This window comes from Diabrotica virgifera, chromosome 1 (assembly GCF_917563875.1).
Source record: "Diabrotica virgifera virgifera chromosome 1, PGI_DIABVI_V3a".
NCBI lineage: Eukaryota > Metazoa > Arthropoda > Insecta > Coleoptera > Chrysomelidae > Diabrotica > Diabrotica virgifera.
The window spans coordinates 308,478,731-308,767,088 of record NC_065443.1 but is presented as its reverse complement, the minus strand read 5'-3'; the positions used below and the strand labels follow the sequence as shown (position 1 = coordinate 308,767,088).

Here is a 288,358-nt window from a genome sequence, read left to right as displayed (position 1 = left end):
GCACTGACTCTACTTTTCACTAATTGCTCACGTCTTTGTTGTGGCTACAATACAATGCACAACAATAACTAAGCCCGACACAACTTCACACACTACACGAGCTCGAACGGTTTAGTCCTCTTGAGCCTTCGCATCTGGGGTTCGTTGACAAGAAGCTGAAGTGCTTCATGGTTGGGATGCTTATGGAGCCTCTCTTCATGTCTCTTGGCGACTTTCTTAATTTCATTTGGAATAGATTTGATTTTAAGATCTCTACGCAGATCGTCATTCCGAACATACCAAGGAGCACATACAGTATTCCTTAATATTCGGTTCTGGAGCGTTTCTAAATTTCGGTAATTGCTTTTTTTGGTACAGCCCCATAATTGTAGGCCATAGGTACACACCCGTTTCAATATCTGTTGGTAAATTAGTACTTTGTTCTGGATGGAAAGTTGAGATTACCTACCTATTAGCCAATACATATTTTTGTACTTTATCTTCAACTGTTCAGTTTTCTTTTTAACGTGTTCCTTCCATTTTAGTTTGACGTCGAGATTTAAACCCAGGTATTTCGCTGTTTTCTTTTTAAGAACAACGTTGTTGTTTGTTGTTTAAGATAATTGGAAGATTATTGATATTCTTGTTAGTGAAGTTAATATGAACTGACTTTTTCTGTTCATTAAACTTTATACGCCATTTTTTGGACCAGCCTTCTATGCCATTAATTCCATTTTGTAAGTTAATCGGAGATTCCTCTATAGTTGCTCCTATTGTCAGGACTGCTGTATCATCAGCAAATGTGGCCAGTTGGATGTTTTCCCTCTCCGGAATATAAGATGTGTAAAAAAGGTATAGTATTGGTCCAAGAACGCTACCTTGTGGTAAGCTTCTAAGTTAGATATAGGTAAGGTATTTATTTTTAATCCCCCTTCTAGCGAGGAAAGGTAGAGCTGATTTAAAAGTTATTTGTCCTTATCTATCCTATCAGCTATTAGCACAATATCATCTGCAAACCTCAGGTGGCTAAGTTTTTCTCAGATTATATTTATGCCCTTTTCGGTCAGTTTGGTCCTTTTACACAGATATTCCAAAAGCGCAGTGAACAGTGTCGGTGATATGTGATATGGTGTCCCCCTGACGTACTCCACGTTGTGTCGGGAATATTTGAGTTTGACGATCACCCGCGAAAAACTACAACACGATGTTAGAAGTACCTTTATTCCGACAATATATCAGTAGCTTACCCAAGCAAATCACTACTATTTGTACACTTTAAGTAGAATAAAACCATTAAAATAAATAAATACATTAACAGTTTGAGCTCGATCCCGACCTGCCCTCACCTACACATGTGTTGGACGGAAATTAAAATTTTCTCTTTTCCATTATTCTGATGTCTTCTCCAAATTACTAAATCACGTACTTTCGAACGAATAAACGAGCAGAAGTACCATTACGCTAATTGCGATTATTTAGTTTGTTGAAATGTAAATATTAAAAAATCGGTGGTCACTTTTTGTTCAAGAGATTTAAATTTAATTGGCGGAAATTAGATACTTTCATTTTCCTTGTTTTTAATTATATTACATCAAGGTAGTGTAGCGTGCGATATTATTTTATGAGGCATTCGAAACGAATTGAACCTGGAAGATTATTAAGAATTATTTCCGGTAGCTTTGATTTGATTCATTCTAAAGCTGCAGTCGAATGTCGAATAAACTATAAAAAAATTCTAAACTGGCTAACATAAAAGCTGAAAGATTTGAAATATTGTTAACTATGTATCAATTCAACCAAATGTACACTATGTCGACCAAAGTCTACGTATTTATTTAACCCATGATATCCATTCTTGGACGTAGAACGCTGATTCATATTCATCCATTTATACCTTTTTCTACTCTCATAATGTACTTCAATATAATTAGTCCATTCTTTCACGGTTTTTGCTCTAAATTTTAAAGAACCGCTTGGATTGACATGAAATTTGGCATACATATAGCTTACATGTCAAAGAAAAAAAGTGATATTGTGCCAATGTGTGCTTTTGCCCTGGGGGTGACTTTCACCCCCTGTTGAGGGTGAAAAAATATATGTCCAAACTAAGTCCGGAAATGGGTAAACTGACTAATTTTAAGTAACTTTTGTTCTATAGAGCTTTTTCGCCAAGTCAACACTTTTCGAGTTATTTGCAAGTGAATATGTTCATTCTTCAACAAAATAACCACATTTTTAGACGGCTTTTCGCAAATAACTCATAAAGTAAGTACTTTGTCGAAAAAAACGTTCTTAGCAAAAATATAGCCTATAAAAAAGTAAAAAAAATGTACGCGTTAGGTCTCTGGATCTCGTAGAACTAGAGTTATAGCCAATAAAAAATAGATTAATATTCACCAAATTTCAAATAGAATATTTCGACGTGAAATATCCAAAAAATAAGCACTTTTTGGGGAAAACCTATTATATCTTTTTTAAAGTTTTTTAAAAAGCTTTATTTCTGTCTTTACAAAAAGTTGCTAGCATTAAATTTAAGCAAATTGCGCTCAAAATAAAGTTGGTCCCTTTTGTTTTTGCAAAAAAAATCGGGAAAACCACCCCCTAATTAGCAACTTAAATTAAATTAATCGTTACCGCTTCACAAATTATTTTACTTATGTTGTGTTTATATTATCTGTAAGTTTGATCGATTCAAAGTGCTTATTTTTGAAAAATTTGGTTTCAAAATAAAATTTTTAAAATATTAAATTTTGAAAAATATGTTTTTTTCAAAATAACTTAAAAATTGTTAGGGATACCAAAAATCTCGAGAAACAAAAAAAGTCAGATTTGCTTTTCTGAATATCATGTATTTTTTTGTTTTTTGTTAGACAAAAATTGATTAAGATTTGGTGTTTCTAAATTTGCATACATTCGTGATCAGTGACTCGTTCAACCCATTTTAACTACAGCCCTTTCAATAATAAGGACTTTTAACCGATGAAACTTACAGATCATATAAACAATATATACACGAGTCAAGAAACTTGTGAAGTCGTAACGATTAATTTAATTTAAGATACTAATTAGGGGGTGATTTTCTCAATTTTTTTACCAAAACCAAAACGGACTAACTTTATTTTGAGCGTAACTTGTTTAATTTTGATGCTAGAAATTTTTTTTATAAAACAAAAATGAAGCTTTTTTTAAACACTTTAAATAAGTTTTAATGAGTTTTCCCCGAAATGTGCTTCGTTTTTGGTTATTTCACGTTAAAATATTTCATTTGGAATTTGACGAATATGAACCTATTTTTCATTAGCTATAGATCTGCTTCTACTAAATGTAGAGACGTGATATATACACCATTTTTTAAATTTTTTACAGGCTATATTTTTGCTAAGAATTTTTTTTTCGACAAAATACATACTATTTGAGTTATTTGCGAGAAACCGTCTAAAAGCGTGGTTATTTTGTTGAAAAAATGAACATATTCACTGCCAAATAACTCGAAAAGTATTGACTTAGTGAAAAAACTCTATAGAACAAAAGTTAATTAAAATTAGCCAGTTTATCCATTTCCTGACTTTCTTTGGACGAATATTTTTTCACCCCCAAGAGGGGTGAAAACCACCCCCAGGGCAAAAGCACATATCGGCACAATATCACTTTTTTTCTTTGACTTGTTAGCTATGTGTATGCCAAATTTCATGTCAATCCAAGCGGTTCTTTAAAATTTAGAGGTTTTGCAATATTTTACCGTTAAAGAACGGACTAAATATATCAATTACAATTTTAATACCTATATTATAATACAGATCTTCATTATGATACAGATTTTTAACCAATAGAATCGCAATATGACGTTCTGTATAAAAGATGGCACATAGATACGCAATGAGCAATGGCGAGTCAAATGCAGACACTTTGACAGTTCACAATATTTAAACAAACTGACAAATTTCCCGAATAAATCTTTTTAATAAAATATCGGAAAACGGTAGGGATCGGTAGGGATATTGCAAATTTGACAACACGTGAAATAAATATACGAGCAAAAATAATGTTCAGAAAAGTTACTGCCGAAGAAAACACAAAAGATAAAGGTGTTTTAGCAATTTTTGGAATAGCAAATTAACAGTTAACAGTTTTTCCTAAAATGTTTTACTTGATTATTTCAACACGATGTCTCTAAAAGTTAAATCATCCACCTTATAGACCCATTACTCAACTTAACGACGAAATACTTTAGTCGGAAACTCTGAGGACTTAATTTTGAAGATGATGGCATCGGCACATCCAACAACTTGTATAGATTTGTAGCAGAAACTGCCACCCGTATGAATCTGGGACTCCAGAATTACTTTTTCTAGAGCAAAATTAAATAAGAGATATGATAGTCCATCAACTTGTCTTATCTATTGTTGCAATGGAAAGGTCTTGAAAAATTTTTCTGGGTTCTTACCATGCTCGCTGTGAGTGTAAGTTCAGTTGGTAAGACAGAACGAAGTGATTTCTGAAATTCTACCATAGACAAGAGTAGTTTATATTTATTAACTCAGTTGTATGCCGCCATTATATGTACCATTACAATATTAAATTTCTTTGTTAATAATATTTTAAAGGAAGCCTCTCACTGGAGAGAATTCTTACATGTCGTTTTCTAATAATTGTCATAAAATTTACTTATTGTTATAAGTGATAACAGATTGTAAATTATTAGGAGTTAAATAAAAAAGTCGTATGCCGCTTTGAAATCCACGAATATGTAGGTAGTGGGTGTCGACGCTGAACTTTACGGTTTTTTCAAGAATCTGCATCGCTATAAAGATTTGTTCCGTTGTTGATTTATTGAATTGACATTCTTCCACTATTCTTTCATCATACAGGAGTATTATTTTGTACTTTTTAATATCTACTCCGAGAATTTATCAAAGCTAAAGAGGCAGAAATTAAAATCAACGGAATTAATTTCAACAATTTCATAAATGCAGACGACACAGCACTACAGTACTGATTGCTTCCAATGGAAAAGTGTTACAACGTTATAAACTGGGTAAGCAAAGCTTACCCTGGATCCTGGAATATGGACTAAAACTTAACACTAAATATAAAACTTATGGTAGTCATTAAAACAGAGTTACAACCAATGAACATCAGAGCTTATGCAATAAAGTCAGAAAGGGTCAACAATATCACTTAAATATTTGGGAGCCAACGTCAACGATAAATGGGATATTAACAAAGAAATAAGAATACCTACGTATTGAAAATCCAGAGCCGCCTTCTGTAAACTAAAGAAAATTGTTATTAATATAAATATTAGATTAAACCTTAAAATCAGATTAATGTACTGGTACATCTTCTCCACATTTATGATAAGTTGGGTTGATCAAATAAAAAATGAAATAGTTTTAGGTACATAGAATAAAAAAAGCACACAATAACGAAAACAATAAAAATTCGAAAGTTACAATATTTGGGCCATGTAATGAGACATCCAGAGAAGTATAACCTTCTACACCTCATAATACAGGGCAAGCTCGCTGGAAGAAGAGGCCCAGCATGAAGAAGAACATTCTGGCGCCCAAATCTCCGGATGTAGTATCAAGAGGCATCCGCCAATATATTTCGAGCTGATTTAAACAAAGATATTATTGCCAATATGATCACCAACGTTCGATAATCGGACAGGGTACTGAAAGAAGAAGAATATGTACCTACCTCATTCTGTAAATCTATATAGAAAGGGAAGTAATCTGATAGGGGATCAAATAAAGAGTATGTAGGATCTTGATAGCTTAAGAAATTAAGTATAGATATTAAAAAGTGTCTATCTAAAAAATTTGGACAACTTGGATATTAAAGCACCCTATGTAACGCAGAGCTGAATGTAGCTGAATTTTTGTTTGTGGGTCACAGTGTTGCCATGCTGTTTTCTATATATTTCTTTTATAATTTCAATCAATGTTAAATGTACCTACAAGAATAATAGAATAATAACGTTTACTTATCCGTCATTGTACTAAGTAAAATGACAAATGAGGTGTCAAATGAAAGCTTATAATCCAAGGATAGTACTAAATGTGAGAAATTAGACCTAGATTGTCTGTCCCTCAAAAAATAAGCGTTATATTGGGGATTTCTAATGTTGACATTAAAAGTTACACTATTTTTTTTTCTATAAAATATTTTGATCTAAAACTTTCCAGAAAACTTCTTTGTACTCTTTACTTTAAAATAAACGTGATTGAGAAGCTAAATTTTAAACTTCGTCACACAACTTTTGCGATTAAACTTTGCAATGCACAAATCCGCACCTTTTTCTTTAAAAAATTCATAACCTTTATCATGATAAGAATAAAAACTTGAGGCAGATACCTTTGTCTTCAGAAATGTTACAGCTATATAGTGTAAAAATTTCAGAAAAAAATATTAATTTGGAACAGAGTTGTAGCGAGGTAAACGCAAAAAAACGTGATTTCTTTTTTTTTATTTTTAGGTTAAAATTGCGATTTTGCGAATGTTCCCCCACATAAAATTCAAAATAAACTTCATTTTCTTTTTCAGCACCCTCGAGAATATAAAGTATGAATAAAATTAGCCATTCATCCCTCTGTGGTCAGTATCTCGAAAACTAAGCGCTTTTTTGAGGGTGTCAAGCTCGTGTATAATATCACAAAAATTGTAACGTGATAGTAAGAAAAAATAGAGGATACGGCAACGATGTCACAAGTGATGATCGGATCGAACGCCAAAATCTACACAGACATATTAGGGTGCTTTAATAACCAAGATGTCCAAAAATTTTTAAAGATACAAGTAAATTAGTAAATTTTTTCACACGATTTTTAATGTCCTTTCCACATCTAGTTGCTTGTTAATGTCATAAATAAAAAACCAAACAATTGGTATTGTTACAACCGAAAGCAAACTGCTACTTGTGCAAGAATTAGTTTCGATCTCATTCACAAGACTGGTGTGTGTTTGTCTTAACACAAAACCATACAAATAGATTGATGGCTTCACCATTACAATTACTGTCAAATTATACTTTTAAGTACGTAGAAAGCGCCTTCCGGGACACCTATAATTTATATAGAAAAATGTGGAGCATACACCTATTGGCGACTTGTTTATATATGTACTTTTACTAATTTTAATATCATTTTCTACAAGGTGATATTATACATTATTATTTAAAAAACCGGTTATATTTGTGTTTCCCTTTCTATAAATGCATACCAAAGAATACTAGTACATATTTAAGTTATTTTATATAGATTAGAGATGTGAGACTCGTTGGTTAATCAAAATAATTGACGCAGTATCGGAAGTAAAGAAACGACCGATTGCGCAACAAATGGAGTTATCCACAAGGAAAAAGTTTTCCTGTAGTTGGCTGTATACCATGTAATACAAAAAAACAGTCAAACCCTGTATAAAAGGTATATTTGTTAAAATCCCTAAAAAGGGCTACATCACAGAACAGAACTAGTTTTCGATCGGATGACCGATCATCATCAGTGTTTACGTGAATCTAACATGCTAACCACCAAAATAAAAAATATGTAGGTAATAACCCATTACAATTGATCCGTCATAGGAACATACATGAAAAATGTGAAATTTAACATGAATGATTAAAATATCCAATGTTTTATGCTCTAGGTACCATTGAGCTCGATTTTGGCTTATTCACATCAAAACTATAATGGAAGCAAGTGGTATGATGTGAACAAGCCAAACTTGAGCTCAATGGTACCTAGAGCATAAAACATTGGATATTTTAAACATCCATGTTTAATTTCACATCTTTCATCTATGTTTCTAAGACGGATCAATTGTAAAGGGTTTTCACCCACATATTTTTTTTTGGTGGTTAGCATGTTATATTCACGTAAACACTGATGATGATCGGGCATTCGATCGAAATCTAGTTCTGTTCTGTGATGTAGCCCTTTTTAGGGATTTTAACAAATATTCTTTTTATAAAGGATTTTATCGTTTTTTTTTTTAAATGGAGTTATATTCTTCCACCGAGGCAACAACCTGCCAATGGACAAGCTAAATTGCTTATATAAATGAAGAAGAAAGAGAAGAACGGCCGATTAGTATGTAGACTCACTGTCGAGCATTTCGTTTGTTTTCATTTCTGATTCTTCGGTAACTTTCTTGTAACTTGTACTCTCTTTCTGATTAAGTCTCGTCGGTATCATTATTTTTTGAAAGAACAAACACTTTGAACAACTGTCAACGTCTGTACCCTATAGGCAATTTCTTATCTATAAGCTACTCTATTCTCCTACTCGTCCTAGTTCATCCTCAAGAAATTCGATGTCCCCAATCATTCTTGCTTCTCCCAACCACATAAATCCTATTTCAGAGCTGCTAACCCAGAGTATTACCTCTTTAATAGCCCTTTTCCAACTCTCCAACTTCTCCAAAAATTCCTTTGTTCTCTTCTTCTTTTTCTTAACGTGCCCTATCAAGTCCGCTTGACGTTGGCGATTAACATGGCGAAACTGTCTCTGTCTCGAGCTATTCTAAATAGTTGTTCTGCTTTCTTTATTCCTGTCCACTCTCGGATATTCTTCAACCAAGAGGCCTGCTTTCTATGCGTCATCTGCGTCATTCGATTTTACCCATCATGATAAGTTGAAGAATATTATATCGGTCTCCCCTTACAACGTGTCCAAAATAGGCCATCTCTCTATACTTGATGTTACCAAGCAGCTCGCGAGTAGCATTTGCTCTCTTAAGAACTGTCACATTTGTCAGCATAGCCGTCCATGGTATTTTTAGTGTACGTCTCTGCAGCCACATTTCAAAAGCCTCCAAACGATTAATGGTGGATATTTTTAATGTCCCTGCTTCGACACCATACCAGAGGACTGACCAAATGTAACATTTAATCATGCGCTTTCGAAGTTGAAGTTGCAAGTTATCATTACAGAAGAATAACCTCATTTTTAAAAATCTCGATTCTACATTTTATCTCTTTATCTGGATCTAGTTGTTCAGTAATATGGCAACCAAGATATTTAAAACTGGGTACTCTTTGAATCATATGATCATCAACATATAACCGTGAATCTTGATGGGAAAAACGGCTAAATACCATGTATTTTGTTTTTGAACAGTTTATGTTTAGGCCAAACTCTCTTCCTACTGTGTCAATGGCATTTAAAAGGTGTTGTAATCCATTCATAGCATCACTTAAAATAACTGTAACGTCTGCATATCTGATTGTATTTATCAGAATTCCATTAACTTTCACACCCCATTCCAAATTATGCAGCGCTTCCTTAAATATTCTATCTGAATATAAATTGAATAACAGTGGGGACAGTATACAACCCTGTCTGACACCTCTTTGTATTTTGCATATTTCTGTTGATTTTCCATTTATGCAAGCTGTCGCTGTTTGACGCTAGTATAATTTTTCTGTGATTCGTACATCTTGACTATCAACTCTTTATCCTTTAATATTTTAATTAATTTGTGATGTTGTACTCAATCAAATGCGTTCTCATAGTCAATAAATACAGCAAAGACGTCTTCCCTTTGATCTCGGCATTTCTGCAATAATACATTTAGTGCAAAGAGTGCGTCCAGGGTTCCCAGTCCATTTCTGAAGCCAAATTGTATTTCATCCTGGTCTTCTTCACATTTATCTCTGATTCTACTGTGGATGATACGTATCAAAGTGTGGCTCATATGGCTTCTATAATCGCTACAGTTTTTCGGACGTTGGTTTTTTGGTAGAGTTGTGAATTCGGACTTTACACATCTTCAGTGATATCACCAGTCGAATAAACATCATTTAAAAGTTTGCCTAGTATTCCAATATTTTCTTCATTTATGAGCTTTAACATTTCTGTAGGTATGTTGTCAGGACCAACGGGTTTCTTGTTTTTTTGCCAATTTTATAGCATGTAGTATTTCTGATTTTAGTATTTCTGGTCCTTCGCCTTCATCTAAAGTCTCCAGTTCTTCGGGTCTATCATCATTATACAGTTCATTTATATAATTATACCAGGTAGTTCGAATTTCGTGTTCGTCTATTATCATTTTTCCTTAATTTTTTATCCTACTTAAAGCCTAGACAACATCATATCTCGTTATCCCCGGTATTATATTCTCATTTGGGGTCCTACATCCTCGGTCTCTCCTCTGGTGCCCTGCATTTATAAGTTTCTAAAGTACTTATACCATCTTTGCTTTATCTGGCTGAATGACATATGCCAATGCCAAAAAATATTTGCTTTAATTCAACATTGTGTCTTAACACTCTTCCATCTACACTCTTAATCTGTCGTACGTGAGTCAAGTCCTTTCATGACTTGTCTCTTATTTTGTCAATACTATATAACCTTTTCATCTCTTCGGCTGTGTCCTACTGTTCATATAGCTTTCTATACACAGACGTAGATCTTTCCTTAGCAGTATTTTTTGCTACCTTGTCCTTATCTTCCTTTCTATTAGACCTCTCATACCTCTTTCTAGCCACTTTCCTCTCCCTAACCTTCTGTTGCACTAGATCGTTCCACCACCAAGCTTTTGTCTCTAGGAGGCTCTTTGCCAGATGTTTGTTCTAACACTTTCTCTCGCACACATACCAGAACTTTCCTCAAACTCCTCCAGTACTCTACTCTTCAAGATTTTTGCCAAATACTTATTGTTTAATTTCTACCATTATGCGTTATTTTTAACTAATGGCTCACTTTCAGGTACCGATTCAGAACATCTCTATTAGATTTTTCAGCGAAAGTAGAACTATTATTTTTATTTATGTTATAGAACAAATACATATTATGAGGAGTGAAGGTCGTTTTGAATATTTGACGCTGGAAAGCTCATCAAAATAAACGAGTTTCTGAAAAAAGTATAACAATAAACATTCACGTGCATATGCATTTTTCTTTCCTCGAAAAAGCTTTCGTTTTAATAGAAATCTAGGCTATTTTGAAATCTTTATTAGTTTAGATGAACGAGAGAAAAGAATTAGTTGTTTAATTTTTCATTATTTGAGATTGACAATTTTAAGTTTTCTATATCTTTACTTTTACACACCCTATTATATATTAATATAGGTATATATTAACTGAAAAACTGGTCAAATATCATTGCGATTTTCTGAGAAACAGTGAATTCCCTAGACTATACTACTGAAACGAATCATTTTTACGTAAGAAATAAACACAGTTATTTTATGTCCTCTTGTAAACTGATAAAATCTGGAGATTGTGGGAAATATTATCAAACAAATCTTAATAATTTATAATTAGTATTGACGGATTACGAAACATGGCAAAATCTCGGTTACCCTGCTTTTTTAATTTCCTCATTCTTAAGCTAAGGAAATTATTCTTACAGGAAATATAATCATAAGAAACAGCTAATTATTGAACTTTTTTACATTATAACAGAAATTTTAATCGGACGAAAGTGTAAATAATAATCGGTCTAACGCATTAAGAACTTGTGTGGTTGTGTTTGCGGTTTATCCTTTTCTGGTTTGTTTATACCAGAATAATTATTTTCACGCATTTGTTTCCTCTGTTATTTCCTGAACTTGTTAAAGTGTTATACATGCCATGAACAAATGTGTAATTATGCAAGACAAGTTACCGTTTAATTGATACGATTAATAAGTGATTTCAAATAAAACATCTTTAAGGGGGCAGGCGCAAAATTTTAGTCCAATGCTATTTAGAAGCATTCATTTTTTCGAATTCTGAGTAAACTAATAAATATTTTTTTTAATATAATGTGCACTTAGGCGACCATATAAGATACTCGAAAATATTTTGAAAGCTGTATTAAGGAGGGTTATTCCCCTATAGTTGCTACATTCCAATTGATCACCATTTTTGTGTAGCGGGCAAACGATTCCAATACACCACTCTTCCGGGATTTGTTCCTCATAGTCTGGGCTGATTATCGGAGAATAGGCCATTTTTGGGAAAAGTTATTTACCAGCAATTTTATTGCTGGAATCGAATTATAAGATCCTATATATTAATAATATAGGTATGCAAAGTCCTCAGATAGTGTGCTACTTTTTTTATAAACAAAATGGCGCCCGAAAATCGTGTTTTTTTCAATTATTGCTCTAGAACTCCGAAGATTTTAACTTTACAACAAAAACACTCAAATAAAAATTCACCGTGATTAAATTCTGCATAGAGACGTGTTTTTCCCGATCTGCTCCGACGAAAATTTTCCTCGGAAAATGCGGGTTTTCCCAACAAAATCTTTAATTTTCAAATAAAGTTTTAGATAAGTAATTATTTACCAATAATTAAATAATTTGGTGACTTAAAAGCCTTCTTGGTTTAGATTATAGTTCCAGAAGCTGGTGAAAATTAAACGAATATTTTAGCTACAATTCAATTGTTAATTAATAATTTACGGTCGCAATAATAACCAAAATAATTATGATGCACTGATCAAACTTTGAAATCTTATAAAGATGAGATGCCTATTTAACATTTTGTCGACAAAATATAAATTTTTATTTTTTTGCATAATCTTTAAATGTTTAAAAAAATAGTTATAAACAAATTAACGTTTCTCAGAAAGTTTTTATTATATTATAATTTAAAAAAATAGCTAAAATGCGCATTTCAAATATCTTGAAAATGAATGCTTTAAAACTTTTTTGCAACCATTTGCAAAAAAGTTATGAAACAGCAAAGTAAACATACTATTACTACGGTGTTAATAATTTTTTTTAATTCTTTCAAAGCGTAGAATTGAATTTAAAGTACAAGCTAATAATTTATAAAACAATATCGATTATCAGCTTAATGGTTATATTTTAATTAAAGATTATAAATATATTTTTTTGTAATTTACACGCGCGAAAGTAGAAAAATACAGTACCGTAGCTACCCGCCCACATACACAACTCGCGCGAGTTTAAGCGTGTCAGTCGCTTCGAGTAAACATTTTATCTCCGGCTCTGTATCAAGCCTACTTTCGCGCTAAAAATTACAAGAAAAAGTATTTTTAATCTTTGATTAAAATATAACCATTGCACTAATTTTTGACATTCTTTGTGAGTAATTAGATTGTACCATAGACTCACTTTTAAGCTTTGAAACAATTAAAACAAATTATATACAATGGAGATATCGTATATTTATTTTGCTGTTTCCTAACTTTTTTGCAAATGGTTGGAAAATTTTTTTAAAGCATTCATTTTCAAGACCTTTGAAATACGCATTTTAAGTATTTTTTAAAATTAGAATATAATAAACAATTTCTAAGAAATGTTAATTTGTTTATAACAATTTTTTTAAACATTTAAAGATTATCCAAAAAAATGAAAAATTTATATTTTGTCGACAAAATATTAAATAGGCATCACACCTTTATAATCTTTATAATTTTGATCAATGTCTCATGATTATTTTGGTTGTTATTGCGACTGTAAATTGTTAATTAACAATTGAATTGTTGCTAAAATATTCGTTTCATTTTAACCGGCTTCTGAATTTATAATCTATACCAAGAAAGCTTTTATATCACCAAGCTATATAATTATTGATAAATAATTACTGGGCCAAAAAATTTATTTGAAAATTCGAGATTTTGTTGGGAAAACCCACATTTTCCGAGGAAAATTTTCATCGGAGCAAATCGAGAAAAACCTGCCTCTATGTAGAATTAAATTGAGGTGAATTTTTATTTGAGTATATTTGGTGTAAAGTTAAAATCTTCGGAGTTATAGAGCAATAATTGAAAAAAATACGATTTGTCGGCGCCATTTTGTTTATAAAAAAAGTAGCACACTATCTGTGGACTTTGCATACCTATATTAATAATATATAAGATCTTATAATTCAATTAAAGCAATAAAATTGCTGGTAAATAACCTTTCTTTGTACTTTACTAATTAGACCAACGTATTATAACTATTTAAAGATTATGCAAAAAAAAAGAAAAATTTATATTTTGTCGATAAAATATTAAACAAGCATCTCATCTTTATAATCTTTATAAGTTTGATCAATGTATCATGATTATTTTGGTTATTATTGCGATCGTAAATTGTTAATTAACAATTGAATTGTTGCTAAAATATTCGTTTAATTTTAACCGGCTTCTGGAATTACAATCTATACCAAGAGATCTTTGATGTCACTAAGTTATTTAATTATTGATTAATAATTACTTACCTAAAACTTTATTTAAATATTATAGTTTTGTTAGGAAAACCCGCATTTTCCGAGGAAAATTTTGGTCGGAGCAAATCGTGAAAAACATATCTCTATGCAGAATTTAATTGCGGTGAATTTTTATTTAGGTGTTTTTGTTGTAAAGTTAAAATCTTCGGAGTTATAGAGCAATAATTGAAAAAAATACGATTTGTCGGCGCCATTTTGTTTATAAAAAAAGTAGCAAACTATCTGCGGACTTTGCATACCTATATTATTAATATATAGGATCTTATAATTCAATTCCAGCAATAAAATTGCTGGTAAATAACTTTTCCATGAATTTTGCTAATTAGCCCAGAGTATCATTCCAGGCTCTCAGTATTATTTTTTAGTCAGAGTAGCGCCTCCATATTTAATAAGCTCCGCGAGTATACCATCACTTCCTGGGGATTTATTATTTTTTAGGTGTTTTATTGCATCCCGTACTTCTTGAATTGATGGAGTCTTTAATGGTGTATTGTTGGTTGCTCTTGGGTTTGGTTGATTTGGATCTTCTACTTCGATGGTAAGTAGTTCTTTATAGTGTTCCACCCACCTTTTCAATATTTCTTCTTTTTTATTGAAGACAATAAATAATATTAAAATGTCACAAGAAATTTCTGAGGTTATGAGGTACATTCATCATCAATCAGCCAATTGCGTTCACTGCTTAACATAGGCCTCTCTCATAACTCTCTCGATGACATCTTGAGCTCTGATCTTTGTCTGATTTGTTGGTTTGTTATTTAATCTCGAAGGCTCACGTTCAGCACTGCACGTTCCATGGCTATTGCAATAATAGTAGATCCACAGTTGCATTGGTCAAAAATGAAAGCAAGAGTAGAAAACAAGGTTTTGAAACTGTTCTATCGTGGAATGTTTAATTTATTATTATGTTTATATGGGATTGAGCCACAATTGTTGGTGTAATGAAAATTATAATTCTTAACCTTCCGATGACCAACCTTTTTTTGTTACACGAACAAAATGACCTGGAATGAATGTTTTCAGAATTTAAATCTTAAAGAGAGAAAATACTAAGAAACTATAATAATATACGCCAGGAAATAATAATAATGCCTAACTGTAGCAGACAGGAATGTCATGATTCGTACATAACAGGCACCACAGTCTAAAAATAGATTTTGATAACGCGAGTGTAAAACTACTTGTAATTCCACATAATAGACGGTATTTTACTAAACATCAACTTCAGAATATATTTTTTATTCGTAAAATATAGGGAATTTTTTTATTTTAAAATATGAGGATATCTAGAATGATATTAAAGTCAAATAAAAAAATAATGAGTTTAAAATTGAATATACTTTTGAATTTATTAAATAAAAACATACGCTGGGGTCCAAATTTACCCCCCTTGGTCATCCAAAGGTTAATTAACTACTGTTTGGACGTTTCGATTTCTACTCCGGAAATCGTTCTCAACATGAAAAGAAATTAAGTTTGAAAATTCTGGGAAAATTTCATAACCCGATCTTTTTAGGTTATGTGTAAAACATATGTGGAAAACATAACTTAAAAAGATCAGGTTATGAAATTTTCCCCGTATTTCAAACTTAATTTCTTTACATTTTGAGGACGATTTCCGGAGTGAAAATCGAAACGTCCAAAGAGTAGATAATTAAGAAATATAATTTTCATTACACCAACAATTTTAACTCAATCCCATGTAAAATAATAGTAAACACTCAAAATGAAACTTTAAGTAAAAATGATTATTAGAGGAAACAAAAATTAATTACTCAGAGGAGATTCTGACAATGATGGGTGAAAGTAGAAAACATAAACGCAATAATTATGTAGAATACAAGAAAATTCAAAAAATCGTTAGAACCGAAATTAAGGAAGCAAAAGAAAGGTGGCTGAACGAAAAGTGCAATGAAATTGAAGAACAAGATAATATTAGAGAGTTTTAAGCCCCTTATTTCAGCAACGTTAAACGTTATACACTATTCTGCTCATGCGCATTAACTGAAAAATAACGTATTACTTTATTAGCGGATAAGGTATCGCCTTATTAAGGTAGAAATAAGGTTCACGTTATTAAGGGATTACGTATTTGTAAGATCGCCAAATGTCATATATCTAAATAAAAAAAAAAACGAAAAAAAGAGTCATATTATGAGCTGAACCAAAGACAACTAGAATAAAAAATATAGTAACGATGTATAAAATTGTAATCAAAATTTGTTTTTCTTAGAAACTATCAGGTAATAAACATATTATACAGGGTGTAACAAAAATACAGGTCATAAATTAAATCACATATTCTGGGAGCAAAAATAGTTCGAATGAACCTAACTTACCTTAGTACAAATATGCACATAAAAAAGTTATAGCCCTTTGAAGTTACAAAATGAAAATCGATTTTTTCGAATATATCGAAAACTATTAGAGATTTTTTTATTGAAAATGGATATGTGGCATTCTTATGGTAGGAGCATCTTAAAGAAAAATTATAGTGAAATTTGTGCTCCCCATAAAAATTATGGGGGTTTTGTTCCCTTAAACCCCCCAAACTTTTCTGTACGTTCCAATTAAATTATTATTGTGGTACCATTAGTTAAATTTAATATTCTTAAAACTTTTTTGCCTCTTAATATTTTTTCGATGAGGCAGTTTTTATCGAGTTGAGGCTTATTTTTTAATATGTTTACATAAAAATTTTATGGGGGTTTTGTTCTTTTAAACCCCCCAAATGTTTGTGTACGTTCCAATTAAAATATTGCTGCAGTACCATTAGTTAAACACAGTGTTTTTAAAACTTTTTTGCCTTTTTGTATTTTTTCGAGGAGGCACCTTTTATCGAGATATGGCTTCTTTTTTAATACGGTTCAAAATATACCTAAAAATGTAAATCATACATAATTTTTCATATTATTACCAAGTCTTCATAATCGTACTTAACCATATACAAATATGTGGTGGATTTGACAAATATTCAAAATATCTCGATAAAAACTTACTTTTCGAAAAAGTACTAAGAGCCAAAAAAGTTTTAAAAATATTGTGTTTAAGTAATGGTACTACAATAATAATTTAATTGGAACGTACACAAAAGTTTGGGAGGGTTTAAAGAAACTAAATCCCCATAAAATTTTTATAGGGTGTCCAAATTTCACTATAATTTTTTCTTAAGAGGCTACTGTCATAAAAATTCCATATGTCTATTTTCAATAAAAAAATCTTTAATAGTTTTCGATATATTGGAAAGAATCGATTTTCATTTTGTAAATTCAAAGGGTTGTAACTTTTTTTATATGCACATTTGTACTAAGGTAAGTTAGGTTCAATCAAACTATTTTTGGTCCCAGAATATGTGATTAAATTTATGACCTGTATTTTCGTTACACCCTGTATAATTGAATATAATCTGCTTGGCAGCCCTGGTAGAATAATTCTAAATTATACCATTTCTTGAGAAATCTGACACCGGATTCAATTGTCTTGTTAAACTTAGGATGAATGTTTTGTGTTCCTAAAGTAGTAAATTGTCTTTGGTGAACGTCTTAATACATGTTTTTCGATTATGGCAAATAATTCAATAAAATAAGTTATAGCACACAACTGCCGTTTTATAGGTTACGTTTGCCAAATTTCAATTAACGTTAATCCGTGTGTGTATTTTCTGAAGGGTTTCAAAAATTATTTAAGCAAACACGTTATCCCTTATTTATCACTCAGTGCGCATGACAAGTATAACGTTTTACGTTTAACGTACGTCAAAAAGTAGAAGCTCTAAAATCTCTCTATTAAATATACCCCAGGCTGTGGGTGAAAAAACGTGATATAATTCAGGAATTTTTGAAACCTATCAGGTGTTGTAAAGGACGATACCAGGAATAACTTCTACTAAAATGTGACCAAAAATATTGTGAGCTTTTTTTTAATTGCGATTTTCATTTGTTAAATTTGCAATTTTTAAAGCTTTTAAATTTTGCAGCTTAGGATATTGATTTTAGAGAAAAACTTTTTGATAGAAAGTTGTAGTAAATTAGAAAACCTACAATTTGAGCTATGGTAAGTTTAATTTAGTTTATTGGTTATTGCAAAACAGCATGCGAAATGTCCAAAATGGCCGTTTTTACAATTGCGTTATTTATTGTACAAATAATTTTTTTTATTTTTTAAAGCTTTAAAATGAAGATCTTTCAATTCCAAACATAAAAAAAAATTGCAAGGCCGGATTAACGAATTTGTTGCTTAGATATTATAAATTGTTTATCCCAAGAGGTCAAATGTCGAAGGCTATAACTTTTTGAAAAAAAATCGTAGAGAGTTGTTGTAACATCCAATCTCCTTCTATAGAGTTATATTTTTATATTCTGATGTAAATAAATGCGTAAAACATTTTTAAACCTCTAATTTTTGGGTTTGAAAATAAGGGAGCAAATTTCGTTATAAACATTTAGAGCTGAAGCGGCCCTGTACACCCTATGAGTTTTTAACTTACAGATTATTGTTGCTGAAGAGGAAACGAAGATTTATTAAAAAAATAAATAATTTCTACGACCAGCTGAAGCCGAGTTAAATGTTGGGTTTGGAAATAAGGGGGCAAATTTCGTTATAAACATTTAGAGCTGAAGCGGCCCTGTACATCCTATGAGTTTCTAACTTACAGATTATTGTTGCTAAAGACGAAAAGAAGATTTATAAAAAAATAAAAAAAATTTACAACCAACTGAAGCCGAGATAATTGTTTATTATTTCTTAAATCGTAGTGCCTTTATTTATAACAATTAAGAAATTATTTTACAGTCATTGACTAAAGAAAGACTTATATTATCTTAAAATAAAAATTATTATAAACTATAATTACATTTCATTATTAAAAATTATTTTTAAAATTGGTGCTTTTGCGAACGGCCGAATTTTGCAAATCGCCCGGCTCGCTTCAAATCCGCGCGCTCGGAAAAGTTTTACGTAACTTGTATTAAATTTTGACCGAAAACAATTTAATAATATTACCATTATAATATACAGTGTATTTACCACTGTATTTGTTTTTCTTGATAAACTTTTATATGTGAAATCTCATTTCTGAAGAAATAATATTACAAAAATGATACATATAACTATATTTTTAATTTTTGCATTGTTATATAAATATAATAATAATATTGTTACTTCTTATTATACAATATAAAACTTTTTCTTCTTGTAGTGACTATCCCTTTTGGATGTTGGCGACCATCATGGCCATTTGGCAAACCCCATTTGAAAACTGAGAACCAGGAAGGCGAAGGATTACCTTTCTAGAAAATTTACGTACCGTCGTTCAACTCAACAACTACAAATCTTTTTAGAGCAGCAGTACCGATTTAGTGTGCAAGTGCAGATTGCCATGATGGTCGCCAACATCCAAAACGGATAGTCACTACAAGAAAAAAAAAGTTTTATAATGTATAATAAGAAGTTTTATAATGAACATTATTATTATTATATTTATATAACAATGAAAAAATTAAAAATATTAAAATATATTTCATATATGTATCATTTTTGTAATATTATTTCTTCAGAAATGAGATTTCACATATAAAAGTTTATCAAGAAAAACAAATACAGTGGTAAATAGACTGTATATTATAATGGTAATATTATTAAATTGTTTTCGGTCAAAATTTAATACAAGTTACGTAAAAATTTTCCGAGCGCGCGGATTTGAAGCGAGCCGGGAGATTTGCAAAATTCGGACGCTCGCAAAAGCACCGATTTTAAAAAATAATTCTTAATAATTAAATGTAACTATATTTTATAATTATTTTTAATTTAAGATAATATAAGTCTTTCTTTAGTCAATGACTGTAAAATAATTTGTTAATTGTTGTAAATAAAGGCACTACGATTTAAGAAAAAAGAAACAATTATCTCGGCTTCAGTTGGTTGTAGAAAATTTTTATTTTTTATAAATCTTCGTTTCGTCTTCAGCAACAATAATCTGTAAGTTAGAAACTCATAGGATGTACAGGGCCGCTTCAGCTCTAAATGTTTATAACGAAAATTGCCCCCTTATTTTCAAGCCCAACATTTAGCTCAGCTTCAGTTGGTCGTAGAAATTTTTTATTTTTTTATAAATCTTCGTCTCGTTTTTAGCAACAATAATCTGTAAGTTAAAAACTCATAGGATGTACAGGGCCGCTTCAGCTCTAAATGTTTATAACGAAATTTGCCCCCTTATTTTCAAACCCAAAAATTAGAAGTTTAAAAATGTTTTACGCATTTATGTACATCAGAATATGAAAACATAACTCTTTAGAAGGAGATTGGATGTATCACCAACTCTCTACGATTTTTTTTTCAAAAAGTTATAGCCTTCGACATTTGACCTCTTGGGATAAACAATTTATAAGATCTAAGCAACAAATTTGTTAATTCGGACTTACAATTTTTTTTTATGTTTGGAATTGAAAGATCTTCATTTTAAAGCTTTAAAAAATAAAAAAAATTATTTGTACAATAAATAGCGCAATTGTAAAAAACGGCCATTTTGGACCTTTCGCAGGATGTGTTGCAATAACCAATAAACGAAATTAAACTTACCATAGCTCAAATTGCAAATTTAACAAATGAAAATCGCAATAACAAAAAAAGCTCACAATATTTTTGGTCACATTTTAGTAGAAGTTATTCCTGGCATCGTCCTTTACAACACCTGATAGCTTTCAAAAATTCCTGAATTATATCCTGAAATCGACCTATTTTTCACCCACAGCCTGGAGTAATAAGACAGTTTTAGCGAAACTTAAGGAGTTTATCGGTCGTGGATCCAAACAAGGAAGAAGAAGAAGAAGAATAAGAAGAAGAAGAAGAAGAAGAAGAAGAAGAAAAAAACATATTAAGAGATGGAAACGGTACACTAATCAACAATTTAAAAGCAAAGCTTGGTACAAGTTTTTCTGCAACTGATAGTAGAGACGAATTTGTTATAATTATCTCAAACCTTCATTACTACACCCTGTTTACACCCTGTCCCTGTTTATTCCCACGATATCTGGTCTTTTCGGCGTAATTAAAAAACAGTTTACTATAGTTGTACTGGTCATTCTTTAAATAAAAGCCATTTTTTTATTTTGAAAATTAAGGAGGTAGGCGCAAAATTTCGGTTTTAAATGCATTCATTTTTTTCGGTTCCTGAGAAAGCTAATAAGTACATTTGAAAAATTTAAACGGAGAATGAAATATTACGTTATTACCGAGGGGCGAAAGCCACTGATAACTTGTATAATGTTTATTTTAATAAGTTATAGGGGTGAAAAAAAAAGAAAATTTAATGTGATTGTTTATTATAAATAATCTCATTCAAGAGAAACTGTTTGTTTATTCTTTCGGCTCTCTACAAAACCGGCAAATACCAGCTTTGATATATGTAACTTAATTCTTAGGTAGTTAAAAAGAAAGAGAAACAGCGTAGTCCAAGTAATGAAGCTTAAAATAGAACAAAACCTCGCAATTTTTACAGAATGGATCGATTTGCTTGAAAATTTGAGAATAAGTAGTGAATAGTCCAAGGATCAAAATCTATATGAGGCCGAAAGGCGTTTTTATCATAGGGGTGGTTGCCACCCCATATCGAGGGTGAAAATTTTTTATTATATTTTGACCATAAAAGTTGGTAAAAATATTCATTCTAAGCAAAAAATGATCTACACATTTTTTTGATAAAATTAATAGTTTTCGATTTATTCGCTATCGAAAGTGTTAGTTTTATATTAAAAAAATTAATATTTTTAATCAGTTTTCCGCAAATAACTCAAAAAGTTTTCGTTTTATCGAAACAACCTCACTTAACAAAAATGTACCTTTTGAAAAAATCAACAAAACCGTTTTTTTAAATTTTATTTAAGACCAATAGTAATCGAGTTATACTTTATTATATGTTAGCTCTTCTTCGTCAAATGCTAAAGATTGTAGTTTCAAAGTCAAAAGACGGGAAAACTATGCATTTTTTGAGGATAACTAGTTTAAACTAATTTGAAGTATTTAAAAATATTTATCTCCTGAAATAAAAAAAAGTCTTTAGCTCAAAAATTAAGTGGCTTATAATGAAAAGAAAGTCAGACCCTATATTTTTCAGCGAAAAAGTGATTGAAAGCAAACCCCTAATCACCACCCCGATTAAAATTAGTTATTGACCTTATTTCGTCTTCTTTACTTATGTACTATTAATAGGTTCTAGAAGTTTAACTGGTTTAGAATGATTAGTTTTTAAAAAAATGGAGTGAAAAGCAAATATCGAATTTTATAAGTTTGGTAAAAAATTCCTTTTTCTTCAGAATAGAAAGATTATCATCAGAGATACGAAGAGATATTTTAACATGAACTTATTTATGTTATGCTCATGAACTTATGAGCTTATTTAATTCCCAAGAACTTAGTTTGCCAAAATTTTTTCTACGGTAAAAATTTAGTGGGCTATTGACAATTAAATCTTGTAATAACATGCAAAAATCACCTTTACCAACCTTTTCAAAGTCATCTCTTTTTGCGACTGAGGACTTTAAAAGGATTTAATATTAATAGTCTTATAGATCTTATAAAAAGCTACAAAATTATTTTTTATCAAACTTTCTAAGATAAAAATTAAAAAGGTTACGGTTAAAAAATCAATATATTTTTTTGAAAAAAAAAAAGAAATCCAATTGGAAGCATAATAATCTAAGTAAGCTTTGCTTTTAGTCCTTGACCTTATTCATTCTTCTGTATTTATGTATTATTAATAGACTCTAGAAGTTTGACTGGCTTAGAATGATTAGTTTTTAAAAAACTGGAGTTAAAAGCGAATAACGACTTTTTGTAGTTTTGTAAAAAATGCCATTTTCTTCAGAATAGAAAGATTAGCATCAGATATACGAAAAAATGTTTTAATATAAAATTGTAGGTTAATTAATTCCCAAGAACTTGGTTTGAAAAAATTTTTCCTACGGCAAAAATTGAGTGAATGGTAAATGAACATATTATGTCGAAAAACATTGATTTTTTCTATATAAAACTAACATTTTCGATAGCGAATAAATCGAAAAGTATTAATTTTATCAAAAAAATGTATAGAACAATTTTTGCTTAGAATGAATTTTTTTATCAACTTTTGCAGTCAAAATATAATAAAAAATTTCCACCCCTAAGATGGGGTGACAACCGCCCCCATGGTAAAAGCGCCTTATGGCGTCATATAGATTTTAATCCTTGGACTATCCACTATTTATTCTCAAATTTTTAAGCAAATCGATCCATTCTGTAAAAATTGCGAGGTGAAATGCTTCGGTTCCTGGACTAGCGACTGTATGTGGCGAACGAAAAGTGCAATGAAATTGAAGAACAAGATAGTAAATAAGACAGTTTTAGCGAAACTTAAGGAGTTTTTCGGTCTTGGATCGAAACAAGTAAGAAGGAGAAGAAGAAGAAGAAGAATACATGTTAAGAGATGAAACCGGTACACTAATCAAGAATTTAAAAGCAAAGCATGGTACAAGTTTTTCTCGAATTTGTTATAATTATCTCAAACCTTCATTACTACACCCTGTTTACCCCTTGTCCCTGTTTATTCCCACGATATCTGGTCTTTTCGGCATAATTAAAAAAAACAGTTTACTATAGTTGTACTGGTCATTCTTTAACTAAAAGCAAATTTTTTTAATTTTAAAAATTAAGGGGTAGGTGCAAAATTTCTGTTTTAAATGCATTCATTTTTTTCGGTTCCTGAGAAAACTAATAAGTACTTTTGAAAAATTTAAACGCAGAGTGAAAGATTACGTTATTACTGAGGGGAAAAGCCACTGCAAACTTCTATACTGTTTATTTTAATAAGTTACAGGGGTAAGAAAAGGAAAATTTAGTGTGATATTTTATTTTAAATATCTCATTCAAAAGAAACTTTTTGTTTATTCTAAGGGACTTTCGGCCCTCGGTAATGATGTGATAATTTCATTCTGCGTTTAAATTTTTCAAAAATACTTATTAGTTTTCTCAGGTTCCAATCTTACTTGAATAATAGGAAACAACTACATAGTTAGGGCAAATAATACTGACTCTAGTCTCAAAAACAATGTATGTGGAGTACCACAAGGTTCAGTATTTTGTCCTCTACTGTTCCTTATCTTTATAAATGACATCACTAATAATTTAAAAATCGATGGAAAAATTTTTCTTTTTGCTGATGATACCAGCATCACTTGGAGCAACTCAACTATTGCATCTCTTCATGCAACTATAACTTCTGATTTGCTTACGATAAAAACCTGGTCTGACTCTAATTTACTCTCTTTTAACGTGGATAAGACAGTAGCATTATCCTATAAAAGTGCTCTTTAACCCTTTCTTGTTAATAACAGCCAGATCTCTACCGTTTATTCTGTAAAATTTCTTGGTATTTTTTAGACAGCAACCTCAAATGGTCCCTTCATATCGATTTGTTAAGTAAGCAACTCGCCTCAGACTGCTATGCTATAAGATCTGTTTGGAAAGAACTCAATTTAGCATCTTCTAAACTAACATATTTTCCTTGTTCGAGTCTCATCTTCGATATGGTCTTCCTTTTTGGGGTTCTAGTACAGCTGTCCAATTAGATGTTATTTTTAAATTACAAAAAAGAGCAATAGAGTATCTGCTTGGCCTCAGAAGAACAACACATTGCAGAAGTTACTTCAAAGATCACAAAATTTTAATCCTTCCATCTTTATATATTTTAGAAACTGTTTGCTTAATTCGTAAACACATGCATGTCTTTCCAGCAAGACCTCATCATGACTACTCCACCAGAAATTCAACTTTTGATGTCTATTTACCGATCCCGTCCTCTGAGTTAGTAAAGAAATCTATATTATATTCCGCAAAAAAACTATACAATAATCTTCCTTTACAAGCTCAAATCTGCAACATCTTTCCCCAAGTTCCGTAAAATGACAAAAGCTCATCTATATAAAAGACCATATTATTTAGTAGAAGAATTTCTTAATGACTAACTAAGAAATTACAGTAATGTACTCGTACAAGTAACCAAACTTATCTATATTTGAGTGTCACATGCAGCAGCTTAAACCTATTAGTTCCTATGTCTATAGTTTACTTTGTTGTATGTTCACTTTTCAATTTCTATTAATTGTTGCACTATACCGATTTTGTTTTTTTTCTTCACTTTATTAACTTATATTTTGTATTTTTGGATTTTTTTTTATACTGACGATTTATCAAATTTTAGAAAATTGTATTTGTTATTGTTATTACTTATTTATTTTTCTGACTTTATATTAAGCTTTGTCCATAAAATTTGTATAATTTTCAGTGACAATAAAGCATATTCCTATTCTATTCTAGTCTAGGATTTGAAAAAAAATGAATTCATTTAAAAAACTTTGGAGCCTAAATTTTGTGTCTACTATTTAAAATTACAATTTTCGCAAGCACATTTCTGGATATTCTATGCATACTCTTATGTTTATTTTGCTTGTCGCTGACTAACCAACTGAATACTAAATAGTTTAAAAGGTACAATGTCAATTACCACTTCAGCGGTCATTTCCACAATCTGCAAGAGTAGAGGAAGGAGAATGAAGAAGAGAGTTCAATGACTGGGAAGCAAAACTAGTGTTGGTGTGTGCAGTCGATTCTGTGCGTGAATACCTCGATGCCGTATAAAAGATGAAACACTGACCTATTTGTTTAGTATCATATTATGACTCGTTGATCGAACTGTTTTTTCTTTGATTGTTGAATGATAACAAGTGTTTTTGAAGTTTTGCAAGTGCCCGTGTAGGGGTGTGAATGACCGATTTGGATTTTTGATTTTTTATAATGAAGGTTTGTATGATTATGTTTTTAGTTTGTGGATAATTTTATTATATCAATACTTCTGAATACAGTTAAAAATTCAATAATAAGAAGATCTTTGGTTAGATTATAAGGGAACGAAGATATTCACTAAATCTTTATTATACCGGGTGTCCCGAAAATATTGGTCATAAATTATACCACACATTCTGGGGTCAAAAATAGTTCGACTGAATCTAACTTACCTTAGTACAAATGTGCTCATAAAAAAGTTACAGCCCTTTGAACTTACAAAATGAAAATCGATTTGTTTCAATATATCGAAAACTATTAAAGATTTTTTATTGAAAATGGACATGCATCATTCTTATGGCAGGATCATCTTAAAACCAAATTATAGTAAAATTTATCCACCCCATAAAATTTTATGGGGGTTTTGCTCCCTTAAACCCCCCCGCCAAACTTTTGTGTACCGTCCAATTAATTCACTATTGTGGTACTATTAGTTAAACACAACGTTTGTAAAACTTTTTTGTCTCTTGGTATTTTTTAGATAAGCCAGTTTTTATCGGGATGCGGCTTCTTTTTTAATATGTTTACATAAAAATTTTATGGGGGTTTTGTTCCTTTAAACCCCCCAAATGTTTGTGTACGTTCCAATTAAACTATTATTGTGGTACCATTAGGTAAACTCAGTGTTTTTAAAACTATTTTGCCTCTTAGTCTTTTTTTGATAAGTCACCTTTTATCGAGATGTGGCTTCTCTTTCAAAATATACCTACAAATGTAAGTTATAACTAAATTTTCAGATTATTAACACGTGTCTATATTATACAAATATGTGGTGGATTCGATAAATATTCAAAATTCTCGATAAACACTGGCTTATCAAAAAAGTACCTACGAGGCAAAAAAGTTTTAAAAAGATTGTGTTTAACTAATGGTGCCACAATAATAATTTAATTATTGGAACGTACACAAAACGTATTGGGGGAGGGGGGGGGGGTTTAAGGGAACAAAACCCCAATAAAATTTTTGTGGGGTGCACAAATTTTACTTAATTTTTTTTTAAGATGTTACTGACATAAAAATTCCACATGTCCATTTTAAATAAAATTTTTTTAAGAGTTTTCGATATATGAAAAAAATTGATTTTCATTTTGTAACTTCAAAGGGCTGTAACTTTTTTGTGTGCACTATTGTATATAGGTAAGTGAGGTTCAATCAACCTATTTTTGACCCCAGAATCTGTGGTATAATTTATAACCAATCTTTTCGGGGCACCCTGTATACCGAGATATACCGGTATATTGTCGGTGGAACAGCAAAAAGGCTAGTTTTTATCGTTTTTTGCAAGTAAATTTAAAACATGATGGCAGTTCCCCATTCTAGTTCCAATTTATTTTGGTTTGAATACGTTTTGCTAAATATTCGTAGGAGTTTTTCAAGTTTATTTACTGGGTTTTTCTTAAAACGAACCATCAGTATCAAGAAAATCGAAATTTATCAGAATCTGACTGCATTAGGGCTTGTCCATATGAGGGCGCTTTGCCAACGTCGACTGCGCGGTTTACCTGTTTTCCTTGGTAACTTCAAAGGCGGCATTAGGGTGAGATCAAGTAAAACAGGTAAACCGCGCAGTCGACGTTGGCAAACCCCCTCATATGGGCAAGCCCTTAGAATCGTTACTCATCGCGAAGAAGGATATAGAAGGATATATTCAAGTTAAACTCGTTGAACGGTTTAATATCACTCAGTCAACCATTTCAATACTTTTGAACTTTTGACTTTTTTTAACACGTTTTGCTATCCAAGTAAGTCAAGAAGACCCGGTCATGGCCGCAGAAGGGTTATAACTCCTGATTATGACCGATTCTTGAGATTGTACACTATGTACACTGAGGAAATTTTGTTATCAGTACTTCTGATACTTATTTGATATCCGATAAGCAGGTTGGATGTATGCAAGATAAATCAACAACAGATGTAACAACTAGGATAAAGAGATGTGTGGGAGAGACTGATAAATTTTATATGAAAGGAGGATTGCACTTAGACTCGATGCTTAGTCCTTATTTTATTCTCATTAGTGATCAGATAACAACGAAACTACATGGTAACATTCCCTGGTGTTTAATATATGCGGATGCTGTAGTGTTAGTAGGAAATAGTGGATTCCAAAGAGAACCAAACAACACAACTCATCAATACAATAAAGAGATGCAAGCTGGAATACGTCACATCATGAGACATCCTGAAAAATACGAACTTTTATATCTGATCATTCAGGGAAAGTTCCAAGGTAGAAGTGGTCCTGATAGAAGAAGAACATCATGACTGAAAAATCTAAGACAATAATACGGAAAATCGACTATATCATTATTGAAAGCTCCTGTTAATAAAATCACGATAGCGAATATGGTAGCCAACATGATATCCAACAATCGGTAACGGTAATGGAACGAGAAGAAGAAGGATCGATATTACGGAGTAATAAGAAAATAGACGATGATCCATGCAGTAGAATTAGGATTGCATGAATGAGGGGGAAGGAATTAAGTGGTGTGTTGGGTGGCAGAAAAATTCCAATGAACCTGAAGGGAAAATTCTACAAGACCGCCATAAGACATCGATTGACATCGATAGGACTCAAGATCGACATTTATGGAGAAGTGTAATTAAGAGACTCTAAGGGTAAAGACAAAAATTATGGATTATTTATTTAAAGGCAAAGATGATAGATTATTGAAGTTATACTTCTTTACGCGCGATGAGGGTGAATTTTTATATGTTAAAACCAGGCGCATACGCATCACCCAGGCGCATACGCGCATTATAACTTTGTTCTGATTGGATGTTCAAATGACATGTCAAAAATTATCCAATATGGCAGCTGTAGGAGAGCTGTGGTTTGGAGGAAAAGGTAAAGGTAAACAAATGTATAATATATTAGTTTTATTGTTGTGAGGTCAGAAACAAAACAGTTTATAATATTGTAGTGACTTTTAAATAGTTTTTAAAAGCAACAGGTACGTAATAATTGTTAATGTATCATGGGTATAAACCTACCTGTTTGATCTGCCAAAATACATAGTATGTAATAATGTAATACTTTTATTTATATAATTTGATTACCATCAATATTCACCTAATATATTGTTTTCTTACTATATGTTTTGTTGTATTTTTTTTCAATTCTAAAGTCCACTTTACATCAACAATAATTGAATAAGAAATTGACAACAAGTTATTCAAGGTCAAATTTGGCTTATACAAAACACAATTCTACATCCAATTTTGCCGTGAATAAAAAGAAAATAAAGAAATTTGACAAAATAAAACATATCCAATTGTTCTATTTCATCAAATTCCTTCATTTTCTTTTACAAACCATACATTTTGTACTCGTCATATTTGGCATTGAATAACTTTGTCAATTTCTTGTTCAATTTATTGTTGATGTGCACTTAAATCATTTCAATTCAAAATTAAAATAATTTGATCAAAATTTTCAAAATATCACAAGTTTAATGACGTTCTACACCTTCGGCAAAGAATTAAGGATTTGCATGAAATTTTAGTATGTTATAGTTTACTTCAAAAAACTAAGACTTGATTTTTTTAAAAATGTTTTACCGTGCCGTTTAATTACTATTAAGGGTCAAAGTTAAGTTTTAACATGGGCTCTTATGGGAATTCTTAAAAAGTTAATAACTTTTGACCCAAATTTACGATTTTTAATTATTAGTGCTTAAATTAAAGGTATTTTTGTGAGGAATAACATATTAAAAAATGAGGATTGTTTACCGTACCATTATTAAATAAAAGTGAAATTACTGTTTCGAAATTTAACAAAGTTGGTAGTAGTGAGATCAGCTGCACTCATAATTATATCCGAAACGTACGTGTCAATCACATGACCTCGGTGGTCTAGTTGTTGAGCGTTCGGTCAGAGTTCGAAACGTCCTAGTCCAGAAAGCCACTGCGCATCCCCTAGGAAAAATATTCTAATTCGGATTTTTTGCACAATCTTACTCAAAAAGGACTCCTTTTAACAAATTTGCATGTTGCCAGGACCAAAAGGTGGTCAAAAATTTTTTAAACGTTTTTTTTTGTTTTTTTCCTAAAATTATTATTTTTGCATGGAAAAAAGTTTTTATAGGTTTTTTGGATCATTTCAAACAGAAAAGGTCTTTAGTGACTTTTCTCTAAAAATGATAGTTTTTGACATATAAGCGATTAAAAATTGAAAAATTGCGAAATCGGCCATTTTTAACCCTCAAAAACTATGTGAAAAACTGAAAATCTGAATGTTGCCAAGGTCAGTAGATATTATTTAAACATCGATTGATGAAATCCCGAAGAGTTTTTTGCAATACAATATTCAAAACTCCTTTGCTTTTTAATTGCTAATCAAGCTTGCACGACACTATTTTCCACCGACAGTATGGTGCAAATGAAAGGAATAATATCGTTATTTCGTAAACTGGCGACTTTAAGGAAAAATCCCGAAACATGTCGATTTTTATTTTTAAGTTATGATATTGTGGCATATATGGTATACTAGTGACGTCATCCGTCTGGGCGTGATGACGTAATCGATGATTTTTTTAAATGAGAATAGGGGTAGTGTGGTAGCTCATTTGAAAGGTTCTTCAATTCTCTAGTCAGTAATGTAAACATTTACATAATTATTCATACAGGGTGTGCTTCTACTTCTTTTTTTGTCAAATAATTTAATTTAATAAAAGTTTTTTGGACACCCTGTATAAATATTTATGTAAATGTTTATATTACTGAATAGAGAATTGAAGAAACTTTCAAATGAACTAGCACACGACCCCTATTCTCATTTAAAAAAATCATCGATTACGTCATCACGTCGAGATGGATGACGTCACTAGTATACCATAAATGCCACAATATCACAACTTAAAAATAAAAATCGACCAGTTTCGGGATTTTTTCTTAAAGTCGCCAGTTTACGAAATAACGAATTTATTCCTTTCATTTGCTCCATACTGTCGGTGGAAAATAGTGTCGCGCACACTTGATTAGCAATTAAAAAACAAAGGAGTTTTGAATATTGTATTGCAAAAAACTCTTCGGGATTTCATCAATCGATGTTTAAAGAATATCTACCTACCTTGGCAACATTTAAATTTTCAGTTTTTCACATAGTTTTTGAGGGTTAAAAATGGCCGATTTCGCAATTTTTCAATTTTTAATCGCTTATATGTCAAAAACTATCACTTTTAGAGAAAAGTCACTAAAGATCTTTTCTGTTTGGAATGATCCAAAAAACCTAAAAAAACTTTTTTCCATGTAAAAAAAATAATTTTAGGATAAAAACAAAAAATAAACGTTTAAAAAATTTTGACCACCTTTTGGTCCTGGCAACATGCAAATTTGTTAAGAGGAGTCCTTTTTGAGTAAGATTGTGCAAAAAATCCGAATTAGAATATTTTTCCTAGCGGATGCGCAGTGGCTTTCTGGACTATCCCGGGTTCCAATCCTCTACGATTCATTTTTTTTTAGTTGTTTTAATAAAAATTTTTTGAAAGTGGTAGATAAGAAAGTTAGTTTAATATTTAAATAGAATACAATTACTTCGTTAAAATTATATAATAGAAGTATAACTTCTTACGTGCGTACAAAGTACACACCATTCTTTTTTTGTTCTAAGTATACCTTGTTATATGAGATTCCTGCGCTGATTGCTCTAAAATTCATTATCTATATCCTAGTTTTTTGCAGATTATTAACCCTGTTCGTTTTTGTCTTGACCTTATCCTGCATTGTAGACTGTAACCTTTTCCTTTTCTAATTTCCTCTTATTGTTTTTCAGCTCACTAAAACTTACTAAGTCTAATTCATATTGTTTTACTTTCTGATCTATTTATTGCATTTTCACTATTTTTAACATACTTTTTATAGTCCACGTTCTGCTCATTACTTAACCCTAGCCCTGTAACAGCACAGTTCGTTCATCTGACGTAGACTGCACAGTGGGGTCTCGAAAACCCTAATTGTTTTTTTTAGTAATAAATGTTATTTATTTATTTTTTCTGTGGTATGTAGTACAAAATAATAAACACCAATTTCTTATTTTCAAAATATGTTTATTTAAAAAATGAAACATTTCTCATTAGATTACACTGTTTTAGAAATATGGAGATATGACCAAAAAAATTACAAAAAATTCCATTGAAATAAAACTTGTCTCTTAAAAACCCTTTAAACTAAAATAAAACATAAATGTTGTAACAAGATAACTATTTCTTATTCTTAGCCAGGCACTTCAACTTTGGTTCTGACACACATAACATAATTGAGCTCGATGTTCTAAACAGTAGGTACAATGTTCTAAACAACTTTTCCCAGTATACTGGCGATATTTCTTTGCGAGGTATTGGGTTCTGTTTGTTCTTCTTCATTATCGTCGTCACTTTGTTCGTTATCAGTGTCAGACTGATGTTCAGGAACACAATCATCTTCTTCATCTGATGAGTCTCCAAAATCATCTTCGATGGTTCATCTTCATTCGACCACAGGTTTTCAGCTTCCCACTCTAATTCTTTTATTGTCAGTGAACGCTAATATTTTCTCTTAGAATCTGCCATAACTAGCAAATAACAAAAAATCACCTCAAAATTTTAACACCCTTTAACTGCACACTGGGGTCCGAAAGTCCGAAGTACCCACAGGTTCACTAAAAGCGTCACAGCAAACTGTACAACAAACTTACGTGGCGCAGTGACTGTCTCTCAACGTAGTCGGCTCTTAACTGAATTTACGTGTACGTGCAAGGGATCGCCAAAAGACGCAGACATATGCAAGTTACATTGAACGATTCATGCGCCTGGGTTTTTCAGACCCCAGTGTGCAGTTCCAGGGTTAATAATAATTCTCTTTTCTCATGCTTTGTCCTTTTAATTTTGTATTGAGCTTGTTCTGCTGCTTTTGATTTCGTATTTAGATCATATCCATTTCATTTGCCATGTGTGTTGTACACCCATGGTAAATGGTATTGTTGTGCAATAAAAATTAGACACCTGTTTTTGGCATGACATATAGTTAGAGCATTTGAATGCTACCTTGCACTACCTATTGACAAAAACCCGATGGATTGTAGAGCAGTGGCGGCTCGTGACCTCAGTATGCGGGTAGGCTACACATATACTTCGGGTAGGCGACAAAAAATATCCTACAGTTTGTAATACATTTTGAGCCGTCTTGCAATACTAAATATAATCTATGAGCGCAACAATGTGTAAAAATTGCTTTTGGAGCATCTACTTTAATTTTTGATTGTAATCCGTTTAAAGAGCCAGCCATTACACTTGCACCATCGTAAAATTGAGCAATTAATTTATTTTTGTAATCATATGGCTCAAGCACGTTTGAAATTAAACTATATAGAGCGTCTGCAGATCTATTATCGCTAACATCAAAAAACCCTAAAAATATTTCTGTTACCTGACCAACTTTGTTAACAAAACGGATTGTTAAAGTACACTGTGATTTTTCGGTTATATCAGTAGTATCGTCAGCTAGTATAGAAAAAAATTGACTTTCATTAATTTCTGTTGAAATTTCATTTTTTACGTAATCGGCAAGACAATCTATTAAATCATTTTGTATTGTTTTTGACAAACCCGTGAACACCCCTTCTATTTTTTAACATGATCCTGGATTTCCTGATCGCGTTTAACTACTAAATTAAAAATTTCTTTAAAATTACCCATGTTTGAAGAATTATGGCTCTTATCACGACCGCGAAATGTAAGTTCTGGTTTTGCTAAAAGAATTGTAACATCAATTTTTTCAACTTCTTCAATCTTTTTCAACTTCTTCATTATATATCTTATTAGATAGAGAAATATGTCCAGCGAAAGCACTGTCAGTAGTTTGTTTATTTTTTTCTAACCGTTTTAAATCTAAGCAATTGTTTAAATGTTCTTTCGAAGATTCATGTTTTTTTACACTAGCTGATAAATTTTTCAAATCTGAATATCCCTGACTCACCCAAACATTTTGCTTCAAATTTGAGAGCAACAGACAAGGCCAACAGAAAAGTGAATTTTTAAAATAACTTCCGCTTAGCCATTTATGATTTTCATACCATATTGTTTTAAACGATCTCGAAAATGGTTGATTGTCTTTTGTCTTATCTGTGGATAAAATTGTTAAATTTTGTAAAGGCCGGCCCATTGAAATAATTACTAATCTTTTTTGATTTTGGCGCCTTGAAAAAGGTGTCTCGATCAAACTGCATATTACATCGTTTAAAATATTCATATTCGATGACTAAAGTTTTTCCACCAATAAAACTAACACACCTACGTTTCAACAACGTCAAATATTTCTTATTTTATTTATGTATCAAATAATAATTTACTATTCGAATAAATTGATAAGTTAACAATTAACCTCGCTTTAAATTTTTAATTATCTATATAATCTAATAACACATTATTCAGTTTTCATAAACAAATTTAAATTGTCCTACCTAGTTTTATTCAATACTTAACCTACTAATAACAGCCAAAATCAAAAAACAATTATTTTAAAACAGTTTCACAAGACACAAGAGAAGCAACTGATAAAATTTTGTAGGTCCGGCTATAAGACTCTGTGCCTATCCGCCCGTTCAAAATCCGCCGGCCTGCAGCAGACCTGCTCGCGTAAACAGAGAGAGATCGCACGTCAATTCGGTATTGGCGTCGTTCTATTTCAGGCTACGTTCCCGAGTGCCTGACCAAGGAGAATATAGAATCTATACAGTACTACTGATACTACAAGGAGCGTACAATAATTATAACTACGGAGAAAATTTTTTGGATATTTTTAAAAATAATTTGGATAATTTTTGCTATTTTATTGTAGATATTGTGTCAAAATTGATAAATTACAATTTTGAAATAAGTAATTTATATTAATAATTTATATTATTGTACTACATTTGAAGAGGGTAGGCGGCGCCTACCTTGCCTACCCCGACGGGCCGCCCCTGTTGTAGAGGTCGAGGGGATGCCGAAGTAGATTAAGGTTGAGATGAGGAAATGGGGTAGATAAAATACTAGGAAGATTAGTGTTGCACAAATGGCCTTGAACTTCAAGTTATAGAACCGTATGGAGGACATTTAGGAAGGTTAAGGCGCAACTTGGACTCTGGACCAATGATGGTGATGATATTTGTGTGTAGAAGTCATTGGATCGTAAAATGTTGGTTCCATCAAAAAATGTAGACCTTATTGGCAAACATGTTATAAGGATACGTTATATTTGGAGTTTTTAGACCTGTCAATTATTATAAATACAAAATCATACAGAAGTAAAAACTTCGTTGGTACAATATAAAAAGTTTATTTAAAAACTATTAAAAAGTCAACCAAAAGTTTTCGCTACAAATATCACATTATTAACGTGTATACCATATTTCTCGATGTTACAAATTTTATAAGGTTGCTAGTTTCATCTACCAAGCAGAACGTAAGTATTTGCCACATTTTTTTTAACTAGTCACAATTTTAACCTTTTGCATTCATTCTAACGTGGAAATACTTTGTTCTATGCACTGAAGATGATCTAATCTAGATCAAAAACGTTTTGCGAATCTTTTTGGATGACTTTTTAATAGTTTTTAATAAACTTTTTATATCATTATACAAACGAAGTTTTTACTTCTGTATAAAATATAAATATATTTCTGAGAAAATGTCCAGATCTGCCTATATTATTATTCATGACGATGGTTTTCCATTAATGATCTATACCCTATACAATTTAAAACTTCTGTTTCGTGTTGCGTGTTGTCGCCAATTCTTTTTAATGCCTACTCGGAAGAGATCTTGAAAAAACTCTTGAGGGTGAAACAGCTGGAATAAAGGTAAATGGAGTTCCCATTAACAACATTAGATATACGGATAACACTGTCATCTTAGCTGAAAATATTGGAGATTTTCAGAGGCTGGTGACCAGAATGGCAGAGTTTGGAAAAGAATACGGGCTAACAATGAATGTCAAGGAAACAAAGTTTCTGAGAATATCGAAAACTCAAAGAAATAACGAAAATCTCTCCATAAACGGATCCAATATCGAACGAGTCGACCAACATACCTTGGAATAATGATAAACTCCACAGGAGATTACTTACAGGAAATCAAAATCAGAATAAAAAATCTAGAAGCATTCGAGCTGTGGGTGTACAGAAGAATTCTGAAAATATTGAGGACAGGACACGTCATAAACAAAGAGGTTCTGAGGAAGATGAATAAAGAAATGGAAATCCTAAATACCATCAAAACAACCGATTGCCGACCTCCGCCGCGGAGATGACACTTAAAGAAGAAGATCTGCTTATCATACTCATAAATATGTATATCATGTTACTAATTTTATTTTTATGTTATAAAAGATTGTAGCCATTCCCTAGTTATTGTGGTAGTTCTATTCAACACCATGTAGATTACATTTAATAAGTTGTATTGATCCTTTCCGGAAATTTTTCTCCAATTAAAAAGTGCCAAATTTGTTGTAAATATTTTATTCTTTGTCTACTTCTCTTCTTTAATTTTATATACAATCTATCTGAATCTGAATTATCTTTTCTTGAGAATAGGCTGAAGTGTTTCAGATATATAGTCTATGTTTAGATAAGTTTAAGAAAGTATTCATTATGCAAAGTTTGCGGCTGGTATAGAATTCTAAAAATTTATCCCATCTTTTGTTTTTTCTACCCAAGCTATACTTTTCTATAATGCTTCCTTAAATGCCAGCGCCAACCATAGAATTTTATGCCTGGTTGCACCAACAAATCTTAAGCTGAGCTCAAGGTCGGTCGTCCATTGGAAGCGTAGTCGCGCGACTCGTAGGTAGCGCGTCCCGTAGGTAGCGCGTATACGCCCGTATACAAGCGACTAGTCCTAACAAATAAAATGTATAGTATTTTTACTACAAAAGCGATATTACGTAGGTCAAAATTTTTGACGTAAGAGAACTGTCAAAACATGAGAATGTGACTTTTCATTATTGCCATGTTTATTATAAACATGGCAATAATGAAAAGTCACAATCTAATGTTTTGACAGTTCTCTTACGTCAAAAATTTTGACCTACGGAATATCGCTTTTGTAGTAAAAATACTATAACTAAACAACGTCCACTGCAAACGACTTTGAGCGATTGGGCTCGGCCGACCACAAGCGACTGACGACCGATTCCCTAGAATGGGATTAGTCGCTGATAATCGCAAGTCGCATGTTGATGCTACACTGGTTTGCAATTATCTGTGCTGGTATTTTTGATATTGTATTAATAGTCGATAATAATTGTGTTAATTTTCGATATGGAAATTGATAACGAAAAACTGATTAGTGCCGTTTATGAAAAGTCTCCGTTGTGGAACATGAAAGACAAAAGATATCATTTATTTTATAATACCTAATGATTAAGTTCACTATCGAATGTCATTTATATTTTATTAATACCTAATTTTTTAAAATTTAGTTTGACATTGATAGACCATTTTCTCCACGGTTTTTGCTCTAGAACTAATTGAAAAAGTGACTAATTCGAAACAACTTTTTTCTACGGCCGTGCTAAAAGAGCCACTTTCACGCACGCATTTCGTTTCCGAAAGTTGCACTTTCCCTCACGGCGTGCGTGAAAGTAGATTTTCCCGCGCGGCATGCGGGAAAGTAAGGTACCTTGTATTATGGCATTATAATATATTATAATACATGCAATAAACCTAATATTTTTATAGTATTTACTAACTTATTTCTTTACCTTATTGTGTTCATGTTTTAATGAAATTAGCGCGATTATTTCATTCATAGGAGATTCTGACCAATAGAAAGCTACAGAAATAAAAATTAAACTGATTATTTTTTGATGATTTTAACTTCCAATCGTATAGTAAGATATTTGATCACGTGTTTAATTCTGTCCAATCAGATTAAAATTATACTGAGAATTATCTACTGTAGAAAATTACCGATAGAATTTTTTTAAGTAGATTGTTTCTGTTTAATGGCAACCAGTCTCATAGTTTAGACAACTGTCACATTTAAGAAAATATCCATAATACACGTATTAAAAAATAATCTTACGAATATCACACGACAGTAAGAATAAATAAGAAAATAATGCTTCATTTTTACTCAAATTTGTTGTCATTGGGCAATAGCCACTCGAGCCCTGCGGGCTCTCGTGTCTATTTCCAGACAACAAATTTTCGAAGAACTGTCGCATTATTTTCAATTTATTCTCACTCTCTTGTGATATTATACCCGATAATTTTTGATGATTTCCCGTCGTCAAGTATATTACGTCATATGCCCTTCGTTGCTATGAAAAAATACATTAAGTGACATTAATGACAATTAATGTTTTAAAAATTATAAAAGTGATGACTTTCAACCGTCAAATATTTATAACAACAGTGTGTTTAATTGTACTAATTTGTACTTACATAAATAAATTACAATAAAATTTTGGTTTTAAACAGTTTTATTCATGAAATAATCGCAACAAATTGCACTCGATCTCTAAAATTAATATAGAATTTTTGCCCTCGTGACACTTTGACATAATTTCACTCGGGAAAAATTCAATAATTTTAGAGCTCTTGTGCAATTACTACTGATTATTTCATTCATAGGAGATTCTGACCAATAGAAAGCTACAGAAATCTGAATTAAATCGATAATTTTTGATAATCTCCCGTGGTTAAGTATATTACGTCAGATGCCCTTCGTTGCTACGAAAAAATACATTCAGTGACATTAATGACAATTATTAATGTTTTAAAAATTATAAAAGTGATGACTTAAATCGTCAAATATTTATAAAAACTGTGTGTTTAATGGTACTTACATAAATAAATTACAATCAAATTTTGGTTTTGAACAGTTTTATTCATGAAATAATCGCAACAAATTGCACTCGACCTCTGAAATTAATATAGAATTTTTGCTCTCGTGACATTTTGACATAATTTCACTCGCCTTCGGCTGTAATTAAAACTGTCAAAGTGTCATTCGGGAAAAATTCAATAATTTCAGAGCTCTTGTGCAATTATTACTGATAATTCGATGAAATAAAATTATTTTTTCTATTCTCATACTATAATATATATTGTTGTGATCTGCTTCTTATTTAATTTATATTGATTATTATTTATTTAATTAATCATTTAATTGTCGCAAATCATATATCAAAATTGAATAAAAAATCTCAGGGTGCCTTTTAATATATAAAAAAAAACCAAATTATCTTACGTTATATTTATCTTCTCTCGTGGGTTCAGTATCTCTGAGTTGATCCTAATCGGGATAAAATAGGGAAAAGAAATAAAGCAAACTATTAAAATAAAAATACAGAATTGTCTTTTATTTATCAAATTAATACTCTGAAAACTATCGAATCTAAAAAACCTGTTGACACAGATGTCCGACTGAAATTTATACCACTTAAAATTATTATCTTTACAAAAAAAAAACAATTTATCGGTTTGTTCCCGATGACTTTGGTAAAACAAACTAAACCAAACAAATTTATGTCTTCGCAAGGTTACCTATATTTACTATTTATATTTTGAAATATTGGAACTTTAATTCATATGCTTTTTACTCAAAAATTTATTTCCCGAACATAAAAATCTCTTTCACATAAATTGACTGACCTTTTGCTTCCCTCACTCGGATGTCTTCTCGTGACCCCAAACAGCTCTCCCTCGTTGATTATGTTAAAGGCTACTCATCAAAGCCTCTCTCCGTTGTCCAGCTTCAAAACTGTCAGCATACCAGCACTAATTCTCCAACAAACCGTGTTTCTTTGACACGTTCTCGATTCAAACAAAACTCCAAAAATTCTCTGCTCTCCTTCTCACAATACTACAGAATCAAAGAGGTATTTCGTCTCGATTTGATCTGTCGCTCGTTCCACTTTTCAACACTATTCTCCACTATCAACCAGCCACTGATATATGCTAACTATCTACTCCACTTAACACGTCGAAAACCGCTTCTTCTCGCTGCCAACAACACAATGAATAATTTTTCAATCTCTCTCAATCATCCAATCCATCTTTTCCCCTTCCACATTCCAAGAATCAGAACATTGACTTTTCCATTTGGCAAACAACAGTCACCCTCAAATTTGTTCCGACAATCCTAATTACTTTCGGAGAAACTCTCCCACATATACTCGTATTGAAATGAAAATATTAAAATTCCAACTTTCTTTTCAATTATCAATTACAAGAATTTGATAATCACCTATACAGTAAACAATTTTTTTTCATTTTAGATCTAAATACATAGTTCTTTTCACTTTAATTATTCACAAAAGTCTTTAAAGGTTCCTCGGAAAGCTCGTTAAAAGAGAAATCTATTTACATTCACTAAATTCTAATAAATTTTAAAACAGCTCAATATACAGGGTGTATCAAATTTACGTGCCCGCGTTATTTTAAAAAAATTTAATCTAATTTTCATTTTGCTTTTGATTGATAAATTGAAAACACAATAATATATTTAAGATACAAATTTTTAACCAATAGAATCGCGATATGGCATTTGCGATAAAGGTGGTACACGCGCAGTGACCAATGGCGAGTCAAATACAGCTTTGACAGTTCTCAATATGTAAACAAACCGTCAAACTGACAAACTACTGAATTTATTTGTGTTACAAAATTAATAAATTTGAATATATTTTTTGTTGTGAATGATCATAGAAAAAATAGTGTATACAACTTGCATTTAATTATCATTATGCAGCTCGTACTCTATACGAAACTCGCCGCATACGGCTCGTTTCGTAACCCCCATACTCGCTTCATAATGACCATCATTAAATGCTCGTTGCATAATATACTATTGACAAATTCTTTAAAAGTCCGATCAGTAGACAATTACAATGGTTTTGAATCGTCGTTATGGAAACCAATATCGTCGGCGTGGTAACCCATTATATTGAAAGTTTGGTTTTGACAACCTTGTCAAAGAATTATTTTGTGTATTTTCACTTCTAAATAAAAATTGATATAACATTATTTTTGTGGCTTTTTTCCAAACGTATGGCCCTAGAAAAAATATTGTTCCTAACTCATGCGGAAAGTATCTTCCCCGCACTCGACTGCTTGCCCGAACTCCGCTATCACGTCGTTCGGGTCAACGGCAGTCTCGTGCGTGAAAGTATCACTTTCCGCACTAGTTAGGGAAATAACTATTGTTCTATAGTGTTTTTTTACTAAGTTAATACTTTTTGAGTCAATACGTTCATTTTTCAACAAAATAACCACGTGTTTAGACGGTTTTTCGCAAATAAGTAACTCAAGTAAGTATTTTTTAAGTATCTCAAAAAGTAATTATTTTATAGGTACATGTCTTGCAAATCCATTTTACACGCCATTCACAAAAATACACTTTCTTTTGATGATGACAGTCAGTTTGACAGTCGCGAACTATATACAGACGCCTGCACTGCAGTGGATGATATCAGTCGCTCAGTCGCATGATCGCATGTACACGGACGTATACGCGCTACCTACGAGTCGCGTGACTACGCTTCCAATGCACGACCGGCCTAAAGCACGTCTTAAGCTTAAGATCTGTTGGTGCAACCAGGCATTAGTTTTGTACTTAAAAAATATTATATAGAACCTTCTGTTTGTTTTTTTTACCTCTTGTAATTTCTATGGAAAGGAAAGGAGCAGAGGTTAACTTTCGTTATCTTTTTATCTTTTGCACCTATTCTGTGGTAACAATATAGACTATAGACAAATCAATATCAACTGTAATCTAGTTTATTTTATTAACTAACTGGTTTGAATAAATAAATTTTACTCTAGTCGATTTTTTCTTACTATAAACTGCAGATTTGAGATTGAAGGTATTGCAAATTTCATATGTTTTACTATTTTTACTGGGAATAAAGCACAATTTTTTTTAAAATAAGTTTAATTTGATGTTTCCACTTCAGAAGTGATCAAATCAAAATTAACTTATTTTGAAGTAAAATTATGGCTTATTCCTAGTAAAAATAGTAAACTGGTTTACATAACGAAACAATAGCTTCAGCACAATATTCAGCATATGTGGTGGAAGTGCGAATAACGTCCGCAACAAAATTATCTTTAAAATTGAATCGAAAAATGTTAATAGGACCATGTTTAAGAACCATTGTTGAAACTTGTATTTATTGCCAACAATATATCTTTTACTGTCTTAAAATACTGTTTTCAGATCATTCTTCTTATCCTGCTAGCGATATGTACGATACTTAGCGCAGCGGAGTACCCCAGATACAAAGGCAGGCCTCCACCTCCACGACAACGTAGGGTACCAACCAATCAACAGTTCTCCAAGAAATGGCACCAAGGAGGTCCTTTAATACAAAATTTGCCACAAGGTATTCCACAAGGATTCCCGCAAGGCATGCAAGGAGTTCCTCCAGGACACGGCCAGTTCGGCTTACGTGGGCCACCTTTAAGACAGAGACCCGTCAACCACATACCGGTCTTAATGGTGCCGAACAATGTTCCTCAAATAAAACATCATAAGGTATGTTATTACTAATATTGCTAATCATTTTTTTGTTTTAACTTATACTTTTTAAAGAAGAATTAATTTATTAAAAAACACAACATTAAAATTAATAACCAACGTGATAACAATCAAACTGAATAAGTTTATAACATTAGCAGAAAAACATCAAGGTTTTAGATCAGAAAGATCATGCACCGAGGCTATATACCCCCAAAAAATGGTCATAAATTATACCACACATTCTGGAGTCTAAAAAAGTTCGATTGAACCTAACTTACCTTAGTACAAATGTGCTTATAAAAAAGTTACAGCCCTTTGAAGTTACAAAATGAAAATCGATTTTTTCAATATATCGAAAACTATTAAAGATTTTTATTATAGTGAGATTTGTCCACCCCATAAAAATTTTGTGGGGGTTTTGATCCCTTAAACCCCCCAAATTTTTGTGTACGTTCCAATTAATTCATTATTGTGGTACCATTAGTTAAACACAACGTTTTTAAAACTTTTTTGCCTCCTATTATTTTTTCGATCCTTTTTTAATATATTTACAAAAAATTTTTATGGGAGTTTTGTTCCTTTAAACCCCCCAAATGTTTGTGTACGTTCCAATTAAACTATTATTGTGGTACCATTAGTTAAACACAGTGTTTTTAAAACTTTGCCTCTTAGTCTTTTTTGATAAGTCACCTTTTATCGAGATGTAGCTTCTTTTTTAAAATATGCTTAAAAATGTAAATTATAAATATAGTCCTGTCGCCAGGGGGGTACAACGGCCTCCTTAATTCAGATGGACTTACCCAAGTTTTTTTCATGTATTTTGACCCGTAGAATACGAATTTTTTGGGTAACAGTTGATCCGGATGTCGATAAGATTGTTATTGACCAAGAACTTGAGGAATTACATAACCGCGATCTCTCGCAAAACAAAACATTTTTTGGTATTTTTTGGGTCATTCTAAGCAAAACATGTTTCTACAATTTTTTTCGTAGGATGGCTAGTTTTCGAGATAACCGCGGTTGAACTTTAAAAAAATCGAAAAATTGCAATTTTTGAACCCGAATAACTTTTGATTAAAAAATAAAATAGCCAGTCTGCTTACCGCATTTGAAAGTTTAAGTCAAATTATATCGGTTTTAATTATTTGCATTGCTAAAAATTTATTTTTTTATTGTTTAACAAAGCTATAAACACATAGTGTTTCCCGTGCCTTTACATGCATTTTAACGCATGCTACGTAGAAATAGCCTCGATTGCACTAGTACCTATTCTACTTACTCGTTAGATTTTAAATGAGAAATCATAGAAAACATCACTCACGCACTAGGTGTTTGTAGCTTTGTTTAACAATAACACAATAAATTTTTAGCAATGCAAATAATCAAAACCGATATAATTTGACTTGAACTTTCAAAGGCGCTAAGCAGAATTGCTATTTTATTTTTTAATCAAAAGTTATTCGGGTTTAAAAATTGCAGTTTTTCGATTCTTTGAAAGTTCAACCGCGTTTATCTCGAAAACTGAGCATCCTACGGGAAAACTTGTTAGAACATTTTTTACTTAGAATGACCCAAAAAATACAAAAAAATGTTTTGTTTTGTGAGAAACCTCTGTTATGTAATTCCTCAAGTTCTTGGTCAATAACAATCTTATCGACATCCGGATCAACTGTTACCCAAAAAATTCGTATTCTACGGGTCAAAATACATGAAAAAAACTTGGGTAAGTCCATCTGAATAAAGGAGGCCGTTGTACCCCCCCTGGCGACAGGACTAATACATTTTCAGAATATTAACAGGTCTCTATAATCGTAATAGGACAAAACCTCGCAATTTTTACAGAATGGATCGATTTGCTTGAAAATTTGGGAATAAATAGTGGATAGTCCAAGGATCAAAATCTATATCATGCCGAGAGGAGCTTTTACCATGGGGTGGTTGCCACCCCATCTCGGGGGGGTGGAAATTTTTTGTTATACTTTAATCGCAAAAGTTGGTAAAAACGTTCATTCTAAGCAAAAAATGTTATATACATTTTTTTGATAAAATTGATAGTTTTCGATTTATTCGCTATCGAAAGTGTTTTATATCGAAAAAATCAAAGTTTTTTATAAGTTTTCTGCTAATAACTCCAAAAGTTTTCGTTTTATCAAAACAACTTTACTTAACAAAAATGTACCGTTTGAAAAATAAACAAAACCAATTTATTAAATTTTCTTTAGTGCCAATAGTAATCGAGCTATACTTTATTATATGTTGGCTCTTCTTCGTTAAATGCTAAATATTGTAGTTCCAAAGTCAAAAGACGGAAAAACTATGCTAGTCGAGGAAATGAAGCTAAAAAATGGCAAAACCTCGCAATTTTTTCGTCCAGCATCGATTTGTACAAAAATTTGGGATTAGGGTCATTACACCCTCTAGTTCATTTTCTATATTGAGCCGTTGTACGCTTTTGTTTTTTTAAGGGTGAAAACTACCCCTAATTGTAAAAAATTATAAAATAACATTTTAAACTATAATATTGTCAAAATTTGGTTCTTATTAGTTTCATAATGATTGTTTTATGCTTTAAGATATACTATCATAATATTTTAACCCTTAAAACCACCCTTGTTGGAGCTATATATAAAAAATTTAATTTTTCTAAAATAATTTCGGCTTGCATCGATTTACATAAAAATTTGGGATTAGGATCATCTCACCCTGTACTTCATATTTCATATCATGCTTAAGGGCGTTGATTATTTTTAGGGGTGTAAACTACCCCTTATTGTCAAAAATTATATAAAAACATTGTAAACTTTAATATGGGTAAAATTTGGTTTTGATTGGTTAAATAATAATTATTTTGTGCTTTAAGATAAACCATTTAGGATATCATAATATTTCAAACCTTAAAAACCACCCTTAATAATATTACAGCTTTTATAAGTAGACATTTTAATAGATCTATACAGAAAAAAAAAGTAGAATTAAAGAATTACAAAAACATTTATTTACACAAAAATACGAATTTACAAATATGTACAAATACAAATACAAATAGTTTTTTAGTCATCTTCCAGTATACGAACCGATTCTGTGGTATTATACATATTGAAAATTATCCATAAGCGGACTATCCGAATTTTTCGAAAAAAAATTCGTTTTATAAACATAGCTCCTTTATTTTTGCCGATAAAAAGTTTTTTAAAAAATAACTTTGTAGGATTTTTGAAGAGTTATAAGGCTGCGTAAACAAAATTCCGTAAGATCCCTTAGTTTTTAATTTGGGTGGGTTTAAAGGGCGCGAATAAGGGGTGTTTGCTCGTAAATAGAGGTTTTAAACAGCTATATCTCGCTGTTCACTGTTCTGAAAATCTATGCACAAGGGAATTTTAGTTATTAAAAAATCTACAATTTAGTAGGCCATCATTTTTTTCGTATCTCCAGTATTTTCGGAAATATTCTGAAGTAAAAGGTAAAAAATGGGAAATTCCAAAAAATTAATTTTTTATTAAACTTCAATTTTTCTAAAATTAGGCCTTTTAAATAAGTCAAACTTCTTCGGTGTATTGATAATACAAATATAAAAGGAATTACAGAAAGGTGAAGACCAATTTTTAATTAGGAGGGTAGTTAGGGGGTTGTTTTCACTGATTTTTTCATAGAGAAAAGCAGGTACCGACCTTTTTTTGATCATAAGTCGCTTAATTTTTAGGCTAGAAACTTTTAATTATTATTTTTTGAAAGGTCTAACTATATACTTGAAAAAAGATTTTTTAAGTTTTCCTCGAAAAAGGCAAAGTTTTTCCGTTATTTTACTTTGAATATTTCAAATTATGCATTTGACGAAAAAAGCTAACTTTTAACATGCCGTATCTCGGTTTGTATTGGTCTTAAAGATATTACAGAAAAATAATTTGGTTTGCATTACTAAAAGATACAATTTTGATATTTACAGTTTTTTTGATTAAATGCATATTTTTCGAGGTATTCTCAAAAAACTATCTAAACAAGTCGATTTTTTCATCGAAAAACTGTTACTTTCAAGTGCGAATAACTCAAAAAATATTAGTTTTACGAAGAAAATGTAAAAAACATTTTTTTCTTAGAATTACTTTTTACATCGATTTACATAGTTAAAATGTAATAAAAAATTCCCGCCCCCGAGATGGGGTGGCAACCACCCCCAAGGTTTTAGCGTACAGCGGCATGATATAGAAAATGATTTTTGGACTATTCTCTACTTTCTGTGAAAATTTCAAGTAAATCCATGCTGGACGAAAAAATTGCGAGCCAAAATGCTTTATTTCCTCGACTACGCATTTTTCGATGAAAACCTGTTCAAACTAATTTAAAGCACTTAAAAATATCTATCACCAAAAATAAAAAAAGTCTCAAAAATGAAGTGACTTATAATGAAAAAAAATGTCAGTCCCCATTTTTTTCAGAGAAAAAGTGATCCCAAGCAACCCTCTAATCACCACCCTAAGTAAAATTAGTCATTAACCTTATTTGGTCTTTTTGACTTATGCATTATTAATAGGTTCTAGAAGTTTGACCGGCTTATAATAATTAGTTTATAAGAAAATGGAGTTAAAAGCGAATAACGAATTTTTGTAGTTTGGAAAAAAATGGCCCCTTCTTCAGAATAGCAAAATTAACATCAGAGATACAAAAAAATGTTTAAATATGAAAGTGTAGCTTATTTAATTCCGAAGAACATGGTTTACAAACAATTTTTCTACGGCAAAAATTGAGTGAGCTATTAACAATTAAAACTTGTAATAACATGCAAAAACCACCTTTACCAACCCTTTCAAAATCAAATCTTTTTGCGACTGAGGATTTTAAAAATATTTAATATAAATGCGCTTATAGACCTTGTAAAAACCTACAAAATTATATTTTTGTCAAATTTTCTAATATAAAAATAAAAAAGTTACGGTTAAAAAATCAATATTTTTTTTGAAAAAAAAGGAGACATCCAATTGGAAGCATAATAATGTAAGTTAGCGGTGTTTTTGGTAATTGGCCTTATTCATTCTTATTTATTTATGTATTATAAATAGATTCTAGAAGTTTGAATGTCTTAGAATGATTAGTTTTTAAAAAATTGGAGTTAAAAGCGAATAACGAATTTTTGTAGTTTGGTAAAAAATGCCATTTTCTTCATAATAGAAAGATTAGCGTCAGAGATACGAAAAAATGTATCGATGTAAAATTGTAGGTTATTTAATTCCCAAGAACTTGGTTTGAAAATAGTTATTTATGAAACAGTTCGTGAAGTATGCTTTCTGCGAACGCACGCGATTTTTAGAGCACGAGCGACAACGGAGCGAGTGCTATACATCGCGTAAGTTCGCAAAAAGTACTTCACCCACAGTTTCATACAATTTATCTATGATGAACAAATAAAAAAACTGTAACCCTTCGTTACTGGAATTTATTTCTATTCTACAATTTTTAGAACTTTGACATTTAAAAAGATACAGACCAATGGAGAAATATTGTTAGGAATAATGGAAGAAAACACGATCCTCAGTAATGGGGAAATGACAAGAGAGAGATGTGAAATTTTATTTTACCAAATTTTAAAGACCAAACACCATCTTAATAGAAAAATGTATTTTTCAGATACCACAACCTAATGGACTAGGTCATCAATTACCGCAAAGACAAGCTACTCTTCCAGTAAGATCATTTTGGAAAAACCCTGTAGCCCCGGTTAAGCTTCAACAAGAAGTAGTTTTCAAGACACCTTTACCTACACCACCACCAGAGAAACCTTTTAGATCTGCACCAAGCATACCTACATCACAGGTAAAAGTAAAGATTTTCTTCTATACTTAAAAGTAACTACTAACTAAGTAAAAAAGTCAGTTGGAAAAGATGATAAAAATCTGCGATATCCTAGAATAGCTTTTTGCTGACTGGCTATATCATTAGAAAAATAAATAACCATTATTTGCGTCCCATGTATTTTAATGCTATGTCTTTTGTCGCTTATTATCAATCTACATTACAAATATTTTCTAGGAATTCGACTACCACATTCAAACCAATCAAATTCCTACAGCACACATAAATCCTATAAAGCAAATAGGTGAAAAAGGACCCATTCACACAATACCTGCTCCAAATTTAAGTCTCAAAGATAAGCCACTGCACATAGAAGAAGTCCGGAATGACATCAGCTTCCCGCACCCATCTCACCATAATGCCCACCTAAGCACGCAAGTCACAATTCAAAAGAGCCACGAATATCAAGTAACGGAACCTCCAGAGCATAACCAGAAATTATTCAGAGCCCAACAAGAACACCAAAAGCAAATCCAGCGGCAGATCCAGAAACAAATCCAACAGATGCATCAGCAGACTGTTCAACAAGAGCTGCTAAACCAACAACAGCAGGAGCTACACGAACATCAACAAGAGCTGCACCATCAACAACAGCAGGAACTGCACAATCATCAACAACAGGAGCTACACAATCAGCAGCAATTTTTGTTAGCTACTGATCAGAGTTCGGTGCATCAAACGTTGGAGCCAAACCCACAAGGAGATATTATTCTCAGCAATAATTTGAGTCCAAAGGATTTGTACCAGCTTGTGAGTGCCAATTACCCGCAGTTGCAAATACCAAAAGCCACTTCAAATGCAGTAAGTGTTTCAACATGATAAACAGTATATTTATATTTAGTACATTATTTGACGGTTTTTGCTGTGAATGTTAAAGAACCGTTTGGATTGACATAAAATTTGACATACGCATAGCCAATATGTCAAAGAAAAAAGTGATATTGTGCCGATGTGTGCTTTTGCCCTGGGGGTGTTTCACCCCTTCTCGGGGGTGAAAAACATACGTTCAAAATAAGTCCGAAATTCGATAAAATGCCTAATTCTTAGCAACTTTTATTCTATACAGTTTTTTCACCAAGTTAATACTTTTCGAGTTATTTGCGAGTGAATATATTTATTTTTCAACAAAACAAACACGTTTTTAGACAATTTTTCGCAAATAATTCAAAAAGTAAGTATTTTATGGAAAAAAACCGTTTTTAGCAAAAGTATAACTTGTAAAAAAGTGAAAAAAATGGTGTATACATAAAGTCTCTAGACCTAGTAGAAGCAGAGGTATAGCTAAAGAAAAATAGGTTCATATTCGCCAAACTTCCAATAAATATATTTCAACGTGAAATAACCAAAAAATGAAGCACTTTTTGGAAAAAACTCATTATAACTTTTTTAAAGAGTTTAAAAATATTTATGTCCATTTTTATAAAAAAATATTCTGGCATCAAATGTTAGCAAGTTACGCTCAAAATACAGTTGGTCCGTTTTGATTTGGCATAAAAAAATCGGGAAAATCACCCCATAATCACACGTTGCTTTATTTATGTTGTGTCTATACGATATGTAAGTTTCATCGAGTCAATGTGCTTATTTTTGAAAAAAAAAATGGTTTTAAAATAAAAATTTTCTGAATATTTTGGACTTTTTGTTTTCCTGTTAAACAAAAATCGGTTATGCTATGGCTGTTCAAAGTTTGCATACACTCAGGATTAGTGACTCTTCAAGTCATTTTCACTACAGCCTTTTCAAGAATAAACACTTTGAACCGCTGAGACTTACAGATTGTATAAATAATAAATAAGTAAAATAACTTATGAAGCGGTAACGATTAATTTTATTTGATATGCTAATTAGAAAGTGCTCTTCGCGATTCTTTTTACCAAAAAATAAAAGGTACCAACAATATTTTGAGCATAACTCACTTACTTTTAAGGTTAGAAGTTTTTTTTTAAAACAAAAATAAACCTTTTTTTAAAACACTTTAAAAAAGTTAACATGAGTGTTCCTCGAAAAGTTTTCCGTTTTTTGGTTATTTCTCGATGAAATATTCGATTTGGAATTTGACGAATAAGAACCTACATTTCGTTAGCTACAACTTTGCTTGTACTGGGTCTACAGACTTGTATGAACCATTTTTTTAAATTTTTTTATAAACTATATTTTTATTAAGAATATTTTTTTCGACAAAATAGTTACTTTTTGAGTTATTTGCGAAAAACCGTCTAAAAACGTGGTTATTTTGTTGAAAGATGAACAAATTCACTCGCAAATAACTCGAAAAGTATTGACTTGGTGAAAAAACCCTATAGAACAAAAGTTGCTTAGAATTAGTCAGTTTATCGAATTCCGAACTTATTTTGGACATATACTTTTTCACCCCCGAGAAGGGGTGAAAGTCACCCCTAGGTCAAAAGCACACATCGGCACAATATCACTTTTTTTTATTTGACTAGCTCTGTGTATGCCAAATTTCATGTCAATCCAAGCGGTTCTTTAAAATTTAGAGGTTTTGCAATATTTTACCGTTAAAGAACGTACTAATTAGTACGTCCATAAAGTAACGCATAAATTCATTATTTCGTAAACCGGCGATATTAAGGAAAAATCCCGAAACTGGTCCATTTTTATTTTTAAATTCCGATTTTCTGTCATATATATCATACTAGTGACGTCAACCATCTGGGCATGATGACGTAATCGATGTTTTTTAAATGAGAATAGGGGTCATGTTATAGCTCATTTGAAAGGGTATTCAATTCTCTATTCACTAATATAAACATTAAGATATTTATTTATACAAGGTGTTCAAAAAAACATTTTTTTAATTAAAATAATTGAGACAAAAAGAAGAATGTATGTAATTTATTTAATTCAAAATACGTTTTACTGTAATCAGAAAACAGGAAAAAAATGTTTATTTGACAAATAAATATTGTTTTTCACTTAAATTCAATGTTAAAGCTGCCACCCACCAGTCTCTTGGCAGTTTGAACATTTCGTTTAAACGAAAATCAATGTTTATTTGTCAAATAAAATTTTCTAAGTTATACTTCTTTACGATCGAGGGTGAAATTTTATACTTGTCTGGCGCATGCGCAGACAGACAGTATGTAGTTCTTTGCTAATCTTTTAAATTATGTACGTATCAGCGCAAATAAGTCATTAAAAGAATATATTAGTGATTTTAGTAAATGTATTATTTATTATAATTTTTGTGTCTTTGAATTTGTCTTTCTCGGGAATAAAATATTTTATAATAATAGTAAGTATATTTACTTTAAATTTTAAAGTATTTTTATACCTCACTTGGTCTTATTGAATTTGTCAGTATGTATGAGAAATCTTGTAAGCTGTCAAAGCAAAGGGAGTTTGGTAAGGTGGTAGCGCGTTAGACCGGAGATCGAGAGGTCCCTCGTTCAATTCCGTGTGTTATCTAACTTTTTTTTTAGTGTTGTTTTAGTAAAAATTTTTGGAAAGTAGTAAGTAAAAATTAGTGTAATCTTGAAATACAAATAACCTGTTGAAAGTATATTTATTTCGTTGAAATCATATAATAGAAGTATAACTTCTTACGTGCGTACAAAGTACACACACATTCTTTTTTCTCTTTACTGACAGTAGTAAAATGCATTTTGAATTAAAATAAATTACATATATTATTTTTTTGTCTCACTTATTTTAATTAAAAAATGTTTTTTGAATACTCTTTATAAATAATTATGTTAATGTTTATATTATTGGATAGAGAATTGAATACCCTTTCAAATGAGCTGTCACATGACCCCTAGTCCCATTTAAAAAAAATCATCGATTACGTCATCACGCCCAGATGGATGACGGCACTTGTATGATATATATGCCAAAAAAATCGTAATTTAAAAATAAAAATCGACCTGTTTCGGGATCTTTCCTTAAAGTCGCCGGTTTATGAAATAACGAATTTATGCGTTACTTTATGGACGCACTGTATACTATATTACATGTACTATACTATATTATGTTGTTGTCTGAGTTCATATGACGAAGTATAGAATTAGTAATTTCTGAAGTTTCGTCTGCATCTGCAATCTGCAAGCGTAATTGTCTTAATCAATGCTTTATGCCAATATTTTTCTCTCAGAAGAAAAATCTAATTTGTGACTGATTTCGATTTATGGAAACTACAATATTTTTTCTTTTCAGAATGTACAACTATTCTCGCCAGACCCAGGTTTCTTGGAACAATTCCCTCAAGAATCAATCCAAATAGCAAGCGATAAGATCAGTTTTCAACCAGAATACCACTCTTTCAACTACGATGAACAAGCACACCAAAAGAGTTTAGCTAAAAAGGACATGTCCTCGCTGGTATCAGCTACGTACAATCTGGGAGGAGATAAAATTTCCTCAAGGAATTCAGTAGATCCATTGGCACAAGCTGAGATTGTTCAAAGTTATTTTGACAGCAGGAGCGACGTAGCTGATAATAACATCGAAGCAGATGCCAAATCGAATACCAAAAAGGATATTGTGGACGAAAAGTTGATAGAGACGACTTTCTACTCTTCTTTACCAAGCAAAGAGGCTGCTGAACGACTCGCTCAGCTTCAAACAGCTGGGAAGGTCAACAGCAATCTCATGAAGCTCTCTCCTACTAAAAAAGACACCAACGAGCCTTTAACGATTGTCATTTCTGACGAATACGAGGGCGAGGAAGAAACTATTAAAGGTAGTAGAAAAGACGAGAGCAAAGAAGAATCAAGAGACTACGATGAGTATTCTCACGAAGAGAATATAGCCTCAGAGGAGTTTGGGCATAGAATTCAACCAAAGAAACGAGCGGAATAGGGGAGTTTAGTGAATTTTATTTATTTATTATTTATTTTTATCTTGCCATTCTGTTTATTGAATGAAATACTGTTATTTGTTAATAAAATAATACACACTTAGTTTTTTCGTAGTTTCTTCTAATTTCCACATAAATAATTATAGAATAGGACTACAGCACTGCATGTGAGCTGGAAAGCTGGAATATATCTCTTTATCCAAAATACAGAGAAGAGTCCGCCAGGGTTGCGTGCTCTCCCCTCTTTTTTCAATGTCTACAGTGAAGCGGTGTTTAAAGAATGAAAGAAAAATTGCTTTGAGATTAAATAGAGGGTATATTAATCAATGGAGAAAATTTGAATAACTTACGTTTTGCAGACAGCTAACAACAATGATTTACAGAACATAATGCAACGTCTTGACGAATGCTGCCCTGAATACAAATTGAAGCTGAATTTGAAGAAAACTAAATACATGATTATGACTGCAGATATCAGCAGATATAAATCCAATTGATTATTGAAAATACTGTACTTTAGAATGCGAATACCTACAATACTTGGTAACATGGATAACGTAAAATGTAGAGCAAACTAACCTCAAAATCATTAATACAACGTTACAAAATTGTCTTCATTTACTAAAAATTACACAAATTTCGACATAACTTGGATATTTTGACAAGGATTTTGATTTGTCAGTTACAAAAAACATCTATTTGTCACATTTATTATTATATAACTGTATTGAATATAAAAAATATGTTATTATAAATATAAACATAATGTCTGACGATTTTGATATCAAAAGTTTGCCATATGACTTCAGTAAGTTCAGTTTTTATTATCTATTTAGTTAACTAGACAAAAGTAATATTTCCATTAGTTAATCAGGTTTTACTCTATCGGACGCTTTCTAATATTTAACAGAATACGCTCCTATCACAATTTCATGTCTTTGAACCCTATATCGTTGAAAGAGAACTTCTTGTATGGCAAAAATTGCATCTCGAGTATCCAATGCATCCCTATTCGTCTTCATTCGTCACATTGTGTTCTTCACTTCACACTTTTTAGATATTCTTTTATGAATTCTTCAAAAAATTTGTCAGAAGATTGCCCATAAGGTTTATTATTCATTGGTTTTCACATTTTTTCGCATTGGGATTTTTAGGTATTGTTATGGTAGAAAGGTAAAAAGAACAGCGGATGTAAAAAGGAGGGTCAGATTAGCCTGTGCAGGAGTTAGGAAATTAAAATGGGTTTTAAAAAATAAAAAATAAAACAACACTTAAAAACAAGAGTGTTTGACCAGTGCATACTCCCAATTCTCACAATCGCATGCCAAACATGGACGTTGACCAAAGCAAACATAGATAAGATAATGAAGACACAAAGAGCCATGGAGAGAGTTAGGAGTAAAATTAAAAGACAAAAAGCAAAACAACTGGATAAGAAATAAAACAAAAGTCAAAGACGCAGGAAAACATACAGCCAGGTTAAAATGGAGTTTCACAGGAGGGACAGGAAAGAGAGCAAGAGGACAACCCCAGATGATATTAGAAAGATAGGACGAACACACTTCAAGCAGAAAGCACAAGACAGAAGCGAATGGAGGAAACTGGGGGAAGCCTATGTTTAGAATTGGACGAATTAAAGGGCAAAAGAAGAAGAAAGAAGAAGTACTGTTGAGGACAAAGATCAAATACAGGGTGTCCAGAAACTCTACCGACAAACAAAGACAGGGGATTCCTCACATAATTTTATGACAATTTAACCAAATTCACCTAGTCCGAAAATGCTTCCTAAAGGAGCTGGAGCTCTTTCAAGATGGCGTCTTGAAATTAGTTTTTCTTAATACCTTCAGAACGGTTCTAGTTAGAAAAACGAAAAATGGTACACATATTGATCTTCCAGAGATAAATCGATTTAATTCACTGTGAATTTCTAGTACCGGTCATAGGCGTCCGTTTTGGGTAGGGCAACTGTTATTTTATCGCACAATTTTTTTGTCTTTAACTTTTAAGCATTTTTGGCTCTGGATTATTAAATTTTGAGGAATTCTAGTATTAAAAGGTACTCATGTTTTAAGTCGGTAGGACACACCGTTTTCTAGAAAAATCGATTTGCAAATTTTTCGTTTGTTGAATTTAAAAAAAAAATAGAAAAACGAAAACTAGTACGTTTATTTATATTCCAAAGATAAATCGATTTCCTCAATTGCGAAATTCTAGTACCTGTCATATGCGTCCGTTTTGGGCAGGTCAACGGTTATTTTATCGCATCACTTTTTTGTCTTTAATTTTTAAGCATTTTTGACACTTGATGACTAAATTATGAGGGATTCTAATACTAAAAGTTACTCTTGCTTTAAGTTGGTAAAATACACCGTTTTTTTTTTGAAAATTATTTTCAAATTCTTTTCATATTCAAAGAACGAAAAATTTTCAAATCGATTTTTATAGAAAACGGTGCATCCTACCGACTTAAAGCAAGAGTACCTTTTAGTACTAGATTATATCATAATTTAATAATCATGTGTTAAAAATGCTTAGAAGTTAAAGACAAAAAGTTATGCGATAAAATAACCGTTGCCCTACCCAAAACAGACGCCTATGACCGGTATTAAAAACTCGTAATTGATGGAAACAATCTACCTCTAAAAAATAAATAAGCTTACCAGTTTTCGTTTTTCTAAATAGAAGCGTTCTGGAGATATTTAAGGAAAACTAATTCCAAGACGCCATCTTTAAAGAGCTCCCTTAGGAAGCATTTTCGGACTAGGTGAATTGGGTTAAATTGTCTTAAAATTATCTGAAGGATCTCCTGTCTTCGTTTGTCGGGAGAGTTTCTGGACACCCTGTATATCCTATATGCTCCAAAACTAGAAGAGGAATACACAGAAAATAAACCACCAAAAGACCGACTACTTAACAACAGACCAAGAACCAGAGGTAAACTCAAATACTTATGATTCATAATCTCAAAGAACGGTTTTAAGATTATTATTTGGCTTGTCTCCGAGCAAGCCAAAATTAGAAGATAAAAAGAAGAACGGCAGTAGAACAAGATAGTATTGTGCAAATGAAAGAAATAAATTCGTTATTTCGTAAGCCAGCGACTTTAACATAAACATTAACATAATTATTTATACAGGTTGTCCAAAAAAGATTTTTTTAATTAAATTCATTGTCACAAAAAGAAGAATGTATGTAATTAATTTAATTCAAAATGCATTTCACTGCAGTCAGAAAGCAGAAAAAATGTTTATTTCACAAATAAACATCGCTTTTCGCTTAAATTAAATGTTCGAACTGCCAAGTGGCAGGTGGGTGGCAGTCTGAACCTTGAATTTAAGCAATGTTTATTTTTCAAATAAATATTTTTTAATGTTTTCTGACAGCAGTAAAATGTATTTTGAATTAAATAAATTACGTACATTCTTCTTTTTGTGTCAATTAATTTAGTTTAAAAATAATTTGTAATTAGATAAATAAATTATATGTTTTTCTAGTATAAGTATAATATACATATAGCATATTATGTTTAGTGTGAGTTATAAATTCTTGTAAATAATAAATAAAACATGAATTAAGTGTTTTGATTTAAAATAAAGTGTTAAAATATAAATAAAGTAAAAAATACGTAACAATTAAATACCCCTTAACTCATTCCCATACTCACCGGCGATATTGTACCATTTGCACTGCAAAGACAAAAACAAAAAAGTATATAAAGTGATATGTAATGTTATATTATATAGAAATATAATTAGAAGATATATAAATAATTTAGAACTCGTCATGATATCAAAACGAAAAGAGCATAAGTAAATCAAAAATATATTATTGAACACAAATACATTCATACATATACAGTAACCGCCACCCTACTAGATACATGGGAACATTGAGCTATTACAGTCCTGCACCCTTCACTTGTTGCAATGTTTATTTTTATGTCTAGTGACGTTTAGAACGTCAGAAAATGTATTCGCGATGTTAAGTCACAACAACCACCTCTCGTGGATTTCGGCTGAACTAGCTTTGAGGGTGTTTTCAATGTCAAACGCTGCGCGCACATGCATTTGAAACAAGTAGGTTACATTCATTAATGAGGGTATGTGGCTCCTGTTTTTAAGGTATTCGCAAAAAACCGTTTGAAAAGGTGTTGTATTTCAATGAAAATGGCCAATTTTCAACCACGACTAACCCAAAAATTATTGTATTTGAAAAAAAAATTATAGAACAGTTTTTGCTTAGAATTAGGTTCTCTAGCAACTTCCGTAGTTGTTTAACCAAAAAATTTTCCACCCCCGAGAAGGGGTGGGAACCGCCCCCAAGACAAAAGCACACATCGGCATAGGGTAGACTTTGAATAAGGAGATATTTTCAGGCTATTCTTAAAATTTCATTAAAATCCAGAAGTAGGATAGAATTCAGAGGTAATAACCTGTTCTTGCTCTCATTGACTGCCCTATTGGGCAATATAAAATGATTAACATGGAATCTTCAACTTTCAATAAAAGTTGGCGGCGATGTTATATATAAATTTGTAAAAAAAACATATCAAAATAAATAATGAATATTACCTACTTGCTTCAAATGCATGTGTGCGCAGCGATTGACATTGAAAACACCCTCGGAACTAGTTTAGCTGAAATCCACGAGAGGTCGTCATTATGACTTAACATCGCGAACAGAAACTGAATATTTAACATAGAAAGTTGATAAATAATAAATCAGCTGTATTTGACGTTTAAAGTTGTCATTTTGTTAAAGTTGTAAATGATTTTAAAGTATTGTAATATTTTTGGTGTTTGAATAAATTTATTTTAAAGCAGAGTATCAATACTATTAATTAATGTATTTTTTGTATGGAAAAACAATTATTTTGAATAGGTTCTTGACAGTAACATGACAGTGATGAAAGTCACATCTAAGAACGAACCGAATTAGCAATTAAACATAGCAATTGGGTACCTACCCATGTATCTAGTAGCGCGGCGCTTACTGTATACTATACAATATACAACATACAACCAATCAATAAACGCTTAGAGAATACCATAATATATATTATAAACAGTGGAAAAAAATTACAAATAAACTAAAGCAAGTTACCAATTCGCTTGTAGAATCTCTTCACCACGAACTGTAGAAGACGGACAAAGTTTTAGCACTAGCATGTTCTGCAGTTTATCGGCATTTTGTTAATATTTATTTCACACTACCGCGCAGTAAACCGCACATTAAATCGCACATTACCACACACTAAAGATGGCCCTAATACATATTTTACATCACTACACTTTAATCCAGTAAAACAAAAACTCGCGAAAATATTCCGTACCTATATAAAATCTCTCTGTTCCACCTTAACCGACAATGCGATGGTGAAACATAAACTACCACTACTCGTATAAGACGATGATTTCATTAGATGAACAATTCTTTATCTATTTTTCGTTATTAATGAATCATTTTGTAGGTACGTACCAACATTTTAGGCATAGATTGGTATATAAAAGTACTGACAGTAAATGAAATGTTAAAAAGTTTTCGTTATTTGATATAAATGATGTATAAGTATACAGGGGTTATATGATGTATTTCAAAAAGAAGTTTAACGCGTAGGTACTAATATTCTCTTCTTAGGTATACATTTAAAGAATATTACACCGCATTTAAAGAATATGGAAGAAGCTATGAAGTTGAGAAACAACAGCAAAAAATAGGGAACTTGCACTAAAAATTTTTTTTGCATAAAATTGTTAATTTATGTTTTAAAATGTTATATTCAAAATATTACGTCTTAACAATGAATAGTGTACGTACAACATATGATCAAAGTTCCGCGCCTAAAATTTCCGTTTCAAACAACTTCAAAAGCGAGAGCTGGGCTCTGACGTCACAGGCCACTCATATAGTTTGTCCGTTCGGTGGGATATTGCATTTAATGCAATTTGATGCAGTTTGCACATAGATAAATAATAATATAGTTGAAATATCTTGTTTTACTCTGTGGCAAAAATGATTTTTTCTGTGACAGGCAAAATATTAACATTTTATCTCCGTTGACATGTATCAAGAAGTTCTTTTTTATGAAATTACTTTTGTCGTTTCTTGTGTTGAAAAACAAAAAAGAAACAAGTAACTTAAAAATAAACAAAACTTTTAGTAATAAAAGTAAGAGTAACTAAAAAGTATTGGTGCTACTATAGTATGCGGTCTACAGTCGGGTTTCTACTATAGCTTGCGGTCTACCGAGGGATGCGGTGTAAGTATAAGCTGAGATGATAAAGATATTAACTTGTAAAATTACAATAATGATTCTTCTTATTTATGCGGATTATTAACTTTGTAAAGAAGGATTTTGTTGGCTATGTACACGTTCTATCGGTACGTCTGCTAATCACCATAATCTTTTCTCAGAAGTCTTTGAACACAATAATGAAAGGCTCCAGTAGGTACTAATAAACATTACAATAAAATATAATCTTTATTATAATGCAAATTATACCGTAATCTTTTCCAGGATATACGAAATCCTTCGATTAGAGGTAGGTAGATCAAACCCACGGGGCAAACCGTATACTATAATATAATGGTACCGAACTATTGTTATAAACGGTTTAAACATGCTTATTAATAACTCTTACTTATTTGTCTTGACACCTCGCATTTCTCCAACAGAATAGCTTTCACTACTTTTTATAAAAGTTGCCACCATGAAGACATCAACGGTAGGTAAGTTAGTTGGATTGACCTTTTGAAAAACCCTCGTCCGTCATATTATGCGTTTTAAACTCTTTACAAAGTAGCACTCAACTTTATCAATTTCAGTTTAAAACTAAGCTGATTGGGGAACTAATTATTACAATATATAAGATGAACATAAATAATACCTAGGAATTTTCCATTAAAGACGATTAAAATGTAATATACCCGTGATACCTACCCTAATCGCGTTGTTTCCGACTGATAGGCCCGTGGCCCGTGACGTCGAACCAATAGAAGGACGTTAAAGAGCCTCCTAAGATATTTGAATTTTATAGCATTTTCAAAGTGTCAAAGTGTAATTTGCGTACGGGTTAAAAGTATTTGTTTTTTTCGCATGCAAGCGTTTTAAGATCATGTTACCTTATGTTTTTTAATATCATTTTAATATTTAAAAATTTATGCAAGTTCCCTATTATTATTAATCTTGAAACCATTAATATTTTTATAAATAAATAATATTGGATACGTTTTATATCTAATTTTTTATACAATATAAATGTTAATACAAAATCGCTTTAAACTTAAATTTTCAAACCCTGTAAAAAATTATGTGTCTCTGTCTATAAAAAGAATGTGTGTGTACTTTGTACGCACGTAAGAAGTTGTACTTCTATTATTATGATTTCAGCGAAATAAATAAACAGGTTATTTGTATGTTATTTAGATATTAAACTAAGTTTAGTACTTACTGCTTTCCAAAAAATGTTCTTAAAATAATACCAAAAATTAAAAAAAAGTAAGGCAAGGCAACAACATGCGGTGTTCCAAAGCGGTCACCCATCCAAATTATACCGAGATGGACATTGTTTGTGCACAACACAATATTTCGCACTTAGCCTAGCCTTTGCTTTGTACATTAATGGCCGTATTGACGCACCGTGCACGGCACATTTATTCTATTTTTGTAATCATGTCGTCGTTATCCTTTACATTTACTTCATCGTTACATCGGACGAGAAAGCTTTGTTTTAAATTCTAATTTTAAGACAAGGTGTTTTTGCAAGGAACAAACCATTGTGGTGCACCGCCAAGAATTGCGGTGCATCATCTAAACAAGAATAAAAAACAGCTAAACGCCGTAAGAATGAGTGGCGCATACAGTATTCCAGCTACAAAAGATCTGATATGAATATAACGTGGCGCGAAAATGTATTTTCATTTTGATGCAAAATAAAATTTTAGTTTTATTCAAAAAGATTTTTCCATAATATTTGCTCAATTTGAAGTAAAACGCTCCACAAAAAAAAGTAATACAGTTTGATACAGTTTGAATTTTGAAGCTCTTAGGTCTGGATCCCGCGTATGAAAAAAAGTTGATTAATATCAAGCTGAAAATTTGTTAATAGCTTAAGGGTGTCTAGTCGAACAAACTTTGATATACGGGAACACTGGAACAGGGGAAGTTTTAATTGTGGAACAGGTTAAAAATTTGGAACGGTCAGACCACGAGAACGTAACATGTATTTTGTCCGACAGAACTTCCAATTGATTTGTTACCCTTTCATTAAACTCTCATGCAAAAATCAGACTCCAATTTATCACCTGTCATAATTCCTACCATTTGACATAATGTACGTGTTCCACTCATTATAATTCCCATTTGGTGATAAATAGCAGCCTGATTTTTGCATGAGAGTTTAATGAAAGGGTAACAAATCAATTGGAAGTTCTGTCGGACAAAATACATGTTACGTTCTCGTGGTCTGACCGTTCCAAATTTTTAACCTGTGCCACAATTAAAACTTCCCCTGTTCCAGTGTTCCCGTATATCAAAGTTTGTCCGACTAGACACCCTTAAGCTATTAACAAATTTTCAGCTTGCTATTAATCAACTTTTTTTTCATACGCGGGATCCAGACCTATCTTTTGTGGCGCGTTTACTTCAAATTTATCAAATATTATGGTAAAATATTTTTAAATCAAACTAGAATTTTATTTTGCATCAAAATGAAAATATATTTTCGCGCCACGTAATATTCATATCAGATCTTTTGTAGCTGGAATATTGTATACGCCACTCACTTTTACGGCGTTTAGCTGTTTTTTATTCTTGTATCAGGAGTTTTTCAAAGTTATTTATAAATTAAATGTATGAAGTTGAATGCAATTTTTTTCGATTATAAATGGTCGACTTTGTCGCATTATCTCCCAAATGATCTAGTGTCCATCTAGTATACACTACATTTTTTTTCTATTCGAAATAGATTAAAAAAATATTGGGATGGCCGGTAAATGAACTCGGATTTCCCGTTGCCAGATCAAATTTAGCGTCGTAACCACTACAACTACATAAACCATTTCGGGAATAATGGTTAATTGGATTATATTTTTGTAGCTTAATAACTTCTAAACGGCTTAACCGATTTTGATCACTAAACATGAGTTGGAAACGTATTGACAAGTAGTATCTGATGCATCTAAGGTCAAGTATGATAACTGAAGGTATTACAGGAATTATTGAGCTTGAAGAATTATTGAGTTTTTTCCCATAGGAAATAGATTTGATCATATTTATGAAGCCTATAACTTAAAAATTCGAATTTTCCCGGATATGAGGTATACACCGTTAGATTTGTCTAGAGCCCTTCTATAAACGCTCAGTTATTGGCGCAATTCGTAGGTTGATATTTTGAGTAATTGTCGAAAAACCAAAATTTTCAAAGTTTAGTTTTTCAGTTTTTGATGGCTTACACACCATTTGAAAGCTTAACTCAAAACTATTGATTTGGTGTGTTTGCGGTTCTCCTTCTCTTCTTAGACCGAAGATATATACCCCCAAAAAATATGCCGTTTTGTACCTACAAAGTCCTATAGCTGGCTTAAGGGTGGTCAAAAGTCACAAACTACACCGGTTCTGAATCGGCTCTGTCCCCCTCTTCAAACACAGAAAACAAATTCAGATTGGTTTAACTTTTCCACACACATACAAACATACTTCATACAATATCCACAAACATTTTTCCTTTTTTAAATAGAAGTTGAGTCATATTTCTGAGCTCGCTAACTTTTGAATGGTATGACCGATTTTGAAAAGTAGACATGCGTTGGAAAGATAATGATCAGTAGTATCATAAGCCGTAAAGGTCGGATTTAAATTTTCGAAATTTTTGGGAGTTTTGGGGACGAGAACGAAAAACAGACCCTAAATAGGAAGTGCCGTAAAATCCACACCCTTGGACCAAATTGGATGGTTGACATATGGATGGGTGAGTCTTTTCCTGAACTTTAAGATGGGAGTTGGCCCAAGCCATAGAATGCCACACCTCCCCCATTTCCATTTCTATCCCTTCTTATCACATTATACCCATCTATACCTATATCCTTGTCGGTAATGAAATTTGTAAGCCAAGTTTCACTAACTGCTAGTACATCAAATTTTTTTAAGAGAACACAGTTTTTCGCGTGTTCGCATATAGTGTCGCGTGTAGGGGGTTTGTGCGCCACTGGGAGAACTGCCGTTCTCTGGGATAAATATATCCCAGAGATATTACTATCTAAGTAAGCAGCTAGGCTTAAATAAAATTGAGCGAGATACGTGATGAGACTGGCCGTAGAACTGACAACAAACCACATAAAAACGAATTAAATACACAGGACTAGAGAAGTCTATGTGACCGCAGTCACACCAACAATCGGCCACTACCATCGATACGCGCTGGAAATGGAACACTAGACAATTCTTATTTTCCAATTTCATGTATTCTCCATTTCTTTTTAGGCTTATCAGAATTGTTGTCTAATTTAAATGACAATTTATTAATCGTAAATAATGAGCAGCGATGTTTAAGGTTCTCCCTATAATAATTATTATACCGAAAATATATTTCCATGGTGGCCGTCAATTATTGCATATGTATAAATGCCATTGACCATCAGTTTACACTTAATATACGTTTTAGAGTCTGCCTCGAAACCTTCCGAAACCATTAATAGACTTTTAGAAAGGAAAAAATATGAGCATAACAAGACAATGGAATGGATGCGAAACAAGATGGCAGAAATTAACTTAGTCATGGATCAGAAGATTAAAGACAGTGCTCAAGAAGTGAAAAAGACACTAGCTAAAATAAAAGAGAATGTTCATGAGTTCATAGCTACGGTTAAGGCAAAGACTGAGGTAAATATGTGTTATGGTATATGTAAAAGTATCTACCAATTATTAAAATGGAACAGTAAAAATGGACATTCTGATCAAGAGATATCGAATTTTTACCGTCGAGTTCATACAAATCATATTTAAAAATTTGATATCGCGCACGTACCTATTCGCGGTGTGCAAGTACTTTAAAGGGAAACGAGAAACGACCGTGCGCGAGTCGTGGAGAAATATTGCAACTATCTTAAATAATTCATATTGTCAATTGAAATTGTCAAATTGACGTATATTTCATACCTTCTGTCATTGAAGCAGAAAAATTATATATTGCTCCACAATATTGATATGATATGCAATTATTATATAAAGGTAAATTTAATTAATTGTATTTTGCTTGCAGTACTGCATTTTAATAACTAATTTTATTTACTACATACAATTGTTTACGTTTGCATAACATAACCTGCATCTTATTTTTTCTTCTTATTATTTTTTTGGACTATGGCCTTGACAATTATCCAGCAACCAGGACTAATACGAGTATAATTGGCCAATATAATTAAAAGTGCGAATAAAAGTACGGAGCGTAGAAATAGAGGTCGCTTTGCCGAACTTGCACGGTCCCAATAGTCAGAGAACGAAATAGTTGTCAGTGATTCGTTTCGAAGTTCGTGGATTATTACGGAATTTGAGGAGGAAGAGGAGTAATTTTAGTGGCATGTCAAACTATAGTATAATTGTATAATTCGAGTATAATTATATAATTTTATAATTGAGGGGTATAGTTTCAAGTGTACAATCTCCATATTTCACAAAAATTGAGATAGATGTCGCATTACGTCGAGTTTCTAGCCCTGAATCGAAACAATAGAAAATCTCTTTTCAAAATAGTCATTATCCAATGAATTTTGAAGGCAGAAAATTAGACTTCAATTCCAAACGTACAATCTCCAATGACATTTAATTGTTCCTATGAAAGAGGTTATTAGTTTTTCTTGATTACTGAAAATTTAGGAAACATGGAGATTGTACACTTTGAAACTATACCCCTCAATTATACTATTATTTTAGTAAGCAATAAGTAACATTTCATGCAACAATTCACTGCCAACTATTTCTTTCTTTGAGTATAACCGTTGATATAACTGACTTTTAAAATCGCCGGTCGCTTCAAGCGTTATTTATGAGAGAACGGTTCTACACAAAAAGTGCTAATAAACATCTCTTATTTGAAACATTTTTTTTCATGACGCCCAGCTTCTTAGTAAATTTATGTTTTAAATTCTCCCCTCTATGAGGGGGGAATTAGGGGGAAGCCCGGGTGTAGGAGTGGCAAATTTTTTGCAGCTTTTTTAATTGAAATTCTCAGCAAATTTCAGCTTGTTCATATGATTTTTAGAGATAGAATCTCTGACGACAGGACTATGGCAGTTCATGCCTTTTAATTTTGCATGTTTTTCAATAAATACTTCACTACTATCAAAACCTTAATCTTTTTTTTATTTACACAAAATATACCCGCATAAAACGCTATGGATTGTTGACAGGGGGACATGCACAGACAGATAATTAAAAAAAAAGATGTTACGTTGAACGTCAGCATAGTTTCTAAATTATCACTAAGGGCTCACGCGATCGTTTGGTTCTGGTATACTGGGTACTCGATAAATATGTGTTTCATTGATAACAGAGTGTTGTTGCATTTGATATATGTATGTGAGGGGGGGGCTCATTATTAAAGATATGATTGTGTGTACGAAGAATATTACCTATTCGAAGTAGGTTGATGAGGACCTGAAAGTGGAAAACACTTAGCCAAACTGTGGAAAATTTCATTCTGCGCAGCACCTAGTTAAGTTGGTTGCACTGCTTGTCAACAGCGTACGAGCACACAATAATCGTAATTTAATATTATTTTCTATTAGGTCTAAAATAGGTTAAAACATAGGTGTATTTAAACTGGCAGAGATTTTCGATGTTAGTTGCATATTGTAGCGAAACAGTTGCACTTTTAATTGTGCCATATGCATGTCGCATATAATATGTACAATGTAGAGGTAGCAACACAGTCAAATTCACATTTTACATTTTCTACAACCCCTTGAACTACCCCTGTCCGGATTTTTCCTTAATAAATTATGGTAACCCTAGGCCTTTGATGTTTACTTTGTGATCAGTTCAAAGTATTTGATTTATGGTCAGTTATTGCATTACTTCATGCATTGCCACTTATTCCCATATGGGAAGATACCCAGATGAAGGAAATATCTTTTTATATAAGATAATTCTTCTTTGAGCTTGAGACGTAAAGTGTGAGTTGTATTTTAGATGTTTTATTCCAAGTCATACACTCATTGAATCGGTGATATAATTAAGACTAAGTTTTCACTCTAATGGCATATAAAACAACATAATGCTATTCTACACCCCACCAGAATGAAAACAATGGGAACCTTCTCTGGTTACACCTCCGAGGCTTCTACAATTTGCAAGCCATACGGATGCTGAGACTAAGGAAGATGAGGGAATTCTACAATTTACAGTTCACGTCCCATCTGCTCAGCGCGGTAAAGTTCCAACGAGAATGGTTCCCTTCATACTCCACACAGAGTAAATGTAAATCAAAAATGAATAACCATTTTCAATTTCGTTGCAAAACGAAAACACAGCCGAACCATATTCTAGTCCAATCAGAGAGTGCTGATGAGAGTGGGTAGGGGTGCTTGCAGCACTCTCTGATTGGACTAGAATATGGTTCGACTGTGTTTTCGTTTTGCAACGAAATTGAAAATGGTTATTAATTTTTGGTGATATAATTACTTTCATTGATAAAACCACATTTTTTCATGGCCTGGTGAATTGCCGTAAGCTCTCCAGTATTACATGCAACAATTTATTGGAATTCTTTTCCTTATAATCTTTATAAAAAACCCTAGAGTTAGGTGTCGACGACACACACCACATATTCGTGCATTTCAATACCTCACATAACTCAGTTAATTGAGGTAAACTTCTACTTGCTGTGGTAGAATTTCAAATGCCGCTTCATCTTGTCGAATAAACTGAACTTACACTCACAGGAACAGAGAGCATATTAAAAATCCAAAACGATTTCTCAAGAGTCTTCCATTGTAAAAATGGACTAAGACAGGATGATGGACTAACGTGTCCCTTCTTTAACCTGGCATTAAAACAAATAATTCGAAAGTCCCAGATTTTTACGAATGGTATGGTACCCTCGGAGATCCGTGGAAAAAATTTACACCCAAAATAACAAAATTCAGTTTGGCAACACTGTGCGAATGTTGATAGTAACATATCCTTTTTAAGATAAGCACAACTATAATTTAGTCCAAACAAATTAATATATTTTTTTTGCCAACAAAAATGAGATTTTTCAACCAAATAATGTTTCAAATATGATGTGCAAAATAATTTTTAATTGGGTTCTGCTAATGGGCTTGCTTTTTTTGTCATTAAAGTAAAAAAAACTAAATTTTACTCATTAAATCAATGTTGTCCGGTTATCGTCTTAAATATTTTAACTGTACTAATATCCGTTGAGTAATTCTGAATGATGAATAGGTCGTTAAAACATTTTATCTGTAGCGGCTTCTGGAATATCTTAAAAATATCGAATTTCATTGATAAAATGCGCATATTCCACCGATCTTCGCTTCGACAATACTATCTTTAACAAATCAGTACAAATTGCCGAATACGCATATGACATAGACATCATAGGTAAGTCCACAGAATCTCTGACTGACGCCTTTCGGTCGTTAAGAGAATGTGCACAGAGAATGGGACTAAATATAAAATGTTCAAAAGACCAAATGTATGTGTTGTACTGGATAAAGCAACCCGACACCTACAAGAATAATAATTGACGACCTAGAATTAGAAGGTGCCAACACCTTCATATACTTAAGCTCGCTGCTAACTGAAGATCACAATGTCAGTGAATAAATTAAAAGAAGGGTAGTGCTCGCCAATAACTGTTACTATGGCTTAAGAAGAGAGATGACCTCAAAAATACCTAGAAAAATTAAACTAACTGTCTACAAAACACTAATAAAACCAGTGCTAACATATGGTTCAGAAACTTGGTCACTTACACAGAATGACCAAGAACTGCTCAAACGTTTTGGGTGAAATATCATAAGAAGAATATATGGAGGGATAAAAGAACAAGGTTTGTGGAGCAGGTGTTACAACTTTGGGCTGTATAGTATACGTTTTGGATAACCTGACGTAGTAAAATTCATTAAGGTAGCACGCCTTAGATGGATAGGGCACGTAATCAGGCGAGAAAAAGATGCCATAGTCAGAAAAGTTTTTGGCCGAACAGGGTCGTTAGGACAACTAGTATAGTATAGTTGATCCAAAAGATGGCATAACCCAGACATCCAAAGTGAAAGTTATCCTTCAGCACCAAATTGTTCTATATGGTCCACACAATGTCCAGAAAAAAGTCACACCATTTTGAGCGTCGGGTTTGGGGGGGAGAGGGGGAAGAAATCGGTAAATTCGTAGTTTTTTAAGTTTTTCGCCAATATTTCTAAAACTATGCGGTTTAGTATGAACAACCCTCTATACAAAATTATTCTACATTAAATTTGAAATAAAAAAGGCCCTATGCATAATCTTTCTAAAATGAATGGTTCCAAAGTTACGGAGGTAGTATAGTATAACTGGTCCAAAAAAAAACCTAACCCAAACATCCAAAGTAAAAGTTTTCCTTCAACACCAAAATGTTCTATATGGTCCACATATTGTTCAGTAAAAAGTTACACCATTTTGAGCGTCCGGTTTGGGAGGGAGATGGGAGAGAAACCGGTAAATTAGTAGTTTTTTACGTTTTTCGTTAATATTTCTAAAACTATGCTTTAGCGTAAACAATGTTATACAGGGTGTCCCGAAAAAATTGGTCATAAATTATACCACAGATTCTGGGGTCAAAAATAGGTTGATTTAACCTCACTTACCTATATACAATAGTGCACACAAAAAAAGTTACAGCCCTTTGAATTTACAAAATGAAAATCGATTTTTTTTCATATATCGAAAACTCCTAGAGGTTTTTTATTGAAAATGGACATGATGAATTTTTATCGCAGCAACATCTTAAAAAAAAATTATAGTGAAATTTGTGCACCCCATAAAAATTTTATGGGGGTTTTGTTCCCTTAAACCCCCCAAACTTTTATGTACGTTCCAATTAAATTATTATTGTGGCACCATTAGTTAAACACAATATTTTTAAAACTTTTTTGCCTCTTAGTACTTTTTTGATAAGCCAGTGTTTATCGAGATATTTTGAATATTTGTCGAATCCACCACATATTTGTATATGGTTAAGTATGATTATAGACACCTGTTAATAATCTGAAAATTTATTTATAACTTAAATTTTTTGGTATATTTTGAAAAGAAGCCACATCTCGATAAAAGTTGACTTATCAAAAAAGATTAAGGGCAAAAAAGTTTTAAAAACAATGTGTTTAACTAATGGTACCACAAAAATAGTTTAATTGGAACGTACACAAACATTTGGGGGGTTTAAAGGAACAAAACCCCCATAAATTTTTTATGTAAATATAGTAAAAAAGAAGCCGCATCTCGATAAAAACTGGCTTATCGAAAAAATACTAAGAGGTAAAAAAGTTTTAAAAACGTTTTGTTGTACTAATGGTACCACAATAATGAATTAATTGGAACGTACACAAAAGTTTGGGGGGGTTTAAGGGAACAAAATCCCCATAAATTATTTATGGGGTGGACAAATTTCACTATAATTTTGTTTTAAGGTGGTCCTGCCATAAGAATGATACATGTCCGTTTTCAATAAAAAATCTCTGAGAGTTTTCGATATATTGAAAAAAATCGATTTTCATTTTGTAACTTCAAAGAGCTGTAACTTTTTTTATGAGCACATTTGTACTAACTAAGGTAAGTTAGGTTCAACCGAACTACTTTTGACCCCAGAATGTGTGATATAATTTATGACCATTCTTTTCGAGACAGCCTGTATACAAAAATGTTCTACATGGAATTTAAAACAAAAAATGTTCTATACATAATTGTTATAAAATCAACGGTTCCAGAGTTACGGAGGGTGAAAAGTAGAGGTTTTCGATACTTTTTATATTTTTTGGGCAATATTTATAATATAACTATACCAAAAACCCAGACATCCAAAGTGAAAGTTATCCTCCAACATCAAATTGTTCTATATGGTCCACATAATGTTCAGAAAAAAGTCACACCATTTTGAGCGTCGGGTTTGGGGGGGGAGAGGGGGGAGAAATCGGTAAATATAAAAAGTATCGAAAACCTCCACTATTCACCCTCCGTAACTCTGGAACCGTTGATTTTATAACAATTATGTATAGAACCTTTTTTGTTTTAAATTTTATGTAGAATATTTTTCTATAGAACATTCCTTACGCTAAAGCATAGTTTTAGAAATATTGACGAAAAACTTAAAAAAAACTACTAATTTACCGACTTCTACCCCGTCTCCCCCCCAAACCGGACTCTCAAAATGGTGTAACTTTTTACTGAACAATATGTGGACCATATAGAACAATTTGGTGTTGAAGGAAAACTTTTACTTGGGATGTCTGGGTTAGGCCTTTTTTTGGACCAATTATACTATACTACCTCCGTAACTTTGGAACCGTTCATTTTAGACGGGTTATGCATAGGGCCTTTTTTATTTCAAATTTAATGTAGAACAATTTTGTGTAGAAGGTTGTTCATGATAAACCGCTTAGTTTTAGAAATATTGACGAAAAACATAAAAAACTACGCATTTTCAGATTTCTCCCCCTCTCCCCCCAAACCCGACGCTCAAAATGATGTGACTTTTTTCTGAACATTATGTGGACCATATAGAACAATTTGGTGTTGAAGGATAACTTTCACTTTGGATGTCTGGGTTTGGGTTTAACTATACCATACTAAACGAGCAAGAGGAAAACGGAGACTTAGCTACCAAGACAACTTAGAGAATGATTTAAAATCTATTGGAATTAGAGCATGGAGAAGAGTTGCCAGAGACAGGGGCGAATGGAGGATTGTTCTGAAGAAGGCTTTGGCTCATACAGGGGTGTAACTTCACTGATGATAATGATGATATCCTTTGTCACATTCGGTGATGGGTATTTGAATATTAAATGTTTAAAAGCTTTCTGGATAAGGAAGGGATGTGGAAAATTTACACGAAGGAGCATAGTAAGACTGAAGTGGTATAATTTAAGAACAATACTTTTTTGTACTAGTTTGTATTGTAACTTAAACAATCTTTTTAGATAAAGGACTTTCCAGATAACTATTTGTTTACATCATTGAAAGCCTTAAAGAACTTTCACGCAGATCAACACATTGCCGTGGATGAATTTTGCAAATTTATGCATGACACCGAAAAAATAAGAATGCAACAGTTTAAAGATGTGTTAAAAGAAGCAAAAACTAAATGTGTTGCAATAGCACATGAAGTTCCTTTTGTGTTGGATGAAATCTTTGAACTAGAAAGTGTGGTAAATATTGCAACTACAACTTTTAAAAAACACTAATTTTATAGAGTACTGGTAGGTCATAAATTAAATCACATATTCTGGAGCCAAAAATAGTTCGATTGAACCTAACTTACCTTAGTACAAATATGCACATAAAAAAGCTACAGGCCTTTGAAGTTACTAAATTAAAGATTTTTTCCAATATATCGAAAACTGTTAGAGATTTTATTTTGAAAATGGACATGTGGCTTTTGGAACAGTAAAATTTGTGCAACCAACAAAAATTTTATGGGGGTTTTGTTCCCTTAAACCCGCCCAACTCTCTGTATACGTTCCAATTAAATTATTATTGTGGAACCCTTAGTTAACACGTTTTTAAAACTTTTTTGCCTTTTAGTACTTTTTCGATAAGCCAACTTTTATCGAGATATTTTGAACATTTGTAAAATCACCACATATTTGTAAATGGTTAAGTAAGATTATAGAGACGTGGTAATAATATGAAAAATTATTTATAATTTATATTTTGTTACTCAAAGTCTCAAAAATTTTGAAACATATTAAAAAATAAGCCGAATCTCGACAAAAACTGGCTTATCGAAAAAGTACTGTAACAGGCAAAAAAGTTTTAAAAACATTGTGTTTATCTAATGGTACCACAATAATAATTTAATTGGAACAAACATTTGGGGGGGGGGGGATTCAAAGGAACAAAACCTCCATAAATTTTTATGGGGTGCACAAATTTTACTGTTATTTTTTTAAGGTGTTCCTGCCATCAGAAAGCCACATGTTCATTTTTAGTATAAAATCTCTAACAGTTTTCGATATATTGGAAAAAATCGATTTTCATTTTGTAAACTTCAAAGGACTGTAACTTATTTGATGTGCACATTTGTACTAAGGTAATTGTTATATTCAATCCAACTATTTTTGGTCCGAGAATATGTGATTTAATTTATGACCTATCTTTTTGACCTAGACCCTGTATAATAAAGAATTTTTTCATTAGGCACTAAACGAAGCTACTATAAAGAATTATAAAGATTATGCAGAGATTGAACAAGACTTAAAACTTCAAATAATATATGATTTTAAAAATTGGACAAGTGAAATCATGATAATTAAGGACCTACTTAGAGAACATTTTAGGATTATGGTCAAAAAATCATTACCGTGAGTATGTCTAGACATTATACCTCAATCTTTTTCTTCGTGTTCCGTGATCGATTATCGAGCGTTGGCTATCAAATTGGCTATAGTAAGTTTGTTGACAGCAACTCGGAAAAGGGATGCAGAGGATCTGTTAAACCTAGTGTTGCCCAAAATCGGTCTTGGTCTTGCAGTCTTGGTCTTGTTCTTGCGTTTTCGCAAGACCAAGACCAAGACCAAGACCGCTTAATTTTAGCAGGACCAAGACCAAGACTTACCGTGCAAGACTTGAGCAAAAACAAGACTAAGTCTGCGAGACTCTTGCGTCTTGCAGTTAGAACTGAGGGTCGTTTTAGGGAGTACATATATAAGTTCGGCTATATTCTTAGATAATCTATGAGAAACAAAAAAAATTGTAAAAAAAAATTTGAAAATCATTTCTGTATGTTTTACTCGATAAAAGGCCTTCTCAAAGTAAATGAAACACATATAAACTGGGTGTCCGACATCTCTGCATCTCTGTACCATAACCTGAACACTAAAATAGCATTTCTCTGGTGCCAAGGTTATTGCGGAATCAAAACTTAGTATCACCAAGTTATTCTTCTATTTTTTGGTACATCCTAGATTGCAAAATTCGTAGAAATATCTTTAAAACTTGACTCATCAAGCTGATGGTTCGGTAGTCACTACACCTTTTCGCATTTTAGCTTTTTAGGTATCGTCCCAAAAGTCGACAGCAGCCAATCCGTTGTTATAGAGCCAGTCCCATAAATTTTATTAAAAAGATGAAGAAGACATCTTTACCTGAGCTTTCGAAGGGCTTTATTATTTCACTCGGTATTTCATCTGGTCCCGTCGCTTTTCTAGTCTTTGCTAATCTTATTCCTTGTTCGATTTCGTCCATAGTTATGTCAGGTCCTCAAACTACTTCGTAATTCCAAGCTCGGGCCTTTCCATGTAATCTTGATTTGATACCTCAATGCCTTTTCTTTTACACATACTTAACATCTGATTTAAAAATTAATAAGTGGCGAGTGTCAATATACCTAAACATGTGTAAGCGGGATAAATCTTTGGACCATTTTAATAGGGATGGGTGCACCAATTCACCATTAATAGTTATTTAACCAACAAGTGTATTAATAAGGGCGATTAACAATTGAGATATTTTAACGCGTGAGCGGAGCTAGCGCGTAATGTCCGAGATTGTTAATCGCCATTTTAATTCACGAGTTCGTTACAAAACTTTTCCGTCGACCGTACTTTTCAGAAATAAGGATATCTTAGTTTAAATTTTTATTTACTTAACGATAAACAACAATTTTTTCAGCTTTCATTAACTTTATTCAAAGTTTAATTTTCCTTATTGGTAGTTTTATTATTATAAACATTAATATTCGAACTAGTACAATTACTGAAATTAAAGGAAGGTACTGATAAATGATTATCTGCTGTATAGCATTTTGACAAATTTATATTTAAGTCTTCTTGGACCTCTGTAAATTCTGTGACAGAAGAAGCGGTGGTGCTAAAGGAAGTACTTTGACAAGGTTTAGTGGTATTTTGTCCCAAGAGTTTTTCAGTCGTCTCAAGTTTATTCTGCATATAATTATCTATACAACCTCCTGCTACAGCAGTCGATTTCTAGCCACCTAGTCTTTTAATAGCTGAAAAGTCTTTTAATAGCAGGTATATGTTTGGTTGCCTACACCACAGGTCACTGCCAATCACAGAGCGTTTAATTAATTTATGCAAGCAATGTATGTTGTGTTGCGTATAATGAAATCATTCATTAATAGAAAATCATTCATTAATAGGGGTCATTAATCAATGATTTTGAGGGTGTTAACATTGATCATCAATGGACGGTCGACGGAAAAAATCTTTACCAGTCTATCCATACTTCCATAATCAACATTATCATTGTGAATTTACAACCTTATGTGAGTCCTAGCCTGGTCAAAAATATCTCTCCAGTCGTTCACATTCCGGGTGATTTGTTGTTGGATAGTTTCTAACTGCATCTTTAACTTAAATTAACAAACTAACATCGTTTGTACTTCTCCTTCCCTCTCGTCTGGTTAACTTAACGTATCTCTTTCGGCTTCCAGGTTTTCTCCTTCTTATATATTAGGTACTCAGTTAAAGTATTTCACCCTTCGATTTAATGTATATTTCCTTGTTATTAATAGGTCACCACCATTCACACTTCTGCATTGTTTTGTAGTTACCTTACTTCTAATTTTCATTTTTACTGCAATTTGCAACTTGGACCGTTTTCGCTACCTTTTCCAGATAACCAAAAATAGTACTCCACGATAAAAACTTTTTCTGCAAAATTGAGAACCCTGAAGCCCCTAACACCAACACGACATTTACCTATATACGTTAGAAACCACTCAGTACGTTTCGACGCATACGCATTTCAGTACTGTCATGTACTATTTCATGTCATAAATTGTTATAGAATCAGCGTCACCGGAGAAGTCATCTCAAGAGATATGAGTAGGACAACGTCCTTTGCAACGCCTTGTGAACTTCACAGGCTAGATTCACTTAAATCCCAGTTTGTTTATGCCTTTTTTGGTGAAGATAACGTGCCAGTGGCAAGAGATGAAGTGGAGAGGTGGCTGAAAGGCGTACAAAGAACTTTAGGATCTCTAGGTAATATAAAATGTATTTGAATCTACTTGCCACTTTTGACTATAATGTTATTATCAATAGTCGACAACCTAGCTTATTCAACACTTTGGTTGTTTGCCGCTAATTTACATTTCTTAGGCTCTCTGTTAATCATAAGTCATAAGTGACTGTGTTTAATAGCCATAGCCATATTCCTCCTCTGTGGCTCAGTGGTGAGAGAGCCTACCTTTGGATCCAGGGGTCGCAATGGATTGTGGCCTTGACATTTACCTTTACCTGCTGTTTGAAGATTTTTGAAGACTATAATTCCATCACTTCAACTGTATTTATTTGTTGAAAAAAAAACAAAATACAGTCCTGCACACATAACAAAAAACTGATCTGTTACAGACCAAACCGCTAGGAACATTGTCTCCCTCTACAAATCAGTGATTCCCATACTTTTTCACCGGTTCCTGGACGAACTCGACGAAATCAAACATTCAATGTGTATCGCAGGAATCTGCCATAAAAAGGAAATCGAGGACTTTAAGTGTGAGATTTATACCCCGACTGTGGAACAACTGAATATTGAGTACACTCACCAATTGGAGGAATTACAAGTAAGTGAATTTTATATTTTTATTTGAAATAAGCCACAATTGAAGACTTTGGGACCAGAAGGGGACATGCCATCAAACAATATTTTGGAGAAAACATCATTTTAAACTTATTTTCAAATCCTGAAATCCAATTTTTACATTTTTCTGGGAAGTAAGTCCCATAATCGTTTGGAAATATGTTATTAAGAACACAATAAAAGTAACACAAATGTTTATTTTAACAGTTTTTGAGTTTTTGAACATGTTTTGAAAAGACATGAGGCTTATCCCCTTTTGTATAAAAAATTATATTCTAAAAAATGAACATAAAATGCAACAATAAAATAATTCAGTTGTCAATATTTTTAATATCTGAAGAGTTGCCCAAAAAATGTTCAATGTCCTTCCATCGTTTCTTGTGTAACCAATCATCAAAAATTAAGTCTTGCGCTTAATTTTTTTATGTCGTTGGGTATCCATGTGTATCCATCTAGAATTCGCCTTCTTTTCTGGAGTTGGCAAGAGACCTAGAGAAGTCTGTGGGTATAAACCTATTCATTTTCCTACAATAAAGTAGGTATTTTACTAAACAGGTATAAGCCACAAAAAACCTTTAGAACAATCCTAATATTTTTAGGTTCGAAAAATATAACATAAGAGGACAAGGCACACATTTAATAAACTTACTGTTCCTGAGTTTATATTTTCCGAATCGCTGCTACTTCCGGATACTGTATAGTCTTTGTCATCTTCGCTTTTATTTAAAAACGGATCTTGGTTACTGTGTTCAGACTCAAACTCAGAAAAGTCTATTTTCCGTTTACATGTACGAGAATATTTCGCCGTCATGTTGATTACTACTGTGGCTTGTCTCCTTCTGTTGCGATATAAAGTAATGGTAACACAATGGGACTTACTACAGCGGCGCCATCTATGAGAAAAAGCTAAAAAATTTTATTTTGGATATTAATATGGTCTTCAAATGTGCGATTTGAAGCCACCATGATGTGCGAAATTGTGGCTTGTCCCCTTCTGGTCCCCTTCAATTATTGTTCTTTTTCTTACGGTTCCTTATCCTTAAAGACGTTGGTCATTACATTTGACCATTTAACTTAGTTGCAGACGCCCTGAATAGTTCTATGGAGGTCATATTTGTCTACTGTCATAGGTTTTTAAGCCAAGAGTTGCGTCTTCTTCCTGGTCCCGTTTTGCTATTGATTTTGCCTTCGATTATAAGTTGGAGCAGTTCATACTTTTGATTTCTGACGATGTGACGAAAAATGTTGTGTATTGCGTTATTTTATTATAACCATAAGCTCTCTTTCTGTGTTCATCCTCCACAATACTTCCGCATTTGTCGTATGGCTCATATAGGATATTCCGAGCATTTTACGGTTACACCAGAGTTCGAATGCTCGTATTCTTTTTTGTGTTGCTTCTGTCATTGTCCAGTGTCCAGTGTGGCAAGGTGGAGAAAACATAGCACTTAAGTATTCTAATTTTCAATGAGATATCCAGTTAGCGGTTGCATAGAACTTTTTGCAATTTGTAAAACTTTTCGAGACGTGTTCTAATCTCTAGTGAGTGGTCCCAAGTTTCGTGAAGATTACTCCCAAGGTACGATATTCTTGTTAGTCTTTTCAGATCTGTTCCGTCGACATTGATCTTCACCTTGATGATTCAATACTGAATGATACTGACGCCAGTGACGTCAGAATTTAACTTTATGCCGCGAATGAAAAGAATTTTCTGACTACATCCTATATAATTATATCCACGTTTTTACCTACAGACCTGTTACACGTTAGATGCCAGACATCCAGCTGACAACTGGTTCCAGTCCTCGCTGAGGTTCATGCACAGGGGTAATGCTTATCAACATCGATGCTATGTCTGTCATTCTGTTCTGCCAAAGTGACCCCTACTTTTCCTTTGATTTTATATAATCGAATGAAAGATCTTCCAATAAAGTCATCCCATGAACGCAACTCAACAATTAAAATGTCTAGTTTACAAAATTATTGCCAAACTGTGTAAAATGTGATAAAAAATACTTGTTTTTAGAACGTCTGGGGACATAGCATAGATGAAATGACTGACACCATAAACGAAACCTATGCTTTCCTAACAGCCGCAGCCTGTTTGTGGGATCAGCATTTTATTCGAGTCAAAGAACTTCAAGACGTCGTTCTCAAAGATATAGAAGAAACTATAAGGAAAAATGGACACTTGACAGATGTGACTATTATCAATCTGTTGTAACTTATCGCACCCCGACTTCATTACTGCCATAACCCTGAAATCGCAAACTTTTCAGGAGAGCAAAAATAAGATGTTATGTGAACTCTTCATTTTTTTCTCTGCAGCTTCCTTATCTGTTGAAATGCTACATATTCACAGTTCTGCTCTACGGAATAGAAGCGTGGACACTATCTGTTGTATCTATGAATCGGCTCAAAGCTTTCAAATGTGGTGTTATAGGCGCATCTTACGTATATCCTGGGTTGACCGAATTACTAATGTGGAAGTCCTGCGTAGAATGGGGAAAGAGTGTGAAATTCTCATAACCATCAAAACAAAAAAATTAGAATATCTAGGACATGTAATGAGAAATCAAGCACGTTACGGCCTTCTCCAACTGATTCTCCAAGGAAAGATAAATGGTAAAAGAGGAACGGGAAGAAGACGCATTTCCTGGCTTCAAAATTTACGAAAGTTGTATAACACGACTACCACTGAACTGTTCCGCGCTGCGGTAAACAAAGTCAAGATAGTCATGATGATCGCCAACGTCCGAAATGGATAGGCACTTTAAGAAGAAGAAGAACTTCCTTATCTAAGTTAATCAAATTCTGCCAAATTCAAACAATGCGCGCATTGATTATGTGTGTAGCTATCTAATGCTATATAGTATTTATTTTTAGTTATTGACATTGCTTCACCCTGAAATTCACCCTTAAAATATGATAGAGCGCTATTGCTAAGGCAACCATATTCAAAATTCAAGGATTACGGAATATCAACCTGCCATATCACAGGTTATGGCACTAGAGAAGTTTTATTTTGAGTAATTTCTCTTAGCTAATAAATGCATTATCACAGGTTAGGGCAGTATTTAAAAATGAACGGTACTCATCACACAACCACTTTAGGCCACAAAGTAACGCAAACTGTTTTATGACGCGCTTACTAGCTGAGAGAGCCAAAACCAGAAATGGTAATAACAACAGAGGCGCACTATTTCGATTCTAAGATAACTAATTTATATGACCTTATGCCACAATGATAGCCCGATCAAAGAACAATCTGACCCAAAAAAAAATAAAGGAAGGATGAAAATTTGGGAATAGGTAGTTGAAATTGTCTATTATTATATAAGAAAAAGTTTACAATTCTACATCCTCTCCATTTTACAAAATTGCAGGGAATACCCCCCTCTCGAAGATGAAAAAAATACATTCAAAATAAGACCGGAATTGGATAAAATGACTAATTCTAAACAACTTTTCATCTATACAGTTTTTTCACTAAGTCAATACTTTTCGAGTTATTTGCGGGTGAATATGTTCATGTTTAACAAAATAAAACATGTTTTTGGACGGTTTTTCGGAGATAACTCAAAAAGTAAGTATTTTAGCAAAAAAAATATTCTTAGCAAAAATATAGCCCATAAAAAATTGAAAAAAATGGTGTATACATGAGGTCTGTAGACCCAGTAGAAGCAGAGTTGCAGCTAATGAAAAGTAGGTTCTTCTTCGTAAAATTACAAATCGAATATTTCAATGTGAAATAACCCAAAAACGGAGCACTTTTAGGGGAAAATTCATTTTGACTTTTTTAAAGTGTTTAAAAAAAGTTTTATTTTTGTTTCTTACAAAAACTTGTAATATTAAAATTAAGTGAATTACGCTCAAAATATTGTTGGCCCCTTTCATTTTTTGGTAAAAAAATCGCGATACTACCCCCTAATTAGCATCACATATAAATTTTAACATTACCACTTCACAAGTTACTTTGTCTATGTATAATTTATATGATCTGTAAGTTTTATCGGTTCAAAGTGCTTCGTTTTGAAAAAGCTGTAGGTAAAATGGCTTGAACGAGTAACTAATCACGAGTTTAGACAAATTTTGAACAGCCATAGCATAACCAATTTTTGTCTAACAAGAAAACAAAAAATCAAAAATATTCAGAAAGCAAAACGTACATTTTATTACTCTTTGAGATTTTTGGTATTCCTAATTTTTTTACGTTAATTCCATAAAAAATTGATTTTTTTCAAAATTAAAAAAATATTTTATTTTAAACCCAATTTTTTTCAAAACTGAGCACTTTGAACCAATTAAACTTATAGATAATATAAACAATACATAAGTAAAGTAACTTGTAAAGCGGTAACTATTAATTTTATTTTACAAGCTAATTAAGGGGTGAATTTCGCCATTTTTTACCAAAAAATAAAAGCGACCAACAATATTTTGAGCGTAACTCACTTACTTTTAATGTTAGAAGTTTTTTTAAAAAACAAAAATAAACCTTTTTTTAACACTTTAAAAGGCTGTAATGAATTTTCCCCGAAAAGTGCTCCGTTTTTTATTTCACATTGAAATATTCGATTTGGAATTTGACGAAGAAGAGTCTACATTTCATTAGCTACAACTCTGCTTCTACTGGGTCTGCAGACCTCACTCACACACCATTTTTTTCAATTTTTTATAAGCTATATTTTTACTAAGAATATTTTTCTCGCTAAAATACTTACTTTTTCAGTTATCTCCGAAAACCGTCCAAAAACATTTTTGTGTTGGTTGAAAATGAACACATTCACTCGCAAATAACTCGAAAAGTATTGACTTAGTAAAAAAACTCTATAGAACAAAAGTTACTTAGAATTAGTCATTTTATCCAATTCCGGACTTATTTTGAACGTATATTTTTTCACACCCGAGAAAAAATTTTTCACCCCGTGTATTCCAATTTTTGTAAAATGGAGGGGATGTAGAATTGTAAACTTTTTCTTATATAATAATACACACACCGGCAAAATTGACCGAACACCTTAAAAATGGGACATGTTTGATGTCGCAAATTTCCTAAACCTGTTGTCCAATTTGAGTGATTCTTTTAGTGTGTTATAGCCTTATTAGTTAAGAATATCGGTGTAATAATATTGTTACTAGATAGGTAAATGTTATTTTATACCGGGTGTTACAATCATACTGTGTTTTTTTCTTAAAGTTCGGAACACCCTGTGGAATATTCTAGCATATATAAAATATTAAAATTAAAACTCGATTGTAGACTTAGGCTTTGTTAACATTTTCTTTTTGGATTCATTTGCTTAAGTTGGAAAATAAAAAAGTTATGTGCTTTAACAACTAGCTATGTTTTTTATCAATAAATCCTCATAGTAGGGGAGGAAAGTATGCTAAATTTGCAGTTACTCGAGCGTTATGGGGACCTATTGGATTGTGAAGAGTGGGTGCTAAAACCAAAAAAAGTTAAGTAAGTTTTCCATAAAGTGTGGGACTCTCCATTTTTTAATTTAGTTTTCCATTTCCACCAATCGTTTTTTCCGATTATAGCGCCATCTATCCATAATTGGAAAAAATGTTGCGAATAAAAGTTGCTTATTTTTACGACAAGGATCCAAATCTACAATAAAAATTGGGGGCTCCTATTTAAGATTTTAAAGTAACCCCCCACCCCACCTCCGTGGGGGTCGTGTTTGATGCCATTCGATAGATTTTTGAAAAATAATGAATAGGTGTATTTTGCAGTTTTACGATATGATGTTCATTTCGCGAAATATCGTGGGTTCGTATTTAAAATTTTTAATTTACCCCCACCCCTCTCCGTGGGGTGTCACGAGCCCCCACGGAGGTGGGGTGGGGGATTTCATTTTAAATCTTAAATAGGAGCCTCCAATTTTTATTGCAGATTTGGATTATTTACGTTAAAATAAGCAACTTTTATTCGACACATTTTTTCGAATTATGGATAGATAGCGCTATAATCGGAGAAAAATGATTGTTTCAAATGGAAAATTAAATTTAAAAAAAAATGAAAAGTCCCCCACTTTATGGAAAACTTAACTTAACCTTTTTCTGATTTTAGCACATACTCTTCGCAATCCAATAGGTCCCCATAACGCTCGAATAACTGCAAATTTAGTATAATTTCCTCCCCTACTATGAGGATTTATTGATGAAAAAGATGGATAGTTGTTAACGCACATAACTTTTTTATTATCTCACATAAGTAAATGAATCAAAAAGGAAAATGTTAAGAAAGCCTAAGTCTACAATCGAGTATTAATTTCAATGTTTTACATATGCTAGAATACTCCAAAGGTGTTCCAAACTTTAAGAAAAAAAACACAGTATGATTGGTACACCCGGTATAAAATGATATTCACCTGTCTAGCAACAATATTATTACAACGATATTCTTAAATAATAAGGCTATAACATACTAAAAGAATCACTCAAATCGGACCAGTGGTTTAGAAAATTCAAGGCATCAAACATGTCCCATTTTTGAAGTGTTCGGCTAATTTTGCCGGTGTGTGTAGACAATTTCAACTACCTATTCCCAAATTTTCATCCCTCCTTTATTTTTTTGGAGGTTTTCGTAAAATTTTGCGTTCCCTGATCGGGCTATGAAGTCAACGCCTAAAGGAACGTGCTGGGTCAAAAAACAAAATTTATATTTTTTTGGAGTTATGGCACTATTAAAGTCGTAGTGCGTTATGAGTAGAGAGCGGAATATATGCAAAGTGCATATAGATGCATATATTGCATATTTTCAGACAACAAACACAACATTGCATATTTAAGCTAAACACGATTTATTTTGCATATTTTAAAAATAAATTATATAAAAGTTTAAAATTTTCCTCTCTTAGTTGGAATTTTATAACTTCGATATGAACGAGCTCGCTATTTATCTATCTATCGCTTATCTGGACTTTCCCATTACTACCTGAATTTAACAATTATGGGTGTTCCCAGAAAAATATTATTTTATTAGCGTAGCAAGTCGTAGGTATCTACCTGCTTTTAAGGGTCTAATAATTATTTTGTCAGTTTCCGGCCAACATTTGTTTAAAGTAAACGTTGTATCGTATTTAGTGTTTTTGAAGTGATTGGTATATATTAAATTTAAATATGTCTACCATTCAAAAAAGTGCTTGGATAAAGTGTTTTCCCGAGTTAAAGCTAAGTGGAGACAAAGTATTTTGCAAGGCCTGTTCCAAAATCGTAAGTTACATTCATTTTCACATTTCATTTTTTAAATGAGGAACTGACAAACAAAAGCATCATGTCCCACAAAAGAAATTTTTTTGGAAAGAGTGTTTTTATTCGACAAATTCGCTTTTACTTCTATAAAGACGGACATAGAGAGAAGCATCAAAATACAAAAATCCATCAAATTGTAGACAATTCCGCTTTTGTTCTTCAGCTTAAGTAACGTACTTTGTTCTTTAAGTAACGTACAAATTGCTAAAGAACTTATGTTCATAAAAGTTAATTTTAGTTTTTTACCAGATCTAATAAAGTCATTAGAACAAAGGAATTTACAATTAAGTGATTCGGTTAATCTTGTTAACACTTTTTCTGCTCATTGTCAAAAAATTCCCGGAAATACATGGATTACAATTAGAAATAAATTAAAAAATGTTTTAGAAAAAAATGAGGGCTTCGATTGTTTGAGGAAAGTTGTACGTATTTTTGAAGGCAACTTTTCTGAAGATCTTACGACTTAATATATTGTTTTATTTTTGAGCATTTTTAATATGCATTTGCATATTTAGACAAATTTAGAAAAAATACCTGCATATTTGTAGTAAAAGTAATGCATATATATGCGCATATTTTGGTAATGTTGTGTTCAGTGGCGGCTCGTCAGAGGAGGCAAGGGAGGCTCAGCCTCCCCATAAATTTTTTACACACTCTATACTGTTTTGTTTATCATGAATCGCGAAAACAACAATTACTCTCACTATTATACAACGTGTAAATTCCATATTATCACTAATTATCCATACGTACGGAGCATTAGCATTAGAACGCATGATCGCGTCTCAGTTTTATTACATATTATTGTAGGCAGGACCCTGGGTTATCCCGAGATGCACGAACGGAGCCGAGAAGCCCAGCATTCTCCGTTGCTAATGCTCCGTGCAGCGCAGCAGGCGTTTAAGGAGACCCGGTCTCCTAACAGTGGCATCTACGGCGCCATCACACGCTGCCCGGAGATATACCAAGGGAGGCAGAGTAGCTTCTCAGCTCCGTTGGGTGGTTGGGTGCGTCTCGGGACAACGAATTTTAGGGTCCTGACTAAAAATAATGAAAAATCTAAAAGTGCGAATTTTGTTATGAAATTTGGTATGTGGGGTTATAATAATATTTGGAACAACTTGCTCAAATAACTTTTTCCGATATCTCTAACTCAAAGCAAAATATCGGTAATTTATCGTGTTTTTGAATTCGCAGTAGGCCGCGTTTAGAATTAAAAAATTCAGTTGAGTATCTTAAAAAATTTGAAGCTTATTATGTATGGACTGCAAAACTTCAAATCTGTATTTATTTTGATATGCATAGGTATCTATTTACAAATAGATGGAATTGTTAACAAATAAACGACACAAACTTTGGTATTAAACTTTTACTATTAGACTAACTATTCTTAAAATGATGATATCTTGAAATTATGAATTAGGATGATATTATGAAATGTAAATAAAAAATGGTCAAAAGATGGGGCCTTAAATTACATTTTTTGGCGCATTTTTTTGCTAGTGCAAATTTGTCTAGATATTTTACAGTTAGGTATAGCCTCCCCTATTGTAAAAATCACGAGACGCCACTGGTTGTGTTGCATATATTCCGCTCTCTAGTTATGAGCAATCTAATACGAAGACATGTTTTTAGACGTACGAAGCTAGTTTGAACATAGAAATTGAAAAACTTATGGAGGGAAGTAACGAGAAAGATTTATCCAATGCTTTGAATAATATTTATAACATACTAGATAAAATGGAGTTGTCGTAAGTATAAATCTGAATAATATTTATAACATACATAGATAAAATGGAGTTGTCGTAGGTATAAATTATAATTAACTTATATGAACTAATTGTTCAATCACAAATTTGCCCCCTAATGTGTAATGTTATATTCATCTTAACTTCCTATAGATCTATATTATAGAATTTTGCCTATTTTATCTATTTGTCTTTTATTGATAGTAGTAGAGATAAAAAAGGCCAAGGAAAAGTGGTTAACAGATCCATGCATAGAAATAGAAGAGTATGGTAGAAAATACGACAGCTTTTATATTCATAAAAAATAAAAGAGCTAGCGAATACCAAAAAGCGAGCACACTATGGGAAATTCAGAGATAGTAATGGTGAACTCATTGCAGACATCAAAGATAAACTAAGATTTTAGCAGAAATACATAATGAAGCTCTTCCACAATGATATAGTGATACAAGAGGAACCACAGGATCAAACAAGACCGGAACTAATAACGTGCGAATTAGAACAGGCAATTAGAAATGCAAAAACAGCAAAGGAAGTGGGCCCGGACCAGATAGCCACTGAGCTAATTAAAAGCATTGACGAAGAAACACTGCATACACTTTTAAATTTATTTAACACGGTTTGTACAATATGAGTACCTAGTACCCCAGGATTGGTTGCTGTCCGCATTTGCACTAACAAAGTCACTACATGCGACAGAATGCTCCTAGTTCAAAACAATTTCTTTGATAAGCCACACACTTAAAATATTCCTCAAAATAATGCATGGAAGACTATATAAAAAAAATAGAAGAAGATATAGATGTCACTCAGTTTGGATTTAGACGTGGACTAGGAACGAGTCTAGCAAATAGTTAACTAGCAAATTAACCTAGCTAGTTAACCTAGCAAATTTACAGTATTTGATGGAAAACATAAACACTCATACCAATAAGTATGATCTAAAACTGAACATCAAAAGGACTAAATTCATGATTGTAACGAAGGAGCTATACACCAATGTAAATTTAACCATAAATAATCAGCTAGTTGAAAGAGTTACGTCCTACAAATATTTAGGGGTTTGCTTCACTGATACTAATGACCAGACAAGAGAAATCAAGAGGCGAATAGAGATAGCGAGACAGTCGTTTGTTAAAATGAAAAAGTTCCTATGCAGCCGGGACATAAATATAAACTTAAGAACAAGAACGTTAAGCATCATAAACATCAAAAACATTGAGGCATTCGAGATGTGGTGTTACAGGAGAATGTAGAAAGTACCATGGACAGAAAGAGTAACAAATCAAGATGTTTTGCTGAAGAGGGGGTAGGAGTGCGAAGTCATAAAAACCATACAAACGAAAAAACTGGAATATCTAGGCCACATAATGAGAGGAGAAAAGTACTCTCTGCTAAGACTCATAATCCAAGGAAAAATCTCGGGAAAGAGAAATGTGGGACGTAGGAGGATTTCCTGGTTGCGAAATTTAAGGGAGTGGTATGGGTGCAGTTCAATACAGTTGTTCAGAGCTGCAGCCAACAAAGTTAAGATTGCTGTGATGGTAGCCAACCTCCAATAGGAGACGGTACTACAAGAAGAAGAAGAAGGAACGAGAGAGCCTGTGTTCGCTTTTAACGTTCTCGCGCAAAGACGACTAGATATGAATCAGCATCTCTGTGTCTGCTTTATAGATTATCAAAAGGCTTTTGCTAGAATACGACATCAAAACGACGAATCCAAAAGATATCGTGGATTTTGCACACTTGCAATGTTCTTCAAATGATGAATTCAGAATGTCTGCTCATAAACAACACAAAGAAAAGAAAAACAGAATACTTCGGCCATATAATTAGAGGACCTAAACACCATCTAATTCGCCTTATAATACAAGGAAAAGTGAAGGGAAAGAGATGGATTGGTCGAAAGAAACTTTCATGGTTGCGTAATATTAGACAATGGTGTGGTTCCACGATAGAAGAATTATTTCGCGCAGCAGCCCGTAGAGAAAGATTTCAAGAACGCGTAAACATGATTTCAGCCAACATCTGAATACGGACACAGCACCTAAAGAAGAAGAAGATTTATATTGGATATATATCGAAACCAAAAAATATTTACAAGAGTTATAGCAAATCTTCTACGATATGATGTACCTTGCCTTAAATCACTGTAAGCATACCATTATTTATCAATAATTAGATTATAATCTATTCAGAGTGTTTTCATACAACTTTTGTTTTAAATGTACCTTTTTAATAAAACTTTTTAGTTACAAAACCCAAAGTATTAACGAAATGGAAGTCGTTAACAAATATAAAAATATGATGAATGTAGGCATAGAAGTTCTAATGGCTGAAGTTAAAAGATTTCTTGACGTACATCCTCCGGATTTTGAGATGGACCCTAAAATACAGAGGAGACGGGCCAGTCAAATAACTTTTTACGAAATCGAAGAACCTATCCTGCCAATTCAGATTCTATACTGTGTATTTCAAGTTGCTGCTGTTAAAAACTGGATGTTTGGGTAACTGGCGCAGCTAAAGCTTCTCCTTTATCATTATCTACATTACCTATACTACACATACGGTGCTACATCCCTTAAACTGATTTCTGCTCCATTCCATGTCGAACTCATTACTACTGCTATCGGTTTACAGCGTAGTCCGACGCGTCCTGACTCCTAACCGCCATCCTTCTCTGTATAACCATTGTTGGGCGGATTTCTCTTTCCTCTAGTTCTTTTTCACTTCTCTCTATGTTGTTTTGTTTTTATGTCATCAATTATTGTATGTGTGACTCCCACTATTTCTCGTATTCTCTCATTTGGTATCCGATCTCATCTTGATTTGCCTGCTGCTCTTCTCCAGATAGACCGTTTCTGTTCCTAGTAACATTTTCTCTGTTCTTTTTTTTAGTGGCTCAACTTCACTGCCATATGTGATTACAATTTTAAGTATGGTATTGTACAGTGGCGTGCGGTGACTTTTTTGAAACGGGAAGCGATTCAATAAGGATATAAAAATATTTTCTTAAGGGTCGAGGGTCGAGCCACTTCCCACCTGATAACACTCTGATGCGCAGGGGCTCTCTATCAGCAAAGTACTTAATTATGTGAGACGTCCTGCGTACAAGGACTCACACACTAAATCCGTGACGCGTGAATGCGTGAGGCACTCTATTCCCGCTATTTCTAGTGACTAGTGACCTATCATTGATCTGTATTGCTAGCTCGGGCCTTGAGTCCTCGCGCCGGGTTAGGTTTTCTAAAGAAGAATCCTATTTAAAAAAAATTTTATACTCCGAGGCATTTTCCACAACACACAACTTTCACTAAAATGACACTTATTTATACTCGAGGTCTCGAGGCTAACTTTCAATGTCTGTCTTCGCTTGTTGAATTTCTTTTAAACTCTTAATTTGAAACTCTTAATGCACCTTAATACTGCAAAACTTCGTTCAACTGATACACTTGTGGCTGGGATAGTTGGTAGTATTAATTCACACAACTTGACCACTTCACACAGTGACTTGTTTAAACCAGTAGTTATAAAGAAATCCCAGATTTCTGGGTATTTCTTTATCATTAATGTCAGTTGTTTCATAAATGACACTTAACTGAGAATGCAAAGCTGGGATATCAAAAAATTTTCATTATTTAATCGTAATGAAATAAATTCCTCTGTGGGAAATTTTGATGAATTATAATTAGAAATATTAAGATTATATATTTATATAATTCTACAAATTTTAAATCGTTAAAATTTTGAAAGCTAGAATTCATTTGTTGTAGAATATTATTAAAAGGTCTCTTTGTTTCCTATGTTTTCTATGTCTCTCTATCTCCGAAATTATTAATCTTCATTATTTTTCTTTCATGTTCAAACCCCATGTTTAGTTTTATCCCAAATATTTTTAAACTGCTCTCATTTTTTTTAATTATCGTATTAATAAAGTCATCAATTTGTCTTATACAAAATGCAATACCATTTGATTTCTGTAAAATGTCAAATATAAGATCAGTAAAAGGAAAAATCTCTGCAAAAAATTTAAATCTAAATATTCTTTAAGCGAATGTATGTAATACTAATATCTAATATCTAATACCTAAGCTAAGCACCCCTTAGCAGCAGTAACAGTCGGAGCATCTCACTTTCGCGAAGGCGATAGGATAAGCGCTTCCATGGTACCAAAATTCGCGCGACTAGTGGGTGCGGTCATTGAACTCTGACCACTTTTTAAACGGGACAACTGTACGACAAGCGGCGATTTTGAGATGCGCTTCTGTCAGGAGTGGACCAAATAGTTGAATTGTGTGCATATTGAGTTCGTTCGTACGCGATTCATTTTTAATATTTTTCAATGCCTATTGCCTAGGTAATATGTAGATTACTAGGATTAGGGAAAAATTTTTATTATTTAATATTAATTAATAATATATTTTCTTATATCGACGTATAAATAGGGAAGCGGCGCTTCCCCCGCTTCCATGGACCACACGCCTCTGGTATTGTATATGAGCTGTTTGTTTGTTTTAGATATTGTTTGCAGTGGCGTAGCTAGGGTGGGGCGGAGGGGGCGGTCCGCCCCGGGTGTCACCCTTTCGGGGGTGACACCCAAGAGACCCGATCACAAAAGAACGAATCGTTAATTTGTAACTTTACTCACTTTACAATCAAAACACAATTGGATATTATTTTATGAACACACGATGTCGAGGTCAAATAGGTATTTCTTGGATTTTTTACGTTAAAAGGAAAAAGCAGTTGATCTAAGTAACGAAATTCTCAAGAAGCTTGAAATTGATGGTTTAGATATTATCAAGTGCCATTCACAGAGATACGATAATGCAGCTGTTATGAGCGGCGTAGGTACATGGGGGACTACAAACTATTATTAAAGCAAAAAACAAAAACGCCATTTTCGTTGGATGTATTGATCATTTAATTAATTTATGTTGCCAACACTCTTTTGCACAAAATTCATCTAGGGTAACATTTTTCGGAACCGTAGAGGCAATTTTTAATTTTTTTTTCTGCTTTCCACTAGCTCCTGGGAATTAAACACAGCAACGAATCTGTTAAACAACTTTCCACAACGCGTTGGAGTGCTCACTATGCTGCAGTTAAAGTACTGATAGAATATTTTGATTGTGTTGTTGCTTCAAATGAGAAATTATGTCATCATTTCTTTTGGAATAATGTACTAAGAGAAATACATTTTTGTCAGATTGAATTGCAAAGTAAAGACATAACCTTTGATCAATCAGCGACCAGAATAGGGGCACTTCGTCTTAATAAAGCAATAGATTTTGCCACGAAAACATATGAGGACGACGACATTCCCACGAAAAACTAATTCGACGTAAACAAGGAATGGATGGTGAGTTAACTACCGATACATGACTCACATTTCAAGCCTAACTTCAAAAGGATATGCTAAAATGTTTTGACCTATTCAATGTTCAATGTCCATTCATGGACTTTGATCTTGTGTCTTGCTTTACTTTTCACGAACAGTTGAATTTAGCTATTTCAACATTTTGTAACTTTTACCATGAAGAAGTATCAGATGCAGACCTCCTGCTATAAATACCAAGGCTCAGAAGACAAGCGGCCAATATTATAGTCTCTAAATGGTTAGCTGTAGACTATAAAATTCATTGTGGAATGGGATTTCATGGAATCCCTCTCAAAATTAGTGGTCGCATTAAAATTGTTTATGACCATTTGTGTATCGGTTGCTTCATATTAGAGAAGTTTTAGTAAGCTAAAATTAATCAAGAAGCGAGCAACAATGGCGCAAACAAGGCTAAATAACCTCGGTTTATTAACTTACTATGGAACATGAAGCAACACAAAACATAAATAATATTTATAGAAAATGTTATTTCAGATTTTGCCGCTAGTAACGTTGGAAAAATAAAATATTTGAATGTCTTCCCCACCGTACTACATAATATATCTTGTATGTTACAGAGATCTCTTATTCTGTCGTTCGGTATTATGTCTCTCAGTGTTTTCCCAGTTATTGACCTCAACGTTCTCATTTCTGATGTTCTCAGTATCCTCTTGGTTTCTGCTGTGTCACATCTTGTTTCTATCGCGTACGTCATGGTCGGTCTTACACATGATTTGCATATGTAGGTATGCGTACTTTCCCTTCCAGCCTAATATCTTTGTTTCTCCAGATGACATCCCTTAAACATCCTGACACGTAATTGGCTTTATTTGCTTGCTTTCGGACGCTCTCTTTAACATCTCCATAACTACATATTTCGACTCCCAGATATTGGAATCTCGAGACTTGTTCAATTAGTTCGTTGTTAATTACTAATTTGCATCTTATGGATTCCCTTGACACTACCAGGGAGTTTGTCTTAGCTGTCGATATTTTCATGTTGTAGTTCTTCGCCACTGTATTGAAAGTTTGTGCCATTCGTTGTAGGTTATCCTCGTTATCGTTATAGCCAATGCTCATATAGAACCGATTACCAAGCCTCGGATACCAGACAGAAACATTTGCCAAGACTCTTTACTACAATTTCATTAACTATAATTCTTAATTTTTTCATTATTCAAAACATACGTTTATCGGATTTTCGTAGATTTTAACAATCTTTATTTTTAATTTGGGGTGACACCATCCATTACCGCCCCGGGTGTCACCCATGCTAGCTACGCCACTGATTGTTTGGTCCCACATAATGCCGTTCATTATGGATATGGCTTTCCTGCCCTGTGTGTTTCTATCTTTTATGGCAGCATCAGGTGTTCTATCTTGAGTTTGTTGAACTTTTGTATGGTTTTAATATACATCTCCTTCAACAACAATGTATAGATTTTCTTATTTTTCATTGTGTATCTCTTTACATTTTAGTTTGTGGGAAGCTATCGACCAATACTTCACTACTGGACGGCAGGAAATAGAAAAACGTACTGAAGAGTGGATAGAGATACAAAAACAAAAAATAAAGGAGAGATACGACACAAAGATAGCTTTCCATCGCCCCAGATATTTGCACATTAAGTATTCCATCTACGAAAAACGACTAAGAGGGTTACAAGTTCACGAAAAACACCTTACGTGCCAAAAAAATGTAAGTATATTAGAGAATACTAGATGTATATGTTTGGTTTAGTAATATTTCTCTTCCTTTCTCTTTTGTTCGTGTGTTTCCTATTTTTCCTTTATTCGCTTTTAACTTCAGTTTTTTTAAAACTAATCATTTTAAGCCAGTCAAACTTCTAGAATCTATTAGTAATACACAAATAAAGAAGAATAAATAAGGCCAATGACTAAAACACCGCTAACTTACATTATTAAGCTTACAATTGGATTTCTCCTTTTTTTTTTCTCAAAAAAATATATTGATTTTTTAACCGTAACTTTTTTATTTTGTATCTTAGAAAGTTTGGTGTAAAAGAATTTTGTAGGTTTTTACAAGATCTACAAGCATGTTAATATTAAATTTTATTAAAATCCTTAGTCACAAAAAGAGGTGACTTTGAAAGGGTTGGTAAAGGTGGTTTTTGCATGCTATTACAAGTTTTAATTGTCAATAGCTCACTTAATTTTTGTCATAGAAAAATTTTTTTCATACTTTCTTGGGAATTAAATTAGCTACAATTTAATATTTAAACATTTTTTCACATCTCTGATGCTAATCTTTCTATTCAGAAGAAAAAGCCATTTTTTCCAAACTAATAAAAAATTCGTTAATCGCTGTTAACTTCATTTTTTTTTAAACGAATCATTCTAAGTCGGTCAAACTTCTCGAACCTATTAATAATACATAAATAAATAAGACCAAATAAGGTCAATCACTAATTTTAATTAGGTTGGTGATTACGGGGTTGCTTCCGACCACTTTTGCGCTGAAAAAAATATGGACTGACATTCTTTTCATTATAAGTCACTTAATTTTTGAGCTAGAGACTTCTTTTTTATTTCTAGAGATAGATATTTTTAAATTATTTAAATTAGTTTTAACAAGTTATTCTCGAAAAATGCATATTTTTCCCGTCTTTTGACTTTGAAACTGCAATATTTAGCATTTGACAAAGGAGAGTTAACATATATAATAAAGTATATCTTGATTACTGTTGGTCTTAAAGAAAATTAAAAACACGGTTTTGTTTATTTTTTCAAATAGTACATTTTTGTTAAGTAAGGTTGTTTTGATAAAACGAAAACTTTTGGAGTTATTAGCAGAAAACTGATTAAAACATTGATTTTTCGATATAATACTAACACTTTCGATAGCGAATAAATCGAAAACTATTAATTTTATCAAAAAAATGTATAGAATATTTTTTGCTTAGAATGAACGTTTTTACCAACTTTTGCGGTCAAAATATAATAAAAAATTTCCACCCCCATGGTAAAAGCGCCTTTCGGCATCATATAGATTTTGATCCTTGGACTATCCACTACTTATTCCCAAATTTTCAAGCAAATCGATCCATTCTGTAAAAATTGCGAGGTTTTGTCCTATTTCAAGCTTCATTACTTGGACTATAGGAATAACTCAAACGATCAAAAATATCTACCAGAACAACACAATAAAAGTAAAAGTAGAAGAAGAACTAACTGACAAAATTGAAGCTGGCAATAGGATAAGAGAGGAGTAAAAAACGGTTCCCCAATAGCAAGACGATCATGGGAACGATGGGAAGACCACGAAAATGATGGAACGGCAACTTATTGGAGGCACATTGAATAAACAGACAGAGCCATGTCTATACAAAAAGAAGAAGAAGAAGAAGAAGAAGAAGAAGAAAAAGAAAAAAAGAGACATAAGAGCAATGACAGTCAAATCGTGGATTAGATTGGCGGAAGATAGAACAAGATGGAAGTAATCATAATTGTAAGATTGGAGTGGATGTAAAATGGTTGAAGAAGAAGAAGAGAAACATAGCACGAGAAAATAGTTTCAAAACCATGGTTAACTTAGGTTTTAGAAAAACTTAAAAAAAAGGAAAAATATATAAAGACTGACAAAAAATCCAAAAAAAACAAAGAAGAATCATAACTTACATAAATATTATAATATAACATTTTTTGCCTCGGGAACACACTTTTTTGATGTTCATTTTACTTTATAAACTCTAATAATCACTCGTATTATATTTGCCTCTCATTACGTTGTCTGGTTATTAGCGCGCGCATCACTGTATACTATACAGGGTGAGTCATGAGGAACTGTACATCCTCCTACCTCGTATAGAGGCTCCTATGAGGAATAACAAATGACCATTAAAAAGTGTCTGCTTCCATTGTTTAATAATATACAGGGCGAGTTTCGCATTTTGACAGAAATTTGTATTCGTCATAATTTTTTAACGGTCAGATCGATGTGTCTCTTATTTTGGTCAATCGTTACACTATTACCACCCAATCAACTGATTTATTAAAACTAGAAAAAAAATCAGGTCCGGCTTTAAAAAATTAGTTCGTTTGGGTCTTAGAAAAAATTTCACCCTGTACAAGCTTGTTGAAAACTTTAATATGAATGTTACAAATTAGAAAAATAGGCAATTAAAATGGCATATTTATTTTTTTCCCCACACGATTACTTATTTTTTTATAAAAAAATCAAATTTGACTATGAATTAAAAGTTTGGTAAAGTGAACCACAGATTTAAAAAAATTAACTTTTATTACAAAAATTATTTTTTTTTTAAACAAATATTTAATTTATGTTACCACCCAATCAACTGATTTGTTCAAACTGGAAAAAAAATCAGGTCCGGCGTTAAAGAATTAGTTCATTTGGGTCTTAGAAAAAATTTCACCCTGTATGCGCTTTTTGAAAACTCTAATATGAATTTTACAAATTAGACAAGTAGGCAATTAAAATGGCATATTTATTTTTTTCCCCACACGATTGCTTAATTTTTTATAAAAAAAATAAATTTGACTATGAATAATTAAGAGTTTGGTATAAAGTGAACCATAGATTTAAAAAAAATAACTTTTATTACAAAAATTAATTTTTTTTTGAACAAATATTTAATTTATGTTACCACCCAATCAACTGATTTATTCAAACTAGAAAAAAATCAGGCCCGGATTGCCGGATTTAAAAAATTAGTTCGTTTTGGTTTTAGAAAAAATTTTACCCTGTATACGCTTTTTGAAAACTCTAATAAGAATTTTACAAATTAGACAAATAGGCAATTAAAATGACATATTTATTTTTCCCCCACACGATTACTTAATTTTTTATTAAAAAATTAAATTTGTCAAAATCGGAATTTTAACCTAAAAATGAAAAAAAATGAAATCACGGTTTAACTCGCTACAACACTGTTTCATTTTAATATTTTTTTTCTGAAATTTTTACAGCACAAATCTCTGATCATTGTGAAGACTATGAAAATTGTTGTAGACTGTTGTATGAATTTTTAAAAATAAAAGGTGCAGATTCGATAATTGCAAAGTTAAATCGCAAAAATTAGGTGAACAAATTTAAAATTTATCTATTTGATCACGTCTATGTGTTAAACTATAGAGTCCAAAGTGAAGTGGTAGGGGGAGTTTTAGATCTAGACGTGCTATAGAAAAAAAAATATTAAAACTTTTAATTTTAAGAAAAACGTTTAATTTTTGTTTATTTTTATGGTAAAATTGCGATTTTGACAAATTTGATCTTTTAATAAAAAATAAAGTAATCGTGTGGGGATGCTAAGGGAAAAATAAATATGCCATTTTAATTGCCTATTTGTCTAATTTGTAAAATACATATTAAAGTTTTCAAAAAGCGTATACAAGGTGAAATTTTTTCTAAGACCCAAACGAACTAATTTTTTAAAGCCGGACCTGATTTTTGTCTAGTTTGAATAAATCAGTTGATTGGATGGTAACATAAATTAAATATTTGTTTTAAAAAAATTAATTTTTGTAATAAAAGTTAATTTTTTTAAATTTATGGTTCACTTTACCAAACTTTTAATTCATAGTCAAATTTGATTTTTTTATAAAAAAATAAGTAATCGTGTGGGGAAAAAAATAAATATGCCATTTTAATTGCGTATTTGTCTAATTTGTAAAATTCATATTAGAGTTTTCAAAAAGCGTATACAGGGTGAAATTTTTTCTAAGACTCAAACGAACTAATTTTTTAAAGCCGGACCTGATTTTTTTCTAGTTTGAATAAATCAGTTGATTAGGTGGTAATAGTGTAATGATTGACCAAAATAAGAGACACATCGATCTGACCGTTAAAAAATTATGACGAATACAAATTTCTGTCAATATGCGAAACTTGCCCTGTATATTATTAAACAATGGGAGCAGACACTTTTTAATGGTCATTTGTTACTTCCCATAGGAGCCTCTACACGAGGTAGGAGTATGTACAGTTCCTCATGACTCACCCTGTATAAAATGATGTTGCAGTCATGTGCTGGTATTTCTACGATTCTTTACTATTTCTTCATTTTCTATTAGCAGGTTCGCATTTACAGGTTCGTATTTTTTTTAGGTGGTTGAAAAGAGTAGGAAAGAACTAAGAGCCCACAAAACTAAATATGACGAAGGTTGCAACCGTTGTTGTGAAGAATACGAAGCAGAATGCTATAAGATAGCAAACGAACTTGGAAATATGAACTCCTCTGTTGAGATTCGTGGCTTTGTCCAAACGATAAAAAACCGGCTGTTACCGATGGAGAAAAAAATAAATGATCTTTCCGAAGAATACAAAGATATGTGCACGAGCTTTTTGAATGATTTAAAAACGTCGAATTATAAATTTTTGAAAAGTATAAGGTAAGTGTTGTGTATTATTTTTACTTACTTATCAACTTTATTTTAATTAAAAATACTTAATTTATATTCGTTATTTTATAATCTAAACCTTCTAATCCTCAAGTCCTATCTCTCCGACCGCCATTTCCTTGTAAAAGTTAAAGATCAGTGCACTAACTTATATCCAATCAACGCTGGAGTACCTCAGGGTAGTGTCCTTGGACCAGTTCTCTACCTACTCTACACAGCAGATCTTCCTACAAGCCAAAACATCATCACATCCACATATGCAGATGACACAGCAATCATTGCAGCTCACTCAAACCCGTACATCGCCTCGCAACTGCTCCAGACAAATCTCGACAGTATAAATATCTGGTTACAAACATGGCGAATTAAAGTAAACGAAAGCAAGTCAGTACATATAACGTTCACTAATCGAAAAGATACGTGCCCAACCGTCTCAATAAATAATCAAGTACTACAACAAAAGCATGACGTAAAATACCTAGGTATGCACTTGGACCGCAGATTAACGTGGAAGAAACACATATTCACGAAAAGAAAACAGTTGGGTCTGAAACTCAATAAAATGTACTGGCTGATAGGAAAAAGGTCCCAACTGAGTTTGTACAATAAAATTTTAGTATACAAGGCAGTGATTAAGCCAATATGGAGCTATGGTATCCAACTGTGGGGATCTGCGTCGAGATCCAATATCGACATCCTGGAGAGATTCCAATCGAAAACCTTGCGCATTATCACAAATGCACCGTGATACATGCCCAATGAACACATCAATCGTGATCTCCAAATGAAGACTGTCAAAGAAGAAATTGCCAGTTACGCCCAAAAATACGACATCCGACTACAAAACCACCCCAACAGGCTAGCGAAGAACCTAATGAGACCCCAGGCAAACAGAAGGCTAAAGCGCCACACTCCAAGCGATCTACGAACAAGATTTTAAATTTTAAATTTTCAAAAATATTTTATTTATTATAGAGTTTTATTTATTAGTCACAAATAATTTTGTTAAGTACATACTAAAATTATGATTTTATAGGTTATTGTCACTGGACAGTCTCCTGCAAGTCTCTTTTAATTGTTAAACAATTTACTTATTGTAATCATTATTACAGATTGTCAATAAATAATAATAATAATAATAATAGCTTTATTGCCCAACAGTTTCCCATTTACAGGACAATGATATAGCTATTTGTATAACAAGGGAGGAAAGTGCTACTTTTCCTCCCGAGAATGAAGTTTACTGCCCGACGCGTAGCGGAGGGCAGTAATCATTCAAGGGAGGAAAAGGCACTTTACTCCCATGTTATACATATGGTTTTTCCACCTTCCTCAAATAACAAATCATTTTTTCATTTTTACTTAATTTATTTATGTAACTAACCAACAAAATTTATTAGAACTAAAATTAACAAGTAGGTACAATATAACTGTCAACTGTCAAATATAAGTCAAATTATTAATGTAAACATTGTTAAATCAGAATAACAATTTACTGTTTTTTACCATTCTGCAAAATACAGAGTGTTTTTAAATAAACGTTAAAATGTATAGATACTTACGTAATAGGAAATAGATATTGTACAGGGCGTCAATAAGTTATATTTCATGAATGAAATACCATGACGTCACTTTTACTTTTCCTCCCTAGGGAGGAAAAATATTTTCCTCCCTAGGGAGGAAAAGTACAACTTTGCTCCCTACAATCAGGTCCGGAAAAGTTTACTTTCGGTAGAGGTAGGTGGAAGAAAATATTACATAATTTATAACACCTATAGGTAAGATTTAAGCAGTAGTACCAAAAAAATAACATTAATAATACAAGTTAGACTAAAATTAATATAAATTCAAACCGAAAAAGAAAATAAATTAATAAAAAAAATAAAATAAAAAATTAGTGCTTATTTCAGACACTCAATAGCTACTTTTATAAAGTTCCTTTGAGAACATGAAAAAATGTCACAATGCTTACCAATAACATTAAAATTTCTACACATTACATTAATAGGAGCCTTACATAGAATATTTGTACGAGCTCTTGTACACCTAAATAATACATTTGTTCTTAAATTTGACCTTGGAATATTAAAATTAATGTTTTGTAATATTGAAATACAATCAATTGCATTATTAACAAGTTTGTACAAAAAAATTAAAGATGCAACTTTTCTTCTTAATTCTAAACTACACATACTAAAACGATCACACAAGTAATTATTATCTATACCTCTAGCCGGATAAAGACCATTTACTTTAAACATTAAAAATTTTAGAAATTTTCTCTGAACGCTTTCAATTGCAATGTTATGACAATCATAGAAAGGACTCCATACAATACTGGCATATTCAAGTTTAGAGCGGACATAAGTATAATATAGCAATGTTAATGAGTTTATATTATTAAATGACTTACAATTGCGAATTAAAAACCCATAAGCCTTCAACGCTTCAGAAACTTTAACACACAATGTTCCACAAAAGTGAGTTTTGTGTCAAAAATTACACCCAAATCCTTAACCGTGTTCTGCCTTTCTAATATTCTATCTATTCTATTCTATATTTAAAAAAGGAAACAAAACTATGTTAGAAAATTATAGACCAATTACCGTACCAACTGTCTTGTGTAAGGTTATTGAAAAATGCATTCATAAAAGGATGTTGTCATTTCTTAGTAAATATAACATAATAAGTTCATATCAAAATGGTTTTCTTCCGGGTAAATCAACTGAGAGTGCATCAACAACATTTTTTAAATTCATTTATAATTCATTGGATCAGAAGAAGTTTGTTGGAGCCCTCTTTTTTGATTTAACTAAAGCTTTTGACTCTATAAATTTAAATGTAGCAATTTGTAAACTAAACGGCCTTGGATTTCGAGGTAATTTTTTAAAGTGGTTACAATCATATCTAGAATGTCGACAGATGTATGTCAAAATTGGACATTATCAATCAGATTTGTATGACGTTGATCTTGGCGTTCCACAAGGATCAATACTGGGTCCTTTGTTATTTCTTTGTTATATCAATGATATGCCCAAATATATGAGTACGGAAAATATTTTTTTATATGCTGATGACACGACTTTAGCGACATCTGCAGAAAATGCTGAGGAATTGAGGTTAAAACTCAATACCTTAGCCCATGAGTTTACGTCTTGGTGCGAAAAAAACTCCTTAATAGTAAATTCGAGTAAAACAGTATGTATGCAATTTTATATAAAAACTCCAATTAAGGAAAATTTCTCTATCAAAGTCGACAACGATTTTATCACTTTATCTGATACTACAAAGTTTCTGGGACTACATCTTAACAGTAATATGAGCTGGGAGGCACATATTAATCATGTATGTTGGAAAATTAATTCTGGATACTATGCTCTTTTGCAACTTAAATACTTATTCACAACGGAACAGATACTTAATGTTTATTACGCTATCATCTATTCACATTTGTCATACAATATTGTTCTATGGGGCAGTGCAACAAATGTCTCAAAAGTTTTTATAGCCCAAAAACGCATAATCCGCTTGATTTTTAATTTACCATATGGACATACGTGTAGAGACCATTTTAGAAAATACCAAATACTTACTGTTCCCTCAATTTTTATATACAGATGTATTCTGTACACAAAAGCTAATATTAATTCATTGACATCAAATTCAGATGTACACAATTATCGTACTAGACAAAAAGATTTCTTTAGGGCTCCTAAACATTACACTTCCATGTTTGAAAAAAGCCCTGAATATAGCGGCATAAGGTTTTTTAATCAGCTCCCATCCAAAATAAAAAGTGAGGCAGATGATGTTAGAATATTTAAGAATAAATTGAAGACTTATCTCATTGAGTCATGTTTTTATAGTGTCTCGGAATTTATGTCTTAGTATGTTGTTTCTATGTTTGTGTGTATGTTTATATTGTATAGGTAGTCTTTAACTTTTCTATTTTTTAAATGTCTATATTCTTTACTTTGACATGTCCTATATTATGTAAATAATCTGTAAGGATGAATAAAGTATTATCCAGATTTAGCCATACGGCTCACACTCCCTCTAAGGGGAAAATTGACTCATCCCAGATACCTACGGTATCAAAAGGATTGAGCTCTGGTGGGACTCTTTCCGTGTTATCGAGCCCTAGGTGACTTGGTATGCAGGTGTATCTCCCAAAAATTTTCGTACACATTATTATTATTATTATTATCGTGACAACTATAGTTAAATACAAATAAACTTGATTTCCTAGAAAAAGTGACTACTTTACATTTTTTTTGTGTTAAGTTGTAATTTGTTGCTGTTGCACCAATTTTCCAATATTTCTATATTCTGCTGAAGTTGGTTACAATCATCCAGCTCCCTAATAGTAGAAAATATTTTCAAATCGTCAGCAGAGCCCAATCTTTCGCATGAAATATTTTCAAGAAGGTCATTAATAAATAGTAGAAAGAGCAATGGACCGAGATTGGAACCTTGAGGCACACCAGACGCAGCAAGATATTTTTCTGAGACATAACCATTATATGCTACAAACTGCATCCTTCCATGAAGATACGATTTTAACAATAAAAGAGCACTGTCAGTAAAACCAAATGTTGAAAGCTTGCTAAGTAATACTTCATGATCAATTCTGTCAAAAGCCTTCGAAAAATCGGTATATATAACATCAACTTGGCCATTATCGTCAATAACTTCAGAAAGATATTGGGTAAAATAAACCAAGTTGGTTACAGTTGATCTTTTATTAACAAAACCATGCTGATGAGATGAAATATAAAGTTGAACAGAAGATAAGATCCTATTATATAATACGATTTCGAGAACCTTTGAAAAATTAGATAAAATAGAGACAGCTCTATAGTTTTCTATTTCTGACTTCACCCCAGCCTTAAATATCGGACACACCCTTGCTTCCTTCCATAATTCTGGATACTTCATTTGTTGTATAGATAAGTTTATAATCTTGGTTAAAGGTATGACAAATGCACCAGCGCACTCTTTAATAAGAAACGAGGGAATCTTGTCAGGGCCTGATGTCATCTTATCTTTTAACTTTCTGATAGCAGCATTTATTTCATCCTCTGTAACCGATTGAAAATTAATTGATGTCATATATGGGTTTATTGGATAATTGCAACCACCTTCGTCATCAGAAACTAAATAAACACTACTGAAAAATTCCGCAAAAGCATTCACTATGGCTTGCGGATCTTTGTAATCACTTCCCTCAAAACTCATGTTTCCAGGAATTCGTGATGATTTATTTCTAGAGTGAATGTAAGACCAGAACTTAGTTTTGTCTTGAGAAATATTTGTTTGAATATCCTCCAAGTAATTGTCATATGCCACCTTGACCTGATATTTTATTAGTCGTCGTAATCTTTTAAACTCAATAAAATCGGAATGAATCTTACATTTTTAATATAAATTAATAATAAATGGGATGTCAAAAAAAAAAAAAATTTATAATAAATAATCATTTCGTTGTGAACCGAAACCAGAGCCGTCTTACTTTTAGTTTAGAGAGCGCCAAAAGCACTCTTACTAGTTTCTACCCTTATTGGGGTTTCCTCAGAGAGCACATATTTGATTCTCTCGTTAACTTGCAAATATCGTATATCGCTGACTTGCAAATTTTAGAAGCAACGAATGGTGCAAGCTGAAGATTAGTTATAATATAGTTTTATTTTCAATATTACATAATTACTTTGTACAATTTATTACAATTTATAACACGCTCAGGTATCCAGAAGCGAACTTAATCCAGTTGTCGAACTATTGGCTGTGAGTTTCGACGGTAGCGCTATCTCGCGGTTTGAAACTTATACTTTTCTGATAAAGTTTATGTATGTGAAATATACAAAACGAGAAAAATAGATACTTATCTAGAAAGACACAAATTATGAACTGAAATATTATTGTAACCTGATTACTAAATTAATACACAGAATTAATAGTAAAATTAATTATGTTTTTTATTTCATTCATTATAATTTTAATATTTAATATATACGTTCGTGCGACTGGATGACTGCTTACGCAAGAGATCATTGAGAAAAAGAATAAGTTTAAATTTAACATTTTAAATGTTACCTCTGTTTATTTTTGTGTGCTTACTGGGCCCGGATTACGTACACTCGATACGCATCGTATCCGCCATGTTTTGCCATAGCGCCTTATGGGAAAACATGGCGGATACGATTCGTATCGAGTGTTCGTAATCCGGGCCCTGATTTGCTTATTAAAATTTGTAATTTGTATGAATTGTAATTTGTTTGAATTCTATCAAAATGGATATTAAACATTATACTGGATTCAAGTCTTATTTCCCTTGATATCCAATTTCAATCAGCAACACCAAAAAAAGGAAAGGATTTAGTTGATGCAGGACATGTACGCAATGTTTCCGAATATAATAAATGCATCCAGTACTGTTATATTCAGTATTTTTACATGAATCAATACAACAGCTCCAATATCTTGTTTTCTTTTTTGAAAAATCCATATTATCCGCCATTTCAGTTTATAAAGTTTATCAAATGCACAAAACAAAACTGCCAACTGCCACTAACACAGCGTTGCCACATTTTATTTAGAAAATCTACTGTAAGTTTAGCTTACTAAAATCTACTTATCAAAAACTAAAATATACTATAAAACTGTATTAATATATTTGTATATAATTTAGGACTTTTTATAATAAAAATAACAGCTGACTAACTAGAAATTTTTTTATTTAGCTAATGCCTCGACAACTAATGGGCATTGGCATGGTGATGGTACAGTGGATTTTACCAATTAGGTAGCTAGTGTTATGTGTAGTGTGTGTGTGTTGAGTAAGTGTCTTGTTACTTTGCAAAGTCGATGTCATTGTCTTTGCAGAGACGCTAATTGTATCCGAACGTCTGCGGTCCCTCCGGTAGGTACCGATCCCACAAGGATAGAAACTATTTTCATTATTAATTTATAATAAACGAAAAATTCTCTACCCTGGTGAGATTCGAACTCACGACCATTCGGTCCTTTCGATCCAAAGGTAGGCGCTCTTACCACTGAGCCACAGAAGGAGTTTAACTAGAAATTAATATGACTGTTTGTAAACAAAAACCAAACTTTTTTATATTTCAACTGGAGAACAAAATGACCAACTATAATTAATTTTTATGAGTTTCATATTTAATATTTTTATATAATATTTTGTCATCCACTGATTTTAACATCTGCATGTCTGGATCACATTCTTCAAACAATTATTTCGCATTTTACATTAGAAACACGCAAACACAACATTTGTTGCAATACTTGCAATAGCCTCTTCGATAAAGGGTAGAGACCCAGAAACACTGTGTCAGAGGATGGCAAGAGACTCGAATTGAATCAAAACGAAAACGATTATTTTCTTTTTCTTTTACATTTGTTGTTTTGCAAAGTTACATATATTATAATTAGGCCCGGTCTTTTCACCTCCGAATAAATATTTATAAGGAAGTTTATCCGGCAGATTACATGTAAATCTGCCAAATAAACCTCCGAATAACTTTTATTCGGAGGTGAAAAGACCGGGCCTTAGATATTTTAGTTTTCCATCGTTAGCTTCTAACAGACTCACCGAATGCCAGAACTCTTCAATAACACCTGAAATAGGTACTGGTTGCACTGCTACTTCAAATCTGCAAGTTTGTTACACCAGAATCCAGTTTCATTTCTGTTTAATATTCATCATCTACGTCCTGGGGCTAGATTCCGTGCACTGTAGATATCTACACTTCGCTTTCTATCGATGTCAATTGTCGTGAAAATATTTGAATTTTCAGCTTTAATTGAATTATTTTCTAGTTTTGCTAGTTGATGCTGAAGTGACACTTAGTAAAACAAGAAAATATTTGAATTAAAACTAAAAATTCAAATATATTGACATTGATAGAAAGCGGTCGGCGGTGTTAGCGATTGTACACAGAATCCCACCCCTGAATCTTATTTTCGGTAATGACATTGGGAAATTGTAACAAAATGTCTAAAAATTAATTTAGAAATGGGGTAAATACTATTAAAAAGCAAATTTTATTTTTGTCATAAGAAAATTTTGAAATATACCAAAAATCTACTAAAAAATATTTCCTACTAGAATTTTTTAAAAAATATCAAAAATCTACCAAAAAAGTAGAAATCTACTAAGTGTGGCAACGCTGCACTAACAGCGCTGGAGAAAACAGTCAAATCCCCTCTCCTCTACCCATGGCGCGCCATTTAAATTTATCAGATAAATGCACAAAACTGCCACTAACAGCGCTGGCGAAAGCTGTCAAATCCCCTCTACCCATCGGCTCATGGCCAATACATATTAAAAAAATATTAAATGCGTATGGACGCGTTAGCGACATCTATCTAGAGTGCAGAGAAATTTCTCTGACTTTTCAATAGGTTGTCAATTTATTTATTCTTTAGTTTTTTTTTACTTATCTGGCCAATTTTACACCAACTATCTTTGTCGAAAAGAATATAAATTATTTGTTTATATATTTATTGTTATGATCTGCTTCTTATTAATTTTATATTAATTATTATTTATTTGATTAATTATTTAATTGTCGCAAATCATACATAAAAAATGAATAAAAAATCTCAGGGTGCCTTTTTATACTATTAAAAAGAATCTAAATTATCTTACGTTATACTTATCTTCTCTCGTGGGTTCAGTATCTCTGAGTTGATCCTAATCGGGATAAAATAGGGAAAAGAAATAAAGCAAAATATTAAAATAAACATACAGAATTGTCTTTTATTTATCAAAATCAATACTCTAAAATCTATCAAATCTAAAACCTGTGGACACAGATGTCCGAATGAAATTTTTTACCACTTAAATTTATTATAGTTAAAAAAAAACAATTTATCGGTTTGTTCCCGATGACTTTGGTAAAACAAACTAAACAAAACAAATTTATGTATTCGCAAGATTAGCTATACTTCCTATTTACTTTTAGAAATATTGGAATTTTAATTCATATGCTTTTTTACTCAAAATTTTAATTTCCGAACATAAAAATATCTTTCACATAAATTGACTGACCTTTTGCTTCACTCACTCTGATGTCTTCTCGTGACCCAAAACAGCTCTCCCTCGTTGACTATGTTAAAGGCTACTCATCAAAGCCCTCTCCGTTCTCCAGCTTCAAAACTATCAGCATACCAGCACCAATTCTCCAACAAGCCGGGCCTCTTTTGACACGTACTCGATTCAAACAAAACTCCAAAAATTCTCTGCTCTCCTTCTCACAATAATACAGAATCAAAGAGGTATTTCGTCTCTATTTGATCTGTCTCTCGTTCCACTTTTCAACTCTATTCTCCACTATCAAACAGCCACTGGTACTTGCTAACTATCTATCCACGAAAACGTCGAACTGCTCTTCAGCGATGCCAAAAAACATAATGACTTCTTTTTCAAACTCTCTCAATCATCCAATCCACTTTTCCCCTTCCAACTTGCCAAGAATCAGAAACAATCTTTTCCATTCGACAAACAAACAGTCATTTTCAAAATTATTCCGACCATCCTTAATTACTTTCGGGGAAACTCTACAACATTCACTCGGGTTAAAACAAATATTAAAATTCCAAACTTTCTTTTAAACCACCTTTTCTAGAAAGTGATAATTACATCTACCTGTGGGTTCTATAGTTCTCGTAATAAACAATCTATTTCCATTTTAAATCTAAATACATCGTCCTTTTTACTTTAATTATTCACAAAAGTCTTTAATGGTTCATCGGAAAGCTCATTCTAATCATCACTTAAATCCAAACTAAATTCTAATAAATATTTACAGCTCAATATACAGGGTGTATCAAATTTATGTGCCCGCGTTATTTAAAAAAAATTAATATAATTTTCATTTTGCTTTTGATTGATAAATTGAAAACACAATATTATATATTTCAGGTTATTTTCCGAAGGTGGTAATTTCAGCCTTCAAGAAGTAGCACTTACTCAAAGTCAACTGCTCAAACTAGAAGAGGGAACTAGAAAACATATTGAGGCGATTATTGCGACAACAGAAGCTTCTCGAGAAAAATATATAGCTCGAATACAGTTATCAGAAGCAAATATGATTGCTAAGTCAGTATAATAATTATTCGTGTACATACTATTAATAGTTTTTATTATGGTTTTCTTATTTCAGTGTTGAGGAATACATACGAGAACATGAATTTAATGAACGTGTAGAACACAAGATTCAGAAAGTCCAACAAGAACTCAAAAGATTAATACGAAATTTACGAGAAAAATTCAAAGTAACTGAAAAGGGATTGAAAGAAGTTTATGAAGAAGCTAAACAAAATTTGGGGAAGATTGAATATTTAGAAAGCTTTGGCTCAAAAATGGAAACATGTTTAACGGAGGTTTTTGGTATTGGCGAGTATATAACTCACCCAGAGCCTGTTCAAATATTCTCAGTAGAATTGGGTAAATAACATTTTGAACATTATATTTAAATTTTTTTTAAACAGGGTATTTTTTAATCAAGGTTTTAAATTTACTTCGAATAAAAAGATCTGCTGTGGTATTGTTTACGCGACATCCTTTACCTGTTCCAGTATTAGGTATCAAAACGAATATCAGATATAAGTAGAGAATATGGACTAGCTGTTAATACGAAAAAAAAAAATAAAGAACATACTTACATATTATGTAAAGTAAGTACGAAAATACACGGCTTTTGGTTAACCAACAGTCCATTGATAAGGTAAACAATTACACCTACCTTGGTCCCAACAGAAACAGTTAATGGGACCACTCTACTGGAATAAAAGAACGCAATATGGAAAACAATATCAATGTTCGTAAAGGTGAAGTCTCTTTTCAGAAGTCACGATTTACCACTTGGTACCAAAATCTCTATCATCAGATACTACGATATTATACAGAGTAGAGGCTTCAGAGTAGATTCTTTCCAGAAACACACACTGGAGATCTAAAATCAGAATCTACAAATCTATTATTAGACCAATAGTATGTTATGAATGCGCGACATGAGCTATGGCAGAAAACACAAAAATAAAACTTGAAGTCTTTGAAAGAAAAGATAGCAAAATTCAGGGCGTAAAACCCAAAATGAAGATCACGGAAAAGGGAGGATGAAGTGGCAGCCGACGCTCAAAATTTGCAAGGTAGACTATTTGCAAGATATTTTGAAGAATTTTGCTAAACCTGTAGAGGATCGGCGCGAAACCAGCAAGATTGGAGGTATATTTTGGAGTAAGACAATGCTCAATTTGGATTGCAGTGCCATTGGAGAGAGATAGAGATAGAGAGAGAGAGAGAGAGAGAGAGAGAGAGAGAGAGAGAGAGAGAGAGAGAGAGAGAGAGAGAGAGAGAGAGAGAGAGAGACAGACAAAGAAATAAAAACTTCATCAGAAAAAAAATCAATTCTTTATGCTTTATAATGGTCATTAAATAATAGTAATATTATCTGTTATAGAGACTGCTATCAAAGGAAGACAAAGTAAAGATTACATGGGCATGCTACTAAATAAGCATCAAGATTTAGCAGGAGAAGATTTTATTTCCAAAAGTGTAAAACTTATACATGATTCGTTTTTAGAACTAGAAGAATTTGCTAAAGTAAGTCATTTGCAATATCAAACCACGGGTCTACTAGGCTCGATGCCTTAATTATTATAGAGTAATTTGTTGCACTTTTTAAATACCTATATATCTTAAAAACTGAAGCCTCTTTCAAAGAAATCGAAACAAAACATAAAATGTAAAATATTTATCAATTTCCGCATTTTCGTTTTAGAGTTTGTTAATAATAACAATTTTAATTTAAATGACAAGCTTTTCTTTGAAACCAAAGAAGCTTCAATGATCTCAGTAGTGAATATTTTCCCGTGGATAGGTAGTGAATATGGGGAATTCACTCAGTAGTGAATATATCTTTAAGCTATCTAGAATTTCTGACATCAGCACATATTATCTCCATTAACAACTACTAATATCATCCCAAATAGGTTCAATGGGATTTACATATGATCAGTTGATAGGTTTGTTGATCTCCACCAAGTTAAAGGGTTTTGACAGGTCCTCATTCTACCTTTCTAGAGGGTCGTTGGATTTTTTCCTCCCAAAAATTTACTTTGTCCATGATTTTCCCACATTTGGGCAGTTAGCGATCTGGTCAGCTTTAACGTTGGTATGTCTAGTTGTTTTTATAGAATCTTAGGTCAAATACTTCAACAGTGCCCAGACATTTTAGCTATTTCTCTCGATGTCCTCCATTAATGTCACCTATCGTTCTTTTTTTGGTGTCTATGTTATTTGTTGTTCTTTGGCGATAGTCTTAAACTCAAAGTAGTTGTTTTTAAAGATACTGTAATATTCCTCAAGTTAGACAGCATTTCTAGGGGTAGCTCTGGTACATAGGTAACTCTATCTCCTCGAAGGATAGTTGACCAAGAACAGCTTTCACGAAGTAATTCGTATTTCTGTGAGACAGGCCTTGCTGTTGGACTTTTTCGTCTAGCAGCTTTGTAAAAGATGGGCCAGTCTGCTTTTTTAAAATTATATCTTCGGCGATATTTTATTTTCTGTGCTAAGATAGTTGGGTGTATTTAGCACATTATAGGTCAAGGTATTTGGGATGGGTACACAGCCTAATACGTTACTTTGATAATAAAGATTGCAAATCATCTGTGACGATAATATAATTTTATCGTCTAAAGTACGCCAATGAATTAAGTAAAACGTGTTTTTGTACCGTCTCGGACGATATAAAAGTCGGAACGAAAAGCCTAGTTGATTATTATTCTTGGAGCGTTGATCGAAGAATATTAAACAACAACGAGGTATAAGAGGTGAGTTTAAGTAGTATATCCCGACCATTTTCCGTAATCCTACAATCCCCGTCGTCTTTGGTGCGCTGAACGAATTTCGACGGTTTTCCTTTTACCTATCCTTATACGAGCGGTGATCGTATTTCCCAACATGTTTTTTCCCCTGGCGAGCTGAGCGAGATTTCCTCTTCTTATGCGTCCATTTCATATTAATAAAAGCAATTTCTATTTCGCGCGATCGTCAAAATCATTCATTCATGTACAAAATATCGTCACATCGCATCGGCCCGAACAGAAAGCTCGATGCGTAGATTATAAATATATTTTATTAACGAAATTAACGAGTAATTAAGGCTAATTATCTTATCTTTTGTATGTTTTGATTCCAAATAAAAATGTCTTAAATAGTGAACCTTTTGTTTTCGACTGATTTTGTTACCTGGAGCAACAAACACAACGACCACGTTACAAATCCAATAGAAAGGGTTGTTAAATGCATCTTTTTGACAAAATTTGGGCAAAATAGGTACATCCGTGGATCATGTAAAATGTAAAGAAATATACTGAGATATAAAAAGATAATGTTTAAATTGATTCGTATTTGCAAAACTTTAAATTTTAATTTTCTATGACTACTTATATAAAAATTACACATTTCTGAATTTAACACGATAATTTTAGAGGTTAGTTTTCCATGCAGATCGTTGGACTATACACTGCAGGTTCCCGATACCAATCGGGATCTCTTTGAACCCCTCTTCTTCTATAAAACGAATTCTTTATGATTTCTTCTCTTGCGAAAGGATACTTCGCCATGGTTTTTACTGTATCCCACATATTCCACCCATAAATCCAACTGCTACATTCAGGAAGGTAGTATCGTTTCTCGGGTATTATGTGAGCTCTTTCGCGGAGGTATCTTTCACGACTATCTTTGTCTTTGCCGTATAGCAGTTTCTTCAGATCTGGATCCACAGGTCTCATGTAGTCTAGAAAGAACAAGTGCTAAAATTACTTGGCTTTGGATGAAGGAAGAAAAAAGTGTTTGCAAGAATAAAAATTAAAAGTGCTTAAGTAGTAATAGAAATGATAGAAATTGGACAAGAATATAATAGAGAAAAAATATGTACCATTGTGGCTTCCTCCATATCCCCAGTTGATAGGAAAATAAAGGAATTAAAATAAATGGGCAATACTTTAGTCACCTTAGATACGCCGATGATATCGTCCTGATAGCCAACAGCAAATAAGAACTGAAAGATATGCTCGAAGAATTAGAACACCAGGCAAAAACAGTAGGTTTAAGAATGAATCTAGGCAAAACAAAAACGATGACAAACACAGAGCAAGATACTGCTATCACAATTCGAGGACGAGAAATAGAACAAGTACGAGAATATTTATATATTTGGGGCAAATAATAAAAGCGAGCAGAGAAAATCAAACAGAAGAAATTAAAAAACGTATATAAGTTTGGCATAGGCGGCATTTAGCAAATTGAGATACATCCTGATGAATAAGAAATTTGCGCAACATCTTAAGTCTAAAGTAATCAACCACTATGTGTTACCAGTAATTACGTATGGAGCGCAAACTTGGATACTAATCAAGAATGTTATGGATAAACTTATAAAAACACAGAGAGCATTGGAAAGAGAGATGTTGCAAATATACTTAAAGGACAAAAAAATGAAACGAGTAGATTCGAACTATTACAAAGCTGAAGGATGTAAGGGAAAAAGTAGCTGAACCTAAATGGAAATTTGTGGGGCATAACATCAGACACAGAGACGATAGGTGGAACAAGAAATACTACACTGAATATCATACGAATACAAAAGAAATAGAGGAAGACCACAGATGACATGGTTGATGACTTGAAGAGGCAATCCGGTCGCAGATGGATGAACTTAGCTCCGGATAGACATAAATGGAGACAAGAAGGGGAGGTCTACGTTCTAAAATGGATAGTTTGTCCTACATAGATAGATAGATAGATAGAGAAGCCTTCTTGGTATATTTTTACCTAGATATTTATATTTTTGTAATTTTTAATAGACAAAAACCGAAGTAGTAGAAGAAGGTCATAAATATATTCAAGAAGTCTAAACAATATCCATCAACATTATTTACCATGCAATGCGCTTGGCTCTTTAGGTTCCAACTCGTCGATTTTCTTCCTAGGACACCTTTGAGCGTTTCGAAAGGTATCTATCATTCCTTCAGCAAATTTCTCTTTGTCCTCATCCCGAACCATCCTTGAGCAACTCTTGTTGGCTATTTCGTTCAATCTCTCCTCGTGTTTACGAAACCATCTCAGTCTCAATTTATCTTCTCTCTGGATAGAATATATCCAGCCATTCTGGAGTTTTGGATCTATCCCTCTTGGATGGGGCGCCATTTTTGATGAAACTCAACAGCAAATTTAAAAAAATTTAAATGTTTAAACGGTTAAATTTAATTAAAATGGAAGTTTTTGAGGAACTACGATTCTGACATTTTGTAAACTGGATAGTGACAAATAATTGACAAAAATTGTCATACTAAATTATGACGTTATTTTTCTTCTTTTTTATTTTGCTTGAATTCTAGTATATCATCAGCATATTTTTTTTTCTCTGATTTTGGCTTTGGTTTTAGAACTAGAACCTTTAGCCACGTAATTGTATAACTTATCACTAAGTCAGGGGAGTAATGTGTAGTGTGTGTGTTGAGTAAGTGTCTTCTTACTTTGCAAAGTCGACGTCATTGTCTTTGCAAAGAGACGCTAATTGTTTCCGAACGTCTGCGGTCCCTCCGGTGAGATCAGCATATTTGATGACACTGAAAATGGCCTTACATACAGCAGTTGTTGAATTATGAGTAGATAACAGAAAAAGTAGAAAATTGTCCACCGCTACTAAAAATCCTAGGGTTTACATTACAAATGCAGGTACAAATTAAACTGAATTGCCATTGAAGTAGATTACCTATATATTTTATTCTGTTCAATTGTCCTGTCATTGTCCTCTTTCATTCTATTTGCTTTTTTTCTTCTTTGTGCCCTGGTCCAAAAGATCTCTGTCATCACTGAAGCTGAAGTTTATTGTGTTTGCTGCCCATTGTTGTTCCTTTCACCCAGTGTACACTTTTTGTACAGGTCTTTTGCTTTTTACGATTCTGACATTTTGTAAACTGGATAGGGACAAATTGTGACAAATAATTGACAAAAATTGTCATACTAAATTATGACGTTATTTTTCTTCTTTTTTATTTTGCTTAAATTCTAGTATATCATCAGCATATTTGATGACACTGAAAATGGCCTTACATACAGCAGTTGTTAAATTATGAGTAGATAACAGAAAAAGTAGAAAATTGTCCACCGCTACTAAAAATCCTAGGGTTTACATTACAAATGCAGGTACAAATTAAACTGAATTGCCATTGAAGTAGATTACCTATATATTTTATTCTGTTCCATTGTCCTGTCCTTGTCCTCTTTCATTCTATTTGTTTTTTTCTTCTTTGTGTCCTGGTGCAAAAGATCTCTGTCATCACTGAAGCAGAAGTTTATTATGTTTGCTGCCCATTGTTGTTCCCTTCGCCCAGTATAGATTTTTTGTACATGTCTTTTGCTCGATGTGTCCTAAATGTACCAGGGTTTCCTCTTGGTTGTCTATATAGTTTTTGTCTTTTGCGGTCCAGCGTCTCGCAATCGCAAAGTATTTGTTTTACAATTTCCTGTTCATTATCGTAGGGTCTGCAGTGAAGGTTTCCATTGTAAATGCCAATTTTATTTAGGAATTGTCTTAGTGCTGTATGCATGGTTAATATGTTCTCAGTTTATTCCTGCCCATATAGAGCAGTTCCTCTGTAGATTGTCCACCAATGAAGATTTTCCCATGTGTTCGTTTTGGGATTTTCCTACAATATCACATTACCTACTTTCTAGGTCCAATCCTCTACAGCTCTATATACTGCAGCGTTTGGCACACCATGAGTCAAAGCTGGTAGACTTGATTCGTTTGATCCTTTTAGCAATTTGATCTGCTTTTTTGTTACCCTGATACTCTGGTACCTACACAAGATCAACCTTGTTCCGATCCCCCAGTTTATTCCGTTCCCTGATCCATTTCCACAGCAGCATCGACTGATAAATTTTTTGCTTACATTAACTGGGTATCCTTTCGTCTCGTACACCAACTTTTTGAAGATTTTCTTAAACCCTATCTTCCCATCTATTTGGTGATCTGCTCTTTGACTTTGATTAGTGACTTCCGCGAAAACCCTATTTTCGTCATTATTTTTTGTCCTCTTAGTTTTTCGTAAGGTCCTGGTCCTATAAAATAATCTTTCATTGCACTATGTTTATTTTTTAACCAGGAGGAGTAAACTAAAAAGACAGATTCACACCTAAGAAAGTCACTAGAATAATAACCAAATACATCTTCTTTTTTGGTTGATCTAGTCGGCCCTCGACGGTAATCCATAAATAATATATTATATTAATACGTCGCTAAAGAGTACCAAAAACAACTGCTTTTTATATAAATGTAGACCAACAATCTAAGAATTAAAGGAATAACACAGAAAACACAAAAATCGCCGATATAAATTAATTAACCTATGAAATGTCACTAGTGTCAAAATTTGATAAATGTCATTAGTGTCAAAATTTTATAACAGTGGAGTAAACTTGCCTGCGGTTGGACCAATTACAAACAAGGAATACAGCGCGGTAAATTTGAATCACTCCTCTTGGTTAAAAAACAAACAATTAGTGCTGTAGCAGCCAGGGAGCCACGGTGTATTATTATGTTTATTGTTGACATGTAACGACACACACATTAGCTTTTATATTTTATTAAGTATTATTCAGTATCTCTTTACAACGTGTTCATCCTCTAACCTATCTATGTTCTAACCCTAACCTAGTCAACTTGTTGACAGCTGATCTGTATGAGATCCCTGCCTTCACGCCTAGTGTTGCCAACCAACCTAAGCTATATCATACATCTCCCTTTTTACTCCCTAAATCTAGAAGGCTTGATTATTCTCCTACCTGATCTTGTTTGAAGTGGAATATCATTTTCACTACTATCACTTGAACTGTTAATATTATTATGGAAATTGTTATCAAGTTTGTCTGGTGATGTATTAGATATATTTTTAGAAGATTGATTAGAAGGTTCTCTAGGAGGTAATTCTAAACTAGGATGAAATTCAGTATGAGTATTAAAAGGATGTGGAGAAGATTTTATAAATGATGAGTTTCTTCTATATACGTTATTTTCAAAATCCTTTACAATATAGGACCTGGGACTCTCATGTGTGTCTACAATTTCTGCAGGCACCCAGACCTTGTCTTTCTTAAGCATTACACTTTGTCTCTTATAAAACCCATCTCTTTCCTTTGCCTGTCTATCATGATAATATTTCCTCTCTGCCCTCTTTTTTCTTATTTCATTTTTTTCCACTGTAGGTTTCTCTTCTAAAATTTTACTGCATACTGGTAATGTTGTTCTTAACAGTCTATTATTCAACAATTCTGATGGAGAAATATTTAGTCCTGATAACGGCGAGGTCCTATATTCTAAGAGTGCCAGCTGCACATCATTACCAGAGTCATTACATTTTTTTAATATGCCCTTACAGATTCCTACAGCTCGTTCGGCCAGTCCATTGGACCTTGGATATAACGGACTAGAGGTGATTAGGTTTATATTCCAACTTTCACAAAATTTTCTAAACTCACAGCTGCCAAATGGCATATTATCTGCAACAAGACTGCTAGGAATGCCATGAGTTGAGAACAGATTTCTGAGTTTATCACTTACTTCCTTGGCTGTTTTACATTCCAATGGAATTAATTCAAGCCAATTGCTGTAGTAGTCGACAACAGTTAAATAATCATGGCCTGCATAGTTAAATATATCTGCAGCTACTTTTGCAAACGGTATGTCTGGTCTTTCATGTTGCAATAATGGTTCTTTTTGCATGTTGCGACTATATTTTAGGCAAGTTTTGCATTTAGAAACAAATTGTTCTACATCAGAAGCTAGCTGCGGCCAATAAAATATTTTTCTAGCTCTAGATTTGGTCTTTTCTATACCAAAATGTCCTACATGTAATTTTGTTAACATTAGAGATCTTAACTTAAATGGTACAACCAGTTTAAAATTATTATATAGAAGATTACCAGGTACATGCAAGTTATTCCTGATTTTGTAATACACTCCAAGTTCTGGACTTATTTTCACCTTTTCTGGCCATCCATTCTCACAATAAGCTATTACTTGCTTTAAATTTACGTCTTCACCTGTTGCATCTTTTAGTTCACTCATCCTCGCTTGGGAAATAGGTAATTCAATTTCTACGGAGTGAACAATGTCTAACATGTCTGGATCGTCTTTTACTTTATTTTTAACGAAAAACCTGGAAAGTAAATCTGCTATGTACATATATTTTCCAGGCAAGTAGGTTATTATGTAGTTATATTTAAGCAATTTTAATTTTAGTCTTTGTAATCTATTGGTAAGTTTACAAATATCTTTTATGTCTATGCTTACAAGTGGCTTATGGTCACTTTTTACACAAATTCTATTACCATATATAAAATGATGAAACTTGCTTAGACAAAAGTATATTGCAAGATATTCTTTCTCTATCTGTGCCCACTTTATCTCTGTTTCTGTTAAGCTACGAGAACAGAATGCTACTGGTTTTCCATTCTGCAACAAACATCCACCAAGACCATTTTGACTAGCATCGGTTTGAACCTCTATGGGTAAATTTTTATCAAAGATCTGTAAAGTAGGTATTTTAGCTATTAAGTTTTTTATTTTTGACAAACACTCTGTATGATCATCAGTCCATAACCATTGAACATTATTTTTTATTAGATTTCTTAGCGGTGTAAGAATATCTGAAAGATTAGGCAGATACTTAGTTAAATAATTTATCATTCCTAAAATTTTTAAGAGTTCATTTTTATTTTTAGGTTCCTCAAGCTGTACTATGGCCTGAACATATTCTGGGTCTGGTTTAACTCCACTTTCAGAAAATATTTGGCCTACATAACTAACCTCTTTTACTTTGAACTTTTTTATCATTAAATTTTATGCCATTCTGTCTAGCTCTTTCTATTACTTCAGCAAGAATCTTATCATGTTCTGCTTCATTTTCACCTGGAATAATAAAATCATCAAAATAGATACCTACAGGCAAGTCCCCAAATATCTTTTGATTCACTCTTTGGAAGACTTCTGGGCTGACATTTAACCCAAATGGAAGTCTTTTAAAGGCATATTTCCCAAATGGTGTTATAAATGTACAATATTTTGTACTCTCTCGATCCAACGGAATATGGTAAAATCCTTCCTTTAAATCTAAAACAGTGAAGACTTTCTTTCCCCTTAACTTTGACCCTAACTCTTCTACGGTAGGTATAGGGAATTGATCAGAACAAACATATTTATTTAGGTGTAAAGGATCTAAACACAACCTTAACTTACCATCATTTTTTTCTACAATTACTAGATTATTAACCCATTCTGTCGGTTCATCCATTTTAACTATTATATCCCTATTTTCAAGGTCATCAAGGGCTAATTTTAGTTTTGGTTTTATTGTCTCTGGTACCCTTCTACAAGGACTTACTACCGGATTAGCGTTATTTTTTAAAATAATCTTATATTTGAAGGGTACTTTACCAGTGCCTCCAAAAATATCTTTGTTATGAGTTATAAACTTACTGCATTCACTTTGATTATCATTATTTATCTCATCTACCTTTTTTATCAAACCTAACTTTACACATGCATTAAGGCCTAAAATTGGCATACTGTCGACATCGACCAAAACAAACTTGATATCATAGAATTTACCTTTTATTAAGCATTTTAATATTACTTGACCTATGGTATTTAATTTGTTGTTACCATATGTTATTAAGGGAGATTCATTTTTTGTTATTTTTGCAATATCATTTACATTTAAACCCTCAAATTTTTTTAAAGGCAAGCAGTTACAATTTGCACCAGTGTCTAATTTAAAACTAATAGTTTTATCATTGATAACAACTCTAGTTGTCCACAAGTTGACTTGATTATTTTTACAATTTATATTATCTAATAGTAAAATACTGTCTATATATGGTTTATCACCTACAGTTGTGTCATAACTATCATGTGTAACATCGTAGACTTTTTGATTAGTACTAGCAGACCTAGAGTAGGTTGCTCCTGCATTAGTTAAATTAGAAAACTTGCATCCTACCTGGAAATGATTTGGTCTATTACATCTTTTGCATGTTTTACCATAAGCTGGGCAGCTTCTTGGACCATGTCGTCTCCCACATTTGAAACAATTGTACTCTTGATTGTTAGATATATTACCATTATCTGCACCTGCATTCCTTATATTACCATCTTTAAAGCTATTATTTCCTCTACTTCTTAAACTGTTAACTTCCATTTCTTTTCTAAGGTCCTTCAGTTGAAACTTACTTGCTTCCGCTGTTCTACAGTGAGTCTCGGCTTGAGTCAACGTCAAATTTGGATCTCTTAATAATCTCTCTTGCATTGTCTGGTCTCTAATGCCACTAACTATTTTATCTCGGACTAGTGAATCTTCTAGTGTTCCAAAATTACACAGCTTTGCTAACATTTTAATATCTGTCAGGAACCTATCAAATTCTTCGTCTTCACCTTGACTTCTGTTAAAAAACTTATATCTGTCATATGTTTCGTTCCTAAGTGGCTTGCAATACTCCTCAAACGCCTGTATTACTTTATTATAATTTTTTCCATCGTCACCAACAAATTTTAATGTCCTGAAAATGTCTTGAGCTTCTTCACCAGCTAAATTCAAGAAAATTGCAATTTTTGTTTCATTATCTTTATTGCACAAGCCAGTTGCCGTTAAATAAATAGAAAAACTATTAATAAATTTCTCGTAATTTTGACTGGTAGCTGGTCAAACACAATGCTTTTTGGGGCCTTGGCAGACTCCATTTTATAGGTCTCTTACAACTGGATTCTTATTTGGGGTTCTTATAAACCTGACACCATGTATTATTATGTTTATTGTTGACATAATGTAACGACACACACATTGGGTGCGTTCGGACGACCACAGCGGCTGGACAGCTGAGCCAGCAGTAGCTGTCAGACGTCACCGCTGGAAGCCAGCCGCTGAGAGATTTACTAAGCTTTCCCTATCACGGCTGGATACAACCACTCAGCCGATTTCTGCTGACAGCCAGCCGCTATGGTCGTCCGAACGCACCCATTAGCTTTTATATTTTATTAAGTATTATTCAGTATCTCTTTACAACGTGTTCATCCTCTAACCTATCTATGTTCTGACCCTAACCTAGTCAACTTGTTGACAGCTGATCTGTATGAGATCCCTGCCTTCACGCCTAGTGTTGCCAACCAACCTAAGCTATATCATACACACGGTAGCAGGTTTTTGCTCTAAATTTTAAAGAACCGCTTGGATTGACATGAAATTTGGCATACGTACAGCTTACATGTCAAAGAAAAAAAGTGATATTGTGCCGATGTGTGCTTTTGCCCTGGGGGTGACTTTCACCCCCTCTTGGGGGTGAAAAAATATATGTCCAAAATAAGTCCGGAAATGGGTAAACTGACTAATTTTAAGTAACTTTTGTTCTATAGAGCTTTTTCGCGAAGTCAACACTTTTCGAGTTATTTGCGAGTGAATGTGTTCATTTTTCAACAAAATAACCACATTTTTAGACGGTTTTTCGCAAATAACTCAAAAAGTAAGTATTTTGTCGAAAAAAACGTTCCTAGCAAAAATATAGCTTATAAAAAAGTAAAAAAAAATGGTGTACGCGTTAGGTCTCTGGATGTCGTAGAACCAGATGAGTTACAGCCAATGAAAAATAGATTCATATTCACCAAATTTCAAATAGAATATTTCGACGTGAAATATCCAAAAAATTAAGCACTTTTTGGGGAAAACCCATTATAACTTTTTTAAAGTGTTCAAAAAAAGGTTTATTTCTGTTTTTACAAAAAGTTTCTAGCATTAAACTTAAGCAAGTTACGCTCAAAATAAAGTTGGTCCCTTTTGTTTTTGCAAAAAAAATCTGGAAAACCACCCTCTAATTAGCAACTTAAATGAAATTAATCGTTACCGCTCCACAAATTATTTGACTTATGTTGTGTCTACATGATCTCTAAGTTTCATCGATTCAAAGTGCTTATTTTTGAAAAAATTTGGTTTTAAAGTAAAATTTTTAAAAATTTAAATTTTGAAAAATATGCTTTTTTTCAAAATAACTTTAAAATTGTTAGATATACCAAAAATCTCGAAAAACAAAAAAAGTCAGATTTGCTTTTCTGAATATCATGTATTTTTTTGTTTTTCTGTTAGACAAAAATTGATTTAGATTTTGTGTTTCTAATTTTGCATACATTCGTGATCAGTGACTCGTTCAACCCCTTTTAACTACAGCCCTTTCAATAATAAGGACTTTGAACCGATGAAACTTACAGATCATATAAACAATATATACACGAGTCAAGAAACTTGTGAAGTCGTAACGATTAAGTTCATTTAAGATACTAATTAGGGGGTGATTTTCTCGATTTTTTTACCAAAACCAAAAGGGACTAACTTTATTTTGAGCGTAACTTGTTTAATTTTGATGCTAGAAATTTTTTTTATAAAACAAAAATGAAGCTTTTTTAAACACTTTAAATAAGTTGTAATGAGTTTTCCCCGAAATGTGCTTCATTTTTGGTAATTTCACGTTAAAGTATTCCATTTGGAATTTGACGAATATGAACCTATTTTTCATTAGCTATAACTCTGCTTCTACTAGGTGTAGAGACGTGATACATACACCATTTTTTTAAATTTTTACAGGCTATATTTTTACTAAAAATGTTTTTTCGACAAAATACTTACTATTTGAGTTATTTGCGAAAACCCGTCTAAAAGCGTGGTTATTTTGTTGAAAAAATGAACATATTCACTACCAAATAACTCGAAAAGTATTGACTTAGTGAAAAAACTCTATGGAACAAAAGTTACTTAAAATTAGCCAGTTTATCCATTTCCTGACTTTCTTTGGACGAATATTTATTCACCCCCAAGGCAAAAGCACATATCGGCACAATATCACTTTTTTTCTTTGACTTGTTAGCTATGTGTATGCCAAATTTCATGTCAATCCAAGCGGTTCTTTAAAATTTAGAGATTTTGCAATATTTTACCGTTAAAGAACGGACTAGTAAGGGAGCCATCACCTTTAAGTCGGTACAAATGTTCCACTGGTGGTCATTATATTCCAACAAATCGTTCATTTTTTTAGTGATGTATATGTTCCATCGCTTTTTGTTGTATAATATTGAGAGTGATTTTGGAAATGAAAATCGAAACTTCAAAATAAACTTATTTTAAACTGAAATTGTGATTAATTCTCATCAAAGATAGTAAATTCTATTATATTCATTATATTTTAGGAATTTTACCATAAACATCCAATTAAATACTTGGATCCTTCAAGACTTCAACCAACTTTAGACGATTGCATGCAGGAAGTACTACAAAAATATAAACCATGCTTACTTCAATGTGAGATAAGCTGGATAGAAAACGTTTCGTCCTTCCTGGCCATTCTCAAGAATATAGAAACCTTTAGAGAAAGGTTTATTACATCGTTTGAGAATGCATTCTGTAGAATATGTCTAGAAAGACTACAACTAGGCATTGACGATGTTTATATTCGACTTAACGAGCAAGCTGATCAATTTAACAAAAAATTAAAGGAGGTAACGTAACTGTACTTCAACAAATAAAAACTTAAAATGTTTTCTAGTTTTAGATCATAACATACAAACGATATCATAACTCGTGACTCATATTGTTTTATACATGATAAGTGGTGTCTAAAAGAGTCATGATAATTTTATTATATTAAAAGCAGTGTTTTGAATACTTGTAGGATATACAGTGTGTCCACGGATGGGGTGCCCAAGAGGAAAAACTTTTTTATTTTCAATGCGAAAAATGTCATTCTTGATATAAAGTTTTGCTTATTCTAAAACAAGTTTTTCAAATCCTGCCTAATTTTGTATCCAATTTTATGTAAATCCCTATAAATGTTTGCACTTAGTTCGAAATTGTAACAATAATAACTTATGAGAACAACCCTTTCGCTTCTGTGTCAATTATTTAATATCGCGAACCATCCAATTATTTAATAATTAAATAATTAATAATCCAATAATTCTAATAATGAAATTTATCACAAGATAAACTCTTTATGGAACGCTTAATATTGTCGAAAAAAATGACAATTCGCAAATTATTTATCAGAGTTGACAGTTACTAAGCTACATTGTGCTTGGAAACACTAGATTATTGTTACGATTTCGAGCTTAGTGCAAAAATTTATAGGGATTTACATAAAATTGGCTACAAAATTAAGCAGGATTTGAAAAACTTAAATTTTATTTCGTTTTATGGGGTTTTAGAGCAAGCAAAACTTTTTATGAAGAATGACATTTTTCGCTAAAATCGAAAATAAAAAAGTTTCTCCTCTTGGGCACCCCAACCGTGGACATACTGTATTTATAGAGGCAATTACGATTTCGAATTTTTATAAAAACGGAAGATTACCAGTAAATTTGATGAAAGAGTTATTGAATTTAAACAATTATCTTCTTCTTCGTCCTCCTTTTTGTACGTAGGCTTTAAAGCCTGTTTCTTCTTCAATATTAGCCTTCTAAATTGTTTAAATTATCCCACCATCTTTTTCTTGGTCTGCCAATACTTCTTCGTCCATTTGGTGACTTATCTCGCGCACTACACATTCTACTAATGTGTTCGTTCCACTCCTGTTTCCGTTTTGTCACCCATCCATTTATATCTTCTACACTGCATGATCTTCTTATGTTTTCGCTTCTCTCCCTATCCAACAGATTTTTCGCTGATATTCGTCAAAGTATTTTCATCTCTGTTGTTTCTAGTAGTCGTCTCGTTTTAGATGTGTCGGGTCTTATCTCCGCCGTGTATGTTAATATAGGTCTAATTGCTGCTTTATAGATTCTTGCTTTTGTGTCTTGTCTTAAGTGTTTGTTCTTCCAGATTGTGTCATTAAGAGATCCCGCCGCTTTACTTGCTTTTAAGCTTTGTTGTCGTACTTCCTCTTCAACATCTCCGTAACTGGTTACATCAATTCCCAGATATCTAAACTTTCCATCCTGTTTTATTATTTTCCCATCAATTTCGATTTTACATCGTATAGTGGGTATTTAGATGTCATACATTTGTTTTTTTCTGCTGATATTAGGTTTGTTCTAGCATCAGTTTCAAACGGTTTGAAACCATCAGCGAATAGTCGACCAGCGCGAGTAGAGGGGATAGCACTGGTGACTGTATTATGTTCTCTCACTGACCAACTATTTGCTGACGGTTGCTGACGGTTTCTGACTAGTTTGACGGTTTGCTAGAACAAACCTATTATCATATATAGTCGAGGAAATGAAGCTGAAAAAATGGCAAAACCTCGCAATTTTTTCGTCCAGCATCGATTTGTACAAACATTTGGGATTAGGCTCATTTTACCCTCTAGTTCATTTTCTATATTGAGCCGTTGTACGCTTTTGGTTTTTTAAGGGTGAAAACTACCCCTAATTGTAAAAAATTATAAAATAACATTTTAAACTTTAATACTGTCAACATTTGGTTCTTATTAGTTACATAATTATTGTTTTATGCTTTAAGATATACTATCATAATATTTCAACCCTTCAAACCACCCTTGTTGGAGCTATATATAAAAAATTTACTTATCCTAAAAGAATAATTTCGGCTTGCATCAATTTGCATAAAAATTTGGGATTAGGATCATCTCACCCTGTACTTCATATTCTATATCATGCTTAAGGGCGTTGATTATTTTTAGGGGTGTAAACTACCCCTTATTGTAAAAAATTATATAAAAACATTGTAAACTTTAATATGGGTAAAATTTGGTTTTGATTGGGTAAATAATGATTGTTTTATACTTTAGGATATAATATCATAACATTTCAACCCTTAAAAACCACCCTTAATTAACATTACAGTTTTTATAAGTAGATATTTTAATAGATCTATACAGAAAAAAAAGTAGAATTAAAGAATTACAAAAACATTTATTTACACAAAAATATGAATTTACAAATATGTACAAATACAAATACAAATAGTTTTTTAGTCATCTTGCAGTATACGAACCGGTTCTGTGGTATTATACATAAATACATACATTGAAAATTATCCATAAGCTGACTATCCGAATTTTTCGAAAAAAAAATTCGTTTTAAAAACATAGCTCCTTCATTTTTGAAGATAAAAAGTTTTTTCAAAAATGACTTTGTAGGATTTTTGAAGAGTTATAAGGCTATCTAAACTAAATTTCGTAAGATCCCTTAGTTTTTAATTAGGGTGGATTTAAAGTGCTCGAATAAGGGGGTGTTTGCTCGTAAATAGAGATTTTAAACAGCTATATCTCGCTAACTGTTCACTATAATGAAAATCTGTGCACAAGGTAATTTTAGTTATTAAAGAAGCTACAATTTAGTAGTTTATCATTTTTTTCGTATCTCCAGTATTTTCGTGGCTATTTTGAAGTAAAAGGTGAAAAATAGGAAATTCCAAAAAATTAAGTTTTCTTTAAACTCCAATTATTCTAAAACTAGACCTTTTAAATAGGTCAAACTTCCTGGGTGTATTGATAATACAAATATAAAAAGAATTACAGAAAGGTGAAGACCAATTTTTAATTAGGAGGGTAGTTAGGGGGTTGTTTCCACTGATTTTTTCATAGAGAAAAGCAGGTACCGACCTTTTTTTAATCATAAGTCGCTTACTTTTCTGACTAGAAACTTTTTATTATTATTTTTTGAAAGGCCTAACTGTATACTTGAAAAAAGAATATTTAAGTTTTCCTTGAAAAATGCAAAGTTTTTCCGTTATTTTACTTTCACTATTTCAAATTATGCATTTGACGAAAAAAGCTAACTTTTAACATGCCGTATCTCGGTTTCTATTGTCTTAAAGATATCATCCAAAAAGAATTTAGTTTGTGTTACTAAAAGATGCAATTTTCATATCTACAGTTTTTTTGAATAAATGTATATTTTTAAAGGTATTCTCAAAAAATCCTCTAAAAAAGTGGATTTTTTTCATCTAAAAACTGTTACTTTCAAGCGCGAATAACTCGAAAAATATTAGTTTTACGAAGAAAATGTAAAAACATTTTTTTCTTAGAATTACTTTTTACATCGATTTGCATGGTTAAAATGTAATAAAAAATCCCGCTCCCGAGATGGGATGGCAACCACCCCATCCATGGCTAACACCATGGCAACCAAGGTGTTAGCGTACAGCGCCATGATATAGAACATGAATCTTGGACTATTCCCTACCTTCTGTGAAAATTTCAAGTAAATCTATGCTGGACGAAAAAATTGCGAGCCAAAATGCTTCATTTCCTCGACCAATATCATTGGATTCTCTAACTCGTTATTGTATCTGCGTCTCCATTCGTTTGTCTTAGATCATTTTGTCTGTCTTAGATTCTCGTTTGATACATGATATTATTTTTTATAGATTCATAATAGATTGAAAGTAATGTTCGGACATCCTAGAAACTACAAGATGCTAGAAAATTTAGAACAAGATTACAAATACCTACACGAAGACAACAAAACAAAATTTGGAACAATTACACCACCTCATAAAGTAAGTTTTTTGTAGTAAGTCTGTTAGTAAGAAGAGTTGGTTACTCTACACATGGTTTTCGTGGTTCTTCCTTAGTTTCATGTGTTGTATCATGAGTTTCTGTAAGAATGTTTTTATTTTACAGGAGCATTTAAACGAAATATACAGTTTACTTATCGTGGAATTAGAACAAATAGACCGATTGATTACTGATTTAGCAACAGAATCAAGGATAGAAGATCTAATTACAAATTTGACAAGACAGTTCGAAACAAAAACCGAGTTGATTTCTCCTATAGTATTTGCCGAAGAAGACTCTCATCCAGTGCCACTAAGCAGAGGTAAGCAATTAGAGATACTACATTTATCAGATCTGGGATAGTTGGTAGATGCGAGTCTCTTTCAATATACATATACGATACATACACAACTAAATAGGGCTGAAAGTACATTCAGATTCACATATAAACCGAAAAGTGAAATTGTGACTTTGATGTTTCGTCTACTCATGCAGAGTACTCATACTCATGCAGAGTTTGGCAATGACTGCAGCAGCCGTCAAAAATCCTCTTCATGTGTCCTTTCCTCATCGGAGGTTGGTGACTGTCAACGGGAATTCATGATTCATGAATAAATATGTCCAAAACACGGTATAAACTAATAACCAACAGTAATTACAAAATATCTACTGTAACAGAGCTTGTTCTTACAGCAGTCTTTAACAGCACCTAGTAGGTACTATCTTTCTTAATAAGCAATACCTAAGTTTGAATGTAGGCAATTCTTCTGATCTGTTTTGTATCTCGTTAAGTATTCCCCTTCAGTTCCCCAAGTTCAATGGGTTCAAAGAATTACCAATGTTGAAGTGCTACGATGTTTAAATAAGGAGTTAGAAATTATGAACAGTATAAAAACAAGAAAACTGGAATATTTGGGTCACATAACCAGAGGAGAAAAATATGAGTTGCTGAGAATTATTATGCAAGGAAGGATCCAAGAAAGAAGAAGCATGGAAAAAGACACATTTTCTGGTTGAGGAACCTTAGAGAACGGTTTAACTGTAGTTCATTAGAACTATTCGGAGCAGCAGCCAACAAAGTGACCATAGCCATTATGATATCCAACCTCCGATAGGAGATGGAACTTTAAGAAGAAGAAGAAGAAGTATTCCTAGATATACTTACGGCACCTATAGCAAGACCAAATTCACTTTATATTAATTTGAGATTTGGATGCGCACTTTTATTGGCGTTCGGTTTTTCCATATTTTCTGAATTTTATTTTGGTACCGTGCAGGTATTTTACTTTGCGAGACGTTACAAAATAAAATCCAAAATAAAACTTCCAAAACTACTACTACTTTCCAAAAATTTTTATTAAAACAATACCAAAAATAAAAAAAATAAAATACGGATTCGAACCGGGTACCTCTCGATCTCCGGTCACACGCTCTACCACTGAGCTATACTCCCTTTGCTTTGACAGGTTACAAGATTTCTCATACATACTGACAGATTTAATAGACCAAGAGGAAGACAAATCCAAAGACACAAAAATTATAATTGTTGGAGAACTGTAGTCTCCAAGCAAATTCTATTTAAACAAACAAAATAATTCAATTTAACCAAATAAATTCTATTTCATCAACAATAAATTTCCGCGCCGCCTCTATAAAAACATACAAAACTTGATTACACAATGTTGTAGACTACTTCCAAAAACTTGTTAAGTTCCCGCTTTTTCCAACCCACTGGACTGAATGCGTTAGCGGGGGACAAGCGGCAGTCAGCTATCAATATTCGTTAAGAACATACGCAAAGGTCTTTTTTCCTACGCCGGCTTCTTCGAAGAGAATTCTTCACGCTGCAAAATTCCAAAAAGCCGGTACAGTGTGGAAAGATGTGTTGTGGCGGTTTTACGGTACCTAGCTGTTAACTCATTTAAATGTTCTATTCTTGCCCTTTTCACATTTCATTACAGTCTATCTAAATAACGAGTGTTTTATTTACTTAACCATTTCAACAGGCCAGAATTAGCAACTTATGGAGGTCCATTAAAGTTTCTCCACTGAACAAATCGAAGGGAAGCGGATCATTGAACTTTTGGCAAGTGCAAACCACTGAAAGGGAAACTGATATCTTTCAAGACCCCACCATGGAGGAATGTTGAGAACCTGCATCCCTCCAATAATAAATATATTTACTAAAAACACTAATAATATATTCTTTTCACGCACACCTTATTTGCGCTACATAAAGATGTAGCGACTAATACCATACTGTTGGTGTGCGCATGCGCCAGGGAATGTAAAAATTCACCCTCATGCCAACTTCAAAAGTTTGAAAAAACCATACGTCAACACCAGTGCGCATCCACATCTCGAATACAAAGTGAATTTGGTCGTGCTGTACAGTTTAACGCCGACTCCAAAGAAATTGTACTAAGCAGATTCCTGCTTTGGCATGTGCTGGGAAGCGGCGACCTGAGCAATAGTATTTGATTTTTATATTGCTGATCGAATCCACACTGTCCTTATGTATTGATTTGCAAGATATTCTGTAACTAGGAAACTTGTTTCAGGTACTATGGAAAATATACAAAAGTACTTTACCAAATCGTCTAGTCTACAATTGGAAACTGTTTTCCAAAGGATTAATTTAGATTCGTTTTCTTCCCTAAAGACATACGAAACTCCTGAAAGTTTCCTGTGGGTTCTGGAAGAAAAAATAACATCAACATACCAAGGAATTGATGATTTCCTAGACAATAAAATAATAAAAGCCAACGAAGACTTTAAGCAGACTTGGGCCGAAGATATTAAGTATATTTTGAACCTTTATAAATTAAAATATGATAATAAAATATTTTAAACTAAATATCTACTGCTATACCTTTCAGTTGCCTATGTTGAAAAATATGTTAATTTTAATCGTCACCTGTCAGACGTGATGAAGTCTTTTGACGTTATTGTTTCTATTGCCCATGGTAGAGAACTACCCGTGAATGACTGATGCGACACCTAGCGTAGTCGCCGGGCATTTTTTTGCCGACCTCAATTTGACGTTAAACATATAATGATACATATATGACATATTTGACGTTAATGTGTAATATTTACTTACCATTTTTGATAAAATTTGTTATACAAACAATAAGTGTGTTAGCGGAGACAGTCAGGTACTAGTCCACGACAAGCGGAGCATGCGCACTTTAAAATAATATAAATAATACCGTTGACAGATAAATATACAAGGTATATTTACTATTTTGAAATTACTCAAAATATATTGGAACCAAATAGGAGACTACCAGCATTTTTTATATAGGGAGATAGTTGGTCAGCCCAATAGGTAAATATGTTTGATTCAAATTGAGACAGTCACCAGATGTCCCCACAATTTCTGTCAGGATCGCAACGTCAAAATGCTAAGACACCAAGTTGGATACGGTCCTCTTCATAACATCCCAACTCGCATGCATATTAAGAAAAATAAATATATATAATAGAAGAGTATATTTAGAAATTGAATTGATGATGTCATGCTACTATACATTATATATTTATAATAGCATGACATCATTAATTCAATTTCTAAATATATTCTTCCATATATATTTATTTTTCTTAATATGTATGCGAGTTGGGGTGTTATGAATAGGATCGTATCCAACTTGGTGTCTATGCATTTTGACGTTGCGAATCTGACAGAAATTGTGGGGACATCTGGTGACTGTCTCAATTTGAATCAAACAAATTTTCCTATTGGGCTGACCAACTATCCCTATATAAACAATGCTACCAGCACGGATTTAGAGAGGTAAGGTCAACAATAGATGCAGTTCACATAATCAGTCAATTGAAAAATGTTACGAAAATTTTTTTTGTAAGCATTTATTAACAATCAGAATTACATATTCTATGAGTTAATTTGATAACAAGTACAATAACTTATATCAATGTAGTATTGTACACTAAAATGGCGTTATGAGGTACATCACCCATCGGTTTCACCTCAGTTTCAGCGAAGATCTATGGGCCATAATCTTCGCAATCTTTTGTTGTTTCGTGGCTGCAGTAATAATAATAATATCGTATGGCATTTTTGCTGGGGAGATCCTTTCGGATAGTTCCAGCGCCAATTACATCTTTAACCCTGTTTCAAGTAACTAGTGTCGATGTACACTAGCCCAGGGGGACCGACGGCTTAACGTACTCTCCGAGGCACGGTGAGACGGCTCGTGTCATTATTGGAAATGAAAATGGTTTGTCTTTGGCAGGGATCGAACCCACGTCTACTGGCGTATGAGGCCAGCGTTTATGCCGTTACCCACGGCCGCTCCAGTAATGGTAATATTAATTGGTTGGGATGGCCCTCCAATTTCTCGTGGTGTCTGTTGGCTCTTTCTTGAATTACTGTGCTGACTAACGGGATGTTTAGGTCTGTATGAAGGGTTTGGTTGGAAATGTACCACGGGGCATTTGCGATGGTGCGTAGAATTAATGACACAGTGAATTAGAATTAGAACATGATATCAACTTACACATCCTTTTCATACATTTCAAGCAAGCCTTTGACAGCTTAACAAGACCCGACCTAATAGAAGGCATAAAAACCTAGATATACCAATGAAACTTATAAAACTTACCAAAATGACAATGGAAGGATCGACTGCAGCAATAATTATAGATAACGCGGTATCGCCAAAAATATAGAAATAGCAAGTGGAGTACGACAAGGTCAGTGGAGTACTCTTTATCAACGTCATTATTTAATGTCGCAATAGAAGGAACAATAAGAGCTACAGAAATAAAAGGTACAATTATAACATCGACGTCGCAACTTGTGGCGTATGCTGACGACATATCATTAATTAGCAGAAACCTGAACAGTTTAAAGGAAGAATTTACAAAGTTATGCAAGGAAGCATCCAAAAGGGGTTTAGAAATAAATCAAAACAAAACAAAATACCTAATATGCTCAAGAAAAAATCCAGTTAATGTGATAAGTTTAAATATTGGTGAAGATGAGTTTGAAAAGGTAGAACACTTTAAATATCTTGGAGTCTCAGTTAATGGAACTAATGATAGAAGCATCGTAATCAGTGAAAGAATCCAGACAGGAAACAGAGCCTACTGGAAATACAATTGCTTCCTCAAAGATAAGAAACTTACTCAGAATACAAAACTGAAAATTTATAAAGCAGCAATTAGACCAGTAATCACAGGTGGTGCTGAAGTAACGTGTCTGACCCAGAAAGAGGAAGAAAGATTGAGGATCCTAGAGAGGAAAATAATTCGGAGGATAGCTGACCCACTAAACTTAGGTAATGAATTTAGAAAACTCATGGACCACGAAGTAAGAGGACTTCTGAAAGGAGAAGCCATCGTCAGATTTATCAAGGCACAGAGACTCGGATGTATGGGACATATAGCAGGGGCGTCATTTGATAGGGGGCAGGGGGGGCATTTGCCCCCCCCTGGCCCTGAAAATTACTGAAATTTACAAAAAATAGATCAATTTTGTATTATGTTTGCATATAAATGTATTGTATATACAATGCTTGCCCCCCCCTAACAAAATTTCAAATGACGCTCCTGACATATAGAAAGGAGAAATCCAGAAGCCGTTTCGCAGAAAATTTCCAAATGGAGACCTGCATCAGGCAGACCACGAGGAAGACCCACAACTAGATGGGATAACCAGATAGTCGAGGACCTTAAGGGGTCATATACGTTTCTCGGCTTCAAAAAATCGATTTTATTTTTTTTGCTTATTTTAAAAGGTACATCTCTTAAAAACATTTTAAGACCAGAACGAGTTCGATATTCGAATTATTGACGAAGTTACAGCTGCTTTAAACGGAACTAGTTGGGTCGCTCCGCAGGTCTTGCAAAACTTTAAACACGTTTTTATCGAAATATCATTTTTCATAACGGTGGGCATGATAGCTGCTTAACCGTTCGTCCGATTAACTTCATTTTTGGCACACATATTCTAAATTAGATTCACTATCGTGCGACGAGAGCTTTTTTGAATAAATTTAACCATTTTCGAATATCAATTAAAAAATAGACAATTCTTTTGGTGAAAATTACGGCCTTTTTTTAAATTTCGACCGTCACACGAGAACTATGACTCTAAAAAATGATAACAAATAAACAATTTTTGTTTCAAATAAATATTACGAGCTGAATCATGCCCACCGTTTGACCTGAAAAAAAAACACGTTCTACGCCACTGGACGCGGCCGCCATGTTTTTAATTATTTTTTTAACTTTTAACATATGTTTTATGCTCCTTAAGAGTCCACCTTTAAAATTAAAAAAAATGAAATCAATTAGCCCAATAGTTTTCGTACAATTTATCATTACATTTAAACTATTTTTTAAGCTCGAGAAACGTATATGACCCCTTAAGAAGATGAGAGTCAGAGAATGGGTAACCATAAGCTAAAACAGGAACGAATGAAAAAAATTGTAGAAGATGTCAAGTCACACAACCAATTGTAAAACGAAAATGTTAATGCGGATTGATTCACCGCGACAAACGAATCGGAAGAGCCCAAAGAGGGCGGCAATCACTCCGCTAGGAGTGTAGATGCCATGATGATGATGATATTTACTATTAATTATTAATATAGTGGTATATTCATCAATAAATGATAACACTGGTAAACACACAGTTTGCTGCCGGAAATTTTTTTACTGTTTCTAGGTAATTTGGGTCTGCTGAATCCAAAAATGCCACCAGATTTGCTCCATCAGATCGTTTTCAGAAAATACGACAACAGATCACATTTCTAACATATAGGGTAATTTAACGCAGCACTACCTACATATATGTAGTGCTGCTACCCATGAAATAAACCAATTACGAATAAAGAGTAAGATAAAAATACCAAGTTTCTTGTAAAAGGTATATATTAAAATACCCTAAATAAGGGTCACAATACAAAACGTTTTCGGATTAAGGAATCCATCATCAGTGTTTAAAAGCCCTAAAATTAAGTATAACCTAATTAAATGAGATAAAAGTTAAAATTGACAGAGGTTTTCAAGAACAAGAGGTCATACTTACAAAATTTGCATGCCTGAGCCACCAAAATGTATAGGGTAAAAACCCTTTAAATGTAAATAATAAAGATATTTTACATATTTATATAAAATTCATCGGATGTTATAGATAAACCTGGATGTTACCCAGGGCAACACAGGACTCTCCCCACGTGGTTGGAACTTTTTTTGGAGAAAACCTCACATATTGGATTTCAATGGCCAACTGACAAGTGAATTCAAGAGCAACCCGAAATGACATCAAGAACTGTCAATGCAACCTAGTTGTAATATTACTTCAGCCACAACGTTAAAGATTAATTTAAATGTTTTAAGATAAAAAACAGTATCAAATTTACAAATAGTAAAAATAAAAGATGTTCACAAAATATGAAAGATTTTTTCCCTAGAAATAATGCATTAATTAAGTATTCAAAAAGAGTAAGATATTCATTGTACAAAATTGTACTTACAAAAATCATCACACATATCTGCCAAAAAACTTAACTTTTCATCTAACCTAACCGGCAGCGTGGCAACAAAAATGTGTTATTCGGCGTCACCTAAAAACTTCCTTTTATATGATTTTCTTGCAAAGGCTTTAAAATGACGGTCCCTTTGATGACTCCAGCAGTAATCCGCCATCATGTGATAGATAGCCCATCTCCCTGATACCCCTCTTCCATCGTTTTGATATCTTGGTGAAGATTTTCTGGGAAACGGTTTAAGTGGCTGTGGAGGTAATTAATTTTAATACTCATATGACAACCGTGTTTGTTAAAATGGTTGAGCATTTATTCCACTGTAATGCCCAATTAGTATACTTCCATATTTGTTGCCATTATGTAGAAGTACACACTTTAAACTTCGTTTGGAACTGTCGATAAAAAGACGCCAGTGATCTGGTGTATACTCCGATACACCCATTTTTTCTAAGAGTCCTTTAATATTTTTATAAGAAACCATATCATCTTGCTGATAAAAAAAGGCAAAATATCTTTTATCTCTATTACGGTAGTATGTAATTTTGGTGTCTGGGTGAAGAACATTATTTTCTTTTAGTCTGGAGGTAAGCAACTCGGAAGAATCCTTTGGAAGGTTCAAATTTCTGATAAGATCGCTTAGCTCTTCCTGAGTAAAGCGCTCAGGACGTGTTGAATCCCCTTCAAAATCACTGTCGTCTTTCTCAAATGTATTAGTCTGTAGTTCGTCAAATAACGTTTCGGCATTATCCTCTGGTAACATAGGTAGATATTGGAATGGGTATCTGCTCAAGCTGATGTGGAATTGGTCTTATTGCTGAATCCAGGTTAGGATATGTTCACGTATGTCGATTGTTACGATTAATGCCCTTTATATTCACAAGACAGAAATAGCAATCTTCAAAATGATTTTTTGGTTCCCTCCATACCATTGGAAAACCAAATTTAAACATTTTCGTTGTCCTTACGTCCACGGTCGCAAGTTTTCAATACAAGTTTTGCACACTACATGTGGAGCTCAGAATTTATCTTGATCTCCTAAATGAACACCAAAATAAGCTTGATATGCCCTTTTGTTAATTTGCCCATTTGTCTTAGAATTTGTTGTTTGTTTTTAAACATATTGCAATTATAGTGGTGGAATATACAGAAATGTAAGAATATTTAAGTATTTGATAAGTATGTTATATCTCGAAAACTAGAGCTGATACAAAGAAAAGGTTTGTATTTTTGGGATCAATACAGATGAATTAACCAAAATCAGTTGATTTTTTTTTCGGCAGCAAGACAATAGCTATTTATATAACAAGGGAGAAAAGTGCTTCTTTTCCTCCCGAGAATGAAGTTTACTGCCCGACGCATAGCGGAGGGCAGTAATCATTCAAGGGAGGAAAAGGCACTTTACTCCCATGTTATACATATGGTTTTTCCACCTTCCTCAAATAACAAGTAATTTTTTCATTTTTACTTAATTTATTTATGTAACTAACCAACAAAATTTATTAAAACTAAAACTAACAAGTAGGTACAATATAACTGTCAACTGTCAAATATAAGTCAAATTGTTAATGTAAACATTGTTAAATCAAAATATCAATTTACTGTTTTTTACCATTCTGCAAAATATAGGGTGTTTTATAAATAAACGTTAAAATGTATAGATACTTACGTAATAGAAAATAGATATTGTACCTACAGGGCGTCAATAAGTTATTCGCAAAATTAAATTCCAACAGAGGGCGCTCAAAATTTCAAAGATGGACGACAACTCTAGGAAAACAATTCATTTTGTCATTTGAATTCACAGTTCTAAAACGTTAAATTAAAATCATTTACAGGAGTGTTTTGCCAAAGTAACCACTAAGTTTTGCAACTAAGACATCTTATAAGTTAAAGACGACTCAAAATTATGTTTAATCTGTATGCATTCATTAAAATTTGATGCTAACTACTGATTTGTTTTTACCTTTTTTTTCATAAAAAAAATCTGGCCCCCCGATAATCATACAGCGTTCTAAAAATTAGTAATCTATCTTAGGATTTCTAATTTTGTTTTTAATTTAATTAAGAATTGCACTACAGTTTATTTTACACCAACAGATAACAATTTTTAATTAAATAAAAACTGGAAACTTGGAACCTAAGTAGGTGAATTTATTTTATGATAATTATGTTCTGGAAATTACGAGGTGGTCGGGATATTTTGCATATCAATGTACATCCTTTGTACAGAATATATACATTTTATTTATTTATTTAATTTTGCAGTCGCTTAAACATTAAAAAATACTACGTTTAATACTAACATTAAATTAACAAAATGTGTGATTTGGCATTGGTTAATTTAGGTCATTACGTAGAGTATAATAGGAATGAATACTGAGGAACACTGCAATAGTTTTTTTTAAGTCGAAATTATTGTTAATTACAACATAAACTGACCGCAAATATGTACACAAATTAATGGCAAAGTCAATGTTTTCCTTGAGTTGATGCTTTTCAAATTTGCCACCAGGCGTCGCCCACTTTGCGGTTCCTCGCCAATATTTCATGAATGAAATACCATGACGTCACTTTTACTTTTCCTAGGAAAAGTTCAACTTTGCTCCCTACAATCAGGTCCGGAAAAGTATACTTTCGGTAGAGGTAGGTGGAAAATTTTTTTTTTGTTGGGCTGTGTAATATATTAAATAAATATAATATGGAATTAAAGTGAGCATGCGTTGTCGTTGACTCAAAGTCACCGACAGGGTCCGCGAACGAACATAATTACACTGACATTACAAAAATTCGCCAAGATTGTCATATTTCGCCTCTACGGATGCTGGCATCGATTCGTGTATCCCACCATGGTCAAGCACGAAGCGAATACTGTTGCCTATCTTGAAAAAATTGTTAACTGTTTGCCTATTTTTTTTTGTGTGAATTTGATGGCCTTGGCCGAGCCAATTAGCCAGACATTTTGTTATTTTAAAAACAAACTTTTTTCAATCAGAGGAATTTTTTCTGTATTTCTAACTCTAAATACATAACAAACATATTACAATTATTATCTAAATAATACACTGTTTTGGTTGTAAATATTTTTTATTAATTGTTTTTTTACTCCGCTAAGACATAAACCCGATTCAACATCTCGGAGGTTTACATCTTGGTTTTTTTTCTTTTTTTTTTTTTTTCTTGTTCTTTTCTTTTTTCAATTATAATATACAATAATTACTTAAATCTACAGGGTTTAAAAAAAAATAACAAAACAAACATGTTTGTTTGGTTTTAACAAACATGCCTGCTTTGTTTTAACGAAATTACTTAAATACAGGGTAAATTTTATTGCTACAATCTATATTTACAGTTTTTGATATGTTCATAAATTGTTTTAAATGTAAAAATGTATCATTTTTATTCAGTTGCAATGCGAAGCCAAAAATGTCTTAATTTTTACTTAGATTAGAGAGCGCAACCAGCACTCTTATCGACGATTTCACCCCTTGTTAGAGGTTCTTCAGAGAATGCATAGGTTGATTTAACTTTATCTTTTTGTTTTAAATGTATTAATATCTTCAGAAAATATCAAATTGTTCAGGTAAACGGGAAGTGGAATTTTTAATATATTAAGATTATCATAAAATTTGTTTATATTTACTGATTGATGTGAACATTCGAGGAGAATATGTAGTAGATCACCTTCTATTCCACACTCACAGTTAGGTGACTCTGTGGGACCCAAACTGTACATATGAAGGGGGGTAAGAGCATGATTACATCTTAATCTATTTATAACTCTTATGAAATGGCGATTTGATACAGAATGAAACCAACTTTTTATGGGAACTTCAGGCTGCATTTGTTTGTAATTACTACCAGTTCTCGTGTTTCGATAATACCTTTACCAATTTTCTTTTTGGTGTCGTCTGCTAATAATGTCAATATCCGAAATGGGTTGTAAGTTCATGGGAAGTTCTTCGCCTATTTCTAGGGCGGATTTGGCTAGCCTGTCTACTATTTCGTTACCCCTAATGCCTGCGTGTCCCTTTATCCATGATATAGTGATGTTTTTTCCTAAATTTGCAATTTTATTATAAAGAGTCATAATTTCCAGTTCTATATTCATTTGCCTATTCTCCTGTTTAACTCTGTTGTTTGATGAACTCTTCCTAGGTTAATCTTGTATCAAAAAATAATAAACGACAAAAAAGATACAATATTTATTATTGCTTTTATAAAAAACACAAAAATATCTCCTAGCCTACCTCGTCGTATCGATTTCTGAACCTCTTATCTTGAACTATTCGTTCTGTAATATAAATTTTTCGAGACAAGTGAAAAGAAAATCATCAATAAAATCTTGTAATCCTACAAAATAGAATCAATTTACACTCCATTATCCGATAAACTTAATAAATAATATATGTATATATTTAGGCCCTCAACGACACAAACTGTTGGAATACTTCAAGGATGTGGTTGTCCAGGTCTTGGGTGAACAATAGCGTCTCCAACGTCGAACTGTATTTCTGCACTTGCTCGTGGTGCTAAAAACAAATTACTTCATATTATTTTTTATAAAACAAGTCAAGTAAAACTACAAAAATACCATTTTCAAGATACATTAATACACGTACATGCTCATAATAGACGGAGAGGCAGCGCCGAAAAATCTCTCTGAATTTACTAAAGCTAATTATTTCGCAGTTGATTATTGTGATTGTGTAAAGAAACATACTGCGGCCGGTCAAGCGAAACGTAGAACAGGGGTTACTGATAGGTTATCAAAGTTGCTTTCCTACGAAGGTAATGCAATCAATTTACTAAGGCTGAAAATCAGTAAAGGCATTCTAAATTGAATATAAATAAAAGTTATTATAGTCGGTCAGCTGTATGGCGGGACAGAGCCGATCGGTCGGCCCCAGTGAATGTACTATATTTATTATTATTATTCACTATATTTTGACCCCCCTGTAAACTGTTTTATTTACAGAATTAGCAAAAAATGTAAAATACAGTGCCGGCAAAAAAAATCTTTACATTGCCAAATAAATCACCAAATTTGAAGACAATTTGCTTGCGTTCTGTCTGCGCTTGGAGGGGAGGGTAGGGGAGGGGGGATAGCGTACTTGCGATGGTAATTATCTGTAGTTTACGGACTGGTTGGCTTATTTAGGGTATTCTGCGCGTTTGCACTGTAAACAGTTGGTTTTGTGTGGGTAGTCAGTATTAAACTTCTTCTCATTTACCGCATAAAGTTTGAGATCGTCAAATTCTAAATTGAACTGACAAATATGGGTCGAAAGAGACTCACAAAATAGGAGAAGGTTCGTGCTTTAACATTACTGGAGAAATTAGACTCTGTAATTACCGTAGCACGTGATATTGGTGCTTCAAGAGGGGCTATTATCAACTGAAACGTTCGGCTGCAGCGTTTCAGTTGATAAATAGCCCCTTTTGAAGCACCAATATCACGTGCTACGGTAATTACAGAGTCTAGTTTCTGCAGTAATGTTAAAGCGCGAACCTTTTCCTCTTTTGTGAGTCTCTTTCGACCCATATTTTTCAGTTCAATTTAGAATTTGACGATCTCAAACTTTACGCGGTAAATGAGAAGAAGTTTAGCACTGACTACCCACACAAAGCCAACTGTTTACAGTGCAAACGCGCAGAATACCTTAAATAAGCTAAGCGGTCCGTAAACTACAGATAATTCCCGTCGCAAGTACGCTATCCCCCCTCCCCTACCCTCCCCTCCAAGCCCAGACAGAACGCATGCAAATTGTCTTCAAATTTGGTGATTTATTTGGCAATGTAAAGATTTTTTTTGCCGGCACTGTATAAAAGATTTTTAAAATATGATTTTTTGACACATATAACATACTAGTGACGTCATTCATCTGGGTGTGATGACGTAATCGACTATTTTTTGTGTCGTGTGCTAGCTCATTTGAAAGGTAATTCAATTTTCTATTCAGTAATATCAACAATAAGATAATTATTTATACATGGTGTCCAAAAAATTTTTTTAATTAAATTAATTGGCACAAGAAGAATGTATGTACTTTATTTAATTTAAAATACATTTTATTGCTGTTAGAAAACATAGATTTTTGCTTAAATTCAATGTTCAAACTTCCAAGAGGCAGATGGGATGGGAACATTCAGTAAAAAGTAATGTTTATTTGTTTAATAAACATTTATTTCTGTTTTCTGACAGCAGTAGAATGTATTTTGAATTAAATAAATTACATACATTCTTCTTTTTGTGTCAATTAATTTAATGTAAAAAAAAAATTTTGGACACCCTGTATAATTAATCATGTTAATTAATTATATTACTGAATAGGGAATTGAATAACCTTTCAAATGAACTAGCACTCGACCCCTATTCCCATTTAAAAAAATAGTCGATTTCGTCATCACGCATCACGCCCAAATGGATACCGTCACTAGTACGATATATATGTCAAAAGATCATAATTTAAAAATCGAATAACTTTTGTATTTTACATTTTTTTCTAATTCTGTAAATAAAGCAGTTTACAAGGGGGTCCAAATATTGTGAATAACCCTGTACATTCACTGGGGCCGACCGACCGGCTCTATCCCGTCATACAGCTGACCGACTATAATAACTTTTATTTATATTTAATTTAGAATGTGTATACTAAATTTTCAGCCTTAGTAAATGGATTTAATGACCTTCGTAGGAAAGCAAGTTTGATACCCTCTCAGTAACCCCTGTTCTACGTTTCGCTTGACCGACCACAGTATGTTTCTCTACACAATCACAGTAATCAAATGTGAAAAAACTAGCTTTAGTAAATTCAGAGAGATTTTTCAGCGCTGCCTCTTGGACTATAATATCAGCTTCTACATTATCTTCAACACCAATATGAATTCTGAAAAAGGAATAACACGTTAGTATCACGTGAGCATTCCTGAAAGAACCGCAGTTCTGGTAATGTAGGAATACTTTAAATACAATTTGTCTCAACCTTTTTGGTTACTTACTGTTACGTAAATTCTTAATATATCCTATAAAACCATCTGAATGGATGTATAGCGATATGCTATAATTACTATTTCTGCTAATTTTATTTTCTTAATTTTTAATAATTTTTCTCAAAAACGAAACAACATTCTTCTTCTTTTAGTGCCTATTCGTTTCGAATATTGGCGATCATTCTGGCTATAATTATTTTATTAACTGATGCTTTAAATAGATTAGTTGTTGTTGTGGAGAACCATTTCCTCAGGTTCTTTAACCATGATATTCTTCTTCTCCCAATTCCTCGCTTTCCGAATACTTTACCTTGAAGGATTACCTTCAGTAATCTGTATTTGGTGCCGTTTCTCATTATGTGTCCGAGATATTCTAATTTTCTCCTTTTAATGGTATACATCACCTCTCTTTCTTTGCCCACTCTTCGTAATACGGTCTCGTTGGTTATTTTGTCAGTCCATGATATCCTTAGGATTCGCCTGTATAGCCACATCTCGAAGGCTTCAAGTTTTTTCTCCATTGCTTCAGTTAGTGTCCAGGATTCAACTCCGTAATACAATATCGAGAAGATATAACATCGTAGGAGCCTTACTTTTATCTCCAGATTAAGGTTGTGGCTTAAGAGTTTGGCCATGTTATTGAATGCACTCCTAGCCTTCTCTATTCTACGTTTTATTTCCTGTGAGTGATCCCATTGTTCAACAACATTAGTCATTCAAAATTCACATGTAAATATAAACCATATGCCGTTGATCTCGAGAAACGAAATATCCCTTAAACAGATTGTGTAAGATTAATGTTTCTTTCAAGGAAGCAATGGATTACGATAACCCTAAGAGTGCCACAGTCGTTATGTCAATTTCTTAAAATCCCAGCAGGATTTATGGACCCGTCTGGTCATTATCTGAAAACCGCAAAACCAGTTGACATAATAAGGGCTGCTACGGAACACAGTTCATTCCCAGCATCCGCACGAGGTAGACACACCCCTAGTCGCTAACAATAACCCTCGTTCGAGATATAAGCAAACACACCGCTTGTTTACCCAAAATAAATACATAACTGTCCGTTGTACACTTAATTTTTTAATTAATTCCGTCAACACCACTACCGGAATAGATGAATAAAAAAAAATGAAGAAGAAATCTTCCACTTACCGCCAAAAAGATTTGTTGCAATCTTCCAATCGTCCACTTGTACCAGTGCGTACCGTAATCTTTACCGTCTGTGTCGCATCTTACCAAATGCTCAGTCAGGATCATGATAAACCGTTGGAAGATGATCAAGAACAAATTCTTCTGATCTCCTTGAGCCCCTTCCAGTTTTTCCTCCATTTTTTCTATCATTTCCTCCGTTGGTTTCTCAAGGTCATCTATAATCAAATAATTACAGTAAATACTATATAACTAATAAGAAGTGACTGTACTATTAAAGATTTGATTTATCGAGATCAGCATCTCAACAAGACAAAAGTGTTTATACAGGGTGTCCAGAAACTCTACCGACAAACGAAGACAGAAGATTCCTCAGATAATATTTTAAGAATATTTAACCAAATTCACCTAGTCCGAAAATGCTTCCTAAGGGAGCTAGAGCCCTTTGAAAATGGCGTCTCGTAATTAGTTTTTATTAAATATCTCCAGAACACTTCTTTTTAGAAAAACGAAAATTGGTACAAATATTTATCTTTCAGAGGCAAATCGATTCCATTCATTGCATATTTCTAATACCGGTCATAGGCGTCCGTTTTGGGTAGAACAACAGTTACATTATCGCATAACTTTTTTGTTTTTAATTTTTAAGCGTTTTTGAGCCTAAATTTTTAAAACGTAAAGTATTATAGTACTAAAAGGTACTCTTACTTTAAGTCGATAGAATACACCGTTTTATAGATAAATCGATTTTAAAATTTTTCGTTTTCTGAATATCAACAAAAAAATTGAAAAAAAAACTATTTAGAAAAACGAAAACTGGTACGTTTATTTATAATCCAGAGATGGATCGATTTCATTAATTGCGAATTTCTACTACCGGTCATATGCGTTCGTTTTGGGTAGGTCAACGGATATTTTATCGCATAACTTTTTCTCATTAATTTTTAAGAATTTTTTACACTAGATTATTAAATTATGAGGTATTCTAGTACTAAAAGTTACCCTTGTTTTAAGTTAATAAAATACATAGTTTTTTTTTCAAATTTTTTTCAATTTTTTTTTAATTTCAGGGAACGAAAAATTTTCAAATCGATTTTTTTAGAAAACGGTGTGTCCTACCGACTTAAACCAAGAGTACCTTTTAGTTCTAGAATACCTCCCAATTTAATAATCCGGTTTCAAAAATGCTTAAAAGTTAAAGACAAAAAAGTTATGCGATAAAATAACCGTTGCCCCACATAAAACGGACGCCTATGACTGGTAGTAGAAATTGGCACTAGATAAAATCGATTTATCTGTGGAAGATGAATACGTTTACCAATTTTAGTTTTTCTAACTAGAAGCGTTCTGGAGGTATTTAAGAAAAACTAATTACAAGACGCCATCTTCAAAGAGCTCTAGCTCCCTTAGGAAGCATTTTCGGACTAGGTGAATTTGGTTAAATTGTCTTCAAATTATCTGAGGAATCTCCTGTCTTCGTTTGTCGGTAGAGTTTCTGGATGTCGGTATATTTATATAAGATAAATTATACAAACATTTATACAAGGTGTCCAGAAACTCTCCCGACAAACGAAGACAGGAGGTTCCTCAGATAATTTTAAGACAAATTAACCCAATTCACCCAGTCCGAAAATGCTTCCTAAGGGAGCTAGAGCTATTTGAAGATAACGTCTGGTAATTGGTTTTTCTTAAATACCTACAGAACGCTTCTACTTAGAAAAACGAAAACTGGTACGCTTATTTATCTTCCAGAGATAAATTCATTCCAATAATTATGAATTTCTAGTACCGGTCATAGGCGCCCGTTTTGGGTAGGGCAACTGGTATTTTATCGCATAACTTTTTTGTCTTTAACTTCTAAGCATTTTTGACACTGGATTATTAAACTGTGAGGTATTCTAGTAATAAAAGGTACTCTTACTTTAAGGCGGTAGAATGCACCGTTTTCTAGAAAAATCGATTTGAAAATTTTTCGTTTGTTGAGTTTGAAAAAATTTGAAAATTTTTTTCAAAAAAAGACGGTGTATTTTACAGACTTAAAGCAAGAGTAACTTTTAGTACTAGAATACCCCATAATTTAATCATCAAGCGTCAAAAATGCTTAAAAATTGAAGACAAAATGTTATGCAATAAAATAACCGTTGACATACCCAAAACGGACGCATATGACCGGTACTAGAATTTCACAACTAAGGAAATTGATTTATCTCTGGAAGATAAATAAAGGTACCAATTTTCGTTTTCTAAATGGTTTTTTTTTGAAAAAATTTTTTCAAAATCAACAGACGAAAAATTTTTAAAACGATTTTTCTAGAAAACGGTTTATCCTACCGGCTTAAAGCAAGAGTACCTTTTCGTACTAGAATACCTTGCAATTTAATAATCCATATAAAAAATGCTTAGAATTTAACGATAAAAAAGTTATACGATAAAATAACCGTTGCCCTACCCAGAACGGGCGCCTATGACCAGTACTAGAAATTTGTAATTGATGTAATTGATTTATATCTGAAAGATAAATAAGTGTACCAGTTTTCGTTTTTCTAAATAGAAGCGTTCTGGAGATATTTAAGAAAAACTAATTCCAAGACGCCATCTTCAAAGGGCTCTAGCTCCCTCACGAAGCATCTTTGGATTAGGTAAATTGGGTTAAATTGTCTTAAAATTATCTCAAGAATCTCCAGTCTTCGTTTGTCGGAAGAGTTTCTGGACACCCTGTATACAATATATTTTTACAACAAATCAGACAAAGATTAGGAATTCAAGACGTCATCGAAAGAATCACGACGCTTAAGTAGAACTGGACAGGACACAATGGACTGTGGACAAAACGAATTATGGAATGGAAGCCCAGAAACTATAAAAGAAGTCGAGGACGACCACCAACTAGATGGATAACGAAGTGAAGAGTAGCGGAAAACTGGCTACAAGCGGCCCAGTGTAGAAGATACTGGAAAGAACTAACGAAGGCCTATGTTCAGCAGTGGACGGAATTGGCTAATTAATGATGATGACAATCTGTACTTACCTTGTTTTTTCTTCTCGTCATCATCCGACTCACTGTCACTAGATTCTGCACGCGCCAATTTTTCTCTAGCTTCCACCAGCTCACCTCCTATTTTGATAACGTGCTTGTTCATTTTCTTAATGGTAAGATGAAGGATTTCCCACAAATACATTTTCGTGAACTCCGAATTCATTTCTTTGGAAAAAATCCAGTTAGCCACCTACAAAAAATATTTGTTATAGTTATATGTCTCGCTTTGATGATAAATACTATATTTAAAAATACTGATGTTACTTACCGCTGAGCACTCAACAATCTGTGTCTTCAGCATCTTGTCCACCAAAACAATCATCATCTGCTGGTGATTGTGCCACAACTCGAACATATTCCTCAGTATACAAATCTGAGCCTCTTCTGACTCAGCCAAAATCTTGAACACATAATGAAACTTTGAAATAGCTGCGAAGCTGTGAGAGAAACTCTTCGAGCCTAAGTTCAATAAAGTTTGTACGAAAACGTCGATTTTAAGTGGGTTGAATCTACCATCGGCGTCTTCTTCTGATCGCGGGTTGGGTAAGTCTTTTAGTACGGCAAGGGCTTCTTCGGGGCTACATTTTTGTCGGATGGTAACTACTAACTTGTGGGCAGCTTCGGTACCAGGTAAACTAGCTGAAAAGAAAAAAAAAGGACTTAGAAAATTTTTATTTGATTACTTATTTCAAGCAAAAGCATATGACATATAAACCCAGGTAAATAATTCAGACAAATACAATAGAAAATAAAAATATTTTATTATATATTCATTTCAGTAATTTATTACTTAATGTACAAAGAAAAATTACCTCTACAGAGAAAAGTTATGAGGTTGCAGTATTTTTCTATTCTGTATTATTATAAAAATGTCCTAAAATGTTTTTAATAATCATTTCAAATTGTTTCTTAACATCATCGAAGAGAGAAGCACTTTTAGGCAGGCCGCACATCAAAGAAACATGAAACGTAAATCACGTTTCATGGAAATAAAACACTGCTAAATAAATAAACGTCCGGTCATTTATGACACTCTCCGAAAATAAAAATGTTTTATGAGCATGAATCACACTCGTTTCATTGATGGGCGGACTTCAAGATTTGTTTAGCCGTGTTTTATTTTCATGAAATGTGTTTTACGTTTCATGTTTGTTGGTGCGCGGCTTGCATAAGAATTGAATATCATGCGAAGAATCTTCGCAGAGAATAAACATGCTCCAATTGTTTATACCCCAGGCTGTGGGTGAAAAACGTGATATAATTCAGGAATTTTTGAAACCTATCAGGTGTTGTAAAAGACGATGCCAGGAATAACTTATACTAAAATGTGACTAAAAATATTGTGAGCTTTTTTTAATTGCGATTTTCATTTGTTAAATTTGCAATTTTTAAAGATTTTTAATTTTGCAGCTTAGGATATTGATTTTAGAGAAAAACTTTTTGATAGAAAGTTGTAGTAAATTAAACAACCTACAATTTGAGCTATGGTAAGTTTAATTTCGTTTATTGGTTATTGCAAAACAGCCTGCGAAAGGTCCAAAATGTCCGTTTTTTACAATTGTGTTATTTATTGTACAAATATTTTTTTTTTATTTTTTAAAGCTTTAAAATGACGATCTTTCAATTCCAAACATAAAACAAAATTGTAAGGCCGGATTAACGAATTTGTTGCTTAGATATTATAAATTGTTTATCCCAAGAGGTCAAATGTCGAAGGCTGTAACTTTTTGAAAAAAAAAACCGTAGAGAGTTGCTGAAACATCCAATCTCCTTCTAAAGAGTTATATTTTCATATTCTGATGTAAATAAATGCGTAAAACATTTTTAAACCTCTAATTTTTGGGTTTGAAAATAAGGGGGCAAATTTCGTTATAAACATTTAGAGCTGAAGCGGCCCAGTACATCCTATAAGTTTTTAACTTACAGATTATTGTTGCTGAAGACGAAACGAAGATTTATAAAAAAATAAAAAATTTCTACGACCAACTGAAGCCGAGCTAAATGTTGGGTTTGAAAATAAGGGGGAAAATTTCGTTATAAACATTTAGAGCTGAAGCGGCCCTGTACATCCTATGAGTTTCTAACTTACAGATTATTGTTTCTGAATACGAAGCGAAGATTTATAAAAAAATAAAAAAAATTTACAACCAACTGAAGCCGAGATAATTGTTTATTTTTTCTTAAATCGTAGTGCCTTTATTTATAACAATTAAGAAATTATTTTACAATCATTGACTAAAGAAAGACTTATATTATCTTAAAATAAAAATTATTATAACTTAAATTACATTTAATTCTTAAAAATTATTTTTAAAATCGGTGCTTTTGCGAGCTGCCGAATTTTGCAAATAGCCCGGCTCGCTTCAAATCCGCGCGCTCGGAAAATTTTTACTTAACTTGTATTAAATTTTGACCGAAAACTCATAGGATGTACAGGGCCGCTTCAGCTCTAAATGTTTATAACAAAATTTGCCCCCTTATTTTCAATTCCAACATTTAGCTCGGCTTCAGTTGGTCGTAGAAATTTTTTATTTTTTATAAATCTTCGTTTCGTCTTTAGCAACAATAATCTGTAAGTTAAAAACTCATAGGATGTACAGGGCCGCTTCAGCTGTAAATGTTTATAACGAAATTTGCCCCCTTATTTTCAAACCCAAAAATTAGAAGTTTAAAAATGTTTTACCCATTTATTTACATCAGAATATGAAAACATAACTCTTTAGAAGGAGATTGGATGTTTCACCAAGTCTCTACGATTTTTTTTTTCAAAAAGTTATAGCCTTCGACATTTGACCCCTTGGAATAAACAATGTATAATATCTAAGCAACAAATTCTTAAATCCGGCCTTACAATTTTGTTTTATGTTTGGAATTAAAAGATCTTCATTTTAAAGCTTTAAAAAATAAAAAAAAATTATTTGTACAATAAATATCGCAATTGTAAAAAAACGGCCATTTTGGACCTTTCGCAGGCTGTTTTGCAATAACCAATAAACGAAATTAAACTTACCGTAGCTCAAATTGTAGGTTTTTTAATTTACTACAACTTTCTATTAAAAAGTTTTTCCCTAGAATCAATATCCTAAGCTGCAAAATTAAAAATCTTTAAAAATTGCAAATTTAACAAATGAAAATCGCAATAACAAAAAAAGCTCACAATATTTTTGGTCACATTTTACTAGAAGTTATTCCTGGCATCGTCCTTTACAACACCTGATAGGTTTCAAAAATTCCTGAATTATATCCTGAAATCGACCTATTTTTCACCCACAGCCTGGAGTATTATTTCAATTGGCAAATGCCGCTAAGCGAAGCCAAATAGCCCACTGGGGAAATTTTACCGGCGAGAACGGGGCTGCGTGTCCCGAGATCACCAGGAGATGCAGCTGAACCGGTGTAACCAAATAGGCTACATATGTATAAACCAAAGGTTAAGAAAATCGTTAATAGTAGTAAAAACACATTCAAGTGTATACCAACAGATACAATATTTTTGTAGGAAAACTCGGACTGAGATTTAAAAACTCGACAAGAAGAAAAATTAAACAGTTACTATTGATAGAAAAAATATGGCTGTAAGATGGCCGATGAGACCGCAAAACAAGAAATAACCAGCATACTAGAAGAACAAATTAAATGGATCCCAATCAAAGAAAAAGGGATTAAGGAAAACTGGAAGAGAATCAAGAAAGTTGAGGAATCCAGATTGAGTCCAGTCACAACAAGAAAAAAACTAGTGTGGATGACAGGGATAAATCAAAGAAAAGAAGTAAGAAAGAAAGTTCAAACAAATACAAGAGAGTACACGCAATAATCAGACAGAATATATGGTATGAGAAAACACAATTTTATAGAAAAGAATGTAATGAATTCGAAAATTATGAGAAGAAACCTGATAGCTTTCAGCTGCACAAGAAATTAAGAGATATCGCTGGCAACAAACGAAAACAACTAAACCAAACTCTAGAATCTAGAAGACAAAAAGGGATAAGGATTTGGCAAAAGTCTTTAAGAGTAGAGTGCTGGAAGAGTTTGAGAAAAAAGATACAGTAAATGACTGGTAGGAATCCGACAGCAAATATGAAGACTGGAGAGGAAGTGCTAGGAAAATCCTTCTAGCGAGCTTGCCCTGTATTATGAGGTGTAGAAGGTTATACCTCTCTGGATGTCTCATTACATGGCCCAAATATTGTAACTTTCGAATTTTTATTGTTTTTGCTATTTCTGTGTTCTTCTCCATACACTAATATATTTTTTCGATAATCGGAGTCGGCCACGGTCCCATTTATTGCAATTTATCGACCAGATTTCACAATAAACTATTTGCACACTTCAGTTACATGCAGGATCCGCTACGTTTTCATAATTTTGCATACATTACTCCGTTCGCGGCTTACACAAATAGTTCAATGTCGCGTGGCTATAATTACTGGTTTTTTTCTTTGAGTTAAGTAAATTGTTTTAATCTCAAAATCAGAATGTCGGCGAAGAACCTAATCTATCATTTAGAACCGACGGACTGGAAAAGATTTGTTGTTATTTTCTCTGAAAACATGTGGAAAACCATAAAGATCGTTAATCTTCGGCAATGTGGATATGAATGTTTGTTGTTCATCAAGATATTTATTAGTATATTTATTCAATAAATGGCAAGTTTCGCAACGTAATATTTATAAATGAACATGCATCAAAGAAGGACGATTCTTCTTCTTCCTCTAGTTCCATGATCGTTATCGATCGTTGGATATGACGTTAGCTACCATATTCGCGATCATAACATTATTGACAGAAGATCTAAGTGACGATGTAGATTTTGTTTAACATTGTTTCAATTTTTTATGCCATGCCGTTCTTTTCCTGTCCTTACCTGTTCATTGATATTATCTAATATTCTATCCGTTTTTGTCTTCTAAATTTTGGGATAGTTGCTTCCGTTTGTTCTCTTGTATTCGTTTTTACCTTTATTTCTGACTTCTCTTATTTGATCCATATTTATCCGTCTCAATATTTCTTCTATCGTCCACCCTTGTTTTCTTTTTGTTTTTATTGCACTCAATTTTGTTCTTTGAATGATCTTTAATTCACCTTTCATCCTCGTCCAGTTTTCCTCAGTACATTCCTCTCGGCTTGATATTAACTTGATTGATATTAACTTTTTTTTGTTGTAGTACACTGGTTATTTCTTTTTTTACGGTATCATTTGACATCTTTTTTCTATCAATAGTATCTGTTTTCTTATTCCCCCTTATTAGGGGAGTGCATTTAGATTTTCACTTCGGAAAAAATCAAACAAGATAAAACTTTTTGTAATTTCATTAAGAAATGTTTAATAAACAACATATCAAAAAGTTCTACTCGAGAAGTGGGTGCTTCATTTTTTATTAAACAAATGAACAGCGAAGTTAGATGTTTTTTTAAATAACTCCGAAAATATAATTTTTAGAAAAAAACTGACTCGCCCGTTGAAAAATTCAGAAAATCTTACAAAAAAAACCTTACATAAAGATTTTTCTAAAATTAAATCTCTAGATTCTGTAATTTTTTATTTATAACGCTAAAGTCACCCTTCTCACACACATTGGCGCACTGTAAACTAGCGTTGGAAGAAGTGCACGGTTGAGTTTTTTTAATGTAATTCTTTAACTAATGGATCAAAAGAAATTTTACAAATTGGACATGAAAGAAGATGAAATAAGCTATCTTATGGTTGCAATAAAAAGAAATAAAATGTATGGACATAAGTACGGTGTGGGCGGAAAGTGAGTCTTACATGAATTTTGTTTAAAAATGATTTAAAAATGTGTAACTAATACAATTTTACTTATAAAACTCTCAAATTTGCACAACTTACCTCTCAATAATCTTACTAAACGATATTTTATTCAAAAAAATCTCAAAAATTTAATTCAAATAATACGATGTCTCAAAAAATGTAATTTTTGAAAACTTCGTAGTTTTACAGAATTTCCACCATTTTAAGACGGTATTACTCAAGTTTGAATAAATCTAATACAATTTTTTTGCTATTTTTTTAAAGCTTGGGATGTAATCTTTAAAAAACACTGAATTATTTTAGTTCAAACATGAAATAAACAATTTCTTTTTGAGAAAAGTAAGAAAGATAACAAAAATGTAATACAAAAACCGAAAATGACCAGCTGAAAAAATGTATATACAGAGTGATCAAAACTTTTTTCTGTAAAACTTACCTAAAATACATTTAATAATAAGCTTCAACAATAATAAATGTTCAACAAAAAAATTTTTTTAGCTCTTATACAGTATGTCTGCGTAACTTGGAACCTATTGATAACTTTTTTAATATCAGTTTTACGAAAAAAAGTTATTCTTTGTAAAATATTCTACATGATATATAACATAAGACGCAACCATCAAATATCAAATTTCGTTACTTTTGTTCGAGGTATGTCAAAAAACATGAATTTCACTCAAGAGTAAAGTACCTTTATATTTCACAATATGGAAAATTTTTATAAAGGAAAGTTGTTTGGAATTAAAAACTATATTCCATTATGTAATTATATCCTTCTAATCAAAAATTTGTTTTTTTTTTAATATTCTTTCTAATGCATTTTAAATTTTAATATTATTGTGAAAATTATTTGTTTATCTTTTTTTTTTAAGAATGAAATTCCATATTTGTTTGATTGGATTCTACTTGTTTTTCATTTAAATATCCGCCATTTTGGATCCGCCATTTTGAAATTTAAATTTTTAATCTTTAATTCAGATTCAACAACCTCTTAAAAATAAAGACAATAAATGTTTTAGAAAAATGTTCTTTTTTATGTTCTTTTTAGAAAATCCGCATTGTGGATCCGCCATTTTACAGTTTATAATGTTAACATTTAAGTTAGGTTTATCAAAGCTCTCAAAAATAAATATATGTAGAAATAAATACATTTTGTAAAGAAATTATGATTTTACAACTATGTTTTAAGTTATTCGCCATTTTGGATCGGCCATTTTATAATTTAAATTATCAAAATTTGATTCAGGTTCAGCAACCTATCAAAAATATCCACATATATGTAAACAAACACGTTTTATAAAAAAAAATCGGATTTTACAACTACTTTTTAAGGATTTTTAGGAAAAATCCGCCATTTTGAATCCGCCATTCTGAGTTTGCAAATTGTAATGTCAGATTCGGGTTCAGCATAATCAAAACTTAAGTAAAAACATTTTTTATCAAAATAAAATGTTGAATTCACCCATATTCTTAAACATTATATTTGTACAAAACAATTGTTATTGTTTAAACAATTAATAAACAATTAGCGGCGAAATTTGTGAGTAGAACTTTTTACTTTAACATATTTATAAACTGACAAAAAAAGTTTTAGAAAAATATAACCTTGTTTGATTTTTTCCGAAACATTGTATCTTTTCGTTCTAATTGCACTCCCCTATATATTATCACCGTTCAACATCAGTCTTATTTTTCCTCTCAAAATAATGTGATATGATGGTACATCTACACTTGGATATATACAGGGTGTTTCATTAATATTTGTCCATATAGCAACTGGAGAAACCTTAGCACAAAATACGAAGATTTAACCTAAAACTCTTAAATAAAATGTGGTTCCTTACTGAGTTACAGGGTGTTTTATCTAAAAATTTAAAAACTATTTTTGCTCAGCATTTTAAAACTATTCGACGTATCCTTTTCATACTTGGCAGGAAGTATAGGTACTGTACAAACTACTAAATTATGTTAAACAAACGTTTCTGGCTATTACCAGAGGCGTACGACGGGGGAAAGTGAATGGTTGACCCTTTCCAAATTCTACGTCACTGGCGGAATTGCTATTTTAGTTCAATTATTGGATCCTCCAATACTTTCTATGAAAGTGATACACTCTACATTCGTTACGATTAAGTCATTAGTTTTCGAGATCTTTTAAGTTAAAAATGAAACGACACGGTTATTTTGATTAATGTATTGTGTCGCTTCATTTTTAATTTCAAATATCTCGAAAACTAATCATTTTATCGTTACGAAGAAAGAATATATTATTTACATAAGAAGTACTGGAAAATCAAAAAATTACACTAAAATAGCAATTTCGTCAGTGGCGTAGAATTTGGGAAGGTTCAACCAGCCACTATCCCCCGTCGTACGCCTCTGGTAGTAGCTACAAACGTTTATTTATCTTAATTTAGTAGGGTGTACAGTACCTACACTTTCTGCCAAGTATGATAAGGATACGCCAACTAGTTTTAAAGTACAGTAAAACCTCGATATAACGGACTAATCGGGGGGACGGGATGTCCGTTAAAGCCGAAAGTCCGTTATATAAAAATATGTTTAAAATAAATCAATTTTTTTTAATATGTACTGTATTTAGATACAGTGTACACATATGTAAGTTAAAAAAAGGATCAAGTTTTGTTTGCCACTTTTTTATTTTTCTACATCATCTAAAAACTTTCTGGAATATACTCGTTTGGTTGCCAATATTCAATGATCCATGGGTTGAATAAGCGATGAATTTTTTGGCAAAAAGATACAATTAAAGTTGCCATCTTCTGAATGTCGAATATTTTCAGGGGGATTAGCAGGAGCTTTGTCTAAAATCGATAAACATTTCACCTATTTCGGCGATATTTCCAGTTTCTTCTCTTGAAATTTTCTCACTGCACATGCAGGTACAAATTCTTTAAAAAACCAATTTTTGAAAATATCTTTGGTGAACCATGCTTATTAGAGTTATAGCAGTATGAAACGGGCAGATAATGCAATTTATCTTTGACAATGACACCTCTAGGTTTACGAGATTTGCCAAGAATTATAACAGTCAATCCATGCAATCCATCGGCGTTAGCACAAAGCAGTGACGAGATCCTATCCTTGCTGATTTTCCATACAGAATTCGATTTTTCATTTTTTTGAATTCAATTCTTTTTTACATTTGATAGGATTTTTTGTCCGTTATATCCGAAGTCCGTTAAATAGAGGTCCGTTCTATCGAGGTTTTACTGTACTGGGTACAAATAATTTTTAAATTTTACTCATATGAATCATATTTTTTGTATAAATTAATCAAAATAACTGTGCCGTTTCATATTTAACCTCAAATATCTCGAAAACTAATGACTTTATCGTTACCAATGAAGAGTATATTATTTACGTAGAAAGTATTGTAGAATCTAAAAATGGCACTAAGATAGTAATTCCTTCAGTGGCGTAGAATTTGAGAAGGGTCAACCATTCACCATCCCCTGTCGTACGCCTCTGGTAGTAGCTAGAAACGTTTGTTTATTATAATTTAGTAGAGTGTTTAGTAGTCGCACTTTCTGCCAAGTGTGAAAAGGACACGTCAAATAGTTTTAAAATGCTGAGCAAAAATAGTTTTTAAATTTTTAGATAAAACACCCTGTAACTCAGTAAGGAACCACATCTTATTTAAGTGTTTTAGGTTAAATCTTCGTATTTTGTGATAAGGTTTCTCTAGTTACTATATGGACAATTATTAATGAAACACCCTGTATATTCTGACTGATAATACTGAATTTTTGTATCTTATCTTGTAGGGGAGCAAAGTATGCTAAATGTGCAATCATTCGAGCGTTATGGGGACTTATTGGGTTGTGAAGAGTCGGTCCTAAAATCAAAAAAAGTTAAGTAAAATTTTCCATTGTGGTGGGGACTTTCCATTTTTTAATTTAATTTTCCATTTCAAATAATAGTTTTTTCCGATTATAGTGCCATCTATCCATAATTCGAAAAAATGTTTCCGAGTAAAAGTTGCTTATTTTTACATAAAGAATCCAAATCTGCTATAAATTTTGGAGCTTCTATTTAAGATTTTAAAGTAACACCCCACCCCACCACCGTGAGGGGTCGTGTCTGATAACATTCGATAGATTTCGAATACGTGTATTTTGTAGTTTTTCGATGCGATGTTTATTATGCGAACTATCGCGGGATTTGTATTTAAAATTTTAAATTTACCCCCCAGCACTCTCCGTGAGGGATCATGTTTGGTATCATTCGATAGATTTTTGAAAAATATTGAACACGTATTTTTTAGTTTTTCGATCTGTCGTTCATTTCGCGAAATATTCGCTTTTTTTGTGAAATTTCTTGACTCACTCATTTGAGGTCCATCTGCAGAGTATCAGGTTTTTCCCCATATGATAAACTGACGCGCTCGAGTAACTGCAAAAATCCCCGCTTGGGCTCCCCTACCATTAGATAGATAAAGTCTATTTGGTTACTAACCACTCGTTCAGGTGTAAAGAATCTAGGGCAATATTTTTTGTCAGAGAGCAATTCCCTGTAAGTGTGGCAAATTAATAATTGATTTTTTTAGGAACAGATACGTTTGAGTCCTCTAGTAGTTTCTTCTTCTTCTTGAGATTGGAAATCATTAATCATTGGATATCCTGACTTTATTTACAGCTGATCTAAAGAGTTCATTAGTGGTGCAGCCAAACCACTCTCTCAAATTCCGCAACCATAACATTATTTTGCGGCCTCGATTCCATTTTCCATCTTTTTCCTTGCAATATATTTTGAAGTAATGCGTATTTATGTCCTCTCATCAGTGACCCAAACATTCGACTTTTCTTCGTTTTATCGTTAACAAAATTTCTGGGTATTTTCTTATCTTTCGTATTACTTCAAAGTATGTGAATCTTTCAACTCAACTTATCTTTTCAGCATTCGACGGTAGTACCACATCTTGAAACTTTCAATATTTTTATGTTGTTCTGTTTGAGAGTCCAGGTCTCTATACCATATAATAGCGTGTTAAATACGTAGCCTCTTGACATTCTTAATCGTAGAGGAGTGCTTACATATCTCTGTTGCAGAAGAATTTTCTAATCTGTATGAAGGTGGCCCTGACAATTTCGATGCGTCTTTTTATTTCATTGTTTTGGTCTTCAGTTTCGTTTATTAAAGTTCGCAAATATTTGTAACTTGATACTTTTTCAATTTAAATGCCGTTTATTATATACAGGGTGTTTGGTAAAGAATGGGCCATAGCTTAACCTCAGGTTCCTGAGGTTAAAATAGGCCGATTTAAGCTAACTTACCTTAGTTTTCAAAGTTTATAATAACCGAGATACAGGGTGTCAAAGTTAAACTTTTTTTTATTTATTATTGAATATTTCCTGACAGGTATGAGATAACAATATGAAATTTGGTATGTTGGAGTTTTTTGGGTCGAGAAAACCAAATTCTCTACCAAAAATTATGCATTGCCCAGAGGGCGCCACATACGCCTTTCAGCACTCATTTATTACGTTCAATTTTTTTTTTATCCCTCACTCTGTATAATTTTGACATTAAAATTTTTATTCTCCTATTAGTTTTATGTACTTAAAAATGGTATACTTCTTTCATCTCACTAAACTCAACCGTTTTCGAGATAAACGCATTTTAAATCTGCGATACACCATCATTTTTAGCATAATATCATTGTAGTTACACCCGAAAAATAACTTAAAACCATAAAATTATTCAAAAATGTATCGCAAATTTCTTCAAATGGAATTTGCGATGCAATGACATAAATTTGAGAACTGGCACAATTATTATGGTTTTAAGTTATTTTTCGGGTGTAACTACAATGATATTATGCTAAAAATGATGGTGTATCGCAGATTTAAAATGCGTTTATCTCGAAAACGGTTGAGTTTAGGGAGATAAAAAATATACCTATTTTAAGTAAAACTAATAGGAAAATAAAAATTTTAATGTCAAAATTATACAGCGTGAGGGATAAAAAAATGAACGTAATAAATGAGTGCTGAAAGGCATATGTGGCGCCCTCTGGGCAATACATAATTTTTGGTAGGGAATTTAGTTTTCTCGACCCAGAAACCCCCACATACCAAATTTCATGTTGTTATTTCATACCTGTCAGGAAATATTCAATAATAAATAAAAAAAAAAGTTTAACTTCGACACCCTGTATCTCGGTTATTATAAACTTTGTGCTAAGGTAAGTTAGCTTAAATCGGTCTATTTTAACCTCAGGAACCTGAGGTTAAGCTATGGCCCATTCTTTACCAAACATCCTGTATATATTTAAATGCCGTTTATACTAATATGTGCTGATTGTGTCATGTTTTTACTGAAGACCATATACTTGGTTTTTTTGATATTGATATTTATGCCATAATTGTTGAAAGCAATATTTATCGTTATAATTCTTCTACTGTTCTTGCAACTAGTACAGTATAGTCCGCGTATCGAATATTATTTACAACCTCTCCATTGATTATGATTCCTTCCTTTGCTTGCAAAAGGGGTTCCTGACATATGGTTTTACTATATCCATTTAATAGCAGTGGTGAAATAATGCATTCCTGTCGTAATTCTCTACGTATTTCTATTGCTTGTGATGTCTATCAGTTATACTACCCTACATAAATGGTGCGCAACTGTTGCTGGCTAAATGGGCGCAGTTCCCAAAGGCCATAAAAAAGGCTTAGGAACCACAGGAGCACTGTTTGTATGTGCGCTCTTCTATAAAAAGTTGTGAATTCTGAAAAAACCTAGATGTCTGGTTCATCGACTTCGAAAAAGTGTATGGAGAAGAGCAGCCACAGACAAGCAAGGGTGGAGGCAAAAAATAAAGGAGGCCAAGGCTCAATTTGGGCTGTAGTGCCGTAGAAGAAGAAGAAGAACCATAATCGGAATATTAAAGAAGGCCTTTATGACTAAGACAGGACCTTAATGTTTTTAACAACAGCCCAAATAAAATGTTCTAAAATAAAGACTGATGAAATGAGATTAACACAGCGATATAGCGTACAACATTGAAATATAAATCAGAAGAGACATATTTTCAAAAGCAGACACGAAAAGAGAGGTTGAGTTCATTAAAAAGTAATATATGAATCCTACATATATATTTATGTTCAAAGGTTACGTTTAACATTTTAACGACCGAATTAAGTCTGTGTTCGTTGAAGCAGACAAAAAAACAATTGAAAAGATTCCAGATCTGTCCACCGTCCCGTTCTTCTTGCCCAATACTGAACTTATCACAAAATCATCTCAACCTTGCTGATTCTAATGTCGGTATTTTTGTACAAATTACCAAATTGCCCAATGTTTAACGACAATGATCCTTTATTTTTTAAATTAAAGATGGTTTCGCAAGAAGGCGTATTGTTCGCTTTTTTCGCCGCTTATCTGGCAAGTTTATCGAGTTAACTTCCAAATTTTCCTTGTAGAAGAAGGATGAGAAGCGCACATGACAATGAAAGTGAATGTGTTCGAATGTTGGTTTGATTGTTTTTTGCGTAATATGTTAATCGAATGAGTTTATATAATTTTACGGTTTATTCTCTTTTTCAAACAATGGCATAATAAGTTCTTAATTTTTACAGACTTTAACAAGGATACCAAAAATAGCTACTAAGTACTTCTTCTGTTTGTGCTTTAGTAGTCCAGAGAAATAAGTATTTCTGAGGACGCCATAGGTATTTGACATACACTTCATACATATATGAGGGTGGATTGATATAAAACTAGGCTTTGATAGAAAAAACACGTTTTTTGTGATTAAATCGATTTCATTTTCAACACAGTCCCCTTTTAGCACGATACACTTAGTAAGAATATGTTCCAATTTTTTTATCTCATGCGAATAGTACTTTTGCTCGAGCTCTTCAAAATACATAGGCCAAAATTTCAGCGACGACTTCATCGTTTGTTGCGACACGGCGTCCTCCGAGCCATTTTTTTTTAGGTTTGGAAGCAGGAAAATGTCGCTGGTGGCAAAATCTGGGGAATACGATGGGTGTTCAACTAATTTATAGCCCAATTCGTGTAATTTTGCCATGCCGAAAGCCGATCGGTGAGCCGGTGCGTTGTCTTGGTAAAAGAGCACTTTTTGCGTGCCAAACCGGGGCGTTTTCAACGCAATTCAGCATCAAATCGATCCAATAATGCTGCGTAGTCGTAGTACTCGCTATTGATTGTCTTTTCTTTTTCCAAGTAGTGGATGTGGATCATGCCCTTCGCAGCCCAGAAAACAGTCGCCACCACTTTGCCCGCCGAATGTGCACTTTTTGGCTTTTTCGGCGGGCCTTCGCCGCGTTAGCGTCACTGTTTCGACTGTTCTTTGACGGTGAATGATGTTAAATACGCGTTCGTAGGATATATTTAGGGCCTCTACTATCCAAAATTTTACTGTTTCTAACGAAGTTGCAGCCTCACCATATACTTCGTCCAGGTCGGCTTTGATTTTCACATGCGTTTTCCCCTTTTTGTGGAGGAACTTAATCACCGAACGATACTCGATTTTGTCCATTTTTCCGAAAACACAAAAGTTGTTTGCTTCTGACGGCTGTAAAAACCAAACTATACTGAATTCGCTCTACCGAGATTCAATTTGACACATTCGGAATAGGACACATACAACACAAAAATTCCTACCTCACACTATTAACTGCTAAAATCAACTTAATCTTTCATTAAAAAAAGAAGAATTATTAGAAATAGTGGGAGTGTCTACTAATCTCATAAAATTTTGTGAAGTTTATTTCTACAAAATATTTTTATTTTGTACAATAAATAATTTTCTCATTTGTTTTCAGTATATTGTAATGGCGTAAATAAATAATTATTGATTAGCGTAAGGTTTATGTTATTTTTATGTCTGTTTACTATTAATAATATTGGCTATGAGCAGGTGTGTTGGTTGTGTAGTAATTTCCAGTCACTTCTGACAACTGAATTTCCCAAAAAAGAAATTACTAACGTCAGTGTCAAAGTGAATCTCGATAGAGCGAATTCAGTATAATAGTTTTTTGCTTAAAATTTTGACAGACGTCACGTCATGAATGGCAAATGTCAAAACCGAGAGCAATTCGGTATCAAGTAACGCCATCTATTAAAGGGTAGTTTTATATTATCAATCTATCGTCTTACTCACATTAGCTGAAAATCCGATTATACAGATAAAGATAAATAGTCCATGTGGTGAGACCGCTCAGGTCTGAAAAAATTTCTGATTAGATTTCTTTGTGGATTCCTATTCAAAAATGTCCCCTTTTAGCAAATTTGAAGGGTGCCGGGCGCAATTTTTGGCAGAAATTGTTTAAACAATTTTTTTAAACAAATACAAAAGCTCACCATTTTTTGACCAAAAAAATATTTTTTTAGCTTCTTTGGGTCATTCTAAACAATAAAGGTATATTGTGATTTTTCTCAAAAATTGTAGTCCAGAGAAATAAGGTTTTTCTCGTGACACATCCCCCTCCAGGCCGGAACCAAATTTTTTGAGTAGTATGGACATCTATATTATTAACCTATATGTTTCCTGCAGCCGATTTTGATGATATACATAATTATAAACAAATGAAGATCGAAAAACGGTAAATTATCGCTTTTTTCGTCTATTACCAAAAAGTTAAGCACTTTAAACAAATTTGAGAGTAAGAAACTCATAAATCGTATAAAAAACTTCAATATGGCATTCGATAAATATGTCCAACCTTATTGGTTGCTTAGAAAATTGCAAAATAAATCATAAATATTGAGTTTTTATAAATATTCGTAACTTAGGTAAAAATTAACTTAGAATTTTCTTATTACACGGAATGCCGAGACTTCTTGTACTTAAATTATATTTTAAATTTCAAAGCAATTGGTCAAACAGTTTAAAAAAGTTATTTAATTTATTTTTCCCAAATTCATTTTTTTTTGCAACACTATAAGCCAAAAAATTATGAGGTTACAATAATACTTCGGACAGTTTATGAAAGAAGAACATTTATAATATTACCTTAATTAAAAATAAATGACAAAAAATAATTTTAAACAGTGTAAAATTATTTTGCAAAAACATGTCCATTTTTTGCTTATTTATAAACAATTAGAATAACTTTTTAACCGTTACCCGTAGAAAAATTATTTTTTCATATTTAGAAAGACTGAATTTTTATACACATTTAGAAAGAAAAACAACTGTTCTAGGACATTTAGGGACAAAGTTAGCCCCCCCATTTTTTTAATTCACATGTTTTTGCAAAATTATTTTGCAATATCTATAATTATTTTTTGTCATTTTTTTTAAATTAAATTAAAACTGTAAATTTTCTTCTTTCATAAACTATCCAAAATATTACTGTAACTTCATCATTTTCTGACTTACAGTGTTGCAAAAAAAATTAATTTTGGAAAAAACAAATTTAATAACTTTTAAACTATTTGACCAATTGCTTTGGAATTTAGGGTATAATTTAAGCACCATAAGTCTCAGCATTCCATGTAATAAGAAGGTTCTAAGTTAATTTTTACATAAGTTATGAATATTTATAAAAACTCAAAATTTATTATTTATTTTGCAATTTTCTAAGCAACCAATAAGGATAGACATATTCAGCGAACGCCATATTGAAGTTTTTTATACGGTTTATGAGTTTATTACTCTCAAATTTGTTTAAAATGTCCAATTTTTTAGTAAGAGACGAAAAAAGCGAAAATTTACCGTTTTTTGATCTTCATTTGTTTATAACTATGTATATCATCAAAATCGGCTGCAGGAAACATATAGGTTATTATTATAGATGGCAATATTACTCGAAAAATTTGGTTTCAGCCTGGAGGGGGATGTGTCACCAACACGATATTTTTTTTCCTTATTTCTCTGAACTATTGATAGTTTTCGAGTAATAGACGATTTAAAATCTGAAAAATGCGAAAATACGTATTTTCAAGGCTTAAAACTCATTAAATCAGTATTTTTGAGGTTGCCAAGTACTTGAATTGTAGTTTAAACATTCATTTTCAAGATTCTGAAGAGTGATCGGGTCTAACTTCAATTTTCACCGTTGTTATTTAATTGTTAATTATGCGTGTCTATCCGATTTTTTTGCCGGTGCGGCGTACTCTATTTCAACAATTTCCTATTTTCCTCCGAAAAATATTTTTTTTTAGATTTTTTAGGACATTCTAAATAAAAAAGGTTTCTTGTAATTTTTCTCAAAAGTTAATAGTTTTAAAGATATAAGCGATTTAAAGTCCAAAAATGCAAAAATACGCATTTTCGAATTTTAAATCGCTTATAACTTTAACACTATTAACTTTTGAGAAAAATAACAAGAAACTTTTTTTATTTAGAATGTCCCAAAAAATCTAAAAAAATATTTTTCTGAGGAAAATAGGAAATTGTTGAAATAGAGTGCGCCGCACCGGCAAAAAAATCGGATGGACACGCATAATTAACAATTAAATAACAACGGTGCAAATTGAAGTTAGACCCGATCACTCTTCAGAACTTTGAAAATGAATGTTTAAACTACAATTTAAGTGTTTGGCAACCTCAAAAATACTAATTTAAATATTAGTTTTTAAGCCTTGAAAATGCGTATTTTCGCATTCTTCAGATTTTAAATCGCCTATAACTCGAAAACTATCAATTTTTGAGAAAAATCACAAGATACCTTTCTTGTTTAGAATGGCCCAAAAAACCTAAAAAAATATGTTCTAGAGCAAAAATAGGTGATCTTTTGTATTTGTTTAAAAAAATTGTTTAAACAATTTCTGCCCAAAAATTCCGCCCGGCACCCTTCAGATTTGTTTAAAGGGGACATTTCTGCATAGGAATCCGCAAAGAAGCCAAATCAGAAATTTTTTCAGACGGGAGCGGTCTCACCACATGGACTAAAAGATAAATATAAAAAAGAAAAATACGTCAAAATTAAAATCAGTTATGGAGCACTTTTCTACGCATGTGCAAAAGAAGCTGTTATCAGATAACCGATTTTAATTTTGACGTATTTTTGATCTACAAGTGATATTGCAAGAATAAAGCCAAAAAATAGGGTGCTAGTTTAAATTTTACTTAGATTTTCTCATGAACACCATGTATTAAAACAAAATTTGCAGACAATTTGTTGGTTCACATTGTTATTCCTCACTTGTTACAAGGTCAAATGTTAAGTTCTTCAAGAGTATTCTTGTCTTCTACCGTCATATAAACGCTACTGGTTTTAAATGAATATACTTTCTCTCTAATTAAGTAAAACCGCATGTAACAAGATTATGCATTGTTATTTAAAAAAAAAATATATACATATATATCGGAGGAAGGAGTGCAATGAACGTTAAGGAAACAAAAAACAAAAGAAAGTGCCGGAGTGAGTGAGTGCACGTAATAGAACGCGTCATTATGCGGTCGTTTGTATTTAAATTAATTAAAATTACCAAATCACTTGAAAGTATCGTCGATGATAGGTGTAGGTATAGTAAGGTTTAACGTTCTTAAGTTTGAACCATGGCAAGCTTGAGAAAAATATGGATAATTCAGGAAATCTGTATAATAAGACCGCAGAGAAATCAACGGATAGGTTTCTTACAGGGGCATGATGAACTTTGAAAGTAGTGAAGACAAAGAGCCTAGCCGGGTAGATGATGAAAAATGCCCCCAACTCGATTCGAATTCTATATAGGTCACCGTTTAGAACATATTATAGAGAAACTTATTTTCTGAAATTTTTAACCCCTAGGTGGTCACGTGATCCACCTAGCCTACACTGCGTTCCACGGTCACCTTTCAGTACAGACTCTTATGAAGAACAGTGTTGCCAAGAGATATTAATATTTATATTAAATAAATTTTAAAGTATTTTTATACCTCACTTGGTGTATTAAATTTGTCAGTATGTATGAGAAATCTTGTAAGCTGTCAAAGCAAAGGGAGTTTAGCTCGGTGGTAGCGCGTTCGACCGGAGATCGAGAGGTCCCTGGTTCGAATCCGTGTGTTACTTAAATTTTTTTTTATTTTTAATATTGTTTTAATAAAAATTTTTGGAAAGTAGTAAGTAAAAATTAGTTTAATCTTTAAATATAAATAACCTGTTGAAAGTATATTTATTTCGTTGAAATCATATAATAGAAGTATAACTTCTTACGTGTGTACAAAGTACACGTGTTGAAAAATACATTTTTAAGGCACTCATGTGAATTTGTAGAATTCGCTTCGCTCATTCTGCAAACTTTCACATGCGTGCCTTAAAATTGTACTTTTAACACTTATATCATAAATAACTATTAAATATAATATTAATCACAGGCTAATTATAATTATTGTCCTTTTCATGATCATTTTTCAGTGCGTAACAAATGATAGGAAAAAGGGTAAGTCCGTGATAATACACATTTATGACATTTATTCTAACATGACATTTTAGTTAAATCTGACAGTTGTCACATTTTATTTTCAATTTGGAATAAAAACAAATCAAATGTGTTTCTTGCATTTATAAAATGGTATTTTCTTTGATTTGTATAGTCTTATAAATTATACAGATTACATTTGTAATATTATTATCTAATTTAAAAAAAATATTTTTTTATTATGGCGCCATCTATCGGCATCTAGAATAACTAGAAGAAATGTTATAAAAATGTCACCGACGAAATGTAATCACCGACGCGCCTTTTTTTCTGTCACATACAATTTAATGCGTTAGAAAGAAATCGAAAAACTATGACGCACTGAAAGATGATCATGAGAAATACTGTAATATTCAAATGATATATCTTTAATATCGTATAAATATCTTTCATAGTACCTATCTATGAATTATTTAAAAATAATAAAACCCACAGATTTTCAAATCAAGATGTTTTGGACTTTTGGAATATTCTATTTAGACGGACTTTAAGTTCGATAAAGATGCAGTTGCTCGCAGCTTTAAACGCATTTTGCTCAAAACTGCTTTTTCAAATGCGGTGGACATTGTAACTGAAAAACTACTTGACGGATCTACCTGAAATTTTGCATAGATTTTCTTTAGACATTTCGTGAGGTAACAACGTCGAGATATTTTTCGTTTTGTACTTATTTTTTGTTCAACAATATTAAATATGTTGGTTTTCACAAAATTTTTATCAAAAATTTCGTATTTTTGATTTCTGAGTGATACCAAAAATTCAAAAATCATTAAAAATAAAAAAAACTCGACGTTGTTACCTCGTGAAACTCATAAGCTAATTAAATCTTTTTGAATTTTTTGTTTCGTATGATCTAGTGATGAGTTCTGATGTCCACCGCAAAATCCATTTTTTTTTAGCTGCCTGCCAAAATTTGTCACCAATGGCTTATTTGTCAATATCTTGGATTGAATTTTTTCTTGAATATTCTTTGAATTGTACTTAATATGTTTATTTAATTTAAAAATAAAATAATTCTACCATAGCTTTGAAAAAAATTCACAAAAATGTGCTTGATATGTTGATTTCAAACCATACCCCCCCCCCTTAAATTAAAATTTAAAAGTATAAAATCCGAATATAACTCTTAAGGCTCAATGGCAACTTATTCATTGCTTATAATAAGTACGAGTGTAGATTCAAAAAGTACATCATTCAAAAACACGATCATAATTCATAATAATATCGGTGAACATTAGTATACACGTTCACGTATGCTTCCGCATTATCCGTAGTATTATACACTAACATTGCTGTTAATAAAACTTGTAATTAGAGAAAAAACCGCCTTACGCTATGTAATTTTTATTGTTTGAAGTTTGATAATACCGTGTGTCGTGAATATTATAAGGAAATAAGGTATTGTTGTATTTTTAACAAAAAATCTACAGAAGAAACTGCAGACAAAAAGGTTAATAACGCCACTTTTTAACAAATATTATTTATCTAGGTAGCTGTCTGTACATTCCTAATGTTTCTTGCTAACTTATTTTTTTTAAATAACTGATATGTATATGTATATTGTTTGCGCCCATTTTACAACATTTAAAAAAATGTGAAAACGAATACAGGATCTTTGAAGAATCTAAGGTTCGAAAAGGATTTTCAGAAGTATTTAAACTCAAACTTGCAACACTAACTGGATGGCTTCACGGGATGCTGGTTAAAATAAACTGATATTTTTTATGGTAATTCGATCTGATAATCGACAAAAGAAAACCGTCGTTTTCCCAAGTTTTAATGACACTATTAACAAATTTAACTGCTGCCTGCAAGAAACATTGCAACAATTATTGTGAGAACTACAAAAACACAAATCATTTCGTAAAACCAAGAGATTCAAACCTAAGATTAGTTTACAAAACATCAATGGAAATCCATTAGTGTATAATATGATTCTTCCAAAAGAAGTAGTAATACTAAGAAAAGCTCGGTCATTTCAGTAATAAAAAAAGAAATTTGCACAAAATAACTCACTAACGCCAGGTGCATCTTTAAATACGTAAATTTTCTAAAAAAAAAACTTTCTTGAAAACCTATAATTAATGGGAACGGAGCAAAATGCAAAATTTTGACCCATGTCAAAATGTTCAATGTGTTTTAAATGTATTCATTTTTTTTTCGAATCCTGAGAAAACTAATAAATATTATTAAAAAATTTAAACGCAGAATGAAAGATTACATTATCGCCGAGGGCCGAGAGTCCCTGAAAACTTCCATGTTTATTTTAATAAGTTACAAGGGTGAAAATAAAAGACAAAATTTAGTGGAATTTTTAATTGCAAATATTTCAATCAAAAGAAACTTTTTATTTATTCTAAGGAACTTTTGGCCCTCGGCAATAATGTAGTCTTTCATTCTGCGTTTAAATTTTTCAAAAATACTTATTAGTTTTTTCAGGATTCGAAAAAAAAATGAATACAATTAAAACACATTGAAAATTTTGACATGCGTCAAAATTTTACATTTTGCTACGATCCCCTTAATAATTCAATGATTTTCGAAAAAGATGTACGGATACCAGGAATTTATAACCACATACAAAACATTGTTACAGTATGCACCAAAATAAAGAACATTGAAAACTGAAGCTTTGTTACACATGAAAAATTAAATAACAAAAATTCATAATAATGTGAATTTTAGGTTTTTCTGTCACGAAACATGTGTTCAATGGGGAACAAAAACACCAGAAGAATGGAAAATAGGATCCATAAAAAGAGAGATTGGACAATATGCGATTACGAGGACGTTAAGATATGACCAAAATGGATTATACGCAAAAGTTATAAAAGAAATTGAAGACGCAATAAAAACGAAATTTCATGTTAATAGTACGAACGAAGACGGAAAACAGACATTTATACTTTTAGAAAAAAAAAAAGACGGACATTCATACCTTCTGGAAATTATAGAAATTCGATTACCATTACATCGGTTAATGAAGTCTCGTTCCTAACTAGTAAAAACTTTTTTTGACAAAAATTATTCTTTATTCAACAAAATAATCCAACCATACCAACGATTTTCTAATTTTTCGATGTCATCCTTGTAAACGATTTATTTTTGCCTTCACAATAGGCTTCAGTTTCGGCGATTACTTCCTCATCGGAGCGATATATCCAGCTAGAGTATTTTTTTAGATCCGAAAGAAAGAGGTAGTCGCTAGGGGCCAGGTCTGGACTATATGGTGGTTCTGGAAGCTATTCAAAATTACCTTCGTGCATTTTTGAGGCCAAATGAGGCCTATTCTTTACGATTTTGGGCCTTGAAATGCTCCAATAAACCAATATAGTAGTCAATAATTGATGGATTCGACCGTTACTTGATGGAAGTTCATTTTATCTAATAATAAAACACTGAAAACGTTTGTTTTCTATACTTCCACAGAATTTATTATGTGACTACAGCTGTTTCGGCAGAGTGCCTTTCTCAAGTGATATAGTTTACAATGTGTTTGCCTTTTTAAGTCTTCAACTGAAGAGGTTGAGGAGTGGGGAGCTGTTTGTCTCGAGTTGGTCATTCAGAATTATATCTGTATTTTTCAGTTTATTAATTTCCATAGATTCTAAAAAAGATAGCTTAAGGCCTTTATTTTGAATATGCAGAATTTGAAACTCTTCATTGAAAGAATGATTATGATCTAGAAGGTGAAGTGCGTATGTAGAAGTGTCTGTTTTTCTATTGTTGAATGCTCTTTTGTGTTCTGCTATCCGTTTGTCAAAAGTTCTGCTAGTATGACCGATGTACGTTTTCGGACAGTCACCACACGTTAGTTTGTACACACCACTCTGTAGTTGCTTTCTCTTTCGGCTTTTATTGTTCATAATATATTTGCTTAAGTTGTTGTTAGTTCTGAAAGCTGGTGTTATTCATTTCTTTTTTTTTATGTATCTGGATATTTTTGTTGTTATCTTGCCAGTATATGTGAGAGAGCAGAAGGTACTGGGTTCTTTCTGTGGTGGTGGATACACTAATTTCAGGGCTTTCTTATGGAGTTTTTGGTTTAAAATTTTGTTAACTGTTTGTTCGTTATAGCCGTTGTTTACTGCTATTTGTTTAATGATGTTTAATTCTATCTCGAAGTTATTTTTTGTCATGGGAATTTCTGTCAGTCTATGTATCATGCTATGGTAGGCTGCTAATTTGTGTTGTGTAGGATGGGATGATGAATTGTGTATAGTTGTGTCAGTATGGGTAGGTTTATGATATACGGAGAACTCATGTTTGTTGTGTAGTCTGGAAATCGTTACATCTAGAAAGTTTATGGAGTTATGCTGTTCTGTTTCTATTGTAAACTCAATATTATTATGAAGTGAAAATAACTTCGAGATAGAATTAAACATTAAACAAATAGCAGTAAACAACGGCTATAACGAACAAACAGTTAACAAAATTTTAAACCAAAAACTCCATAAGAAAGCCCTGAAATTAGTGTATCCACCACCACAGAAAGAACCCAGTACCTTCTGCTCTCTCACATATACTGGCAAGATAACAACAAAAATAGCCAGATACATAAAAAAGAAAGGAATAACACCAGCTTTCAGAACTAACAACAACTTAAGCAAATATATTAAGAACAATAAAAGCCGAAAGAGAAAGCAACTACAGAGTGGTGTGTACAAACTAACGTGTGGTCACTGTCCGAAAACGTACATCGGTCAAACTGGCAGAACTTTTGACAAATGGATAGCAGAACACAAAAGGGCATTCAACAATAGAAAAACGGACACTTCTACATACGCACTTCACCTTCTAGATCATAATCATTCTTTCAATGAAGAGTTTCAAATTCTGCATATTCAAAATAAAGGCCTTAAGCTATCTTTTTTAGAATCTATGGAAATTAATAAACTGAAAAATACAGATATAATTCTGAATGACCAACTCGAGACAAACAGCTCCCCACTCTTCCCCCCAACCTCTTCAGTTGAAGACTTAAAAAGGCAAACACATTGTAAACTATATCACTTGAGAAAGGAACTCTGCCGAAACAGCTGTAGTCACTTAGTTATAATAAATTCTGTGGAAGTATAGAAAACAAACGTTTTCAGTGTTTTATTATTAGAATATAGTAGTCGCTGTTGATTGTTTCTCCATGTTTCAAATAATCAATGAATTAATTCCTTGTGGGTCCCCAAATACAGAAGGCGGTTTGTTGCGTTTTTAGTCGCTTTGGACATCTTTCTCCAGATGCTATCCACTTAAGTGATTGATCCCTGTTTCCTTCGTTGTTTCATGCCGATGAAAAAACTTCGACTTATTCCGATTAAATACGTTGAAACAGCCCGAGACTCATCAATTCCTTGTTGTTTTTGCTCTTGTGTGAGAAATCACAGCACCCATTTGGTAAAAAGATTTCTCATACCGAAATGTTCGTGTATAATAGTGAAAACGCTGCCTTTTGACAATTATAGAGTGTTAGCTATCGTTTGCAATTTGATTTTGCGGTTTTCCATAATAATGTTCAGCATTTCTTCGATGTTTTCGGGAATACCTGCAGCATTTAGCCTTCCAGAATGCTCAGCATCATTGGTGTCGGGACGACCGCGTTTGAATTCATTAAACCATTCTTAAAATCCCGTGGAATGATAGGGTCGCAATTTTACAAAACATACCCGCTGTCAGCACAAGCTCCGCCTTCTATGCATACGTCATCAATACCTTGTTGAATTGTAACTATTCGTATTACCCGCTATCAACACATTTTGTAAATATACCCGATCCAAACACACTTCGGTTGATTAGGACATTTTCCAAACAATATTCGATTTACCTAAGTGCTGAGAGACAGAGAATGAATTTCGGAAGGAATAATAATGCAGTTATGGTTTGGTAAAATTTTTATTCTTTAACCTGCGTTACAACATGCAGTAAAATTATCAGCATTATCAGAACATGTTTCAATCTTCATACACTGTTCATGATACATCTTCATCGTGCAGTTTGAAATATGTTCTTAAATATAATTCAGACATTTTTCATACGTAGGTACCTATTTAGAATTTAGATGAAACGATGGCAACCAAGACACTGACGACCACACTCAAGACTACTGCATAATATTAAAAGGTTGATGGATTCGACCGTTACTTGATGGAAGTTGATTTTATCTAACAATAAAACACTGAAAACGTATGTTTTCTATACTTCCACAAAATTTATTACAACTATGTGACTACAGCTGTTTCGGCAGAGTGCCTTTCTCAAGTGATTTAGATTACTATGGGTTTGCCTTTTTAAAGTCTTTAACTGAAGAGGTTGAGGAGTGGGGAGCTGTTTGTCTCGAGTTGGTCATTCAGAATTATATCTGTATTTTTCAATTTATTAATTTCCATAGATTCTAATAAAGATAGCTTTAGGCCTTTATTTTAAATATGCAGAATTTGAAACTGTTCATTAAAAGAATGATTATGATTTAGAAGGTGAAGTGCGTATGTAAAAGTGTCTGGTTTTCTATTGTTGAAAGCCCTTTTGTGTTCTGCTATCCGTTTGTCAAAGGTTCTGCCAGTTTGACCGATGTAAGTTTTCGGACAGTCACCACAAGTTAGTTTGTAAACACCACTCTGTAGTTGTTCTCTCTTTCGGCTCTTATTGTTCTTAATATATTTGCTTAAGTTGTTGTTAGTTCTGAAAGCTGGTGTTATTCCTTTTTTTATGTATCTGGCTGTTTTTGTTGTTATCTTGCCAGTATATGTGATAGAGCAAAAGGTACTGGGTTCTTTCTGTGGTGGCGGATAGACTAATTTCAGGGCTTTCTTATGGAGTTTTTGGTTTAAAATTTTGTTAATTGTTTGTTCGTTATAGCCATTAGAAACGTCAGTAGAAAATACGTTTGATCGTTTGAACTAAATACATAGAAAACTTGTAATTTTACAAAATGGCACTAAACAACACTTATAGTGTTTTCTTTTATTTTCCATAGTAAACCTTCTTTCCTTTCCTTCAAAAACTGTATCAAACTCTAATCTCAACAAACTGGTATATATTATTACAATGACATACGATAAATGTTATTAGAATATAAATATTTTACCTTATTCCGCGACGATGAGCTGGCCAAATACCCAAGTAGGTGAAGGCCAATAAACTAAAGAATAAGAAGAAGAATATACCTAAATATAACTATAAATATAAATATAACCATAAAGTTCAACTATGTGACGTCACGGGTCGTTTGAACTATTTTAAAACACAGCAGATTTTAAATTTGTATAATCTTGGAAATCTTATTTTTAAACAAAACTGAACATTATTATGTAATAAAAAAATGTGCAAGTTCCCTATTGATTGGTATAATAATTGCAAGTCCTACAAAACTCAAAATATCCATTGACTGCATGAAAGAAACTTGATTTATAATAATAATATACGAGAAAGTGCAATTTTTGCATGCTACAAATTCTAAAACACACCAATTTATATTGTCTTCACAATTTTTACATTTCCGTATGAATAAAAAAACCATTTTTCACTGCAATTCTATTATTCCGTTCCTATTTCTTTGTTAACTGGAAGAATCATTGAAGCGTAAAGCCATGTTCACACACGCGAACACGGAGCAAGCAGACTCGCGTCTGCAAGTACCACCATCGAGAGAGAAGGAGTACTTCTTGGAAATCCCTCGCGACTTTAAAAAAATAGTGATAATAGTATCGTTCAGAAGCGAGGTTCTCACATTAGCTAATTGTTCGTGTTTTAATTTTATACAGGATTTAAGACGTAGTTAAGTTCATTAAAAAGAAAGAACCAAAATATAGAAGATATATTGCTGTCACATGTGGTACAGAAAATCTAGTTATCAGTGATAAATAATGTATTTGTTTTTGTGATTTGTACGATGTGGTTTGTAAAGTGGCATAATGTGGTTGTTGATTCTATTAACTTATATCGTAAGTATTTATTACATATCTTTTTTATTATTTTATTGATTTTACAATATATTTCTTGATTCTTGATAATACAGAATATCCAAAAAAAAAAAGTTATTTAGCAAAAATGTAGGCAATGGTATTTTCAGGGATTAGAAGGGTGATTAATAGCTAAGTGGTAAACGCAACATACATTTTTTAAAATAGAACACCCTGTATATTTTCTCATATTTAGATTCCTCTCGTAATACCATGTCTTACAATATGGGGTTTGACACTAGTATACAGGATATTTAACCATTTTTATTTCGATATCGCTATGTATACCGGGTGGTGAATTGAAAAACGGGTCATATGAAACTCAATGTAAAATTCTAAACTGTTGAATTCCTGCTTCCCTAATTATTCTACATCAAAAAACATGAGAAACTATTTGTAGAGGATTGAAATCTTTATTGAAAACCATTTTTAAAATTGTTCTACGAATTAAACACATTCCAAAATTTTGTAAAATATAATAAATTTTATTAAAGTATTTGCCAAATTTAGGCCACACACAGTGCAAGAATGTGTATAAGGTTGCGTTCGGTCACCATGAAATTATTATATTAACAATATTTTGAACTGTCAGTATTATTATTTTATCATTTATTGTTTAAAAAACAATAAAGTTGAAAAGATGTACACAGTTGAGGAGAAAGTAGTAATAAATAATAAAGATGTTTTATTCAGTCAACATTGTCCGTACTGTCATAAATAGTAACGTGTGGCCTTACTTTTACGCACTTACTTACTATGGCAAATGTATTATACAGGGTGTCCCGAAAAGAATGGTCATAAATTATACCACACATTCTGGGGTCAAAAATAGTTCGATTGAACCTAACTTACCTTAGTACAAATGTGCTCATAAAAAAAGTTACAGCCCTTTGAAGTTACAAAATGAAAATCGATTTTTTTCAATATATCGAAAACTCTCAAAGATTTTTTTATTGAAAACGGGCACGTATAATTCTTATGACAGGTCCACCTTAAAACCAAATTATAGTGAAATTTGTCCACCCCATAAAAAATTTATGGGGATTTTGTTCCCTTGAACCCCCCCAAACTTTTGTGTACGTTTCAATTAATTCATTATTGTGGTACCATTAGTTGAAAACAACGTTTTTAAAACTGTTTTGCCTCTTAGTATTTTTTCGATAAGCCAGTTTTTATCGAGATGCGGCTACTTTTTTACTATATTTACATAAAAAATTTATGGGGGTTTTGTTCCTTTAAACCCCCCAAATGTTTGTGTACGTTCCAATTAAACTATTATTGTGGTACAATTAGTTAAACACAGTGTTTTTAAAACTTTTTTGTCTCTTAGTCTTTTTTTGATAAGTCAACTGTTATCGAGATGTGGCTTCTTTTTCAAAATATACCAAAAAATTTAAGTTATAAATAAATTTTCAGATTATTAACAGGTGTCTATAATCATACTTAACCATATACAAATAGGTGGTGGATTCGACAAATATTCAAAATATCTCAATAAAAACTGGCTTATCAAAAAAGTACTAAGAGGCAAAAAAGTTTTAAAAACATTGTGTTTAACTAATGGTGCCACAATAATAATTTAATTGGAACGTACATAAAAGTTTGGGGGGGTTTAAAGGAACAAAACCCCCATAAAATTTTTATGGGGTACACAAATTTCACTATAATTTTTTTATAAGAGGTTGCTACGATAAACATTCCTCATGTCCATTTTCAATAAAAAACCTCTAGGAGTTTTCGATATATTAAAAAAAATCTATTTTCATTTTGTAACTTTAAAGGGCTGTAACTTTTTTTGTGAGCGCTATTGTATATAGGTAAGTGAGGTTTAATCAACCTATTTTTGACCCCAGAATCTGTGGTATAATTTATGACCAATCTTTTCGGGACACCCTGTATTTTTCAAAATTTTGGAATGTGTTTAAATCGTAGAACAATTTTAACTTTTGTTTTTAATACATATTTTAATCCTCTACAAATGGTTTCTCATGATTTTTCATGTAAAATAATTAGGGAAGCAGGAGTTCAACAATTTAGAATTTTACATTGAGTTTCCTATGGCCCGTTTTCCAATTCACCACCCGGTATAAAGAAGTCATACACAAATAATTATTGATTTTACATAAGGTAAACAAAATGTTCTAGTTTTTAAATTTAACAGAATCTTTAACGCTTCGTATAAAGGGTGAATTAAAAAAAAGAGTGTGTACTTTGTACGCACGTAAGAAGTTATACTTCTATTATTATGATTTCAACGAGATAAATATATTTTAAACAGTTTAATTGCATTTTTATTTAAATATTAAACTAACTTTAATACTTAAAATAATTCCAAAACTTAAAAATAACGTTAATAGTTACTTCATTGTTTATGAACTGTATCCTTCCGCAGTTGCTTTTCCCTTGATGTATCGAATGAATTATGAATAATTACTAAATCGGTAAAGTTTTGATTTATTTTATATGAATATAATTACATAATATAATACGGAATTTCACTTTTTGACATAATTTTAATTAATAATAACGTAAATTTTGTACAATATTTTTAATAATTAAAGTAAATAAATTTTAAGTTCACTCAAATAAATAATTACTGCCATGGACCACTTAAATTATTTAATCTCGGTTAATTTGATTAATAATCGCGGCAGGTAAAGCAAAATTCTTCTTTCAGTACAATAAAAGTGTTACTTTCCTGCCGCAGAAGGGCAAATGAGTACAATGATGAATGACTTTAGTGACGGTCGGCGACAAAACTAAAACACATTATTTGTTTACCCATAGCCGCCATATTGGATAATTTTTGACGTGTCATTTGAACACCCAATCAGAGCAAACGTATAACGCATCTGCGTCCAGCACCAACATTTTTGATGAAATTGCGCACATTTACATTCATTCCTTATCGCGTCTAAAGAAGTATAACTTCAACAAAATTACGATTTTCACATTTCTTAACATTTTGTAAATCAATATTATTAAAAGCTTCTCGTATTATATTTTTCATATCATCTGGCGTTGTTGGAGGCTTCTTGTACACATAGTTTTTTATAATATAAACTCTCATGAAAAAAATCAATTTTTGACAATTCCGTTGATCGCGGTGGCCAAAGAGTTGGTCCTCCTCTACCTACCTATCCACACCACAGGAAATATATTATTTAGATTTAGATGATTGTGAATAAGAGCAGTGTGATGAACTGGAGCACCCTCAATTGTTTACTTTATACAGGGTGTTTCATTAATAATTGTCCATATAGTAACTGGAGAAACCTTAGCACAAAATACGAAGATTTAACCTAAAACACTTAAATAAAATGTGGTTGCTTACTGAGTTACAGGGTGTTTTATCTAAAAATTTAAAAATTATTTTTGCTCAGCATTTTAAAACTATTCGACGTATCCTTTTCATGCTTGGCAGAAAGTGCGACTACTATACGCCCTACTAAATTATGATAAACAAACGTTTCTAGCTACTACCAGAGGCGTACGACAGGGGATGGTGAATGGTTGACCCTTCTCAAATTCTACACCACTGGTGGAATTACTATTTTAGTGCCATTTTTAGATTCTCCAGTACTTTCTACGTAAATAATATACTCCTCATTGGTAACCATAAAGTCATTAGTTTTCGAGATATTTGAAGTTAAATATGAAACGGCACAGTTATTTTGATTAATTTATGATATGATTCATATTATGATTAAAATTTAAAAATTATTTGTACCCATTATTTTAAAACTATTTGGCGTATCCTTATCATACTTGGCAGAAAGTGTAGTTATTGTACACCCCACTAAATTAAGATAAATAAACGTTTCCAGCTACTACCAGAGGCGTACGACAGGGATAGTGGCTGGTTAACCCTTCCCAAGTTTTGCGCCACTGACGAAATTGCTATATTAGTGTAATTTTTTGATTCTTCAATACTTTTTATGTAAATAATATACTCTTTATTCGTAACGATAAAATGATTAGTTTTCGAGATATTTGAAATTAAAAATGAAGCAGCACAATACATTAATCAAAATAACCGTGTCGTTTCATTTTTAACTTCAAAGATCTCGAAAACTAATGACTATCGTTACGAATGAAGAGTATGCTATTTTCATAGAAAGTATTGGAGAATCCAAAAATTGAACTAAAATGGCAATTCCGCCAGTGGCGTAGAATTTGGAAAGGGTCAACCATTCACTTTCCCCCTGGTAATAGACAGAAACGTTTGTTGAACATAATTTAGTAGTTTGTACAGTACCTATACTTTCTGTCAAGTATGAAAAGGATACGTCAAATAGTTTTAAAATGCTGAACAAAAATAGTTTTTAAATTTTTAGATAAAACACCCTGTAACTCAGTAAGGAACCACATTTTATTTATGTGTTTTAGGTTAAATCTTCGTATTTTGTGCTAAGGTTTCTCCAGTTACTATATGGACAATTATTAATGAAATGTATATGAAATGAACACCTATTTATTTATTCCTCTTTCATATACAGTGTGTTTATTTAATAGCGATTTCGAAATAAAAATGGACATAACCCGTTAAATACCCTGTATAGAAGTGGCAAACCTAATAATTGTAAGAACAGGTATTATGAGAAGAATCAAAATATAAGAAAATAATATGTAGGGTGTCCTATTTCAAAAATTGTATCTTTTCTAAATAACTTCGTTGTATTCTATTGAAAATACTTTTAAATCACCCTGTATATTTTAAATAATGAATAACTATATGATGAATTTTGAATAATTTATAAAGAGGCCCCTGTTTGAGGTCTTTATTTTCATTCAAACATGTGGTAGCTTTATTACGTATTTTAATTTTTATTGTTATATATTTATTTAATAGCTATGATTATTGCATTATTTATACGGTTGAGACGTATATATGTATTGGACCAAAACCAATATGCAACACAATCTTATTTTTCTGAATTAGAAGTTAACTAGTACAAATTAAACGGATACGATTAAGCTTATTTGATACTATACAGTGTTTCCAATTAATCCACAATACTTTTATTAACTACAATAATTATACAACAAACAAAACGAAAAAGTAATGTCTGGCGCAAATTAGTTGGACTAAATATTTAGTCGGCGTTACCACTATGGTGGAGTCACCCTTACGATTTAAAACGGCATCAATTCTCTTTGAAAATCTCATCATTACAGCTGTTTTATTGATTTCGAAAAGGCCTTTGACAAAATTCAGCATGAACCACTAAGACAAGTTCTAATAAACAAAAATATAGACAGCCGAGATATTCGAGTTATATGCAACCTATATTGGAATCAAACAGCAAATGTGAAGGTTGAGGGTAGGCTAACAGAAGAAATTCAAATCCGTCGAGGAGTCCGACAGGGCTGTATCTTATCGCCACTTGTATTTCATCTGTATAGTGAAACCATCTGTCAACAAGCACTCGCGGAACAAGGTCTGATAATAAATGGTGAGACGATCAACAATATAAGCTATGCTGACGATACGGTTCTCCTATCGGGAACGCTAGTAGAACTACAACATCTCATTCAAAGTCTCAATATATGCTGTAGCAGTTACGGCTTTAAAATTAATTTGAAAAAAAACTAAATTTATGGTAATCGCGAAATCAAAAACATCAAGCTAATCTTGTAATAGACAATACAGCGATTGAGCGTGTGTCCTGTTATAAATATTTAGGTGCTTGGATCACAGACGATACTGATCAAACAGAAGAGAATAAATGCAGAATAGAAATTGCTAGATCAGTCTTTAATAGAATGCGCAAACTCTTTTGCAATCGTGATATCAACATAAATTTACGAATACGAATGCTGCGGTGTTATGTATTTTCCACCCTGTTATATGGAGTTGAGGCTTGGACACTAAAACAATCGACCATAAAAAACATTGAAGCATTCGAGATGTGGTGCTATAGGCGCATTCTCAAAAAATCATGGATGGTCCCCAATTTGGCAGTTTAATTTCATTAATAGCCCAGAAAATAAACAGGGAATATGGCGATACCGTGTAATTTTCACATTTTCAGGGTCACCTCCAAATTGCATGAAAATTTGGATTTAGGTTCTTGTTTCCCTCCACTTCAAAGTTGAACTTGCCGTTCTACCGATTACCGTTGGTTGCTTTTACTTGGGGGTTAAAAAACGCGCGTTTAAAATAAGTCCGAAAATGGATAAATTGACTAATTTTAAGTAACTTTTGTTCTATATAGTTTTTTATCTTAAGATAAAACTTTTCGAGTTATTTGTGAGTGAAAATGTGTAATTTTTTAACAAAAAAAAACATGTTTCCAGGCGGTTTTTCGCAAATAACTCAAAAAGTAACTATTTATCGAAAGAAATATTCTTAGTAAAAATGTAGTTTATAAAAAAAACGAAAAAAACTGTTTATTAATGAAGTATATAAACCCCATAACAGCGAAGTTGTAGCTCATGAAAAATACGTTCTTATTCGTCAAATTCGAAATCGAATATTTCAACGTGAAATAACCAAAAAATAAAGCAATTTTCGGGAAAAATTTTTGTGTTTAGAAAAGCTTTTAACCTTTAACTACCCGCGCATCAAGTTATCACATAACTACACGCGTGGCGTACTTTATACGCCACAAGAAAATACACTTAAAAACAGCGGATTTCTTTATTTTTTTTTTTGAAAAAATACACTTAGTTGTTTGTTATAAACCTTACAAAATAGTTATTTTCCTAACAAGTGCAGAAATTCATTCTTTTCCGCACGCGACTGCAGTTTGCCGAACGACGCGAAGCGGGAGTTCGGCAAGCAGTCGAGTGGAAAAGAGACTTTCTGCAAGAGTTAGGAACAATATTTTTTCTAAGAGTCTTTAAAAAATTACCAAAATTAATTTAATTAATATGAAAATACATACACAAATTAATTCTTTGACAAGGTTGTCAAAACCAAACTTTCAATATAATTAGTTAGCATGAGGACGATCTTGGTTTCCATGACGATGATTCAAAACGACTGTTATTGTCGACCGATTTGACTTTAACACGCGTGTGGAAAAGTGAAACTTTCTAAACTAAAATGCGTGCGCGAAAGTAGACATTTTTGCACGCTCGTAGAAAAAATATATTTTGTGCCATAATGACTTAAAAACAATTGAAAGATGTACTTATATTACTACTTATATTACAATAATCGTGGCGTATATTGTGCACCACCGGAAACAACAAATACTAAAATGTAAATTACGATCTTCCCAGAACGCCGATTATAACGAAACTAAAACCAATTGTAAAGTACATTCCAGTGATAGGTTAGGTAGATAAACAAGGTCAAAAATTAAATTTTTAAATATATTTGCAGTCGAATTCTTATATTTGCGTGTGCGCGTGTGTTAAAGGTTAAAAGTGTTAAAAAGCTTTATTTTTATTTTTTAAAAAGTTTCTAGAATCAAAACTAAGCGAGTAACGCTCAAAATAAAGTTGGCCCCTTTTTTTTGGTAAAAAAAATAATGTTTGTACTTTGTACGCACGTAAGAAGTTATTCTTCTATTATATGATTTCAACGAAATCAATATACTTTAAACAGTTTATTTATATTTAATTTAAATATTAAACTAATCTTAATACTTACTACTTTCCAAAAATTTGTATTAAAATAATACCAAAAATTAAAAAAATAAAAGAATAAAACACACACAAACACATTGAAAAATGCCACAAGAAGATTTCTGAACAATAATTGTTGTCAAAAATTTTAATTAAATACGTATTTTCTGAAAAAAATTATATAATAATATACTTACAATCATAAAATGTATAAAAAAAATAAAAAAATAATAACTTGCATTGGGGCTCGAATCCGCTTCCCGTCGATCCCGCCGATCGAAAGTCAAAGCGATTTCCCACTGCGCCACCTTCGCGTATAATGTTATGTGGGAATATACACCCACTGAACGTTTACACCATAAACTTTTTGACATTTTGTTTATTTATATGAATTTAATCAAATTATTAGTTTGATTTTTGTCGAATTAAAATATTAAAATACAAACAAAATATAGAGTAAGAAAACAATATATTAGATGAAGATTTGTAGAAAGTTCGTTCGTAATCAGATTATGTAAATTAAAGCATTGCCTACTAATAGGTAAGTAGGTACATTATTTTTTTACATTTTCCAAATAGGTATGAAGATAATTTTTTATTGCAATACAACTGAAATATTTAGAATTACGTACCTGTGGCTTTTCAAAACTATTTAAAAAGTCACTATAATTATAAATTTGATTTTATTTCTGTCTTCACAACAATAAAAACTAATATATACAATATTTTTGTTTACCGATAACCTCCATATTGAACAATTATTGACAGATCATTTCAACACCCAATCAGAGCCCGTATAACGACTAATACCATACTGTCGGTGTGCGCATGCGCCCAGTAAAATAAAAATTCACTCCCAATCGCGTCTAAAGAAGTATAACTTCAAAAATCCATTTGTATTCATTTTAACGTGGAAATACTTAAAGGTTTCATTGATGATAGTCCGACTAGATCGAAAACGTTTTGAAGATATTTATAATCCATTCGTATACTTTTTAAAAATTTAATAAAAATATACCATTATACATAATATAAAGTTTTTTACTTCATTGTAAGTTTGTTTGTTTAAACTATGGTATACAGCCAACCTCTGCGATTTTCCCTTATATTTTTATTTATTTTATCACTATATTTTGTATCCCAATAATATTGCTTACATCACTCCAATTTGCATAAAAGATTGCAAAGAAAAAAGACCGGTCCAAAACAATAAATGATCGCACATTAAACACCACATTAGTCAAAAAGCTTTCCCACAACATTCGTCTCGGACCCTACCATTAGACGGTGAAATTTTTTTGCGATAGTTATTGGGAAAAAAATACAATGAATGTTTTCCTCGATTGCATTTTATGTAAAACATGATTTACGTTATTCATAACAATAATTCGTCTGTCGCTTTCAGATGATAATTGCTCCTTGGGAATCTGCAGCCATCACGAACAAAAGAACATCGACGAGGTACCTTGAACAATCGGATAGTGTGAGATATTTTCGACACATCCCTCCGAGACCGACAGAGGAGAAGTTGTCAGACTGGGAGGTAAGTATTCTTTGTGGCACTTATATATTCAACGAAAACTTTTTTTTTCGTTTATAAATTCGCAAAAGTGTGTGTGTTATTGCGTTGCCGCTCCTGAAATATCCAGAGGCCACCTAGCGATGGATTCCTATGTAGTTTTGTCTTCTGAATCCAAATATGAAAACGGCATTTCCCTATCTCTAACCATCTTCGAGATATCCGACCTCAAAGTCGTCATTGTGACGTCACAAGCCTCCTTTAAATTGTCATTTTCTTCCGACATAGAAACGTCAACTCTGTTTTCGTTTGACGCAACTAAACGTCAACATAAAATTGAAATGTCGGATAAACAAATTTTATTTATTTATGTAATGTTAAATTACAGTTCAATATTTTCAAGGAAAACTGTTTATTTTGTATTTATTTATTTTTATTCGATATCAAATCTATATTATACGAGATATGTCAAAAAATATGAAGTTCGATCAAGATTAAAGTATCTTTATTTTTCACAATATTGAAAAGTGTTATTATAAAAAGTTGTTTGGAGTTAAAAACTATGTTCTAATATGCAATTACTTGTACATCCTTCTAAAGATAAAAAAAATATTTGAAAATTTTTCTCAAATTACGGATACCAATATCATTTTCATTCATAACTCTTTTATTATTAATTTTACGAAGAAAAGTTATTGTTCATAAAAAGATCTGCATGGTCTAAAATCTAAGATGCAATCATCATATATCAAATTTTATCAATTTTATTCGAGTTATGTCAAAAAATATGAATTTCGCTCGAGAGTAGAGTACCTTTATAGTTCACAATATTTAAATTAGGATATAATTGCATATTAAAACATAGCATTTAATACTAAACAACTTTTCATAATAGAAATTTTCCATATTATGAATTTAAATACGTAAATAAACAAAGTTTTCGTTATGATAATGCTCGCATTTTCAGCTTGTTTTTTTTTCTATTTTTTTCGTGTACCTACTGATTCTTTAATTTCAATTTGCGTTGTGGTTTTAATCTCTTTTCATTTTTATACAAAAAAATGTTTGTACTGAAGTAATAAAAAAATAATTTGAACCATAGGGTTTGTTTTTTTATGAAATATATATGGATATATTTGGTCACCATTGTGATACATGATAATGTACATACTTACATCAGATGACCTATCCTCATACGCTAGCAAATGACTAAGAATAAAAAGAAGAACATGCTTTACTTCAGTTGGTTATTGAAGGGAAAGTTATGAATTGTTTGCAAAAAATAGGAAGACTCATCCACATTTTATTTTTTCTACGAGCGTGCAAAAATATCTACTTTCGCGCACGCGTTTAGATATTTTAATATGGCCTTAAAATAATTATAATACATGCAATAAACTAATATTTAGATATTATTTACTATTTTATTTCAAATGTATCTTATTGTGTTCCTGTTTGAATGAAATTAACGCGACAATTCGATGAAATAAAATTATTTTGACATAATATTCGAAAGTCAAATCGGTAGACAATAACAGTCGTTTTGAATCATCGTCATGGAAACCAATATCGTCGTCATACTAACTAATTATATTGAAAGTTTGGTTTTGACAACTTTGTCAAAGAATTAATTTGTGTATGTATTTTCACTAGTAATACCACTAGAGGTCAAATTATTTCCGGAAATTTTCTAAAAATATTCATGATCAAAAAAAATTTCCGGATATTAATTTGACTTCGCATGGTATTCGGTAAGAAAATTCCACACCAAATTTGCATTTGAAAATCCAAAGCTGCATGAACAGATGAATAGCGCGCCATAGCTTTGTCAGCAATTATTTAGGCTTTCAAATTCGTAATTTCTACTCATTGTAGTTGCATGGGAATACCATTTCAAGATAGAAAATAGTATATTCTTCAATTTTACATAAGTTTTGAGTAACTACAAGTGATAGAAAATGAATCAAAACTAAATTATGTAAACAAATAAAAACCAGTCTGTCAAAAATGTTCTGTTATTGTAAACGTCAAAAAATTTCCACTATAATTCGCTGTTGGGTACCCCACGAGCAAAAAATTTCCGATAAAATACCTCCGTTGCCATGGTGATCTGTCAAAATAACGTATTTTGATTGGTTCAAAATTACAGGTGTGGAATTTTCATATTAATTACATTAATTAATTAAGATTTGGTAATTTTTTAAAGACTCGTAGAAAAAATATTGTTCCTAACTCTTGCAGAAAGTCTCTTTTCCGCACTCGACTGCTTGCCGAACTCCCGCTTCGCGTCGTTCGCAAACTGCAGTCGCGTGCGGGTAAGTATGACTTTCTGCACTTGTTAGGAAATAGTATATTGTGCAACAAGTGCAGAAAGATACTAATTTCTCACGAGTTTGAAAAATTGCGGTACGAGCGCAAGCGAGTGCCGCAATTCAAACGAGTGAGAAATTATCCTTCTGCACGTGTTTCACACTATACTTTTTCTACAAGTACAGTTTTTCCTAAAAATAAAAATCACAATTTCCAAACGACGATTAATTATAATAGGTACCTATGTGATAAATTTTAAACTGTATTTAATTAATACCTACTAATCAATTTAAATTCCTTATACCTAAATAAATTGCACAGAAATCAGTTAAAAAATTAATGCACTGCCTTAATTTGTTTAAATTTAAACAATTATTACACATTATTGACATTATATTTATGCAGTCACGGATTTACACAAAACCTACTTCATTCGACGTCTCTTGCACAGGTTGATAAATCCTTATTGGTTATTTGATAATTATAAAATGTTTAATAAGAATAAAATTGTAAAATAAAACAGTTGTAACATCCATAATTTAGTTTCTATGCTATAGTTAAATATAATAATTGTCTTATAGGTTATATATTTGTCTAAAGTTTAACCACGGATGTAAACAGAATATAACGTTACTCAGAATGCGGTAGTCCACGGATGTAAACAGAATATAACGTTACTCAGAATGAGGTAGTCAACTGTGCAGAAAAGAACTTTGCGGCACAGAAACGTCACTTTGCGGCACAGAAACTCACTTTTCTGCACACTAATCTCAAATATCTTATACTGTGAGAAAATATCAAGTTTGCTAACATAAAACCGTGCAGAAAAGTGCACTTTGAATAGTGGTTGTAGAAAAATAACTATTTTGTAACTGAAGCAACTCTTTCTGGCTCTACAAATTCAACCCATAATCAGGTCCAAAATAACATGTTACTTAACCACTACAAAGAGAGAAAGACAATTGTTATAAGTTGTGAAATAACCTATAACTACCATAACAATTGTAGCATTGGTTCTTTCTTTTTTAGTAGTTAAGTAACTTGTTATTGTGGACCTCATGATGCTGGATTTGCCCTAAACCCGTCGTCTTAGTTGCAATAAAACCGATTGTAATAAGCCTTTTTCTTTTTACCTTTTGAAATGGAAAGTGTTTGATAGAAAAAAACCGGGAAGATAACGTATTTCCTGGTTTTACATTACTGCGTAAGAAATTATTTCAATATGAAGTCAAAACTGACATGATGTTCCCCAACATCCGGAAAGGATAGGCACCACAAGAAGAAGCTCTTTTATCTCTGTTGCTTATGATTTGCTTATGATAAGAAAGCGTTAAATAATAGAGGTTACAATGTTCATCCTCATCAGTCCCATCCATTCTTCGATTTTTCAAGAACAATCTTCATTGAAGCTTGCCAATTGTAATAGAGATTTGATATTAATTTTATATCTAGTTCGTCCAGGTTTATGTTTTTGAAAATTTCCTTCAGTTGTTTAACTCCCTTAAAAGGCTTTGTTTGTTTTGATTTTAGAAACAAACGCAATGATTTTAGTCTTTGAATAAAAACATTTAAATAATATGCTGTCCTGTGTCCAGACCGTTAACAAAATCCTAGCAGGACTATTTGTCTTTGGAATGGAGTGTTATTGCATAATGATGCGTAGTTTATTGATGTGCTGTACGACCAATGCATATATTTGTCGAAGAATAGATCAAGATTAAAAAAGGCTCTGTACAGTTAAATGTAAAGAAAATTATTTTTTTTTGGGCCATGCGATGATTTTTAGGTTATTTGAATTTAAAAACAAATCCAACACCTGAGAAGGCAAAAGCCTATGAGAAGAAAAAGAATAAAATAACATTGAATGTTGTGACTGAAAAATATTACATACTGAACTGTCAAAACATATTTAGACCTGTTCAAAGCCGCATTAAAGAAACTTGGGTTGACCAGAATGATCGTAAACATCCAATGAGGCTCTGGTACTATAGGAACAAGAAAAATATTGATAAAGATATGGTCAATATTCCAAGATGAACGTAACAAGATAAAGTAACAAACAATATGCTAGTCGTACAACCCGAAGATATAACGATTGGCACATATATTTTCGAAGGAGTAAAAGGGTTTATACACTCACCGGCACAAAATTCCGCCACCCAAAATTTTTGATTAAGTTTGACAATTTATAACTTTATTATTTGTGGTCCGATTTTCAAGATTTTTACATCAGTTTGTAGGTACTTGTATTGATGACCTTCGTTATTATTCCGGTAACAAATTTTTTTTGCTTAGATGGCATTATACGGGGGTGAATGGAAGCGTTGTATTTTCTCATAACTTTAAAAAATTCTGTGGAAAAATTGGAGCACTGATTTTATTTCATACTCCTTTTGTATTATTCTAGAGGTATCACTAAGATTTTGTTTCCTGGAGGTATCACAATCTGTTTGGAATCGAATGAAGATGTTTTATCCTTGCCTGGGGAATATCCCGATATTCCAATACAAGGGTCATAACTGTACCAAATTTTCTGGAGGCCTAGGATGACGGCGAATACCTATTTTTAATTCATCCCATAAATACTCAATAGGATTGAGATCTGGGCTGCATGCGGGCCATTCTAATCTTATCAATCCAACATCTAAGATATTTATGTTTATGAGTCAATCAGTGTTTTTATTTACAAAAAATGGTACAGCTCTTACAACAAAAGAGATATTCGCATAATTCAAAAAACCAAAATTTTAGTGATGCCTCCGGGATAATATGACAGGACTATGAAACAAAATCAGCTCTTCCACTTTTCTACAGAGTTTTTTAAAGTTAGGGGAAAATACAACGCTTCCATTCACCCTTCGTATAATGCCATGCAAGAAAAATTTGTTGTTACCGAAATAATAACAAACGATATCAATACATGTATCTACAAACTGGTGCAAGAATCTTGAAAATCGGAGTACAGTAAGGTCTCTTTTTATGCGGATTTTTTTATGCGATTTTGAAGTTATGCGGTTTGTATTTCATCCAAAAATTTCTATTAATAATAACTAGTATAATCGTTTATTTTTCTATCTATAACGTATCTATCTATAACGTATCTATAACGTTTATTTTTCTGGAAATCAAGACCATATGCATCGAAACAGAGTAGCAATAATTATGAAACAGCATATTAGTAAATATGTGACTAACTTCATCCCAATGTCAGACAGAGTAATTTTAATACAGCTGAATGCTAAGCCTGTAAATATAAATATCATCCAAGTTTATGCTCCCACTACAGATGCAGATGAGCAGAAAATGGAAGAATGCTACCATCAAATAGAAGAAGTGCTAAAAACAACAAAGAAACACGAAACAACAATAATTATGGGAGACTTTAACGCTAAAGTTGGACAAAAGATGACACAAAACATCACCGGAAAGTTCGGCTTGGGAGAGAGAAATCTAAGAGGTGAGCGTCTAATAGAATTCTGCCAAGAAAATGACTTCGTCATTACAAATACCTGGTTTCAACTTCCAGAAAGGCGTCTCTACACGTGGAAATCCCCTCAAGATGGACATCAAGGTAAAATAGTACGGAATCAAATAGACTACATCCTAATAAACCAACGATTTCGGAACAATATTAAAGATGTAAGAACTTACCCCGGCGCCGACATAAACTCAAATCATAATTTACTCTGCTCCAAAATACAAATTAAATTAAAGAAACTAACAAAGCCAACTAAGCCTAGTAAGATATATCTCGACCCCCTTAAAAACACCCAAACGCGCGAACACATAGCACAGCAGATAAATAGTAAAATGCACAGAATATCAAATATACCAAACGAAAACAGAACTATTAACGAATGTTGATACGATATTCAAAACTCGATTTTAGAGGACGTAAGGGAATCTTTAAAAACACCTACAATGTTGGCAAAAAATAAATGGATGAACCAAGAAATTCTAGACTTAATGGAAGTTCGACGAAAATACAAAAATAGAAATATTATCAAATACCGTGAAATGAACAAACTCATAAAAAGAAAAATTAAACAGGCCAAAGAATCCTGGCTCGAGAATTCAGGTAAAGAAATAGAAGACCTCCAAAAAAAGCATGACAGTTTCAACCTCCACAAGAAACTTAAATATACCTCCGGAATTAGAAAACAGAAAAATGCTCACGTACTTAAAACCGCAGACGGAAAAATTTGTGATCACGAACAACAGTGCAAAGAATGGGAGAGACACATCAGTGACCTTTTTGACGATGCTTCTCGAGAAAATGCTCCAAATACTACATGTGACAACCAATTAGACAGAGGTCCCAGTATACTGAAGTCAGAAGTCATAAAATCAATACAACAAGCCAAAAACAATAAAGCACCTGGACCAGATCAAATCCCTGTTGAGCTACTTAAACTTTTGGATGAGGAAAACATTACCTACTTGACTACTTTCTTTAACAAAATTTACAGCGAAGGAAAAATACCAGATGATTGGTTGGAGTCACTGTTATAACATTACCAAAGAAAAGCAGGCCCACCAAATGCAGCGATTTTAGACTAATCAGTTTGATGAGTCACACACTTAAGATACTTTTACGTATTATACAAAACCGAGTATTCCTTCTGTGCGAAACTAGAATGGGTAATAAGCAATTTGGATTTAGAAATGGTCTAGGAACTAGAGAAGCACTATTTTGTATGCGCGTTCTATTACAAAAAAGTTGTGAATTCCGAAAGAACGTTTATGTTTGTTTCATCGACTTCGAGAAGGCATTCGACCGAGTACAACATGATACATTTTTCGATTGCCTGCAGGCAGCAGGACTTGACCACTACGATATAAGACTGCTGAAATACTTATATTACAATCAAGTAGCCTCTATCCAAATTGAAGACAGTCGTACTGAAAAACTGTCGATAAAACGGGGAGTACGATAAGGTTGTGTTTTACCACCCACCCTTTTTAATCTGTACTCTGAAGAAATCTTTAGGGAGGCTTTGGATGACAGACAAGAGGGAGTAAGGCTAGGCGGAGAAGTAATCAACAATATTAGATACGCTGACGATACAGCCATTCTTGCTGAAAATTTACAAGATCTTCAGACACTACTAAATCTAGTCAGTGAAGCAAGCTATCGGAGAGGCCTTAAAATCAACATTTCAAAAACAAAGTGGATGGCAGTTGGAAAGATTAATATAGATCAAGGTCAGCTTTCTCTTGATGGAGAGGAGTTAGAACGGGTAAATCATTTCAAGTACCTTGGCAGCTGGTTAAATGTAAATTGTGACTCTGATGAAGACATAATAACTAGGATCGAAATATCACGGAAGGCTTTTATGACCTGGAAACCAGTTTTATGTAATAGAAACCTGTCGATGAATATTCGAAAGAAGGTGCTGAAATGTTATGTGTGGTCTATCCTATTGTATGGTTGTGAGACATGGACGTTAAAAACCACAATGCTAAACAAAATAGAAGCATTCGAATTGTGGTGCTATCGACGAATCCTAAAGATATCGTGGGTTTCGCACACTTCGAATGAAGATGTTCTTCAAATGATGAATTCGGAACGTCTGCTCATAAGCATCATAAAGAGGAGAAAAACAGAATACTTCGGCCATATAATTAGAGGACCTAAATACCATCTGCTTCGCCTTATAATACAAGGAAAAGTGGAGGGAAAGAGATAGATTGGTCGAAAGAAACTTTCATGGCTGCGTAATATTAAACAATGGTGTGGCTGCACAGTAGAAGAATTATTTCGCGCAGCAGCCGATAGAGAGAGATTTCAGAAAATTGTAAACATGATGACGGCCAACGTCTGAATACAGACACGGCACCTAAAGAAAAAGAAGTATAATTAATATTAACTATTCCCATCCAGATGTCATTAATCTGAGGGTTTGCAATTCGAGTATTTCCCTTGTTCCATGATGTAGCATGTAGCTATTACATCAATCTGAGTTTCGCATTGAAAGGTATAACCTGTAATTCTTTTGAAATTAAATTTAAATGTTTAAGTATTTAAGAGTTTAACGCTCGCTTTCATAATCAGTTAAAGTGGACTTTAAATTTTAAGTTGGTACCTTTATCAATGCAATTCACATTAAAGTGAACTTTAGTTAATGTTCACTTTAAGTTGATTATGAAACCGGGCGTAAATGTTGATGATTTCAAGTTGCAGTATAATAAATAGCACATTTTGAATTCTGGATTGAAACATTTAATAATAGTGCTGCTAAGTAGTTATTTTTAGTTGAGTTATTCTGTACATCTACAACAAGTGTTGTTAAAGCGTCTAGAGTTCCAAAACCTCTTTTGTAACCAAAGTGGTTTACTGGAAGTAAATTTTCTTTTTGTAACCACCAATCTAATCTAAATTTTATAAGCCTTTCTAAAGTTTTAAATATACAAGACAGTAAGGATATTGGACTATATGAACTTACGATGTTTGGGTCTTTTCCGGGTTTAAGGATAGGAACAACTAAGATGTTTTTGAAAGAATCGATAATTATATTTTTTTGGATGATATCATTGAAGATATTTAAAAGAAGTTTTTTAGCAACATCTGGTAGGTTGGTTAACATGGGGTATTTTATGTGATCGATACCAGGAGAAATATTTATGCGGTTTTTAAGGGCAAAATCTAATTCAGTTTCAGAAAATGGTTTTAACAAGAAGTGATTATTTGAATGATGACTTTATGTAGGTCGTGTAGGTGAATTTTGAGCAAATGGAGGACATACTTTATTAAAAAAATCGTCTAATAGATTATCATTGAAGGGTTTTATACTAATAGGTGCTTTTCGATTCATTTTGTTGGCCTGTGACCAAATATCCTTAGAGGAGGTATTTTTGCTTAAATTAGAACACCATTTAATCCAACTAGCTTTGGCTTTTTGTTTCAACTGCTTTTTAGTATGAGCAGTAACTTTCTGACAGTTTAGATAATTATCAAGGCTTGGTGAACGTTTATACAATGCTAATGCTTCTTTTCTATCATTAATTATTAGATCGCATTCTGGGTCCCACCATGTTGGAGGCGATCGATTTTTGGATTTAAAAATTTTGTATTGAGGAATAGATCTAATTGCAGCATCATTAATGCAATCTATTAACAATCTATAACTGTCATAAAGTTTTATGTTTTATTAGAAGAGGTTTTTGCAATTTCAATATCGTTAGTTTGCGTTTTAAATTCCTTCTTTAAGATTTTATTTGGCCTAATGGAGAAAAAAATATCAAACACATACAATTTTTGGTGGACAAACGTCCACCATTTTATGTGATTTTAGAAAACTACGGAACGTATCCCTACTTTTTCAATGCAAGTAAAGTCTCTTTTATGCGATTTTTTTATGCGCTTTTCTCTAGAACGTATCCACCGCATAAAACGAGACCTTACTGTACAAATAATAAAGTTATAAATTGTCAAACTTAATAAAACATTTTGGGTGGCGGAATTTAGTGCCGGTGAGTGTATATTTGGGCTCACAAATCAACCAGAATAATGCAGTAAGTGCACAAAATTAACACAATATATCTAGCAAATACAGCATATTTTGGATAACACGATAATGCCTTTCATTTCATCTACTTTTTATTTACGTCAGTTCGGTATTCAATAAAAACTTATTGAATTGTTACTTCATGGTCTCAAAGTTTTTTATTATAGTCCAAGTAATGAAGCTTAAATAGGACAAAATCTCGCAATTTTTACAGAATGGATCGATTTGCTTAAAAATTTGAGAATAAGTAGTGGATAGTCCAAGGATCAAAATCTATATCATGCCGAAAGGCGCTTTTACCATGGGGTGGTTGCCACCCCATCTCGGTGGTGAAAATTTTTTATTAAATTTTAGTCGCAAAAGTTGGTAAAAACGTTCATTCTAAACAAAAAACGTTCTATACATTTTTTTGATAAAATTGACAGTTTTCGATTTATTCGCTATCGAAAGCGTTAGTTTTATATCGAAAAAATCAATGTTTTTAATAAGTTTTCTGCTAATAACTCCAAAAGTTTTCGTTTTATCAAAACAACTTTACTTAACAAAAATGTACATTTTGAAAAAATAAACAAAAACGTTTTTTTTTTAATTTTCTTTAGGACCAATAGTAACCAAGTTATACTTTATTATATGTTGGCTCCTCTTCGTCAAATGCTAAATATTCTAGTTTCAAAGTCAAAAGACGGGAAAACTATGCATTTTTCGAGGGCAACTTGTTTAAACTAATTTAAAGCACTTAAAAATATCTATCACCAGAAATAAAAAAAGTCTCTAGCTCAAAAATTAAGTGACATAATGAAAAGAATGTCAGTCCCTATTTTTTTCAGCGAAAAAGTGATCGCAAGCAACCCCCTAATCACTAACCTAATTAAAATTAGTCATTAACCTTGTTTGGTCTTTTTTACTTATGTATTATTAATAGGTTCTAGTAGTTTGACCGGCTTAGAATGATAAGTTTTAAAAAAAGTGGAGTTAAAAGCGAATAACGACTTTTTGTAGTTTGAAAAAAAATGTCCTCTTCTTCAGAATAGCAAAATTAACATCAGAGATACGAAAAAATGTTTAAATATGAAATTGTAGCTTATTTAATTTCCAAGAACATGGTTTACAAAATTTTTTTACGGCAAAAATTCAGTGAGCTATTGATAATTGAAACTTATAATAACATGCAAAAACCACCTTTACCAACCCTTTCAAAGTCACCTCTTTTTGCGACTGAGGATTTTGAAAAGGTTTAATATTACTAGGTTTATAGATATTGTAAAAACCTACAAAATATGTTTTATATAACTTTCTAAGATAAAAAATAGAAAAGTTACGGTTAAAAAAGCAATATATTTTTTTGAAAAAAAAAAGAAGAAATTCAATTGGAAGCATAATAATGTAAGTTAGCGGTGTATTTGGTTATTGGCCTTATTCATTATTCTTTATTTATGTAATATAAATAAATTCTAGAAGTTTGACTGGCTTAGAATGATTAGTTTTAAAAAAACTGGAGTCAAAAGCGAATTACGAATTTTTGTAGTTTGGTAAAAAATGAATTTTCTTCAGAATAGAAAGATTAGCATCAGAGATACGAAAAAATGTTTTGATATAAAATTGTAGGTTATTTAATTCCCAAGAACTTGGTTTGAAAAAAAATTGTCTACGGTAAAAATTGAGTGAATCGTAATATCAAGAAACATTGATTTTCTCTATACAAAACTAACACTGGACTAACTGATACCACTAGACACATGGCAAACCGGACTGGATATCATGAATTATGGTTCTAGGGAAAACTGGCATGTGGCAAAAGAAGTTATAAACCAGGACAAAATCAAATGGGCAATAAACTCATTCGAGCCATATAAATCACCGGGTCCGGACGGGATTTATCCAATACTTCTACAGAAGGGAAACGACCTTCTTTTCAAAAAATTGTGTAAGATACTGCAGGCTAGTTTAGGGCTGGGGTACATACCAAAAGCATGGAGGCTGATAAGGGTGGCTTTTATGCCCAAACCTGGCAAAATCGGACAGGAAAGGGCCAAGTCTCTGCGGCCATTAAGTCTGATGTCATTCGTACTGAAGACCTTAGAAAAACTGCTCGATAGGCATATCAGGGACGGTGTATTGGTTGAAAGTCCGATACATCGGGGACAATATGCATATCGAGCGGGAGTCTCCACAGAAACGGCACTGCACCATCTTGTACAGAGAGTGGAGTACGTTCTGGAAAACCAAGAGGTGATGTTGGGTGCATTTCTCGATATTGAGGGAGCATTTGACAACACCTCTTACGAAGCGATCACAAGGGCGATCCGTCTAAAAGGAATAGACGGAACAAGCTGTAGATGGATAGACTGCATGCTGAGAAGCCGTGTGATATATGCTACGTTGCTAGGGGATACAGTGTCAGCTCAGGTAGCCAGAGGCTGCCCACAGGGGGGAGTCTTATCTCCTCTATTGTGGAATCTGGTCATGGATGGCCTGATAGCTAGACTCGACAACGATAGGCATCACGTCCTGGGCTATGCGGATGACCTAGTCATCTTAGCCCACGGAAAATTTAATGGTACAGTCAGAGATCGAATGCAACAGGCTCTGACAGTAGTTACAGAATGGACTTCAAATGTAGGGCTTAACATCAGTCCTCTAAAGTCCAAAATCATGAAATTTACTAAAAGAAGGAATTCAGAGGAATTGGGTCCTCTAAGTCTAAATGGTATACATTTAAATCTGGTGAGTGAAGTAAAGTATCTCGGGATAATATTAGACTCAAGACTTACTTGGAATCAGCAGATAGAAAGAATAACGAAGAGAGCGGTATCTACGTTAATGGTAGCCAGACGTACTCATGGAAAAATGTGGGGTTTGAGACCAGACATGGTATATTGGACTTATAACATGGTAGTAAAACCCACAATTACATATGCATCAGTGGTATGGTGGCCAAAAGTACAGCAAAAAAGTGCCATCATCAAATTAAGCAAGGTGCAAAGACTTGCTTGTCTCGGGATCACGGGGGCTATGAGGGGCACACCTACGGCAGCTATGGAGGCACTACTGGATCTCCCTCCTTTACATATAACAATAAGAGGTGAGGCGAGAATGGGCTATTATAGACTGCGAGAAAACCTGAGCAACGTACCAGTTAAGTCAGGACATAGTAAAATAACGAATGAAATTAATGATGCCGAATGGATGATGATTTCTGACCATATGACATCAAGATATATGCCTGAAGTACCTTTTCAAGTGGACATTTGCCCACGAGACGAATGGGACAGAGGAAACTCTCGACCCAGACTGCAGGGTTGCACCTGGTATACGGACGGGTCTAAAACTGCAGACGGTTCGGGCGCAGGAATATTCTATAGTGGTGGAAATTTCAACATTTCTATTCCACTGGGAGAATGTACCTCCGTATTTCAGACAGAGATTTTTGCAATCTTGCAGTGTGCAAGAGAAAACAACCTGAGGGCATTCGAACTGCAGCGGGTTAACATATGCACAGATAGCCAAGCAGCCATTGGGGCTCTTATAAGCCCTAAGGTGAACTCTAGGCTGGTGTGGGAATGTCGACAAGAACTTGATAGACTGGCACAACATAACAGTGTTATACTGGTATGGGTTCCAGGTCATCGGGGCATATACGGCAATGAAAGAGCTGATGCACTTGCCAAGAGAGCATCAGCTACAAAATACCTGGGTCCAGAGCCGGCCGTGGGAGTGCCAAAAAGCACCGTCCGCGAACGAAAAAAAGCCTGGATCCGAAGCCAACACAACTCACACTGGGAGAGTGTACCCGGTCAAACACATGGCAAGATGTATATCGGACGGACATGTGCTAGTAGAGCTGAGTTACTGCTGAAAACAAGCAGGAATCAGCTCAGAGTCATAACAGGTTTCCTCACTGGACATGCGCCAGTTAAGGGTCACCTGCATACAATGGGGCTGTTTCATGGAGACTTGAGCTGCAGACTCTGTAACAGAGAACCTGAAACAGTCAACCATATTTTGCATGACTGTGAGGCATTGGATCGGAGGCGGCAAACACTTTTCGGAGACATCGAAATGACTCCAAAATTATATGGCACCCACCCACTAGACCTGTACAAGCTGGTACAGGGTTCCAGAATTCTGGAATGGGTTTCATAAACAATGGAAGATGTACAATAAGCCAAGTGGCTGCAGTACAACCGGTTCACAACAGACGGCTTCCAGGGAAAAAAAAAAAAAAAAAAAACACTTTCGATACCGAATAAATCGAAAACTATTAATTTTATCAAAAAAAATGTATAGAACATTTTTTGCTTAGAATGAATGTTTTTATCAACTTTTGCTGTCAAAATATAATAAAAAATTTTCACCCACGAGATGGGGTGGCAACCACCCCCATGGTAAAAGCGCCTTTCGGAATCATATAGATTTTAATCCTTGGACTATCCACTACTTATTCTCAAATTTTCAAGCAAATCGATCCATTCTGTAAAAATTGCGAGGTGAAAAGCTTCGGTTCCTGGCCTATTAATGCCATTTTATTAATTGCTCTAATTATTATTTTCCATAAAAACATTCCCCTAGGTGGGTCTTAGAGAAGCTATTCACCAAGCCTTACTAAGAGAAGGCTACTGGGAACCCAACCTTCGAGAACGGCTGACCGGCGCACAACTTATAGGCCGGCAAGATCATGCAACACCGTTCGGCGACGTTGCCGTGCTTGCTCGAGGCCAACTGTATGCCATCCATGCCGGGAACTTCATGCTATTGCAGGATCCGTACCAGAATGACTGCGATGATTGCTACAATCCGAGAAGATGCGAGAGACACGATTGTCAGGTAGGTAAAAGCCTTTCCATAATAACTAGTTTACTTTATGGAGATTTAAGGTACTATGAAGCGTTTCACGTTTAGAATAGAACATTGCGGATATAGCGATTTCTTATGAGCGATAACAGCGCGGCGATGCCATGCCGTACTGACTAGAATGAATCGTATATCGGCAATCCAGTATCCACCCGTACGCGAGAGGTTTGGCAATACTGATCTCCGTAAGCATAAAGTTTCTATTCTTAACTTGAAATAAAGTATATATAGTACACTTTAGAAGACCAAAAATAAGCATTTTTTCAAGATTTTTTTTCTCAGAACCTTTATTAAAAATGAACATAAAACTTTTTACATATTAATATCTAACTCTTAGAGAATACAAACCATATATCTTTTTTAATTTATGCACATACACTAATATTGTAGAGGGCGCCAAAGTCGTGGCCTCGAAAAAAAGTAGTTCCGATGGCGGACAGTTAATCTCGGGATTGGGATCTCTAAAACAAAAAAAATCGTACGGGATTTGAAAAAGGAAGGTTTTTACGTGACAATTTACCACCGTTGGTGAAAAATTTCACAAAAAAACAGAAATTTGAAAAATTCTGTGAAAAAATCGCCCGTTTTTCTTCAGTTTTGCATGGTTAAAAAATATTTATTTTTTATTTTTTGGTCAAATTGTGGTAAATTGTCACGTAAGAAACCTTTCTTCTTCAATTGCAGTACGATTTTTTTGTTTCAGATATCCCAATCCTGAGATTCACTATCCGCCATCATTTTTCGATGCCTCGACTTTTGTACTCTCTAAGAGTTAGATATTAATATGTAAAAAGTTTTATGTTCATTTTTAATAAAAGTTCTGAGAAAAAAATTCTTGAAAAAAAATAATTATTTTTGGTCTCCTAAAGTGTATTAGTACCTTAAGACAGGTACATATGCAAAATTATTAAACTTATTTCAGATTTTGTGGACTGTATTATAGATGTGGTTCAAAGGAATTGAGAGAGGTAATTAAATGTTATAAAGACAATCAAATTCATAAAAAAGGCTTACCCATATACATAACTGTTATTTCCTTCGCGATATCGATAATCGTCACAATCTGCATATTTCACTTGAAGCGGTGTACATGTACAGTTGAGTCCGCGAATCTTTACCCGTGCGTCATCATTTAAAGCATACGAAATAAGTCGATGACAAGTCGGAAATTGAAATTTACTAAACGCAACTACAAGTGACAGTAAGTGACTTGCTGTTCATGATAAGTCGGAAATTGAAATTTACTAAACGCAACTACAAGTGACAGTAAGTGACTTGCTGTTGCGTTTAGTAAATTTCAATTTCCGACTTATCATCGACTTAATTCGTATGCTTTAAATGATGACGCACGGGTAAAGACTCAAGGACTCAACTGTATACACGTCATTGTATGCAATTTAAACTATTGCACAAGGAGAAAGAAAGTATGTTCATTACGAGAGACGGAACCATAGCGAGTCGCGCTATTTCAGCATGTGGTACTATACTAGAAGCAGTATCCCAGAGAGATTCATTAGCACGTCTGTTGCCTGTGGGGGTAAGGGACCGTTCAAGTATTACGTAACGCAGGTTGGGGGGAGGGGTTAAAAATCTTCATAAATCGCGTTACGTAATACTTGAACGCTCCCTAAACACAAGAAAGAGATTCTTGGTCATTTTCACCACGCTGTAACTAGTGTATACCACTAATAGATAATAGAACAGGGTGTCTGTTCTATTCGAGGTTCGAAACCAGAGAGAGTCTTCGTTTGCCGGGTCTAAGAAAATGTATCTACATACCTGGTTAGGGATAAAGCTAGGTACCAGGAATTATTATTCAGGGTTGGCCTAAGTAATTCTTTTTAATATTTAGGTTGAAAATTTAGGATTCGGTACAGTAAAAAGTATATTATTTTTCGCATGTGAAAAATTGAACACTTGTAATATACGACTATATGTTAACAATTTACATATAAATATTAATAAATAAGACAACTAAATAAATCACGTAAACCATGACTTATTTGTTCACTGTTTAGTCTATAACAAAGAAAAACCCACAGAATGTCAATTCTGGTGAATGTAGAGGATATATTACAACAATACATGCGTCAAATTTGATGCATGATGAACTTTCTGATTTCCAAAGCTATTTTGTGAACGGCAGTTCTGTCCCTATTTTAGTGAAAGAGGGGATAAAACAATTTTTATAATTGTGTGATCAATTTTATCTAACAGAATAACTTACACAGCTGTATAAAACTCTAATCGACTTGTTATTTTTGTAGTCAATATTACAAAAATGAATTTCAACACTTCACAAGTTAAGGTTTCAACATGCTCTCGGTTTTTTCAAAGCTTTTATATAATCAATTTATTTCTCCTTTCAGCCTTACAGTCCACACAATCAAGAAATATTGGTAGCCCTGTGGACTGTCAAGAGGATACGGCACAGAGATGTCGACAGAACTAGATTCGATCTGGAATATATCGTGTCTCCCCTCAACGCAAACAACGACCAAATCATCATGAGAAGAGGGAAATTCAACTACGCCATTCCGGGACATGTTTTCGCTGTTCGAAGCGGTAAAAGCGAAAAGAACTATCCAGAGGTAAGAAACTTGTGTATAGTTGTTAAAATAAAAGATAAAATAGATAATATAATATATACACACCGGTATTTAGGCGTCAACACCGTTTCGGTAAGGATCTATGAAGGAGTATCACTTAGCCGCAAGCCCTTATCCCTGGCCTACTGCTCCCCCACAGGCCAATCAGACAGCGTATTCCAGTCTAAGCCTCATATTCATATATTCGAATTTTAAACTGCTGCGTTAGCCTTTTTGTTTTTCCATTCACCGGGCCAGGATTTGAACTCACTTACATCACAGCGAAGTGATGTGTGGGCGACCTTGCATCCCGCTTGGCTATCCGATCGACTAAAATGCAGAATGAGTTCTCTAAATAAAGACAAAGCTTAATTTCTTCTTCTTTTGGCATAGTAACCTTGGATGTGAGTTGGCCTGTCTGGTCATGTCCTACCATTCAGAACTCTCCTGTGCCGTTCTCCTCCATTGTCTTACATTCATAGTTTTCAGGTAGCCTTCCAAGTCATCCAACCATCTTGTTCTGGATCTTCCTTTTTTCGCCTTCCTATCGGCTATCATTGTAATTTTTTCTCTGATGATTTTATTTCTTCTTTTCTCTGGACATTTTTCAGCCATTATAGTCTTTGACTAACAAATCGTACAATTTCGTGCCCTTCATTTAATTAATTAATCTCGTCGTTTCTCCTTATTCTCCATGTGCCGTCTTCCTCTTGCTACGAGCCATATACTTTTCTCAGTTTCGCTTATTTTAAGCACTCTTTTCATGCTTCAGGAACAATTTCCTTGAATGCTTCCATTAGTTGTTGCTTGATCCGACTAATAATAGCCACATCGTCTGCATATTGGTCTTACATTGGTTTTTCTGATCACTGCCTCAAGAACTAGGTTGAACAGCATATCTGTTAGTACGTCTCCCTGTATCACTCCCACGTAACATTAATGTTAAATAGGGGAGACAGTCCCTCCATCTTTTTTAATGCCCTTTTTCCTCTAATGCAAAAGCCTAATTTAGAAAACATTTATTGTGCCTTTCGTTCATTTCTGTAATGATTATTATTTTGTTGCAGGTATATAATCGAAAAATTCCTCAAAATAACTTCAAACCGCAAGTTCCTTTAGGTGTAGATTCCGAGGGACACAGAAACGTGTTATACAGCTACCCAGGCTTCTTCACATCGCTTCCTGCTCAATATCTTCCACCGGGTGTCAGCGATGATACACAAGAAGCACAATTGTACAAAAAACTACTTGAAGCTCTTGCGTCAAAAACCAGTACCACTCAACAAGAATCCTCACACGTTTCAACGACTACGTCGATGGAAGAGACCACTAAAGTGACAGGAAGTAGTCAAGAACAAATACCTACCACGCCAAGTATGCCTACGTCGCCAATGACGATAAGTGCTACAGCTAGTACTGTTCCCGAAACAGTGCCAACTATGAAAACCACTATAACTTATTATATGCCAACTGGTGAGGAAATACTAATGCCTGAAACCGAACTACCAACAACTCAAAAGTTTTCACCAACTACTAAACCTTCATCTCGACCGACCAAAAAATATACTACAAAATCAAAGACTACTAAAATACCTAACAGCACAAAGAAACCCACGAAAACAACCTTTTCAACCACAAAAAGACCAACCACAACACCAAAAACAAGTCAATTACCTAGCAGTACAAAGAAACCGATAAAAACAACAATTTCTACAACGAAGACACCAACCACGACTTCAATCATACCGTCTACTACGAAAATGTATGTTAAACCGTTATCACGTACACCAACTAGTCCAACGACTACAAAGATAATCAAAACTAGTACAACACCAATACCTGTTACCACATCTAGACCAATGACACAAAAAACTAGTACCAAAAGACCTTCAGGTTTTACCAAATTTACGAAACCTTCCAGAAAAACAACCATACCAATAACTACAGTCACCACAACAACAAGGGTCACTACAACATCTCCAATGCCTCCTACTGTTATTTCCACTCAATATCAAGCTCCAACGAAGACAACTGAACATGCTGAGGGTACTTCTACAGAATATCAAACTTCACCACAGCCAACTGCATCGACTGAAGTCATTTCAACACAATATCAAGCTCCAACAAAAACAACAATACCTTCAACAGAAATGCCGACAACTATCGTAACTACAACATCTCCGACAACATTGATGTCGACCACTTCTCCACAAGTAGAAGAAACTTCAACTGAACCAGCAACCGTTACAGAAGAGACTGGTACAACAAAAATTACAACTACCAATTTTGAAACGACAAGTACAACATTACCTTCAACCGAATATGAAACGAAATTACCTACAGCAGAGATAACAACAGAAAAGACAACAGTACCTGAGGAAACGGTCACAACAAGTTTGGAATCTACCAGTACTGAAACAACGACGCAAACGCCATTTTCAACAATGACAACTACAGCTTCAACAACAACTAAAACTACGACAAAACCGACAAGTCGCAGAACAACAACTCCAAGCGATTTTTTAACCGAAGCTGAGCCCTACAACGGTCCTATTTATGTAGGATCTGTAAAAAATGATTATTCTTTGGACGACATTTTCGGTCCTACGACTCAGACAGAAAAGCCTACAAGCACCAGTACTACAAGACACACAGAGTCTGATATATCTCAACAGTTGTTTGGTGGCGAGTTACCCGAAAACTCCAAGATTATCTTTTCTGGGTTTTATGAAGCTTCTACAACTGCTAATGAAGACAATGATCGAAAGAAAAAAGCGAGTCAAATTCTGACAAGTCAAAGTTACGAAACTGAGGTTAGTTATGAAGTGAATAAGAGGAGTAATACTGAGTCTGTTGGTGTTTTGACAACAAGTACTTTGAGAACACCGACAAAACCAATGTTTAGGAAGAGTTTGAAGAACAGAAAATTCGACTACACCAGGAAGAAACCAAGTAGAGCTTTGAAGACTACATCTACTACAACAGCTGTTGAAACTACAACGATGGAAAGTACTTCTGTACAAAAAGTGACAACAGAAGGGACTGCTTTGTTTGCTGATCCTCCTGTAGAAGAATCTGTTGCCACTACTACACAGGCTGTAGAAGAAACCTCCAATAGAGAAAAAGAACTGGAAGTTTTCACCAAAGGTGCTCCGGCCAATATATTAATCCCACCACCAGAAACCCCCACTAGAGCCATAGTTAAACAAATGCCGACCAACAGAACTGATTTTGTTATATACAAAGCTGAATATCCCGACGAAGCAACTCAAGTGAGTATTCCAGAAAATACCAAAGATGTTTTTGATGATCTAGCCCTAAGGTTAGTCAGCCATGCTAAAGGCTTAGAATATTTGAATAGAACTAATAGAACTGCCAAAGTTGCCAAATATAGAAGGCGAAAACCCTACGTGTCTAGGTCCAACAAAAGACCTGTGAGGAAGAAAAAGGAACCGGAAGAGGAACAAAAGACTTAATAAGCTGTGTGAAACACTTGTATTAGCTGCAAGAATATAACTAATTTAGAAAAAACTGATTATCACTTAAGTTTTTGATCATTTTATTTGAAAATCAGATATTTTTGAAAAAATTTGCAATGTTGCCAAATATATACATATTAGTAAACTTGTTCACATATACTTCCAGACCATAAATAAAATGAAGACAGACCATTAGGCTACTACGTTAATTCTGCCTGTTAATTAGTTGTACTCATGCTGTCGAAGTGTAATCAATCTCTGTTGTGAAGTGACAAAGCAGTTTTTTCTATCATATTGGTAACAAGTATTATTTTAGTAAATTAATATTGTAGTCTAAGTAGAAATCTTTCATCCATTGTGATCATGCCATTACCTCTCAACTGTTGATCTTGAAACAGCTCTTTTGTATGATCTAACTGCAGGCTAGTGCCTAGTTATCTTTTATTAAGAGCCCTACACAGAGGTCCTTCTGGAAATCATGTCGTCTGTCTGTCTGTGCGATAACCCTTAAAGAAAAAGCCTTATGAGTATTGAAACATAGGTTCCTCAGTTTCGTCCGTAATTGTCCTGGCTTCAACTCCATATAAAAGAGTAAATACCGTTTTTCATTGCATAATACTGTTTTTATCTTATTGAAAGTGCTTCTGGCATCTCAATGTATTGTTTTATATCAAGGCTGCAGTTCTATTGTTCATTTAGCTCACATCCCAAGGAATTGTATCTGAGTACTTTCTTTAAAGCTTTTCCTTTAACATAGAATGAATACATCACAGTTGACATCTCGACATTGTACTGTGACTAAAAAACTCTACCATGAAGTAAAAACCACTTCTATGTAATAGGTATATTTATTAAAATTTTTAAAAAATCCCAATGGATTGAATAAATCTAGGGCCGGCAGACTAAAGCACATAAGTCAAAAAAACCGATTTTTCTTTTTGTACATGCACATGTCCATATATTTTTTCTCCACCGACTGACTCAAGCACATACGTCATACACGTTTATTTCACATTGATTTTAAGTAGCGTACTTTTTCAACCTTTCAATTACTATAAATCTTTAGACGTTATAAAGAACATAAGTTGACTTATGTGAAAAAGTACAACTGATATATTCAGTTTTGCTGATTTATAAGCATGACTTAAGTTGTTAGGTACATCAAGTACTTGACGTTATCGTCTTCCTTGTTTAAGAATATACAGATATTTAACTTTAGGTACCTACTTAAAACATGGCTAAGAGAGAAGCGATATTCAATGAATATTGGGTAATGGGTATATAAAGTCGGAAAAATGAAAGAATACTCATGAACGATCACATCAATCACTTATTTTGTATTTGCTGTCTTTTTCTATAAATAACAAACGTTTGTCATAGAAAAAGACAGCAAATACAAAATAAGTAATTGATGTGATCGTTCGTGGGTATTCCTTCAATTTTTCGACTGTACAAAAAAGGTCTGCTTACATGTCATCATTAATAGAGATTGCAGAAAAAGCTTCTCAAAGACAACGCGAAATAGATCCAGAAAACAAAAATTTCGTATGAAGACGTATAAATATTTTGTTGTAATAGATGTACTGCGTTAAGCTATTTGTAGGGGGTGGCAATGAAGAAACGGTCTTCAGTAGGTGGTACAAAAATTAATGATATGCGTGGAACAACTGTACCTAAAAATAAAATATCCGAGGACAAAAGGAAGGAAATAAAAAACCATATCTTGTCTCTTCCGTCGTAAGAAAGTCACTACACCAAAAGAGTACATCAAAGAAGTATTTGCCTTCCCTCTTAACAATCACCAAAATATATCAACTATTTGTCTATCAAACCTCCTTCAGACCAGATCAAACCAGATCAAGCTTACGAATCTAAAAAAACGACACACAGATGTATCAAAATGATAGTACCGTAAAAGTGCATACAATACATGTGATTTACAACAGTGTTTACCGACTCCATCATTGACTTCTTATGTAGCTTTTTATAAACGTCAATTGTGGACGTTCAATTTGACTGTACATGGCAACAAGACTAGAAGAGCTTTATGATATGTGTGGTATGAATCTACTGCTGCTCGAGGAGCGAATCAGATTGCATCGTGTCTCTTTAAACATCTTCAAACAAACCTAACTAAAAACACAAGAAGTGTAATATTTTACTCTGATACCTGTGGAGGTCAGAATAGAAATTCTCACGTGGGTTCTATGTTTACGTGGGCTGTAGATAATTTACAGTAGAGGGAATCAACCATCAATTTATGGTTCCCGAACATAGCCATTTAGAAGTTAAACAATTCATGGAATAATAGAAAGAAAAAAGAAAACAGAAATCCAAATATATCTTCCTCATGACTGGAGTCAACTTATTAGGCCAGCAGTAACAAATTTCAAGTTGTCGAAATACGGACTTTTTGGATTTTACTTTGGTATTAAGAAATAAAGATGTAGATGGAAAGCAGTTTAAATGGTTGGACAAAAGGTGGCTCCGCTATGATAAGGAATTTAGAATGGTATCTTACAAAGACACCTTACAAATGGAATCAAATTTTCACAAGATACATTTAAGACGGAGAGAATCCTTTATGGGTCTCCCCCCAAAATCTCAACTATCATCAACACTAGGCGTGTTGATGCGCAACTTCACGCGCAACTTTGATACATCATTGATTCAATTTCTATAATATTCTAAATATTTATTTTTCTTAATATTATGTATCCGAGTTGTTGTGAATATGATAGGTCGTATCCAACTTGGGGCCTATGCTTTTTGGATATACATATCAAAGTTGCGCGTGAAGTTAAGCGTGTTAATGACAGTTAATCTTTTGGGCTGCACCCATCCTTCATACCTAATAACATTCCAATTATATCACTATTGCCTTTAACTATATCAAAAGACAAAAAGATGACTTAGTTTCTCTACTAACAATAATACCAAATTAATGTTTTCCATAAATTTTATATAGATTTCCCTAGTAAGGAAAATGTAGCTAATATGGATTGATGGAAGAAAATATTGTGTTGTAACAAACTAAAATTCCTAGTTGTGCTGTTAGACATAAGTCATATATACTTGTGTTATTTTTAACATAAGTCAGGAAAAACAATTTTCCATACTTTTTTATAGAGTCATACTTAGCTACAAGTAAGAACGTTATACACACTCTCATAAAATGCAATAAATGTTTTTAAGAAATATTGAATTATTTTTTTATACAGTTTTATTCGATTTCTGAAAATCTATAGTTTTTGACTTATGTGCTTTAGTTTTCCGACCCTACAAATTATGTCCAATTCGGAACGTTTTCGGACCTATCAGTCCATCATCAGTGAATTCAAATAATTGCTAAATAGCTCCAGAACCAAACAATGGTTGAAATTATAATTCAATCTACATTATGTTGAAGTAATATTGATCAGGCTAAACGCCGATGTTAAAAGATATAACCTCCGGGAACATGGTGAAACTCTATCAAGAAACTCAATCAACCATCTTAGACCAACGTTGACTACCAAGTTGGCCAACCAAGTTACCAACGTTGGCCTAAGATGGTTGATTGAGTTTCTTGATAGAGTTTCAGCATGTTCTGGGGCTATTTAGCAAGTATTTGAATTCACTGATGATGGACTGATAGGTCCGAAAACGTTCTGAATTGGACATATTTTATTCAATCCATTGGGATTTTTTTAATTTTTAATAAATCTACCTATTACATAGAAGTGGTTTTTACTTCATGTTAGAGTTTTTTAACTATATGGTATACAGCCAACCTAGGGAACTACCCCCTTTTTAGTTTACTCTGTGAGTATTGCACTGTATGTATGGTAAATACTGCCTCTCTAGTACCAAAGCCTTTTCAAAATCCCAGTTGGTTTCCCAGCTCCCTCCATACTAAGAATTATTAGTTGGTTAATTAGTTAAACATCAAAGAAAGAAACAATGCGATCATAAAAAGCGGGTCACTCGATGAATTATTCAAGTTAGATGTCACGAATTTTCTAAACCTGTTGTCCGATTTGAGTGATTTTTTAGTATGTTACAGCCTTATTCTTTATCAATATCGCTATAATATTGTTGATAGACAGGTAAATTGTCATTGTATACCGGGTGTAACAATCATACTGTGTTTATTCCTCAAAGTTCGGAACAACCTGTGGAATGTTTTAGCATAGATAAAATATTGGAATTAAACCTCAATGGTGGCATTAGGCTTTCTTAACATTTTATTTTTTGATTTATTTGTTTTTGTTGGATAATAAAAAAGTTAGGCACGTTATTACTAACCATGTTCTTCATCAATACAGGGTGTTTCTAAATAAGTGCGACAAACTTTAAGGGGTAATTCTGCATGAAAAAATAATGACCATTTGCTTTATAAACGTATGGCCGCAAATTCTTCGGTTTCGAGATACGGGATGTTGAATTTTTTGTTACAAACTGACGATTTATTTATTGCTCTAAAACCGGTTGAGATATGCAAATGAAATTTGGTAGGTGTTAAGAGGTATTTATGCCGCATTTTTTGACATACAATTAAGAATTTTATATTCACTATTTTTGTGCATACGGGATGTATCTAAAATGTTTATACCCGTATGCACGCCAATGTTGAATATAGAATTATTAATTGTATAACAAAAAATGCACGCACAATAACTGTCCCTTAAAACCTACCAAATTTCATTTGCATATCTCGGGTTTTAGAGCAATAAATAAATCGTCAGTTTGTAAGAAAAACTTCAACATCCCGTATCTCGGAAACGAAGCATTTGCGGACATACGTTTATAAAACAAACTGTCATTATTTTTTCATGCAGAATAATAATTACCCCTTAAAAGTCGCACTTATTTAGAAACACCCTGTATTGATGAAGAACATGGATAGTTATTAACGTGCCTAACTTTTTTATTATCTGACATAAACAAATAAATCAAAAAAGAAAATGTTAAGAAAGCCTAAGGCTACAATTGAGTTTTAATTTCGATATTTTATCTATGCTAAAACATTCCACACGGTGTTCCTACCTTTGAGGAATAAACACAGTATGATTGTTACACCCGGTATACAATGACAATTTACCTGTCTAGCAACAATATTATTATAGCGATATTGCTAAAGAATAAGGGTATAACATACTAAAAAAATCACTAAAATCGGACAACAGGTTTAGAAAATTCGAGATATCTAACTTGAATAATTCATCGAGTGACCCGCTTTTTATGATCGCAAGTGTAAATAAGTAGTATTGCCAACAATGTAATAAGTACAGTTATGAGCGCACTAATAACTGCCACAATAACGCAAAAGATGGAAAACATAATAAGTTGTGAAATAAAACGAGATGAAACTAGTAGAGGTAAGAAATTTAGCGATAGAAACCTATAAATTGTCATTAAGTATATTGATGTATACCTTTAGACGTATTGGAGTATGTCAATTAAAACTGTCACTGTCACAGTGGTACTTGCCAAACTCGTCCGATGCGTCTAAAGGTGGGTAATAGTAATGTCCCACCTGTACTAGTAGGTCTGGATCCCGCGTATGAAAAAAAAGTTGATTAATAGCAAGCTGAAAATTTGTTAATAGCTTAAGGGTGTCTAGTCGAATAAACTTTGATATGTGTGAACACTGGAACAGGGGCAGTTTTAATTGTGGAACAGGTTAAAAATTTGGAACGGTCACAGCACGAAAACGGCACATTTATTTTGTCCGACAGAACAGACTTAAACTCTTCGAACAGAGATTAAACTCTCATGCAAAAATCAGACTGCTATTTATCACCAAATGGGCGTTTTAATGAGTGGAACATGTAGAATATGTCAAATGACAGGAATTATGACAGGCGAAAAATAGCAGTCTGATTTTTTCATGAGAGTTTAATCTCTGTTCGGAGAGTTTAAGTCTGTTCTGTCGGACAAAATAAATGTGCCGTTTATGTGCTGTGACCGTTCCAAATTTTTAACCTGTTCCACAATTAAAACTACCCCTGTTTCAGTGTTCCCATATATCAAAGTTTATTGGACTAGACACCCTTAAGCTATTAACAAATTTTCAGCTTGCTATTAATCAACTTTTTTTTCATACGCGGGATCCAGACCTATAGTTTCATCTCGTTTTATTTCACAAGTTATTATGTTTTCCATCTTTCGCCTTTTTTGCCGGTTATTAGAATGCTCATCACTGTATATGGTTGAAACAATGTTAAGGATATTGTGCATAAACAGATATTGCATTCTGAAGCAGGGAATGAAAATTACAGGGTTAACTTCGAATTAACCAAGAGAAACTTTTTATAGATGATATTTTCATCCATAATTTTAAAGAACTTCAGGAAATCTTAAATTGTCCAATAATTCCAATAATAGTCCAAGAGGTAGCGCTGAAAAATCTCTTTGAATTTACTAAAGCTAGATTTTTCAAAGGTGATTACTGTGATTGTGTAGAGAAACATACTGCGGTCGGTCAAGCGAAACGTAGAACAGGGGTTACTGAGAGGGTATCAAAGTTGCTTTCCTACGAAGGTAATTAAATCCATTTACTAAGGCTGAAAATCAGTACACACATTCTAAATTAAATATAAATAAAAGTTATTATAGTCGGTCAGCTGTATGATGGGACAGATTCGGTCGGTCGACCCCAGTGAATGTACAGGGTTATTCAGTATATTTTGACCCCCCTATAAACTGCTTTATTTACAGAATTAGAAAAAAATGTAAAATACAAAAGTTATTCGATTGTTTTTTTATTTTTTTATTTATTTATTTTACGGATATACCATTTTTACAAAAATACTACGTCATTTTAAATTATGATTTTTTGACATATACAGTATGTCCCTGTAAGTTGTATCCATATGGAAAACTTTTTTATTATTAATTTTACGAAAAAAAATTATTCTTTATAAAAAGCTCTGCATGGTCCAAAACCTAAGATTTAACGATCAAATATCAAATTTTTTGAATATTATACGAGGTATGTCAAAAAGTTTAAATTTCACTCAAGAGTAAAGTAGCTTTATTTTTCGTAATATTGGAAATTGCTATTATGAAAAGTTGTTTGGAATTAAAAACTATATTCTAATATGCAATTATATCCTTCTAATTGAAAAAAAAATTTTTTGAGAAATTATGGATAACTATCATTTTTTCAGTTATTTCAATTCTGATAAATCTTTTATTATTAATTTTACGAAAAAAAGTGATTCTTAATAAAAAGTTCTGGATGGTCTAAAACTTAAAATACAACCATTTTATATCAAATTTTATCAATTTTATACGAGGTATTTCAAAAAAGATAAATTTAGATCAAAAGTAAAGTACCTTTATAGTTCAAAATATTTCAATTAAAAGGATGTAATTACGTAGTAAAACATAGTTTTTAATTCTAAATAACTTTTCATAATAACAATTTTCGATATTGTGAAAAATAAACGTGTTTTACTCTTGAGCGAAATTCATATTTTTTGACATACCTCGTATAAAATTGATAAAATTTGACAAAATATGGTTGTATTTTAGATTTTAGACCATGCAGAACTTTTTATTCAGAATCACTTTCTTTCGTAAAATTATTAATAAAAGAGTTATCTGAATTAAAATAACTGAAAATAATGTACCTAGTTATAATTTAAAAAAAAAAAAATTTTCAATTAGAAGGATGTAATTGCATACTAGAAATACAGTTTTTAATTCCAAACAACTTTTCATAATAGCAATTTTCAATATTGCGAAAAATAAAGCTACTTTACTCTTGAGTGAAATTCAAACTTTTTGACATACCTCGTGTAATATTCAAAAATTTTGATATTTGATGGTTAAATCTTAGGTTTTGGACCATGCAGAGCTTTTTATAAAGAATAACTTTTTTTCGTAAAATTAATAATAAAAAAGTTTTCCATATGGATACAACTTACAGGGACATACTGTATATCGTACTAGTGACGTCATCCATTTGGGCGTGATGACGTAATCGACTATTTTTTATCGGAATAGGGGTCTAGTGCCAGCTCATTTGAAAGGTTATTCAATTTCCTATTCAGTAATATAAACATTAACATGATTAATTATACAGGGTGTCCAAAAAATTTTTTTGTAATTAAATTAACTGTTTAATTAATAATTCAGAAAAAAATTGACACCCTGTATAAAGAAAGATCTTAATGTTTATAGTACTGTATAGAGAATTGAATAACCGTTCAAATGAGCTAGCACTAGACCCCTATTCCCATAAAAAAAATAGTTGATTACGTCATCACGCCCAAATGGATGACGTCACTAGTACGATATAGGTATATGTCAAAAAATCATAATTTAAAAATCGAATAACTTTTGTATTTTCATTTTTTTCTAATTCTGTAAATAAAGCAGTTGACAAGGGGGTCAAAATATAGTGAATAACCCTGTACATTCACTGGGGCCGACCGACCGGCCCTGTCCCGTCATACAGCTGACCGACTATAATAACTTTTATTTATATTCAAATTAGAATGTGTGTACTGATTTTCAGTCTTAGTAAACGGATTTAATTACCTTCGTAGGAAAGCAACTTTGATACCTTCTCAGTAACCCCTGTTCTACGTTTCGCTTGACCGACCGCAGTATGTTTCTCTACACAATCACAGTAATCAACTGTGAAAAATCTAGCTTTAGTAAATTCAAAGAGATTTTTCAGCGCTGCCTCTCCGTCTATAAATAATACATGTTCTAGTGTAACTTGACTTAATCTTATATTTTTGAAATTTAATTGTTACACTGTTGTCATAGTAATCCTGTTAGTAATCCATCCTCAATTTAAATTTCACTGTATCATTTTATTTAATTATTAGAATAGTTATTTAAAAAATGTATATACTGTTTCTTGAGTAAAATATATTTTTTATACTTTTGTTCTATTTATTTTACCCCACCTCATCTTAAAAAGATATTAAGCAATAAAATGTTATTATAGATTGATAAAAAAGACTTACAAGCTCCTTCTTTGGCGTGTTTATAATCGGGTTCGGTTTTTTCTGGGATAAATTTGCTAAAACTCTCGGGTAGAATTTCCCGAATTCGCTGGTAATAAGATAGCCTGCAAACAAAGAACAGGAAGTTTAAATCATAAACTTAATTATACCCTTTTTACTACAAAAACACGCCCGATTAACATCACTAATTAGGATAAAGGATTATATTATTTGTACAGTAAACAATAACAAAGAAAAATTTCTCTGACAAGTAATGATGCCTAACTTCTCACTAAGAGAGACTTGGTCATAATAAAAAGTCATATTCTAATATTCTAATGTTTTGGCAGTGCTCTGACTTCAGAAATTTTGATTGATGTAAGCATATTTTTGTAGTAAAAAGGGTACAGATGTTTCTTTATGATTGATCTTACCTCATACATTTCAACATAGTTTCTCTAATAAACTTAGGCTTGGGATGCTCATCATCCAAAGTCAAACAGGAATCCCAGTCCTCCCAAGACCATCTGAACTGGAAGTTGCTCAAGTGATAAGAGAACCAGTTAACGAATCTATCGAAGCAAGAAACGTTCATAGTATCTATTCGGTTGAATAGCATCTCAGTAGCTTGTGCAAGTACTTGAGGCATGGTAGAGGGTTGTAGTTTACACAATTCGATTAAAATAGCACCATAGGCGATTTCAATGTATCTGAAAATAAAGAAATCAATAAAGTATTTGTAAAGAAACATTTGATTAGGCGAAAAATAAATAATATTTATTTATTAATAACAAAGTGATATAAAACGGGAAGTAATTTATTCTTGTCTTGCTATGGCGCGTCAAATAATATATCGCTTGTACTATTTTGACAACCTTAAAACACTACTTCCAGGAGCAACTCTGGAACCAAAAGTCTGAGGTTAAATTTCTCATTAAATCTTCTTATACCTCATATAGCATCTTTGGGATTAATACCTAATACACCTTTAATACCAACCTTGAGTTGTAAGCTCTCACTTAACTCCTCATTTGTTATTCTAGTAGTTCTAATAAGGTAGGAATTATATTTGCGGACAGACAGACATGAAACTTAAAGGATATATTTGTTTTCTTCTTGCTAAGATGCGTCAAATAAAATATATCGCTTGTACTATTTTGGCAACTTTAAAACAGTATTTCTGGTTACAACTCTATAACCGTAAGTCCTAGGTCAAATTTCTCACCTTTATTTTATTTTATTTATCAACGGGCAATCACCCAATTAAAATACAGTATAAACATTAATCACAGGAGATTTATAACCCAACTTAAAGTAAATTTAAAAATTTTAATCATACAACCTAGGAACATTGAATAACAAACATTAACAAAAAATGTACAAAACAAGGATATCAAGTTATCACACACAGTTTTTAAGCTGAGCTGAAAATTCATTTGGAAAACTATAACAATCTAGACCTTCCGAATATTGGTTAGCAAACCTAGGTGTTCTGGACATGAAGGAGTTGTGTCCGTAGTTAGTGTGATGGGGTATAATTGTATAATGTAAAAAGGTTGATTTAGTCTCGTTTGTCAACTGGGAACATGGAGGCTAATTTTCTCCAATAGTTGAGGACCAAAATTATTATAGTGTAGTGTAGTATATTATAAAACATTGTGAGATCCTTATACATGCATCGGATTTGGAGAGAGGTTATGTTGAGAGACTTTTCTATATTAAAATAGTTAATTTCATCAACCCTCTGGTTTTGTTTAAATGCAACAAATCTTAAGAACTTGTGCTGAACTCTCTCGATAGCTAGAATATGGGTGTTATATATAGTGTGGAGACCAAACACATGAACAGTAATCTAGGTGAGGTCTCACAAGTGAACAATACAGTATTTCTATGGATGGGATATTTAGAAAGTCTTTAGTACAATGTTTGATAAACCCTAAAAGTTGAAGTGATTTTGAGACAATAGATGAGATATGGGGGATGTAGGATAAGCTGGAATCGAGTACAACACCTAGGTCTTTTATCTGAGATACAGAGTCTAAAGGACAATCCTTAATAGTATAGATATGATTTGTAGGAGTTCTATTTTGACCAAAAACCATTAACATTAACACTTTTTAACATTAAGTTCCATTCCGTTGCTATCACACCTTGTCAAAAAAAGCTATAAACACCTAGTGCTTGAGTGATGTTTTCAATGATTTCTCATTTAAAATCGAACGAGTAGGTAGAGAGGTAAAAGTGCAAGCGGGGCTATTTCTACGTAGCATGCATTAAAACGCATGTATTAGGCACGGGAAACACTATGTGTTTATAGATTTTTTTAACAATCAAAAAATAAATTTTTAGCAATGCAAATATTCAAAACAGATATAATTTGACTCAAACTTTTAAAGGCGGTAAGCAGAATTGCTATTTTATTTTTTATTCAAAAGGTTATTCGGGTTCAAAAATTGCAATTTTTCGATTTTTTGAAAGTTCAACCGCGTCTATCTCGAAAACTATGCATCCTACGAAAAAACTTGTAGGAACATTTTTTGGTTAGAATGACCCAAAAAATACTAAAAAATGTTTTGTTTTGCGAGAAATCGCTGTTATGTAATTCCTCAACTTCTTTGTTTATAACAATCTTATCGACATCCGGATCAACTGTTACCCAAAAAATTCGTGTTCTATGGGCCAAAATACATAAAAATAAGTCCATCTGAATTAAGAAGCCCCCCCCCCCGGGCGACAGGACTAAAACACAATCTCTATCACTATTGTAACGTTTGAAAAAAACTCCAACATTAATTTAATATCCCAATTCCCAAAAAGAATGTCTATTTTTTTAATTTATTTTGTGAAGTTCAATATCATTATAAGATCCCAAGCCGACCCTGTATACAGCCATGAAGTATTGCAGCAACATTTCAATGTGTTACAAGATTCCTGTTTATTTGAGACGCAAAAACAGAATTTGTAAGAAGTGTTGACAAAAGTACAGTTCTAATGCGTAGATGAACTTTCTAGAACAAATCTTGAACTGAAAGTTGAGTTCTTGTCAACTAAGCATCCCTAAGGATCAAAATCGCTCGGTACTTCCGTCGTATTTTCCCCGATCTGTGGCTTCAGACCGAAGCGCAGATCAGTCCGGTTTGATTTCTTCAAGCGTGAAGATCGCTTGCCGACTCACCCCAAAAGGGCGTGGTGCCTTTTGTTACCCGCCGGTAAAGGGTATAGTATGTCGTTCTGGAAGATCTAGTGTGAGGGCACGATGTTTTTTTTACCCCGTAGTGAAGTTGGGTGCTCTTACACTGTGTTTGAGTTGTGACGCAGTACTATACGCCGGCGTGGTATGAAGTCCCTGTATCTTGTCCAAGTTCCTGTTTAAATGAAGTCTTCCGAGTCCCGATTGATGTCCTGATGTAGACATTTTGAGTTCCAGTCCCGTGATGTTTATCCAGTTGATCAGTGGTGTCATGGTGCGGGAACGCGTGGGAACGCCGTTCCCGCACTGGTTAAGAAAAGAAAAAAAATAATAGAAAATTTAGGATTTGTAAACAAAAATTAGCAGTGCGTTCCGGCACTGCGTTCCCGCACTGCTAATTTTGCCATGACACCACTGCAGTTGATTGCCCCGAAATAAAAAGGAAGCCATGAAGCCCACCTCAGGTCGATGACCCTGTTTGTTTGTAGATGAACCCCCTTTCCGTGTAGTTTGTGACGTGTGATAAAGGATTTTATTTAAATATGGTATGATATATTTTTTTAAATTTTGCAAGGATCCCAAATGGATAAATATTTTTGTTGGTAAAGAGTTTTGAAAAATAATAGTTGTTTGTGCTTTCATGATGCAACTTGTAAATTAAAATGACAGTGACTTTGACCTTTGACAGCTGCGTCAAAATTTTGTTTTGACATACACTGTCCAACAAGTTCTTTTGTCATTCTTTTGTTATGTTAAATTGAAGATTTTTTTTGTAATGTAAAAGATTTGTAGATATTTTGTCCTGTAAAATCATTTCCTGTTAAAAGTTTTTTTGTTTGTTTAAAAAAAAAACACCGTAAAGTTTTAAATAAATGTTTGTGAAAGTGTATCTATCATCTCATTTCTGTAGCCTTTGGAAAAATTTTAACAGAAAACTAATGCAACTGTATGAAAGTTTTAGTTCAGGAGAAAAGAAAGAATATGGCATAGAAGCCAATAATAAGAAAAGATGTTGCCCAGTCTAACCCCAAAGAGGAATCAATGATGATTGTTCCCCCGATTGGTACCCGTAAGTAAGAAAGTATCCAGTAAGTACCCATAGGTGAAATAGAGGATTTATTTCAAACGGCGTCCCTTTTTGTTAAATAGTAGAAAGATCCTCTAGTCAGAGTAAGTACCCTTATGTATTTAGTTATGGTAGTGTAGTCATCTTAACACCCCTTCACCCTCCCTAACGAATCTACGACCTAGCTCCCGCACAACAAATGAGCTGCCGTCCCGCAACGAGGCTTTATGTGTCTGCTTCTTCTTCTTTAGCCCCATTCTTACCCCCCAGTACCTCTATAGATAGTCTTTCCTTGTTCCCATATGAGCAGACATGTAAAACGCTTCAAATGGCGCCCAACGTGGGGCGCCATTTGAAGCGTTCAACTGGACAAGACAACAACTGGATACTGAAGGAGGCAGAAAAATGAATCGGCCTCACACGTTGGGTGCCAGTTGAAGCGTTTTACCTGTCTGCTCTAATGGGATCAAGGAAAGACTATCTATAGAGATACTGGGGAGTCGAAATGGGGCTAGCAGAAGGAACAGACACGCAAACCTTCATGCGAACGGCAGCTCATTTTTTGTGCGGTGGCAGGTCGTAGATTCGTTGGGAGGGGTAGGAGGGTTTAAAGAAGACTAAACTACATAACCAAATAAGCAAAGGATACTTACACAGACTTGAGGACTTTCCTACTATTTAAACAAATTGGGACGCCGTTTGAAAAATCCTCAAATTCTCATATCGAGTACTTACTGGAAAGCAACTGGGGGACATTCATCGTAGATTCCTCATTGGGGTTATAGTGGGCTACAAATTATCATCATTTGGCTTCTATGCCATTATATTTTCTTCTGTTCTAAAACTTATTCACTTGTATTAGATATCTGTTAATAATTTTCTTAAATAAAGAGGTTACAGAAATAAAGATGTGTACATTTTATAATGTTTATTTAAACCTTAATACCTTTTTATTTTTATTGAGAATAGACACATTCTCAAACCAGAAATGAATAATAATAACAAAATACATGATTTTACAATTTTTAACCTTATTTTTAGCAGTGTACCAAAACAAAAATTTGACATGGCTGTCAAATGTCACTGCCATCTAATATTTACTTTACATAATATATTTTCCATGTTGAAAACAAACATTTTTAATTATGTAAAACCTTTACCAATAATATCCACTTGTGAATTATTTAAAATAAACATTATCATACCTTGTTAAAACAAAAATCCATGTCACAACACTTGGAACTTCAAAATTTTCCATTCAGACGGGGCTGGGAGGGGAAGATATTCAAATCATTACAAAACTGGATAAAATCGATACCAAATAATATCATCTGGGCATTTCTTACTGGAACATGAACAAATCAAAACATCATAAAAATAGCAACAGCTACATAAAGGACAGGAACCAGGAAACCACGCACTTCTTTTACCGGCAAATCAAACTGCATAACAATAGAACTGTTTCACAATAATATATCCATTAAAATGCCGTGAAACTATTGTCATTATATTCCTTGACATGTTAGAAATCCATTAGTTCTTTTACTATAAGAAGAAAACCATTTTGGCCGGCAAAGTGCGACTTTCTGCGAGTCTGTTAGTTGAGTTCTAAAAGTACATCAGCTCTGTAAGCATCTTTTTGTTAGAACTCAACTAACAGACTCGCAGAAAGTCGCACTTTGCCGGCCAAAATGGTTTTCTTCTTATAGTAAAAGAACTAATGGATTTCTAACATGTCAAGGAATATAATGACAATAGTTTCACGGCATTTTAATGGATATATTATTGTGAAACAGTTCTATTGTTATGCAGTTTGATTTGCCGGTAAAAGAAGTGCGTGGTTTCCTGGTTCCTGTCCTTTATGTAGCTGTTGCTATTTTTATGATGTTTTGATTTGTTCATGTTCCAGTAAGAAATGCCCAGATGATATTATTTGGTATCGATTTTATCCAGTTTTGTAATGATTTGAATATCTTCCCCTCCCAGCCCCGTCTGAATGGAAAATTTTGAAGTTCCAAGTGTTGTGACATGGATTTTTGTTTTAACAAGGTATGATAATGTTTATTTTAAATAATTCACAAGTGGATATTATTGGTAAAGGTTTTACATAATTAAAAATGTTTGTTTTCAACATGGAAAATATATTATGTAAAGTAAATATTAGATGGCAGTGACATTTGACAGCCATGTCAAATTTTTGTTTTGGTACACTGCTAAAAATAAGGTTAAAAATTGTAAAATCATGTATTTTGTTATTATTATTCATTTCTGGTTTGAGAATGTGTCTATTCTCAATAAAAATAAAAAGGTATTAAGGTTTAAATAAACATTATAAAATGTACACATCTTTATTTCTGTAACCTCTTTATTTAAGAAAATTATTAACAGATATCTAATACAAGTGAATAAGTTTTAGAACAGAAGAAAATATAATGGCATAGAAGCCAAATGATGATAATTTGTAGCCCACTATAACCCCAATGAGGAATCTACGATGAATGTCCCCCAGTTGCTTTCCAGTAAGTACTCGATATGAGAATTTGAGGATTTTTCAAACGGCGTCCCAATTTGTTTAAATAGTAGGAAAGTCCTCAAGTCTGTGTAAGTATCCTTTGCTTATTTGGTTATGTAGTTTAGTCTTCTTTAAACCCTCCTACCCCTCCCAACGAATCTACGACCTGCCACCGCACAAAAAATGAGCTGCCGTTCGCATGAAGGTTTGCGTGTCTGTTCCTTCTGCTAGCCCCATTTCGACTCCCCAGTATCTCTATAGATAGTCTTTCCTTGATCCCATTAGAGCAGACAGGTAAAACGCTTCAACTGGCACCCAACGTGTGAGGCCGATTCATTTTTCTGCCTCCTTCAGTATCCAGTTGTTGTCTTGTCCAGTTGAACGCTTCACTATAAGTATTTGAAAAATATTCAGCAAACAAATTAACAATTTCTGTACCACTAGAACCAGTGATATTATTATAGTGTACCACTGATGGTATATTAGGCTTGCTATTTTTATTACTAACAAATTTCCAAAAATTTCCAATATTATCCCTGAGAGATGATTCAGTAAATGCAATGTAATCACGATAACATCATTGTTTTAAGCGTTTACATTGAGCCCTTAATGCAGAAAACTCATTAAAGAGAGTGGGGGATTTAGTTCCCCCAGATATTCCCCTAGATACAGATATTCTTTGTAAACTTTCTTTTTCTGAATAATTGTAACTTTGAGATCTGGAGAAATACCATCCTTGGCTTATAAGCTTTCATTTGATACCTCATTTGTCACTCTATCTGGTATAATGATGGAGGAGTTGTGTTTACAAAGTCTCAGAGTCACGGATAATTCAAAGTTTTTCAAAATGGATGAAAACACTATAGATATTTTTAACAGTGGTGCTGGAGAGATTAAAGGCAGAAACGCATTAGAGAGTCATGGACGTGACTTGTCACGAACAATACAGTAGATTTGAGATTCTCATTAAAGATTTAATTAAGTTCTCGCCGCCTCCGTGACTTCCAAATGCGTTCATGAAGATTAAAAACAACGTAAAGACTGAGCTAGACTAGTCCACGACGAGTCGAGTCACATCCATGACTCTGTAATGCGTTTCTGCCTTTAGTCTAGCGTTTTCTACATATAATTATATTTTATTTTTAAAACGTGTTTGTTTTTGGAATAAATAAATCCTAATGACACAAATTGTTCTATCACACTGTTCAAAATTTGTACAATAATAATAATGAACATTATATCCTTACCTTGGCTTGGGCATGTGAAACAATTCTCCAAAAATGACTTCTACGATACAGTATTCCAAGGGAATTTTTAACTTATAAGGGAAATTCAACAGGTGAGCAGCACAATCTTTCCTTTCCAGGTGGTACAGTTCAATGATTGAATGAAGATGCTCTTCAATGAGAAATCTTTCAATAGTTTGGGCTCCTGGTAAAATGGGCACTTCTGGACAGTCTGTGTAGTCAAATAACCTAAAACAAATTATTGTAAAATAAGTACATTGATATAGTGTTGCATAGGGAAGTGTATACATGAATCGGAATGCTTATCCTTTTAAATTCAGGTAAATACCTAGATATCGTAAAGCGTAAAGATCTTACAGTATTGTTTAATATTATCAATGGCATATATTACTGCCCTGAACTCCTTGCTAAAATATTGTTGTTTGTTCCACCACGATCAACAAGACAAGTTCAAACCTTTCATATTTCTTTTCATAGATATAATTACTCATATTTTACTTTTGTTCCTAGAACACTAAGGGCCGGTTGTTCGAACGCTAATCAACAATGATCATTATCAAATATTTCATTACTGTCACCAAAACTGTCAATGTCAACTTTGTTTGGGTTGCTGAAAACATAATTAATTACAATTATGAGATTTATTATTAATTATGTTAATAATTATTGTTATATTAATTGATTATAGACTCCATAGACTTTTTAACAACCTAAACAAAGTTGACATTGACAGTAATTAATTATTTGATAATGATCATTGTTGATTAGCGTTCGAACAACCGGCCCTAAGACTTGCTAACTCCCTAGGTGACCTTTTACTTTTTGGTAACTCTGTTGATGTTTTTAAGAACCATTTAACCAAATTAAATATTTAGCAATGTCATAACCTTGTTATTTGTTAGTAATTAATGTTTTGTAATTATTTTACTTTGTCATGTCTTTTTAAATGTTTTGTACTCTCTCATTTTATTCTTATATATTCAACACTGTAATTATCAATATCTCATTAATGTATTACCGAATTGGGCTTGCCCGTATAAATAAATAAATAAAAAAGATATGTACAGGAACAATGTACTGAAAAGTTCTTTTAAAAACAGAGCATTGGTTTCTTAAACCAGACATGCATTCAGGTCCAATTAGACCACTGAGAGACAGCAATAGTTAAATAGTGAGAAAACAAGTATTGTGAGTAGTATATCTTCCAAAACGTTAATATTTAGGTTGTGATTAAGAGGCAACAGTAGCAATCAACAGGTAGCAACAAATGCGGTCCAAAATTGCGGCTGTACAGAGCCTAATTTGAGAAATCTGTTAGTATGTAGAAATTACTCTCTAACTAAATAAAATATTTCAAAAAGGAGCCTGTACCGCCGCGCCATTAAGAAGAACAAAAAAATACACTTTCTTCAAATAAACTCTTTTATCCCATGCCTAGATTTTGTGTCATATTGGACCTAGTAAAAATTTTTATTTTTAACAAGAAATCGAACATATTGTAACTAAATAACTGATTAGTCAACATAGAGAAAGTGTCACTGTAATTTTGACAAACCTGCGTCAGATTTCTGTTCTGTTATCTGCATAGGGATTACGAACACTCAATACAAATTGTATCCCCCGTTTTACTGTAGCGCCATAGAGTATTCGTAATCCCTATGTAGATAACAGAACAGAAATCTGACACAGGCTTGACAAAATGACAGTGACACTTTCTCTATGTTGACTAATCATTTATTTATAAATATGTCTGATTTCTTGTTAGAGATAAAAAAATTTACTAGGTCCAATATGACACAAAATCTAGGCATAGGACAAAAAAGTTTATTTGAAGAAAGTTTATTTTTTTATTCTTCTTAATGATGGTACAGGCTCCTTTTTGCAATATTTTATTTAGTTATAGAGTAACTTCCACATACTAACATATTTCTCAAATTGGGCTCTGTACCGCCATTCTTTATTATATCACGAATATTTGTGCCAAATATCTTGTATACTGTTGCCTCTTAATTCTCATTCATTTTTAGAACAATTTTGTTAATTGTTTGAGCTAAATGGTATTTGCTAAATAGTCAACAAAAAGTTTTACAGTTAAAATAAATGTACTGCTACTTATCAGAATACTGCCTTTCTGTTATACATTACATGATAGAGGAATTGGTTTTAAAAGTTGCTATACAGTAAAACCTCCGTTAACCAAAACCTTTTTAACCGAAACATTGTTTAACTGAAATGGCTGATAGTTTTAATGATTTTGTTAATAAATAGTAAATTTAAAGAAGCAATAAAATTAAGGAAATGAACATGTTTACACTTGTTTTTTTTAAGAAATATTCTATTTACTTTTGTGTTTTTCCTTTGACAACGATGTTTTGCAGTCATATCTCTCCAATACTATGTAATTTGATACAAGAAGAATACAAAAACCAATGTTATTTTTAACAGAAAATCTTGTTATCCAAACCGACCTCCTCCCACTATTTCGGTTAACGGAGGCTTTACTGTACTTGTTACCTTAAGAGGCAATGTATTATAGCAAACTGTCACAAAGTGCTGACTATAGAAGATAAATATTCAAAAAATTCACTCACCTAAATACAACCCAAGGCATAGGGTACTCATAAGTTTCGTGATGAGGTGGAGGTATTATAGAAGGTAGATTATGCTGTAAGGCTTCACACAAGATAGAATCAAAAGCTAAATATGGCCTAGGAATATGTTTTTCAGCCCAATTATCCTGCTTCAACTTCCGTACTTGTGCCCAGAGGCAATCTAGATACTCTTCTTGTGGATGGGGGCTATCTATTGCCCAAACTCTTAAGGCTTTGTGGTGCTTCTTTGATCTTTTGTTTAGAAATACTTCAATTTGAGTCATCAGGTCATATAATGACTTCTCTTTCTTTTCATACAATTCTCGTCCAACCCATGGGAGTGTACTAAGTATGGCAAAAACGTACCAATCTCTACGAACCTGTGGTACGTTATCTTCATTTGCTGTATCTATCATATTGTTTAGTAGCTGCAGAAGCGAAGTATTTGAAATGACGTGACAGTTTACCAAATCTGCTAAAAATCGGAGTGCATATCTGGCAGCATCCCATTTGCATTGTTTTAAAGATTCCTTGAAACTCTTTACCATATACTCTACAAATTCTCCACCAAAATTGTAATTCTTAGCGTTCAATAACCCTACTAATGTTGTATAAATGGTACATTTCTCAGGCATTCGAATAGCGCAATCTGTGAGGATCCTTAAAATCTTGGCCCTAAAAGTTGAAAGATCTGCTTCCAAAACACTAGCTAAGCCTTCCAAATTACTTTCTAGGGACGACGTACTCTTTTCGCCTACTCTGAGAATAAGAGATTCCAATCTGTCTTCAATCTCTTGGTTTTCTGAGACACGACGCCGCTTTCTGTATGCTCTCTCTAAAAAAAAGTATGTCACAATATTAGATGTAACAATTACAAATTGGAAAAAACCTTACCGTATCCATCATCATCATCATGAGCCCTTCGTCGACTCATCTTTATGTTTATATTAACTTTATTTTGCTTAAAACTTTGAAATATGTTCGAAACCGAGCCAACTGTAATTAAAGTAAAATAGAACTTTTTGACAGATGACAATTAATTTATACTCCAAGCAGTCCAAGCTGACGACTGCACAGATCACTTAACTCTCTTTAGATGTTTCACGCAGGTATCTCAAGGTCATATTAAACTAAATGTCATTTTTAGTAATGATACATTTTTTGAGATGTCGCCATGCACCTGGAGTGAAGATTTCTTCTATATCACAGAGTCTGAGTGTCATTATAATTTGTCAACTGTCATAATTGTCAGTATGCCTTTATCTTTTATCTTTATGTCGGTAAAAATGTTTTGTTAGCTATAATAAAGAATCCTGATTTAGATAAAATGGATTCAAATACAGTTTTTGAAACAAAACGAATGTGATTTGAAGATCCCTAGGAAGATCAAATTCCTAGCTTACATTTGCATGGTGAGTTCAACAAGTATTTGTTATTAGAGAACAAGTAACACAGTTAGTGGTGTAGGGAAGCAAACGAATGTAACACCAAGTAAGTAACCCCTACAGAAAATATATAATTAATACAAATTATTTTACGTGAAATGAATATGGTTATTATCAAATCAATTATATTAATTTTTTGTTTTAGTTGAAAGTCCTTCAACAAGTAGAGATGCACACATGTTTCAATCATTTGAGATACCCTTTTGTAGAAGTATTTGGAAGATAACTATTAATAATTTCATTTGTAAAGATACGATTTGTAAAAAAGTATATACAAAGTGGTTTTGCTGGTATTAAATAAATAAATAAAAATACGTTGTCATGTCTTATTTTTTCCCAAATGGTATTTTGTATATTTGAAATTAAAAATAATTTGCATATTTTAAAACCAAATTATTTTTTTTTTCAACTATACAAAATATTTTAACCTAACATTTTCTTCCCACCAAAATTACATTTTGAAATTCCCGCTTGCATTAGTTCCGATACAAGCGGCATGGAGCGCTGTTTTTCATATTTAACCAAAGCGTTATCGTGAAACATCTAGAGGAGGTAGGTGATCTGTGGACGACTGTTGACTTTCACTGACGACACTGACGTTGACAATAAGGTGTGACAAATGACAGACCTTTGGCCTGAATGGCTGTGATCAGTGATCATGGATCATACAGAATATAAAAAAAATTGGCAACGTGTATAGAGGTCCTGCAGGTGGATCACGAAACTCGATTATCGACTTTAGTCGATCGAGTTAACTCGATAATCGGGAACTTTGTTTCACGACATTCGATAAATCGACTCGACTCTACCAAAATCTCTCGACAACCCTAAAGGTATCGAGTTAACCAGTTTTGAAGGTTATGCTAGTATTATTAGCGTGTTTTGGACGAAATTAATTTTTTTTTTATATAAAAACTAATATTTGTAATTATTTTCTATAAAAACTAAGGGCCGGTACTTTATGTCTCGATTAACAGCCCGTTAGTTAACGGAGGTTATATCGGGACCTCTTTAGGGTCTCTTGCGTTGTAATAAATGCAATTACAATATTACAAGTATTATAATAATTATAAATAAGTATAATAATAATTATAATTGCCTTTATTACAACGCAAGATACCCTAAAGAGGTCCCGATTAAACCTCCGTTAACTAACGGGCTGTTAATCGAGACATCAAGTACCGGCCCTTAATCTTATATAAAATCACAAGTGCTTTGGACCAAATTTGTTAATTTTTTAATAAAAATCACAAGTATGCTCCCAATTGTTCGAGAACATTTACAGCAAATTCAAAGAAGGCAAGAAAATCTTGCATTGGTTCGTAAACGTAAACGCTGTGTCTAGGTACACGCTAACGTGTACACAAATAAAAAAGTTAGGTACACGCGAAACGTCATCAAGTCAGTGACGTCACTATTTAGCGTGCACTATTACTGGTGTTTTTGCATACACGCTAACTTGAGAATACCGCGAGTGTCAGAGTGATAAAGAGATTAGTAAATTAATGTTGATTAGTAAAGAGATTTCTTATTTTTTATCTGTTTAGTGTTTGTTTTTAAATTAATTATGGAATGTGGACAATTATTTAGTTCTTTTAATTAATTTAACAACATTTTAAAACAGTATGAAAAAGATAAGAGACAAAAATTCGTGAGTAGCAGAAGTGTTAAGATAAAATATACAGGGCGATTGATTATTTGATTGATCAGTAGTAAAGTTAGTAACAAAAATTGTAGCAAACTTTAAGCTTCATATTACAAAATTAGTTAAAATGTTACACGGCGTTCGATAATATAGTGGCAGACCAAACTTACGTTTTTTTTTAAATCGAACACCCTATATTTTATTTAATGTTCGAAATCTTCTTAACGTCCCCATCACAAAAATATAAAGGTTTATTATATTATACAGGGTAATTACAAAGTTATAACCAATTTTCTATGAAAATCGTAACAAGTTCAACTCCCTGTATAAATAAAAATAAACACAACAGCAGTGGTTTATAAACTGGTGTAGTCGGTTCGCTAAACTCAGACACAACTGGCTAGTGATTTTAGTCTGTTATTTTTTTTTTGTTTTTTGCCAATTTTGCCAAAATTGGCAAAATTACAGAATATTTAGTAATTATTAACTATTTAGTATAATTACTTACTAAAATCACTAGCCAGTTGTGTCTGAGTTTAGCGAACCGACTATACAGGGTGAGGCAAATAAAGGGCCTATTAGAAATATCTCAAGAACTAAAGGCAACAGAATCATGAAAATTCGTATTAAGGGATTTTGAAGAGTCATCTGTTTAATGAAAATATTTTCATCTATTTGCTACTTCCGGTTATACCGGAAGTTGCTTATAACTTCGTTTTTTAATGGGACACCCTGTATATTTTTACATTTTTGGATTCTCTTCGATGTCTTCTTTCTTAAAATATGAGATTTTGTAATGTTATACAGGGTATTTTAAAAGATAATTACGTTTTTTTATTAATTTCGTAGCAACATTCATACCCTGTAGAATTGTAGTAATTTGACATCTAAAACTCTACTTACGTTCAAATGATTTTTAATATAGTCTACTATTGTTAAGAATCATTAGTATAGCTAAATTTTTTAAATTTTAGTATACAGGGTTGGTTGAAACTCGGAATGAGTATTTTCTGAGTTTTCTTAAATGTAACACCCTGTATTTTAGTATTGTAATCAAATGATATTTTATAGTACTTTTTTATTTCTTAGGCATTCCCTATACCTAACTGCTTTAATTTGTTCTTAATTGTTAATCGCACCAACAATCTTAACTACGTAGGTATTTTGATAGCTAAACCATTATTGGTAATTTTAAGGATCAGTCTGGATTAATATGTATTTATTTCTGAAAAATTATTTGTAATTGAATATTTTCACGGCCAACCTAATAAAATTTTACGTATTTTTGTTGCAATTAATGTTTAGCTATAATCACCAATAACTCACAAATTAAAGCAGTTAGGTATAGGGAATACTTATAAAATAAAAAGTACCATGAAATATCATTTCATTACAATACTAAAATACAGGGTGTTCCATTTAAGAAAACTCAGAAAATATTCATTCCGAGTTTCGACCAACCCTGTATACTAAAATTTCAAAATTTGCTATACTAATGATTCTTAACAATAGTAGACTATATTAAAAATCACTTGAACGTAAGCAGAGTTTTTAATGTCAAACTATTACAATTCTACAGGGTGTGAATGTTGCTACAAAATTAATAAAAAAACGTAAATATCTCTTAAACTACCCTGTATAATATTACAAAACCTCATATTTTAAGAAAGACGATATTGAGGAGAATCCAAAAATGTAAAAATATACAGGGTGTCCCATTTAAAAAAACGAAGTTATAAGCAACTTCCGGTATAACCGGAAGTTGTAAAGAGATGAAAATATTTTCATTTAATAGATCATCCTTCAAAACCCCTTTATTCCAATTTTCATGATTCTGTTGTCTTTAGTTCTCGAGATATTTCTAATAAGCCAGTTATCTGCCTCGCCCTATATAATTAACTTACTTATAAAAAATATTTTAACAGTATTTTGTACATGTCATGTCAACTAAACATTTATTTTGCTAACCTGAATATATACTTTTATACAAGGTATACACATTTGCTTTACTACAATTAAGTTTGAAACTTGAAACATCCGAATAGTTCTGCTTCCCTTCCCCTTCCCATAATAACAAATATTTTTCTATCAAACAAATACTAAACATATATCAAAATAACGTGTACCAAAATATACAGTCACTGCGCACGCTAAATAATGACGTCACTGGCTTGATGAAGTTTAATTCGCGTGTACCTAACTTTTTTATTTGCGTACACGTTAGCGTGTACCTAGACACAGCGAAACGTAAACAACTCAGACGAAATCAGGAACCATTTGAATTGCCTGAAAAAAGATTTATAGAGTTATTCAGACTCTCTAAGGACTTACGCCCGGTTTCATAATCAACTTAAAGTGAACATTAACTAAAGTTCACTTTAACGTTGACATTTACCCATATGAATTGCATTGACAAGGGTACCAACTTAAAACTTAAAGTCCACTTTAACTGATTATGAAACCGGGCGTTAGCATCAATACTCATCCAATTTGTAAGCCATCATGTAGCAGAGAGAAAAGTAGCTAGAGGAATAACTGTAGAAAGTATAGTTCCGTGTAGTTTACGTTTTTACGCAACAGGGTCATATCAAAGGTGTTTGGAAGTTTCCCACTTATTTCTTATAATATGTTTGGCATTGGGACCCGTAGCTCTTCCAGAAACCATTTCAGGGTTAGACTCAAATGAATCTAATAAAATTTTCCACTGTTTTGGGGTTGGTCTAGTTGACATTGTTATTTCAATTTAAATCAACCGTAACAACAATAACGACCCTAAACAACGAAAATAAACGTTTTGAACGTGTCTTCGGTTGCCTACATAAACTGAACAGAAGTTAGGTACAATCGAGAAACTCGATTTTCTACTCGATCGAGGTTCGTGAACAACTCAATAGACTCGATAACGAGTTAAGTCGATTTAGTCGAGTCGACTTTCGTGATCCGGGCCCTGTTTGTGTACATACGCATTTTGATATAGACAGATATCTACATATCGCTTTCTATCGATATTTGAATATCAAAATATATGAATTTTTAGCTTTAATTGAATTATTTTCTAGTTTTGCTCTAGTCTATCAATTAGAGTAACCTAGCAAAACTAGAAAATAATTCAATTAAAGCTAAAAATTCAAATATTTTGATATTCAAATATCGATAGAAAGCGACATGTAGATATCTACAGTGCACGGCAGGCGTATCTATAAAAATATTAGTACATTTGGACGTTGAGAGGTGACTCAAATTTTTTTGCAGAAATTGCTTGAAAATAACTCAAATAATAATATTTGAGTTATCCTCCTTCTCAAAAAGGTCCAAAACATTGTTTAAATAATCAAAATGTCAAAAAATGAAGGAAAAATTCGATTTTTTTCTTCGTTTTTGATTAAAACTTTAAAGAATTCATTTCCGAGAAAAGTTTTACTAACATAAAAGTTGCACTACTAACATTTATGCTACACTTAGGACCTTCATATTTCACCCAAAAACTTTATGATACAGTAAAACAATACTGTAAGTTTAATAAAGATCGGTTCAATAGATTTTGCAAAATAAATTTTGCAATCCAGCTTTCGCAAAAAGAATTCATTTTTTCAAAATGTTACAGGACTGAAAATAAAGCAGACAGCACGTTGAAATTTTTTTTGCTTATAGAAATGTACTGTACCTTTCATTTGCAATTTGCAAAACTAAAATCGATTAACTACCACGGCGTCAGGAATTTTTTTAAATAAACATTAATTATTGATGCTACGCGCAGGACAGCGGATAGTTTGCTCTGATTGGGCATTTCAATGACCTTTGCTAATGATTGCTACATTTTAGTTTATATTACATTTCGATATAAATAAATCAGTTTGTTTATTGCAAAATAAAAACACATACTCTATCCTTTGAAATAACACTTTTTTAGCAAAAACTTTCTTTGTTCATATATTTTAACTTAGGGAATAAAAGTTTATTATTTTTAAACATATGCAATTGTTTAAACAATATTTCACAAACAATAATAAAATAATTTTGATTTTTGTGGAATTAAAATTTTAAAATACAACAAAATATAGAGTAAGAAAATAATATATTAGATAAAGATTGGAAGAAATTTTGGTGTAAATCAACTTGTGTGAATCGAACACCGCAGTCCTGCGCGTAGCGCCAAAAATTAATGTTTATTAAAAAATTTCCTGACGCTTGCTGTCTGCTTTATTTTCAGTCCTGCAACATTAAAAAAATGATTTTTTTGCGAAAGCTGGATTGCAATAGTTATTTTCCTAACAAGTGCAGAAAGTCATTCTTTTCCGCACGCGACTGCAGTTTGCCGAACGACGCGAAGCGGGAGTTAACGGGGGATAACTCAAATATTATTATTTGACTTATTTTCAAGCAATTTCTGGAAAAAAAAATTTGAGTCACCTCTCAACGTCCATCTCAAAACAGATGCGCCCTGGGCCCTGATTCTAAATCAAATTTCGACACTAAACAAGTCGCTTTCAATATGGCGATGGCGACTGTCGAAATTATTTGACACGGAGATGAATGAATGGCCAAAAGCGAGGTTAGGTTTAGTTTAGATGTGTTTTGTTTATTTCTTGCAAGGAAAACTAAATCAAAAGGTATTATAATATAGCTGGGTTTAATTGAAATTTGCTTGTTTTGAGGAATTAGATAGAATAGTATTAAATTAGAAATATAATAATTGAGAATGTCCACAACATGAATCATCAACTCAATGAAAGATGTGAGGTAATAATCTGGGAAAATTAGTAAAAAACAAGGAAAATTAATTACCAGCTATTTTATTGCTGGACATGCTGAAATAAAATCTTCAAGATTTCCTATATTAGTAATATAGCTGTGCAAAGTCCACAGAAAGTGTGCTATTTTGTTTATAAACAAATTAGCGCTCCGAAATCTTTTTTTTTTTATTATTGCTCTAAAACTCCGAAAATTTTAACTTTAAACCAAAACACTCACATAAAAATTGACAGTAATTTAATTCTGCACATTAATAATTTATTCCAATTTCCTTCGACGGAAATTTTCTTCGGAAAATTCGGGTTTTCCAAACAAAATCTTTAATTTTCAACTAAAATTTGAGGGAAGTAATTATTTATCAATAATTAAATAATTTGGTGACAGTGACATAAATCTTTTTTGTTATGAGTGTCTTGAAGATATGAAAATTTGTATGTACAAAGAAGACCGGAATTAAAAGGTATCTAATGGTTCAAAGATTAAAATCCTGTTGTTTATAACTCTGTCGCAAATGCCGGTCAAATTTGACCGGTTATACCTGGAATCACTCCTCGCAATTCAATTTGTTTTTCTTCGAAAAGGACACAGAAGCCGTGCTCTTTTCAACAGCGTTAACTTAATTTAATTTAATCTAATATTTTCTGAGGGGTTCTATTTGTTTATAAGCCAAAAAATTGTTTCTTTATAACATTCCCGAGACCGCTCAAATGGTCCAATTTCAATCCTGTAAGGTACGTTGAATAGGTATAGTGCTTTTTTATATGAAAATCATAGTTATTCTGGTGTATCATAATCTTTCTGGTTATTATTTCGACCGAAATTTTTTAATTAACATTTTAATTATTGCTAAACTATTGGTTAGATTGTCGCCGGTCTCCTGATATACAGAGAGGGGCTAAATTATGGAATAAATTCATTTTCTCTAAAATGGACGATTTTAGAGAAAAATCCCGAAACAGGTCGATTTTTATTTTTAAATTAAATTTCTTGGCATATATTTCAAACTAGTGACGTCATCCATCCGAGCGTGATGACGTAATTATTTTTTTAAATAGGAATATGGGTTCGTGTTGTAGCTCATTTACAAAGGCGTTCAATTCTCTATTCAGTATTATAAACATTAGTTTCATTATTTATACAGGGAGGCCAAGAAAAATTTTGAATTAAATTAATTGACGCAAGAAGAAGAATGCATGTAATTTATTTAACTCAAAATACATTGTATTGCTGTCAGAAAATAGAAAAAAATGTTTATTTTGCAAATAAACATTGCTTTTAGCTTAAATTAAAAGTTCAAACTGCCAATAGGTAGGAGGGAGTCTGTTTGTGATTTAATTTAAGCGAAAAGAAATGTTTATTTGTGAAATAAACCTTTTTTTCTATTTTCTGACAGCAGTACAATGTATTTTGAGTTAAATAAATTACATACATTCTTCTTTTTGCGCCAATTAATTTAATTCAAAATTTTTTTTTGGCAACCATGTATAAATACCTAATGATATTAATGTTTATATTACTGAATAGAGAATTAAACGCCCTTTCAAATGACCTACCACACGACCCCTATTCCCATTAACAAAATTATCGATTACGTCATCACGCTCAGATGGATGACGTCACTAGTATGAAATATATGCCAAAAAATTGTAATTTAAAAATAAAAATCGACCTCTTTCGGGATTTTGCTCCAAAATCGTCCGTTTTAAAGAAATGAATTTATTCCATAATTTAGCCCCTCTGTATAATCTACTATAATAAATCTTTCATGTCTTCAATTATTTAATTATTGATAAATAATTAGGTACTTCCCTAAAATTTTAATTGAAAATGGCAGATTTTTTGGGAAAACTCGGATTTTCTGAGTAAAATTTTTGTTGAAGGAAATCGGAAAAAAAATAACTTTGTGCAGAACTAAATTACGGTGAATTTTTATTTGAGTGTTTTTGGCTCAAAGGAAAAAATATAGGAGTTACAGACCACTAATTGAAAAAAAAAAAGAAGATTTAGGAGTGCTAATTTGTTTATAAATAAAATAACACACTTTCTGCGGACTTGTCATACCCCATATTACTAATATATGCAATCTTAAGATTCGATTTTAGCAATAAAATAGCTGGTAAATAATTTTTCCCAAAAATGGTATTTTTTCGATAATTTTCCCAGACTATCAACAAAATCCAAGAAACCGAAGCGCCAACCCAAATTCTGAGCAGTCTCAACATAATAAGGTTAATATCCCCAAGAATCGCGCGGTGTCGAAATGAAATTGCGACTGTCGAAATGAATTAGAATCAGGCCCCTGGACTAATAGTGTTTTAAAATCTTTAAGACAAAAACCTTCTCTTATAACCGAAAATTAAAATTGACGTATTACTTTGTCGACTGTTTCAAAATAAATTTATTCCATACTTTTGCGACATACTGTATATTTGAACTTACTGTTCTGTGATAGTGGAATAGGGCTTTTCATCGATTGTCATTTGTTTCGAGCTTCTGTCATATGTTGTATAATCTGTGTATGATATTAAAATACACGGATTATACGACATATGACAGAAGCTCGAAACAAATGACTGTGAATGAAAAGCCCTATTGTTGAGAAATGTTGACATTTGTTCACAACTCACAACAGTTCTTCTTTTTTAGAGTTGAAGTTTGACAAAAACAAAAAATATTGTTTTTAAAGAAAGGTGGATTCATCATGTAATTAATCGATCTAAATAATAAGAACTATTATTCTATTATATATACATTCCCTTCGGTCTAACAGTCTTTTGTGATAAATTACGTCTAACGAAAAATGGATATTTTTGCTACACTTTTTCTGGGCTGCGTTTCAGTATTATTTGGCATAATTTTAACTTTAAGTGTGCAGTATTATGTATTGTATGTTTATTTAAAAAAGAGCCCAGTGGCAAAGCCCTCTGTAACGAAAAACTCGACCGACTACAGTTTACCACAGGTATTATTTATTTATTAAACATTGGTCTTCATATTGTTGCAAAATTAACAGCTTTAATTTAAAGAGTGTTATCGTTTATATTAATGTATGTATACAAACAGCTTTTATCTATTTAGGAAACAGCTATATAGTTTTATTGCATTATATTTTTAGCTGATAGTTGCTTGTAATGATCTAAAAAGGTCAAAAGGTCTATGAAACTATTTTGATTTTTCATTTGTTTCACAAAAACAATACTTGTCAGAAGTATCAATATTCACAGTTGATATCTTGTAAGGATAAATTGATTTCTGGACACTGAAAACAGTATGTCATTAACCCATTAACGCCCAAATAATTTTTTTTAATTTAAAAATTTTCTTAATACATTGTGTACCACGCTTTAATCGGGATAATAGTCTCAGGGGCCATTGATATCCACGACAAGAAAGTAAGTCATATGTGTATATTAAAAATGAGCCAGGTGGCCCCTGGCAAAATATCTCTGTATCTCATATATGATGTGTTAAAGTGCCCTCTTCTTGATGGGGGTTGGCTACTAAAATTGCAAATTCTTTGTTTTCAGCTGTTCAAAATTTAGAACTCTCCATTATCAGATGTTTCTTAGATAGTCTTTTACTTCCTGATCCCCTGATTGTTCTTTTCACTCTTAGTTGAGCATCTGAGTGATATTCCGTCAGAGGAGAGAGTTATAATAGGAGGTGATTTCAATGCACATGTGGGCCAAGCCAAGACAGGATACGAAGCAATACATGGGGGGGATTAGGCTTTGGAACCATTTATTTTTATTTATTTATTTATTTATTCACGGGCAAGTCATATTCAGATATAAATGTTACAGTGTTCTAAATTATTATAATATAACATAAATTATCATAATAGGTTTGTTCTAGCAAACAGTCAAACTAGTCAGAAACCGTCAGCAAACAGTTGTTCAGTGATAGAACATAATACAGTCACCAGTGCTATCCCCTCTACTCGCGCTGGTCGACTATTCACTGATGGTTTCAAACCGTTTGAAACTGATGCTAGAACAAACCTATTATAACATAACAAAGTGGTTTGAGAAAATATAATTCGATGAGTAGTACAAGCCGACAAGCCAGTGCTGGCGCGTGACCTTGAGCGAAAATACACAGCGACAAATGCAGAATACGAGAAGGTCAACTGCCACCACTCACTTGTCGCACTGTACAGTTACAAAAAAGAAAAAAAGAATAAGATAACATATAGGTCAGTACAATTACAAACAATAGCTAACACATAAACCAATTCAGAATTGTTGCAAGGTATAACGGTTTTGAGTTATCTAATACATACAGGTCATGTAACACTAATCACAATACAAAAGCTCTGGCCGAAAGTATTAAAAAGTTAAAAAGCTAGGGAAGAAATATGATTTTTAAAGCGGGAGACTGATATATTAAAACTAGAAATGAAGCTGCAGATGACATGCTTGAATTAGCAACAGCATTGGATATGGCGATTGTTAAAACATTCTTTAAAAAGAGAGAAACTCAACTTATTACCTACAAAAGTGGACAACATCAATCCCAAATAGACTATTTTATGATAAGGAAAGAAGACATACGTGAATGCAAAGACTGCAAGGTAATAGTTAGTGAGACAGTAAGCCAACAACATAAGCTGCTTGTTCTGGACATCAAAGTAAAAAGCAAAACTAAACAAAAATATCAGAGAGGACCACAAAAAATCAAGTGGTGGCTGCTAAAAGATAAGAAAGAAGGTCTATTCAGGAGAAGAATAGTAGAAAAATATCTTGGAACATGAAAGGAAGTCCTAACACAATTTGGAGAAAAATGGCCAGTAGTATTAGAGAGACTGCTATTGAAATACTTGGGAAAAGCCAGGAAAAAAGTTTGAGGATGAAGAGACTTGGTGGTGGTCAAACAAAGTACAAGGAAAAATAAAAGAGAAGAGAAAATTATATAAAAAGTCGCAAGAAACTATGGTTGGAATGGACTTATGGAAAAAAGTATGGTGGCGAAAAAGGAAGCGAAAGTAGCAGTAGCAAAAGCCAAAGCAGAAGAGTATTCAAACCTATATGATCAACTTGATACCAGGGCCAGGCAAGGCGAAGCGAAGATATATAAAATAGCCAAACAGAGAGCAAAGAAAGCAAAAGATTTTAATCAGATTAGATGTATCCGAGATGAAAATAATAAAATACTAGTTCACGAAAGAGATGTCAAAAAGAGAGAAAGTACTTTGACAGCTTATTAAATGAAGAATTTGACAGACAGCCTGTAGAGTTAACGGAGACAGTAACAGCAATTGTCACCAAAATAACAAACGAGGAAGTGGCTCAAGCGCTTAAAAAAATAGAGAAAGGAAAAATGGTAGGACCAGATGATATTCCTGGGGAAGTATGGAGAGCATTGGGAGAGACAGGAAAAAGGTGGCTAGCAGGTCTATTTATCAGAATTATGGAAGTTGGACAAATGCCAGACGAATGGAGAAGCAGTATACTGGTACCTGTTTACAAAAACAAGGGAGATATACAACAGTGTACAAACTACAGGGCTATAAAACTGCTTAGCCACACTATGAAAATATGGGAAAGAGTAATTTATAGACGGATACGTGAAGAGACCGAAATATCTGAGAATCAATTTGGCTTTATGCAGGGCAGATCAACAACAGATGCAATTTTCATTATAAGGCAGTTGATGGAAAAATACAGGAGTAATGAAACAAACGCTCAAATGGTATTCATTGAACTTGAGAAAGGCTAGGATAGAGTTCCTCGAGAGATTCTGTGGTGGGCAATCAATAAGAAAGGAGTCCCTGTTGAATATGTAAAGATTGTGAGGGATATGTATGAGGGAGTAACGACCAGTGTTAGGACAGATGTGGGAGAGACTGATAAATTTCATGTGAAAGTAGGATTGCACCAAGGGTCTGTGCTTAGTCCTTATTTATTCTCATTAGTTTTGGACCAGATAACAGCGAAACTACAGGGTAACAGTGGAGGCAAGCTCTGGAGGAAAAAGGTTTAAAACTTAGTAGGACAAAAACAGAGTATTTGGAATGTTCATTTAAAGATGGAGTTACTACAAATAAAATGGTATCTTTGGATGGTGAACTGATTGTAAAAAGCAATAGTTTTAAGTATCTGGGATCGGTATTACAGAGTAATGGAGAAATAGATGGAGATGCATGCAGTAGAATTAGAGCTGGACGAAGTGGAAAGAAGCGAGTGGTGTGTTGTGTGACAGAAAAATTCCAATGAAGCTGAAGGGAAAATTCTATAAAACAGCCATAAGACCGGCTATGATGTACGGAACTGAATGTTGGGCAGTGAAGAACAAAAAAGGATGCATATGGCGGAACGAATGCATATGGCGGAAATGAGAATGCTTAGATGGATGACTGGAGTGACAAAGAAGGATAAAATTAGAAATGAGTATATTAGGGGAAGTCTAGGTGTGGCACCAATTGATGCCAAAATGAGAGAGCATAGGGTAAGAGGGTTTGTTGTTCATATTTAACGTCGAGACATTAATCACCCAATATGAAGAATAGCTGAAGTGCAGATTCCTGGTGGGAGACGATAAGGCAGGACATGTTGGTAAAGGGGATTGACATTGATATGACCCAAGATAGAATTGTGTAGAGAAATGCAATTAGGGAAGGCGACCCCGCATAGGGATAAGGCAAAGAGAATGATGAATGACTCTTAGTTGCGCATATTGGTACTTATTGTTTCTCAGTATGCGGCCTAGGTATGTTTCTAAGTATGTAACTTTCACTGTGTTGAAAAGTTCTCATTCTTTGTCTAATTTTTGCAGTACCTACTATTCTTTTGAGGTATGTGATGTCCATGAAATTTTGAGGATTCTCTGGTAGATCCACATTTCAAAGGCCTCCAGTTTATTTACAGTTGCTGTTTTAAGGGTCCGCATTTCAACTGCACAGATAAGGCTGGACCAGACATAGTATTTTGATAAACATAGTTAAATTTCGAGTTTTATTCGAGAATCACATAGCAATCTTTTGATTTTTTCGAAAGATTTTCTACCCTGTTCTATTCTTGATCCATCTCTAGATCAGGATTTATGCTGCTTTGATCCAACAGCCCAGATACTTTAAATTTATTGACTTCTAAAATGTCCCTGTTTATTGTGCGAGGTTGAGGTACATTCTGTTTTTTTCAGATTGACATCACCTTGGTTCTGGTGTACTACCTTCTGTAGTTTTTGTTCACTTCTCTTGATTATCTGCCAAATATCTGCCGCCACATTAACTTTTATATCAAGATAAAACTTTTCACGTTTTCATCTTTCTTCACAGTTCTCTATGTGATATTTTTCTTTTGTGTCTCTGATAGCTTTCTTCATTTTTTATTTGCCAAGTGTGTTGTAACTATTAGAACCTTCCATGTTGTGACTCTTTCATCCTTTATTCTTTGTAGTTGGAGATACTGCTCTAATATAGTTGCATTGACTTTATGTGGTACTTCATGTTCTTCCTCTACTGTTCTAAGATAGCTTATTTATATAGCCATATCTTTTGTTTCAGGATATAAAGAAAAAATTAGAAACTGAAGATTTTAGCGACAGAGGGAAGGGAGATAGTTTACCAATTAGTTTAGTATTACAGTTTTTATTTCACGAACTGAGACATTCAGAGTATATCAAGAGATGGCTCTATAAAAAGTTAAGCCTAGAATTTGATGAACTGCTGACAAAAACCACCATAGGAAAGTTTTTTGATAGTATTACTGTAAGTATAAAAGTAAATTTGTTTTTCTCTATAGACAAAATATTGCTCCTTAACTAGGTAAGTGTGTGCGATGTTACCTTTCTGCCACAAATATTTTGTATGGTAGTATCATTAATATAGTCCGTCTAGAAAGTATCCGGAATTTTATATTTTTCCTAATTTTAATAATAGATTTCCTTTTTGTAACATTTTAAGACAAAAGTAGTGCATCAAGGTTGTGCCGATAGTAGGTTATGGACAAAATCGCATGACAACACCATCTGTCAAATATTGTTGTTTGTAAACAGACTTGAGATTTGTGAAATAATGTCGCAAGTAGAAAAAAGAAAAGTGGTGGAATATTTGTATAGAAAGGGTGTCCGAAACGTTAAAAAAATAGTGCAATTGACTGAACTCGGAAAAAGTGCAGTGTATGAAACAATAAAGAGGATAAAAAATGGCATAGATATGAGACATAGACCAGTTTCGGGTAGACCGCGGAAGATTTGCGGAAACAATTTAAATGCTTTAGTGGTTTTAGGACGACAAAATCCGCGCCTAGGGTTTCGAAAATTAGCGAACAGATTTGGAAATCAACGAAGAATAAAATTGTGCCCAGAAACTGTCCGCATGTCACTGAAATAGCAAGGCTACATATCAAGGAATCCAAAAAAAATCCCTATAATGACACCTCTGCAAAGGCAACGAAGAATAGATTTTTGTCAACGTTTTCGAGAAGATAATTTTAATAATGTCTTTATATCTGATAAAAGTTGTTTCCAGCTTGGTGCAAATCATCTAAAAGTCCTATCAAGAGAAAATGTTACCGTTCAAATTTCCAAATTTCCCACTAAAATAATGGTTTGAGGAGCAATATCTCAGCGTGGTGCTACGCCTCTCTGTATAGTTAATAGTACTGTTGATAGTGCGTAATATTGTGACATCCTAAATGGTTTTCTTCTTGAAAGAAGAAGTTTCAGATAATGCAAGATAATGCAAGAGTTTTATCAGCAAGATAATGCAAGATGCCATACTTCTGCTTATACTCAAGCTTGGATGCAAGAACACGAATTGGCAACAATTCCGTGGCCAGCAGCATCTCCAGATCTTAGCCCCATTGAAAACATATGGGGACTGATGAAGATTGAAGTGGAACGAGCAGCGCCACGAGATAAAGAAGGTTTGATTCGATCAGTTTTACAGGCCTGGAACACCATTACCGAAAATTATGGCCTTGGCCTAGTTTCGGGTGTACCTGGACGTTTAGTTAAGTGTTTAGATTTAAATGGAGGTTGTATAAGTAAATGAGATGAATTATTTGTTGAAATTTTATATTTCAAGTGATAGAAATAAATACCGTAAAATTATAATTCTGTTTTCTTTTTTCCGGATACTTTCTAGACGGACTATAGTTTTGCTGTTGAAGACTGGTTCAGCCTCCACCACTTTTTTAAACTCATTTTCCCCCCTTCCCACTAGGCTCTTCAAATTGTGTGCTTCAAAGGGCGTACCATTGTATTATAGCTCTGCTCTTTTGTCATTCAACTTACTGCAGTCGAACACACTCTGCTCTGTCGCTTATTCTTTATCAAATCCATTGCAATTCTCTTCGAATTTTTCCCTGAAGAAATGTGTCATCCATCGTTTTAGTATTTCCCCCAGTTTTGTAAGAATGTTTCCCTATTTATTTCTACGTATTTCTGTTCATGGTTTAAAATCTTTTCTACTCTTGTTCAATTTTTGGAAGAATTTAGTTTTAGTCGTTTTGATCAATTCTTGTTCACGAAGTTCCCTTTCTGTCTTGTTCACTTTTTTTCCTTCGGTGTATTTTCTTCTCTTCCTTACTCAGTCTTACATTTCTTTTTCTAAAAGGACTAAGTTTTCACTCTAATGGCATATAAAACAACATAATGTTACTCTACATCCTACCAGACTGAAAACAATGGGAACCTTCTCTGGTAACAACTCCGAGGCTTCTACAATTTGCAAGCTATAACGGATGCTGAGACTAAGGAAGATGAGGGAATTTTACAATTTATAATTCACGTCCCATCTGCTCAGCGCGGTAAAGTTCCAACGAGAATGGTTCCATTCGTACTCCAATCAGAGTAAACATGTAAATCAAAAATGAATAACCATTTTCAATTTCGTTGCAAAATGAAAATACAACCGCACCATATTCTAGTCCAATCAGAGAGTGCAGCAAGCACCTCTACCGGTTTCGAAACTTATTAGTCTCTCATCTTAGAGTGAAAACTTAATCTTTTGCTAGCAGTTGCCGCTAGGGCATCTATGCCATTTCGTTCGTTGCAATCCGGGACTCCATGCCGGGGTTTGTTTTGGTTGGATCAGAGAGAGCAGCATATGTGCCTCCTGATGAGAGACTAATAAGTTTCGAAACCGGTAGAGGTGCTTGCTGCACTCTCTGATTGGACTAGAATATGGTGCGGCTGTATTTTCGTTTTGAAACGAAATTGAAAATGGTTATTCATTTTTGATTTCTTTTTCTGTTTGCCTTGTTCTGTGTCGTTGTTGCATTCGCCAATACGCGTGTTTCTTTTTCTTTGTTATGTTGTGACATTCTTCATCACACCATTCTGGTGTTGCTCCACATATAGATATCCATATGGTTAACTACGTCTTTGTTTAATCCACCTTCGGAGCAGATTTCTTAATCCTGGGATAAAAGAGTTTCCTATTATTTACCAACTTATCCTACCAAGGCTGTTGATATGGCCTAGACCAGCAATTACTCGGCCCCTATCTACATCAATTGTCCAATTTTGTGTTGCCCGTCTTCTATTGATTTGGATTTTTCCTTCCTCAAGATTATTAACATCTTTCAGCATTTCCTAATATCTCCCCATGGGGTTTAGAGGACTAAAAAATTAACCTGTAATGATAAATATGTATGAAATGCCATTGTTAAGGCTACAACCATAGATGTTTTTTCTATTTCAGATTAGAGATATGCATTTAGGAACCGAATTTCCTGATATAAAGGAAATAACTGTAGATAATGTCAAATTAGACAAAAAAGAAGGATACATAGAGACTGTTAGTTTGTGTTTAAGCTTGGATTATACAGGAAATTTTTTATTAAGTATCGATGCAAAAATGAAGTTTGGAAAAACTGCTTATCTTTCCATTAAAGGTGAGTGTTTTTAGTTTATACTATAATTTCTATAAGAACAGTTAATACAGGGAACAATATAATAGAAAAAATTGAAGAAAATCTTCTGTGTAAAAGGTATATTTATTTAAAACCCCAATAAAGGGCTACATTAAAAGACAGAACGTTTTCGCTCTAAAGAGAGCATCATCAGTGTCCTAAGCCTAAAATAAGTACAACCATAATTAGTGAAGACAAGAGTGAAAAATTTAAAGGTTGACCAACATAAAAAATTAGGTTATACTTACAAGCTCTACATGCTAAGCCACCAAAAATACATGGGTTAAAACCCTTAAAACGCCGACCGAAAGTCTTACATTGGCGTGTTATACAGGGTGTCCCAAAAGTAGCGGAACGGTCGAATATTTCGCGAACTAAACATCGGATCGAAAAACTGAAAAATACGTGTTCAATCATTTTTAAAAATCTATCCAATGACACCAAACACCAACCCCCACTACACCCCCTGGAGGTGGGGTGGGGGGTACCTTTAAAATCTCAAAGGGAAACCCCCAGTTTTTCTTGCAGATTTTAATGTGTTACATAAAAGTAAGCAACTTTTATTCAAGACATTTTTTCGAACTGTGGATAGATGACGCTATAATTGGGAAAAACGATTTATCCTGATACCATAGGTAAATTATAGAAACGGTCTAATATCTCACGAAATACACTTCCAAATGAGAAACTAAAAAACATATTTTTAATCTTTTTCGAAAACCTATCGAATAACACCAAACATGACCCTCCAACCCACCCCCTGAATGTGGGGTGGGGGGTAACTTTAAAATCTTAAATAGCAACCTCCACTTTTGATTACAGATTCGGATCCGTCATGAAAAATTAAGTAACATTTATTCGAAACATTTTTTAGAATTGTTAATAGATGGCGCCTTAATTGGAAAAATTCGATTTATTAGCGCCATCTATCAGAAATTTTAAAAAATGTTTCGAATAAATGTTGCTTAAGTTTTTATGACGAATCCGAATCTGCAATAAAAAGTGGGGGTTGCTATTTAAGATTTTAAAGTTACCCCCACCCCACATCCAGGGGGTGGGTTGGAGGGTCATGTTTGGTGTTATTCGATAGGTTTTCAAAAAAGATTAAAAATCTCTTTTTTGGTTTCTCATTTGGAAGTGTATTTCGTGAGATATTAGACCGTTTCTATAATTTACCTATGGCATCAGGATAAATCGTTTTTCCCAATTATAGCGCCATCTATCCACAGTTCGAAAAAACGTCTTGAATAAAAGTTGCCTACTTTTATGTAACGAATCCAAATTTGCAAGAAAAACTGGGGGTTTCTATTTAAGATTTTAAAGTTACCCCCACCCCACCTCCAGGGGGTGTAGTGGGGATTGGTGTTTGGTGTCATTGGATAGATTTTTGAAAATGATTGAACACATATTTTTCAGTTTTTCGATCCGATGTTTAGTTCGCGAAATATTCGACTGTTCCACTACTTTTGGGACACTCTATATATTATACCCTGGCGATGGGTGAAATTTAAACAAGATATACCTCAAAGCATGATATGACTATACCACGTGTATGTGGGTGGTTGAGTTGATTTCTCTGTCTTCACAAAGCGAAAGGTAAAAGCCAACTGATTACAGGTGACAGGTAAGAAAGCGTTTCTGACTGATGACAGCACGAGACAGACGGTCCAACATGAGGGTGTGTGAACTGATATGTAGTTAGGTACACTAGCCAATAGTTTTAAAAATTTTTATTTGTGGTAAAATACGATAATAACAACAAACACCATGTGCTGGGATTACAAGTATTCACTATTAAGCTACCAAGGATAATATACGGAGTGAAAATAACGTTATTTAAAAAACCAATTGTCAGTGGGGTTGTATTAAGTGTATTACTAAAGATAGGCAACCAACCATACATGAAGTGTATGTTAAAATAAAATAAATATCTTATTTTTTGTTTTAATAGTTGAAAAAGAATAATTTGCCCATATGATCAAATGCATTTAGGGTAGAGAAAAAAAGTAGATTTTTCTTAAACTATTAAACATGATGAGGGTAATGTCTAGGTTGAAGTTGCTATTCTTATAAGTATGTAGTTATTTTAAATTAATGGTATACAGCCAGTTACAGGAAATTTTAAAGGAGTAACAAAAACTAAGAAACTAAGTAAAAAAAACGAAGAAAAGGTGGAACTACAAACCCAATCCATATTGGTACTTATCGAAAGATAAACAGTTTAGTTGATACAGCCATTAAAAAGGGCCGAAAAGGATGTCAATGGATGGAAATACAAATCAAGGAAAAAAATATGAAAAGTAGCTGTCATATAGTGAAACAACATGAGGCAAACAACAGACATGCCTTATTTTAAATAAAAATGGGGTTTCCTTTTGATTCGATTCGAGTCTCTTGCCATCCCCTGTTTCTAGGTTTACTCATTATCAAAGAGGCTTTGCAAGAAGACTGAATTGAACCAAAACGCACTGACTCGGTGGTAAATATATTTAAATATTCTACCTATATTCTACCTTATTTTATTATGTAGCAATAATGACAAATACGGATAGAAGCGAAGGCCTTCTACAATATTTCTATTAGTGAAAATAGTGTATATTTCTATTTTGCTTCTAGTGAAAAAAATAAGCGGCAAAGCGAGACTACAGTTTTCGAGACAACCGTATACCCATTGGTCTTTCAGCTTTTATTCTGATCCTGTTCTGGATCTACAAGTTGAATCTCATTTTCAAGGAAGACAATTACAGTCCAACATTACAAATCTCATAGTTAATCAGATTAAGAAAGCGATAAAAAGGAAACATACCCTGCCAAATTACAAATTAAGGTAAGTCAGAAATTAAATAAAACAAATTGTTTAAGTTCTATACTGTACATTTTTGGATTGTCATTTTTTTGAGACAGTATATAAGTTACTGGTAAAGTTAGGTAAACTGGTAATTCTAGGATTATCTGGGTAAAGTCCGAAGTACTCGCCAAGTACAGCAGCTTGTCTTGTTTTAACAAGTAGATTATAATTTTTATTTCTGCAGTATTTATAGTTTTACTTTCCTAACTTTTGTAAAATGCGTTTTTTTCTTAAATTAAGATATCTTTCAAACAGTTACGGCCTTGTCATTACTAGTATACCCAATTAAGCATTTAACCAAGAGGCAGCAGCTAGAATGTGTTTTACTCGGAGTAAAGCCCGAAATTTGAACTATTTAAAATATATTTTGGACTTACTATCGGATATTATCGATATCTCGCGAGTACTTCGCACTTTACCCGGGTAATCCTAGAATTACCCGTTTACGTAACTTTACCCGTAACATATACATAGGTTATCGAATGCTTCCCTGTGTAGCATAAATATGCTTTAAGATATGTCTATATGGATGTAGATTTCATTAAAAACTTCATAGACCACTCGCTTATCTTCTAGGTATAAGCCGTTCTTCGTGAAAACGGATCCATCTCAGTTGGATGCAGAAGATAATGAGATAGTTCCCCAAGGTCAACTAGAGGTGACCTGTGTTGAAGTGTCCAGATTATCTTTGCCGCCAATAGTTCAAAATATTTATTGCACCATGTCAGTAGGTAAGTTTTGAATGTCTGTTTTATATGTTCTCTTAAATTGTTAATAGGCTGTTCAATGAGTTTTGCGGTTCGATAAGAAAAACACAATTTTATGGTTCTATTCTCTATTCTATTATATTCTTTTTATGGTATTTTCTCTCTGAACATCAGTAAACTTGTTCCAACGAGATTCTAATTCATGGGATGGCTGGAAGCTTGCACAGCTGTTTTGCCCTCATCATTTGATGAAAAACGCTTTCCACGCATTAATTTTTTAGGTATTGAAACATATGGAAGTCGCTAGGGGTCAAATCTGGTGAATACGGTGGATGTCGCATGGATTTTAGCCATTGTCAAAATGCTCATATGACACCCCGATGCATTGTCCTGATGAAAAAGGATTTTTTCTTTTACAAACCAGGTCTTTTTCACTAATTTTTTCCTTCAGACAATCTAAAACAGAGTAATATTCAGAATTTATTGTTTTACCAGTTAGCAAGTATTCCACAGACAAAATTCGTTTCGCATTTCGATTTCCATTCGTTAGGTATCCTAATTCGTTAGGTATTCGTTTCCATCCATTTCGTTAGGTATCCCGAATGAAGTACGTGCCTCCTAGTGGCGGGATACGGGCAACAATACATTGGCTTATAGGGCAGTCCTTACAGTAGGGATCCTGGCCTATACAGAAAAATGCAGGCGGGTGTGGGGTAATACTGCACTTTGGTTGCATTGGTGGTGTATTGGCTAAACGTGCAGGACAGGGCAGGGTATGGTGCTGATAGAAAAGGCATTCAGGCATCAAATATCCAAAAATCTTTTCAGGCCATAATAATGAAAAGACCTTCTCCAAACGAAATAAAAACTTATACTGAAATGATGGCATCTCCTGAGGTAAAATGTTCCGGAAGTAAAATGAGCCTCCATTCGGATCTCCGGGTGAGGACTATCTCAGGGGGAACACCATTACAGGTTAGAAAAATCAGGATAGGGTCTTGGAATCTTGGTAGTCTTACAGGTAAGAGTCTGGAGTTAGTGGATGCGCTCAAACGAAGAAGAGTTCAAATTGCTTGTATTCAAGAAACTAGGTGGAAAGGACAAAGGGCGAAAGAACTAGGTGATGGATATAAATTGTGGTATGTAGGGAGTAGTAACACTAGAAATGGAGTTGGTATAATTGCTGATAGTGAAATGAAAGATAACGTAGTAGAAGTTGTAAGAACGAGTGATAGAATGATGTCAGTGAAATTTGTAATTGATAAAGAGGTATTGAATGTTGTGTGTGTGTATGCTCCTCAAACAGGTCTGGGTGAGAATGAAAGAAGAGCTTTCTATGATCAATTGGGAGACATACTGAGTGATATTCCAGCGGAGGAGAAAGTTATAATAGGAGGTGATTTCAATGCACATGTGGGCCAAGCCAAGACAGGATATGAAACAATACATGGGGGATTAGGCTTTGGAACTAGAAATGAAGCTGGAGATGACATGCTAGAATTAGCAACAGCATTGGATATGGCGATTGTTAACACATTCTTTAAAAAGAGAGAAACTCAACTTATTACCTACAAAAGTGGACAACATCAATCCCAAATAGACTACTTCATGATAAGGAAAGAAGACATACGTGAATGCAAGGACTGCAAGGTAATAGTTAGTGAGACAGTAAGCCAACAACATAAGCTGCTTGTTCTGGACATCGAAGTAAAAAGCGAAACTAAACAAAAATATCGGAGAGGACCACAAAAAATCAAGTGGTGGATGCTAAAAGATGAGAAGGAAGGTCTATTCAGGGAAAGAATAGTAGAAAAAATATGTTGGAACATGAAAGGAAGCCCTAACACAATTTGGAGAAAAATGGCCAATATTATTAGAGAGACGGCTATTGAAATACTTGGGAAAACGTCAGGAAAGAAGTTTGAAGATAAAGAGACTTGGTGGTGGTCAAATGAAGTACAAGGAAAAATAAAAGAGAAGAGAAAATTATATAAAAAGTGGCAAGAAACCAGATCGGACATAGATCTTCAAAACTATATGGTCGCCAAAAAGGAAGCGAAAGTAGCAGTAGCAAAAGCTAAAGCAGAAGCGTATTCAAACCTATACGATCAACTTGATACCAGGGAAGGCGAAACGAAGATATATAAAATAGCCAAACAGAGAGCAAAGAAAGCAAAAGATTTTAATCAGATTAGATGTATCCGAGATGAAAATAATAAAATACTAGTTCACGAAAGGGATGTCAAAAAGAGATGGAGAAAGTACTTTGACAGCTTATTAAATGAAGAATTTGACAGACAGCCTGTAGAGTCAACGGAGACAGTAGCAGCAATGGTCACCAAAATAACCAATGAGGAAGTGGCTCAAGCGCTTCAAAAAATAAAGAAAGGAAAAGCGGTAGGACCAGATGATATTCCTGGGGAAGTATGGAGAGCATTGGGAGAGACAGGAACAAGGTGGCTAGCAGGTCTATTTAATAGAATTATGGAAGTTGGACAAATGCCAGACGAATGGAGAAGCAGTATACTGGTACCTGTTTACAAAAACAAGGGAGATATACAACAATGTACAAACTACAGGGCTATAAAACTGCTTAGCCACACCATGAAAATATGGGAAAGAGTAATTGATAGACGGATACGTGAAGAGACCGAAATATCCGAGAACCAATTTGGCTTTATGCAGGGTAGATCAACAACAGATGCAATTTTCACTATAAGGCAGTTGATGGAAAAATACAGGAGTAAAGAAACAAACGCTCATATGGTATTCATTGATCTTGAGAAAGCATATGATAGAGTTCCTCGAGAGATTCTGTGGTGGGCACTCAATAAGAAAGGAGTCCCTGGTGAATATGTAAAGATTGTGAGGGATATGTATGAGGGAGTAACGACTAGTGTTAGGACAGGTGTGGGAGAGACTGATAAATTTCATGTGAAAGTAGGATTGCATCAAGGTTCTGTGCTTAGTCCGTATTTATTCTCATTAGTTTTGGACCAGATAACAGCGAAAATACAGGGTAACATTCCATGGTGCTTAATGTATGCTGATGATGTCGTGTTAGTAGGAAATAGTGAAAGAGACTTAGAACAAAAACTGGAACAGTGGAGACAAGCTCTGGAGGAAAAAGGTTTAAAACTTAGTAGGACAAAAACAGAGTATTTGGAATGTTCATTTAAAGATGGAGCTACTACAAATAAAATGGTATCTTTGGATGGTGAAATGATTGTAAAAAGCAATAGTTTTAAGTACCTAGGATCGGTATTACAGAGTAATGGAGAAATAGATGGAGATGCATGCAGTAGAATTAGGGCTGGATGGATGAAGTGGAAAGAAGCGAGTGGTGTGTTGTGTGACAGAAAAATTCCAATGAAGCTGAAGGGAAAATTCTATAAAACAGCCATAAGACCAGCTATGATGTACGGAACTGAATGTTGGGCAGTGAAAAAGAAAGAGGAACAGCGAATGCATGTGGCGGAAATGAGAATGCTTAGATGGATGAGTGGAGTGACAAAGAAGGATAAAATTAGAAATGAGTATATTAGGGGAAGTCTAGGTGTGGCACCAATTGATGCCAAAATGAGAGAGCATAGGTTAAGATGGTTTGGTCATGTTCAACGTCGAGACGTTAACCACCCAATACGAAGAATAGCTGAAGTGCAGATTCCTGGAAGGAGTAGGAGAGGAAGACCAAAGAAGACCTGGGGGGAGACGATAAGGCAGGACATGTTGGTAAAGGGGATTAACATTGATATGGCCCAAGATAGAATTGTGTGGAGAAATGCAATTAGGGAAGCCGACCCCGCATAGGGATAAGGCAAAGAGAATGATGATGATTTCGATTTCCATTCAATCCATTTCGATTTCTGAACACCAACTCGTTTAGGAACCAAAGAACCAGGTTCACACCACTCTTTATCCTCTTGTTTTGAATCAGTTCATGGAGATAGACTTAAGTCTCATTCGTAGTGATGAATCGAAGCACAAAATCCGCTTTATCCTTTCGAAAACACTAAATGTTGTTGAGAAAGTCACATTTCAATGTGTTTTTGTTCCATTGTTAGCGAATGCGACACCCATTGTGAACACAGCTTTCTGAAACTCAATACTTTCGTCAAAATATTGCCTACATTGCCCAGTAAGATACCTAGGGCTTCTACTAAATCTCTGTCAGCCTTCTTCATGAGCCGTGCTCGATTATCGAGCGTTTGCTATCAAATTGGCTATAGTAATTTTGGTGACAGCAGCTCGGAAAAGGGATGCAAAGGATCTGTTAAATCATTCTCTCAGGTGTTTAAGCCATGACGTTCTTCGACCTGGCTCTCTTCTTCCGTCAGTCAGTTTGTATTTTTTCTAGGATTTCTGGTGTTATTGCTGTTTTTGGACGTCCTTGACATGAATCGTCTTCAAGGCTTGTACGACCACGTTTAAATTCGTCAATTCATCTTTCTACTGTACTAATTGATGGCGAAGAGACCTTATATATTTTCAACATTCTGTCATCAATTTCCTTTGCTTTTAAACCTTTCAAAATAAAAATTCAATCACTGCACAACACTTGATTTTTCCCATTTTAAAAAATACTGCGACACGTCGATGCTAAATGACTTGAACTTGAAAACAAAGAATACAGATTGAAATGTAACTTCACATACGTTAATATGAAGAGTGCACCAACATAAAAAAATTTAGGCTAATCGAACCGCAAAACTTATTGAACAGCCTATTGCCAGACCAGTTTGTAAATATGTAATACTAAATGGATAAAGGCTAATTTTCACAGATCCGATATCCGAAGACACGAAATACGAAATTTTTTCGTACGATTATATTTGATTGTCGTATCCGAAATTTTTTGACATTTGGGTAATATGTCAGATTATTCCATGGATTGATATTTGATACAAATGTTTGCTGTTGGATATTGAACAGGTACAGATAGATAGTTTTATTTCGATTTTATTCTTATTATTGTTTGGATCATCATGGATTCGTCAAATTATCTGTTTGAAGAGGATAAAAATGTGAGTTATTGTTAGAAGTACCATCACATCCATTTATAATTAACTGTTTTTAATGGGAAATAAGCCACAATTTTACTAAAAAATAAAATCATTTTTTTATTAAAATTGTGGCTTATTTCTCATTAAAAATAGTTAATTACAAAAATGCCACAAAAAAATAGTTTCAGAACAACATCCATTTATAATTACGATTTTGTTGTTCCATTTCAATATATCAAAAACATAAACACTTCACAAAAGTAAAGTTAAAGTTCAAGACGTTCAAGATAGAATGTCAATGTCAAAATTCATCCGATTTTCGTGCAAAAGTTAAAATAATTTTAACTTCTTCCGATGACTTTTTAATTTCGTACGAAAACCCAACTGTCACTTTTCAGCCAATGAAATTCTCTGAAATTTCTATCGTATGATCGTACCGTCGGACATCGGATCTGTGAAAATCCACCTTAAGACTCACCGGCTAAAGTGCGCCAAGAGCAGTCGAAAATTTTATGGCGGTTTTAATCCAAAAAGGTTCTTTGTCCCAAGCTCGAAGAAGCAATAAATACTCAAAAGCCGATTGCGCGCGGATGCGCTGTTGCCAAGTCTACGGAATGAAATTAAATTTTCTTCTTTCTTGTATTAATAAATAAAATACGGTTGCATATGATTTATAATATATGAAATGTAACTGGAAGTCACAGTGCAAAATTCTTTATCAACTAAAATGTAGTTTCAACAATTTTCTCATCAGACCAAAACGATATACGGAACTGAGTATATTCGGGCTACTGACGGATCCTCCCCTCCAAATTTATATTTTTGTCAAAACTCAGAGACATTGCTATTATTGACGAACTGTAATTTGATGTGAGGATGTGAGTATGACTTTTAATCGTCTATTAATCATATCTTGTAATTATTGGGACCGTGCAAGTTCGGCAAAGCGACCTCTATTTCTACGCTCTGTACTTTTATTCGCACTTTTAATTATATTGGCCAATTATATTAGTCCTGGTTGCTGGATAATTGTCAAGACCATAGTCCAAAAAAATAATAAGAAGAAAAAAATAAGATGCAGGTTATGTTTAGCAAACGTAAACAATTGTATGTAGTAAATAAAATCCGTTATTAAAATGCAGTATTGCAAGCAAAATACAATTAATTAAATTTACCTTTATATAATAATTGCATATCATATCAATATTGTGGAGCAATATATAATTTTTCTAAGTCATTGACAGAAGGTATGAAATATACGTCAATTTGACAATTTCAATTGACAATATGAATTATTTAAGATAGTTGCAATATTTCTCCGCGACTCGCGCACGGTCGTTTCTCGTTTCCCTTTCCAAGTACTTGCACACCGCGAATTGACCAAAATAAATTTACGATAATACTTAAATGTTTATTAAAAAATACTCAGTCGGTAATTATCATTATTTGTCATTTGTCAAGGACCGAAGTCTACAACTATTTTGTTTGTAATTTCGTGTCATATGTAAAGGCTGTATGACACTATGCATTTTCTTGTATTGTTTCTGATATCGTTTCTGATATTTCAAAAAAATGCTTAGTGTCATACACAGATACAAGAAAAGATATCAGAAACGATACAAGAATTTGTGTCAGACACAGATTCTTGTACAAGAATTGCGCCAATTTCTGCGCAAAGAGCAAAAACGTGAAACCTGCTGGTAAAACATCTAAATGTCATAATGGCGGCTGAAAATGAGATCATATTTATGTCTTGATGAATTTATTTGTGTTTTTGTAGGTATTATTTATAAATCTTATATTGATACTTAATATATGGACTACTGTTCTACTAATAACCATATATTTAGCTCCTAATAAAGAAATAGTAAAGTCCAAACTATAACTTTGCATTTCATGTTGCATAATTTTTTAATAGAGGAAAATACAATAGTTCCTAATTTGGATCAAACTGAAGATAATTATAATGCAAATATTTTAGCACAAATATCAAAACAAAATAAAAACACAAATAATCAACCTCGAAACAGTCAACGTAAAAATTCTGGTTAACATTAAAATGGTAAATTTATAAGTTTATAAATTTTATAAAATCCTTAAAATTAAAATCAGCTTAGACGCCGTACTACCATACCAATGTAACGTGACACAGAGTGACAAACAAAATTTCGACCAATCACGTGCCGAATTTCATATAATTTTCGATACAAGAACTTGCATAGTGTCATACAGGGCACACATGTACGTACAAGAAACGATACAAGAAAATGTATATAACTTTCTAATATCAGAAACGATATTAGAAATGATACAAGAAAATGCATAGTGCCATACAGCCTTAAGTCATATCCAACCCTATTTTATTTATTAATACAAGAAAGAACAAAATTTAATTTCATTCCGTAGATTTGGCAACATTGGCGCATCCTCGCGCAATCGACTTTCGAGAATTTATTGTCTCTTCGAGCTCGGGGCATGGAACCTTTTTGGATTAAACCCGCCATAAAATTTTGGACCACTCTTGGCGGACTTTAGCCGACTCACCTATATCTTCAATTGTAGACATAATTCCCTGGATTTCTCTCTACCAAAGAGACGACAACCTGTACATGACCCTCGAAATAACCATGACGAAGGTACGACAAGCTCAACTAGGCGTAATTTTTAAACAAGAACAAGGTCTAGTGCTGGTGGACAGCGTGTCACAGCACAGTACTGCTTACAGATCCGGCCTAAGGCCGAACGACATCGTGGTGGCCGTGGAGAATCGCACTGTCCAGACAGTGACGCAAGTAGCCAAGTTCATCAAGTCGATTTCGGCAGCTAATATAACGTTAAGAGTGGATAGACTGGCGGAGAATTATGTGATTAAATCCAAGTATTCGGAAGAGACTGAAATGAAGGTAATTAATTTTTTTACACCAAGTTGAGGGTACATTGTACTACATTTTGATCAAGAATATCAATGAGCAGTTCTATTCTAACCCAAATCGTCACAGTTGCAATGAACTGTCAACACGGATGGAATGGGCATGAAGTGAATTGAATGCGGCCAGGATGAGAGAGCAATAGCCAGGGAAAGAAGGAAGATAATCACCATCTTTCGTAAACAAAGTAGTCAGGGTTGCCAGATTGGGGTATTTTCCTACAATCTTGGAGTTATTTAAAAGCGTCTATGGGAATTTTTCTAAGCAGAAATGGTTGGGGGATTTTTTGGGGAGAGAGTTATGGAAGATTATAAGGGGTCATGGGAAATTAAATTTGCGAATGTACACATAGAACTGTATATATTATACTCTGATATAATCGAAAAAGATAGGACCTATGAATTATTTCCAGGGCCCTCTGTTGACAAGTAGTATAATTTTGGTTTACTGTTCTCTACATTTGACTACTAATTTATTAAAATGCGGAAAACATTTTAATTTGGGGGATTTGAGCTTAATTTGAGAGAATTTCAGTTTTTAAGTGGGGGATTTATAAAATCACATCTGGCAACTCTGGTGGTAGTTGTAGCAAATTTTCCCTGGCATGCTCTGTCTCTCTCTAGGACCTCTCACTTGTATGTTGGCCGCAATCTCGCTTCACTATTTGAATGGAACGGGGCCATTCCATCCATGTTGACAGTTCATTGCACAGTTGTTATTTTAAGAAGTATAGTTTCAGTAATGTTTCTATAGATACTAACTCATTATAAACTTGAATATTTACACTGGTATAATATTAAGCTCGCACAATGTTCTGCTTTTACACTAACGTACTTCACTGCACTAACTCAAAAGAGTCTTGAGCTATCTCCTGTATTCATCTCCATATCTCAGTGGATGCAGCTGTTTTTTAAGTACCATGGAGTATTGATGCTGATCCTTAGTACCCTATTCTAAAATATTTGTATTGCTTCAATGCTGTTCTTACTGGCGCATCCTCAGAGCTGTATGTCCATATGTCCATATTGTAGTGATGTGGAATATAGTTACTTTCGAGTATTCGTTACAAATCGTTACTTTTGTATAAAGTAATCATTTACAGTATTCGTTACTTTGATTACTATTATTACTTTTGTATTTGAGTACCGGTAATCATATCGAGAATCGTATTTCTCAGTAGGTAGGTATTTTGTATGAAGTAATCATTTACAGTATTCGTTACTTTGATTACTATGATTACTTTTGTTACTTTTGTATTTGAATACCGGTAATCATATCTAGAATTGTATTTCTCAGTAGGTAGCTATTTTGTATAGGTATTCCGATAGAACAACGACCTTCACCGATCTGTTTAAGAGATAAAAATGATTTGATTACTATGATTACTTTTGTTACTTTTGCATTTGAGTACCGGTAATCATATCGAGAATGGTATTTCTCAGTAGGTAGGTATTTTGTATAGGTATAGGTATTCCGATATAATAACAACCTTCACGAAGTACGAAGTAATCAAAGTAGATGGAATAGTCGTTACTCGCTCTGATACGATTTCTTCTTCTTCAGGTGCCATCTCCGCTACGGAGGTTGGCAATCATCATAGCTATTTTAATTTTTGAGGCAGTAGCTCTAAATAGTTGTTTCGAGCTGCATCCAAACCACTTTCTCAGGTTCTTCAACCATGAAATTCGTCTTCTTCCGATGCTTCTTCTGCCATCTGCCATCTACCATCTGCCATCTATCTTTCCCTGATACGATTGGTACGAAGTAATCAGAGTAATCAAAGTAATCAAGATAGATACAATAGTCGTTACTCGCTCTGATACGATTGGTACAAAGTAGCGAAGTAATCAGAGTAATAAAAGTAACGATTTTCCTCTCTGTATAATAATCGTTACTTTCGGTATTCGTAAGTAACGAGTACTTTGTAACGAATAGTTACTTTTTCAACATCACTAACATATTGGTCTTTGTTTGTAAATCAGTAGTTTCTTATTAATGGATAGTTTAGAATGCCTTCCAAATATCCAGTTTATCTTTTCAAATTTTATGTTGTGTTTGTGTTCTTCTCTCTTCTTTTTAATGTGAACTTTCCAACGCAGTCTCTTATCTAAATGTAACCCCAGGTATTTTGCAGAATCTGCAAAATCGACCTGAATGTTATTAAAACGTTTTTATATACTTGGCTTGGTCTTTGTCACTATTTCTATACTATTTTAAAAATTTGACTAATGCAATGACATTTAAATACCATTTTAAAGTATGTTAACGAATCGATACGTGGTAGCTCAGTGGCAGAGTGGTAGACTGGAGATCGAGAGGTCCTGAGTTCGAAACCCGTCTGTTATTACGTATCTTCTTTCAATTTTTTTAATAAATAATTAAAAGGTAATATAATTAAAATTCATATTTTAAGTTAATTATTATATAAAATATTATATATACCATTTTAAATATTTTCTTTGATTTATATGAGTTTAAACCCGATAGAAAAATAATTATGCCTCTAAAAAGTCGATTAGAAAATTATTTTTTCTATTCTCCTACTATAATACCTATATCAATTATGATTTCACTACCTCAATTATTCTGTATCCCCTGCACTACAAGTCATATACAATCGTTTTTGTATCACATGAGTACAACTTTCTTGAGCCTCTCTTGCTTATTTTCGTAGATATAAAATGAATATTCTGTCATCAGATTAATTATAGCTCTATAACTGTTTTGATCATTTGTATTAATTTTGATGTTTTCATTGTTTATTATTTTTATCTAGAAGGATGCTTTAGTTTTTACAACCTTTTCATGCGTTTTATTAAAAAAAATTATTGCATCCACTATTATTGGTAATGCTGGTTTTACTTTCTTTGTGTTCTTCTATATTTGAGACTTCATGTGAAGAGAGAGATAAATCTGTCGTGATTCATCTGGAATGTCTATTGTAACCGAAAAATTTTGCAATATATACTAAAAAAGGTACACCTTCTGTTACGGGGAAAATATTGTCTTTCCAAAGATGTCGAATCTACCTTATATTGAACATACATGGAAAAACATGGTTTTAATGGGTTAGTCCAATTGCTTAGGTTATATCATTCTCTTTGATCATATTCATTAATTTTATAAATGTATTCTCTAGGTATCGTGTCCTACACCAGAAGTGCCAGAAGAAACTGAACTGATGCAAACCGAACAAGATAGCTTTGTCATGGTGGAAACCCCCAAAGACACAAGAAAGAGAGTGCCTAAAATAATTCCATCGAACGAGAACATGGCCAAGTTCGCTCAAACTATAGGAAACTTCAGTTTGAGAAAGAGGAAACCCTCGTTTTCTGGTAAGGTACAAAAATTTCTAGATATAAAATCAATGGGAAAATCTAGTTGGTCTGTGCCCATTGAACTGGCAAGAACCTAGTATTTTCGAGCAGGGAAACATGTTGCCCTTTGAGCATGTATTCAATTTAATATACTAACATCGACTTGTAGTAACCATATTTTCTTAAAATATACTATGTAAACCATATATAGTCGGTTCGCTAAACTCAGACGCAACTGGCTAGATATTTTAGTCGATAATTTTTTTGTTTTTTGCCAATTTTGCAAAAATTGGCAAAATTACTAAGTATTTAGTGATTATTAACTATTTAGTAATTATTTTTTGCCAATTTTACTAAAATTGGTAAAATTACCGACAAAACATCTAGAAAGTTGCGTCTGAGTTTAGCGAACAGACTATATTATGAGGTTACCACTTTAAATAGTGTGCTAGTTCGAATTACTCAGCAGAATGCACTGAAGATGTTTTGAATTAGAACGAAAACGTTTTGCAATTTTTTTGGATGACATTTTATGAAGTTTTTAATAAACGATTTTATACCAGTATAGAACTTGAAGTATTTACTTCTGTATGAGATTTCTAGATATATTATAAATATTTCGATAATAATGACTCATATTCAATACAACTTGAAATATTTTAAACAACTGGTTTAGTTGGTAGTAGATAATTAAGTAACTAAAATGAGTAAATAAAATATAAAAATAGTAAACATGTGAAAAATATAAAAATTACGAAAATATAAAAATAATATGGAATGTACAAAAATATAAAAAATACAGAATTAATATAAAAAAATATGAAAAACAACAAAGAGGAAAAAATTAAAAAGAAAAGTACAAACATTAAACAAAATACAAAAATCACAAAAGAAAAATGAAAAACAAAAACATGAGAAACAATAAAAATATAAAAAATAAAAATAATATCGAATATTCATAAAATATGGAAAAACAGAAAAAATATGAAAAATAAGAAACAAGAAAAAATAAAAATTAAAAGTACCATTTTGTTAAAACAAAAAATGTGAACAAGAAATACGAAAAATAATAACAATATAAAAAATACAAAAATATGAAAAATACAAAATAAAAATAAAAAATATGAAAAAGGAGAAAAATGATGATAGACAAATCTTTAGTTGACCTTATTCTGGAAGATGAAACACAAAATCTGGAAAATAATCTTAAAAGTTAATCTTTTGAAATTTTTAATAAATTGTAAAATTAAAATAAGTAACGTAAATAAATGAATAAATGATTTTGCCATTTATTAATATTTTTGTATAGAATCTGGAAGTGCTAAGAACACCCCCACGTCAAGTAACCCCACAACCCCGCAACATGCTAGCCTTAAACAACAGCAGCAAGCTGCGCAAACTGCGTTTTCCATTAAGAAAGCCTCAATTTCTGAGGTACCAGAAATTACCAGGACTGATACTGACACAAACTATACGGAAGTTCCGCTACATATAGATGTAAGATACTATTTAATATTTTTGCATTATTTTTTTCTTTCTTCTTGTTGTGCTTGTTTTTTCTCTCTTCATGTACTGATTGTACAAATTGTTTGAATATTTCTGTATTTTCTCTTCGATTTATTTGCACTATTTATTTATTTATTTATTTCGTATTTATTTATTACTTGTACCGAGCGTCCCAATAAGAATGGCTCTCGGCCATATCTCAGGAACCGTTTATACTACAGCTTTAGGGAAAAAAATTATAACAAAAGTTGCCTCGGGAAAAGCCTGGAAATTATTTTCATAATTGTAAGTCCACCTCTAGAGGGCGTAACTAAATACCAAAAATTTAAAAATCAAAATTTTACAAAATTTGCCTTATGAAAGGGCACTGGAAATTAGAGCATCGTATTCTTCATAAAATTCTGCGCATATTTGATTTCACAAGTTTAAGTCTGCCTTTGCAAATAAGAGGTGGGGGGGAGTGGGAACCTTGTTATGAAAAAATGGTTTTAAGTCCGGTTCTGCTAAATCGATTTTTGCAAACTTGGTCTCGTTGAAAACAGCTTTTTCGACGTCACAAGTGACGGCAAGTCACTTGCCGTCTCACTTCCAACATGTGAACAAGTCATATCCAGATCTCAGATGTTACCTAGGGCAAATTAGATAATATTTTAAACATTCAGGCTTAAGGTAGCATTGTATACCTATGTTTCCTTGACGGACTACTTTCAGTGGGCTTTGACCCACATATTTTTGTATAATACCATCTTGGTGGTTAGCATGTACATTGCACGTAAGCACTGATGATGACTGGTAAACCAGTCGAAAACTAGTTATGTGAATTTGATGTGGCCCTTTTGAGGGTTTTTTAAATATACCTTTTATACAGGATTATTGTTTTTTGTATCACATGGTATACAGCCAACTAGAGGAAAACTTTTTCCTTGTGAATTTGATGATATGTAGGTTAAAAGTTGCAGCTCATTAGAATTATTCAGAAGTGCGGCCAATAAAATTAAAATAGCGATGATGATTTCCAACCTCCGATAGGGGAAGCAACCTGAAGAAGAAGAAGGTTAAAAGGAATAATGTATTAACAACTTTAAAAAGGTCACTTTTGTATAAGGGTCTCCCCTTTACCGGGAGTACCTATCTATTAATAAATGAACTCCATGCATTATTTACGATTCAAATTTACACGAAGTATTTACTATACTTCATCAGTAATTAAATTATTCGCCAAATTTAAAAAAATATTGGTTACTTTATTAAGAGGAAACAGTAGCGATCAAAAGGTAGCCAAAACGCGTTCCAAGATTGCGGTTGTAATTTTAAATATTTTTTCGAGATATTTGGCACACGTATTCGTAATACCGGGTGTCCACTTATATTTTCCCCCATTTTAACTGCCTATAACTTCTAAACGGCTCAAGATAGAAATATGCGGTTTTCACTGAAATGTTTTATTTTAGTAAAAGTTTTGTCTGAATGGATGGAATTTTTTATATCGCTTTCAAATACTAAATAAAAAATGGCGGATTTTTTAAAAGAACTTTGTTGACTTTTTTTTAATGGAACACCCAGTATATTCTTTTGTAAATTGAAAGAAAGGTCATTCACCTATCTAGCGATATAAAGTTTTTCAAAATCGGTTGTCAAATCACTGAGTAATTAATTTTTAAAATGAGAGGTGCAACGTGGATATCACATACCTAAATAACATAACTAAGCAAGTTATGTGATTTCCACATTGCATCTCTCATTTTAAAAATTAATTGCTCAATCATTTGACAACCGATTTTAAAAAAATTTATATCGCTGGATAGATAAATGACCATTTTTTCAAGTTTTTAGGTAAGTGACCATTTTTTATATCGCTTTTAAATAAAAAATGGCGGATTTTTGAAAAAAAAAAACGTTGTTGCCTTTTTTTATTAAAACACCCAGTATATTTTTTTGTGTCTTGAAAAAACTATCATTTACCTATCCAGCGATTAAAAATTTTTTAGAATCGGTTGCCAAATGACTTTCTAGAAAATACACTTTCTTCAAATAAACTTTTTTATCCGATGCCTAGATTTTGTGTCATTTTGGAACTACTAATGAAATAAAAAATTTTAGTAGTTCCAAAATGACACAAAATCTAGGCATCGGATAAAAAAGTTTATTTGAAGAAAGTGTATTTTTTTGTTCTTCTTAATGGCGGTACAGGTTCGTTTTTTTAATATTGTATTTAATTACAGAGTAATTTCCACATATTAATATATTTTTCAAATTGGGCTCTGTACCGCCATTCTTTATTATACCGGGTGTCCACTTATATTTTCCCCCATTTTAACTGCCTATAACTTCTAAACGGTTCAAGATAGAAATATGCGGTTTTCGCTGAAATGTTTTATTTTAGTAAAAGTTTTGTCTGAATGGTTTGAATTTTTTATATCTCTTTCAAATACGAAATAAAAAATGGCGGATTTTTGAAAAAAACTTTGTTGACTTTTTTTTAATGGAACACCCAGTATATTTTTTTGTAAATTGAAAGAAAGGTCATTCACCTATCCAGCGATATAAAGTTTTTCAAAATCGGTTGTCAAATCACTGAGCAATTAATTTTTAAAATGAGAGATGCAATGTGGAAATCACATAACATAATATCATTTTGCTCAGTTATGTTATTTAGGTATGTGATATCCACGTTGCACCCCGCATTTTAAAAATTAATTACTCAGTGATTTGACAACCGATTTTGAAAAACTTTATATCGCTGGATAGGTGAATGACCTTTCTTTCAATTTACAAAAAAATATACTGGGTGTTCCATTAAAAAAAAAACAAAGTTTTTTTCAAAAATCCGCCATTTTTTATTTCGTATTTGAAAGAGATATAAAAAATTCAAACCATTCAGACAAAACTTTTACTAAAATAAAACATTTCAGCGAAAACCGCATATTTCTATCTTGAACCGTTTAGAAGTTATAGGCAGTTAAAATGGGGGAAAATATAAGTGGACACCCGGTATAATAAAGAATGGCGGTACAGAGCCCAATTTGAAAAATATATTAATATGTGGAAATTACTCTGTAATTAAATACAATATTAAAAAAACGAGCCTGTACCGCCATTAAGAAGAACAAAAAAATACACTTTCTTCAAATAAACTTTTTTATCCGATGCCTAGATTTTGTGTCATTTTGGAACTACTAAAATTTTTTATTTCATTAGTAGTTCCAAAATGACACAAAATCTAGGCATCGGATAAAAAAGTTTATTTGAAGAAAGTGTATTTTCTGGTTCTTCTTAATGGCGGTACAGCCTCGTTTTTTTAATATTGTATTTAATTACAGAGTAATTTCCACATATTAATATATTTTTCAAATTGGGTTCTGTATCGCCATTCTTTATTATATTACGAATACGTGTGCCAAATATCTCGAAAAAATATTCAAAATTACAGCCGCAAACTTGGAACGCGTTTTCGCTACCTGTTGATCGCTACTGTTTCACCTTAAGAAAAATAATTTAAAGTTTTATGTAACTTTATATTTAATAATTCTAAAATTAACGGGTAAAATCACTAGTATATATTATGTATTAAATTGGGTATTCGCGGCGTGCAAGTACTTGGAAGGGAATTGAGAAACGATCGTGCGCGAATAGCGGAGAAATATTGCAACTTTCTTAAATAATTCATATTGTCAATTGAAATTGTCAAATTGATACATTTCATATCTACTGTCATTGAAGAATAAAAATTATATGTTGCTTTACAATATTATTCTGATATGCAATTATTATATAAAGGTAAATTTAATTAATTGTATTTTGCTTGCAGTACTGCATTTTAATAACTAATTTTATTTACTACATACAATTGTTTACGTTTTAATAACATAACCTGAATCTTATTTTTTCTTCTTATTTGTTTTGGACTATGGCCTTGACAATTATCCAGTAATCAGGACTAATATAATTGGCCAATATAATTAAAAGTGCGAATAAAGTTGCAGAGCGTAGAAATAGGTGTCGCTTTGCCGAACTTGCACGGTCCCAATATATTATGTATATTAAATTATAGGCATAATATATATTAAATAAAATTAAATCTAATCGAATTGAATCGAACCGAATATAATCGAATCTATAAGAATTATTCACTTCTGTCGGCACTCCGCAAGTGCTACGCTCTATTTTTTCCACAGCACACTACTTGCTTCCACTTTGATTTCCTGAACTTCGTTTACCTGTGACAGCATCAGTTATGTCTAAAATTTACACGTTTCTTAAGATATCTCAAGATAGAAAAAAGGTATCGACATGCGGTTTCCGCTATTCCGTTGCTAATTTGGTCTAATTTTGTAATACAGGATTAAAAATGCATACTTGAATTTAATATTTTCCAAAGAAAACTAAACTTCTGACAAAAATAAAATAGCGCCTCCTAGCTGGTATATTACTTATTAGGCTGTTTCAAAATTATAACTATTACATTGACGAAAATGAGCTGTTTTCAACGAGACCAAGTTTGCAAAAATCTATTTAACAGAACCTGACTTACAGCTATTTGTTCATAACAAGGTTCCCACTCACCCCCACCTCTTATTTGCAAAGGTAGACTTAAACTTGTGAAATCAAATATGCGCAGAATTGTATGAAGAATACGATTATCTAATTTCCAGTGCCATTTCATAAGCCTTTTTTTGTAAAATTTTAATTTTTAAATTTATGTTCAGTCACGCCCTCTAGCGGTGGACCTACAATTATAAAAATAATTTCCAGGCTTTTCCCGATGGAACTTTTGTTATAAAAAATTTTTCCCGAAAGCTGTAATATAAACGGTTCCTGAGATATGACCGAGAGCCATTCTTATTGGGACACCCGGTATATAGGGTATGTAACGTAGCATCTAACCCTAATCCAAAGGAGTATGCATGAAAGGTGGAGAAACATGGAAACAAAAACGATAAAATCCTTTATAAAAGGTATATTTGTTAAAATCCCTAAACAGGGCTACATTACAGAACAGAACTAGTTTTCGATCGGATAACCGATCATCATCAGTGTTTACGTGAATCTAACATGCTAACCACCAAAATAAAAAATATGTGGGTAAAAACCCTTTACAATTGATCCGTCATAGTAACATAGAAATAAGATGTGAAATTAAACATGGATGTTTAAAATATCCAATGTTTTATGCTCTAGGTACCATTGAGCTCGAGTTTGGCTTGTTCACATCATGACTATATGGTAGCAAGTGGTCACTTCGATATTAATTTTTCCGACCACCATCCATTTTGTTTTCTTTGCGTTGATTATTAAACCCTTTGCAATACATTCGTTGTTTACAGCGTTCAGCAGGGTTTGAAGGTCTTCCAGACTCACTGCCATTATGGCGGTGTCATCTGCAGATCCGATGTTATTAATGATTTCAAAATATCACAAGGAAAAATTCCTGTACTGGCTGTATACCATAAATCACAAAAAATAAAAACCTTATTTTGTAAAAGGTATATGTATTTAAAATCCCTAAAAAGGGCTGTATCACAAAACGTTTTCGGAATCAATATTCCAACATCAGTGTTATCACCTAAAATAAGTATAACTATAAGTAAAGCAAACGTGAGGTTAAATTTTGACAAAGGTAAAAAAAGTGAAGAGATAGTTATACTTAAGCCACCAAAATGTACGGGTAAAAACCCTTAAATTGATTTTAAACAGTTGGGGTTACATTATGTTATCTGATTTTGAAGGATGTTAAAAATATTTCCGGATTGACCCCCGGCATCACATGACATCAACCATATTGGTTGGAAAATTGTAGGTAGAACCTTACATGGCAGAGTTTAGGTGACAACTGATCGGAATGACCCCCGGAAGGATGTCATTACCAGACTGACACCACTCCTTGACAGGATCTAATATGTGTAGTTAATTCAGCCAAAAGAATATAAATTTTATGTTAATATTTAAATAATAACAGTAGTGAAAAATATTTGTTGGGATTAAAAATAATCTATGCTTCCTTACCTTATCCATCAAACCCATCTATGCTTCCTTACCTTATCACCATGAGCGTCTTGCTGGAGACATTAAATATCTGTTAAAAAGAGCAGTTGATAACACCCATATTTATTTTAAAGTCCCTAATAATCTAGGACAGTGTCTTACTGATTCTAAGGACCCTATTCATTATATGAATCGTAGTGGGGTCTATAAATTACAATGCTCTGATTGTGATGCCACATATATAGGTAGAACTTGTAGATCACTAGCTTCTCGTTCCCTAGAACACACCAAAAGAGAGAACACTTCCACTTTCTCACAACATCTTAAACAACAAAAACACTCTCTCAACATCCCAGAAGACGTCTCCTTGTTACACAACATTCCTCAGAAAGACTACCTAAAATTGGACCTGTATGAGGACCTAGAAATAGTCAACGAGAAACAAAATAGCCCTAATTGCGTCAACCGTCATGTATCGTTTAATCGAGACTTCATTCCATTACATCGCCAACTTTTCTCATAGTCAAGATATCCACTATTCATCTATTCGTCTTTACACATAGGCGTAACCAGGGGGGGGGGGTTTGGGGGGGGGGTTTTGGGGGCTATAACCCCCCCCCCCCCATTGGGATGTACTTTGAGCTCTATACGCTTAACACCATATCCCTCAGAGACCTTCCAGTAGTTGTAACCCCCCCCCCTTAGGATCATCCTGGTTACGCCTGTCTTTACATATCCACCTTCATTTACACTTCGACTCTAAACCACGTTTTCGATAAGTTATACCTATGACTTATCACACTCATTTAAACCTCATTCACAGTCTAATTTTCTGTAACGGACCAACTCACCAATATCAACTTACATCCTTTCTTTCATCACTACTTCTTTTTCCTTTCTTCCACACCAATAACCTTATATCCTTCCTGTCCCATCATTGCTAAAATTTTTCATCTCCAGATACTTTGATGTCGGGTCTCTGGATTTCTCAGTCTCCTCATTACTACTTTTCTTATTTATATTCACATCTAGTAATACATATTTCTTCAGACAAACTAAATATACAATATCATCTTTTATCTATTTTGTTGGATCCTTCTATTAATAAATTACACCAAATATTAAGCTCATAACATCAGCTTACCTAATAACATAATTTTCCATCTCATGTAATGATAATTGCCTACCCTAAAGAAAGTAGTAATTCACTTCTATTTGATTCTATAATTTTTAATTTTCATCCATCATACTTATTTAGGGTAAATTATTTTTAATCCCAACAAATATTTTTCACTACTGTTATTATTTAAATATTAACATAAAATTTATATTCTTTTGGCTGAATTAACTACACAGATTAGATTCTGTCAAGGTGCGGTGTCAGTCTGGTAATGACATCCTTCCGGGGGTCATTCCGATCAGTTGTCACCTAAACTCTGCCATGTAAGGTTCTACCTACAATTTTCCAACCAATATGGTTGATGTTATGTGATGCCAGGGGTTAATCCGGAAATATTTTTAACATCCTTCAAAATCAGATAACATAATGTAACCCCAACTGTTTAAAATCAATTTAAGGGTTTTTACCCGTACATTTTGGTGGCTTGAAGCATGTAAACCTGTAAGTATAACTATCTATTCACTTTTTTTACCTTTTTCAAAATTTAACCTCACGTTTGTTTTACTTATAGAGTTATACTTATTTTAGGTGATAACACTGATGATGGAATATTGATTCCGAAAACGTTTTGTGATACAGCCCTTTTTAGGGATTTTAAATACATACATATACCTTTTACAAAATAAGGTTTTTATTTTTTTTATTAATGATTTCACCACCGATTTTAACACCTTCGCGACGGTTATTTAAAGCTTCCTCAAAAATTGGTTCGGTGTAGGCATTGAATAATGTCGGTGACATAATACATCCCTGTTTGACACCACGCTTAATAGAAACTTAGCGCTTGCTGGATACGGTATACAAAATATTAGCGAAGAGTTTTCAAGCAAAATTGGAATATAACAGAACAAATAATAGGAGAGTATCAATATAGTTTTCGAAAAAGCAGATCATATTTTTACATTGAGGTTAACAGTCGTGAGTTTACGTAAGAAACAGTAGTTTTTAATAGCTTTTAAGGTTGCCGATAACTCTATTCATTTTTCACGGTTATAATTTGTTTAGGTACACAAAAGCAAAGAACTTCAAGCCACCACTGTGGTTCAGTTCAACGAAGATTTTCAATTTACTTTAAAGGATTCGTTAAAGCATTTGAATATCAATGTGTGGGGGACAATACCCGACGAAAGGGATGTACTGCTTGGTTATACGAATATTCCGCTGAGCCATGTCTTAGGGGAGTGTTGTAATAGGTAAGAGAGTTATATAGTATTAACGATAGAAAAAAATTTGAGTAAGGTAATAGAAAAAATCACATACGTGTAGTTTCAAGGCTGATGCAAAGAGTCACATAAAATCATATTAACACAGAAAATTTTGATATAATATGGAAAATGTTAAAACGTTTAGCTTTTATCACATTTATTCCTACAATTTGTATTTGGCTTGCATTTTGATTCAGTTTTATTTATTCTAAAATATTTTCAGTTTAGTAAAGTATACTTATAGCTTATAGCCCAATATCAATAAATCAATATAAAATAAAGCTGTTGTGTGTGCGTGTGTGTGTGTGTGTGTGAAAAAATGGCTTGGATGCGAGTCCGTTAGCCACAGATTTTTATTTTATTTTTACCTCAATTTATTAGTTTTGTTATATTTATACGTATTTCACTTAAATGATTATATTTGTTTCTTTCAAGTAGTTTATGAGTAATTTAAATATTTTCATTTTATGACAACTTAGTGGATATTCTATACTAATTGGAAAATGAACTTGTGTTTGTCGTAAATTGTAATATAATTGATTTATATATCTCGTTAATTTTGCATTCCAAGAAAATATGGTTTAAATCTCTAATCGAAACATTATCACAAAAACAGACTGATGAATTAATTATTCCTAATTTGTGCAGATGTGCCTCATATTTCCCGTGTCGAGTTTTTAATCTGACGATAGTAGAAATATCTTGCTTTGGCAGGTTATATTTAAATATGTATTCAGGTGGCGGAGGAAGTTTTTGATGTAAAGAAAAATATAAATTTTTTGACATGCTTGTAATATTTTTCCATTCTTTTTTCCATATTTTATTTATTCTAACTTTGACGTCATTAAAGCTGTTGACGCATTTGATCTTAGGCAAATGTTCCCTTTTTTATTTAAATTCATACAATCAATAACTACTATATTTATATCACCTTTTCATGATGTTCCTCTGCGAAATTCTTTCATTTTCACTGCTCAAACAATCATAGAGTCGCCAATTAGGAAGATTATAATTCCTTTGCCACAAGAACTCTTCTCTTGAGTTTGGCAAACAAGAAAAAGTCCGCAGAGCAATACAGAGTGAACTGGTGCTTTGTCGTTATGTACTATGCCATAGATCCGGACTTCTCACATATCCTCACACAAATTTCTCAGCTAATTGATGGATTCGACCGTTACTTGATGGAAGTTCATTTTATCTAACAATAAAACACTGAAAACGTTTGTTTTCTATACTTCCACAAAATTTATTATAACTATGTGACTACAGCTGTTTCGGCAGAGTGCCTTTCTCAAGTGATTTAGTTTACTATGGGTTTGCCTTTTTAAAGTCTTTAACTGAAGAGGTTGAGGAGTGGGGAGCTGTTTGTCTCGAGTTGGTCATTTAGAATTGTATCTGTATTTTTTAATTTATTTATTTCCATAGATTCTAATAAAGATAGCTTAAGGCCTTTATTTTGAATATGCAGAATTTGAAACTTTTTATTAAAAGAACGATTATGATCTAGAAGGTGAAGTGCGTATGTAGAAGTGTCTGTTTTTCTATTGTTGAAAGCCCTTTTGTTTTCTGCTACCCGTTTGTCAAAGGTTCTGCCAGTTTGACCGATGTAAGTTTTCGGACAGTCACCACAAGTTAGTTTGTAGACACCACTCTGTAGTTGTTTTCTCTTTCGGCTCTTATTGTTCTTAATATATTTGCTTAAGTTGTTGTTAGTTCTGAAAGCTGCTGTTATTTAATAAAATTTTAAACCAAAAACTTCATAAGAAAGCCCTGAAATTAGTCTATCCACCACCACAGAAAGAACCCAGTACCTTCTGCTCTATCACATATACTGGCAAGATAACAACAAAAAAAGCCAGATACATAAAAAAGAAAGGAATAACACCAGCTTTCAGAACTAATAACAACTTCAGCAAATATATTAAGAACAATAAGAGCCGAAAGAGAAAACAACTAAGTGGTGTCTACAAACTAACTTGTGGTGATTGTCCGAAAACTTACATCGGTCAAAATGGCAGAACCTTTGACAAACGGATAGCAGAACACAAAAGGGCTTTCAACAATAGAAAAACAGACACTTCTACATACGCACTTCACCTTCTAGATCATAATCATTCATTTAATGAAGAGTTTGAAATTGTGCATATTCAAAATAAAGGCCTTAAGTTATCTTTATTAGAATCTATGGAAATTAATAAATTAAAAAATACAGGTACAATTCTAAATGACTAACTCGAGACAAACTCCTCAACCTCTTCAGTTAAAGACTTTAAAAAGGCAAACCCATAGTAAACTAAATCACTTGAGAAAGGCACTCTGCCGAAACAGCTGGAGTCACATAGTTATAATAAATTTTGTGGAAGTATAGAAAACAAACGTTTTCAGTGTTTCATTGTTAGAATTTCTCAGCTGTTGAAGGTAGGGAAGATTATTGTTTCACTTCTTGAAATAAAATCGCAGTATACAACATCCTTACAATCGAAAAATTTCAGTATATTTGGACCTCTGTCTAATTGGTTGTCATAGGTAGTATGTGCGTAGCATTTTTTAGAGAATTATCGTCAAAAACGTCACTGATGTATGTCTTTCATTATTTTCACTGTTGTTCTTGATCAAAAATTGTTCCATCTATTATTTCGAAATTATTGCGTTTTTAATTCTGTGAGCATTTTTCAATTTTCAGATTCCGGAGGTATATTTAAGTTTCTTTTGGAGGTTGAAATTAATGTGTTTTTTGTGGTGTTCTATGTCTTTACATGAGTTCTCGAGATCTTGATTCGCACATTACAAAAATAGCTGCAAATTCTCGAAAAAGAAAACCATTAGCATCGGAAAATAGCTAAGCTATAAACTGAGATAGGATAAACAATGTTGCCAACCGTACTGCGTTTCATTGCGATGTTGCCACACGTTTCAAAAATTATTGGAACGTCATCTTTTATGATAATCCTGCAATCAAATACAATTATAACCAATAATAGTTTGCATTATTCATCTATTAAAACACCTTTTAAACAGTTTTTTAGGTAATTACATGCGCTGCTACTCATTCCTGCCACCGAACAACGTTATACCGAACAATCAAACTCACCCCCTTCTTCTGCACTCCGGATTCGAGCACGTTTTTTGCTACGGAGATGTTCTATTGGCGTTCATATGGACCCACGACGACGATATCGAGTTGAAAAGGAAAATGTCGGAAAATATTTCCCCGGACGACGTAAAATCCGTGGAATCGACCGGTGTAATGCAGCACGATTTTGTCAGGACGCAGTTCCATCGGACCACTCACTGTGATTTTTGTTCTAAGAAGGTGAGTTCGTGTAATATTCTAAAGTGCTTAATAATATACGTCAATAACGATACATACAGTTGGTACATTATAAATCCTGATGCACGTCATCATCTACATCAGTGATCTAAGTTGACATTGTTGTCAAATTACACAAAAATTCCTGAATTCATTTTACACACACATATTTATTGCAGATGTGAATTATACAACAAAGCAAATTAATATTCAATGTAAATAAATACTTTTTTCACTACTTATTTACTTTGAAATGTTTTGTTACAACTAGATTTTCAAATTTTGTTAATCCATCTTTTTTCTTCAGCTTTATTTGTTTCAGTTTTCTGATCCATACATTACAATTTGTTGTGTACAATTTGTTGTGCTTCTTCTTCTTGCAGTACCGTCTCCTATAGGAGGTTGGCTACCATCACAGCAGTCTTAACTTTGTTGGCTGCATCTCTGAACAATTGTATTGAACTACACCCGTACCACTCTCTTAAATTTCGGAACCATGAAATCCTCCTACGTCCCACATTTCTCTTCCCCGAGATTTTTCCTTGGATTATGAACCGTAGCGGGGAATACTTTTCCCCTCTCATTATGTGGCCTAGATATTCCAGTTTTCTTGTTTGGATAGTTTTTATGACTTCGCATTCCTTCCCCATCTTCAGCAAAACATCTTGATGTGTTACTTTCTCTATCCATGGTTTTTTTCACATTCTCCTGTAGCACCACATCTTGAATGCCTCAATGTTTTTGATGTTTTATCTTTTTCAGTGTCCATGCTTCCATGCCGCACAACAGAACTCAGAAAATATAGCACCTTAACATTCTTGTTCTTAATTTCAGATTTATTTCCCGGCAGCATAGGAACTTGTGAATATGATGATTTTATATACTTTGTGAACAATGTAAAAGAAAGTGTGGTGCTTAAAAGTTACACACTAGTACATCCTTGTGTTTCCAGATTCACTGATCACGATTATCGAAGATAGCCAGGAACGGTAGTTATCGGTGATTTATAAATCACGGTGACTGAATCACCGGTAGTGAAATCACGTCCCATTACTACAACGTTGTGATCAATAATGTAATATCTTCAGGTGCATAGTAGTCCGTCCTCTATAAAATAAATTATATAAATTTGTATTTTCCAAATTATCATTGATTGATTACAGTATTTGGACAACTTTTTTAGATTTGGTTAAAGGACGCTGTCCAATGCAAACAATGTGGACTATGCTGTCACAAAAAGTGCATAGTAAAATGCCAAATGAGCAACGGATGCAACCCTAACCTAAAAGTCGACCATTCTGCATCCGAAGGACCGGAAATTACGATGACGGAAGTCGGTGAGGACCTGTCAGAAACGAAATCCCTAGGAAACGGCCTGAAACGCGTTAATAGTGTTAATAATCTAGCTATACCAGGTAAGTTTTTCTTCCTGCACAAACTTTTTCAACTATACACTCTATTCTGCAGCACTTTTCACTCTTTATAGTTGAGATTTGAAATGTTAAACTCAATTGGCATGTTTTTGTTAAAAATAGACAAGATTACTACATAGTTTTAAAAATCTTATTACTCTTAAACGTTTTTTTTCTCTTCATATATTTCTTATTAACTAAATAACAAAAAATATAAATGTAAATAACAATAAGTTGTAACATAGCTAATACATAAGTCCTCCAATAATTATCACTCCAACACATTTTTATATTCCGGCTCACATTCCTAAGTTCTATATAATTTAAGGTTGTTGTAGATCTGCAGGTTTTTTAACAATACCTGTTGCTGCTACCTTATGTCTTTCCTTAATGTATTAAGGAAGACCTTATCTATCCGAGGCCTACTTTTGATCGTTTATAAAATGCCCTGATTGGCCCCCGGGCGAGAAGAGTGTAATCCTTGTGTTAAATCCTTGTACTCTCTTTTACAAAATTTGTATCTGGCTGTGTGGGTTTTACCTTAAAGCCACAAAAAAAAAGATCTGCAGGTTCATTCACACTAACAGTATCATCAACAGTATATGTTGGTATTAATACCTTTCTTTCTTTCGTATTTTTGGTGTTCTACGGTATTTGTCGATCTTAGATTCAAATAAGAAACAAACAAATTAAGAAATAATGAAAACGATACAATAATGGTCAAAAAATTATACATTGAAATAATTCATATCTTAGCTCTTCAATGATAATACACTCCTGGCCAAAAAAATCGGGACACCTTAAAAATGGGTCATTTTTGATGTCTCGAATCTCCTAAACCTGTTGTCCGATTTTAGTGATTTTTTTAGTATGTTATAGCCTTGTTCTTTAAGAATCTCGATGTAGTAATATTGTTGCTGAACAGGTAAACGTCATTGTATACTGGGTGTAACAATAATACTGTGTTTTTTCCTCAAAGTTCGGAACACCCTGTGGAATTACAGGCATTCTAGCATTTAAAAAATATTGAAATTAAAACACAATTATAGCCTTAGGCTTTCTTAACATTCTGTTTTTTGACTCATTTACTTATGTTGGATAATAAAAAAGTTATGTACTTTAACAACTAGCCATGTTCTTATAAAGGGTGTTTCCAAATAAGTGCGACAAACTTCTAGGTTAGTCTACATGAAAAAATAATGACAGTCTTCTTTATAAACATATGTCCGCAAATGCTTCGTTTCCGAGATACGCGATGCTGAATTTTTTCTTACAAACTGGCGATTTATTTTATTGCTTTAAAACAGGTTGAGACATGCATATGAAATTTGGTAGGTTTTAAGAGGTATTTATTTCACATTTTTGACATACAACTAAAAATTTTATATTCACTATTGGTGTGCATACAGGTAATATGACCGGGTAAAATGACTAGACCTGGATCCCGCGTAAGAAAGAAAAGTTGATTAATGGCAAGCTGAAAATTTGTTAATAGCTTAACGGTGACTAGTCGGACAAACTTTGATGCACGGGAACACTGGACCAGGGGAAGTTTTAATTGTGGAGCATGACAAACGTGTCTTCCTGACAAGTTTATGATTGTGAAAAATAGCAAGTTGTTTTTAAGTTTATTCGATAGCCAACGTTATGTAATATATGCGAAAATGTTTGTCCGACAAAAATGTTGGGCATTTTAACGATTCCGACACGTAGAACATGTCACATCACAGAAATTATGTTGGTGATGAATAGCAGTCTGATTTTTGCATGAGAGTTTAATGAAAGGTTAAAAAAGCAATTGGAAGTTCTATCCGACAAAATTAATGGGAAGTTTTCGTAGTCGAACATTCTAAACAGGTAAGATATAGACAAAAATGCTGGTGATAAATAGCTTTCCGACAAAGACGAAATTTAATTAAATAAATTATTCCTTACCAAGAATGACTGTTGTCGGAAAAAAATAAGGGGTGGATTTTGTAGTCGGACAATTTAAAAAAATAATTTTTGAAATTTCAATAAGGGGTGATTATTCTATGTCAAAAGTACCTGCAATCAGTTACAATCGATATCTTTCGATTTATGTCAACATCATTTAGATACCTCACTGTAATACATTTATAGTAGATCAGGCAAATTATATTATGGATTGAGTGGTCTAGCTATCTTTGTCTGCCACATGCGCGGGATCGCTTGGTTAAAAGAGATAGATAGACCACCTATTGACTTTTTGCACTGTATTCCCTGTCTACCCTTATGTCTATGAATACATTTCCATTTAAGAAAAACTGTCACTTTTGACAATAATTCATAATAAATTGCAATCGTAACTTCAAATTTAAACTAATCGATTTATTTTGGCAGCAAATTATTTCTTGCCATGTGACATATTAATTACATTATTGTTTCATTTGTAGAAAGTTGAGAAAAATTACGTTATACAATTTTAGTAATAATTTATTTAGGTACCCTTTTTCAATCAAGCAAAGCATTATAGCACGAAGAATGATATTCAATAGAACTTTCACAATTATCTGGCAACTGAACCTCATTGAATTGATGACCAAGTATTTTACTAACTTTGTAAAATGTTCGAAAATTACTCAAAAATTTTCCGTTGAATGGTTTCACTTTTGATTTGGCGACTTAAAATTTAAACTGTTCTGTTTACTGTTCTGTGCGACACTCAAAAATAGACACAAAAACACTCCATAGTTAATATAAATTTTAATTTCCAACACACGTGACAAACAGAAACTCAGAGACCATGTACTTTCAAATACTACTTTGTATAGCACAAAGTGTCACACTGACAAATGCAGCCTTCTAATACATACTTCTAAGCATAATGTGTCATATTTACGTCTATTCTTAAAAGCACCGAAGTTTTAGACTCTTCACATTTTTCAATGTCGTTTACAGCGTTAAGATTTGAGTATGGAAAAAAATGTATACAACGTTTTTTGTAGGAAATTTTCCGTACTTTCTGATGCGCCTAATTAGAAAACCCTAAGAGATTGCTTTCATATGTTCTTTGACATTTTTTATTGTCATTTTGAGAATATCTAGAACAAACTCAACCCAAAAAAATAATTGTTTTGCAATATATACATGCATTGATACTTACCTCACTGTTTTTGGAGTGTGCATGTATATATATGCACATGCAAATATGTGAATATAAATAATAATACACAACTAAAATAGCTTTATCAATATGTGTCTAAGTCATTCTGAAAAAATGTTTTTTTATTTATTTCCTTCGATTTGCCCAAACTTTTTGTCCGACATATAACTTTTTGCGTTACAAAATATAATTTGTACATAAACAAATCAAAATTAGCTTGCTATTTATCACCAACATTTTTGTCTATATCTTACATGTTTAGAATGTCCGACTAGGAAAATTTCCCATTCATTTTGTCCGACAGAACTTCCAATTGCTTTTTTACCCTTTCATTAAACTCTCATGCAAAAATCAGACTGCTATTCATCAACAACATAGTTCCTGTGATGTGACATGTTCTACGTGTCGGACTCGTTAAAATGCTCAACCTTTTTGTCGGACAAACATTTTTTCATATATTATATAACGTTGGCTATTGAATAAACTTAAAAACAACTTGCTATTTTTCACCATCATAACCTTGTCAGGACGACACGTTTATCATGCTCCACCGTTAAAACTTCCCCTGTTTCAGTGTTCCCGTGCATCAAAGTTTGTCCGACTAGACACCGTTAAGCTATTAACAAATTTTCAGCTTGCTATTAATCAACTTTTTTTTCTTACGCGGGATCCAGGTCTAGACCCGTATGCACGCCAATGGTGAATGTAAACTACATAATTGTATGTCAAAAAATGCGCAATAACTACCCCTTAAAACCCACCAAATTTCATTTGCATATCTCAACCGGTTTTAGAGCAATAAATAAATCGTCAGTGTGTAAGAAAAAATTCAACATCCTGTATCTCGAAAACGAAGCATTTGCAGACATATGTTTATAAATCAAACGGTCATTATTTTTTTATGTAGAATTACCCCTTAAAGTTTGTCGCACTTATTTAGAAACGCCCTGTATTGATGAAGAACATGGCTAGTTGTCAAAGTACCTAATTTTTCATTATTCAACATAAGTGAATGAGTCAAAAAGCAGAATGTTAAGAAAGGTTATGGCTACAATTGAGTTTTAGTTTCAATATTTTTTAAATGCTAGAATATTTCACTGGGTGTTACGAACTTTCAGGAAAAACACAGTATTATTGTTACACCCGATATACAATGACATTTACCTGTTCAGCAACACTATTACTACATCGATATTCTTAGAGAATAAGGCTATAATATATTAAAAAATCACTAAAATCGGACAACAGGTTTAAGATATTCGAGACATCAAAAATGACCAATTTTTAAGGTGTCCCGATTATTTTGGCCAGGAGTGTACATCAAGGAATTGCATCTTAACATTTTGGGAAGATACACCTCCAATAACACCTGAAGAGGTAAAACAAGCAATGGAAATAGCAAAAAGTGCTTTATCACTAGTACGGCCAGATGAGATTTATTGTGAACTCTTAATAACACTGGACGACAAATCTATAGGTACCTGTTTTGGTGGACCTGTTCAATTGTAAATATAGAACTGGAATACTTCCAAAATAATAGCTTTTCACCCATCGCACCATTCCAATGAGTCCTAGCTTAATGAGCCATACAGTATGTCCCTGTAAGTTGTATCCATATGGAAAACTTTTTTATTATTAATTTTACGAAAAAAAGTTATTCTTTATAAAAAGTTCTGCACGGTCCAAAACCTAAGATTCAACCATCAGATATCCAATTTTTTGAATGTTATACGAGGTATGTCAAAAAGTTTGAATTTCACTCAAGAGTAAAGTAGCTTTATTTTTCACAATATTGAAAATTGCTATTATGAAAAGTTGTTTGGTTAAAAACTATATTCTAATATGCAATTACATTCTTCTAATTCAGTTATTTCAATTCTGATAACTCTTTTATTATTAATTTTACGAAAAAAAGTAATTCTTAATAAAAAGTTCTGGATGGTCTAACTAAAACCTAAAATACAACCATCTTATATCAAATTTAAATTTAAATCAAAAGTGAAGTACCTTTATAGTTCAGAATATTTCAATTAGAAGGATGTAATTACATACTTGAACATAGTTTTTAATTCTAAATAACTTTTCATAATAACAATTTTCGATATTGTGAAAAATAAACGTATTTTACTCTTGAGCGAAATTCATATTTTTTGACATACCTCGTATAAAATTGATAAAATTTGACATAAGATGGTTGTATTTTAGGTTTCAGACAATGCAGAACTTTTTATTAAGAATCACTTTTTTCGTAAAATTAACAATAAAAAAGTTGAATCTGAATTGAAATAACTGAAAATAATGTTAGTTATCCATAATTTTTCAATTTTTTTTCAATTAGAAGGATGTAATTGCATATTAGAATATAGTTTTTAATTCCAAACAACTTTCCATAATAGCAATTTTCAATATGAAAAATAAAGCTGCTTTACTCTTGAGTGAAATTCAAACTTTTTGACATACCTCGTATAATATTCAAAAAATTTGATATTTGATGGTTAATTCTTAGGTTTTGGACCATGCAGAGTTTTTTATGAAGAATAACTTTTTTTTATAAAATTAATAATAAAAAAGTTTTCCATATGGATACAACTTACAGGGACATACTGTATATTGTATATTAAAAGTCTTGATTTGGGAATTGGAGAAGCCTTGTTTGCCTTTAATGTACTGGCACAGAGATGTATAGATGTCAACTAAGATATTTTATATATGTCTGATTTATCGACTATACTAAGGCCTCTGACTATGTTAAGCACGAGAAGCTACTGGAAACCTTGTAAAAACTAAACATTCAGAAACGAAGACCACGAAAACGTAGGAATGCAAACTTACTCGAAGCACACAAAAAACAGACAGAGTCATATCTACACAAACAGAAGAAGAAGAGGCTTTGTATCAATCCCGTTTTATGTAGCGTGTGAGCACCTACTGGGTTTATTTTTATATCTCTTCTATCTGTTTTCTCCATATTATCTTCTGGGTCTACTTAGATCTTTTTCCAGGTAGAATTAAATCCTTTGTAGCTAATAAGTTTCGTCTTAACTTTGAAACTTTTTCTTAGCTGGTCTTACAATGCTTTTATAGATTTGAAAAATTCAAAATGACGTTCTAGATGTATTCTGCTTTTGTCCTTGTGATTTTTAGGCCTTCTTCTTCATACATCTGTCTCAATTGTTACTGTCTTTGCCCTAATTGTATATCCTATCTCATCATCATCAAGAAATATCTCTGTAGAATATTCCTCTTATCTGGTCCGGTACTAAAGAACTTAGCACTGAGTCCTGATGCAGTTGTACCATCAAATGAACTCTATCATCATCCCATACAATCTTACCAATATAAGTGGTTACTCCATCAAACCTATATGTATCTTCGTTTCTAAGAAATTTATTTGGACTGTTCTTTCTATACCAACTTATTTTCTCTTATATTTATGCACATTGTGCCTCATGACTCATGACCACTTCGTTTTTTTTGTTCCTTTCAGATTTTTGTCTGTCATTTCTCATATCTACTCAAAGTCACTCAATAATTTATATTCTGAAGTCTCACTAACTATTACTTTGTAGTCCTTTTTTCACTCTTTATGAGTCTATTTTTGTTTGTGATTCTCTAAGGCTCGTTTCTATTTTGTTATCCGTTTGTTTAAAATCTTGGTATCTGTGTATTAAAAAAAAATAATAATAAAAATAGTCTAGACTTAATCTATACCTGGCTAAAAAGACTTGCCAGGTACTTAAGCATGAAAAACATTTTACGTATTTTTGAATCTCCACTACTAACCTGCTAACACTACAACACGACACCGATTTTTTAGGCTCTCCCTTCATAGGTTGTACGTCGAGAAGCCTGCCACCGTCACCGCAGCGAACACCGAGCAGGAAGCAATCTCTGGTGGCGATCAATCCGTTCCTAATGTGCCCCGAGGTCCTAGAGGAAGTCCAGAAGAACCCCGCCGAAGCGTCGGACTGCATCAACAGACTGCTGGACCAAGTTATGCAGTGCCCCAATGATGAGTCGCTGATGGACGCGGCCAAGGAGACAGGAAGGCAGATGTACTCGCATCTGGCGCACGAGGAGAGAGTGGAGAAGATCAATCTGATGGTAAGTGGTTGCTTCTAGTTTGTTGGGGACGGGAGGTACTAGAATTTAGAGTGAAACAGTACTAGGGTGACCGGAAAGTTCCTTTACAGTAATGAATTGTTTTTTGTTATACTACAGAGGGAAAAATAATAACATAATTTTGTTTGTGAGTTATTTATTAATTATTCATTTATCTAAAACATCGGTATGCTTTCCTCCATTATCGCCACACCACTTGATACGAAGCCATGTTTGTATGTTCATCCGTCTCAGCATGTCCGCAGTCACTGACGTAAACGCTTGGCGAACTCCGTTTCGCAAGTCGTCATTCGAAGCAGATCTGCGTTTTCTAACGTCCTCTTTAATGAAACCTCACAGTGCAATGTCCAGCGTTGTCAAATCTGGACTTCTTGGAGGCCAATGAATTGGTTCAGGATAGTTTGGAGAACTTCGTCCAACCCGTCGATCCGGAAAGATTTCACTCGAAAATAAACAGGGCTTTCCTGCGTGATCAGACAGATGCCTGACGATGCGCGCATGCTCCGGAACCCCAACAAACATTGGCGATAATGTTCAAACATTCAGCCCTGTGATGGATGACCGAAGTTATCTTTAAAGTTTCAGTTAAAGTTAAGATAACTCTCAGGGATAACGATGCCCATAACTATTTACTTAAATTCGGTGTGATGTATCCGTCACCGCTATGAGATAGTTAGTTCTTATACGGTAAGAGAAATAACATTTGAGTAACAAAGTTTGAAGTAATAAAGAGCACCTTATGTAGAAATAGTACAAGTTGGAGTGAGTGCTAGATATTGTTCGGAACATGGTACAGGATCGATAGATAACCTAAAGTAAATACCCGTCGTCGGCCACCGCCGATGACCAAACAGTGCTGTTCGGATTCAGTGGTGTATCATAAAGTAGATAGGAACAAGGTTGCCAGATTGGTGTATTTTCCTATTTTTGGGTAATTTGAAAACGTCTATTAGGGAAATTTTTCTAAGCAGAAATTGTAGTGGAATTTTTTGGGGGCGGAAAATTATGATGGATTTTAAGGGGTCATGGTAAATTAAATTTGCGAATGTAAATAGAACTGTATATTATACTCCCATATAATCGAAGACGATAGGAACTATGAATTATTTCCAGGGCCCTCGTTGATAAGTAGTATATTTTGGTTTACTGTTCTCTTCATTTGACTACTAATTTATTAAAATGCAGCAAAAATTTAAATTTGGGGGATTTGAGCTTCAATTTGAGGGAATTTCAGTTTTTAAGTGGGTGATTTATAAAATCTCATGTAACATGGATGTTAAGAAAATAAGAAGAAATCATAATAGTGAGGTGAAGAAACATATTGAGCGGAATCTGTGGAGGAAAAAAGCTGAGAATGAGTGGAAACAAAGGATAAATAACGAATATGATTATTGTATGAGGGCCCAACATTAAAAATTTCGCCACATCACAAATACTGCGAGAAATATGACGAAGATATAACTTTGAACTGTACAAAATTTACCAGGATCCGGTTCCCGTAACATTCATTAAAATAGGACAGCTGCGTTGGATGGGACATGTGGAAAGAATGGAAGAATATGTAATACCAAACAAAATAGAAAACAAGTGCCAGTAGGAAACAGAACAAGAGGAAGGCCGAAGGTGAGATACATCGAACAAATAGAAAATTATAAAACAACCTTAAAAATAAAAAATTGAGGAAAAAAGCACGAAATAGGCCAGAATGAAGAAAAATCCTGGAAGAGGCCAAGACTCATAAAGGATTGTCAAGCCAGTGACGATGATCACAGGTACTGCAATGATTAGAGCATGAGCAAATGATAGATAGAGATACGAGTAGAATACCAAAAATAGTCTTGAGCAGCTGACCAATAGAAAACCTGAGGAGAGCACCCGAAGAAAAAGGAAGAACATTGTGCTATGACAATGTTGTGGAATGTGTAAGAGGTATTTCACTGGAAAGAAATAGACAGCAGACAGGCCGAACCATATAATACACTAAAATAGTATATTGTGCAACAAGTGCAGAAAGGTACTAATTTCTCACGAGTTTGAAAAGTTAGTTTCTGTACGTGTTACACACTATACTTTTGCTACAACCACAGTTTTTGATAAAAATAAAAATCACAATTTCGAAACGAAGATTTATTATAATAATAAATTATAAATTTTAAACTGTATTTAATTAATACTAATCAATTTAAATTCCTTGTACCTAAACTAATTACACAGAAATCAGTTAAAAAATTAATGCGCTGCCTTGATTTGTTTGAATTTAAACTATTTTAAATAATTATTATAAAATAATGTCACATTTGACGTTATATTTATGCAGACATTGATTTCCACCAAACCTACTTCATTCGACATATCTTGCTGAGGTTGCTAAATCCTTATTGGTTGATGTAAACACAGATGTAAACAGAAGATTATAATGAGGTAGTCATTTGTAGAATACTAATTTAATAAAGTTCAAAAATAATTGGTTAAATTAGCGAATTTTCCAGATTTCTCGGACATGAGATGTAGTTAAATCGGTTCTTTTTTGAAAAGTATTATCAAATCTAATATCTCAAATAAAACAATTTCATCAAAACATGGTATAATCATATTTTTTGTGGAATGTAATAGTACTGTGCAGAAAAGAACTTTCCGGCACAGAAACGTCACTTTTCTGCGCACTAATGTCATATATCATATAGGGCTTTTCATTCACAGTCATTTGTTTCGAGCTTCTGCCATGTGTCACATAATATTAACATATCTACGTCGTACGTTATTGGTATATACAGTCGGAAAAATGAAAGAATACCCATGAACGAACATATAAAACACGCTGTATTCTCCTGTCACCGTGTCACAAAGAAAATTGTCCAGTGCAAGTACATGTAACAATAATTATTACATGTACTTGCGCTGGCCAATTTTTTGTGTGACACGGTGACAGGAAAATAGAGCGTGTTTTATATGTTCGTTCATGGGTATTCTTTCATTTTTCCTACTGTACCAATGATACAAACCAAAGACGTATGACGTAGATACATTAATATTATGTGACACATGACAGAAGCTCGAAACAAATGACAATCGATGAAAAGCCCTATACTGTGAGAAAATCTCAAGTTTCTCAAAATAAAACTTTGCAAAAAAGTGCATTTTGAATAGTGGTTGTTTTCCTTGTAGACCAGGGCGGATCTGTTTTAAGGTGGATGTGAGGAGTGGCATTCGGATTTTTGCAGATAAGGTTAGGTGACAACTTCAATAATTATAATTGGCCTATGCTCCTTCTCAAATATGCCCGGAACATTAATAAAAAAACTGAAATGTTTAAAAATTTCGAAAAATTTCGATTTTTTTTGTACTTTCATTGCTTATAACTTAAAACGATTTATTTTGGAACAAAGTCGTAGGGAAGGAAAATAAGGATAATTGAATTTTGTATAATATACGACTAGTTAAAAATGTCTTAAATTATTACCCTTTCTGCAAAATAGCAATATATACAAAATAAGGGGGCAAAATAAGCCTGTTTTTGTTCAGTGTTTTTCAACCACTTAGAACCTTCATAATTCTCTTAGAAAATTCTTACGATATACGTACTTAAACAGTCTAACAAATTTCATTAAAATCGACCTAATAGATTTTACATAATAATTTTGCAATCTAATTTTTTTTAAGTTCAAATTAAATTAAACAACTGAACAAAAAGTAGACCATTTAGAAGTTTGCTAATTTTTTTACATATAAAGAGGTTCTCTACCTATCTAATACACTTTACAGAATTAAAATCGGATTATTTAAGCAGCCTCAGCACTGTTTTAAAGTCATAAACAATGTTTTGGCTTATAAACAAATACAGTGAGGACGTTTGAGTTGGAACAAATTCATTTTCTTGAGAATGGGCAACTCTGGAGATAAATCCTGAAACAGATCGATTTTTATTTTTAAATTATAATTTTTTGGCATAAATATTATACTAGTGACGTCGTCCATCTGGGTGTGATGACGTAATATAAAAATTTTGGAATTAATTTAATTCAAATTTTTTTTTATTTAAACCCTGTATAAGTAATTATGTTAATGTTTACATTAGTGAATACAAAAGTGAATAGCCTTTCGATTGAGCTATCACACGACACCTATTCTCATTTAAAAAAATCATCGATTACGTCATCATGCCCAGAGGGATGACGTCACTAGTATGATATAAATACCAAAAAATTAGAATTTAAAAATAAAAATCGACCTCTTTCGGGATTTATCTCCAAAGACGCCTTTTCTCGAGAAAATGAATTTATGCCAACTCAAACGTTCTCACTGTATATGTTTATAAGCCAAAAAATTGTTTATAACTTTAAAACAGTGCTGAGGCCGCTTAAGTAATCTGATTTTAATTCTGTAAAGTGTGTGATAGGTAGAGAACCTCTTTATATAAAAATTTGAACTTTGAAAAAAAAATTAGATTGCAAAATTATTCTGCAAAATCTATCAGGTTGATTTTAGTGAAATTTGGTGAACGATTTAAGTATGTTGTAAGAATTCTCTAAGCGAATTACCAAAGTTCTAAGTGCAACCAAAATGGTTGAAAAACATTGAATAAAAAAGAATGTGTGTGTACTTTGTACGCACGTAAGAAGTTATACTTCTATTACATATTATGTAATTTTAACGAAATTGATATAATGTACTTTAAACAGTTTATTTATATTTTATTTAAATATTAGACTAATTTTAAGACTTACTACTTTCCGAAAAATTTTATTAAGACAATACCAAAAATTAAAAAAAAAATAAAAGAATAAAACGCACACAAACACATTGAAAAATGCCTCAAAGAAAAAATGATTTCTGAACGATAATAATTGTTGGCAAAAATTTTAAATACGCATTTTCTGAAAAAAAAATTATATAACAAATATACTTACAATCATAAAAAAATATAAAAATAAAAACTTGCATCGGGATTCGAACCCGCGAATTTGGGGGCGCTTTGATTCGTAATCGAAGCCTAGACTCACTCATCCAATTACACATTATTTGTCATGTGGAAAAATAGGGCAACTGAACGTTTTACTGTTTGACAGTTGTTCTGAATTTAATCAAATTATGTAGTTTGATTTTTGTGGAAGAAAATATTAAAATATAACAAAACAGTAAGAAAACATTATATTAGATGAAGATTGGTAGAACTTTTGTTGGTAATCAAATTAAGCATGTAAATCAAAGCATTACATACCTACTAGATAAATAAATCTACGCCAAAAAATCATAATTGAAAAATAAAAATCGGACCTAATTTCGGATTTCTCTCTAAAATCCCCATTCTAGAGAAAATAAATTTATTCCAACCTAATCCAAATGTATCATTACAATATGATTATAATAAAAACTACTTACCAAATTAGAATGAGTTTCCCTTGTCCAAAATAGTCCAAAAGTCCAAAAATATATATGAAAACTATTTAAAAAGGCAGTATAACTATTAACTAACTTTTGTTTGTTGTTTCTTTTCCCACAAATTTCAAAACGCAACAAACATAAATAATCAAACCACAGCTGTGCCACAGCCGCCATATTGAATAATTTTTGACATGTCATTTGAACATCCAATCAGAACAAAGTTATAATGCGAGTGCGCCCAGATTGAAGGTTTTAATCATATTAAAATTCACCCTCATATCGCGCATAAAGAAGTATAACTTCAAAAAAGGCTTATTTTGCCCCCTTATTTTGTATTTATTGCTATTTTGCAGAAAGGGCAATAATTTAAGACATTTTTAACCAGTCGTTTATCAAACAAGATCCAATTATCTTTATTTTATTTCCCTACGACTTTGTTCCAAAATGAATCGTTTTAAAGTTATAAGCAAAGAAATTAGAAAGAAATCGATGTTTTTCGAAATTTTTAAATATTTTAATTTTTTTATTATTGTTCCGGCCATATTCGAGAAGGAGCATAAGCCAATTATTATTGTTGAAGTTGTCACCTAACTTTATCTGCAAAAATCCGAATGCCACCTCGCACATCCAAAAATAGACGTTTTTTCACAGATCCGCCCTGGTCTATTGTTGTTTTTCCCGTTTTATTCTTAGTGTTTTATTTTTTTGTTTCCTGTTCTGATTTGTGGAATTCTAATGTTAACAAAATTGACAAAAGTCAATATAGTATTAATTTTAAATACAATAATGTTTTAGATGGGCGAACTGAAGAAAAGCCTGGATTCAGTCACCGTCGAACATATGGAGCTGTCGAAACAAATCGGTTCCGAAGATTCAGAGGTCGAGAAGGCCAAACTGGCTTTTCTGATGGGAAAGGCAGATGCTAAAGTTCACGGACTATCAGTATTGATGCTACATTACTGCTCCAGTCTTCAACACACCCAGGAAAAGATCATTTAGATCGAAGGACTGTTATGTATTCAGGTATAAACCAATCGAAGTCAATATCCATTGATAACTTTTTGTTTGTATAAAAATGAAGTAATCTGGTGATACTGATGTACGGAAAGTAATTATTATTTGTCTAAAATATTCTCTGTTTGTGTTGACCGTACTAGAAATTTATAATCTTGCAGACAAAAGTCAGTTTTACTTGTGAATATGTATGTTATTTGGAAAATGGTCTTTGAAGAATCTGCGGACAAAATCTTGTTGACTGATAGAGACAAAAAAAATGCAAAAAATTGATGTATGATTTAAAAGTTCTTTGAAAATAACATAAACTTTGGCAACAGTACATTGTAAAAAACTTTTAACAATCCTAGTTTCCGCCTGTACATTTTTATGTTCATTGTACTATTTTCCCATACAATATCAATTCATTTATATCGTTAATAGTAAAACTACTTTACTATTTGCATTTTCTACTCAGATTGAAGTATTTGTGGGGGCCTTTAAAAAACTACCCGATCTTAGCAAACCCCCGAGATTCGAAATTAAATAAAAGACTTTGTACTTCTATTTTCTATAATCAGCTTTAAATCAAAAAATTAACAGTTTGCAAAATATTAAATGCCGAAAAATAAACAGTATATCGTATATCTCTAAAATGGATAATTATAACACATCGCGTATCATTAAAGTGTTTATACTGTAATCCGGAAATGTCAAACGTGTATTACAGTATCTTTGTAACTTACATTTTACCGGCCGAAGCGGAAACATTTCCGATGCTCTTCATTCGGTATCTTGAAAAGTTCTCATTCTGAATCTGAATACAAAAATGTATTTCGCTATCTGGCCGAAATTCTCTTTTCAGCGAAACATTCCCAGGTTTTGCCGACTCAACAAAACGATATGAGCTAATATGTCTCTGACGTAATTATTATCAAAACAAACGGATAAGTAGAAGCAGGTTGCTGTGCCCATATTACAAAAATTTTCACTACCCAGCGCTTTTAACAATTCTCAATAACTAACGGTTTTGCATACAGGGTGCACACAAAACAAGCAACAATTAATATGATATTTAAATTGGCTCAAACAGTATTATCGCATGGATTCGGCTCAAAATTTTCATTTCTGTCGATTTTACAGGGTTGCAAGACCAAGAATACGGAATTCGTTGCAAACTGGCAATTAGAGACAAAATAATTGAGCAAGTGATGAATAGGTACTTTTGAAAATGTGCTTCTTTATGTATAGTAGAAACAATAAGCGAATACATCTACCTGGGACAGATAATGAAAGGTAACAAAGAAAATCAAACTGCTGAAATTACCTGAAGAATAAGGTTAGCGTGGGCAGGATTTGGAAAACTGAGCAGGAGCTTGAAAAACACTAAAATATAATAATTTTTGAAAACCAGAGTTTACGATCAGTGTATCCTCCCAATACTCACGTGGACACTCACCAAGGCAAATATAAATAAACTAGTAAAGGCACAAAGAGCGATGGAAAGATCAATGCTCGGGGTGAGACTTATAGACAAAAAAACAAACAAATGGATTAGAAGGAAAACCAAAGGAAACGACGCAGGAGAACATGCTTCCAAATTAAAATGGCCCTTCTTCTTCTTGTGCCACTATTATCGGAGATTGAAAATCATCAAGGCTATCCTGACCTTGTTTATAGCTGACCTAAAAAGTTCATTAGTGGTGCAGCCTAACCACTCTCTCAAATTCCGCAACCATGACATTCTTCTACGGCCTGGATTGCGGTTTCCTTCTATTTTTCCTTGCATTATATTTTGAAGTAATGCGTATTTATGTCCTCTCATCAGGTGACCCAGATATTCGAGTTTTCTTCGTTTTATCGTTAACAAAATTTCTGGGTCTCTTCCTATCCTTCGTATTACTTCAAGATTTGTGATTCTTTCAACCCAACTTATCTTCAGCATTCGACGGTAGCACCACATCTCGAAACTTTCAATATTTTTTATGTGGTTCTGTTTGATAGTCCAGGCCTCTACACCGTATAATAGCGTGTTAAATACGTAGCCTCTTAGCATTTTTAATCGTTGAGGGATGCTTATATCTCTGTTGCAGAAGAATTTTCTCATGTTTATGAAGGTGGTCCTGGCAATTTCGATACGTCTTTTTATTTCATTGTTTTGGTCTCCAGTTTCGTTTATTTAAGTTCCCAAGTATTGATAACTTGATATTTTTTCAATTTGCATGCCGTTTATACTAATATGTGCTGCTTGTGTCATGTTTTTACTGAAGACCGTATACTTGGTTTTTTTGATATTGATGTTTATGCCATAATTGTTGCAGGCAATATTTATGTTTGTAAGTAATCGTTGTAATTCTTCTACTGTTCTTGCAACTATTACAGTGTCGTCCGCTAAAATGCCCCACTGAAGGGTAAAAGATCGAATCACGAAATATGTACAACAATAGAGACGATGGTTAGGGAGGAGAAGCAGAGGAAGGCCACAAATGAGATAGGCTGATGACATTAAGAAGATTGGAGGACACAGGAGCAAAATAGAAATAACAATAGAAGCTGTTGCGGTTCGGTTCATTGCTAGTCTACGCTTGATTTTGAAAATGATATATTTATATAAGGATTTCAAAATAGCGTTAGATATGGTAGAAAGTGAGTCGTGCATCGAGACAAGTTCGTATTCCTGATGATTTGTTCACGTTTGATTGTTTACCGATGTCTACCGAAATCGTAAAATTTATTTGCCGTTGTTAAAATATTCGGGACTTGATGTTCAAACTCTTCAACGACTATTTCAGATGATTAATGACAATTGTTTATGACGAAACAAAATTAAACAATAGGATAATAATTGAAACATACATCAACACAGTCTAGGGATAATTAAAAAAATTTAAATGTCGAAATATATTGTCTTATAGAAAATTTTTAAAGTTTGGATATTGTTTTTTGCAGTATTTACTAGTGATCTATACGAAATAGTAACTCAAATAAAAGATTGATAACAGTTAAAAAGATTTCTACATTTCCACAGTTAAAATAAAAATTATAATGAAAAACCCTTTTGTTAAATTTGACCAAACGCATAAGAAAATTAAAACAGTATTAAAAAAATTTTTGTAAAATATCCCTAGACTTTTTGGTGTCTTTATATTCCTTGTCACTTTTCTAGTTCCTTTTATATGTTTCAAATTTTAGATATTTTTACCAATTATTGTATTTTTCTTTTTAAACTGTTTAACAATGTATGTATTTAATGCGTTTTTGTTATTTATTCTTTATACCTAATATTTAAATTAATTTTTATATTTTACAAAAAATGTTTAATCAAACCTTATATTATTTTACATTGAGATTGAAATTGTTAGGACTGAAAAATTAATACTTATCTAATATTTTTAGTTTTTTATACAAATCATGAACAAAAGTAGATATTATTAGTTATATTTTTTGGAAAAAACGCCACAAATATCCATATAATCCACTATTTTCTAAATGCTTATATACATTTTGAAAAACACGACAAATATTTTCATATAACTTCTCATGTCATCAGTTTGAAGATGTTTACTGCTGTTTGCGTGAATTAAATTAATAAAGATAGGAAAAGTAAACTTAAAGGAATTCAAACCAGTACAAAATAAATTATTTTTCTATTTAAATCTTTTGCAAGTTTTAAGATTAGTTTTTCTTCAACTTTGTTTCTTTCTCTACCGCCTGATTTATCCGACATTTGAAATTGTATTTTATTTCCAAATAATATAACGAAAAATTATCTACATAATTATCTACAAACTGCAAGTGGCAATTTTTTATCTATACTTTTAATTATCTATTAAGATTTTTATTAAACGGGTGTTCCAACAAAAAATCTATAAAATCTTTGTGTAATGTGACAATAGCTTATTCAGCTTTAGACCATGTAGGAGAATTTTATTAGTAAATTGGGCCATTACAGTACCTTTGATGTGTGGTCTAGAGATTCCATTGTTTAAGGTTCGACGTATCCCAAAAAAACAAAAAGTTAAGTCACTTAAATTAGAATAATCGGCTCGATCCGTTAGATGTGAGATGATGTGGTACCTACAATAAGAAATGGGAACTTACGGCTAGGCGCCACTTATACCATTAATCACTACCGGAATCCATTGAAATGTTAGAAAACAGGAGAACATGAAGCGTTTTACATGTCTGCTCAGATGGGGACAGGAATAAAACTAATACATAGATACTGGGTGGTCGAAAGGGGGCTAAAGTAGGAGCAGGAACTCAAACCTTCTTTGCGAACGGCAGCTTAAGTTTTGTTCGGTGGCGGGTCGTGGAATCGTTTTAAGGGATGGGAGGGTTTAAAGAAGACTAACTACCATTACCAAATAAGCTAAGGATACTTACACAGACTTGAGGACTTTCCTACTATTTAAAGAAATTTGGACGCCGTTTGAAAAATCCTCAGATTCTCTACTGGGTACTTACTGGACATATTTCTTACTTATGGATACCAAATGGGGCACATTCATCTGAGATTCCTCTTTTGGGTCAAACTGGGCTATCTTTAACATATTTCTTTGGTTTCTATGCCATTTTCCTTTTCTTCTACTCTAAAACTTATTAAAGCAAACTTCTTTTTCTAAAAAAACATCTCATTGTCACACTCGAACCACTTAACCAAACTTTCCATCCAACAGGTAGGCGTGGCTTCTTATGACGAAACGGGCTCTGGGAACTTTGAAACAGGAACATAAAACTGTAACGAGACCAAACATCTCATCGGGAAACTTTAAAACTGGACCATATTTAACCACAAGGGCTTCAAAAAAGGAACAGAAACCACACACTACCATACCGGCCACAAAACTGCGTCACACCATTTGCACTGCGATTTTCACCTTTCAAATCCAACATTATGGAGTGAAACTTTTCAGGGGTGTTCTTCAACGGTCATAGAACAAAGGATAAACCAGTCACTTTATCTAACATAGCGACAAAAGACAATTTCAAGCCGGTAGGTGAAGTCTCCGGAATTCCTCCGCTGGCTGACGTGTTACCAGATCAAAGGGTACTGTGGAACTGCTCTCGCGCGCCAAGCCGATCGCCTTCCTCGGCTGAAGACATTGACCAATCGGCTGAGACAACCAAGAGATCTTTCAAAATCTACTCCAATAGCGGCATGGGATTCTTCGCGCTCAAAGGAAAAGAAAGTATGCGTAGACTATTTCAAGGATTTTAACGAATTATTTAGGCATTTAATAAATGCCTACTCAGATAAACAGGAATTTTCCTTAGTTTCTTAATGTTGCGAAACATTTTGAAACATTTCTAACAGGGGCGGTTTTAACATATTTAGGATACGATATAAAATTAATGTTGGGTTTTTTCAAACGTCACAAACAAACTGTAAACATTTGTAGGAAAACTTTGTTCTGAAAAGGCATCATCATCATCAATGGCTTTACAACTCTTCGTGAGTCTTTACTGCACTTACTGTTGCCTTCCAGGTTTGTCGTTCCCGTGCCACTAATTTCCATTGTCTCACTCCCATTTTCTCCAGATCTTCTTTGACTACATCTTTCAACTTTTTCTACGCCGTCCTACAGACCTTCCATCTGGCCTTTCCCAGAACACATTGTTTATAAGACGATTGTCGTTACTGCGTATCACATACCCTGTCCATCTGAGTCTATCGGTCTATATATCTGACTAGATTTTTGTATCTGCGCCTCCATTCGTTTGTCACGCTGTTTCTGCAAGGGCCATATATCATCCGAAGGATTTTACATTCCCACACCAGCAATTTATTTACTTCTCTTTTCGTTAGGGTCCATGTTTCGCTTTCATACGCGACTGCTGGTCGTATTATGGTCTTGTATATCTGGATTTTTGCACCTCTTGAAAGAAGTTTTGACTTCATTAGATGCATTGCAAAGAAAGATCTGTTTCCTGCCATTATTTGCGTTTCAACTTCTCGCTCTATTTTGTTGTCATTTGTGATTGTTGCTCCTAGATATTTAAATTCTTTAACCACTTCGACGTTATGATCGTTTAAAGTGATGTTTCGCCTTATTCGCAGTCGTTCTTGTTTTTAGACGACCATGTGT

The 288,358-nt window shown here is 32.9% G+C and overlaps 6 protein-coding genes and 1 long non-coding RNA gene across 9 annotated transcripts; 5 read left to right on the top strand and 2 right to left on the bottom strand.

Moving 5' to 3' along the window:
- The first annotated feature begins 25,803 nt into the window (after window positions 1-25,803).
- Window positions 25,804-53,280, top strand: LOC126879223 (probable serine/threonine-protein kinase DDB_G0280133). Its single transcript, XM_050642280.1, has 5 exons — window positions 25,804-25,985; window positions 42,212-42,529; window positions 48,134-48,319; window positions 48,536-49,159; window positions 52,535-53,280. The coding sequence occupies exons 1-5, from the start codon at window positions 25,980-25,982 to the stop codon at window positions 53,177-53,179; spliced, it is 1,779 nt and encodes a 592-aa protein (XP_050498237.1). The 5' UTR covers window positions 25,804-25,979; the 3' UTR covers window positions 53,180-53,280.
- Window positions 53,281-53,533: 253 nt separating this feature from the next.
- On the top strand, window positions 53,534-128,186 carry LOC126879219 (uncharacterized). 3 transcript variants are annotated; one of them, XM_050642273.1, is made up of 18 exons: window positions 53,535-53,985; window positions 63,839-64,056; window positions 71,352-71,579; window positions 72,571-72,734; window positions 75,181-75,377; window positions 75,747-75,958; window positions 78,002-78,175; window positions 84,874-84,989; window positions 87,239-87,493; window positions 91,846-92,065; window positions 96,455-96,738; window positions 106,691-106,867; window positions 106,932-107,215; window positions 108,231-108,373; window positions 121,068-121,376; window positions 125,206-125,337; window positions 125,462-125,657; window positions 127,897-128,186. In XM_050642273.1, the coding sequence occupies exons 1-18, from the start codon at window positions 53,943-53,945 to the stop codon at window positions 128,184-128,186; spliced, it is 3,642 nt and encodes a 1,213-aa protein (XP_050498230.1). In that variant the 5' UTR covers window positions 53,535-53,942. The 3 variants fall into 3 exon arrangements, with proteins under 3 accessions (XP_050498233.1, XP_050498230.1, XP_050498231.1); XM_050642276.1 differs by lacking the exon at window positions 87,239-87,493 and having other exon boundaries at window positions 53,534-53,985; XM_050642274.1 differs by lacking the exon at window positions 78,002-78,175.
- On the bottom strand, window positions 110,164-112,106 carry LOC126879227 (protein ATP6V1FNB-like). Its single transcript, XM_050642283.1, has 2 exons — window positions 111,718-112,106; window positions 110,164-110,573 (listed from the first exon to the last, which is right to left on the bottom strand). The coding sequence occupies exons 1-2, from the start codon at window positions 111,983-111,985 to the stop codon at window positions 110,269-110,271; spliced, it is 573 nt and encodes a 190-aa protein (XP_050498240.1). The 5' UTR covers window positions 111,986-112,106; the 3' UTR covers window positions 110,164-110,268.
- Window positions 128,187-137,044: 8,858 nt separating the features above from the next.
- Window positions 137,045-221,611, bottom strand: LOC126879221 (nuclear cap-binding protein subunit 1). Its single transcript, XM_050642278.1, has 9 exons — window positions 221,445-221,611; window positions 220,551-221,385; window positions 217,960-218,187; window positions 210,379-210,654; window positions 209,966-210,069; window positions 144,306-144,676; window positions 144,029-144,227; window positions 141,004-141,218; window positions 137,045-137,384 (listed from the first exon to the last, which is right to left on the bottom strand). Exons 1-9 carry the CDS (start codon window positions 221,482-221,484, stop codon window positions 137,271-137,273), a joined length of 2,382 nt encoding a protein of 793 aa, XP_050498235.1. The 5' UTR covers window positions 221,485-221,611; the 3' UTR covers window positions 137,045-137,270.
- On the top strand, window positions 170,920-201,989 carry LOC126879220 (uncharacterized). The gene is made up of 5 exons (XM_050642277.1): window positions 170,920-171,145; window positions 180,147-180,284; window positions 194,648-194,902; window positions 197,299-197,520; window positions 198,585-201,989. Exons 1-5 carry the CDS (start codon window positions 171,116-171,118, stop codon window positions 200,991-200,993), a joined length of 3,054 nt encoding a protein of 1,017 aa, XP_050498234.1. The 5' UTR covers window positions 170,920-171,115; the 3' UTR covers window positions 200,994-201,989.
- Window positions 221,612-221,861: 250 nt separating the features above from the next.
- Window positions 221,862-222,310, top strand: LOC126879302 (uncharacterized). Its single transcript, XR_007696038.1, has 2 exons — window positions 221,862-222,041; window positions 222,141-222,310. It is a non-coding gene; the product is annotated as an uncharacterized LOC126879302 (long non-coding RNA).
- Window positions 222,311-231,057: 8,747 nt separating this feature from the next.
- Window positions 231,058-283,609, top strand: LOC126886115 (PDZ domain-containing protein 8). Its single transcript, XM_050652961.1, has 13 exons — window positions 231,058-231,354; window positions 235,897-236,100; window positions 239,041-239,233; window positions 241,868-242,078; window positions 242,676-242,830; window positions 250,372-250,712; window positions 253,876-254,071; window positions 255,363-255,550; window positions 263,727-263,914; window positions 266,945-267,239; window positions 268,420-268,651; window positions 275,590-275,876; window positions 282,072-283,609. Exons 1-13 carry the CDS (start codon window positions 231,193-231,195, stop codon window positions 282,273-282,275), a joined length of 2,856 nt encoding a protein of 951 aa, XP_050508918.1. The 5' UTR covers window positions 231,058-231,192; the 3' UTR covers window positions 282,276-283,609.
- The last annotated feature ends 4,749 nt before the right edge of the window (window positions 283,610-288,358 follow it).

Excerpts from the sequence above, each read along its gene's own strand:
- LOC126879223 (XM_050642280.1), top strand. Across the intron at positions 42,530-48,133 it reads CTCAAATAAAACATCATAAG|ATACCACAACCTAATGGACT; the intron begins GTATGTTATTAC and ends TGTATTTTTCAG. Across the intron at positions 48,320-48,535 it reads CAAGCATACCTACATCACAG|GAATTCGACTACCACATTCA; the intron begins GTAAAAGTAAAG and ends AATATTTTCTAG.
- LOC126879219 (XM_050642273.1), top strand. The coding sequence starts at position 53,943 with ATGTCTGACGATTTTGATATCAAAAGTTTGCCATATGACTTCA. Across the intron at positions 71,580-72,570 it reads TCTTTGAACTAGAAAGTGTG|GCACTAAACGAAGCTACTAT; the intron begins GTAAATATTGCA and ends TTTTTTCATTAG. Across the intron at positions 96,739-106,690 it reads AAATTTTTGAAAAGTATAAG|GTTATTTTCCGAAGGTGGTA; the intron begins GTAAGTGTTGTG and ends TATATATTTCAG.
- LOC126879227 (XM_050642283.1), bottom strand. The coding sequence starts at position 111,985 with ATGGCGCCCCATCCAAGAGGGATAGATCCAAAACTCCAGAATGGCTGG. Across the intron at positions 110,574-111,717 it reads AGAGCCAAGCGCATTGCATG|ACTACATGAGACCTGTGGAT; the intron begins GTAAATAATGTT and ends TGTTCTTTCTAG.
- LOC126879220 (XM_050642277.1), top strand. The coding sequence starts at position 171,116 with ATGTGGTTGTTGATTCTATTAACTTATATC. Across the intron at positions 171,146-180,146 it reads TGATTCTATTAACTTATATC|ATGATAATTGCTCCTTGGGA; the intron begins GTAAGTATTTAT and ends TGTCGCTTTCAG. Across the intron at positions 194,903-197,298 it reads GCGAGAGACACGATTGTCAG|CCTTACAGTCCACACAATCA; the intron begins GTAGGTAAAAGC and ends TTCTCCTTTCAG.
- LOC126879221 (XM_050642278.1), bottom strand. The coding sequence starts at position 221,484 with ATGAGTCGACGAAGGGCTCATGATGATGATGATGGATACG. Across the intron at positions 210,070-210,378 it reads ACTATGTTGAAATGTATGAG|GCTATCTTATTACCAGCGAA; the intron begins GTAAGATCAATC and ends CTTTGTTTGCAG. Across the intron at positions 144,677-209,965 it reads ACACGCCAAAGAAGGAGCTT|CTAGTTTACCTGGTACCGAA; the intron begins GTAAGTCTTTTT and ends TTTTCTTTTCAG.
- LOC126886115 (XM_050652961.1), top strand. The coding sequence starts at position 231,193 with ATGGATATTTTTGCTACACTTTTTCTGGGCTGCGTTTCAGTATTATTT. Across the intron at positions 236,101-239,040 it reads AGTTTTTTGATAGTATTACT|ATTAGAGATATGCATTTAGG; the intron begins GTAAGTATAAAA and ends TTTCTATTTCAG. Across the intron at positions 239,234-241,867 it reads TGCTTATCTTTCCATTAAAG|TGAAAAAAATAAGCGGCAAA; the intron begins GTGAGTGTTTTT and ends TTTTGCTTCTAG.